General features: G+C 42.0%; 5 protein-coding genes and 1 pseudogene across 6 annotated transcripts; 2 read left to right on the top strand and 4 right to left on the bottom strand.

Moving 5' to 3' along the window:
* Positions 1–16,556: 16,556 nt before the first annotated feature.
* Positions 16,557–18,506, bottom strand: LOC148045853 (uncharacterized; annotated as a pseudogene).
* A 25,016-nt stretch (positions 18,507–43,522) lies between these two features.
* LZTFL1 (leucine zipper transcription factor like 1) lies at positions 43,523–57,894 on the top strand. The gene is made up of 10 exons (XM_087712965.1): positions 43,523–43,658; positions 44,499–44,623; positions 45,562–45,756; positions 46,183–46,243; positions 48,662–48,730; positions 51,223–51,288; positions 53,303–53,380; positions 56,098–56,271; positions 56,617–56,720; positions 57,048–57,894. Exons 1-10 carry the CDS (start codon positions 43,656–43,658, stop codon positions 57,064–57,066), a joined length of 894 nt encoding a protein of 297 aa, XP_087569091.1. The 5' UTR covers positions 43,523–43,655; the 3' UTR covers positions 57,067–57,894.
* A 13,737-nt stretch (positions 57,895–71,631) lies between these two features.
* Positions 71,632–205,129, bottom strand: FYCO1 (FYVE and coiled-coil domain autophagy adaptor 1). 2 transcript variants are annotated; one of them, XM_014058175.2, is made up of 18 exons: positions 205,081–205,129; positions 202,843–202,998; positions 201,340–201,446; positions 199,038–199,163; positions 179,837–179,943; positions 179,549–179,692; positions 177,949–178,042; positions 175,127–177,730; positions 173,897–173,989; positions 143,340–143,458; positions 130,203–130,370; positions 125,207–125,356; positions 113,484–113,689; positions 109,487–109,628; positions 77,365–77,460; positions 76,968–77,178; positions 72,462–72,571; positions 71,632–71,742 (listed from the first exon to the last, which is right to left on the bottom strand). In XM_014058175.2, the coding sequence occupies exons 2-18, from the start codon at positions 202,895–202,897 to the stop codon at positions 71,667–71,669; spliced, it is 4,608 nt and encodes a 1,535-aa protein (XP_013913650.2). In that variant the 5' UTR covers positions 202,898–202,998; positions 205,081–205,129; the 3' UTR covers positions 71,632–71,666. The 2 variants fall into 2 exon arrangements, with proteins under 2 accessions (XP_013913650.2, XP_087569090.1); XM_087712964.1 differs by lacking the exon at positions 72,462–72,571.
* On the top strand, positions 96,379–101,165 carry CXCR6 (C-X-C motif chemokine receptor 6). The gene is made up of 3 exons (XM_014058180.2): positions 96,379–97,638; positions 99,169–99,225; positions 99,544–101,165. Exon 3 carries the CDS (start codon positions 99,571–99,573, stop codon positions 100,597–100,599), a length of 1,029 nt encoding a protein of 342 aa, XP_013913655.1. The 5' UTR covers positions 96,379–97,638; positions 99,169–99,225; positions 99,544–99,570; the 3' UTR covers positions 100,600–101,165.
* A 15,986-nt stretch (positions 205,130–221,115) lies between the features above and the next one.
* LOC148045852 (zinc finger BED domain-containing protein 5-like) lies at positions 221,116–222,553 on the bottom strand. Its single transcript, XM_087714391.1, has 2 exons — positions 221,558–222,553; positions 221,116–221,457 (listed from the first exon to the last, which is right to left on the bottom strand). Exons 1-2 carry the CDS (start codon positions 222,551–222,553, stop codon positions 221,116–221,118), a joined length of 1,338 nt encoding a protein of 445 aa, XP_087570517.1.
* A 52,087-nt stretch (positions 222,554–274,640) lies between these two features.
* XCR1 (X-C motif chemokine receptor 1) lies at positions 274,641–276,375 on the bottom strand. Its single transcript, XM_014074799.2, has one exon. It carries the CDS (start codon positions 276,373–276,375, stop codon positions 275,335–275,337), a length of 1,041 nt encoding a protein of 346 aa, XP_013930274.2. The 3' UTR covers positions 274,641–275,334.
* Positions 276,376–288,358: the final 11,983 nt, after the last annotated feature.

Below are 288,358 nucleotides of genomic sequence, written 5' to 3'. Positions count from 1 at the left end.
GGTAAAATTGACGTTGTTTAAAGCTTATCAGAACAGAAAGCCGGTTGGGATTATCTTAAGATAAGTGTAAAAAGAATGCGGAATGATTTAGGGTGTTTAAACTTTGTTAGAAGGGACTACTTTAAAATAGAAGGATAACTGATTCTTGCTGAAAGTATTATTTTATAAATTGCTCTGAATTACATTTTAAACAAATGCTAGTATAAATTTGATAGTGGTAAATATCAGACAAGTAAGGGATGAGGGTAAAATGCATGTGGAATGAACTACGTTATTTGTGGTAAACATCAGACAAGCAAGGGATGAGGGTAAAACTTATGTTGTTTAAAGCTTATTAGAACAGAAAGTCGGTTGGGATTATTTTAAGGTAATGTGTAAAAAGAATGCTGAATGATTTATGTTGTTTAAACTTTGTTAGAAGGGACTATTTTAAAATAGAAGGTTAACTGACTTTTGCTGAAAGTATTATTCGAATATGTGGAATGACCCATGCTATTTAACTTTTACTTGAAGGGAAAAATATCAGACAAGTAAGGGAAAAGGGTAAAATGCATGTGGAATGAATTACGTTATTTAAATCCTATTAGAAGAGGAAGTTGGTTGGAATTATCTTAAGATAGAAATTGATTTCTGTGTAAAGTAATATTTGATTTACGCTGCTTTAAAGAAAGATGATTCATGCTGTGTAAATTTTACTAGAAGGGAAAGTTTGATTACTTGTCTGTAAAGTTATATTTGAATATATGGTATGAACCACGCTGCTTAAATTTTATCGGAAGGGATCATGAGGTTAAGGAAGAGGAACGGGAGAACCTACAGAAGGTTGGGGTAAATAGCAAAGAAGTAAGAGACGAGAATAAAATATAGATAGAATGATTTATACTATTTAAACATAGATAAAGATGGGGGCTGAGATCAACACAAAGAGTGGTTTCTTTTTTTTTCTTTTTTCTTTTCCTTTTCTTTTTTCTTTTCCCCCCTTTTTTTCTCTCTCTCTGTTTTTTCTCTGTTTTTTTTTTCTTTTGATATATTACTTTTATTTTTTAATCCATATGTACACAAGATATTTTAGACAGAAGGTAGCGCCAGGTGTGGGCCCTGGGAAGTCGGGAGGATTAGGGATGGGGATTTGTGGGGGGTGGGGTGGGGGGGTGTTAACATAGCCTTAAAAAGAACAAGAATGTATTTATATACGGTGGGTTTTTTTTTTTCTTTTTTTTTTTCCTTGGTTCATTTTACCTTTATCAGATCAAACAACACTCGAATAAAGGCATACACCAAGGAGGGAGGTAGAGGGAAGGAAGAGGGAGGAGTAAGGAAGGAGTAGGGGGAATGTAAGGAGTAAGGGGAATGTAAGGAGGGTGTCTGGGGAGTAAGGGGAGAAGGAAGGTTTGAGGGGAAAGGGAAGTAGGAGGGGAGTGTTAGAGGGAGAAAGGAAAGTTGGAGGGGGTAGATGGGGTGTATGGAGGATGGAAGGGTTAGGTGGGGTTGTGAATGATGAGTTGTGTTTCCTTTTTATCTGTTTGTTTTATTCCCTTTTTCTTTTTTTTTTCTTATAGTGAATACCCTGTATATAAATGATTGCAAATGGAATGTGAAAATTGAATAAAATATATTTAAAAAAAAAAAAATCGAAAAGTTGCAACAGGAAATTGAAAAGACAGAGAGACAACTTGTTATGACAAATTATAAAAAGACTGCGTTTGCAATAAGAGTTAGGGGATTGCGTGAAAACGAACAGGAGAATTTGAAGCAGACCTTTTTTGAGGCTTTCAGTCGTGTGGTGGGCGGTCCGGGATTCAACTTTGATTGGCAGATCCAAAAAATTTACCGCCATAATTCGTGGACAGCAAAACAGAGACAGCTTCCGAGAGATGTGGTTATATATTTTGCTACAAAAGAGTCCAGGAACGCGATGCTGCAAGAGTTCTACAACAACAGGCTGCGAATTGATGGACAGGATTTGATCGTTTTTAAAGAGGTGCCTCCCCAGATGTTAAAAGCCAGGACTATGCTTTCTTAACTAAAGAACTTAGAGATAATCAGATACGGTACAGATGGGAAGCGCCATTTGGTATTACAGTCACACTTAACGATCAGAAACATCGCCTCAACTCAGCTTGTGAAGCCCGAGATTTTTATCATAAGATTTTAAAGGCGGGACTTCCTGAATTACCCGGACTTGGGCAAATACAAGGAGAAGTACAACAGAAATAACCAATCACACAACTACAAGGCGGGAGCTATCGTTTTTCCCCTTCGGAAGGGCAGCAGAGCGGAGAACAAGGATTTAGTTATGCTTTCAACATATTTGCTTAATCTTAACTTGAATAACACTCTGTGACTATGTTTTGTAGAAAATGGTATAGCGCTATACCGATCAAGAGACATTAAGGCTGTAAGAAATGATGCTGATCACCTCGGAAATTATATTGTATGGGATTTTTTTAAAAAAGACTCGACGGACAACTTGGAACTTTTACATAAACTGCTTATGTTTTATTTTCTAGGGTGAGGAAGGCGGAGATTGTGACGCTTTTGGATTGTGGTTTAGGTTGAATCGAGTTGGGAAGGGTGGCGCAGATGGGAGGGTAGTGAAGGATTAATTAGAGATTATTTTGAGCCAGAAAGTAAGCTGACTTTTATAGTAATTTTTATTTGAACATAAGTTTGGAAGAATATATTCAGGGAGCTTGAAGGAAGGCGGAGCAAATAGGGGAGGTGTACCGATGATAATAAAATATATATATGGACACAGGTAGAGGCAGGATGAGTGGAGTTGGAACAGAAACCGAGAGAAATATTTGAGGTGTTTAAGTTGCTCTATAGAGAAAGAGGTAAAAGGGATATATTAAAGGTTTGGAAATGGATACATATTTAGATAAAGAGACAAGGTCCCTAGTTAGAGTAGAATTTTATTTGATTAACTCACTTGGTTTCAACATAGTTTGAAATCCTGCAAGTAACAAATTAATCGAGATCAGGAATGATGTACATTGTTTAAGTGTTAATATTGATGGGAAGCTGAGTTTAAGGTAGAGAGTTTATTGATTTTTTTTCTGGGGGGGGTTTCCCCCTTTTATTTTTTAATTATTCTTTTCTTTTTTTCCTTTATTTTTTATTTTTTATTATTTTTTAAATTTTAATCCATCTGGTTTCAATATACTCCAGACTTTGCTTGATAAGGAACGATGTCGGGAATGGGATCTGGGAAGTCGGAAGGGGGTCTGGGAGGGGGGTTCATGGGGGGGAGGGGGGAGGGTAGAAATATAGATTCAATTTTTAAAACAATGAATGCACTTGGATACTGTTGTTTTTTTCTTTTTCTTTCTTTTTTTTTCTTTTCCCTAAAATTTTTTTTTCCTTATAATTTTAGTGTAAATTACAAAACGAATAGATCAATGAATAGTAAAAATACACCGAAGTGAGGAGTAGAGGGAAAGAAGAGGGAGGAATGAAGAGGGAGTGAGAAGGGAATGTAAGGAGGGTGAGATGGTGGGATGGGGAGAAAGGAATGGTTGAGGGGGAGGGGAAGTAGAAGAGGGGATTGTTGGAGGGGAGAAATGAAAGTTGGAGAGGTAGAAGAAAGGGTGTATGAAGGATAGAAGTGTTATGAGTTGTATTTATTGCTTTTTTTTAACTGCACAGTATTTAAGTGATTGTATAAAGGAAAATGAAAATGAAATAAAAATGTTTGAAAACAAAACAAAAAAAAACAGTACGTAATATCCAAATCTCATTAACTTATGGTTATCTATCATGGTTCAGATGGGTGAATGATCCAACTCTCTTTTGCAGAGTTGTCTCTTAGATTACTAGCATTTTTATTTCTGATTACATAGTTGGGAAAGAAAGTGCTAAGTGATTTCATTCAAAATTGCAATTAGATTGCCAAACAAATCAGCCAGTGTGTCATGGTTAAGGCTTCCCCTTTATTTTTCCAAGTAATAACCACAGTCTTCTTGGTATGACTGATAATTCCACAGAAATTCATTGTTTTTATCTCTGAATCTATAAAAAGGAGAAGAAACACTGATAAAAATAGAAGAAGAATTTTCCCTTCTCTTCTTTCTCTGTCAGATCAAGGCTGATTTCTTGGGTTGAAGGTAAGCAAGATTTCTTTACATTGAGCATTGACTTCTAAACTGCTCCAGAAAACTAAACAAGAAATGATACTTGAGTTATCTCAATTAAGCTTCAGGTTTTTCCCCTTATCATCTTCCAATTTTAAACAGTTCCTCTTTGAATCTAGAATTTTAGAAAAAAATATTGGCAATGAAGAACAGGAGAACTCTTCACCTTATCAAATGAGGTTCTGCTCCAAGTTTTTCATCTATGCGTCTATTAAAATATCTATATAGGAAAGGATGGAGCACTGAATCTGATCAGTTCAGGTTTTAAAAAATGGAAAATTCTATTCCAAAGGATTTGAAGACAAGTTGATGACATAAGTAAACTTTGTTGAAGCATAAAGAAGAGCTCATTTCCTTCCACTTTTAACAATGCTGTCAGTCTAAGAAATATAGACTAGTCTAGAGTCTTTTGAATTTTAAAGTTGTGGGATGCTAGGAATCCTAAAAATGAAGAAGGGTAGGTATTTTTCCTGTAGTATGTAAACTTCTACATCTGCTTCTTTGTACTGCTTCCATTAGCACTAATGTGTCATTCAACAGATTTGTTTGCTTTGTAATGCACTTTTTTTCTAAGTTTTTAAATTTTTTGTGGGTGTGTGCTTGCATGGGTTCTTGTGCAACTGTTGGGGGTTGAGTTCAGTATATGTTTTTCTCTTAACATGTGTGATTTTCTTTCATGAAACCAATCAATATTACAGCTATGTGAAGCTTCTGTTTGAAGGTAATGCAACCAAATTGGTCCTTTAATTTAAATAGATGAACCAAATTGCTGGATCAATTCAATGCTTCAGATCAAATCAAATGCACTCAACTGAATTCAAAAATTTCATGGACTTTTGTGCATGCCTGACGTACATATTGAATTGATTTATCTCTTGAAACCGAAGCACAAATTTGAATTAGATACTAGCTGTTTTATAACCCCACAATGAATACTGTGTGGATCTGAAAATTCAATACTGTATGCAGTTTGGGAATTACTTTCCAACTTTGCTCACTGATTTGTTTTTATTTTAAAAAATGCATTTTGAACCCAATAACATCCATGTATAAGCATCCATGACGGCTATGATGTCATAACACATTTTGACCAAAACTCCAATTGCCAAGGATGCTCATGCACTCATCAAGGCAGTGATTTTGTGAGAGCACCTTCCACAATTTCCCTACATATGAAATATACCCCTGGGCTTTACTTATTTGGCCTTAAAGCACAGTCCTACACATATTTTGCTCATAGATTAAAGGGGGCATTTTATCAGCTTAATGCAGGCAGGAGTAGAGTCTAGAGAGCAATTTTCCCTTACTTCACCCAGCCTTACTCAGATTCAGATTCTCTCAAAAGCCTGATGAGGACTAGTTCCTTAACTAAAGCTGCAACACTGAGGCATTTGCATATATTTATTGGCTCTGACCAAAGTTGGGTCATGTATTTCATCTAGTGTTAGTTATACCAAATAATCACAAAGATGGGCGGGAACATTTCAAAAAAAATATTTCTGCTCAGAATTAATGCCTTAAAGCAAGTGCACCAAATCTCCTCACAACAGGTATTGGATGCAGTTCATATATTACATTGGCATTTCTGATTGGCTGGTTAAATTTACCTCACCAGCTACCTTATCTTTTGGCGGGCTTTTAAAGCTCTGGGTTGATTTGCCTAACACCCTCAAGGAGGTGCCTAATAACACACTATATGTAACCCCTTTCCCTTCTAGAAACTTCTAGCATCCCTTGTGTTGCCCTCCTATTGATACCAATGTCATCATATTGAACCAAATATTCAAAAAATAAAGAATATTTTGGGTGCCTTTAAATATCACTGACTGATTATTGATCTGCTATCAAATTGAAGCCATTTCTTAATGATCACTTTCATTTTCTCTGGTCTTTCACGGTATAACTGAACCTATGCACTTGGCTGTTGGTCATTCTCTTTCCTTCCATCTTCCCCGGCAACACAGGCTCCTCCAGAGAAGTGGCTCATTGCATAATGTGCCCACAACCATCATCATTAATAATAGTTATACTTGGGAGTGATATCTTCAATTTACCCGTGACTCCTGATGAGTGGATTGTCACCAACTGCTTCAGGACTAATATAGAATTATAACTCTCAGCCAGGGCCACTGAGGGGATTATTAAGGGCTGGAAAAAGACTAATAGCCCCCCCCCACACACACACATGGACACATAAATCAGTAATGTCATAATTGTATGTTTATTCAAACATACTTGCAAATATATTAAAAAGAGGAACAGGCACTTCTGAAAAAGATAATAAAAACAATAATACATATTAGTCTATAGACAATAATGAAACAAAATACATAAGCAATGCATTCAATAAAGGTTATGTCAAACAAGGCTGCAAGGCGGTTTTGCTATGCACCCAAAGTATAGAGTATGAAGTATCTTTCCAACATTGTTTTTCTTTTTAAAAATTTGGCTTTGTAAAAATGTAAAAACAAATTTCCCTTCATGGGCCCCCTTTGAGCTCCATGGGCCCAGAACAATGTACTGGTTGCACTCCCTTCTCCTCAGGCCTTTTCCCAGCCTCCTGTTTCCTGGCCTGGTGCCTTTTATTGCTCCACCAAACTGGCTGTCAATCATGGTTTGACAAACTAATCATCATCGTTTCACCTTTTAATTTCATGCCAGTTACAATGATGTCTGCATGGTGACAGCTGGGCTTTGTTTCCCCAATGGATCTGGGGGTGCAGGATGTGTCGGTGCAGGGAGAAAAAAAAATCCTTGATCTCTTCTTTTGTAGGTATGGCACTGAGAAGACTTCTGCTCCTTTTGGCAGGTTTGGCCCAAATCTGTGGTGAGTAATATTAAGTACGAGGTGTGAGGTAAAAGATAACTGGTTTATTAATGGTTAACAGTACAGCAAGAACTTCAGAACGCGGACAGCGCTCACCCGGCTGACAGCTCTTTATATATGAGAGCTGTCAGGCGGCTGGCCAATAGGAGGCCAGTGATTTTCCCGCCAGCCGGAAGGTGCGCCGGGGCCAATCAGGAGCCTGTGGCTCCGGCCCCGCCTGTTGGCTGCGTCGGAAGGACGCAACACCCCTTCCCCCCAGACAGCGCATGCGTAGTCTTTTAAGTACGCCGGCCTTCTGTGCACGTGCTGGGATCGCCATAGAGAGGGAGTGGCCGTCGCTGGAAGAGGAGGTGGTCTGCAGTCCTGACGCGGCCGATGGGAAGGCCCAACCCCGGAGCCCGCGGGAAAAGTTAAAGGTAGGCTGCCGTTATGAGATGGAATGCTGGGGCAGCAGAGGCGCGAAGCGGGGAAGACAGCTGGAGCTGGCAGAGCCACGCTTGGGCGCGGATGGGCAGGATGGGCAGTCGCTGGGCAAGCAGGCCCTGCCTGCGGCTGCGGCTGCAGCAGTCGTGGATCAGCGAACGGGGCTGGAGATGAAAGCGCCATGGCTGGCAGTGGCTGGGTAGGATGAGCGACCGCTGGGTAGGCAGACCCCAGTTGCAATGGTTGAGCGGGCCGGGCTGTTGGTGGCTGCGGTCTCTCCGGTGCCTGGCGCCGTAGTTGATTCAGATGGTGCCGCCAAAGTCTTCCGTCACCCAGCAGGACCCTATAAGAGCATGGGCCTGTTAACTCAGTAATAACCCCGGGCAGCCATTTCGGGTCCCCCGTGAAGTTTTGGGCGAAGACCCCCTCACCCACCAGGAATGACCTAGGGGGGGTCAGGCAGGGGACTCGAGGTGGGGGAGAAGGAGGGGTGCTGCCGGTCAAGGGTGGTCCTCAGGCGGCAACCCATGAGGACCTCAGCGGGACACTTGCTGGTAGACTGGCAGGGGGTGGAGTGCTGGGCAAGCAAGTAGGTGTGGAGCTGGAGGGGCCAGGGCAGGTGGGCAAAGCAGGCAAGGCCTTCCTTGGCTGACCGCACCGCACGTTCAGCCAAACCATTGGCAGCCAGGTGGTAGGGGGCAGTGGGGGCGTGCCTGATGCCCAGGGAAGCCAGGAAGGACAGGAAAGGAGCCAATTGGAATTTGCGCCCATTGTCAGAGATGATGACGTCCGGGATTCTGTGGGTGGTGAAGAGGGATTGGAGAATTTGAATGGTGGTGCCGGCCATGGTGGATGTCATAGGGAAAATGTCCACCCATTTGGACAGGGCATCCACTATGAGGAAAAAGGATTGGCCGTCCATGGGGGCCGAAGAAATCTACATGGAGGGCGCTCCAAGGGGAGGAAGGGGTCTCCCAGGAGCAGGCATGGGCGGGAGGCACCAGCCGAATGGCCTGGCATGGGGGACACCGCTGGACCCAGGCAGCGATGTCAGCGTCCATGGAGGGCCACCAGGCATAGCTGCGGCTGAGGGCTTTCATCCTCACTATGCACGGGTGCCCTTCATGGAGGCGGTCGAGGACTTGCTGGCGGAGGGCAGCAGATACGACGACCCTGGAGCACCAGAGTAGGCAGTCCTGAAGGACTGACAGTTCGTCGCGGTGGCGGTAGAACAGAAGAAACTTGGTAGAGCAAGTCTCTTCCATCCAGCCCCGCCGGACTGCATCCAGGACCCTCTGGAGGAGGGGGTCGGAACAAGAGGACTGCGAAACGTCAGAGGCCGAGAGGGGACAATTTAGGTCATCGGTCAAGTGGCGACCGAGACAGAGGGAGCTGGGTCAGAGACCGGGAGGGGGAGAGGGCAGCGGCTAAGGGCAGCAGCGTAGCCCATCTGTTTGCCCGGGCGGTAGATAAGGGAATAGGAGTAGGCAGAGAGGAACTCCGACCAGTGGCCCATGCGGGGTGAAAGGATGGCTGGTGTGGGTTGGTCGTCGGAGAGAATGCCCAAGAGGGGCTTGTGGTCAGTTAGGAGGGTAAAGGGGCAGCTGTAAAGGTAGGGGTGGAAGCATTTCACTCCCGCAATGGCCGCAAGGGCCTCCTTGTCCAACTGGCTATAATTTTGCTCAGGTTTGGACAAGGTGTGGGAGTAGAACGTGATGGGTGCCTCGGAGCCATCGGGGTAGGCATGGCTGAGAACAGCCCCCACCCCGAAGGGGGAGGCGTCGCACGCTAAAAGGAGTGGGAGGTGCTCGTCATACTGGACGAGCACAGGGGCAGAAGTCAGGAGCGTTTTGACAGCCGCGAGCGCCTGCGCTTCGTGGTCTGTCCAGGCCCAAGGGGTGGAGGCATCGAGGAGGTGATGCAAGGGTTCCGCAATGGAGGCTTTGTGAGGGATGAAGGAGGAATAGAAATTCAGGAGCCCCAGGAAAGCCTGGAGCTCCGCCTTGGAAGTGGGAGTGGGGGCGGAGGCAATGGCCTCTATCTTGGAAGGGGTGGGATGGATTCCGCGGGAATCCACAAGGAAACCGAGGAATTCCACAGAGGGCACGCCGAGCTTGCACTTGGAACGCTTCAAGTGCAAGCTGGCGGCACAGAAACGGAAGAGGACGTCCCTAAGCGTTTTGACGAGTCCTGATTGGTCCAGGGCGGCAATCAGGACATCATCAAAGTAGGGCAAGACCCCCGGAATGCCATGGAGCACCCGCTCCATGAGCCCTTGGAAGATCCCGGGGGCCACACTGACCCCGAACTGCAGCCGGCGGCACTTGAAGGCACCGCGGTGGGTCACTATAGTTTGCGCAGTGGCGGTGGCCTCGTCTACCGGCAACTGCTGGTACGCTTGGGCCAGGTCCAGCTTAGCAAAAATCTGGCCCTGGCCCAAGGAGTGCAGAACGTGCTGCATGACAGGGACAGGGTAAGGGTGAGCCTGAAGGGCCTTGTTCAGCGTCGCCTTGTAATCGGCACAGACCCTCAGGGAGCCATCAGCTTTTAAGGGAACGACTATTGGGGTCCCCCAGGGGGTGTGGTCGACGGGTTCCAGGACGCCCTGAGAGACAAGTTTGTCAATCTTGGCGTCCACACGAGCCTGGAGGGTGAAAGGAACCCATCGCGCCTTCAGGCGGATGCGCGCCACCATGGGGTCCAAATTTAGGGAAATAGGGGTGCCGGTGTAGCACCCAAGGGTGTCGGAGAAAACGTCATCGAACTCCAACAAGAGGGAATCGAGGGAGGACGCCAGGCGGAGGGAGTTGATTCCAGCTATGCTCAGCCCAAAAGCCCTAAACCAGTCTAGCTCGGAGAGAAGCCAGGGGCCGCTGGACAACGACTAGAGGTAGGGAGCCCTGGAAGTTACGAAAGGTGACAGAGAAGTGCCCACAACCCAGGATGGGGATGGGGTTTCCCTGATAGTCACGGAGGAGACAGTCAGTGGGGGCTAGCTGGCTAGGCTTGAGGGTTGGTATTAATGACCTCAGGGTGTCCCATGACATAATTGTGCAGGCGGAGCCCGTGTCCAATTCCATTTTGCAGGGGCTGTCTGTGAGTAAGATGCGAAGGCGCCATAGGAGGAAGAGGCAGCAGAGTCTGGCAGAGGAGTCTCAGGCCCGGACACAGCATAACAGCCCAGGTGGGCGGAGGAGGAGGACCCAGGAGGTTGCCGGCGGACAACAGCAGCAGGAGCTGGCGGAGGCAGAGGAGGAGGTCTCGGGTTCCGAGCGTCTCCAGGAGCAGATCGGCAGACGTTGGAGATGTGGCCCTTCTTCCCACATCGGCGGCAGAGAGCAGTTCGGAACCAGCAGGAGGCTTTGGGATGGCGGCCACCACAACTGAGGCATCCGCCGCCATCCTGAGGAGGCACGGAGCGAAGGCGGTCAACGGAAGAGTGTGCATGGCAGAGTTGGGCAGCACCGGCAATGCCGAAGACAGGAAACGGCAGACATCTGGGGTGGACTGCTCAGCCATTTCATAAGCCCAGGCGTCGTCCACCGCTATTTTCATTGAGAGCTCAATGCGAGCCAGAATTTTCCGGTGCAAGTTGATGTCGAGGAGCCCATAGATGAATTGTTCGAGGAGGGCATCCTCTAGGTCGGCAAATTCACAATTAATCACAGCAGCTCGCAATTCAGCCACGTACTGGATGATGGATTGGCCTTGCCGCTGAATGCAACGCCGGAAATATTGCCGGCGGGTATACTTGGAGGGCGAAGGCTCATAGTGAATCTTGAGCCGCTCCATGAGGACGTCTAATGGCAGAGAGTGTACCGGTGCCGGTGCAGCTAGAGCCCGGGCGGTGGTGAACATTTCTGGTCCGCAATAGTGGAGGAAAGTGCCCCGTCGCCTCCCCTCAGGGAGCTCAGAGTGGTCGTGAGCCATGAGGAAAACTTCAAACCTCTCTATAAAGGCGTCCCATGATTCGGCCTCTGGCCTGAAAGCAGCGAAAACAGATGAAGGAGCCAGGGCAGGGACGATGACGGGGTCCGTGTCGGTCATCCTCGTCGCCAGTATTAAGTACGAGGCATGAGGTAAAAGATAACTGGTTTATTAACGGTTAACAGTACAGCAAGAACTTCAGAACGCAGACAGCACTCGCCCGCCTGACAGCTCTTTATATATGAGAGCTGTCAGGCGGCTGGCCAATAGGAGGCCAGTGATTTGCCTGCCAGCCGGCAAGCGCGCCGGGGCCAATCAGGAGCCAGCGGCTCTGGCCCTGCCTGTTGGCTGCATCGGGAAGACGCAACAAGTAAACTGGACTGTTTTATGTATACTTCTGTTGTTTCAAATGCATGGAAGGAATTTGGGAGTGTCTCTGTATTTGCCCGCACATGGAGGGAATGCTGACTTGAAACTATTTCTCCTCAAGATCGTTTTAAAGTTACTCTCCCTCGAGCACAGTGATGGTGAACCTATGATACATGTGTGGGGGAAGCCCCCCCTCATAGAAGAATGAAATATTTTGGGAAGTATTAAAAAAGGCAGAATATTATACTTCCCTAAATGAGAAATAGAGAAATGTGCTCTTAAAACCCAGAAAGGAGACTCAGTCTTCCCACACCCCAGAGTAGGGGGCCCCCCCAGAAGATGCAGAATGGCAAAAGTCCCTCCCTTACCAGTAAAATATAATGGTGATGCCAAGAGGTTGGGTCTTTTCGTTATTCAGATTTGGAACTACATGGAAATTTATGGCCCAGATTTAGAATCAGGTGAGATGAAGGTGCGAATGATTTTACTTTCTTTGGAAGAAAAAGCGGCCAATTGGATGGTGAGCTTATACCAATGTAATTCCCCTCTCCTGGGGAATTTTGATGATTTTATGGCTGCACTAAAGAGGAGGTTTGATGATTCGCTGATTGAGAAACGAGGGAAGGTGAATTTTATGGCCCTAAAGCAGGGAAATAGACCAGTGGCTGAATATGTTCAGGAGTTTCAACAGCTTTCATCGTATATAAGGGGGTGGTCTGAAGAGGCTCTCCTGGATCAGTTTGCATTGGGATTAAATGAGGACATTTACCAACAATGTGTTAACAGACACTTTCCCAAGTGAGTTGTTGCTTGGTATGAAAATGCAGCAGACGTTGAGCTAGATTTGATTAGACTTCAACGTGCAAAAGAGGAAAAAGCAGAGAGATTGCCCCCCCAGCTCAAAGGGCCCCATTCCGCATCAGGGGTGAAGGGAAGGGAAGCTCCGCCGGCAAGGCCAAGCCTTTCACGTGCTTCCGTTGTAGTAAAGGAGGCCATCGTGCCATGGATTGCCACGTTAAACTTCCCCCGACTGCCCCACCCCCTGCCAAGAGGGAAGGGAAGGCAAGCAAGGCCCCGGGGAAGAAGAAGGAGGCTGCGTTCGCTGCTGAAAATACCCCCCAGCGTTTCCAGCCGGAGGTGGAGGAGGAAGCGGACGTGACCACCAGCTCCTCTGATGACTCCGATGATGATGCCTCGCCTTGTTGGGTGAGTTCAAATAAAGGCCCCATGTTGATCCCAATTGAGTTAAGGGTGCCACCTGCTGGTGAGACGGAGCGGCTTTCTGCTCTACTCGACTCCGGTTGCTCTAGATGTATGATTAATCCAGCAATGGTTGAAAAACTAGGCTTGAAATTGAGGACTTTGAAAACCCCTATTGTTTTTTGCCAAATCGATGGATCCATTGCGGGGGGGGGGGGCAGCCCATTTTTACACTGAACCTCTAGAAATGAAAATGGGCACCCATTTAGAATTAATCTCTTTTATTGTGGCACCTGGGATGGACAGACCCCTTATTTTGGGACCCCCCTGGCTTCGTAAATGGAACCCTCGCATTAACTGGAGGGAGGGGTGGCTGCGTATTCGGACCAGCACAGCCCCAGACGGGGAGGCCGACGCCTCTGAGCCTGCTGGCTCCAGCCCCACTTTGGCTGCCAGGGGCCAGGAGAGAATTGAGGGGGAAGAAAAGATTCTGAAAGAGTATTGGGACCTAAGGGGTGTTTTTAGTGAAAAATCTTCAGATAAGCTTCCGCCCCACAGACCAACTGATTGCTCCATCGAAATTTTGCCTGGGGTACCACTTCCAAAACCCCAAATATATTCTATGTCACTCAGGGAGATGGAGGAAATGAGGAAGTTTATTGACAAGAACTTGCAAAGGGGTTTCATTGAACCAGCCAGACCCAAGGTAGCAGCCCCGGTACTATTCAGAGAGAAGAAAGATGGCTCTCTTCGTTTGTGCGTGAACTTTAAGAACCTTAATTCAATCTCTTCTCACAATCTCTACCCTTTGCCTTTGATGAAGGACATGCTGGCCCAACTGGGGAAAGGCCGCATTTTTACTAAACTGGACTTACGGGAAGCATACTATAGGGTCCGAATAAAGGAGGGGGATGAGTGGAAGACTGCTTTCAACTGCCCCCTAGGTTGCTTCCAGTTCCGTGTAATGCCCTTTGGCCTGCAGGGGGCACCTGCAGTTTTCATGCAATTAATTAATGAGGTTTTGCATGACCACCTCTACAAAGGCGTTATCGTATATTTGGATGATATCCTTATTTACACACAAACACATGAAGAACACATCAAGTTGGTCCGCACTGTCCTAAAGAAACTCCGAGCCGCGGAGCTTTATGCCAAGTTATCCAAGTGTGAATTTCACCAGGAGAAGATAGACTACCTTGGGTATCGTATCTCCCACGCAGGTGTGAAGATGGACCCCGCTAAAGTCAAGGCGGTCACTGAGTGGGAGGCGCCCCGTACACGTAGACAATTACAGAAATTTTTGGGTTTTGCCAATTTCTATCGTCAGTTCATCCCTTCTTTTGCCAAAATTGCACTTCCCATCACTAATTTGTTGAAGTCCAAAGGTGGGCCGAAACCTAAGCCTAGCAAGCCGTTGAATTGGACCATGGAGTGTCAAGCTGCTTTTGAAAAGTTGAAACGACTTTTTGCCGAGGAGCCGGTTCTGAAGCATCCGGTGGGGGCCATCTTGCTTCAGACTAACGACCAAGGTAATTTACAACCTTGTGCCTGTCAGCCTCTGCTTTGCTGCTGCTTTGGCTGCCATTGAAACGGGAAGAGGGGGGCATGGTATTTGGGAGGGATTTACTACTTGTGCTGGAGGAAGATTCTGGAGTTATGCTGCCTGTCTTACTGCGCAGATGGAATGTCGGTGCCGTTGGCCTTGGTGGAGGAGGTTTCCCGCCAAGGCCAACTGCACTGACATTCCAACTTGCTGATGCCTTTGGAAGTTATCTCACACCTGACACTTGGGAGTATTATGATTGGACTGTAACTGGGATGCCAAGGGGTGGGGAATGGGTTATTCTATATAACATTCACTTTCGCACCTAAATAATCAGTCTTCGCTTTGCTACGCTTCTGATCATTTATAATTAGTAAAAGTACATTTGATTTCTATCAATGGAGTCTCGTGGTTTTCTTTCCTAATCATTCAATGGAGGAGTGCTGACAATAACTCTAAAATGCCTCAAGCAATTTCAACCAAACTTGCTACACAGCAAGTTACTCTCTGGGAAAAAAATACTGTGGGGGGAAGACATCTCTAACACCCCTCGTGTGTGTGTTCTGTTAAGATACAGCCTGTTGTGCCTTAAAATGGCTTCTACTATACTATCGTAAAATAGCTTCTACTGTACAGGAGAGTGGAGTTGCTATGGTAATGACTTCACAGTACTCCACAAGGGGGCTCCCTCTGGTAAGGACGAAAATCCAACATTAGAAATTACTTTTGGTCCGGCCATTTTCCACCTATAAATAAATACCCAGGTAATACCAGATTATCAGATAGTTACATATAAAATTTTTGTTTGAACTTTTGTCTCAAAAAGCTTTAATGCTGTAATAAAGTGGACATATTTGGAGTGGAGGAGGGAAAATCCAAAATTATTACATGTTGTATAGTTACAATGACCACAACTTCATTACACATAGTGTGTGACTTACAATCAGTACTTTAGACACCCTTGTAAAGTCACAAGAAATTCTGAATTGAGGAAAATAATCCCATCTTCCTTAATGGATCTGCAGAATTGGAAGGCAGGGTATTGGCTGTTGTTTTGCTATTCATGGATCATTTTGATTTTTTGGTAGTTATTTCCATATGGATTATATTTCCCAATCTACTTTCTGCATTATGACAGATATCAATATTTAAGGTCATAATTTGTTAATAGAACCTGTTCTCAGTGTCACATCATTTTCTGCAGTTTCAGGCAGAGATTGTAATGAGAATCAGATGGTCAAGATTTTGTGGGATTTTCGCATACAAATGGACAAAATACTGGCGCATAATACACCAGACATCACACTGGTTAAGAAAAACAAGGTTACAATCATAGACATTGCAATACCAGGTGATAGCAGGATCGATGAGAAGAAATGTGATAAAATTGCAAAATACCAGGACTTAAAAATCGAAATTCAACGACTATGGCACAAACCAGCAGTGGTAATTCCAGTGGTAATTGGCACACTGGGTGCTATTCCAAAAGCACTGGAATTACATTTAAAACAGTTAAAAATTGACAAAATCACCATCAGTCAAATGCAAAAAGCCACACTGCTTGGATCTGCATGCATATTACAAAAATACGTTACGACATCCTAGGCCCCTGGGTGGGGCCCGACTAGTAATCAATGCCAAATCCGGTGAAACAATTGCCGCTGTGATACAATTTTGTTGTTGCAAATAATAATAATAATAAAAACAATAACAACAATAAGACAATAATAAAAACAAACATTAACTTTTACTTTTACTGAACAACTAGATTTAATTTTAAATCAACAACTTTAGGACTGTTATATTATTTATTAAATCACTATCTTGATAATCCTCAATTTATGACCATTCATTTAACAGCAATTCAAAGTTATAATGGTACTGAAAAAAGTGATCTACAACTGGTTCTGACAGTTAACACCTATCGCAGCTTCTCTTCTGTTCCTGTTAATATCATTCCATCTTGAGCCTGTAAAAGAGTCAGGGTTTGTTGCAAATACATTAGAATCTTTGGCTGTGATTTGAAAAAATGCATTATACTGAGTATCCCAGTTATTCCAAAATAATAACCTCAGTTCTAAGGACCATCCAGATGATTCACTGTAAAAATCCTACATTTCCTCGCTTTTTGTTTTTAATGACAAAAAAAAGAGATATTTAAAGAGCATGCATTTGAATCACATTCAAAGTAGGTGCAGGAGACTTACGAAACATGGCAAAAAATGAAGGAACACACTGCATGCAGCAACAGCAAAGTATAAGTATTGCGATTATATTGACACCATAGAAAAACAATTGTTTTAACCAAGAAATATCAGGTAAGCAATTAGTTAACCAAGCATAAGGAGAAAATTCATCATGTACATTATTTTTTATAGAAGCTTGTAAATTAGCCAATTCATCTTCAATAGTTTTATTAAGTGAATGAAAATGCACAGCGCAAGCAGGTTGACCAACTAAGGTGCAAAATCCACCTTGACGAGCTAGTGAATAGTCTATAGCAAAGCATTGTTGAATTAAATCTTGATTAAGTTCTTCAATTTCATTTTGCAAATCTCTAATAATTGCAGCAGTAGCATTAATAGATTTCTCCAATCGACATGTGAGACCTAGAATAGAATGTCTATTTTCTTGAGCTATTATTCCTGGGTATTATCCCAAAGTAATAGTTCCAGTTATGGCTCCAACTAATGCACGTCCAAAAGTAGGCAATGAAGAAAATTGAGTATCAATAATAACTTCATCAGAACATTTTGATCTCAAGGGTGCACTTCTTTTTCGAGTTGATAAACTTCCAGAAACACCCACTTGGATAGGTAAAGATAAATATCCAATGGCAGCACATTGATAGTTCTGAGGGTGTACGTTAGTTGCATATTTGTCAAAGAAAAACCACATTGCAGGATCTTTCAATTGCCATCCAGCACAGATTGATCCACCTGTTCCAATATTAGAAGAGTCAGTTTGAAAAATAGGAAAATTTTCAAGATACATATCAGGTATGGTGTTATGACCTTGTGATGTTTTAATAATACCCCATAACCAATATTTTTGAGTACAATAACTATAATTCCCTATTTTATCTAAAATATGTTTAGCTTTTGGGTAATCAGACCATTGATTAAGCCAATTATGACGAGCATAGCAACAAAAATATAAGCCTCTAGTAAATTGATTAATCCAAATATAATTCCATCTAACTAAATTTAATTCATGTGGAGGAGTAGAAAATAACCAAGAAGAAGAAATATGTTGAAGTTGTGAAACAATGAAAGCAGAGGAATTAATTAGATTAGGAATAAAAGCAACTTGACCAAGAGCCATAGGAGGTTCATAATATAAAGTTATATTACGACCATGAATCAAAAACATATATTAAGCATGACGAATCCAAAGATTAGGACTAAGAGAAAAAGCAGGAGTTGTCTCAGAGTTAGTAGAAACTGGAGAGAAAAAGCAAAAGAAAAAAACAATACATGAGAAAAAAGGATTTTTTGACTTCCTGGGCGGGACTTACTGATGGAAGCAGCTAAACATAGCTGCTCCCGAGTTACCAGTCGCGTTATCTGTTTAGATGATCATCTATCAGACATCTGACAGACACCTTACTCTTTGGGCAAGAAGGGAAAGAGAGAAGTTTTGTCAAGCAAATGCCTTTCTGATCTTTGCAGCCTCTGTGTCTGCGAAGAGAAAGGGGGCCAGCTGAAGGCAGAACTGTTCCGTGCTGGAAATCTCAAGCTGCTTTGCAGCACAAAATAAGCGTCCCTCCCACTCAGAACAAAGATTGAATTACTTGATTTCAAAACGAGCAGAACTCATATGCGAGAGCATTAAATGTTTATTTAAATCCTAGCTTCTTTTTTACAAGATCCTCTTCCGTTATTTTATCTATTTAAAGAGGCACTTAAAATGGCGACGAGCCAGTTGAATTGCTGAGTAACAATATTTATCTAGTTTTACGGAGTTTCAAAACTTCAAAGGAAGGGAGTGATTTATTCTTTTGCCTCACAGCTGGCCAACAGATCTTTACTAATTAGTTTCACTTTTAAAAGACTCTTTGCTAATATAGAGACATTCAAAACGGTGATGAATATGCTGAACTGTTTCGTTACAATGCTTATTTTTTGAAACCTTCTGCAAAGTCCTTCGAAGTTTAAAAAAAAAAACACCTCAAAATAAGGGGTGATTTAGTACCGCTTTCCACAACTGTATAGCGGGCCAGTAGAGTCTTCCTAATTGCTTGAAGATAAAACTTGGAATGGCCTCAAAAGCAAATCCTAATTTGAAACCCCCTGCTTCAGCCCCCAGAAGCACATCGCCAATACTTGGTACAAAGTCACAGCCACCGCCCTCTATGTCCCCTACTGGAGAGTTACTAACGACAGAACTCTTCCTGAGAGGACTGAGTGAAGCTCATAACATGCTGGCAATTAAAGTGGAAAACAAACTGAAAGATTTTAAAGAGGAGATAAAAGGGGAGATAAAAGAGGAGATAAAAGAACTTAAGGAGGACTTGTATGATAAAATTGATGCCAGGGTTGCTAAAATTAAAGATGACATGCTGGGGCTTGTAACTGTACTGACAGAACATGTTTCAGGAGTTGAAGATAGTTTAGAGGATCTTAATCAAGCTAATACTAATTTGACATCGAAAACAGAGGTGGTGCAACAAAAAGTCAAAAATGCTGAAAGAGAAATTATTATGATATAGTACAGACAAATGGAACTCGCATTAAGAGTAAGGGGGTTTCGTGAAGAAAAACAGGAAAACCTGAAACAGATTCTTTCAGAAGCTTTTGATAATCTGGTGGGAAGACAGGGGCTTGACTGGCAAATCGATAAAGTTTATCGTGTTAACTCTTGGGTGGCAAAGCAGAAGCAGCTTCCTCGAGACATTGTTATATATTTCATTACAAGAGAGCTCAGAAACACGATATTACAAGAGTCTTATAAAACTAAGCTCCAGATTGGAGGTCAAGATCTGACTGTTTGGAAAGAGATACCACCTCAAATGCTAAGAGCTAGGAGAGATTATGCCTTTTTAGTTGAAGAACTTAGAAATCATCAGATACAGTACAGATGGGACGCGCCATTTGGCATCATACTTACACTGGACAGGCAAAGATATCGTCTCAACTCCGTATGTAAAGCTCGAGATTTCTACCATAATATTTTGAAGGTTGGACATCCTGTACCTTCTGGACCCAGAGAAAGATCACAAGAAAGACAAGACAGACAGCAAATCACACAACTACCAGATAAGATGGATCATCTCTCTCTTCTAGAAGCGCAAGGTGTTATGGAACAGAGACCTAACCGTATGATTACTAGACGAATGGAGCAACAAGTTAAAATGCAACAACCGCAACAACTACCGGCTATCGATCAAGGAGCCCCAGCAACAACCTCAGAAGCAGTGGGAGGAGCTAGGCCAAAGATGACAACTAAGATTTTAACATGGAATGTCAACGGATTGAATTCTCCACAGAAGAGAAAGAAAATATTTCACTATCTTAAACAGTTCAAGAATGATATAATTTGTTTACAAGAAACTCATATTAAATCAACTGATCAAAAATATCTGAGTAACCCAAGATTCGGTCAACATTTTGTAGCTTCTGCTATGGAAAAGAAAAATGGTATAGTTGTATACTTAAGAAAAGATATGAAAGCTGAATTAATTGAAGCAGATCCCTATGGAAGGTACATTGCATTAGATCTAATCCTAGAAAGGAAAAAGACATTGTTTTGGGGAATTTATGCTCCTAATCAACAGCAAGACGGTTTCTATAGAAATCTTCACGCTAAATTAGTACAGTGGGATTATAAGTCTTGTATATTAGTGGGTAACTGGAATGGTGGTATAGATACCAAGAGAGATAAGAAGATTTCTCGCCCAAACACTAAGATACGAGCAAAACTACCTAAATCCTTTTTTGACATGATGGATGACTTTGAACTGAGAGATATCTGGCGAGAAAGAAATGCAGAGGAATATGATTTTACCTTTTTTCTGATAGGCATCAATCCTTTTCTAGGATTGATTTCATATTAACCACTAATGATTTGCTTTCTAGGGTGAAGAAGACAAAGATTGCAGCTAGGGTTCTTTCGGATCATAACCCAGTTTGGATGGAATTGGGAGGGGTGGTACAGGCAAGAAGGTCTTGGAGATTGAATGAAAACTTATTTAGATATGAAAAGTATATCAATGATTGTAAAAAATTGCTAACTGAATACTTTGTTTTTAACATGAATAAGGATACACCTATGGAATTTGTATGGGATGCAAGCAAAGTGTATATGAGAGGAGTATTGATAAATATAAATAAATCACATAGACATAAACAAGGGGTAAAACGAACAGAGTTGGAGGAGGAAATTAAGAGGAAAGAGCTGGAATTAACAATGAATCCAGGCGATACAAAGGTCAAGGAAGCAATCATCATATTGAAATCCCAATTTGATATGTTGATCTCTGACCAGGTAGCCACCAGTTTGTTATACGCAAAACACAATACTTTCTGTAATGCAAATAAACCTGGCAGGTGGTTAGCTTATCAGATTAGGGGAAAAAAGAAAATTCGAACTATATCTAAATTGACCTACAAAGGGAAGGAGGTATTTCAACAGGATGAGATTCAAAAGGCATTTCGGGAATTTTTTACAGAATTGTATAAGGGGGATAAAATTAATGGTTTAGATATAGACACTTAGATAAAGAAAAAATACCCTTAGTTAAAGAAGAACACAGGCAAAAATTGAATCAACCAATAACCTCGGGGGAAATTTTACAGGTAATTAAACAGTTAAAGTCAGGGAAGGAACCAGGCACAGATGGTTTGACAGCGGCTTACTATAAAAACTTACAGTTGGAAATGGTAGAACCTCTTAGAGAATTATTTAATAAGATTCAAATGGAAGGTAAGCTACCTCTTTCATGGAAGACAGCCTTTATATTTATTTATTTATTTATTTATTTGTCTTTGATACCCAAAGAAGATCAAGATACTACTCAACCAAAAAACTACAGACCTATTTCATTACTTAATGTAGACTACAAAATTTTTACTAAAATACTAGCAAATAGGTTAATGCTGGTTATCCAACAATTGATACACACTGATCAAACAGGTTTTATACAAGGGAGACAGATGAAAAGTAATGTTAGATTAATTATTAATGCATTAGAATACTTGGGAAAGAACAATCAAATCCCTGCTGCGTTCATATTTCTGGATGCTGAGAAAGCCTTTGATCGAGTTAATTGGCAATTTTTGCTGAAGATATTGCAAAAAATGCAGATAGGAGATTTTTTACAAGCAATCAAAGCAATATATCAACAGCAAACAGCTCAAATTATAGTCAATGGAAGTTTAACAGAACCCTTTCAAATTGGAAAGGGTACAAGACAGGGCTGTCCTTTGTCCCCACTATTGTTTATTATAACTTTGGAAGTATTATTGAATAAAATACGGGGCTTGGAGGGCCTAAAAGGAATTAAGGTTAGGCAGCAAGAATACAGAGTGCGGGCTTTTGCGGATGATTTGGTCATAATATTGGAACAGCCACAGGAATCCAGTATGGTTTTAATGAATACGATTAATCAATATGGTCAAGTGTCTGGTTTTAAAATAAACTTGGGTAAAACCAAAATATTAGCCATAAATATGAATACTAAACAAAAGGAGGAATTAGGAGGAATGTTAGGATGTGAGGTAGTCAAAAAGGTTAAATATCTGGGAGTTAATATTTCAATCTCAAATGGGAAATTATACAAGTATAATTATGAACCACTCTGGCATAGTATACAGATAGAGATGAAAAAATGGGAGAAGTTACACTTATCTTTGCTGGGAAGAATCGCGGCAGTGAAAATGAATATCTTACCAAAAATTTTATTTCTTTTCCAAATGTTACCTATACTTAAAAAAGATGCGAATCTTTTAGAATGGCAGAAGGGTATCAATAAATTTGTATGGGCAGGAAAGAAGCCGAGAGTAAAGCTGAAAATAATGCAATAATGCAATAATTAATGTATATTATTACATTATATATCCTCTTTATATGCATAGGATAGAATTACTTATAGACAGCTTCTTATTTTGGAAGGAGGGGCACTACAATTAAAATCCTTAGAGGTATTAAAAGAGGAGAAGGCAGTTCAAACATGGTTCCAGTATGGGCAATTACAGGCCAGGTGGAAAATAGATCAAAAATTGGTTTTGTCCAAATTGAGGACAACTTATTTAAACAAATAAGAGATCAAAGTTTAATGCATATAAAGAGGATATATAATGTATTAATACAGATAGATTCAGAAACAGTTAGTTAAAGATTGTATGGTAAAGCGGGCTCAAAATATTGAAGAACCAATGATGTTGGATACATGGGAAAAAATTTGGGTAAGAAATGTGAAATTTACACAAGCTCAAAACCTGAGAGAAAATTTTTACAAGATGTTCTATAGATGGCATTTAGATCCTAAAAAGCTGGCTTCTATGTATCCAAATTTACAACACAAATGTTGGAGACGTGGTTCCCTCGATGCTACCTATTTCCATATATGGTGGACTTGCCAAAAGGTTAAGGCATTTTGGATAAAAATATGGTGGATTATGCAAAATATCTTTAAAAGAAGGATAAAGTTTACTCCTCAGTTATTTTTGCTAGGTATAAGTACTGACTTTACAGTGGTAGAGACTAACTTGATCCTGCACTTAATAACGGCAGCAAGACTGTTGGTGGCGCAATACTGGAAGAAGGAAGACCTGCCTACAACTCAAGAATGGACATTGAAAGTTACAAATTTAGCCGAGATGGCTAAAATATCTGCATATCTTAAAGATCACTCAAATGAGAGATATAAATGAGACTGGAAAAAATGGATTGACTATATACAAAATAAATACGGGACCAAGAAATTCCAGTTAGCCTATGCTTAAGATCAGGAATGATTTAAAGAAGCTAAGATCAATGTAGAGGTGTTATTAATTTTTTTATTTCTTTTTTCTCAATAGATTTTAGACTGTGTTTGTTAAAAATCTATACCGTGTATGGGTTCTGGGAAGTCGGGGGGGGGGGGAAGGAGGTGGGGGGGAGGGTGGGGAGAGGGAGGGATATATATTAGGCTAGACACGATGTGTTAGATCTCAATGCAATGTGACTTCACATGTATACTGTTTTTCTTTAATTTTTCTTTAAAAATAGGATAAGCCAAGTACATTAACATATAGTGGAAATACACCAAGGGGAGGAGGAGTAGGAAAGAAGAAAGATGGGTAGAGTGGGATGGGAGAGAGGGTGGGGGGGAAGGTGAAAAGGAAGGGGGGGAGCGGATCTGGAGAGAGGAGTGGTAGAGTGGGAGGGGAAGTAGGGTAGAGGGGGATGATGGAGGGAAGATAGAAAGTTGGAGGGTGGTGGAAGAAAGAGGTGTATGGAGAATGGAAGAGGTATATTGGGCTTTTATTTTCTGGGGCATTGTTGACAAGAGGAATTGATGCAATTATTGTTTAATACTGTATGGTGTATACATGTGAGTGTATGAAAATGAAAATGAAAATAAAATATACTAAAATAAAATAAAAAGAAAAAATGATTTTTTCAATTGAGGTTGATCTTCAATGTGATTCCAAGGCAAGATTGGAGGACATTGCATCCTTGGATCTTTCATTTGTTTTTCCATGATAAGGACGAACACACCGGCCTGGAACCCACACAGCTTGCTTGGTTTGCAGATCTTCAATTGCAGCATAATCACGTCCAACTTATAACCTGGGGTCGTGGAACAGGATCCTGAAAATGAAATTTGACTGGAATGTCTGAAAAGGAATCTAAAAAAGTTAAGTAATTCCATGCATAAAGAGCAATAGAGATCAAATTTTGAATCTTTCTCAAATTGAATGGACCAGATTCAGTTTTTACTAATTTAGTTAATGTAGCTTTGAATGTACGATGAGCTCGCTCAATTATAGCTTGCCTTTGAGAATTGTAAGGAATTCCATGTATTGAATATTCCATTGTTGACAAAAAGAATTAAAGTCCTTGCTAGTATACGCAGGACCATTGTCAGTTTTTAATTGAATTGGTCGGCCCATTACGGAAAAAGCAGAAAGACAATGAGACGTTGCATCAAAAGTGCGCTCATGTTTAGCAGCAGCAACCCATAGAAAGTGAGAATATGTATCAATGGATGCATGTAAATAAGTGTATGGTTTAAAGGTAGCAAATTGTGTGACATCCATTTGCCAAATTTGATTAGCTTTTGTTCCTCAAGGATTTATTCCCATAGGAAAAGGAACAGCAAATTGTTGACAAGAAGTACATCCTCGAACAATGTCACAAGGAACTGAGACATAGGAACAGAAAATTGTTTAGCCAAAGATTTAGCATTTTGATGAAAATATGAATGACTAGCAACAGGATCTGAAAAAAGAGTTGTGACTTCTTTGAGAGTTTCATCAGCTTGTCTATTTCCTTCCGTCAAAGGATTTTGAAAAGGAGAATGGCTCCTAATTTGCTCAACATATAAAGGAAAAACACGTTCTTCCAAAACATGTTTTAAAGATAAAAATAAAGACAAAAGATTAACATCAAGAGAAACAGCACATTAAGCATAAGGAAGAGATTGCATTGCAAGAAAAACATATTTGGTATCAACAATCAAATTAATAGGCTGATCAGAAAATAATCTCAAAGCTAAGATAACAGCTGCCAACTCAGAACGTTGGGCAGATGTCTGAACTGAATTGAATTTATAAAACCATTGTTGACCATCCGTCCAAACCACAACTCCACGAGGGAGGGGGAGGAGAATGAGTAATAATAGAAGAAAATGAAAGATTCAATGTATTTGTAATAACTATTCTAGGATCTTCAGGTAAAGAATATTGAATATCACCAAGGTAGTGTGAAAAGGCAATCTGATATGAATCAGAAACGGTCATCAAATGTTCATGTTCATGTTTAGTACGAGTGAAAGCTATTCCATCCAGGTCATGACCTATTAATTGCAAAGATCTTCGTCGTGCTTTCATACTCAATTCTTCTAAAGCCTGTTGATAAGGAAAAATATTTCTAGGAGGAGAAGCAGACAAATTGAACCATTCGTGAATATGAATCACTTTTTCATCCAAAATAGAATAAAGACAACCAGTAGGTAAAGTTGAAGTAGGAAGAATTGCTAACCATAATTTCTTAGCTATAGAAACAATTCTATCAACATTTCTCAGTTTAAGTTTATTTAGAATGTCCTTGAGACATTTCTTTTGCAAAACATTAAGTGAAACCAAATCTCCAGGATGCTTGGAACCTTTTAATAGAGAAAAAAGGACAGTAAGCGAAACCATGTTACCTCTTTTTTCTTTATCCTGTAACTGTAAAGGAAAATTAAAACAAACACATCCTGTTTAATAAGAAAGAACAGGTTAAAAGTTACTTTTGCACTTAGGGAATTCTGGCTTTACATAGCTCCCGAAAACACCCTACAATGGTAGTCAACCACCACTAGATGGTGTTGAATGACAATCTGAAAATGACCTGATTTTCCACATTTGAAACAATTCCAAGCAGCTGCATGAGAATAACACAAATATTCACCTTCCCAAACAACACACCTGCACAGAAGTCAAAATCACATGAAACAACCACCTCCAATCTTGAGGCATCACAGAACAACCATTCTTAATTCCTTGCAAAAGACCTCTAGCAAAATTTCCAGTAATTCCATAATCAGAAATAGCCTTTTTTAACTCCCTTAAAATCTGAAATGGCAAACGCTCCCATTCAGCAATCTGTTGTCCAGCCTGCGGTCCTGGTTGATATTGTACCGGACACACAGACAACAATTCAGCTAACTCTTCTCCAGAAATAGTAACATCCGTCTTACAACTTTCTACCATTTTCTGAAAAGCAGACTTTGGAAGAATATTAGCAGAAGGAGGGGGGGGGAGAAAGAGAAAGAGGAGGGGGGATAGGAGGGGGGAGGAAGAGGCTTTAACACAATGTCAGAAGAAGCAGAAGGTATTATTTCAGCCTTAGACTTAAGATCAAAAGACGAACTTTCTTTTTCAGACAATGGAGGAAAGAGCACAGTAGAAGAATGTTGAGAGGGGGGGGGGGTGATAAGAAAGAATCAGAATCCTCCTTCTGACCAAACATTTCTATAGTGTAATGACAAAGATGCCAGGCATGTAAAATCTCTATCTCTTTCCTCGGCTCAGAATGCAAAACCTTGCCTATTTTTTCCCAATCTGACAATTTCAAGGAACCCCTTTCAGGGTAGAAAGAACAAGTTAAAGCAATTTCCCATACTAGCCGAAAAAGAGTCTTTTGTGAAACAGATAACTCAGATTTCTTAAGAAGATAACCCAACTCATTAACATGCTTCCTTTGTTCCTGAGAAAGCGAAGATCCCATACTTACAGAAATCTTATGAAATAAGATTGTAGAGCCCTTGGGCTGACGACGCGTCTGTCCTTCCCTGGACGAAATATGGGTCCCTGTTTGGGAGACCAAAATGTAGTAATTAGGGTCCCAAGGCTGAAGATGAAAGAATGTAATCCACCCACGGATAGCTAAACCAACAAAAGTTTATTGAACAAAGAAAGCATTCCAGAATCAACAGCATGAAGCATTCCATGCATAGTAGAATCAACAGCAAAAATATTAATCATGAAACATCATTCTTATAGTGTTTGCAGCTTCTAGTTCTACCTACTTTACGTGTTATATCATTATTGGTTAACAAGTCTCCAAGGCACAATAATTGGTTAGTAATTACATCATTGGTGTTCGTGAGAATGTGCATGTTGTTGAATGAATCAAGTGTTATCATTCAAGTGAATAAAATGTTGCAGGTTTACTTTGTATCATCCCATGCCCTTGATGCCTGGGAAACACACTGCAAGCAAAAAATAGCTGACAGGCAAATATTTTCTGCAGATTGCTGCAGTTTATACTTACATGTGTAACCTCAGTTCTAAGGACCATCCAGATAATTCACTGTAAAAATCCTACACTAAAGAAGTCACAGATCAGCTGTTTTGCAGAGGCCATGTAGACTCCTAAGGCCACAGACCAGCTGTTTAACATTAGACAAGGAGGCGTGAGATGGGAGGGGAAATAAGACCTTCCCAAATAAGACCTGTTGTCTTTTTTGATGGTCCCAAAATATAAGACCTGGTCTTACTTTCAAGGAAACACACCACCACCAGCTCTCAACCTATCTGGAGTGCCTATTAACAATATTCACCAAAAAACCCTTACCAACATGACGTGTGGTTACACATCTCTGAATAAACCATAACTTTCCGTTGTTCTTTTGCATAATTGGCTATATTTTGAAATGTGTCAGCTAAGCTATTCAGAAAGCATTCACTTTTTTCTAGATTTTTCTGAACCACATTGTTAACTATAAGAACTATACTGTTTTAACTAATTTTTCAAAAAGTTCCTTAACTTCTAGTTCCTTCTTTTCTTTATTTACTATGCTGAAGGGACATAGTGACATGAATCAATCTAATTTTTTGCTATTTGCTTCTGTTAAGAATTGATAGTGCTATTTTGCTAAGGTTAGGAATTATTTGTTAGAAATTAATTCTGTAACCCTCACCTAAGAATTGTATCCTTTGCTATCTGGTTTCTAGCTTCTGTTATTTGCTTCAGTGCTAGATACATCCTTGGAGATAGAACAAAACAGTTACCCAGGAACGTCCTGTTCCATAGATAAACAGGGGCAGAGAAGGGGACTGCCTGGGAGCATGAAGACACAAGGCTACAAGGGATATTCTGTAAGATAACAGAAAGCATGGACAGAGCATGGACAAAGAATGCTCCATGGATAAGGGGAGGCATGGTCCACGTTGGGTAATGAACTTTTGCCTCTGATTGACTAAATGAGTGTACAAGGTCTTAGATACCCCAGGTACCTCAGGGCTCTGTTTTAAGCCCAGTACTCTTCAACATATTCATTAATGATTTGAACAAAGGGATAGATGGGGAACTCATCAAATTTGCAGACGACATCAAGCTAGCAAGAATAGCCAACACTCTGGAAGATAGACTTAAGATACAGAAGGATCTTGGCAGACTTGAACATTGGGCGCTATCTAACAAAATGAAATTGAATGGTGAAAAAAGCAAGGTTCTACATTTAGGCAAGAAAAACAAAATGCATAGGTACAGTATATGTGGTATCTTGCTCAATAGTAATGACTATTAGAGGGATCTTGGAGTCCTAGTGGACAATCACTTAAATATGAGCCAGCAGTATGCTGCAGCTGTCCAAAAAGCAAACACAGTTCTAGTCTGCATTAACAGAGGGATAGAATCAAGATCATGTGAAGTGTTAATACCATTTTATAATGACTTGGTAAGGCCATACTTGGAATACTGCATGTTCTGCCTCGAGCATTGTAGGCTAGCTCGGGCTTGCGGTTAACTTCACGCTTAGGAATCTCATTCAGATAAAGTTTATTATCAGGAATTCTTTTTTTTTTTTGAGAATTTTTTTATTGTTTTAGTTAAACAAAAAACACAAAAAAAGAATCATCTTTCGTTACATCTTTAGAAAGTGTATTGAGAGCTTCCTGGGAGGAGCCTGCTGGTGGTGGCAGCAAAAAAATCAGCTGCCTCCGAATTCCTGGCTACGTACCTGTTTAGAGGATCTTCCATCTGACGTCTTATCAGGTTTTCTTATCCTTCAGGCAAGAAGGAAAGAAGAAATTGTTTTGCTGGCAAATGCTCTTCGATTTTTGCAGCTTTTGTGCTTGCAGGGAAAGGGGGGCTAGCCCAAGGCAGAACGGCTGTCCGTGCTAGGAACTTCAAACTGCCTTGTGCGGGACAAAGTAGGTCTCCCCCACTCAGTTCAAAGTTTTGTTTGATTTAATCTTATCACGAGCTGAATCCGTTTGCGTGGACAATAATTGTTTATCAACATTTTAGCTTCTTTTCTTTTTCTCCTCCGAAAAATTATTTACTTAGAGGCTTTTAAAATGGCGCCGAGCAGGCTGGTTTCTCCGGTAATAACGAACACTTTTTGTTAATTCTCACAAGAATTCAAAACAAAAGAGATTGCTTATCATTTGTTTTGGTTTCACAATAGGCCAGCAGAAGCTTTTTAATTAGTTTCATTTTTACAAGAATTTCACTCCTTCATTAATCTTGCTTATCTGGAAGTTAAATGGTGATGAATCTGCTGAACGGTCTTGTTACAATGTTTACTCACTGAAAGTTTTGCCAAGCCTTAACTTCAAAATAAAAGGGGAACTCAGCCTCTTTACTTAAAGCTGCATATTCAGGCAATAGAGTTTTATTAACTGCAGGCAGATAAATTTTGAAATGCCTTCAAAACCAAATATTAACTCAAAGTTGTCACACTCTACTTCCAGGGGCACATCCTCAGTGCCTGGCACAAAGCTGCAGCCTCCGCTTCCTACGCCCCCTGCTGGGGATGTGTTAACGAAAGAATTTTTCCTGAGCAATCTAAGCGAGGCTCTTAATGCACAGACAATTAAAATGGAAGATAAGTTTAGAGATAATAGAGAGGTGGTAAAGCAGGAGAGAAAAGAGGAAATAAAAGAAATGAAAGAAGAAATCAAAAGTGAAATAAAAGGACTTAAACAGGAGCTGTATGAGAAAATTGACGCTAAGGTTGGTAAAATTAGAGACGAAATGCTGAGACTTGTAAATGTATTAACAGAACATATTTCTGGAATGGAAGATACTCTAGAGGTTCTTAATGATGCCAATGCTAACTTGACATTGAAAACAGATGTGGTGGAACAAAAAGTGGAAAATGCTGAAAAAGAAATTATTATGATACAGTACCGACAAATGGAGTTCGCATTAAGAGTAAGGGGGCTGCGTGAGGAGAAACAGGAGAACCTGAAACAGATTCTATCGGAAGCTTTTGACCGCTTGATGGGAAGACCAGGGACCAACCTTGACTGGCAAATCGACAAAGCTTACCGCGTTAACTCCTGGCTGGCAAAGCAGAAGCAGCTTCCTCGAGACATCGTTATATATTTTACTACAAGAGAGCTTAGAAATATGGTACTGCAAGCGTCTTATAACACTAAGCTTCAAATTGGCAGTCAAGACCTGATTGTTTTGAAAGAGATACCACCTGAAATGTTAAGAGCCAGGAGAGACTACGCTTTTTTGGTCGAAGAACTCAGAAATCGTCAGATACAGTATAGATGGGATGCACCATTTGGCATTATTTTTACATTTGATAAGCAAAGGTACCGCCTCAACTCTGTATGGAAAGCCCGAGATTTTTATTATAATATATTGAAGGTCGGATACCCTGCACCATCTGGACCTAGAGAAAGACCACAAGAAGGACAGGATAGACAGCAAACTACACAACCACCAGACAAGGAACAAAAACCTAGCCATACGACTACTAGACGTATGGAGAAACAAGCTAAAAAACAACAGCATCAACAATCATTGGCCATCGATCAAGGAACTACAATAACAAATCTGGAAACAGTGGGAAGAGCTAGATCTAAGGTTAAATAGGCCATGCAGGAAGCTCTAAAAATGCTTCAACCAACCAAAGATGACAACTAAGATTTTAACATGGAATGTCAACGGACTGAATTCTCCACAGAAGAGGAAGAAAATATTTCATTATCTCAAACAGTTTAAGAACAATGTAATTTGTTTGCAAGAAATTCATATCAAGTCAACTGATCAAAAATATTTGATCAACTCAAAACTTGGTCAACATTTTGTAGCTTCCGCTATGGAAAAGAAGAATGGTATAGTTGTATACTTAAGAAAAGATATGAAAGCTGTATACTATTGGGTGACTGGAATGGAATGATAAATACCAAGAGAGATAAGAAGATTTCCCACCTAAATACTAAGATGCGAGCAAAGTTACCCAAACCTTTCTTTGACATTATGGATGACTTTGAATTGAGAGATATTTGGCGAGAAAGAAATGCAGAGGAATATGACTTCCTATGAATCCCTTTCAAGGATTGATTTTATTCTAACCACTAATGATTTGCTTTCTAGGGTCAAGAAGACAAAGATTGCGGCTAGGGTCCTTTCGGACCATAACCCAGTTTGGATGGAGTTGGGAAGAGTAGTGCAGGCAAGAAGGTCTTGGAGATTGAATGAAAACTTATTTAGATATGAAAAGTATATTAATGATTGTAAAAAATTACTATCTGAATATTTTGTTTCGAATATGAATAAGGGTACATCTATGGAATTTGTATGGGATGCAAGCTAAGCGTATATAAGAGGAGTCTTGATGAATATAAATAAAACACATAGAAATAAGGAAGGGTTAAAACGAACAGAACTGGAAGAGGAAATTAAGAGAAAAGAGCTGGAGTTAACAATGAACAAAGACGATACAAAGGTTAAGGAAGGGAGGTGTGGTTTTCTCGATGCTACATATTATCATATATGATGGACCTGCCAAAAGGTTAAGCAGAAATGATTTAAACTGTTAAAAGTTAGTTCAGTAAGAAGAAGCTAAGGTCAATGTAGAATGTCATTAATTTCTTTATCACTTTTTTCTCAATAGATTTTAGACTGTGTTAGTTAAAAATCCATACCGTGTACGGGTTCTGGGAAGTCGGGGGGGGGGGAAGGAGGAGGGGGGTTGGGGGGTAGAGGGAGGGAGGGGCACACACAAAAAAATTGTACTTCAATGTCTTAATGATTGACAAATGACGAAATATTTGTGTGTTTTTTTTAAAGAAATAAAATAAATATTTGTCACAAAAGAAAGCGTATTGATTGGTTTCAAATATATTCCGTGCGTTTCTTCCATAATCCTTACATATACTTCATTAAAATCAAGTTGTACATTTTAAGTCAAGAAAGAAAAATTATGTGTTTTACTATCCCTGTACCACAATTCTCATTTGGTTACCATTATTCAAACATATTTTTATCTAGAATCATTTATATTTAAAGACAGAACCACCTACTGACATTCATTTGCAGTTTCAATAGACCTCCAATAACATTACACCTTTATGACATATTCTAAAACAAATTCAGTTAAGTAAGATATCTAAGCATTTCCCCCCGCATAACATACCTGTATGTATCATTAAATATTATCCATTAACATTTCCTTGTTATTATTGTAGTTGGCTAAAAGTTATTTACTGTTTATCTCACCTCTCCTCTCCACAGGCCCACACAATATTATACCTTTATAGCCGTCTTTAAACAATGATTTATTAATAAGATTTATAGGACTTTTCCCTCAATCCCTAATTGGTTAATTACATGCTAAGAAAATAAACATTCGACATCTAAGACAGTCTAAGAGATGTTAATATTTCTACTTAACAATCACCAAAGTTATACATTAGCATTTCTATGGCCCGGTTATTTATCCTAACTAAGGTTATCATTTCACTCTTAGTATCATAGTAAATTATATGTTAACGAATAAACATTCAATGGTAATCTAGAACAGTCTATAAAGTACTAAAATCTCTACTTATTAATCATCAATAATTAACTAGCTTTTTTTCATCAACTAGCATTATTAACCAGTGTCTTTCCAGTAACAAAATGGTCTTTCCTCTCTCACCAGCAGTTGTGTCGATTTTCTTACCAGGACCTTTCCAGGGTTTACGACTTCTCTCTGCACTTTGTAGCTTAAACGATCTTTCATGTAGTTTTTTTGCTCTTGAGTTGTTATTAATGTAAGCTTAACTTTGGTTGTCAGGTTTATTTCTGATTTGTCTTATTAACTCTATCTTTTTCGCTCTTTCTTTTTCTCCTGTATCTTGGAGTTTGGAGTGAAGCACCAAATTATCAAAGTCACTTTTCCAGCTTCCCTTCTTTCCACCTTCACTCACATTTACTCCATTAATAAGTTCATCTAACTTCTTATCTTTGTTTTCTGTATTTTCATTCGCTTCTTTAATTTCTGGGGCTGCAACCCCATCATCTTTTTTTGTGATATCCCATAGTCTGTCCCATTTCTTGTCAAATCTCTCAAGTCCTTCTGAGATGATTTGAAGTCCAGCCAAAATGTTTTGAATTATCAAGTTTTCTTCATCTGAGTATTGCTCCATTTTTAGAGTAAAAAGAAATATAAAGAAAAAGCAAAGAAAGGAATTTGGTACTTTCTGCCACTCTAGCCTGTCACAAATTTGGAAGAATATATCTATTTTTATTTTAAGTCTTAAGCAAATGTTCTTTTATGGTTTTCAAAGAAGAAGGGTTCTAATCATTTTCTTTCCTTTTCCAGTTCTTGCCAAATATTTTCCACACGTACCAGCAGTACACTATTTATAACCTTGGGTCTTTATCAGGTTTTAAAAGCATAGGAGTGAACAAAGGATACATTGTTACAACAGCAAAAGAAAAAGAAAACTTCAGACTTGGGCTTCCAAGTGGCAGATTCAACTATTTTAAAAACGTTTTCCTTAAGTATCTTTAATATGATATTGTAACAAGTAGAAGGAGAAATTAATTAAAGTAAACAAAGTTTCAATTTAAGCCAAAAAAAGTTAAAGTAGTAAAAAGAAATAGAGAAAAAAAGATCCCTTCACTTCAAGCGGAGAAACAGGAAAAGACCGTTGGCTTACCTGAACGGTCGTTCTTGGGGCACTGCGAGGAGAGTCCAATGCTGGGTTAACACAGCCTATCTGCCCTTGGACTGACTAATGTTTTTCTGTTGACCACGCCTCCCTTTGCCTCTGCATGCTCAGTTTGAAAACGAAGGAAACAGTTCTGTAATCAGTTACTGTCAATACAGTCACATTGTTTAAGAGAAATAAACACCCCGGGCGGGTTTGGACTCTCCTCACAGTGTCCCGAGAACGACCGTTCAGGTAAGCCAACGGTCTATCTCCAGTGCACTGCTCAGAGAGTCCAATGCTGGGACATGCCCAAGCTATTGAGTCCCAGGGTGGGGAAGCACCGGAGCCTCTGGCAGTTCAGCCACTCTTCTGCCAAAAGTGTCTTCGACTGAGGCAAAGGTGTCAATCTTATAGTTTTTAATGAAGGCTGTGGGGGAGGCCCATGCGGCTGCTCTACAAATGTCAAGAATAGAAGCCTGGGTTGCCCAGGCCGCAGAAGCTGCTGCGCTCCTAGTGGAGTGTGCGGTGACCCTTCTTGGAGCCGTCTTGCCCTGGGGTTCATATGCCAGCTTAATGCAAGCGCGTAGCCAACGACCCACTGTGTGAGATGAGACCTTGTGGCCAAGGGACGCAGGGAGGAAGGAGACAAAGAACGCCTCTGAACGGTGGAAGTCTTTTGTTCTCTTTACATACGTGCGCACGGCTCGTCTCACGTCCAACTTATGCCACTCACGCTCCTTAGGGTGAGAAGGATGGGGACAGAAGTTGGGCAATATAATCTCTTGAGACCTGTGAAACAGAGAGTTAATTTTTGGAGTAAAGGATGGATCAGGGTCTCAGAATTACTCTGTCCAGGTGAACTACGCACAGATCCTTCCTGACAGAAAGAGCTGCCAGCTCGGATACCCTGCGTGCAGATGTAATAGCCACCAGGAAGGCAGTTTTGATGGTAAGGTGGCGCAGACTGGTCTTTCTCAAAGGCTCAAATGGGGCTTTCGTCAGAGCCTTAAGCACGAAGGGAAGGTCCCATGACAGATACCGGTGAACAGCTGGCGGGCTGATGTTCGCAGCTCCCTTAAGAAAGCTCTTGATCTGAGGATGTTGACTCAGAGGGCGAGAGGAGCCCCTAGCCAGGATAGTGGACAGCGCTGCAACCTGACGTCTAAGGGTGCTGACCGCAAGTCCTTTATCTAGACCCTCCTGCAAGAAGTCTAGGGTCTGAGGAATCAAGGATGATGAGGCCTCTATGTCTCTAGCTTTGCACCACTGAGAGAATGCAGCCCAGGTGGCATCGTAAATTCTAGTTGTAGAAGGCCTCTTGGATGCTTGTATCGTTCAAATGACCTGGTCAGAGAACTTCTGCTTCCTCAGGAGCTCCCCCTCAAGTGCCAAACGGCTAGTGTAGCCACTGGGGCTCCGGATGGCTGATGGCTCCCAGACTGAGGGAGATTTGGTCTTGAGGGATTCGCCACGGTCTCTGAACTGAGAGACTGACCAGGTCTGCGTACCAGGGCCTTCTCGGCCAGAAGGGAGCCACCAGGATGAGGTCTGCCTTTTCGGCCAGGAGCTTGTTCACCACCTGAGGAATGAGCGGAAGTGGAGGGAAGGCATACAGTAGTCCCTGAGGCCACACTGACCTCAGTGTTTTGTTCCCTCCACCAGGGGCGAGTGGTAGCGACTGAAGAAGCGTGGGAGATGTGTGTTGTTGTGTGTGGCAAACAGGTCTACTTGTGGTTTGCCAAATCTCATGATCTGCTGGAACAGGTCCGGGTGCAGGCACCACTCCGAGTGGTCGATGCGTTGGCGGCTCAGCCAGTCTGCTTCCCGGTTGCTTACGCCAGAGATGTGATCTGCACTGAGAGAAGCCAGATGACGTTCCGCCCACCTGCCCAGAGCTTCCGCCTCGAGCATGAGGGCCTTTGATCGAGTGCCCCCTTGTCGGTTTATATGTCCTTTTGTCGCCACTGTCTGTCATTAACAGTACCTGAGCCCCTTTTACAAGAGCTGAGAACCTTCTCAGTGCGAGGCAGGCTGCCCTCAGTTCCAGCCAATTGATGCTGTGAGCAGCCTCCCTCTGAGCCCACTGGCCTTGGGCTAGGTGACCCTGACAATAGGCGCCCTACCCCAGGAGACTGGCGTCCGTGGTGACAACTAGTCTTTCCGGCTCCTTGAACAAGCAGCCCTTCTTGACTGCCTTGGACCTCCACCAAGCCAAAGATCGGATCACCTTTCACGGGAGCCGAATGCGCCTGTGTGAGTTGCTGACCTTGGCCCTCTGCATGGGCAGCAGGAACCACTGCAGCTCCCTGGCATGGAGACGAGCCCAGGGGACCACCTTCAGGCACGATATCATTATCCCCAGGAGCTGGGACAGCTGGATGATTGGTACCGACCTGGCAAGGCTGCAGTGCTTCACTCTGCGTCTCAGGTTGGACAGCCGGTCTGGAGAAAGAAATACCTGGCAGGAGGTGGAGTTGATGACTGCACCCAGGTGCTGTATACAGATGGACGGCCGGAACTGGCTCTTCTCCATGTTGACAGAGAAGACATGTTGCTGCAGAGTCTGCACAGTTAGAGACACATTGCGGTGTGCCTGCTTGGTGGTGAGAGAATGAATAATAATATCGTCCAAATAACATTCCAGACGAACTGGATGACTGCGGAGATGAGCCGCTAGCACTGCCAGTATTTTGGTAAATGTTCTGGGTACAGATGATAGCCCGAAGGGAAGCGCCCTGTATTGATAATGCTTCCCTTCCGAACAAAACCTCAGGAACCACCTGTGGGCCGCATGGATGGGGACATGCAGGTAGGCCTCTTTGAGATCTATTGAGATTAATAGGTCCCCCTCCCTGACACAGTCCAGGATGGAGTGGAGTGACTGCATCTTGAACCTCTTGTAAGCCAGATGTTGGTTCAGGCATTTGAGGTCCAAGATGGCCCTCCACCCCACCCCCCCGAGCTCTTGGGCACAAGAAATAGGATGGAGTAGAAACCCCTCCCCTGTTGATCCCTGGGGACTGGCTCTATCGCCTCTATCTCTAGGAGATGGTGGATCTCTGCTCTCATGCGCTCCCATCGCCCTCAGGTCCCCGAGACTTAGCTGTTCCTTCTCAGGAGGGAGAGACTAGCTGGCTCCCCACTAATCTCCAGCCTCCTTGCGGTGTTCTGCAGTTGCTGAGGGCTGGCTGTGGCTCCGCTTGGCTGCCTGGCTATCTGCTTCTCTTGCTTTCTCTGCGAGCAGCTTCGGAAGGTTATTTGCTCTCCACACGATCCACGCGTTCTCCCTCGCTCCGGGGCAATTCAAAATGGTGGCGGATGTGCGCGCAGCCTCCTCCCGCTCTTTCTAGCCTCACAGCCCTGAAAAGCGCGTGAAGGCTCCAACCGTCGCCGCTGTTGCCAGGCAGAGTGGAGCGGCTGAGGGACCAGCAGCTGAGAAGCCTGCAGGCTCCCGAACTCTTGGTTGGGTTTTTTTCTGCCTCAAAAGTCCCTGGGGTCAGGCTGGCAAGCTCTTACACCACCCCTGATGCTCCTGCCGCTCGCTAGCAGCTGCTGGGCGAGGGTTCTCAGTCCCCTGGAGCGCTTGCGACCAGCAGCTGCAGGGGAGGCCCGGGTACCCTCTTTAAAGCGACACAAACCTCTATGAAGTCAAATCTGACAGGTCTTGCAACAGATATACAATCTTCTAACATAAGAAGCCAAACGTGGTCCAAAGTGGGAAACTTTCCAGCCTATCTGACCTTAGACTGGAGCACTCCCAAAACAGTCCCAACGGGCGGACTGAGTTTTCAAACTGAGCATGCAGAGGCAAAGGGAGGCGTGGTCAACAGAAAAACATCACTCAGTCCAAGGGCAGATAGGCTGTGTTAACCCAGCATTGGACTCTCCGAGCAGTGCACTGGAGAACGTTGCAATCACTTCAATCCACAATACATCGTTATAGGCAAGAGCAAAAGACCTTCTAAGGCAGTCCAATAGGGATTAAATATGCCACTTTGTTCTTGCTTAATGGACTAATTTATATTAAGAAAAAAGTTTCTTAGGGCAATCTTCTAAAAGAAAAGAAAAAAAAACCCTCACCAGATGGAAACACTTTCAGTTGGAGCCGTCTCCAACTATGTCAGCCTGGGGGCTGCCTGTTTGCCGCCGATTGGAAGCACTTCCCTTGGGTCAATCAGGGACTTTGTGATGTCCCTGTGACCAGCAAGGTCTTGTCTTCCCAGTCACCGTCTCTTCGGGATGGTTTAGGTCCTGCCGGACCGTCCAGGGGCAAAACGGTGGATTCGGACTGTCGAGTCTGCACGATGTAACGTTGCGACGTTGGCTCCTCCTCCTCTATTATCAGGAATTCTTAATAGCAAAACTTACAGTTCAATGTTAATACTTCTGAATTTCCATAATCTGTCCCATCACATGATGTAAAAAGATGATGATTTCACTCCCATGTTGAGCGGAGATACAAACACTACTATTCCAGTTCACAAAGGCATTTAAACTGACAGACTATAAACTTTGCACGCATGCAGGATGCCCCAGTAGCCAATCAGAAATGGAGATGTGATCAGATGTCATGGAACTGCATTTCCCATAAGGCAGTCTCTGCCTACATTTCTCATGAGGTATTTTCTTAAAGGAGACAGTTCTTAATTCCTACACTAGATATATACTGCTGGGGCAGCACACTGAATTCAATTTTGGTTGCCATGATGTAAGAAAGATGTTGAGACTCTAGAAAGAGTTGAAGGAGTATATGAATCAATATGAATCTACATTGGCTTCTGCTTGTATTATTGTATAATGTCAGAAATTAGTTGTTTTCTAGCCTAGCAAATTGGAACCTTAATACTGGATGGCATTACTGCAAATGTTATCTCACTGCTGTGTCTCACTTCTATTCTTGGCTTCAAAGCTAGGGACATTCTTGAAAACATAGAATAAATTGTTAGGAACCAAACTAGGGAGTTTACCTGGCTCATAAATCCTTAAAGCATTCTGCCAAAAAACAACTTGGCAAAGAGGGGCAGCCACCCCTTACACAAGACTATAGGAATACTCCATAGATAAGGTAGGCAGAGACAGGAGCTTCAACAAAAGAACGCTTTAAATATCACACTTGTAATGAATCTTTGTCTCTGATTGTAGGAAGTTAGCACCCACACCTCTCCTAGAAAAATGAAATGTCCTAGGAAATATTGAAAAGGTAGAATATTGCATTTCCCTGGATAAGAAATGGAGAAACATTTTTAGGCAGGAAACAGACTCACTCTTAATAGGCCCCACTTTCCTTAATGGCCCATTAAAATGCCCAAACCAGTCTATTCTACATAATATAGAGTTCTCCTCTTCAGCTCCAGGACGATGGGATTAAGGCATGATAGTATTAGCCTTCCACAGAAACTCACCACATGGCACCTGGAAACTCAAACGTGGACTCAAAACAAAGCCTAGAGATTGCCCCTGCATGGCCCCATGGGAGTCTGAGAACCAATCAGAATACATTTCTTACAGGAAACAGAAAGGTGGGGCTGAACAGAACTTTCAGCCCTTCCTTCTCTTTCTTCTTCTTCACCCAACATTGAAGCATGTGATCACCTTTTCTGTTCAGGACTCACGCCATGTGGTTCTGTCCACCATTAAACCATCTTTCCAAGCAGCTTCCATATCTCCATTGTCTTTTCCCCCACTTGGAGCTGAACCCAGAAGGACATTTCTTCAACAATTGGCACCACAGATGGGACTCCAAGCTAACCTCCCCTTACCGCTAATCTTCCAACAAAGACTTTTCTGTGTGTGTGTGAAGGGGGAACCCTGTTCTCATGTCTTTCAGCCCTGCACAGATGAGCAGAGCACATGGATCCAGATGCCTCCAGAGGAGACCTTCCACTCACTAAACCAGGAATTGGGTTTGAATCCAGCCCTCCACTAGAAAGCCATCTCAGCAATCAGAGTGGAACAAACTGACTGACTAGCCTTACGACCAAGCATGCCACCCTGGCAGACATGAAAGAAAGGACCCTGACATGAAGAAGTAAAGACCAAAAGGCTCTTTTCAATCCCCAAAAGAGAGCTGTAAAGACTATGGGAAAGGGTGGAAATTGATTGTAAGGTTTCCTTTCTTTGCTTCATTGTGAGGTTTTCTTTGTCTCATTTATATTGCAATCAGTTTAATGTACTTATGTAAGAATTGTATTTGATTGTGGCTGGCCTTGCAAGTTCTGAACACCTTAGACTTGTCTAGAGGGAGGGAAATTTGTCCAAAAATGTCTATTTTCTGCATTGTACAAGCAGCTGCACACACACAAACACACACAGAGAGGGAGGGAGGGAGGGAGGGAGGGAGACCCCATTCAGAATCAGATTGAATTTTATTCCCGTCACCTACCTCCACACAGCTTCTCCTAGGTTGATTTCTGCTCTGTGGCACTAAAGTCCAAGCAGTCATAACTTCCTGTTAATCCCAGGGGGGAGGGTCAATTCCCCATAGACAATTCCCTCACTTGAAGAGCTAGCAGAAAAGATCTTCAAAACCCAAGCCCTGACTGACTCACAAATGATGCTGCCCAGTTGCCTAGTAAAGCAGATGGTCTCATGAGTAGGAGTCCCAGGGCTCATTGTATGTAATGTTAAAAATACTAAATAGCCTGGATTGCACACTGGCTAAACTCAATTTGGCCTTAATAAAATAAGAGCTAGGGCAGGTTCAAGAAACAACCCTTGAAATGCGCAGTCTGTAACTTAAAGGAAAAGCATGGCTGTGAAGAATTTTGGGACTTCTGTTTGCACGTAACCTGTCTGGAAGCTCACAGAAAGTGATATCAAACATCTGAAAATAATTGGCATAGAAAATTGAATGCTGTAAATTTCTTTCCAAAACTTTTGCCCTGGCTGCTAGACCTTCATGGTTGAAAGCTCTTCTTTTCGGAGCCACTTCTGCTGCCAGTTTTCTGCTGCCTCTCTCAATGCCTTTCCATGGGGAGGGGGGGAGGAATCTCCCTGATCTGGCCAATTTTAATCTTTTGCCAAGAACATGTGTGTCCCACTTCCATGTTTTTAAAAAAAGTAGGAGTTGTAGGAAGTTAGTACCTACTTCTCTCCTAGAAAAATGAAATGTCCTAGGGCAGTAATGGCGAACCTATTTGTTAGGGCATGCGAGGTGCTGCCCTCCCAGGCTCCAGAGGCTTTATAGGAGCCTTGGGAGGGAGAAAAGACCCTCCCCCACCCCCCGGAGTGCTTCATGAGCTTCCCTGACGCCTCCAGAGTGCAAAAAAAACAAAACAAAAAAAAAAAAAACGCCCCTACGGGCAAACCAGAAATTTGGAAATAGACTTCCGGTTTGCTCGGAGGGTTGTTTTGACTGCTCTGGAGGCTTCAGGGAAGCCTCCTGGACGTCCCTGAAGCCTCCAAAGGGCTTCCGGGTGATGGGGGAGGCTGTTTTCACCCTCCCCAGGCTCCTATAAAGCCTCTGGAGCCTGGGGAGGGCTAAAAAAGCATTGAAAAATGGGAGGAGTGCCTGTAGTGCACTCATGCCCACTGGGGGATTGTGCATTGCATTATGATTGTGGCACGCCCGCACACTATCTCCCCCTGCGCTCCCCCCACTTATGGCACGCAAGCCAAAAAAGCTTTGCCATCGCTGTACTAGGAAATATTTAAAAGGCAGAATATTGCATTTCCCTGGATAATGGAGAAACATGTTTTTAGGCAAGAAACAGACTCACTTTTAATAGGCCCCACTTTCCTTAATGGCCCATTAAAATGCCCAAGATAGTCTATTCTACATAATATAGAATTCTCCTCTTCAGCTCCAGGGCAATGGGATTAAGGCATGATAGTATTAGCCTTCCACAGAAACTCACCACATGGCACCTGGAAACTCAAACGTGGACTCAAAACAAAGCCTAGAAATTGCCCCTGCATGGCCCCATGGGAGTCTGACATCCAATCAGAATACATTTCTAACACGGGAACAGGAAACAGAGAGGTGGGGCCAAACAGAGAGCATAAAGCCAGGAACTTTCAGCCCTTCCTTCTCTTTCTTCTTCTTCACCCAACATTGAAGCATGTGATCAACTTTTCTGTTCAGGACTCACGCCATGTGGTTCTGTCCACCATTAAACCATATTTTCAAGCAGCTTCCATGTCTCCAGTGTCTTTTTCCCCACTTGGAGCTGAACACAGGAGGACATTTCTTCCAACATGATTATGAGTTATGAGTTATGAAAGTTTATTTATATGCCGCCCTTTCCCCTGGGGGGACTCAGGGCGGCTTACAACTCAAAGGGGGGGGGGGGAAACAAACATTTAACACGTAAAACAATACATAATTAAAAGCACAACATTCATACCATTCGGGTGGGTTACAATCTTTAGGCCCAGGCCTGATGGGATAGCCAGATTTTAAGGGCTGTGCGGAAAGTCTGGAGGGTGGTGAGGGTACGAATCTCCACGGGGAGATCGTTCCATAGGGTTGGATAAACTTTATTCTATCTGTCTAAAATGTATATAATACTCTGAGCCACTCTTCCAGGGTGTGACTATTCCTTACATGCATTTGTTTGTATGTTTTGGATATATTTTGTCACCCAGCTTTTGCTATTGCCATAAATAAAAGCTGATACTTTTTGCAAGCCTTGTCTCGAGTCTCACTAAACTGCTGGAATCTTACAGAGGGTAAAGAAGAGCAAAGATGATTAGAGGCTCCAGGGTAAAACATAACCAACGGTTGCTGGAACCGGGTATGTCTACTCTTATGAAAAGAAGGACTAGAGGTAACATGATAGCAGTGTTCCAATTTCTCCAACACTGGAAGTTTTTAAGAAGAGATTGGACAACCATTTGTCTGAAGTGGTGTAGGGTCTCCTGCGTAAGGAAGGGGGTTCGACTAGAAGACATACAAGGTCTCTTCCAACTCTGTTATTCTAGATACATTTTCCTAGGTGGGCTTCCTCCCCCCCCCCCGCCTTTTGCATGCTTTTTATATATGTACATATTGATTAAGTTCACCCAGCTCTTCTTTGTACAAATAAAAGCTGTTATTTTCCAAGCCTCTTTTGAGTCTCATTTTCGGCATTCCAGTGATTTAAATAGTTTTGTACCTTACAAAGAGAAAGCTATAATGAAAAATTATAATTCATTTTACACATCGTATATACCGGTATAAAGACAATTACGCAGAGAAGAAATATTTGGGAGATTGAATTCCGACCCAGCCACAGTAGGATGCAATGATTTCAATCGAACCTTCCAAAAAATGGCCAAATTCTTTTATTTCTATCTCTTTAACAAAGGGAGGGGGGAGGCTGCTAGGTGATGACAGTGAAAGCCCTTAAATGCATTGTATCCTACACCATATTATTTTATCCCCTGCGCACTGGGAAAGGGCGGGAAATAACGTAAACACTAACAAGAACACAACACCAGTGTTTCCGACTTTGAAACCCTTGAACTATCGCACGAACCCCCTCCTTCCAAAAAGCAGTTAACCCGCCTTTTCGCCCACGCGACAACTAAAGGACTTCGTTTCCGTCAGCACGAACACTCGATCAGCCAATGATATTTTAAAGAAGACGCTCGCGAGGTTTTCGTTTCTTCACCATGGCAACCTCAGTCCGGTAAATCGTGGCGTCGTCTTCTCTGTGGGCCACCGGTGGTTCGTCATGGTGAGCAACCGACACTTCTGCTGTTTTTCAACCGCCACTTCAATATTCGGTTATGCTCGAATAATTTGGGATTATTCGCACAAAATGTGGCGTTTCTCTCCCCCAACTCAAAATAGGCCTGATATTCCAAATTATCAGTTTAGATCTTTACATTAGAAATTAAAATAGTGTAAGACCCCTGTGACGCTAAAGAAAGGGCTACCAATTCTTGACTGCAAAAATCCGTACAACACTGATTTGGAAGCTTTTATTTACGCCGAATTCGCATTACACACATATCTCTCTGATACTGGATTTTGTCTTGCAGTATTTGATCATGAGCCCCCTTCCCCTCCCCTCTTGCTAATTTACTGTCAAATCACTTGCAGGATCATTCTTAGTATTGATTTATGCTGGACAGATCAGACAGAAATAGTTGTCCACCTTCAGTAGAGGTATCTTTGAATGAGTGAGCATGGGATTGTTGATATCAAATGAATCTGAGAATGTCGATGAATTTCTATTCTCTTATCCTCATTTTTCTTTTTGCATACTAAGAGTGTGTGAAGATTGTATAAATTCAGTTTTTATAGTATTGATTAACATGGCTACCAGGTTTGATTTTAAAATCTGGACAATGTAATTATATAATGGGCACAGTGACTTAAAATGGTGTATATACAATATTTTATTAAAGTGAAATCATCTGAATATATTTTCAGAAAATTTTCTATAAATCATTTAGGTATGGGAAAGCTTAAGTACCCTTTAAATTAAGCATATATGTTCTTTAAATGTGATAGAAAGTCCTTTAAATATTATAGAAAATCTTTATTTCAGTATTTTATATTCTATATGCAGGCAGAGTTGGGTCTAAATGATCACCATCAGAATGAAGTAATCAACTACATGCGATTTGCACGCTCTAAACGTAGTCTGCGCCTTAAGACGGTAGACTCTTGTTTTCAAGATCTTAAGGAAAGCAGGTAATATGAGAATGGGAAAATTAACATAGAGGTGAATTTTAGCCATAATTTTAAACATACTGTCAAAAATGCATACTCTAATTAGATCATGATCATATTTACCAATATGAGAAATGTAACTATACTCCAACTATGCCTAAGATTTGGAAGCATTCTCATGTTCAGTTTAAATCTTTTTAATTTTATTTTCAACATTTATGCCAGATAACATATGGTACATATAAATAATGATACAAAATAAACAGTAATAGAAAATAAATAGTGATAAGATTCAAACACATTTAGCTGATATGCATTAGAGCAGTCTCACCAACCAGTGGTCTGTGAGAATATTTTTTTGGTCTGCAGAAAAATGATTTGCATTTTTTATATTGCCCTAAATACTATTTATCTTTTTAAAAAAAACATATTAGTGGTCCACGGGATTTAAAATTATGAATTTAGTGGTCCCTGATGTCCGAAAGGTTGGTGACTCCTTCATTAGAGTCTACAAAACTGGGATTACATTCATTAAGGAAAACAGTCACATGGGCAGTAATGTGGACATCTACCTTAACGATGCTGCTCTCAGTGATTGGGATTCTAATCCCAATTGTGGTTAAAAATTGAAGACTACTTATATATAGATTGATGTAATAAATAAATATAAAATAAATAAGTAAATTACTTACAAATTTAGGAATGACATTCTTAATGTATAGGTTTCATCTTTGCTATTTATTGATAAAATGAGTAATTTCCTCTGAGACTATAAATTTATGCTGGTTTTTGCTAGTTTTGCTGAATAAATTTATGAATAAATCTGAATTACATTCATAACATATTACATCTTGGCTATATTTAGTGAAATGGAATGCCTACATAATCTTTTCAAAAATGATTTTGGAATAGTTAGCATAGTTTTAAAAAAAATTCTATTTCTGGATTCTTCTCTTTAGGCTTGTGGAAGATACATTCACTGTTGATGAAGTGACTGATATCCTGGATGGTTTACAGACTGTAGTGCATAGTGAGGTGGAATCAGAACTTATTAATGCAACTTACACCAATGTATTACTTTTACGACAATTTTTTTCCCAGGCAGAGAAATGGTGTCTTAAATTACAGACTGATATTTCAGAACTGGAAAATAGGTGAGGATTTTAAAGATAACTTAAAAGGATAGGTTTTATATATTTCTATTAATACATATAATTTCTTTATTTATAATGAATTGACTCACTACATTGGTATAATAAGAACACCTGAAGGGTCAATTTAACGGATTTATTGCTGAAAGCCTATGTACAGCAATCTTCTCATGTAATAATCAGTTTGTCTAGAGTCAGATAAGGCTCAGTTGTAGTCCTGAGGGGGAGGGGTTGGATATACTTTGTTTGAATCTACATAATGATTATAGTCTGATCCCCCTTTCACCCATCTCCCTGGTTCTGCCAGTCCTTCTCTTATGTCTAATTAGCATCTGAGATCAACCAAGGTTAGCTGAGACATTCTGCCATCTACTGAATGTAATTTAATGTTCAATAGACTTAACTAACATGTTTATTGCTTTTTTCAAGGGATTTATTAGAACAAGTTGCTGAGTTTGAAAAATCAGAATTTACATCTTCAAATAAGAAGGTATGACTTTATTTTTAAAAGAGTGATCAAATGGAAGAATAGCTGTGGCTTTATATTGCTGTCATGGGTAATGTAAAGGTCCTGAGGATTTTATAGAAATTTAGTATAAGACATTATTCTAATTTTTTGTCCTCAGGTTTTTTTTACTGCCTTGATTAGTTTGGTATCTGGTTCTCTGGTTAATACAACATTTTATTTTCTTCTCTTAACTTCTGCACAATGGTTCCACCACAAATGCGTGCACAACAAAAGCGCACCTGACTAAACCGCAGTGTCTAAAGCGCGGTGACAAAACCGTGCGACGAATGAATGATGAATTAACCCTAAAGTGCGCCGACAGAAGCGCGCCGACAGAAGCGCGCTGTAACGTAACCCTAAACCTAACCCTAAACCTAACCCTAAACCTAACCGTAAATCTTACCTTAAATTAAATCGCGTTTCTGTCGGCGCACTGTTGTCGGCGCGCTGTTGTCGGCGCGCTTTTGACATCGCGGTTTTAGCGCTGCGGTGTTGTCGGCGCGCTTATGACGTTCGCGCTTTTCTCGGGTCACGCTGCACAATAACCTACCCCTTCCCCCATGTCTTCAGCATTGGTTAGTTAGTGTCCCTTGACAGGCTTATTAATAGTAAATAGATGTCTACTTCAGTTCAGTTCAGTTCAGTTTATTAAATTTATATGCCGCCCTTTTCCCCAGAAGGGGACTCAGGGCGGCTCACAACTCGAACCAGGGAGGGGGATACAGACAAAAGATTTAAAACAACAGTATAACAATATATAATTTAAAACTCACAACAGTCATACCATTCGAGACGGGGGCAACAGCTCTTTAGCCCCAGGCCTGTCGGAACAACCAGGTTTTGAGGGCTTTGCAGAAGGCCTGGAGGGTGGTGAGGGTTCGAATCTCCACGGGGAGTTCGTTCCAAAGGGTCGGAGCAACCACAGAGAAGGCTCTCCTCCGGGTAGTCGCCAGTCGACACTGGCCGGCGGATGGGATTCGGAGGAGGCCTAATCTGTGGGATCTAATCGGTCCTAGTGGAGGTAATTGGCAGCAGGCAGTCTCTCAAATACCCAGGTCCAATACCATGAAGGGCTTTATAAGTGACGACTAGCGCTTTGAAGCATATCCGGAGACCAATAGGCAGCCAGTGCAGCTCGCGGAGGATAGGTGTTACGTGGGTGAACCGAGGTACACCCATGATCGCTCGCGCGGCTGCATTCTGGACAAGCTGAAGTCTCCGAATACTCTTCAAGGGCTGCCCCATGAAGAGCACGTTGCAGTAGTCCAGTCTAGAGGTCACAAGGGCACGAGTGACTGTTGTGAGGACCTCCCGGTTCAGGTAGGGACGCAACTGGTGCACCAGGCGAACCTGGGCAAATGCCCCCCTGGTCACAGCCGACAAGTGGTGTTCAAAAGTCAGCTGTGGGTCCAGGAGGACTCCCAAATTGCAAACCCTGTCTGAGGGGCGTACTGTTTGACCCCCCAGCCTGAGAGATGGAACACTTGGCCAATTAGTAGGAGGGAAACACACCAGCCACTCGGTCTTATCTGGATTGAGTACTTTCTTTAGCAGTAAATGTAGCGCAGATAGCACAAATCAATACAAAGTATTTTGGGCACTCACTATGTTCAAGTCTGAATATGTGACCAGTCAGAAGGAGGAAGTGGCTGAATTTGGTTTGTCAATTGCAATTTAAGGACAAATAGTACAGAAAGTTATTTTTGTAAGTCAGAGATTCTCTTTGAGGACACAGCTGGCATTAGGGTTGGAAAATGTTGGAGCCAATATTAAAGGGAAGATTTTACCAGTTTTACCAGCTGGATAGGTCCAATTTACCAAGATTTAAATAAGGCCAACCTGAGGCCAATCTTCTATAATTTAGAAATTCCTATATAGGTAGGTGTTTATGTTAAATAGCTGCAATACAGGAAAAGTGTATGGTAAATACACACTTATTTCTTCATAAATATACACAATGTATCTTCTATGGGCAAGTGATTGCCCATTTCAAGAATCCTTCCAATGTTATCAAAAGTTGTTATAAAGTAGTTTTTGCTTACTAGGTTCATATCCAAAGATACATACATAATTGTTTAAAAAATTTAAATAGTATATAGAATCAAAGAAAACACTTGGAAGATATAAAGCAGCTTTTCAAATCTCTTTAATTGCAAAACAACATTTGTTTTCTGTTTTTATCTTTGGTGTTATTTCATTTACAGAATATGTGTGTGATCTTGTCTGATTGAAAATGCTAACTAGAAATGATTTTTCCGATCAGAATAAGAAGGATGAACAATAATTTCTATATATTAATTTTAGAATATACCTTAAAATTAGTTTGATTTGGGAGATCCTACTTCTGAATAAAAATATATTATGTTAGAGATACTTGATTTGTATTTTTTTTCTTTTTAGCTGAATCCAGAGTTGGTTAAAACTAAACTTACTCCATTGCATGAGGGAGCATCAGAATTGCTAAACAAGGTGACCATTCATGTAATAATTGTTTCACTTCACTCCATCAGTGTAACTAGTTATTAATTAAACTAAATGTATTCCTTATTATTCAAGCTATATTTAGAAGTTTAAATAATCTATTGTAATAACTTTAAATTGCTAATGATTTACTAGTAAAAACAAATTCTCTGTATTTTAGCATACATAGCTGAAAAAGGAAAAATCCACAAATGATTTGGAAACACTTGAAAAAAGAAAAATAACAAATAATTTGGAAATATTGTATTTTTTTCTTTGTATTCAAGTAGACTAAATGTTCAAAAAATATTTAAAAGAGATCATAATTTTTTTGAATGCACAGTAGTACTCTGGAGCTTGAGTAAAATGGAACCAAATTTTGTTCTGGAGAGAAGCTTCAAAAGAAAGATTATATTTCAAAATATGAGCTTGATAAGGCTGGTGTCTGAGATGCTACCAATTGCTTCTGTCAACGTAGTGCATTCATTGGGAGAACTTTAGAAAATGTAACATTCCCTAAAAGTTCTCCAAGTGCATCACATTGGGATAAGTAGTTGGCAGCATCTCAGAATGTTGACTGTTTATTATTTATTACTTCCTGGTCAGTGATCCAGAGCATATATAGCCTGCCCCATGCTTTCCAGTATACATGTACAGGCAGTTAAAAAACACAGTTGGGACCGAAAACTCAGTTATTGAGGAAAGTAGTAGTTAAACACAACACCCATGTAACTGTATTGCTGTTTTTTCAGTTACTGAATGAAGAAACATACTGCTTCCCTGATTTTGGGTTTTATTGATTAGATAGATTTGTTATAGAAGAAATGGCTAGTTTATACTATTATGTAAAAGTAAAAAAATGAAGTTTGATGTTACTATCTTATTCTACTGCACCAAAGGGAATCAGAAATCAATGCCTTTTCTTTCTTTTCCTCTTCTTTTCTACACTTTTCCCTTCGCTTTTCTCTCCCCTATTTTTCCTATTACTTGCTTTTATATTTTTGTATTTGATATTATAAACTAATAAAAAGGACAACTCGAAAAGGATTTTGGCACCACTTCTGCACTCAGCAGAGGAATTTAATTCCCCTTTGTGCATAGAAGGAAATCCCTTTGGCAGGATGCAGGATCATCATCATCTTCAAGATTTCTGTTTTTGCATCCTGCCAAAGCAGTTCAGCTTCCTTTGGGAAGCAGCTCTTTCAACCAGTCCATAGAGACAAGAGGAGATTTCTCAACAGATGTCAGCAGCTTACAACCTTCCCTGCCAGCTTCTCTGTTGATTTGTTAATTCATTTGTTTCACAATCCTTGTTTATTCATAGGTGTTTCAAGATATTTAACTTCCTTTATATACATATACACAGATATTATATATATATATGTTATATTTATGCTGATAAATAAACTTTATTTATCAGCATAAATATAACAAATATAACAAAAGAGGCAACAGTAAAAAATATTGGGTTTCTGTCTGGATGGTCTCTTGTGATGATATATAAAAATAAATAAATAAATTTATATATATATATATATATATATATATATATATATATATATATATATATATATATATATATATATATATATATATATATATATATATATATATATATATATATATATATATATATATATATTTTCATTATTGATTAAGATTCACAAGAATAAATGTTATTATTTCCAGCTAATGATTTTTATGTTGCTTTTTGTAGTACGTTACTAATTGGATTATAGAATGTTAGGTCTAAATCTTGGATGTTTGATGAGAATATATATAACGAGTGTACCCTAAGAACGGTAATCCGAACAACCTGTCATTTTATGTTAATATAACAATATGAAGCCTAAGCATAACCAGCGGTTAGATTTTTTTAACTTAGTTTACTGTGTCAGGAATTTAGCAGAAGAAATAGTCAAATATTGTATGTAGGAAAAATTCAGATTGTCAATAGAAATAGAAAAATATAGGAATAGATGTACATAAAACAATTGAAATTAATCCATTCCTCCTCCCAAATTACAAAAGGACTATTTACCAATATCATTAGTTTATTATCCTTAGTTTATTCCCACTATTTCCTTCACTTTGTAGTCCATCAGCAGCAACATAATCAAACAGGAAACATTAACTGAAAAGAGGTGTTAGTTCTGGCCAGATGAAATGATTTGTATTGCTAAAATAAAATGTGTCAAAGCCTAATAATCTCATATTGGGGTTTATGTATTTTACGAAGGCAAATATATTTTAATTAATTTAATTTATAACTTCAGTTATTTCTACAGCAATTAATGTATATGAGTTTGAGCAATGTGCAAGGATAAAAAAATAAATTTAAATATTAATTAAAGCCTACTTTGTCAGGGGAAATTCACACTAAATAAACAGACAATCTCTATGTACTGGTGCTGTATATAAGCATTACCTTTTTCAAACTGATAAATGATTCTATAAAACATTTAAATATTTCTACAGTTTGTTTGATAATTTGCCCGCAGGAAATTACAAGGCTTCATGAAGAAAATGAAAAACTGAAAACTCGATTAAAGACAATAGAGCTACAGGTAAAATCCTTAGATAAATTGAGTATAATTTTGACTTACCAAACATTCATTTAGTGCAACTGAGATACAATGGACATTTCTCTCTAGATATTCCACAAAATAATGGAAAAATCAGTTTCACCTGAAGATACTTACATTTATGGTAAATTAGATTATATTAAGTAATTTGAATCAATTTACTTAACTTGTATAATGATTTCATTTCACAAATAATGCAGATTGCTACAAAAATGACACAATTTGTAAAATATGCAAAAGACATGAGATGCACCGTGTTTCCCCAAAAATCAGACCAGATTTTATTTTCTTTTGACCTCCAGAAAACCGGCTAGAGCTTCTTTTTTTTGGGGGGGGGGTGTCTTATTTCCCCCCAATGTATCAGTATGAGGCAGGCCCCTTGTGCCAGCCTCGTGAAGGGTTACAGACCATCTCGCCATTCACGAATCAGCTGATTTGCTTGTGCCACTCAGGCTGCTACCTCCAGCAAGCATGGTTACTTTTGCAGCCAATTGCAGCTGCAAAAGACACTAGAGGCCAAGCGACACATCCTACATGCCTCATGCCTACCTTATGTAATGGTGATAGTTACAGCAGGCAATTCCGTCCACAGAACAGTTGCCTTGTGGGTGCCGCTTCTGCTGTTGCCTCCTGCAAGCACAGCACTTTTTGCCATCGATTGTGACCACAAAAGCAGCAAGAGGCCAAGCAACATGCCCCACACACCTCGCACTGGCCTTCTGAAAGGTACTGTAGCAGCAGCTGTCCACAATATTTTAACTGTTATTTCGTCCTGAGCCAGGTGGCCCAGTACGATGTTAAAAGTCAACATTTCAGAAATGTAGCTGCGGAGGTCTCCTTGCCCTGCACAGACTCCCTCCATGGCTTCGGAGCCTCCAGTCTTGCAATCCTGTGCGGGAAGGCAGAGGTTTGACCAAAGCTGCGGTGGGAAAGCGATGCACAAGGAGATTCCGTAGCTACAGTAACATTTCTGAAATGTTGGGCCATACTGGGCCATGTGAGTCAGGACAAAATAACGGTAAAAAAAATAGTGCATAGCTGCTGTTATAAGTACTCTTTAGAAGGTTCAGTGTGAAGTGTGTGGGGTGCGTTGCTTTTGTGGCTGCAATCAATGGCAAAAGTAACCACGCTAACTGGAGGCAGTGGCCAGAGCAGCACCCATGAGGCAGCTGTTCCGTGGACAGAATTGCCCTGCTGTGACTGTCGCCGTTAGGTAAGAAGGGCATGAGGCATGTGGAGTGCATTGCGTGACCTCTAGCTTCTTTTGAGGCCGCAATTAGCTGCAAAAGCGGCCACATACTGGAGACAGCAGCTGCAGCGTCTCAGTTGATCCATGGGCCCCGATTAAGGGGCCGAGCAACTCAGGTGACCAGAGAAAGGAAGGGCTGCCTCCTGTGCTGCCCACACCCACCCACTTCAATAGGACTTAATTTTGGGGGTAGGGATTATATTAGGCCTACCCCCCAAAAAAATCAGACTAGGCCTTACTTTTTGAATAAGTCATATTTTGGGGAAAACAGTAGTTCTCAATGAATGACATATTTTCATATTTAAGTGTGTATCCAACATGATCTGTTAAATTGAGGCTTTACCGTAGATGGGTAGCAGTGGTAGGTTCTGGATCCCATCGCAACTTGTACGCTGCGATGGGGCCAGACATCCACCTCGGGCATATATATGCAACTACCCTGTGATGCCCCAGCTGCTTGCCGAGGTTGCGCAGCTGCCATACGTTGTGCTCAATTGCCCGTTTCCCTCAAAAAGAGGTAAGAAATGTGAGCGGGCGGATGGCCCCACCAAAACACTGTTCTGGTACAGTGGCTGCTGCTCCCAGCTGCCTCCGGTACACCCATACCGGGCTATATCGTGCATAACCCACCACTGATGGATAGATGGAAGAATATAATCAGAAGAAGAAAATAGTAAACCATTTCTGGAGTGGATGAATGTTTCTTTTTAAAATAAGTTTTGACCTGAATTTTAAAATCTTTTGCAGGCTACAAATGCACTAGATGAAAAATCAAAGTTAGAAAAGGCTTTACAGAACATTCAGATTGCTCAGGGGGATCGAAAGGTATAAATATTTTTAGACCATATCAAATAACTGTTTTGATAAAATTGTTTTGATAAAACTGTTTGGATAAAATTATTCCATGAAAATTAGCTGTGTTTCAAAATTTTATGGTGAATTTAAATCAGATATAATGCTTAAGTCACTATAATGCTTTGCCGTATAGTCCAATTTTAAACCATAATATTAAAAATCTCCCTGTTCATCCTATTTTTTCTCAAATTCTGTGATATTCCTAATATACATAGCTATTCCATTTTGCATTAGCAAATTAACACTATCTTTTTAATACATGCCTCTCAAAGATACAATGTTGCATAAAGGTTTGTGAACCCCTTTGAATTTTCAATATATCTGCATAAATATTCTCTAAAATGTGATCTATTCTTCAAACAAATCCTAAATCTAAATAAAGAGAACCTAATTAAACAGATGAGTTAAAACATTACTTCAACTCAACTTTTTAACATTAATTTAATTCTTCATTTGTGAATAGGCTTTTGATTTCTGATAAATAAATATCAATTTCTCCACGGTCCCACTAATTTCCTTCAGGCTTGTTGAATCTTTGTTTGTTTGTTCCTGCTGGCTCATTTCTCAAAAGTAAAAGTTACGTTTAGAAATAGTTTATAAAGATCAGGAAGGGCTATTCAGTTGTTCAAAGAATCAATAAATATAAATATAAAATATGTGCAACATAATAAAAAATCAAAGACATTGTAGGCTTTAAAGCATCTCATTAAAGGCCATTATATTCTGTCATTACCAAACTTTGTACAATATTCAGCTCCTTGTGTTGGACCCCTTTCGTGATTTCAGTTGAGGAAAAATCAAAACGATCCAAGTAAACTAAAAATAGTTTCAAATATACTAGGATCAGTAGAATTGAAATAAATTCAACAAATGAAATAAAGTAGGATGAATCCACCATGAAATTCAAATAATTTTTCTGTAGAGTAATATTTTAAAATTATTGTTTTTTTTCCTAGAAGAACCTTCAGATTTCTGTATAGACCTCATTTATTGCCATTTGATTACCCAGCCTGTTAGTTGGGTAATTCTTAAAGATGTACCTACAAGTTTTGTGTAGGAATAGAATCAAATGCAAATTTGAAATTAATAAAACTATATATTGTATATAAATCTATTACGGTATTTTAGAAATATTAATAACACTAATAAAATAGATTTTCATTTTGTGAATCATCCATACGTTCCATGTTACTTTATTTTAAAAAGTAAATTTGCCTAATACTGTTTGTAAATTCATTTTACGTGTTTCTCCATTTTCTCAATGCTGTCAATTTAAAATTTTCATTTAATATTATTTTATAAATGTTAACAAATGCTATCCAATTGAATCCATTGAATTTTACAACTTCAGGTTTTCTACAGTATCTGTGGATTGGGTTTATTTCTATGAAATTCTGTGTAAGAATATAAGTAATCCTCTGCTTATGACCATATGTGGCCAGGAATCTCAGTCATTGAGTGAAGCGACTTCAGTCGCAGCTCCCTCAATTGTGGTTGTTAAATGAACAGCTGTGTGGATTGTTAAGCGGACTGCCAGGGAGAGCTCCTGAGCCTCCTAGGAATGGGCAGGAAGAGGACCCAGGCTTCTCATCATACCTTGAGCCTAACCCTTCTTCACCCTACCAGAGAAATCAATTCCTTGAACACTGATATTCACTAATGCTTTTGCCAGATTTTGGGCCCATTTCTACAGTGTGCCAAGGATTCCTACTCTGCAAGTATTTGTTGGAATATTTTCCTTCTAAACCTTTCTGAACCTTTCAGAGGGGAAATGGTGAATTCTAAAAGGTTCAGAATGCTGGCAATTTGTTGCATTTTCGCCAGATCTGAGGTCTGCTCCTTCAGTGTGCGGGATAATTTCTGCATGGAGGGGATGGGAAATCCCTTGGCATGCCAGGGAAACAAACATCAAATGTTAATATCTTCTCTGTCAGCTTCCCCGTTGACTTTATAGGGAAGATGACAGAGAAGATTGCAGATAGTGATACATAATTGCAGGGCACTTGGCAACCTGAGAAATCCTTAATCATAAATGCAAAAGATTTCCAAGCATCCAAAAGGTGGTCAAATAACACAAGCGGGTGGGTTGGTGCAACCTTTGAGTTTGGCTGTAAATGCTTTATGGCCCATAAAGCATCCATTCTGAAGATTACCTTTATCTGTCAATATTCTAACAAAGGAATATATTGCATGTATTTTTACATCTAAGAACTTCAGTTTTTTTAAAAGGGACATGTGGATATATATGTATATGTGGATGCATATATACTGTGTGCGTGTGTGTTTGTGGTAAAGGTTCCCTTTGCACATATGCGTTAGTGGTTCCCGACACTAGGGGATGGTTCTCATCTCCGTTTCAAAGCCAAAGAGCCAGCGCTGTCTGAAGATGTCTCCGTGGTCATGTGGTCGGCATGACTAAATAGCAAGGCACACGGAATGCTGTTATCTTCCCACCAAATCAAAGGTAGTCTCTATTTTTCTACCTGCATTTTTTACGTGCTTTCAAACTGCTAGGTTGGCAGAAGCTGGAACAAGTAATGGGAGCTCACTCCGTTTTGCGACGCTAGGGATTCAAACTGCCAAACTTTCTGATTGCCAAGTTCGGCATCTTAGCCACTGCCACCGCGTTAAATAAATATTTGGCTAAATATTTATTTTCTCAATAATCATATATCCTTTTTTTCCAGTTTAACAGTACTCAGGATGTTAGCGAACTAGAAAATACTATGGCTAATTTGAAGTGTCAGTTTGAGAGAACACTTCAAGACAGTACTGCAAGCCAAAAATCCTTGGAAGAGAATCTGGTGTCAACAAAACATGACTTACTTAAGGTTCAAGACCAGTTAGTACTGGCTGAAAAGGTTAGTTTCCCCAGCTGCATTTGTGGCCACTTTTTCCTTTTTTCAACTTTAATTATTATCTGTAATAGTAGCTAGATACCGTACTCTTGAAAAAATTATTTTAATCCCATGTTGATTTTAATAATAAAAAATAAGCTTCAACATATTATAAATATAAATAATTAAACACTATAAGTTTGATTAGGCTTTTTACATGAAATACTTTGCTAAACTAAACTTTTGTTGTACAAATACTCGATCATACTATTTTTCATGTATTTTTAGATATGGCATTTGGAATGTTTTAATGCTAGTATAATACAAATATATCTTTAAAATGATATTTTAATGATTCAAAATGTATAGGAATTAGAAAAGAAGTTCCAACAAACTGCTGCTTATCGCAATATGAAGGAGATTCTCTCAAAAAAGAACGATCAAATAAAAGAGTTACGAAAGAAGCTTTCAAAGTAAGTGATTGTCCTTCACCTGTATTTTTATATGTTCTCTTTTTTTATTAATGCTATTTGGTTTTACAGAAACATGACAAATTTTTAAAAATTCAAATTGTTTTTATGGATTGTTGCCAGCAACTTAGAATCATTATATGAAATAAGAAGCCATCGCAATCCTGTCAATAAATTAAATAAATAAATATGCTCCCAGGCTGTGGACCTGTTCTTTCAGGGGGAATGTGATTCTTCCAACAAATGATGATTATTTATTCAAACAATGTGAAATGCAAAATGTGTAGTGTGAAAAATTGCATTAAGTATTTTTCTATTTTACTTTCATAGATATGAGCCAGATGATTAATTCTGAAGAGGTTGTTTTGTTTCAAGAAACTGCCACAAAATGAAATGGAATGAAAATACATATTTGGGAAAAAGGATTTGTTGTTCAATATGTTTCAGTATGTTTTCTAAGCAGTCTACTTTTTAAAACATTTTATTATTAGAAAGACCTAAGTGAAAATGCTGAATAAAGAAAAATACATATTTGTGGTTTAGGACCATTTTAAATGTTAAGATCATAATATTGCATAATAACTACAAATGCAGAACATTTACCAATTTCTTTTTTCAGTAAAAACGTTTATTATGAACATAGTTCAAAATAGTTAATTATAGTTCTTTGCATACTGTTAAAATACTTTTCTAAGGAAACCTCCCTGCAGTTTTTATTTTTCTGAAATATTGCTATTCTGTTTCAGAATATTAGCTAGAAATGAGTTAATTCTGTTGCCATTAAACATAGCACCCACATTTGGCTTGAACCTGGTAAGAACTTGATCCCTGAGAAAGACACTTTTAGCTATGCAAAAGAGTTTTATTGTCAGACAAAGCAAAAAGCATTTACTAAGGAAGGTCTGGTCTTTATACGGGGTACAGAAATAAAGAAACAAATGCTACATAATATTCTGTATATGCGATGTGCAAAAAGTAACTGATAAAACAATAAAACATTAAGTAAACAAGATAGACACAATTAAAATATGTTGCCTCTTCCGCTTTTCCATTAGGCTTGTTTTGTTTAATATTTGCAATACACAAGGACTTCAGACTATGCTCCTTATTTGTTTCCTTTCTGAAAAAGCTAATATTTGCATATAAAAGAAATAAATGGTTTTGGCTAAAATGAAAAGATGATTTTCTGAACATTCCTGCTAAATACTAATACCACCTTTATTAAAAATCTAAGAATGAATCCTACAACTCCAGGTAACAATTTGACCATTTGGTTCTTTTTGAGAAGGACAGTGGCTTTGCAGAATCATCAAAATCTAGAATGAACCCCTTCAGATTTGATCATCTTTATAGGGGAATTTATAAGAAGTATAAATTCTTCTATCTGAAATGGATGTTTCTGGTCACTTAAAGGGATCTCAGAGTGCTACCTTCCAGAATGATTGTGCTTGTTTCTGTAAAGATAGAAACTGGTAGTTATTTCATTTCCCCTTCCCATGGATTAACGAAGATGGCAGGGAGATACCACTATCCTTTTGGGAGTCCTTGGCCTTGGAGGTTTCCACAAAGGGCTTCAGGAGCAAGCCAGTCTTCAATAGCTTGGGTACCATAATGGCCTTTCATGTGCACAGTAATTGTTGAGTCAGAAAACTAAGAAAAGCATACGTAGCAACTGGTTGTGCATTCGGAACCATCCAGAATGAATTCTTCCAATAAGACATGGAAAGTAGCAGTCCCAGCAACTGAAAGAAACTTTTCATACGCAATACCAGAGGGAACTTGAAACATAGGTACAAAGACTTAATAATACAAAGTTCCTGAATAGCTTTACCAGCATAATCGGCAAAGTGGTTGTCTTTAGTAACAAAAGAAGTGCATCCAAAGAAGAAAACAATCAGGCTTGAGAGAGCAATCTGGCAGTGTAAGGTGGTAAAATTTCCTCTCAACTTCCATAAGCCATCTGTACCATGGCAAATACCAGAGCATATAGGTAGTCCTCAACTTACAACCATTTGTTTAGTGATCAAAGTAATAACAGCACTGAAAATGATTTATGACCAGTTTTCATGCTTATGACCATTGTAGCATCCCCATTATCATGTGATCAAAATTTGGATGCTTGGCAATTGATTTATATTTATTGAGATCATGTTTTGTGACCTGACGAGTAAAATAAATGGACAAGCCAGATTCATTTAACAACTGTTAGTAATTTAATAGCTACACTGAATCACCTAATTGTGGCAAATTCATAAAATTCATTTACTTACTGAGCAGCAAAAGTTTTGGCCTCAGTTGTGGTCAGAGTTAGTTTTGCTGCGTTATTGCGTTTCCACAGATGCAATCCAAATAGATCCCCAGAAGGTGCATGCAAGTGCTCTCCCAGCCATCTACCCATAGTGGACAAGTAGTTTAGCATTTCCTAAGCTTTGCAAACTTTCATAGGAAGTTTATTCCAACTTTGCACATAAGGTTAAGCCTCTGGCTGCTGAAAAAGAAAGTGAAATTTGGACAGAAAGAGAAGAGTTCAATGAGTTAAAATCACTTTTTGCCACGCAGCCCCGTCTCCCTGACACATCAGTGAAATTTATTGTCCAGAGAAATGCGTCAGACACAGCATTTCTATTGCAGGAGTAGCCAGTTTCTCACATGTGACTTTTACTACAGAGAGGTAACTCTTCCAGAAAGGAATTATGGCACTTTTAACACAGAAATTTAGCAGTGAAAACAGCTTCTAAAAGCACCTCAAAGTAACCAATGACTCTGGCATTCACTTAATGACCATGATGTTTGCCAAATGTTCATTATGAAAAATGGTCATAAAATCAGTAAATTCAGTTTGTATACTGTAAATACCAAGGGCTTATCTTTATGCCTGCTTAACTGATGCAAATACAATATTTCCAGATAGTTTTTTGTCAGATCTTTCTGTCACTGTCTTTACTGTATTTCATTTCTGACCCACAACTTATAGACGCTTTAGTTATCTTCAACTGGTCAAATTTTAAAATATTGTTTTGCTCTTTTTCCCTCATTTTCCCATGAAAGTGATCTAGTATGCTTTCTCAATAACATGATGAGTTCTTGGTTAATTATTGAGTTGGGATGTGCTTAGTTCTAACAAGTCACTTTAGGCTGCTGAAGATCCCCCCCCCCCATACTAGGCACTGACTTTCAGGCCCATTTAGAAAAGTTAGAGGCCCGATTTCCACAGAAGTATCTGTCCAAGTAATGTCTCACCAAAACTTTCCAAAACATTTGTCAGATCTCACCTGAACCCTTTAACTCTCTGTGGACTTACTCCTCTTTTGAAAGTGCTAGTCCAGTGCTTCACAAAAGGTCAATTTAAACAAAGAGGGAGCTTTATGTTGATGGCTAAGGTCACCAATGAGTGCATTATAGGTTAACCACTCCTGTTGACAAGGATTTTATATAGCTGTTCATTTTACTATATTGATTACTTCATCTATGGTAGGAGATAGCATTTTGCCTGCCTTTATGCCATTTTGCCTTTTGTATGGGCTACATAAAGGTCCCACAGGCAATAGCTGATCAATGTCCTCCCCTTGAAGTATTTATCATATATCTCCATAAAGGTGACTTAGTTCACTTTTAGTATTTTAATATTAACTGAGCATGAAATTCTTCCTTATCAGTTGTTCCCTCCAGCTGTATCTTATTCCTTTCTTCTTCACCAGTGACTTGTTAGCTATTTTTGATGTGGATTTGGTGTTTTATGTATAAAAAATAGCAAGTTGATAATTGTGTGTCATGCTGTCTCCTGCCGTGAGTGGTGGCAACAATGTGATGTGCCACATAGTGTCTGGCTGTGAGTGGTTGCAGAAGTCAGGCAGCAGTGTGACAGGTGTCAGGGCATGAGAAGCCTGGCTGTGACCGTCCTAAGGTAAGTGGGTGTGGGTGTTAGGGCAGCTCCATCCCCCCATCACAGCTTAATTTTTACGCAATTCACTCTACCTCATACCAGGCTGTGGGACTGAGGGACAGAGTCTTAATTAGGGCTTATTTTTGGTAGTGCTTATATTAGGTCCACACATAAAAATCAAGCTAGGGCTTAGTTTTGGGATAGGTAGTATTTTTAAGAAAACACAGTTATTACTATATGACGAAAACATTTACAAAGTGGTTGTCTGGACTTGTACACCCTAAAGTTGATGGCTCTAACTAAACCCAATCAAATGACTGTGAATTCAGATGCAGACCTGTTTACTTGGAAAGCATGGCTTCTACTGGCTTGGGATGTCATGTTTCTGTAATAAGTATCTCCAGCACTGTGTATGGAGATTCTTAGGTCACAGTTGTCCCAAGGTGCTTTTTCAAAAGGCAACTGGTTAAATTAAATAAATCTAAAGGAATGTTCTTCTAAAAACTAATTGGTATAATTCTTGGAAAACAAGACATATTTCTGAGATTTACCCTGTGCTTACTATGTTTTTTTCTTCTATAATTCCTTCTTGCATAAAGCTCTGAAAGAATGTTTTAGCTAGGTCAGGAAAAATTATTTCCCAATCCTTAATAATTTAACAGATAAAAATGTAAGGTGGGGCTACCAGATCTTAACTGCCAAAATCTAGAAAGCTACTAAATGGCAGCAATAGGATTACAGCTTTCTGTATTATTTTGTTTTCCTCTAATGGTTATTGGATACTTGCAGCTCAGATCTTTACCTCTATTGTGAAGTGACAAAAGCATTAACTGAAATTCCTATTAGGCTATATATTTTCCCCAATGAATAAAAGATTTTATCTTATTTAGCATATGGCATACAATGACAGGGAAAATGGTAGATACAGTTCAGTCCTGACAGTCTAGGTCAAGGGTCAGCAAACTTAAACACTTAGAGCCATTTGGACCTGTTTCCCACAGAAAAGAAAACACTAGGAGCCACAAAGTTCCTAATTGGAAACCCCCTGTTCAATTCTGCAGCTGACCGGAAGTTCAGTTCCCCCACCATAGAGTCTCCTCCTAGCGCAGCATACTTTTTCCTCTACCTGTCATAACCAAAAGCCCTATCAATTGTGGAGACAACTGGAAAACCCATCCCTTGCCATAGTCTTCTCCTGAAACATTCTGCTTCTCTCCCCCCTCCTACCGGAAGCTCCTCTCAAAATTGTGGCGCCGACCAATGATGGAGCTGCAGCAGAGGGAGGAAAGAGCCACATGTGGCTCCAGAGCCGCAGTTTGCTGATCCCTGGTCTAGGTTGTTAGTTCATTCTGTAAAGTGCTTGCATGCCAACTATGGTACCTTTACACATACACATACACACACACACACACAATTATATATAGAGAGTGCAATTCCACCATCTCTTTTATTAGGTCGATTTTGTTTGAACAATTTAAATTCCTCTAAGATGTATGTTCTAGTCAAGGATTTCATTCCACCAAGTTTAGTAATGATTTTTTTATGATTTTTTTTTTATGATTTTATTTAGCATTTATAGGCCGCCCTTTTCCCTGAGGGGACTCAGGGCGGCTTACAATAGTAAGGGAGGGGGAGTGAAAGACAAAATACAGAAAAAAAATGTGAGATAACTAAAAAGTACTAAAACACAACATTCACTCAGCATTCGGGAGGGGCAAGAAAATTTATCCCCAGGCCTGACGGGCTAGCCAGATCTTGAGGGCTGTGCGGAAGGCCTGGACTGTGGTCAGGGTACGAATCTCCACGGGGAGATTGTTCCATAGCGTCGGAGCAGCAACTGAGAAGGCTCTCCTCCGGGTGGTCGCCAGTCGGCACTGACTGGCGGATGGAATACGGAGGAGGCCCGCTCTATGCGATCTGATGGGACGCAGGGAGGTTATTGGCAGGAGGCGGTCTCTCAGATAGTCAGATCCACTACCATGGAGCGCTTTATGGGTGGTAAGTAAGACCTTGAATTGCACCCGGAGATCTACAGGCAGCCAGCGCAGCTACAATGTCATAACTGCTCTTGTGTACTAGGACTTCAAGTTTAGTTTGTTTCTCATACATCATGCTTTAGTGTATAGACATCCGAATCTCTTTTGACTGATATGGTTATTTGCTTCCTACATCTGTTTTCTATCTGAATTCCTACTTGGTTGATTTATGCTTGGAATTAGTTTCTGAAAGTTCATTTCCCTCTGAGTTTTAGCTTAAAGCCCTTTGGATAAGATGAGCCAGTTGGTTTTCAAGGTGTTCTTCCTGATTATTGTGAAGTGCAGCTCACTCCCTGTAAAGTATTCTGGGAATCCAAAATTTTGTTGATTACACAATCTACTGTGTTGAGAATACAGAAGAAAATACCACCACCTGAAAGCCATCTCTTTACTTTCATGCCTAGTTGTTCATAGTCTCTTGATATTGTTTTTAGGCTCTCTGTTGTGAAAGGATCCCTGAAGGATTAGAGTGTACAGAGTGTAACCTAATTCAGCTTTTGTTAAATTGCTGTTGAGAGAAGCTCCATTGTAACCTAATGTGCCAACTGCATAGATAAACTTTCTAGGCAAATTGCCAAGCTAGTAAAGTAACTTCTTGTGAAAAGTAAAAAGTGGATTGTGCCAAGTAACCTTGCTTGTAACTTGAAATGTGTGTTCAGCATTCCCTAACAAAGCTCTGACTTATATGCCAGAAAATGTATTTCTTTCCCCTTCTAAGGTCTATTGTTTTCAGAGCGCTGAGAAAAATAATGAGGTTCACGTAACATGGAATAATGTTTCTAACACTATGATGATCTATGCAAGCTGTATAAGACTATAAGAAGTTTGCCAAAAAGTTTTTTTCATGATGGTAAGGTGAATGCTTGTTTTCTCTCTCTCTGCCTGCTCTGCTAAGTTGGGAGACAAAAACATCCTCAAGTTTTTGCTTTCTGTAGAAAATAAAAACTGATTATCAGTAGCTTCGTGTTCAGAGTTTCATTGGAATTATCAGATTTTGAACTGAATTCAAAAACCTTACATATTTTCCTGGTGCCCAACTGTGTGGCATTTTATCTCGAGAGCAATGTTCCCTTGGGGAGACTCCCATTGAGCCCCATGAGCCGTCATCATCTTTGAACAAACGGAGAGCCTTCTTGTTATCTCCCGGAGGAAACCAGACCTGGAGGATCTTGACGTCAAGAGGCCTCCCAGGGCCCTTGCCCTTGGTGACTTCATGACCACCAAGAATGTATAACTCGGTTGTGAGAGGACCTGAGCACCCTGGCTAAATCAAGGCACTGAATGTTTAGAAGGTGGGAACAGGGAATAACAACTTGATGGTGGTGAGTATAATTTTATTAGGGGGAAGGTGGGGAGTGTTGCATAAATGGAAGAATGAGACTGAGAAATTCCTGTTAGAAGTGTGCCAAGTGTGTTACACCGTAATAGACCTAAAAGATGCCTTTTTCTGTATTGCCTTGGCCATAGAGTGCCAAGATTACTTTGCTTTCAAATGGTCCATTCCAGATAATAGATGTTGCTGCCAGCTGATATGGACTAGATTACCCCCGGGATATAAAAACAGCCCTACAGCCTTTGCTGCTGTCCTTTCTGCAGACTTGATGCTCTACCCACCACACTTTTACAATACGTAGATGATTTGTTATTGGCAGCTGAAAATGAACAACAGCTGGAAGAAAAATCAATTGAGTTATTGAATCATCTGGCTAAAAAGAGATACAGAGTTTCCCCAAAGAAAATCCAATGGATTAAACAAACTAAACTATTTAGGTTATAAGCTAGACAAAGGAACTTGATGCTTACATGAAAGTAGACTCCAAGCACTGATGAATGTGAAACAACTTAGGTCCTTCTTGGGTATTACAGGATATACCAGACTTTGGATCCCCCCCTATTCTGTAATAGCCAAACCACTGTACCAACTGACCCAAAAGGATATGGCTTGGGAGTGGACAGGGGAACATACCCGAGCCTGGAAGACCATAAGGGAAAATCTAGTGAGAGCAGATGAGTCCCAAGGATTTGACTTGTACCTAACAGAACAAAAAGGCTGTGCTGTGGGAATCTTGCTACAAAAAGTGGGTCCAGAAATAGTTCCAGTGGCCTACTTGTCAAAAGGCCTGGATGAAGTTGTTAAAGGATGGCCTACGTACTTAAAAGCAGTTGCAGCTTCAGCTGTCCTGATTGCAGAATCACAGAAAATTATGGTTGGAGCCCCTCTCCATGTTTCACACTTCATGCAGTTCAGACTGTTAGAACAAAAGCTTCCTGCTTGGGCAACATCCAATAGGATTTCCCAATATATGAGTACTATAGTGGAGCAAGAAAATGTTCAATTATCCAGATGCCAACTTTAAAACCTTCTACTACTCAGAGCACTGAGAAAAATCATGAGGTTTACGTAACATGAAATAATGTTTTTTTTAAAATAAAAATTTATTTTTAAACACACAAATACAAAGACATAGACTACTTTTACACAACACACTGGAACTTCATGTTCCTTCTTAAAGCAGTTTTAAATTGGTATGTTATTTCCCTCCTAATATATTTCACTTAAATTTCACAATTTTAAACCCTCGTTTCATTATTTTTTACTTATCTATATTTTGGCTGTCTATCTCTTGCAGACTTTGTTCCTCTTATGTATATGTAACATTTATCCTTGGTTTGTAATTATTATCTTTCTTAGGTTCTTGTCATTAATCTTTATTTCTTTCTTCCAACCACCTGTACCATTTTTCCCATACCAGATAATATTCTGCCTCTTCCTTTCCCTGAATTTCTTTTGTTAATTTGTCCATCTCAACACAGTCCAGAATCTTTCTTATTATTTCATCTTTATTTGTTGTCGACTTATTTTTTCATCTCTGAGCAAGTGCAATCCTAGCCACACTAATTATATGTAAAATTAGATATAGACTCTTTTTTATATTTAGTTGTCATTATACTAATAGGAATGCCTCTGGTTTCCAGTCAATTTTGTTTCCTTTTATCGATTCCAGCCAATTTTTAATTTTTTTCTAATGTTTTTTGGCTGCCTTGCATGTCCACTATGTGTGATAATATGTTCAGGGTGCTTTTTCATACTTCCCACATTTTGGGGATATCGTTGGTGATATTTTTGCTAATCTTACCGGGGGGGGGGGGTGCCATCTGTAAAACATTTTATTCTGGTTCTCCTTGCATGCCACCGACATAGTCATTTTTAAATTTTCCCCCCCAAATTTTTCCCATTTTTCTAATATATTATAGCCAAAGTTCTGCGCCCATCTTACCATCTATTCCTTTACTACTTCTTCCATTTTATATTTCAAAAGAAATTTATATACTCTCCCTATCATTTTCTTTTCTGTACTTTGGATTATCCTGTCTAATTCATGTTGTTCTACTTGGATTTCATGTGTTTGATATCATTATTGTATCTAGATGTAATTTGCAAGTAGGTTAACCAATCTACTTTCGTGCTTTGTTCTGCCAATTCTTGGATTGTTTTCGAATTTCCCTGTCCCTTGATTAAATCTTTGTATCTTATCAATTTATTTATATCTATAAAATTTGGGTGTGTCATTTCTGTCTAGGTTAGCCAATTTGGAATTACCATGTAATGGTTCTTTTAAAAAAATTGTCTCTATTTTGGAGTAACACATTTCATTTAAATATTTATGGGTTTTATTTTTACCATCTCATAGAAATGTATGCCATCCTACTTGCAAATCATGGCCTTCTAGAGTCAAGATTATTTTGTTTTTTAACTCCAATCCCTCAGCCATGCTAGTGTTGCCGTTTGTGAGTATAGCTCCCAATCTGGTAGTGCTAGACCTCCTCTCTCCTTGCTGTCTTGCATTAGTTTTAGTTTGATCCTCGCTTTTCTCCCTTGCCATATAAACCTGGATGTTAATTTGTTTAATTCTTGGAAGAATGTTTTACTAGGATTGATTGATGCGACTTGTAACAGAAATAAAATTCTTGGGAGAATGTTAATTTTCATCATGGCTACGCATCCCATTAGTGATAACTGTATATTCTTCCAACTTTCTAGAGCTTTCTTTACTTGCATCATTAATTTATTATAATTGTCCTCTGATTGTGGAGCACTTTGCCAACACCCAGGTCCCCAAATATTTCACTTTCTTAATTGTTTGCATTTTAGTCACTAATAATGTTTCTAACACTGTGACGATCTGTGCAAGCTGTGTAAGATATAATAAGTTTGCTAAAAAGTTTTTTTCACGACAGTGAGGCGCGTACCTGTTTTCTTTCTCTCTCTGGTTGCTTTGTTAAGGTGGGAGACAAAAATGCCATCAAGTTTTTGCTTTCTGCAGAAAATGAAAACTGATTATCAGTAGCCTCGTGTTCATAGTTTCATTGGAATTATCAAATTCTGAGCTGAATTCAAAAACCTTACAGTTGTATCAATCATCTACACATGAACGGGGAGAAAGGGATAACAAATTGTGGACTTAATTATAGACATTTTCAACTATTGCTGTTTCATCTTTAGCTGTACATTTTAATGTATTTTATTTTGGAAAATAATTACAACTCAAAATTTATTGCAAGCTTCAATAAAGGAAAATTAAAATGAAATTAAGTGGAACATATATATCAGCAAAATTGCATTTTTATGTTTTTTAATTTAAGATTGAGAATATTCTTATGTCAAATTAATTATCTTATTTCTGCCCCTCCCCCCAATTGTTCAGACTGAATTCTGAGAAAAATTTTCTCTAATAAATTTCCTTCAGTACTAGATGTTTGTTGTTTTTCTCTAGGGGAAGCACTATAGCTCAATGCTTAAGACTCTGAGCTTGCCACCTGGAAAGCTGGCAGCCAAGTTTCAAGAACTAAGCTCCATGCAACAGAGTTAGCTCCCATCCTCAACCCACTGTATTCTTTTGAACTCCCAACCTAGCAATTCGAAAGCATATACGTGCAATTACATAGATACCACTTCAGTGGGAAGATAACAGTGCTCTATCACATCATGCTTATCACATGACCATGGAAATAGCCTGGTCTTTCTTTAGCCTTGAAATGGAGACCAGCACTTAATGTAATGACTAACAAGGTTATTTCCACATGGATTCCTTTATGTTTTTTGGACATTTATTGGTGATGGACATAAGGTGTTGTTTTGTAAGAACGAAAAATTATAATAAATACACAAGAGATAAATCACTCAAACATAATTTCATCAATAATATGTATTTAGAATAATACATTATCTGTATATTTTGGCATCCGTTTTCATATTACTTTTATATATGAAAGAAACCTATTTTTGGAAAAAGTAAATATTCTATTAGATTTCTACAGTAAAATAGACTGAGAATATATATATATATGGGATTTTAATATATTATGGGATTTTAGTTCAAAATCCATTTGATATTGCACAATCCATGGTAACATCCCAGATTTTAGCATTAAATCCTCTTTGCTACTCAACTCAAAATATAATCTTAAAACATAATAACATTTAACAAAACAATGGTCAATCCCCAATATCTTTCATTTTGCTTCTAAGTTACCAGCATTTTTAAAAAACTCACATCAGGCAATTCTGTTTGGGATTATAGAAGCACTGAGAGAATTTTAAATCATAATCAAAGTATCTGCACTGCATTGGTCAATCCATTAACTAGACTTGCACAGTATTTGTAATAATATCAAGCAGTAAGTAAGCCATATCGCTCATTTCCTAGTCTTAAACTGGCTGAATTTAAAGTTCAAGCTAATTTGTACAGAGTGCAAAAGAACAGAATAATTTCTAGCATGATGGTGTTTCTGTCAAATAAAAGTTCTAGTGCTTGGCATGATAACAATATAGCTCTATGTTATAGTATAATTCATTCCTCACATAGTTTAGCACCTTTTGTACCAATTGAGGAACCAGAAATTTACCTTTGTTCTCCTTCACAAATACTACTAACTACTACTACTACTACTACTACTACTACTACTACTACTACTACTATACAATTGTATCACAGAGGCCAGTTGTTTCGCTGGATTTGGCATTGATTATTATTATTATTATTACTATTATTACATCTTTGGTGAGATTCACAGCCTTTTGGGCTGGTTGTAGTGGTGGGTTCCGGATCATGTTCCAACTGGTATGGTTGGAACGGGCCTGGCGTTGCCCACAAGGACTTGAGCAGCCTGCGCGTGGTGCACGCATGCATCGTACCTGCCAGCAACACCTCCGAAAGCCTCCGTAGTGCTCCAGCTGCTCGGCGGAGTGTTGCGCAGGTGCTGTACATACGATGCGCCTGCGTGGAAGCGCCGAAGGCTTTAAAGGACAGGTAAGGAGCTTGGGCGGATGGGTGGGCCTTCCGGAGCACTATACCGGAATGGTACCCAGTGCTCCATGCAGGCTCCAGTACGCCCGTACCGGGGCGTACTGCCTGCAACCCACCACTGGCTGGTTGGTAGCTCAACAGCTTGAGTACTAACCAAGGACCTAGAAACTGTTCAGGTAACATTGGAGGATATAAGCTGTTCCAAGTAGGGTGGATTATTATTATTTAAAGTCTATGCTTAGCAGATATTGGGAAATATAAGTTATGTCTGGGGATCAGGAATTCATAATACTCAACATTAATAAGAAGAGGTGGAGTAAAATATTGCTTAACTAAGTACATCTTCTGCTCCTTGTTTCAAATTTTCCTTTAAGCTTGTGTTCAGCATCTTCAAGAGAAAATATTCAAAGCTTGTAAAGACAATGTGTGATGCCAAATATAGTGATGGATAGAAAAAAGAATAGTTCCCTCCTTTTTGAAAATGGGTAAATAAATAACACCAAACTTTTAATAGGTTTTATACTTGGTTGTAAACTGTGTCATTGTGTAGGCATAATCAATCAACGTAGGCCTGCTTCTAGATTGCAAATTAATTAATCCTGCGTCTCAGACAACAGCAAATTAATTAATCTTGCGTCACAGGCAACATGTCAACTGTATTAAGAAGGCACCCATTTGTAAAATGGAGAGATATCTTTTTGATGCCAAACATCGCCTTTTTGCATGTTGAACTGCTTTCCCCAACTATACCTGCCATACGTGTTGGGCAAAAACTCCCAGAATTCTTAACTTATATAACCAGCAAGAACTGTAGCCCCGAAATATTTGGCGAATACCATGATCAGGGCTAGATTTAGATATTGTAAGTATTGGAAAGTTTGCTTTTTGGAAACTACCAACAAAGAATAAGGCTGCATGAGAATTGAATTTACAATAATTAGAAAATGGAAGACATACAACTGATAATCTCCCTCGATCTGGGGCTCCACGCAAGATCTCACCCCTTGGGGTCAAAATGATCAAAAGAACGGTGAGCAAAAATCTCAGAACCACACGGGGGGACCTAGTGAATGACCTGCAGGGACCAACGTAACAAAGACTACCATCAGTAACACACTACGCCGCCAGGGACTCAGATTCTGCAGTGCCAGACATGTCCCCCTGCTTAAGCCAGTACATGTCCGGGCCTGTCTGAAGTTTGCTAGAGAGCATTTGGATGATACAGAAGAGGATTAGGAGAATGTCATATGGTCAGATGAAACCAAAGTAGAACTGTTTGGTAGAAACACAACTAGTCGTGTTTGGAGAAGAGAGAATGCTGAGTTGCATCCAAAGAACACCATACCTACTGTGAAGCACGGGGATGGCAACATCATGCTTTGGGGCTGTTTCTCTGCAAAGGGACCAAGATGACTGATCTGTGTACAGGAAAGAATGAATGGGGCCATGTATCGTGAGATTTTGAGTGCAAACCTCCTTCCATCAGCAAGGGCATTGAAGATGAAACATGGCTGGGACTTTCAGCAGGACAATGATCCCAAACACACCACCTGGGCAACGAAGGAGTGGCTTCGTAAGAAGCATTTCAAGGTCCTGGAGTGACCTAGCTAGTCTCCAGATCTCAACCCCATAGAAAACCTTTGGAGGGAGTTGAAAGTCCCTGTTGCCCAGCGACAGCGCCAAAACATCACTGCTCTAGAGGAGATCTGCATGGAGGAATGGGCCAACATACCAGCAACAGTATGTACCAACCTTGTGAAGACTTACAGAAAATGTTTGACCAACAAAGGATATATAACAAAGTATTGAGATGAACTTTTGATATTGACTAAATACTTATTTTCCACCATAATTTGCAAAAAAATTCTTTCCAAATCAGACAATGTGATTGTCTGGATTTGTTTTCTCATTTTGTCTCTCATAGTTGAGGTCTACCTATGATGTCAATTACAGGCCTCTCTCATCTTTTTAAGTGGGAGAACTTGCACAATTGGTGACTGACTAAATACTTTTTTGCCCCACTATAGTAAGAGCATTGCCAAGAAGCATGAATACAAGCAAAAACAAAGCATATTTTCATTTGAAGCAGATAGGAGGACTGATAAACTGACAAAACTGATAAAAACTTTCATATACTATATGAAATAATAAAACTATAATTGTTTAAAATCTGAAAATTTAAGGCACCCCTTCAGATTCTGTGATCCTAAACTGTAGCTTACTTAGCTGGGAAGTTAATTTAATATATTAATGTTTATGCAAAACTGATTTTCTATCTGTCTGTTGCTGACTCAATATAACCAACAATAATTAGTGTTATACATATGTTAAATCTTCTAAATTGAAAAATAATATTTTTATTCTTAGCTCTTTAATAAAATGTATTTAGAATCATTTTGGTATGAAATGCAGCAGAATATAACTATATTGACTATTTAATAAACAAAATGGCTTTTGAATAACTGGCATACAGTTTAGAATCAATATTGCTTTCATAAAAGCTATGTTTTTTCTGTATGCATATATATTTAAGTGTGGTTTCTGAATTATTGCATAAATATTGGAGGATTTATATCCTTCCGTAATTTTATTGCTTCATATGTATGTGTGTGTCTGTGCATACACACAGAGACACAGATACACATATGCATGTGCACACACATGCAAACCCACTCATACAAAAATAATAGTGTTTCTTGCAAGATATTTTATACAGGAAGAACTATGGAAAATCACTTCCATCATAAATCACTGGCCGTTGAACAGATAGGTGGAAAAATACTTTTTTTGAGATAAACCTGGAAGAAAAACAACATAAGAAAATTAGTCAAAATGAAATTGTAAAATTAAGAACATCAAGGAGAAACAATGAAATTACAGGTAGTCTTTAACTTACAATCATTAAATGACTGTTCTAAATTACAATGATACTGAAAAAAGTGATTTATGACTGTTTTTCACACATGTTGCAATATCTCCATGATCAAAATTCAGATGCTTGTCAACTGGCATATATTTATGATGATTGAAGTGTCCTGGGTCATGTGACCAGTGTTTGAGACCTTCTGATAAGCAAAGTTAACAGGGAAGCCAGATGTACTGAACAACCATGTTACTAACTTAACAATTGCAATGATTTACTTAACAACTGTGGCAAAAGAGATTGTACAATGAAGTAAAATTACTTAACAACTATCTTGCTTAAAAGAAATTAAACAACTACAATTAAATAAAGTTCAAATCTCTTCCTCTGAATTGGATCAATGTGATCCTAGCCACAGAACAGATGGCTATTTTTTTCTTTATGGCAAAATTGCCTCATACAATAGAATATAATAATATATAAACCAGTAATGAAAAGCCAAATAAAATGACCTTTTACAACTTAAATAGAAACAATTAAAGCATCAACAGATTTCTATATTCACTCCACTCAGAATTAAATAAGTGATAATTCCTAAAATCTCCAAAACATCAAAACTGTAAAAAAATACTTTCTGCTCTGTAGCACACCAACCTAGAGAAAGTGTTGTCAAAAATAAGTATGTAAATTCCAGCATTTCGGATTTTTACATTCCCTCTGATAGTTTCCTTATGAGAATTGCAACGAGTCATAGGTATAAGAACCTGAAAAATATATATCAGTATATTAGCAAGAAGGAACTTTTCTATTATTAACTTGGGGAATGAATGAATGAATAAGTTTTTAACCAGCCTGCCAAACAAATGCTTTCTTTATATATTGACCAAAACTTCCATCATTATCAGCTCATAATCAGCCACCAATTGATTATTTATTAATTAAATTAATATATCCCTCATTTAACTATCAAGCGACTCTGGGCAACCTACAATATAAATCCTATAATATAGTAAAATCAATAATATAAAACATTAAAATGTTAAATATTAAAGTTAACAAAATCAAAAGCTTCTGGCGGTGACGTCATTGTGCCTAGAGCGGGGTAAGGGAACTCTCCTAACCCCTAACTCTAACCTCTTCGTTTGGGCTCTTTTTTGGAGCACTGCTGATCCCGAAGAGATCAGCAGATCAAAGGAGATACTCTGTAGACTCTGGGGTGATAAGGCAAATCCCATGCGGATAGGAGAAACCCCCTAAAAGGGCGAAGAAATATCCTACCTTCTGGTTAGGACCTTAGCAATGGCGGCTGCATAGAAGGAAGAATAGAAATAGAAGCAGTTGAAATCGGATGCTTGTTTTTATTGCTGACAATCCAGAGAGGAAAGCAACGCGAAACTGGCAGAGAGGATGTGCTGGAAGTAGAAGTAGCCGGGAGAGAGGCTATTTTTACAGTACAATTTTGCTGAGAAGGAGCGGAGCAGAGACGCTGCGTTAGAATGGACAGGAAGGGACAGCCGGAAGAGCCTAAAGATCAGCCACAGTAAGAACGAAATCCTGACATGGGCTTCAGAAGATAAGAATTGCTGAAAAGAGTTGGAAGGTTCAAATAAGTGACTGCTTAATAGGCAGGTTGGTAAATGGAGTTCCCTTTTCTTTCTGCTCACCAGTCCTTCTGCTGCTGTGTTGAACTTTTAAGCATTTGATATTTGTCTGACTAGGAGCTTGGAACAGAGATCTGTCTGGAAATAAACTTTTGCTTTGTGTATATTAACTGTGATAGTAAGGAGATGCCTAATGGACTGCAAATTTGAATGGTGAAGCTTGCTGTGTGAGAACATAGAGAGACTAATTACAGAAGTGAACACTTGTATAACCGATAAAATTGAGAAACATTTATTGATATAAGACAAGAGTGTGATATATAAATTTATAATATATATTAATCAAATTAATTAAATAGAATACTACATAGGAATGTTTAAGTATTGAAAGGTGATATCAAGGAAGGTTAATAGTTGAATTGTTGCTGAATAGTGGATTATACAATTATTTATATTATTGATATTACTGATAAAGTATAAACAAGGTTAAAGTTATAGCCATTTGTGGGCAAGGACAAATAGCGGGTTAAAAATGGCAACCTCAGTAAAATTAGGGAAAAAGACCATATCCATACTCAGCAACACCCCCCCTCCTCAAACCAAAGGTCAATCGAGAGTGCGTGGGGGTTGAAGAAAGCTGAAAAGATGGCAGAATCAGCGGGACCAGCACCAATGATGCAGAACATGCAATCGATGCTCCAATTGATACAGTAGACTTTGGCAAAAAGCCAAGAAGAGTCAAGGAGGAATCATAAAGAATTAAAAAATGAAATGGGAGAATTGAAAGGAACTATCAAGAGTGTAGATGATAAAGTCGAAAAGATTCAGAATGCCTCAGCAATCAATGAACAGAAAATTCAATGTATGGAAGAAAAAATACAACACTCAGATCAGAAGATGGGAAAGATGGAAATAGAATATAGACAACTTAATAAGAAATTAGAATTATAAATAATCCAACTCGAAAACGAAAAAGTGGCATTCTACCTAAGATTTCAAAGAAAAAATGATTAATACCCTCACTAAATTTCTGCAAAAAAAAAGAACAGGAAGTGAGAGGGATTATTGATGAGGCTTACAGGGTGAATACTAACTACGCAAGAAGAAATAGACTCCCAAGAGAAGTGCATGTAAGGTTCGCTAAGAAAACTGCCAGAGATGAAGTGTACAAAAAAACTAGAGAAGAGATGATTATACTACAGGGAAAAGAGCTGTCCATGCTTAAACAGATCCCACGGAGAATTCGAGAACAACGTAGGCAATACTAATTCTTAACAAACGATTTAAATAAAAATAGAATAATTTATAGATGGTTAGTACCAGAAGGGGTTCTGGTATCTTGGCAAGGAAAAAGATATGATAGAGAATTTAGAAGAAGCACACAAATTCTATGAAGAACACTGCAATAGGGGAAGAGAACAAGGAAGCAAAGAGGAACTAGAATGCAGAGGTCAAGAGGAAGAAACATTAGAAGACAGCGGAAGAAGCAGGAGAGAAGAACAGAGGCAAGAAAGAGAGAGAGCAGAGAAGGAAGGCGTGGGAGGGAAAAGTCAGATACAAACTAGAAGTAAAAGAAACAATCTCAACTAAAGATGGATCAAGAAATAACAACTATGTCGATAAACTTGAATGGACTGAACGCACTAAAAAAAAGAAAAAAAAGAGTCCAGATGTTTAATATTCCTAAGAAATTGAAAGTAAACCAGATATGGGTTAATTGGTATAGATGGATGGAGAAAAGAAATAAAAAGCAATGAAAGAATAGAACAACTCTCAAAAATAATAATTATGAGTAAAACAAGGGGGTCATGATTGGTGAAATCAAATCAGGATGATAGCTGGCATATAGACTGTAGAATGATAGAGAAAAAAGGAAATGATATGGAAAAAAAATGGACTTGTGGAAATAACACCCTCAGGAAAACATAAACTGGATTTGAAAGAGACACCTATAACAATAGAAAAAGAAAGGAAGGGAAGAAGGAAGGAAAGGAGGGGAGGAAGGAAGTAGGGAATGGAGGGATAAAGGAAAGAAAAGAAGTGGAGGGTGGAAGAGAGAGAGAGGTAGAGATAATAGGAGAGGAAGAAGAAATGTGGAGGAGAGGTAGGGGAAGAAGAAAGAAGTAAGGACAGGTGGGTGGAAGGGAGAGAAAGAGAAGGAGAGGAGGGAGGAAGAGAGAAAAAGAGAAGGAGAGAGGGTAGGAAGGAGAAGAAAGAGAGTAGAAGTAGGGGAGAAGTAAGGGAAGGAAGAAGGGGAAGGAGAGGAGGAAGGAAGGAAGTAGAGAAGGAAGGGAGGGAGAAAAGAAAAGAAAGAGAAAATTAGGTGAGAAGTGGAGGAGAGGTAGGGGAAGAAGAAAGAGGTAAGGAGAGGTGGGTGGGAGGGAGAGAAAGAAGGAGGGGAGGGAGGAAGAGAGAAAAAGAGAAGGAGAGGGGGTAGGAAGGAGAAGATAGAGGGTAGGAGTAGGGGAAAAGTAAGGGAAGGAAGAAGGGGAAGGAGAGGAGGAAGGAAGGAAGGAGAGAAGGAAGGGAGGGAGAAAAGAAAAGAAAGAGAAAATAAGGTGGTGTCATAGCAGGTGTGAAGGATGGTAAACAATACATTCCAAATTATACCTTATATCCTTTTAAATGGAATAATAATAATATAAGAATGGCAAAGAAAAAGAATAACTATGTGAATGTATACCTATAACTGTATGTAAGAGAATAAATGACAGTAAAAATATAAAGCACAATCTAGGTAAATAATACTTGATCATAAGTAGCTAAGTATAAATAAATAAAGAAATGTATATAAAAATGGATAATGAATAACGAGATTATGAACGCAAGATAGAAATGTATAGAAGGGAAAACACTAACTGCAAAGAAACCGATTCGGAACTGCTGTATGATATACGATGGAACTTATTGTTCCTATGTTGTTTTTAAGTTATGTGGTTATTTTTGTTAATGTGTTTATGTGTTCTGTTGATGTGCTTATGTGTATAAAATAAAAAAAAATTAATTATAAAAAAAAATAAAGTTAACGAAATCAGCTAAGATAGGAACCAATATACAGTGGGGTACATATGAAGTCTTCTTTTTAACCCACATTATGGAATACCCCAGGCCAATCGGTAGAGCCAGGTTTTGAGCCCTTTCAAAGGGCCAAAATATTAATTGAAAGATATAGTAATGTGAAGGAAATAAAGAACAGAATATTTTTCAGCATCAGCAACCTTGTGCTTGATACTAAGAGCGTAATTGATCAATCATAGCTTCTTTTGTTAAGGATGGACAAGAGCTCAAATGCCACCACATTTTTTTAACCCCAAATCCTCTTCATGCAGGGCCAATCCAAACAAAAATTAGCAGTATTGTTTCCTCCTATTTACTGTTTAGAACTCTACGCCCACTAAAACTATAGCATATTATCTAATTATATTTTTGGGGCAGAGATCTAGAATGGTATAGCTCTGGTAACAAATATTAGTTTTTTTTAGTTCAACTGATTTGTTCAATTATATTATGTGCAATGTTTCCATGGAGAAGAACAATTCTGTATGAAGGGCTAACTTACTTTGCATTGATCCAGAGAGGTTTCTTCTGATTGCTTGTACACTACGCTGAATGATACACTCTTTGGGTCTGATGAAAACACCCAGCTTATTGTAAGGCCAGTCTCGTCTACAGTGATTGGAATAATGCTGTAAGTACTTGACTTAATAAACAGTTCTCTGGTACCTTCTCCAAACTTTAAAATCTCCTCTACTGTGAGAGGTAGCTTTAGCCTGAAGACAACAAACAAGAAGAATATTTGACCAACAAATTACACAAAATATGGAAATTCACTTCTTACTTGCAAGAACACTTGTTATGAAGCAATACTGTTAAAAGAAACAATTGTTTAAAATGATTGTACTTCTGGCCAATGGAAGTTTCTTCCAAATAAACATAGAGAAATAAGCTGGGCTTACATCAATTCTCCTGACTTCAGCAAACAGATTTCTACATCTTGGGTCATTTCCAAATCATCAGATTCATCAACAGTTGAGGCGGTATAAGTGCTGTTTCTGAGGACATAGAAAATCAGAATCAGATATTATTCTCAAAATGTATATAACAATCTTCTGAAAATCCAGAATACATGATAGTTTATGATAAAATTAAATTAAAATTATCAAAATTAGCTAAGGTAGGAACCAGGAACCAATGGGAGGGAGATAGTGGTTATGGAGTGGAGGAAGTGGTTCTCCTGAAGCAGATTATCTGGATTCCTTTCAGTCAGGATTCAGGCCTCGATATAGGTTGGAAATAGCACTGATCATGCTTTATGATATCTTGGTAGGAGCAAGGCAGGGGTAGTTGAATCCTTTTTTGTATGACTTAACCTCTCAACAGCTTGTGATGCCATTGATCATGGTATCCTTCTGGAATGGTTCTAGTGGCAAGGATGGAGGGCACTGTGTTATCCTGATTCACTTCTTTTCTTCAAGACAGTCTTAGTTGGTGTTAATCAGTCCCTGTTTTGCATAATCTCAAAACTCAGATTTAGTAAACAGTTCTATAAACAGCTTGCAAGTTCCTTTATTATTAGTGAAAAGATTCAGAGTTTGCCAGTTACACAAAGTCAATAAATAAGAACAATTAAAAAGATTGTATCTAAATGTATCCTGAGGACATACTGTCTGTATGTTTGGAAATATTTCAGTTGCCAGATTCCTTATAATCTCACCCATTAGCTATACAGTACTGTGCAAAAATGTTAGACAGTTGTGCAAAAATGTTGTAAATTAAGAATGCTTTCAGAAATAGAAGTGGTAATAGTTTATTTTTATCTATTAGCAAAATGCAAAGGAAAGGAACAGAAGAGAAATCCAAATCAAATCAATATTTGGTGTGACCATCCTTTGCCTTCAAAACAACATCAATTCTTCTAGGTACACTTCCTTACAGATTTTGAAGGAACTTGGCAACTTCCTTCAAGGTTGTTTGGAAAACTAACCACAAATCTTTTGCAGATGTAGGCTGCCTCAAATCCTTTTGTCTCCTCACATAATCCCAAACAGACTCAATGTTGTTGAGACCAGGGCTCTGTGGGAACCAAACCATTACTTTCAGACCTTCTTGTTCTTTTTTTATTTTGAAGGTAGTTCTGAATGACATTGGCTGTAGATATGGCCCATTGTGCTGCTGCAGAATAAATTTGGGGTAAAATGCCTCCCTGATAGTATGGCATGATGGATAAGTATCTGTCTATACTTTTCAGCAATGAGGATATCTTTGATCCTGACCAAATCTCCAATTCCATTTGCTGAAATGCAGTCCCAAACCTGAAAGGAACTTCCATCATGCTTCACTGTTGCTTGCAGATATTCATTATTGTACTACTCTACAGTCTTTTGGCGAACAAACTGTCTCCTCCTACAGCCAAATATTTCAAAATTTGGCTCATCAGTCCAGAGCTCCTGCCGCCATTTTTCTGCATCCCAGTTCCTATGTTTTTGTGCATAGTTGAGTCACTTAGCCTTGTTTCCATATTGGAGCTATGGCCTTTTGGCCACAATTCTTCCATGAAGACCACTTCTGTCCAGATTACCCTGGACAGAATTGAACGTGGTCCCAGAGATTTCTGCCAATTCTGTGCTGATGGCCACTGATGGGCATCTTCTGATGTCGAAGGGAAGTAAGCACAACATGTCTTTCATCTGTTGCATTGTTTCCTTGGCCAATCACTGCATCTATGGTCATCAACATTGCCTGTTTCTTTGTGTTTCTTCAAAAGAGCTTGAACAGCGCATCTTGAAACCCCAACCTACTTTGAAATCTTTGTCTGGAGAAACCTTGCTGATGCAGTATAATTACCAGTTTTGCCTGTGTATGACCTGTGACATGAAATTGTCCTCCACAACTTCACCTTAGTAAGAGAGTTTGGCGGATCTCCTCCCAAAACGGCTGTTGCATGGTAAGAGTTTTTTTTATTCTCTTACCAACAATCTGCTAATTTTACTGCCAAAGTTAGTTCTGCTGCTCTCTGGTTTGGAATGGAATTCCTGATGACTTTTGGACAATCGTGGACCAGTAAGGGAGCTTGTTTTCTGCTTTAAAAGTTAATTAGCAATTGTATGCTGATTTATTTCAACCCCTTGCTGGACTCTAAATAGTTCTTTTCTTTTTTGATATATGATGTTCTGGAGAATCTCTATCCTCTCTGTATGTAAACGCTACAGCTATTCGTGCGTGCGTGCGTGTGCGCGTGCCTCTCTCTGTGTGTGTAGAGTTTTTAGACTCTCACCATAGGAACCAGGCAGCCCCCTATAGGAGGACTGGCTCTGTGGTCACTTCGAACGTCGAAAGGACGACCTCCTCGACCATGAAAGGACCGTTTAGGAGGGAACTGCTGTCTGTTCCTGCCCGATCTGTCCTGATGTTACTCCTGTCTGGGAAAGAATGGTCACTGGGGACATGGGAATCCTGACCCTGTGTCCACCACTCGAAAGGATGAGCAGCAAAAATAAGGTGAGGGGTAGAACTCTGTTTGCCTAGACAGGGATGATAAGATTTTTCATTTGTCTCGTGACTCTACCAGGATGGATCCAGGAAGTCTCTGAACAGCCTATTCCTTGTGAATGGAGTGAAGGCGAGCCTCCACTTTCTCTTGGCATCTGCCTGCCATTGGCGGAGCCACAATAGTCAGCGGGTCGCTACAGATGAGGTGATGGCCTTAGATGCAAACCTCACCGCATCTGATGCAGCCAGAGGAGTGAGGCCCTGTTAAAAAAGAAGGCAGCTGTGGATGTTTTTACAGACCATGCCGCCACCTGATGAGCCCTTGTTAATGACTGCTCTGCCCTCTTGTCCTCTGATCTTAGGGCCTCTTCCAGTGCATTGGCCAAAACAGAAGGTGCCATTAATGCTGCTTACCAGGGCATTCACCACTGGTACCTGAAGTGCCTTAGACATGTCTGGGCCCATGTTGTAAAATCTCTTATCCAGGCTGTTGGTATTGGGCCCTTCCCCTGGAGAGGCCCATTGCTTCTGTACCATATGTAGAAACAGTCTAGGCATGGGAATGACTTCTATCTCTGTGGCTGGTTCCGAGAAGAGTAAGTCCATAGGACTGTCTGATTCAGAGACTGGATCTTGGGCCATCAGATTCATTCCCAGGCGTGTAGTATTCCTTGCCTTAAAGAGCAGAGATTTTAATAATGATGAGTGAAATAGCCTAGCGAAGATTGGTTGCTCTGGCATTAATCCCTTGTCTTCAGATAATTCTAAGTCTTATGAACCTCTTCCTCTGAGGGTGAGGAATAATTCTGGTTGGAAGTTGGGGAATAGGGCCCCTGGTGGGGGGGGCTAAGAAATCCCCTGCAACATGAGTCACCTGTTGCTGACCAGTGTGCATGGGAAATTCTGCTTGCACCAAAGCAGCTCTCTGGCTTTGCATTAAGTCAGGTGCTATTCTCTGCTTAATTGCCGCAGAAATTAAAGCACCCATACTGGGTGGAATCTGAGGCTCTTGGCTGCCCCCTGGATGGAGCCGCACCAATGTAGGGGTGAAGGTTGCCTCTCTGGAAGGGATTCTCTGCTTCAGAGGCTGCTCCCAGGAAGCCACAGTAGAGAATGGATCTGACAGTGAGCTGAATAAAGCATCACTGTTGCCGGGCAGATCACTGTTACAGCCTGGAAGAGAAAGTTATTCCCCAGTACCATCTGGCGACCAGCTCTGGTCAAATGTTTCAGGCAATGCTTCTAATGGCTGCGAGGCAAAAGAGCATCTCCAGCCTTTGGAGCTGCCCTTTCCCCCGCCGCTCTGCTTCCCTCTGGTCTTTGACAATGTGGCAGTCTAGCACCTTCTGGCCTTGCATCTCATTCTTAAGCCTTGGAGGCTTTCTTCAAGGTGCCTAGTGCTCATTTAATACCTAAGGCCATTTTCCTGCTCGCTGACTTTGTTGGCACTGTCACAGCTCCACTAGAGCCTGAAGACTGAGAGGGAAGAGCTGCATTGGAGCTGCGGATTCTCTGCTAGAAGTGGCAACCATGTCTGCCATTATGTTCGCTCCAATAAGCAGGCTCGCCTGCAATGGGCACCATTGCTGAAAGCGCGCCAAAGTTCCTGTGCTAAGGAGTGTGCCCAGGAACTGAGCAGGGACGCCGAACACCTGCGTGACTGCTGTAGGCTAAGGGGCTGCGGATTGCTGGTCAAGGGATTCTGGAATGCAAGGAGCCAGTCCTAATGTCCCTGGACTTGTGTGGGCATTGTGCGCTTCCTAGGCTTATAGTGGGTCGAGGTAGGCTCTTCACACAAAGCTGGAGCAACTAGAAGCATTGATTGACCATCCCTTGCCAAGCCCCATGGTAGCGGCATTTGAGCAGAGCTCGTTCACGCTTACCCCTGTCAGAATTGCCCCCTGGCAAGCTGACTGCCTATCTGTGGCCTTCAGAGGGTTTGAGCTGAAGCTCGTCATACTGGTAAGAGGCCAGCGGTTCCACTGGCAGAAACCAGGAGCCAGCTAGAATTTCAAGGATTAACTTGAAACACGTCTGTCCTTAGCTGAGACTGAGTCGAAAAGCTGGAAGACACAGGCAGCGGAGGCATGTCATCACAACTCTGGCAGAATCAGTCCAATCAGCTAGCAGTCGGAGTTAACCCATTCCTGGATTCCTGGCTGAACAGTGTCTGAAACCTAAGAAAGAAGGGTGGGGAACTATGAAAAGTGCTTCTGGGACTAGGGTGGGGTCCAGAAAACGAGCAAAAAATGGCCTGTTTTTGCTCATTCCTGCCCTCCCCCAGCCCCCAGGAGCACTCTGCAAGGCTCCTAAAGGCTATGCACAGCCTTTTTGGTGAAATGGCGGGGTTTCAGGAGGCAAAAAAATGCTGTATTCAGCGTATAAGTTACACCCAGATTTTCAGCCTCTTTTTTGAGGGAAAAAAGTGCGTCTTATACTCTGAAAAATACGGTACTTCTGATGTAAAATACTGGATCCTCTTCTTGGATTGCTCCTGTGACTATGTAGGATGGACAGGAAGGAAGCTAACCATCAGATTGCAAGAATACAAATGTGCAGTCAAAGATCCAAACTTGTTCTAGCTTCACATTGCAATGAGCAAGGACATACATTCAATTTTGCAACTATTAAGATTATTATTGGAACAAATACAAAGACAGCCAGGGAAATGATTCAAGTCTGAAAAATGGGTTCCTTGTCAGCCAACAGGAGTGCTGATTTATCAACAGTGAATCAGGTATATAGGAACTAAGGACTTGGAAGCACAAGGAAACAACAGTTACTAGTTGGCTATCGACATACCAATCACTAACAGGAAGCCACACCAAATCAGGCACCACATAAATATAATACATTCAGCAGCCCAAATCATATATTCTGGTAAAGAGAAGTTTCCTGTATATTCCTATATTTGCTTTCATGTGTGGTTTTATTACAGTTAACTGGTAGCCATTTCTATTTGGATTTTGATCATAAGATAAACTTATTCTGGAAACTGAGTCAATTATATTTAATTAAACAACAAGGGATAAGAGACAGCCTTAAGAAACAAACATGAATATTTTCCAGGACAAACTATTTACAATTTTTAGGATAACTTGGGATAGATAAGATGCCATGATAAACATTCTACAAGCTTGTTAACAGAGTATTTTGAAACTTTGACTTTTATAATTATTCATCCTATTAATTACTTTGTCATTAATATGATATATAGTGATATATATCATGTTGCAAATAGGTTGCTGTGGGTTATATATACCACCCCATGAAAAATCAGTACACATTCTATTCCAATAGACATAAATCTTGGTCTAGAATAGACATGGTATGGATGCCATCCAGGGGTGAAATGCTACCGGTTTGGGCCGGTTTGCCTGAATTGGTAGTAAAAAATGCTACCGTTCGCCCAAACGGGTAGTAAAAAAATGCTTAACAAAGTAAAAAAAGGTTCTGATCAGCTGTGCCGTGTGATGGTAGGAACTTAAAAAAAAACTTTTAAAAAGCATTTGGGGTCCATTTTTGTTCCCAGGAGGCTTCCCCGAGGCTTGCTAGGCCAAAAACGGGGGTTGAAAGGATCCATTTTTGCTCCCGGGAGGCTTCTCTGAGGCCTGTTAGGCCAAAAATGGGGTTGGTGGTGGGTGGTGCTGCAAAAGAAAGAAAGAAAGAAAAAAAAAAGAGAAAAAAGGAGAGGGAGGGAGGACCACAAACCTGGCACTAGATGCAGCTTCAGAGGATACCTTGAAAGAGCACAGCAACCCAGGGCTGGAAGGGAGGTCATGTAGTCCAACCACCCTGCTCCAGCAGGACATTGTTAAAGTGAGTTTTGACACCCCCCAGTCACATGACTACATAGCAACACCCTCCCAGTCACATGACCTCCACCAAACCATGCCCTGGATTTTCAAATAATAGATAACATTATTTAAAAATACAAGTCTGGCTTTCCACAATGGAAGATTGATACATTCTATTGTTATTAATATGGAAAAAAATGTAAGATATAAAGATATTCTGAATGAAAAACGGGAATTAAAAACCAAGCAGGAACATAGTAGTCAAGGAATGGACATTGCATGGTAGCCACAAATGCAGATACAATTTTGGTATGAGAAAGATGCTGAAATATATGGTTTTAATAAAGAATTAACAGAACTGGACCAGCTATTAACTGGAACGAATGAAAAATTGATAAAGAAAATATATTGTTACTTATTAAGTATTAAACTTTAAAGTGAGCAGCTAAAGGAGACAATGATAGTTTGGGCTAAAATTTTTGGATATGTAATAGAACTGGATAAATTGCAGAAACTGTGTGATAGAAATGTTAAATTCACTATGTCAACTGCATATAAAGAGAATTTGTATAAAATGTTCTCTACATGGCATTTTGCACCAAAAAGATTGGCAAAACTGTATAAAGATAGATTCGCTAAATGTTGGAAATTTTTTTTAGTTCATTTTTTTTAGTTCATTTATTAAGATTTATAGGCCGCCCTTTTCCCTGAGGGGACTCAGGGCGGCTTACAATCACAAGGGAAGGGGGTGCAGTATCAAAGGACAAAACAAAATGTGAACAAAGAAAAAAATAAAAACACAACTTTCGTTCAGCAATCAACACTCGGGCGGGTAACTTGGAAACCTATCCCCAGGCCTGCTGGGAGAGCCAGATCTTGAGGGCTGCGCGGAAGGTCTGGATGGTGGTGAGGGTACGAATCTCAACGGGGAGATCGTTCCACAGGGTCGGAGCTGCAACAGAAAAGGCTCTCCTCCGTGTAGTCGCCAGTCGACATTGACTGGCAGATGGAATTCGGAGGAGGCCCAGTCTGTGCGATCTAGTTGGTCGAAGGGAGGTAATCGGCAGGAGGCGGTCTCTCAAGTACCCAGATCCACTACCATGGAGTGCTTTAAAGGTGGTCATCAGTACCCTGAAGCGCACCCGGAGACCGACAGGTAGCCAGTGCAGCTCGCGGAGGATGGGTGTAACGTGGGCGAACCGCGGTGCGCCCACTATCACTCGCGCGGCTGCATTCTGGATTAACTGTAGTCGCCGGATGCACTTCAAGGGCAACCCCATGTAGAGCCCATTGCAGTATTCCAGCCTAGAGATCACAAGGGCTCGAGTGACTGTTGCGAGAGCCTCCCGATCTAGGTAGGGCCGCAACTGGCGGACCAGGCGAACCTGGGCAAATGCCCCCCTGGTCACAGCTGACAGCTGGTAGTCAAAAGTCAGCTGTGGGTCCATGAGGACTCCTAAGTTGCGGACCCTATCTGAGGGGTATAAAATTTGACCCCCCAGCCTAAGTGTTGGTACATTAGCCAAATTGTTGGGAGGGAAACACAACAGCCACTCGGTCTTGTTCGGGTTGAGTACCAGTTTGTTAGCGCTCATCCAGTTCTTAACGGCCTCAAGACCCTGGTTCATCACGTCCACCGCTTCATTGAGTTGGCACGGGGCGGACAGATACAGTTGCGTATCGTCCGCATATTGGTGGTATTTTATCCCGTGCCTCCGAATGATCTCGCCCAGCGGTTTCATGTATATGTTAAATAGTAGGGGGGATAAGACCGAACCCTGGGGCACCCCACATGTTAGGGGCCTCAGGGACGATCTCTGCCCCCCGACCAACACCGACTGCGACCTGTCCGAGAGGTAGGAGCAGAACCACTGCAGAACAGTGCCTCCCACTCCCACCTCCCGCAGTCGTCGCAGAAGGATACCATGGTCGATGGTATCGAAAGCCGCTGAGAGGTCAAGGAGAACCAGGATGGACGCATAGCCTCCATCTCTGGCCCTCCAGAGATCATCAGTCAATGCGACCAAAGCGGTTTATGTGCTGTAACCAGGTCTGAAGCCAGACTGGAAGGGGTCAAGATAACTAGCTTCCTCCAAGGCCCGTTGAAGCTGGAAGGCCATCACCTTCTCAACAACCTTCCCGATAAAGGGGAGGTTGGAGACAGGACGAAAGTTGTTTAAAATGGCTGGATCCAAGGATGGTTTCTTCAGGAGGGGTCTCACCACCGCCGTTTTAAGTACGGCGGGGAAGTGCCCCTCCCGAAGAGAGGTGGTCACGACCGCCTGGATCCAGCCATGTGTCACCTCCCTGCTGTTGGCAACCAGCCAGGAGGGACACGGGTCCAGAATGCAGGTGGAGGCACTTACAGCTCGAATGGCCTTGTCCACATCCCCAGAGGCAACATCCTGGAACTCAACCCAGAGGTGATTTGCCAAGTAGTCCTCCTGTGTCTCGGCTGGATCTACTGCGGTGGAGTCCAAGTCCGATCGAAACCAAGCTATTCTGTCCGCCAAGAATTGAGCATAGTCCTCAGCCCTACCCTGCAGGGGGTCTCCCGCATCCCTCCTAGTAAGGAGGGAGCGGGTTATCCTAAACAGGGCGGCTGGGCGTGACTCGGCGGACGCGGCCAAGGCAGAGATGTATGATCTTTTGGCAGTTCTTAATGCCCTAACGTAGTCCTTGGTGCAGGTGGTCAGAAGTGCTCGGTTCGCCTCGGACTTATCGGACCTCCACAGGTGCTCTAGGCATCTCCTCCGGCGTTTCTTCTCCCGGAGCTCCTCGGTGAACCAAGGAGGCCTCCGGGATCCACTGACCCGGAGGGGCCGTAGTGGCGCAATCCGATCAAGAGACTCCGACGCCGCCGAATGCCAGGCGGCAACCAGAGTCTCCGCCGAACTGTGGGCGAGAGTATCAGGAATAACCCCAAGCTCCGTCTGGAACCTCAACGGGTCCATAAGTCGCCTGGGGCGGAACCACCTGGTCGGTTCCTCCTCCCTACGGTGGGGGTTTGGCCTCCGGAAGTCAAGCCTCAGTAGGCAGTGGTCTGACCACGACAGGGGTATGATCTCATTACCCCTCAGACCAAGATCACACATCCACTGCTCCGAGAGGAATACGAGGTCGAGCATGTGACCCGCTGCATGGGTTGGGCCCCGAATTACCTGGGTCAAGCCCATGGCTGTCATGGAAGCCATGAACTCCTGCGCCCCATCAAAGCGTTCACCGAGCGATGGCAAATTGAAGTCCCCCAGAACTATAAGCCTGGGGAACTCAACTGCCAGCTCGGCTACTGACTCGAGGAGCGAGGGGAGGGATGCTGCAACGCAGTTGGGAGGCAGGTACGTTAGCAGCAAACCCACTTGACCCTTGAGGTCCAACTTTATCAGCAGGGACTCACACCCGACAAGCTCCGGAGCAGGGACCCTACGAGGTAACAAAGACTCCCGGATAACAATAGCCACACCGCCACCCCTTCCCTGGGCTCTCGGCTGATGAAGCACCTGAAATCCCTCTGGGCACATCTCTACAAGGGGGACTCCTCCTTCTGTGCCCAGCCAGGTTTCAGTAATACATGCCAGGTCTGCCCTCTCGTCAATAATTAAGTCCCGGACGAGGGGAGCTTTGTGAACAACAGACCTGGCATTTAGCGACAACAGCCTGAGACCAGGGTCCTGACTACTCACGCCATCTGGTCTTGGAGTGGGACTCATAGGGCCGGAAGGAGGGATCTCTGTAATGTAGCGAACCCTCCTTCCCCGGTAATGGCTTGCCCTAAAGTCCCCGCCATATCTGCCCCTCCCTGTTATGACCGCAATGCTCCGACCCTCTCCCGTGGCCATAGTCCCCCCGACCACCCCGGTGACCCCCGCAAATCCCGGCAGGTCCTCCGAGTCAATCATACCCAAGCTCTCACACAAGCAGTCCTCACGAATAATTAAAAAACACAGATTACAACAATAATAATAATAAAAGTGAGGTCATTCACACCATCCCAGACAATCTCATGCACTCAACATACCAATTTAAAAATTAAAATTTAAAAATTAAAAGTTGCGCAAGTTGGCAAGTCCGTACTAAGCTTGTGATAGTCCAAGGCATCCTCCACCCTCCCCTAGGGGGGGAGGGGGGGGAGAGGTACTCCACTCCTCTCCCTTCCTCTGGCAATTAATTGGCATGATGGTTAAAGGCCCAGTTCCAGTCCGCTGAAAATGCATAGAGGGGGGAGGATGGTGCTTCTCTCCCTCTAGTAGGATTGAAAAGTCCCAGGAGTCTAGATGGTTTAGGGGCCTGCCAAAGATGTTAAGTCCGGACTGCCAAACGTTTAGTAAAAAGCAGAGTCTGAGTGGCTGCAGTAGTGACACTGGAGCAGAGAGAGGTGACACTGATTGAACAGGTGTAGTTCGTTCATGCATATAAAAATCCGTATAAAAATCCGAGGGCTGCAGTTGCAGTAGTGGCCACTGGGGGGAGTCCAAGCTGCCAGCTCGTTGTCTCTCCGGAGTAATGGCGTCTAATACAAAATGATGGCAATAGTGGTGACTAATGCGATATTCCTGGAGTAGTAGCAGCAGTGGATGGCACTGGTCACCACAGGAGGCCTGTCGTTGGGATCCTTGAGTCCCAGTCTGAGCAGAAAGATGGTCAGGCAACGTGGAGCCTCGTAGGGACAGCGGCAAAAGCGGAAGAAAGCGCCGCGCCAGGAGGGAAGGGGGGGAGTCCACAGGGCTATGGTGGGGGCAAGAAGCCAGTCCCCCAGACCCGATAGACATCTCTCCTGGGCTCCCCACCCCCTCTTCGGGACACACACCAACGCCTCGGCACTGCTCATTTAAAGGGAAAGTCTTCAAAGGGAAAGTCCAACGATTCCCAGGGCAACGAGGCTGAAACCGCCGCCTCTCGTACAAAGCCGTCTCCGCCGCCGCCAGCCAGCTGTTTAAGTAGGTCAGCGAAAGAAACGGGGGAGGTAACGCCGTCCAGGGGCCGCTCAAATGCAGCCCCCTCCTCAAATAGTTACCTCCCTGGAGAGCCCAAACGTCCGTGCTCTGCAGGAACCCCTCTGCTTCCATGTCCGGGGTCCTGGTCATCCGAATTATTTCTTTGCTGTCTTTCGGTAGCCGGAGCGGTAAGACTCGGCAGCCATTCTCATTCTCACGCATGCGCAAATGTAATCAAATACCTGGTTCATATTACCATTTGTGGTGAAGATGCACAAAAACTAAAAAATATTGGAAGAAAATACCGTATTTTTCAGAGTATAAGATGCACCAAGATTTTGAAGAAACACAAAAAAACAAAAACAAAAAAAAAGGAAAAAAAAACCATCATCCCATACAATATGTCATTTGATTCCAGGTGCATCCCTACTACGTTTCCCCCCATACACACATCCCGTATCTCTCTGTTGTATATTTAATAGACACCACAATAACCTAGGGTTTTAAAAAAAAAGGGGAAAAAGACAAAAAAGGGGAAAAAAAACCATCATCACATGCAGCATGTCGTTTGGTTACAAGTGTTTTAACATCTGCATCTTCAAATAATATTTACCGTCTCAAATATTTCATCTAATATAACTAAGGGCCTCATTTTCATTCTACAATATATATTCAGTTAACATTAGCATTATTTTTCCCCAGAAGGTATACTTATATTTATTGTTAACCTTGCATTTCATACCTTCAAACAGAGATCTTATTCCTTCATTTTTCAACAAAGCATCGCTGCCTATATATACCAGTTTTCATTTGTTCCCCTATTAGAATTGCTTATTAGCAGCGAAATATCATTATAATAACCTTATACATTATATCACCAGACCTTATATTAATTCTTCATTGTGTCACTGTTAGATTATTTCACAGCATAATTATATCATCATTTACTTTCTTCAATTAAAGCATAAGTATATCATTTTTCATTTCCAAAGTTTTTTTTTCCCCCTAGCCACCGATAAAATAAATCCCATATCTTATAAAATTGTTCATCCTCTTGCCCTCTAATTTCAAATGTCAATTTACTCATTTCAGCACAGTCCATTATTTTTTGGATAACTTCTTCCTGTTTTGGTATTGTTTCGTTTTTCCAATTTTTTGCAAATACAATTCTGGCTGCTGTTAACACATTTACAATCAGATATTTTAAGTCTTTGTTGTAGGTTTCTGGTATGATCCCCAATAAAAAGACCTCTGGTTTAAAGTCTATTTGTTTGTGTGTCATTTTCTCCAACCACATGTGGATTTTAGTCCAGTATCTTTTAGCTTCAGTGCAAGTCCACCACATATGGTAGTATGAGCCAGGTATCTGGTGACATTTCCAACATTTTTCTGATTTATTCTTGAACATTCTTGCGATTCTGGTCGGGGGTAGGTGCCACCTGTAAAACATCTTATACAAGTTTTCTCTATATGCAGTAGACATTGTCATTTTGTAATTTTGAGACCACAATTTGTGCCAATTCTCTAAACCAATCCCATACCTAAAGTTTTTTCCCCAAGCTATCAGTTTCTTTAACTTGTTCTTCATGCAATTTAAACTCCAATAAATATCCATATAGTTTTTTAATTACTTTTTCATCAGTGCCTGTTAAAATTTTGTCTAACTCAGTCATTTTATTATAAAGACCTTTAGTTTTTCTATCTTCATTATATCTAGATTGTATCTGTACATATGAATACCAGTTCATTTCCATCCCTTCTTGTTTCAACTCTTGAATAGATTTGAGCTCACCCTCTGTATTCAATAATTCTGTATATCTAACTGTTTGTTCCTTTTTATATATTATTGGATATGAAAATGCTTCAATTGTTGATATCCAGACTGGAATTTTTAAATAATGTAGTCTTTTAACCTTTTCCCAGTTTAGCAACAACGCCTCCCTTACATAATGTCTTCTAAAGTAACCATGTGATTTAGTACCCTTATACCATAGGAAAGCATGCCATCCCAACAGTAAGTCATGACCTTCTACATTCAATAATCTAGAGTTTTTTAATAATATCCATTCCTTAATCCACATCAAGTTTGTTGCCTGATAGTATAGCTCCCAATCAGGTAGCCCAAATCCTCCTCTAGATCTAGCATCTTGTAGTAATTTAAGTTTTATTCTAGCTTTTTTCCCTTGCCAAATAAATTTCAAAACTATTTTATTTAAATCTTGAAAAAAATCCTTACCCAATCTGATTGGGATTGTCTGAAACAGGTATAGAATTCTAGGTAGAATGTTCATTTTAATTGTAGAGATTCTTCCCATCATTGATAAGTGCAAATTTTCCCATTTCTCCAAGTCAATTGCTATTTGTCATTTTAGTCTGGTATAGTTATCCTCTTTAAGAGTGCTACATCTAGGTGATAAGTATATCCCCAAATATTTAACCTTACTTGTATTTTGAATCTGCAACGTTTCTGACAGCTCTTCCTTTTGGGTTGCTGGGATATTCTTCGTCATGATCTTTGTTTTATCTTTGTTTATTTTCAAGCCTGCTACTTCTCCATATTCCTCTATTCTTTCCAGCAATTTGGATGCTGTTTCTAATGGATCTTCAAGAATAAAAACTAAGTCATCTGCAAACGCTTGTAATTTATACTCTTCTCTCTTAATTTTCATTCCTCTTATTTCTTCTTCTTCTCTGATCTTTCTGTTTAAGACCTCTAATGTTAGGACAAAGAGTAGTGGTGATAGTGGGCAGCCTTGTCTCGTACCTCTCTTTATTTCAATCGGCTCTGTTAGTTCTCCATTTACCATTATCTTTGCTGCTTGTTTCTGGTATATCATTCGTATAGTTTGAGTGAATTTCTTGCCAAAATTCATCTGCTCCAGTTGCAAAAACATAAATTGCCAATTCACATTGTCAAAGGCCTTCTGCGCATCGAGGAACATCAATGCCATTTGTTTTTCAGGATGGGCCTCATAGTATTCCAAGGTATTCAAAATCATTCTCATATTGTCTTTAATTTGTCTTTTAGGTAAAAAGTCATTTTGATCTGAGTGGATAAAGCCATTTAAATATTTTTTAAGTCTCTCAGCTAGTATAGATGCAAATAGCTTGTAGTCTGAATTTAATAAAGAGATTGGTCTATAATTCTTGATTTGTGTTAGATCAGTCTCTTCCTTGGGTAGTTGTGTGATATATGCTTCTGACCATGACTTCGGTATTTTGCTCTCAGACATCACTTCATTCATGACTTGTAGGAGTGGGAGGGTCAATGTTTCTTCAAATGTTCTGTAGAATTCCACCGGTAGTCCATCTGGTCCTGGAGCTTTCCCATTGTTTTGTTTTTTAAGTGCCTCAGCTCCATCATTGTTATTTTACTTTCTAACATTGTTCTAGTTTCGTCTGGTACCTGGGGGAGATTGGCATCTTGTAAGTACTTTTTAACTCGTCCCTCCGCCACCTTCTCTTGTTCATAGAGTTTAGCATAATAGTCTTGTATAATATTTTTTTCTCAGTATTTCCATACTGAATTTCTCCTTGTTTATCTCTTAGTTGAAGTATTTTCTTTGTTTCTCTCTCTTTTTTCATCTTATATGCCAACCACCTGCCTGGCTTATTCGCATTTTCAAAATAATTCTGTTTGGCACCTCTAATTTTTTGTGCCAGTTCTTCCTTTTCTAATAGGTCCATTTTGTGTTTAATTATGTCCATTTTTATTTTGACATCTTTTTTTTTGTGGTGCTCTCTGTAGTTCTCTTTCAAGTATTTTATAGTCGTTATCTAAAGCTTTATGCATTTGTCTTTTCTTTAAGTTTCTCTTCCTTGTGTAGTCTATTGTCAAACTTCTGATAATAGCCTTCATTGTATCCCAGAGATTCTGCAATGACGTATCTTCTTTCCTATTTTCTTTAAGGAAAAGGACTAGCTCTTTTTCCATTTTTTATACAAACTCTTTTTCTTTCAATATAGTGTTATTTAGTGTCCATCTAGGTCTTGCCCTTTGGCCTTTCCATTTAATTAAAATTGGATTGTGGTCCGCCCAGGTACTTGCTCCAATCTCAATTTCTTTTATGTTGGAGCTCAACTCCGCTGAGACCCATATCATATCTATTCTAGAAAATGAAGAATGTCTGTTTGAGTAGAAAGTGTATTGTTCTTTTTTAGCATTTCTTTCTCTCCATATATCTTTTAGATTTACTTCATCTGTCATCCTAAAAAAAGATTTCGGCAGAGGCTTCCTATTTAATTTTTTTGTTTTATGTGTTTTATAGTCCATATTTTGATTCACAATGCCATTAAAGTCTCCCATCATACAAATATCAGCATAGTCTAGTTCCAAAACTTTTTTGTGTAGTTTTTTTGTAAAATTCATCTTGTTTTTCATTGGGGGCGTAGATTCCAATTAGGAGTGTCTTTTTGGTATCCATAATTTCCACCATCAAAATTCTTCCCTCTTCCTCTGCATAGACTACTTTTGCTGGGATGTTGCCTTTAATATAAAAGACCACTCCTTTTTTCTTGCAGTTCGCCAATGATGAAAACATTTTCCCAAGCTTTGGTTGAGTTAATAAGTGTTCATATTTCTTTTGAATATGTACTTCTTGCAGGCAAATTATGTCAAGTTGTAATTTCTCTAGTTTATAAAATATTTTCTTTCTTTTAATTACCGAATTAAGTCCATTAATCTTAATTGTAATCATTTTTCTTTCTTCCATGTTTATACTTTATATACAGGATTTATCGTTCTAGTAGATCTGGGTTCTCATTTTTCTTTACGGCTTCCATTCCCCGTCGCCCCTTCTTTCTCACTTCCACCTACTGCTCTTTCTATTTTTTCGGTCGCGGTTGCAGGTGGTTCCAGTATTTGTACCGCTGAGTCGTCTTTCCCAGCTTTCTCAGCCATTTCTCTAAAGTATTCTTCGTAGAAAGCTTCTGCCTTCTCAATTGTATCTATCCTGTGTCTTTGTCCTTGCCATGTACATAGTAAACCTTCCGGTATGAGCCATCTGTAATTAACACCTTTTTTTTTAATCAATACTTTAGTCAGAAATTGATATTCTCTTCTCCTCTCTCTCACCTCTCTCGGAATTTGTTTGAGAACTACAATCTCCTTACCTTTATATTCTAATTTTCTATCTCTCAATTTCTGTAAGATTTGTGATTTAATTGTTTTCTTAGTAAATCTTACATGCACTTCCCTTAGTAGAGCATTTCTCATTGCATATCTTGTGTATACTCTAAAACTCTCGTCTATATTTTCTATTATTTTGTCTTGGGACATCTCCAGAAGATCTATCAAAATATTTGAAATTATCTGAACTAAGTCCTCTCCTTTTTCTTCTATGTTTTGAAATCTTAAGAAGAATTCAGACCTATCCATCTCCCATCTTAATATTCCACTGCTCTCTCTTTCTACATCACTTAGTCTGGTCTCTAGCTTCTCGGTTTTCTTCTCTCCTTCTTGGATTTTGTTTTCAATTTTTTGAATCCTGTCTTTGTATTTCAGCATCCAGTTGTGCATGCTTTCAACTTTCCCTTCCATTTTATCAACTTTTTGCACTATACTTTGATTTTGTTGTTCCATTACCTCCAGATGGTGTGAGAATGGTATTGAGAGATGAAAGGATGCCAACAAGCTAAAACAAATGGTTTTTCCGGACTCCCCCCCCCCCCTAAGATAAAAGTATTTCCAAGGTCACTCTCAGCTCTGCTGTTTTGTCTAGCAAGATTCCAGCTGCGTAAATACGTAAATCAAATGCATTACAGGAGGGATTTTGATAACAAAGTTCAAGTCCACTAGATGGCAGTGTTAGCTTGTGATTTGTAGTTTATAGCTTGCTTTAGCTTTGTTGTTCCGTAGTGTTTGTTAATTACTAATTGTTAAAATACAACCAAAAGGCTAAAAGAAAACAAAAAGCAGATCTTCAAGGCACTTTAGGTTTAAATTCAATGTCCCCATTAGGTTCAAAGTTAAAAATATCGACAACAAAAAGGAGGAACACAAGAGGCTGATTTAAATTACAAAAAAGTCCAGCCCGGCTTCCAAAGATAAAAGAAAGGAACAGAAAAATAAACTTGAAATCGGCAACATTTATCCCCGCCGCTTTTCTCACTAGTCAGCCTTATTTTAAACTAAGTTTCCAAATTTAGAGTGTTCTCTTTCCAACAAGAAAAAAGATTTAAAACTCACACCAACGACATGCTTATATCCACTCTCTCTCTGGGCTTTTGCAGTTATAGTCAGCATCGGCTGATCCAGAAATCACTGGATTAGGAGGGCTTTCCTTAGGTTCCCAGAGATTTTGCGAACATCTCTGGGACCACTGGAGTTCCCTCCACCTTTCACTGTCTCTCCGGGATAGCTTAGATCCAAAACGAATCGTCCAAATGACCCGGTTTAGATGGTCTCTCAGGAACTGCCCGAAAGTCCGTCTTCTCACTGCTAAGCCCCGCCTTCTTCCTCCTTCAGCCTCTTTTTTGAGGGAAAAAGGTGTGTCTTATACTCCAAAACATACAATACATACTTGGTTGGAAAAAATGATAAAGCAGCATATAGATTTTGAAACCAGAAATATTTTTATTGGACATTCTGCTGGAAAAATATGATAAAAGGACTATATATTTGATTTTACATGTACAGATTGTAGCCAGAATTGTATTTGAACAACAATGGAAGAACAATGAAATGAGAGTGTAATTAAGAAATATTAGAATGTGCAGAAATGGATAGACTAATACTTACTCTTAAGGAGAAAGAAGAAACTGAATATTTTTTGATATCAGACCTATTTTACCAATGGTTAGACAATAGAAACAGAAGTTAGAAATGTGGGGACATAAAAAGGACAAATGTTAAAATGGAGATTTATTAAAGTAGATAAGTTAAATATTATTGTTATTATAGTATTAATCAATGGTGGGATTCAATTTTTTTTACTACTAGTTCTGAGGACTTGGCTTGTGGACGTGGCTTGACTTGGCGGGCATGGCAGGGGAAGGATACTGTAAAATCTCCATTCCAGCCCTACTCCAGGGGAAGGTTACTGCAAAATCTCCATTCCCTTCTGATCAGCTGAGACTTGGGAAGCAGAGAATAGATGGGGGCAGGGCCAGTCAGAGGTGGTATTTACCGGTTCTCTGAACTACTTAAAATTTCCATTACCGGTTCTCCAGAACTAGTCAAAACCTGCTGAATACCACCTCTGGTATTAATGTCATTGTGATGAATACTATTGAAAAGATTTTGATTATGATTGCCTAAAACAATTATACCCAGACAACATACTATTTGATGGAAACTGAATTTGTATATGTTACATAAATAAAATAAAACAAAAAATAATAATTTGCAAACAGATTTAGCAGTTTAAAATTTTTGGGAGGACCTGTTTCTCAAGAGGTGGGAACTAATATCATAGTAATGTATCAATCAGTATTCAACTGGGGGAGGGATAATATGTGTATATGTATTGGTCTTTTTTATACATTTTCTTTTTTAATGTTTTAATTGTTTGGGGTTTTTTCCTCTCTTTTTTAGATTTTTTATTTTATGTGGTGGGGGGGTTGTATTTTGTATTTGTCTTGAATAAAATAAAAATATATGCAAAAAGTAGCAGAGTTAGCTGTTCCTTACTCATTTTTAAACCTCCTACATTAGGGATCCCCAACCCCCGGGCTGTGGACCAATATCAGGTCCCGTTCCATTCGGAACCAAGCCGGATGCACGTGCAACTCCAATTGCATGAGTAGAAGGTAAGTGGGCACTCGTGAAGCTCCTTTTGAACATGTGACTTTGGGGATATTCAACATTTCCCCTGGTGTTGTTCAAATTCCAAGATCTATCAGATATTTTAGGTTTTGTTTCTGAACATGTCTACCATAGCAGTTCTTGCTGCCTACAGCATGATTGCTTTTAAAATATCTACCACCAAAATTATTTCTTATGCTTGCCCTATATAATCTACAGAGAATTTTTATGAAGCTGCACATAAAACAAACACTTCAACATAGTGTCAAATTTCAATAAAAATTAATAAAATTGTTGCAAATTGAAAATGGAGTATTTGGTGCTCTCTGAGCTTAATTCTTTGCTTGCAGTTGTTTTATTACCTGACTGGTTAATATTATCAATCCTAGTGAACGTGGGGTTGCTTGAACAGAAACACTGAAAATAACAACCTAACAGAAAACAATACTTTAATCAAGAAGCTATACCCAGGAGAAATCCATATCCCCACCAATACCAGCAAGGCAACACACTGTATAGTACCAGCAAGCAACGTCCATAAACACATTAGCAATGATGAGCAATGATACCTAGTCAGGCAAGAAAAGTTTGCAAATAAATAATCAAGCTCAAAGAATATCAAGGATTCCATAGTTCAACCTTAAGCTACTATATATTTATAAATATTTATTTCTAAGTTAAATTTATTTGCCACCTATCTCTTGGGGTTATTCTAGGTGTCTTATAACAATGAAATACATTCTATTAAAAAGTACTGAATATAAAAGATGCATATTTGCATCTTTTCCTCCAAATAGTCATAAGCTACACATGCTTCTTGGGGAAAGCAATTCACTATATTGGGAATGTTTTGATAAGCTAAGACACATATAAAAAAAGCATTACGATTTCCAACATCTTCAAAACTATATTGGCATTACCTAGATAAAGCCAATATTTTAAATTGACCCAAATAAGAATTTATTTGACCCTCAGTAACATTATTTGTTTATACTTACAATAAGATCATATAAGAAAATATATATGACCATTTAATTATATCACATGATACAGGTACCCAAACACATACATGTTTTCCTACAATTAGTAGGTTATTCAAGTCAGAGATATTTAACGGTAAACCAGATGCATAAGCAACGTAATTTCTTTTCCTGTAAAATTGAACAGGAAGCACATGGTAACAAATAAATAAATATTGTTACGACAAATGTCACTCTCATGCACTTTCTGATATTGAAGTACAAGATAAGATTGTACCACTGCAAGGTAAGCTGTTATCTGCTTCAAATTTATATTTAAAATCTTTATGTATAAGAAAACAAGTTAGAAAAGTCATCACCTTTTAAAAGAATGATGTTGAAAGTTTATTTACTTCTTCAGATATGTTGCATTTTTAAAAAGTAGATTGCTTTTATTTTTTATAAATCCTACATTCTTAAAGCTCACTTTTCATATCCACTTCTACAGCTTTAAATAATTGATTCATTTTCTTTTCCAAGAATATTGGCTGTAAAATGCATCAGTACTGCAATGCATTTATTTGCAAAAGGGGAACAAACAAATCCAAGCATTATTATCAAAAACTGCCATAAATCATCAGTTAGCTCCAGTAAAATGTTCTCCCCTTCATTTTCGGCCAACAATTATTACTTAGATATTTATACTTCACTTTAAACATTTAGAGTTATTGTTTATATCTGTGTAAATAATTTTTCAACCCTGAATTATAAATGCTCTCCTCTTTGGTAAATCATTTTTTTCACCTTTTTAACCGCTTGAAAATCCTTACTGGATGACTCCTTATGTTCTTTTGTGGCTTACTTATGTATACTGATGCGTGTGTGTGTGTGTATGTGTGTGTGTGTACACGTACATGCACACACACACACAAAATACAATTATTATATACTTATACATACTTGATCAGTTCCATGATTTCATACCTTGATTCAGGATTAATACAGTAGAAAGATATTTCACTATTAAGGTTCTGATTATGTCTTGGGCTGAAGATTGTTGGTTCCTTTATGAAATTAAAATTTACTTTTGAATACAGCCAAGAGAAATAGATTTTAAAAAGTGAATATATCTATCTCCTGGGCAAACTGAGCATATAGGATATTAGCATTTTGGATCAATTCAGTTCTGGGGAAGCTTTTAAACTTCTATAGAATTAAATAAAAAGTTTGATTTATATTATTTTTTAACTTAAATCCTTGATAATTGGACTGTGGTTGTGATGCCATTACTGCATCTGAGCTTGTAGATTTTAGGGAATTCAACTGAAATTTAAACTATGTTTTAGAAAGTTCAAAGAAAGGAAAAAAACGACTTTATGTTTTCTTTGGAAATAGTTTATTAAGATTTAATTAGTGAAAGGCTGTTTTCAAAGTATGCAGTTAACTTGATCTTAATGGTAAAAATGCTTTTATATTTTGGAAATTTCAGAGACTATTTAATAAGTGTTGGCTTCTATTGCCTTATATTGAAGGCCAATTTAAAAATTGAAACCTTAACTCAAATGATTTTGATTTATCTTACTGCTGTCACATTTGGGGCTAAAATCAATTGGGTTATTAATATGATTTGGATCAATTAATACAATTAATCATCTGTATTAAAACTGCATATAATCTTTTTGCCTACGTTTCCTATATGCGAAATTTGACAAGCCATTAATAATTATGAACTTTTTAGATTCAGGACTGAATGTTACATAATATTGTAAAGATTCAATTTGATCTGCAGCAATATGTTGCTTGTAAACAACCAGATTCTTTGTTTTTTTTGAAATAGAGGACAAAAAGAGAAGACTTCTGAATAGTTTCCTCTTAGAAAAGAGCGGTAAAAGAGGTAATTTTATGATGTAATCTTTTCTTCAAATATCATTATTCTAGTTTTACTTTACATTGTTAATGCTATTATATGTATGTTTTTGTTGTAAATTAGTTTGATACTACTATTTACTCTCAAAATAATGGAATTAAAATGAAGAACTGTAGCATCCTTCCCCAATCTGATCATCCCTACCTGTATCTACTGTAGACTATAATTGCCATCTCCCCATCTCCAAGCTGGTGAAACATGATAGAAACTTTTCCTAATAATAAATAGTGGAAATTGCATTGTAGATTTATCATATGAAGCATTTTCCAATATATATTCTTACAGGTATTAAAGAACAGAAGGAACACAAACATGGAGGAAGATGATTACTATGCATTTCTTAGCAACAATACTTTTGATGAAAGCTATTCATATGAAACCTTTTTGAGATTCAAGCGAATTTTTCTTGTCTGCATGTATTTATTTGCTTGCATCTTTGGAGTGACAGGAAATTCTTTGGTTATCATTATTCTGGTTTTTTACAAAAAAGTGAAAATGCTTACAGACATATTTTTAGTGAGCCTGGCTATTGCTGATTTTAGCTTCCTTTGCACACTGCCTTTTTGGGCTTATTCTGCTGCAGAAGAGTGGATCTTTTACACTCTCCCATGTAAAATCATCCTTGGTTTTTACACCCTGAATCTGTATGGTTCCATGTTAACACTCACTTCTATTACTATTGACAGATATTTTGTAATTGTGCAAGCGACCAAAACTCGTATCAGTCAACACAAAAGAAAATTCTGGGGTATTGTGGTCTGTATTTTGATTTGGATAATCTCTCTGCTGCTTGCTTTGCCACAGTTCATCTTCAGTACAGAGGAAAAATTAGACAAAAAGATATGTTTTGCAAATTATTCTTCAAAGTTTATGGAGTTGTTCACAGAAACAATTCAGATGACACTTGGATTCTTCTGTCCTATGCTCATCATGATTACATGCTACTCAATCATTGTAAAAACTTTACTCAGTGCTAAGGGCTTCCACAAGCACAAATCCTTACAAATAATATTCGCTATTATTGTTACTTTCATTTTGACACAAATGCCCTACAATCTTTTGAAACTCATACGGGCCTCAGACCGTAATATCATGCTCAGCTACAGGTTTCAATATGCTTTGATCATCACAGAAGCAATTGCTTATTTCCATGGTTGCCTCAACCCACTTCTCTATGTCTTTATCGGTGTGAAGTTTAGAAAGAACTTAGCAAAAGTTCTAAAAAATAATTGTTGTGTTAAACATCAAGTTACAAGACAATGGCAAACAAATGATGAAAATGTCTCCAAAAGTGATACTGCCACAAATAATGCAGAAGAAACCAGCATGGTCCCCTTATAAGAGACCTGGGACATACACTCATGAATATCTTCAGGCTGATTTCAGTCCTAGTTGCCCTGAGCACTCATGAAAACAAATAGTATATATGGCACATTTCTCAATATACCTATTGTCAGATCCCTATCGTGATACTGCCATTCAAGTGGGGAAGGGACCCTGAATTCTTTTACTCACTTATTGCTCTCATACTGTTTTCCTGTATGTCCTGTAATTCCCTAGTTTATAACTTTTACCATGTGACCTATTCTGCCCTGGGTTTTGATTTACCTTGGAGGATGTATAAGGGGGAGGACCATCTGTTTTCTCTGTTTGGAAGCCTCAGAGAAGCACATGGAAACGACTCATCTCTTTCTCAGGATGACCCGTTTCTACAACATCTTCACACCTGTGGATTGGCTCATTCAACATCAAATTGAGAGGAGGGGTTTCTAACCATTTTATCCTAACGGAATTGCCTGGGGGAAACTCAGACCCTGCTTTGCATTGTCTTGCATTCACTTCCTTTCAATAAAAGTTTTCTTTTGAAATGCTAAAGTTTCGCGAGTCCATGTTTTCTTGAACAGGAGGGAGAGGCAGGACCTTACATCTATCATGACTGTAAAGTGGGGGTTTTCTGGCAAGGAAAATGAACAGAATCTCACTACCATCTTAATTCTTATGCTATATGTTGCATCTGATGAAATAAAGACATAATTAAAATGTGCTAAATTATATAGCAGTTTTGGAATAAATCCTAAATTTGTTCAATATAAGAATCTTTGCACATTAATATATTAATTACAAGTGCAGCCTAATGTGTGTATTTGTTTTTATTCTGCTTTTCATGGTGAAATTTACCCTGACTTTACCTTGACTACAATATTGATCTATATAGCCCTTCTATTCCTGCTGATAATAGATTCATGAGATATAGAGTAAAAGAGCTTTCATAAATTTTGTTTCCCCAATTTAAAATCAGTTGTGTGGTCCCTACTCCATTGCAGAATGTTGCCTGGTTGTTGTTATTATTAAATAAAATAAACAAGTCAGTCACTAAACAGTTGGTATCTGCTGAAGTAACTCTAAATTCAGTTTTCCCAACTGCAGCTAGAAAGGGAAGGCAAAGAAACATTCAAGACCAGGCATTGTCTCAGATATTTTATGTGTTTTTCACACACAATTCTAAAATGTAATTTGATTTATATGAAATCTTCCCCTTGCTGATTGGTAGAAATGCACCAAACTGGCCAAAGAAATAAATATCTTTGATTATGTCTGACTTTATCATACATTACTCACATCTATGGAGCTCACTATTGCCTTCTCTGTCCACAGAAGCTTGGCTATGCACCAAATTAGTACATTCATCCTCCTACTATTTATTGAGGATGTAAAAATTGAGTGCCTGCCGCCATTACAAAATTATTTTATCCTATGTGGAAAATGTCACCCATATGGCATGAAATTAATGAAGGGAGTGAGACCTATTATGTGGATGTCACCAGACTGAGAAAGGCTAATAGCGCATATTACCCCCGACAATCTGGGTCCTCATTTTACCAACCTAGGAAGAATGAAAGGCTGAGTCAACTTTCAGCCTGGTAAAATTCAATCTGCCAAATTACAGAGAGCTGGCAGAAGTAGCCTGCAGTACTGCATTCTAACCATTGTGCCAGTGCAGCTGTAATAGAGCCAATGACCAGATAATTTGACCAATTAATTCTTATTACTTCTTTAGTTCAAATGATTATTTCATCAAACAGAAGTGAAGTTACAACAGCACTGAAAAAGTGACATGATAATCTCAAAGATGCTTTTTCAACGATGACCTGGTTGACTAAGAATCTCCATAGACATGACTTATGATAGTTTTTCACACTTATAAGCATTGCAGCATTCCCATGGTCATGTTATGAAAATCCAGATACTTGGCAATTGGCTCATATTTATGACGGTTGCAGTGTCCCTGGGTCATGTGATCAACTTTTGTGACCTTCTGACAAGCAAAGTCGATGGGGAAGCCAGATTCATTTAACAACCAAGTTATTAACAACTGCAGTGATTTATTTAATAATTATGGTAAGAAAAGTCACAAAATGGGATAAAATGCATTTAGCAACTATCTTGCTTAGCAATGGAAATGTTTGGCTCAATTAAGGTTGTAAGCTAAAGATTATCTGTATATACGCTCAGATCTTAAGATCAAGTACCAAGAATAAAAAAAGTGATTCTTCAACTTAAAAATCTGTTAAGAAGAATATCTGCTATTTATACAAGTATTATTGTATAGATCAGCAGTTAATTGAGCAATAAATGAGGGCATGAAAGCCCAGTAAACAAAAGTTGTTGGGAAAAAAAGGAAGAATGTAAGTCTGGTAAAATAGAAATTAAAATCTCAGGTGAGCCTACAGCTATCCATTAGAAGCATGATGACATCACAGTGAAATTGCAAGTGCCATTATGTCATCAAACAAATCACACGAATTATATATTTGCTTGATGATTTCATGATGCATGCAACTTCATTTCTCTCCCTTGCTATTCCTGCAGACATCCATGTCATGAGCACTCTACAAAAAGAAAAAAGAACTTTCACAAGGTTCTCTGTCAAAGTTTGAATCTACAAATAGAACAAGACATGCATATAGACAGCTTCCTAGTCACAACATGAAGGTCTTTAAAGATCAAGCACAATAGTCTGGACCCAAAAGAATAGCTCCTCTCATCACTACTCATATTTCAAAGGAAGGGAAGAGAGACAAAAAGTTACACATCTCTTATTTTTTGCATTGTTCTGACAGAAATAGTAAGGACTCATCTATATGGCCATGGGCAATGTGCTTTCTTCTTTTCCCTGAGATGAAGAGAAGTCTGATGGTACAAAATGTGCTATCTCAATAAATTCTCCTTAATGCATCTTGGCAATAAGGCTGAAGTGCTGCTGCCACACACTAGCTTCGGGGCAGTGATTGGTAGGTTGCCTGCCATTTTCTTACCTCCCTACATCATTACCACTGCACTGAACACCTGTAAGGTGCTTGGGAGGCAGTGCCAGGGGTGCTTCTGCCTCTGAAAAAAGAAAAACAAGGTGTTTTAAGAGCCTTCAAGATAATTAAAAGTGCTGGCAATGTTTTCAAATTGTGACTTTTTTCCTTTTTTTATTATTTATCTGTCAATCTAAAGAACAGTTCCAAGTGATGGCTGCTCCCAATTAGCAAAATATTTCATGGGTGTGTGGGGAGGGGTCAGGGGAGTACGTTCAAAACAGTAATGAATCACAGGCTGAAAGTTGAGCTACTGGAGGGAAGGGGGGCAGTCCCACAGGAGACCTGCAAACCCAAAGTGAGTTTTTTCTCTAGGCCACGCCTCCCTTATTCAGTTTAAAAAACGAAATAGCACAGAGCAGGAAGCCCATTCAACAGTCACATCCAGACATCATCCTCGAGGTACAAGGAACCCAGGCGGGATTGGACTCTCCTCGCAGCGCCCAGAGAACGACCGTTTAGGTAAGCCAATGGTCTTTCTCCAGTGCACTGCTTGGAGAGTCCAAACATGGGACATGCCCAAGCTATTGTGTCCCCGGGTGGGAAGAGACCTGAGTCTCCGGAGCCTCTACGATTTTCTGTAGAATTCTCCGTCCAAAAGAGGCTTCAGCTGAGGCCTCTTATAGTTCCTGATCTTATAGTTCCTGATAAATGCAGTGGGAGAAGCCCACGTGGCCACTCTACAAATGTCAAGAATTGATGTCGTCCAGGTAGCATTCTAAATTAATCGGGTGACCCCTGAGAGGGGCCGCCACCACCGCCAGGATTTTCATGAAGGTCCTGGGTGCAGACGAGAGGCCGAAGGGAAGAGCCTGGTACTGGTAGTGTCTCCTGTTGTAGAAGAACCTCAGGAACCATCTGTGTGCCGCGTGGATCGGCACATGCAGGTATGCCTCCTTCAGATCTAATGAAGTGAGAAGATCTCCCCGCCTGACACAGTCCAGGATGGAGTTGAGGGACTGCATCTTGAACCTTTTGTAGGCCAGATGTTGATTTAGGCATTTTAGATCTAAGATGGCCCTCCACCTCCCCGAGCTCTTGGGGACCAGGAAGAGTATGGAATAGAAGCCCTGTCCCTCCTGTTCCCGGGGCACAAGCTCTATGGCTCTGATCTGGAGAAGGTGGGCAATTTCCGCCTGGCTAAGAGACCTCTTCAGGGGGTTCTTGGGAGTCGGGCACCAAATGAATGTTCTCTGGGGAAAGGACAGAAACTCTAACACTAGGCCCGTCCTGATCGTGTTGAGGACCCAAGAGTACGTGGTGATCCCCTCCCACACATCGGCGTATAGTTGCAGCTGATCTCTGATGGGAGGATCTCTGTGATGGTCACTTGCCCCTATGGAACTGGTGGGAATTGTTCTCACCATGGTAGGGCTTCTGAAAGGAATGCTGCTGCTGCTGCCTGCCACGGGACCCAAAGGAACCCCTGTCCTGACCCCTATCCCCACCCTGGGAGTAGGGGCTCTGATAAGAGGAAGAAGTGGATGGCTGGTTGGCCTCCTGAGCCCAAAAGGACTGCTTCCAAAAGGAACCAGAGCCCTTGCGCTCGTTCTTCTTCAAGGTGGCTGGGAGAACCTTGCACTTGTCCTTCATTTCGATGACAAACTTGTCCAGAGCATCCCCAAAAAGCTGCCCCCCCTTAAACGGGCGGAAGCCAGCTTCCATTTTGCCTTCATGTTGGCCTGCCAGTGGCGGAACCACAGCGGCCGGCAAAAGGTAAAGTTGGACGCTAATGCCCTAGAAGCAAATTTGGCAGCATTCAGCAAGACATCCACTGCGTATTCTACTGCAGTGATAATTTTGCTGAGATCATGTTTCCACTGGGATCCCCTGGCGGTTTAGGGAGGTTTAGGCCTCAGCTGCCTGAGCCAAAGAAGGGACACCCGGGTGAAGAAAGAGGCCAAGGTGGACGCTCTGATAGGCCAGGCAGCCGCCTGGTGCGTCTTGTGGCAAGCTTTCTCAGAACATTTATCCTCCGCCTTGAAGCCCTCTAGGAGGTCAGCTGGCAGGTTCGAATTTGATGTCAAGGAAACCATCGGAGCATCCATCTCGGGCAGTTTCAGCACATCTTCCATCTTACCCTCAACGGAATAAAGGGCTTTATCCCCTCTGCTAAAATTGGTCAATTGGCTGGGCCCACTGTCTTTGGACTACGTCCATAAACAGATCTGGGACTGGAATTAACTCCTGAGTGGGAGCAGTCTCTTTGAACAGACCTTCCTTGTGATCCTTCGAGGAGAAGGCTGCAGCGGCCATACCCTTGGGCATGGAACCCAGTTCAGTAGCCACTATGGCCTTATGTAAAATAGATTTAAATAATGTGGGCTTGAACAGGCCTGTAAAGGCTGGCTTGTCAGGAGGTAGGTCTTCTTCCTCCGACAGCTCAAAGCTCCCTGCCTCCCCTCTTCCTCCCAAACCGACTTCTCCGTGGCGACCGAGGTGCCAGGAGAGGCTGGAACCTGAACCTGAGCAGTGCCAGAAGCCCGCTTAGGTTTGGAAATCCCAGATTTCCCTGCATCTCTATGTTTTATGCCTTTAGCAATCCCTTGGGAGATGGCAATGGAGATGACCTCCCTCATCTCCGCTGACAAGGCCAAACCTTTGTCCTTTCTAGACCGTGGTCCAGGTAGACCGGACCCGCTCCTGCATCTCCCTGGGCTGGGTGCCTACTCTGCCAGGAGTAGACCCTGGAAGGGTCCCAGCTCCTCCCTGAGAGACGAGCTAGGGGAGTTGGGGTAGCCCCAGGAGGCATCTGGGGAGTCACCCCCAGACCTTCCTTCTATCAGGGATGGGGATCTGCTGCCCTGGAAGGAGTGGGAGTCCCGCCCTTCCCCATGGCATGTGGGCAAGTCCAACTCATGCCCCACAGGTACAGAAAACCCCTGTGATTGCAGGGCATTGACCTCAACGGGCCCAATGTGCCGGGAGCCCTCCCTGGGCCTATCACTAGTACCAGGAGACCCCAGGGAGGCCTTTTTGCTGGTACCCTTCCCTCCTTTACTTCCCTTAGACGGAGGGCCTAGCTTGCTGCGTTTTGCGGAGGGCCTTGCCTACTCCTCCTGTGCCTCCCTGCTTTCGTCTGCCATGGTGTCCTTCCTTATTGGACCTGGGTACTTGAGAGACCGCCTGCTGCCAATTACCTCCCATAGACCCGTTAGATCTCACAGGGTCAGCTTCCTCCGGGTTCCGTCTACCAGCCAATGCCATCTGGCTACCACCCGGGGGAGGGCCTTCTCTGTAGCAGCTCCGGCCCTTTGGAATGAACTCCCCATGGAGATTCGGACCCTCACCTCTCTCCAGGCCTTCCGGAAAGCCGTCAAAACCTGGCTGTGCCGGCAGGCCTGGGGTTGATGAGTTCCCCTCCCCTCTCAACTTGTATGGCTGTATGACTCTTGTGTATTTTAATTACGTGTATTGTGCTTGTATCCCCTTTTCCCCTTTTGAGTTGTTCACCGCCCTGAGTCCCTCCCGGAGAAGGGCGGCATACAAATAAACTAAATCTTAAATCTTAAATCTTATCTCCAGCAGACCTGAAGCTCAATGCAGCAGCCGGGCACCGGGCACTTAGCCAGCTGGCTGAAGCGCATCCGCAGACCATGGGGGAGGAGAGGGCCACCCGAGGGTCGGATTCCCTCCTCCAGCCGCCCTCGGAGGCTCCAAGATTTGGGCAACAGGGAGGCAGGACTGGCCGGCATCCCGGACAAGGCTCGCACCCCTAGGTGGCGGTCTGAGGGGCTTACTAGTAACCTTCAACTCGCTCAGACGGCGTCAAAATGCTTTCTCCCATCCATAAGGCTCTCAAAATGGCGGCCGCTGCGCAAGCAGCCAAAGCAAAGTGCACGAAACCTTCAAAAATGGCTGCCGCCTCTGCTGGGCAAGGAGAACACCGCCGCTCTTGCCGGAGAACTCAGGCGCACCTTGTGACCTCTACGACGGCCCGGTGGGGAACGGCGTCGAACAGGAAGCTTCCCACCGTCCCCTCGCCTGCCTGCCACAGCCGGACTGGCGATTCACGTTCTCCTGCTCCGCGTGCGACCAACAGGTGAAGAAACGGCCCAGAGCTCTCTCGGCAGCAGAATTATCTTAGAATGACCTTTGATCCTCATGTGACTAAGTAACAAAAAAACTAAGGCAAAAATAAACTATTAAAACTAATAAAACTAACAAAAATACATGGGGAGTCCAGTTATCTGCTCTAGGACTGGAGCGCTCTCCAGAACAGTCCAAACAGGCGGACTGAGTTTTTAAAACTGAATAATGGAGGCAAAGGGAGGCGTGGCCTAGAGAAAAAACTCACTCAGTCCTAGGGCAGATAGACTGTGTTAACCCACGCTTGGACTCTCCAAGCAGCGCACTGGAGAATGGGGTCCTTCAGGCCCTTAACTGTTTCTGCAACCTTAAACTCTCAAAGAGCCATTTGGACCTGTTTCCCATAGAAACCTAAACACCAGGAGCCACAAAACCTGGGTGGGTGTAGCCAATTCAATGTCACTCACTCCCACCCATCATGTGATACCCCCCAGCCACGCCTACCCAGGGTTTATGGCTCCTGGTGTTTTGGTCTGTTTGTTTGCCTGTCTATCTGTCTCTTTCTCTCTCTTTTTCTCTCTCATTCTGATTCTCCGGCGCTGTCTGGGTGTCATGGATGCTTCTTTTGGCCTCTGTTGGTGCTGGACAGAACTTGGTCGCTCGGGGAGATGCATGACGTGCTCTCTGCCCTGAGGCACTTGCCTACTTGCATTGTAATGGGCTCCAGGAGGAGGAGGGGATGCCGTCTCCCCCATTGTGAAGCCTGCTAAATTTAACTGCTGCACAAAGCACTGCGAGAGCACTGGGCAGGCTATGGAGGTTCCAACAGCAGCAACAGAGAGAAACGGTTGGGTCGAGGCAGTATCTCGGGGCAGAGAGGAAGTTGTGCATCTCCCTGAGCAACTGAGGTATGCGCAGCATCAATAAGGGCCAGAAGAAGCACCTGTGAGACCTAGCAAGAGATGAAGCAAGTATAGGAGCGCTTTGTGCCTGCTCTGAAATATGGAGCAAGTCTCCATCTCCCACCCTTACCTTTTAGGCCAGATGAGGAGTGACTGGAAAGGGAATGCAAAGGGTGGGGCCAGCCACTGGTGGATTCAGCCAACAAGGAGCCAAAGCAGGGGGATGAAAGAGCTGCGGGTTGTCGACACCCATTGCTTTGGCCCGCCTGAGCCACCATCTCCTTTGCCACAAGAGCACAATTACCTCATTCCGGCCAGCGAAGGCTGTGTTACTCATTGCACATTGCAACACCTGCAAAGTTTCACATTGCACATACCACCCTCTAAAGCGGAGATTTCCAGCCCCATCACAAGCTGCCTGGCCAGTCCCATATTCCAGACCTCTAGTCACAGGACTTTTATTTGCTTCAATCCTTGCTGCAGACCTAGATCTTGTTCTATAATTTGGACCGATGTTCATTACTTTTTAGATGAGAGTTAGCAAATTTTCATGACGAAGTATCATACATAACTTTTCTTTTTTGATTTTTGGCAGCCAAGAGCTTCAATAGGCAAGATGATGAAATTACCTTACCAGAAAAGACTGAACTTTGCTATTTTGGAGGTTGCATGAAAGAAATGGTATTTGTTGGTTTGTTATTAGGACTATGCATTCAAGAAGTAATCACTGGATATACTGCCTATTTTGGCAGAACGTATGCATTTACATTCCTGAAAGAAGGCCAAAGCAATTTCTCTCTATGATTCTCTATGAATCTACAATGTTTTTGATTTTTGAATATGAAAGAAAGAATTTTTCATTACATATCATACACATCCTTTTTCTGCTAATCAGTGGCATGAACATCCATTTTTAAAGTTAGATTTACTCACAGATCAAGCACCCCATGGTCCAGAGATTCTTCAATTAGATTTTTGCTGCGAACAGAATCATCTTCCTGTATTTGACCCACTTCTTCCTCTGTTATTATATCAAACATTGCATCATCTATAGACTTAGAGGCCTCATTTGTAACTGTGCCAGAAGGAGAAGAAAGGAAAATATTATTTGCATAGCAGGAAAACTTCATTTTGGGATAATAATTGCAGGCTTGGGCTGCCAGAAAGGACATTAAACAAATGCAATTGATATTTTACCAACAATTTCTTATGTACTGTATTCCATAAAGTAACCACTATATGCAGAATGATAGTCTCCAAGATGTTTTAAAAAGTGGCTGCTTCTACCGTGTTTTCCCCAAAATATGATAAGGCCATGCCACATTTTTGGGTGGGCAAAAATATAAGCTGTCCCCTGAAAATAAGCCCCCTGGACAATCTCCCCTTCGGTCAGGCAGAGCACCACTCACCAACCTAGCGGTATCGCGAAGGTGACAAGCTGAAGGAACCGGGGGAGGGGGTCAAAGGTGATCACGTTGGAAAGCAGAGGTTGGAGAGCAGAGGTTGGAGAGCAGAGGTGTGCCCAGATGGAGAGAGGGGTTGCTGGGTGGCTGCTCTCTTGCAAGTGGGCTCCCAAAGAGGCTTCCAAACCAAGAGTCTTCCAGCAGTGGCCGTTCTGGGCATACGCTCTATGGTTGTATGCTCTGGGAGTACGCTCTGCTGGCAGCTCGCCCATAATCACAGAGCATACGTCTAGAGTGGCCACTGCTGGAAGCCACTGAGATTTTGTGGTTCCCAGCAGCGGAGGTGCCATGGCTCTGCAGGGAGAGCTGGGCCAGGGCATTGTGAGGCTAGGAGGCGCGCCAGCGGGAGTGGAACAGCCACTCATGCAACACCCCTCTCCAGCCGTGCAGAGTACCATTCACTGGCATTTTGAAGGCGCCAAGCCGCGGGAGCCAGGAGGCGGTGAACAGGTGCTCACGCGGCTTGGCGATGGTCGCTTCATGGCTGCTGTGTTGCGCTGCTGCGACAGTTTGCCCCTGAGGTTGGGCTCAGCTCTTTGAGAGCCCACTCACAAGAGAGCAGCCACTCGGCAACCCCAAAACAATAAACCCGCCCTGATAATAAGGCCCAAGCCATATATTAGGGGTCAAAAGAAAATAAGACCTTGTCTTTTTTTTTTGAAAATTTTTATTTTTATTTTTACATAAACACAAACACAACACAAAGAATCCTCTTTCTTTACATACTATAGAAAGTGTGTTAATTGGTTATAAAAAGCTTTTGTGCATCTCTTCCACAGAAATCAGCTATAATTCATATCAAATCATATATTTTAAATCAAATATATTTATAGATATTACTATTATCATACCTCAATTTTCATTTGACTATAATTGCTTTAACGTCCTTTTGCATAGAATATTCCAAAGTTTAAGACATAACCACATAATGGCATTTCGTTAGCTATTTCCAATATCATCCAATAACATTAAATCCTTATGGCCTATTCTAAATAAAAATCAATATTTAGTAACCAAATTTCTAGTCCTCCTTTCCAAATCCGTTTACAATTTATATCCGATTTCCTTTTATTAAGCCAATACATACATACATACATACATACATACATACATACATACATACATACATACACGTTATTATCATTATCAAAACATTTTTTGACCTAATACTCAAAGTTTAACTAGATTTAATTAAATTTTTTATTATTAGGTTTTATGTCATAACAAAATTTCTAATCTTCCTTTCATAGTCACCATTTACCATTCATATCCAATTAATTCTTATCAAACCACTACATATGTATACATTATCATTGACAATTATTTATTTAACCATATCCATTATCACTTCATATTTTACATAATGCTCTAAATTTAACTAATGTTTTATTATAAGCTTTCATATATCAGCCTGTATCTTTCCAATAATAATGCAATCTTATGTCTTTTGCCATTTGTGGAATTAATCTTCTGATTATTTCCTTGATAATATTTGTGTGGATTTCTCTTCACAGCTCATTGCTTATTGCATCTCTTATACTGTATAGTCTCGATACCCTCCATCTGTTTCTTTAATCAGCATATCTTTGGTCATCAACAATACTTCTGATAAGATTTCTCTCCTTAAATCCATCAATTATTCTCTTTTTTCTTCTTCTATGCCTTGCCATCTGGGGTAGAGTTCCTGGCCATCTAGCTTCCCTTTCCATATTCCACTCTCTCCATTTCCAGCCACACTCCATTCACCGTAGATGTCAACAAATTTCTTGTCTTTGTGCTCGTTTTTCTCTTCCATTTTTAGGACTCTAGCCTCCACTTTTTCCAATTGAGATTCTCCATCATATTTTGCTGTTATGTGCTCTATGTTTTCCAGTTTCTCCTCAATTCTCTCTGATACTTCTAGTAGTTTTTGAATTCCAAACATTATCTCTTGCAACATTAAAGTTTCTTTTTGATGTTGATATTGTGCCATTCTTTCAACTGGTAAACACTGCCACTCCGGCTTTCAAAGCTTTCTCTAAGATTAACCACAAATTCATTTATAATCTCTCAAAATAAGACCTTGTTTTCACTTTTCCGCAGCTGGCAATAAGGTTCAAAAGAACACCTGCATACACACTCCGTGCTCTTCTTATCACTCTCTTAAACAAGCTACAAGGTCTTAAAGCGCAAAATTGAAATGATCAAAGAGAGAAGTCAAAATAAAATGTTTCCAAGTCTTAAACCTCCAACCTCCGTGGCAGTGTTGCTTCCTTTCCCTCTAATGTTACAAGCTTCTTTGTACTCCTTTTGTATCTTTTTTGTAGTCCAGGTTTAAAAGAAGTAAAATTCTTAAATGAGGCAAAATAGAAAAAGGGAAAAAACTCATATAGAAATTTTAAAAAAGGGTTTCAATCCATAAGTTACAAAAATAAAAAAGTAGAAGAAAAACTAATCGATTCACTTTAAAAAGCTTTGCACAAATTTCATCCATAAAATAGCATTTTAGCTTTAAGGTTTTTTTTGGGCAGTCTCTTTTAAAACAGTAACATTTCCTCACCAGCTGTACACACTTTCTCTTTCCGTTTCCTTCCTTTCCGGAACTATCCCAACTTCATCATCTTATGGCTGCGCTTTTGTCGCTGGCTAGAAGAACTTCTCTTGGATCAATCAGAGACTTTGCGATGTCTCTGTGATCAGCAAGATGTATTCTTCCTGTTCACCATCTCTACGGGATGGTTTAGGTCTGTTTAGACCACCCAGAGACAAAAGTGTCGACTGCGATCTCGAGATTTCGAGATCGCAGGTTGTGTCGTTGTGACGTCAGGTTCTCCTCCAATAAGACCCTGTCTTATTTTCGGGGAAACACTGTATTAGCATACAGCGCATATCCATCTCTGCCTAGGATAGGATAGGATAGGATAGGATTGGACAGGATAGGATAGAATAAAATTGGAAGGGACCTTGGAGGTCTTCTAGCCCAACCCCCTGCTTAGGCAAGAAACCCCACACCACTTCAGACAAATGGTTATCCAATCTCTTCTTAATTCTAATAATCCACATAATCTACCTAATCCACATAAAGTTCCATAAAGATAGATTCTGATTTTTGAGCTGAAGGAGAACCTACTGCTTTGATAGATTTTGAGTTCTGCATATGTACTAGTAAAGTTCTAGTACCTACAAAACTACCTGAATATGAATGAAGCATGCATTTGAAAGGAAATCCAAAAGCTTTAGGTGCTCTTTTGCATACATTTTCACCACAGTGAAAATACAACATTGCACTATTGTGGGGAAAGAAAATAGATAATTCTAGCATGTGACCATCCCAGTTTCACAGGATAATTCTAATTTCCTCATTAGGTTCTCTTAAATTAGGAAATACATCCTGAAATTATTTAACAAACTGACCAAAAAATAGGGTAATATCTAATCTGAAGTTTTGTAAAGCCACAGTAAATTCTGAAAAATATATAGAAGCTCACCCAAAATTTTGTGGACCAGGGTCAATGGTGAGGCCAGCAGACTTGATGATGAAGATGATTCTTCGAGTATCAAGTTTAACTCAGAATCAACGGGATTGGCAGTTACTTTTTTAAAACAAGCTCGACAACAGCGTTCTTTCTTTCCAGTTTGCTTTGAAAAGGCATAATTGTTGCAGCAGTAATAGCAGAATATGCGTCCACACATTCTTTAAAAAAAGTAAAAACATATGTTTAAAATTAAGGTGTTAATGAGAAACAATAAAATTATATATGAAAAAATATTTTATTTTATTATCAAATAATCACAGCAACCAGAAATTATTTTTTCCCCAGAATTTTTTTTTGTCCTCTTGCATAGCATTTTAAGTACTGTATTTTTCGGAGTATAAGATGTACCAGAGTATAAAACTCACCAAGGTTTAGAAGAGGCAATTTTTTTTTAAAAAAGTAGGTAGTTATATAGAGGGATAGTGAGAAAGAAAGAGAGAGAAATACAGTAAGTAGTTAGGGAGTAGTTAGGTAGATAAAGGGATACAGAGAGAGAAATACATTAGGTAGGTAGGGAGAGAAAGAGAGACAGAGTAGGTAGGTAGAGGGATAGAGAGACATAGAGAGAGAAATACAGGAGAGAGAGAGAGTACAGTAGATAGGTAGGGAGAGAGAGAGTAGGTAGGTAGGTAGATAGAGGGAGAGGGAGAGGGAGGGAGGGAGGGAGGGAGGGAGAGAGAGAGAAAGAGAGAGAGAGAGAGAGAGAGAGAGAGAGAGAGAGAGAGAGAGAGAGAGAGAGAAATACAGTAGATAGAGGGATATAAGAGGGATTTTGGGGAGGCAAAAAAAATGCTGTATTCAGTGTATAAAACGCACCCAGATTTTCAGCCTCTTTTTTGATGCAAAAAGGTGCATCTTATACTCCGAAAAATACAGTATATATTCACATAATTGTTATTGTTTACATTTATCATTCTTATACATTTATTATTTCATTTAATAGGTTATTTAATATACAGTTTGGGTTGCTTTATTTACCATCCCTTCCTCCTGTTATAACACCACCTTATTTTCCCTTTCTTTTCTCCTTTTCTCCCTCTCTCCCTTCTCTATTTCCTTCCTTCCTCCTCTCCTTCCCCTTCTTCCCTTACCTTTCTGCTACTTCTACTCTTCTCCTTCCTACCCTCTCTCCTTCTCTTCCTCTCCCTTCCATCCTCCTCTCATCTCTTTCTTCTTTCCCTATCTTCCTTTCATTCTCTCCTTCTCTCTCTCTCTCCCTCTTTCCTATTATTGTAAGTGTCTCTTTCAGATCTCAGTTTATGTTTCCTTGGGATGGTATTTCCGCAAACCCAAATATATTGATATCATTTCTTATTCCCTTACCTTTGCTAATCTTCCTAACTATATCCCCCCCCCCTTTATATCTCACTTTTGGATATATACTTAGATATTTAATATGTTCTTTTCTGTTTTCCCCTTCTTCACCCCCTTTTCCGTTTAACAGTGCCTTGTCTGAGTTCTATATCTTCTCCCTATTTTCTTTTCCAGTTTCCTTTCTCTAGCCAATCATAAAATCTTTCCCAGGTCTTGATTCCTCTTTATCCTTTATTTTCATTGTCAACCTATTCATCTCTGCACAATCTAATATCTTTTTTTATTATCTCTTCATCTGTTGGTAGCGTATTTAATTTCCAATTTTGGGCAAATACAATTCCTGCTGCTGTAGTTACATGTATAATCAAATAAATATCCTCTTTCTTGAATCAGAAATTATTTTTAACAGCTTCATCTTCTTTTCTTTCTTTCATTCTACACTTTTCCATACAGTTCATTTCTCAATAAAAATGTAGAATGAATGAAAGAAAGATGACCCTGTTAAAATAATTTCTGGTTGCTGTGATTATCTGACAATGAAATAAAATATTTCTTTTGGATATAATTTTAATATTTCTAATGATTTCAAGGAGATCTGGTTTTGAACTTTCTCTTCAGTCCATCAATTAAAAGACAACATCCTGCTATATAAGTGCTTTCCTAATAAAACACCTACACATATGTTCATCAAAATCTGAACCAATTCATTTTTTGCCATAAAGGGCAAAAATTATGCCTATAGCCCTTCTCTCTTTACTCCTGCTTTCCTTCTCATATCTATAGACTATTGCTTTATATAAAATTTTGTAAACCATAACAATACAAATAAAAGACCAATAATGTTCTAGGAATGTAGATTGCCTTCCAACCTTCCTCATCTGCATTATGACTTCACTAGAATATTGGCAGAAATGAACTTGAAGGTGAGAAGAATCAGTTAAAATTTTATCACACTAAATCAGGCCATTAGTTCATTTCACCTAACATGGTCAGACTTTATAATAGCAATAGCAGTAGACTTATATACCGCTTCATAGGACTTTCAGCCCTCTCTAAGCGGTTTACAGAGAGTCAGCATATTGCCCCCAACAATCTGGGTCCTCATTTTACCCACCTCGGAAGGATGGAAGGCTGAGTCAACCCTGAGCCAGTGAGATTTGAACCGCTGAACTGCTGATCTAGCAGTAGCCTGCAGTGCTGCATTTAACCATTGCGCCACCTTGGCTCTTTATAATGATTAAAGTTCTGGACAATGCTAGATACATACTGAGATTTTCTGCTGTTCCTTGAATCACACCTTTTCCTTGAATATTCACTGCGAAGACCTAATTGCTTTAGCCTATCACATACTGTAGGGAGGTTTTGACAGTATATGAGTTACTTTTAGCTATACTATATATATTGTGAATAAAGAAGGTTATTTTATACATGAATCCTGCTGAATTATTTACTTGTGTGCTGGTTGAATTGCTGGAAAAATGGAATGCTTCCTGAAGGCTAAGGAGCTCTGAGATATTGTTATTAATCCACCCCAAGCACCATTAGTAGCACAGATCAAAGGCAGCATAAGGCATCGGCCTACATTATCTTAAGTTTAGAAGATGAACAATTCTTGAATATAGCTGATTTAAAAACTGCAAAAGAGATTTGGCTGAAATTGAGAAGTGTGCATGTGAATGTGTCAGCATGCAATATTGTGCAATTATTGAGCAATTATACAGAGCCCAGTTACAAGACTGTGTAGAGAGGCATTTGCTGCATATGCAAACTTTATTTATTGAATTGGAACAGTGTGGAATGCAGATTCCTGAATTTCAGAAGGTACTGTTGGTGCTAAATAGTCTTGCTGAAACGTGGGACACTGTTTCAGCTGTTTTTTGAGTGCAAACCAGAACAGGAATTATGAATGGAAGCCCATAAAGTCTGTTTGATTTCTGAAGAAAACAAACACCATTTTAGAAAAAGCCACAAAGAGAAATTCCTGAGGTGAGGGGCCAAAGGAGCAAAGAGAGAGAAAAACAACAGACAGAGACCAGATTACAGTCCAGCAAAGATTTTCTATGAAGAAAGAGAAAGAAAAGAAAGGTGGTGTTTCATATGTTTCAAAAGAGATTTGGCTGAAATTGAGGTGTGATTTAGGACTGATTTAAAGAAATACTGTTTGCAAGGAAGACAAATAACAGATCGACAAGCTCCTGTTGCAAAAGTTAGCTATTACAATAGCAGAGACAAAAAGTTAATAGACAGTGGGGCTAGTCAAACAATTGTTAATAAGTCTAAATTGTTTTTCAGAATGGATCCAGCTGGAGGAGATGCCTTAGCAAATGACCAAAATAAAGCTGCAGGAAAAGGCAGTGTGCTGATTCCATGTCTGGAGGAAAAGTTTAGTAATATATTATGTGTGCCTGAAATGGAGCATAATTTACTGAGTGTCTCCAGTTTAGACCAGCAAGGATTTGAGACCACATTTGTAAATGGGACACGTCTCATAAAAAGAAATGGGAATGTATGTGCACAGGGCATAAAATAGGATGATCTTTATGTATTGCAGGTGTAGGAAGCTAAAACCCATCCCACTCCTAGAAAAATGAAATATCCTAAGAAATACTTAAAAGGCAGAATATTATATTTCCCTGGATGTGAAAAGGGAGAAACATGTTTTAAAGACAAAGTAGCACACTACAGCTTCCTGCCCATCTCCCTTTGTCAATGGGCCATTAAGATGCCCAAGCCAGTTCCTTTACATAATAAGGAGTTCTCCTTTTAAGCTCCAGGGTGATGGAATCAAGGCATGCTAGTATTAGCCCTTTACCCAACTCACCACATGGCATCTGAGAACTCAACCAAACCTGGACTCAGCCTAGAGAGTTGCATGGCCTCATGGGAGTCTGACAACCAATCAGAATACATTTCTTACACAGGAACAGAAAACAGAGAGGTGGAGCCAAACAGAGTATTAAAAACCCAGCAAGCCCCTCCTCTCGCTCTCTTCTTCTTCACCCAACACCTGGAAGCATGTGATCACCTTTTTGCCCAGGACCTCAAGCCATGTGGTCCTGTCCACCATTAAACCATCTTTCTAAGCAGCTTCCATGTTTCCAGTGTCTTCCCCCCCCCCTTAGAACTGAACCCAGAAGGACATTTCTTCCAATACAGGGACAAAAAATTCAATGTGTCCAAACATTTGGAAATGTGGCACAACATGATTCATGTGTTCATCTCTTGCACAGAAAGCTTGGCCATGCCAGCTTCAGAGTTTTGCAAAAGATGCAACAATTTGAAGAAGGGATAAACCTAATGTCAGCCTCTGCTTCACTACTTGCTTTCGGCTGTCATTGAAATGGGGAGGGGGAAGCATGGTATTTGGGAGGGGAAGTTTTAAGTACAGGAGTGATTGTAAGAAAAGGGAGTTTTGTTCTCACCATCTACTGTACATGCTGCAGATAGTGGATTTGCCCACCAAGGACAACTGTCCAGCATACCAACCTGATGATGCTTTTCAAAGATGGAACCCACATGACACCTGAGGGGTGTGCGGATTGGACTATGGGATGGGGTTACCGGGGGAGGGAGTTTGGGTCACATATTGATATCTATGATTACGCACACTTTTGCCTCAGATCTTGCTTTGCTTAACTGCTATCTACTCAACCAGTAAAAGTACTCTTAATTCTGTAAAATGGAGTTGAGCGGTTTCTTTCTTGGTTATTGAGGGAGGCTGCCCTGACATTAAGTAACATCCTGGAGCTAACACCTTCCGATGGGAGTGTAACAAAATCCCAAACTTCAAAAGAACTTCCCTCCCAGGCAGCGACCAGGAGGATGACGTGGGAGCGACTGCATTCTCGTTTCCCTTGGAAATGGAGCAAATGGCTGGACTACACTTGGAAGAACGATCTGTCCACCCCAGGTGGCCTTTGGGAGTGGGACAGAAGTATGATCCTGAGGAAACTCCGGCTGGAGTTACCACAAGGCGGTATCGGTGACCAGCAAATGCTTGGCAGGAGGCCGATGAGGAGAACCTTATGATGTCCCAGGCTACGAAACTCTTTGAAGAGGCTTGGGAGAGGCGATGCTTACGTGAGAGCGGTCCTGAAAGAGAAGCTGATCTCCCAGAAACAGAGAACTGCAAGGACCCTGTTCTGCCCAAGGGGGGCCGGGGGGCAGACAGTGGAGCTGATCAGGATGAAGAAGCCCTGACCCCAGCAGCAGCAGCCACGAGAGCCATTTCAAGAGGGGGAGCCCCCCCCCCGCAGGTGCCGGATGGCTAAAGTTCCTTCATTTGGTGTGAAATTTGGTGGGGAGTCTTTTTTCCTGGTTTAGGTATGGAATTTCATGCTACAGTTCGAAGAAGACCTCCCCACGGAAGAAGCCAAGGTAAGAGTGGTTACCATGGCGCTAGAAAACAAGGCAGCGGCTTGGATGGTTGCCCTGCATAACAATGACTCCCCCCTACTGAGAGACTATAATAGATTTATGGCCACCATGAGGAATGCTTTGATGATCCGCTCATGGAGCGGAAGTCTAGAACCAGAATGAAAACCCTTACCCAGGGGAAAAGGCCAGTTGCTGAATATATACAAGAGTTTCATGAATTGTCTGTTTATATGCGGGGGTGATGCAAAGAGGCTCTGATGGACAGCTTCATGGACGGTTTAAACAAAGATATATACCGAACTATATAAACGGGGGGAGGGGGCACGTACATTGCAACCCTGGTATGAATTGGCAGTGGATGTGGAAATAGATTTAGCCCGAGACAAGTACCGTGAGGACAGTGAGAAAGAGAAGGCTACCCCTCCCAACACCCCCCCCCCACAAGGAGCTCCAAAAGGAGGGAAAAGTTGGTCTGCAAGCAAGCCCCGGTCGATCACCTGTTTCCATTGCAGGAAGGAGAGGCACCGAGTAGCAAACTGCCGCACCAAGATGGGCCCAAAGCCCTCTGCTGGGGGGGAGAGAAAGCCAGACAAACAGCCTGGGAAGAGAAGGGATACCGCCATGAAAGGGCTGGAGCCTGCTGCACAGTTCCTTCCTACTCCAGGGGAAGAGGAACCATCCTCCTCATCGGAGGAAAGTGAAACAAAATCTGACAAAGGACGTCTGCTAAGTTCCCGATCGGGACCCATGACTATCCCAGTAGAACTTAAAGTGCCCTCTACTGGAGCCCAAGCAAAAATGCTGGCCCTTTTAGATTCAGGTTGCACACGTTGCATCGTTAGCCCTGAAGTAGTGGAAAAACTGGGCCTGAAATTGAGAACTTTAAAAGTCCCCATTGCTTTTTGCCAGTTGGACGGGTCGATAGCTGGGGGAAGCCCTGCCCAGTTTGTGACTGAACCAATAGACATGTGGATGGGAACTCACCAGGAGACAATAAGTTTTATTGTCGCACCGGGAATGGACTGGCCTCTCATACTGGGCTTACCCTGGTTACGTAAATAGAACCCACACATCAATTGGAAGAAAGGGTGGTTGCGCATCCACTCTGCTACACCCCCTGAGGGAGAAGGGGGGGGGGGTCCCAATATTGCTAACACTGAATCTAACCAAGCAGCCGCAATGCTAGAAAAAATTGATTGGGAGGAGAAAATCCCACAAGAATATTGGGACAAGGGATGTTTTCAGTGAAAAATCCTCTGATAAATTGCCCCCTCATTGCGCAACAGGTTGCAGCATTGATATCCTCCCAGGGGTAAAACTTCCAAAACCCCAAATCTTCTCAATGAGTCCCCGCAAGATGGAAGAATTATGGAAGTTTATTGGTAAAAATTTACAAAGGAGGTTTATTGAACCTGCTAGGCCACGAGTGGCCGCTCCAGTATTGTTCAGAGAAAAGAAAGATGGTTCCTTTTGTCTCTGTGTTAATTACAAAAATCTTAATGCTGTATGCACACAAAATGTTTACCCCCTCCCTCTGATGAAGGACATGTTGGCCCAATTAGGTAAAGGAAAGATCTTCACAAAATTGGACCTAAGAGAGGCCTATTACAGAGTCAGAATTAAAGAGGGAGATGAATGGAAAACTGCTTTCAACTGCCAACTTGGTTGTTTCCAATTCCGAGTACTCCCATTTGGCCTACAGGGGGCACCAGTGGTTTTCATGCAATTAATAAATGAAGTTTTGCATGATTGCCTGTACAAGGGCGCGATGGTCTACCTAGATGACATCCTTATTTACACGGAAACACGTGAAGAACACGTGACATTGGTACGATCAGTATTCAAAAAACTCTGGGCCGCAGAACTATATACCAAATTGTCCAAATGTGAATTTCATCAGGAAAAAATTGACTACCTTGGCTATCGCATCTCCCACAATGGCATCAAGATGGACCCAGCAAAAGTCCAGGCTGTTACTGAGTGGGCTCCCACTCGCACCCGCAAACAATTACAAAGTTTTCTAGGATTTGCGATTTTTTTATCGTCAATTTATTCCCTCATTCGCCAGCATTGCTCTGCCAATTACAAATCTCCCAAAGTCAAAAGGGGAGACCAAACCCAGACTGGGGAAGCCATTGAATTGGACTATGGAATGTCAAGCCGCATTCGAAAAACTGAAGCGACTCTGCAGCTGAACCCATTTTGAAACACCCAGATATGCATGCACCATTTATCGTTCAAGCTGATGCCAGTGATGTGGCGATGGGAGCAGTGTTACTTCAAACGAACCTGCAGCCTTGCGCTTACACCTCTCGCAAACTAACAGAGACGGAGAGACGGTGGGCTATATGGGAAATAGAAGCCTTTGCTGTCAGGTGGGCTTTGATGGCGACATTTCCTTGAAGGGGCTAAACACCCTTTTGAGATATGGACTGATCATAAAAATTTGGAGGCGTTGAAGACCCCTAGAAAGCTATCTCCTAAACAAATGCAGTGGGTGCAACACTTTGACTGGTTCAATTTCACCCTCAAGTACATTCCTGGAGGGAAGAACTTTATGGCTGATGCTTTATCCAGACTTCCACAATACAACAGCTCGAAGCTGAGCGTGGTTCACCCAGTCATCCCAGCTAAAAGTCTTGCTGCCCCGGTGGTTACCAGAAGCCAAAGCAACTCAAATTTGGAGGTCACAACAGACCTCATCTGCAAACTCAAGGAAAGCCTTGAGTCCAATGACTGGTTCAAGGAACATTTAAATGAATGTACTATGAAAGATGGACTGGCTTGGGTAGGGACTAAATTGTATGTTCCTGTTAACCTGAAAACTCTTGTTCTTCAGCGGGCCCATGATTCCCGAATGGCAGGCCATTTTGGTTTTGTAAAGACTCTACATCTAGTTTTAGGGGGCAATTTTGGTGGCCATTGAAAAAAGACATTGAGTCCTATGTGGCCAGTTGCCCCATATGTGCTGCCATGAAGTGCCCACCAGGAAAACCCCAAGGCCTTCTCCAGGGTGTGGCCTGCCCTGAGGCCCCATGGAAGGAGATATCGATGGATTTCATTGTCGAATTACCAGAGAGTCTAGGAAATACCATGATTTGGGTCATCACCCACCTGTTTTCTAAACAAGTTCATTTTGTGCCCTGTTCCAAAATCCCATCAGCTAAATTGTTGGCTAAGTTGTTTATTTCTCATGTATACCGTTTGCATAGAGTACCGGAATGCATAATTTCGGATAGAGGGGTCCAATTCACCTCCCTCTTCTGGAAGGAATTTCTGAAATTAATTGGCTCCACCCAGGGGATAAGCTCCGCCCACCATCCTCAAAGTAACGGTGCTTGTGAACAGACTAATTCTGTTTTGGAACGGTACCTCCGGTGTTTCATCAATTATCAGCAGCACAAGTTGTTACCACATGCTGAGGTGGCATACAACAACTCTGAGCACAGCAGTATTGGTTTCACCCCTTTTAGGATTGTGTTTGGACAGGACTTTGTACCTATTCCAGAATTACCCCGTGAAAAGCCGCAAATTTTGTCCCTCTCCGAGTGGAGTGACCAGTTCCAACAAATTTGGCCCGTGACCCGCAAAGCATTAGAAGCTGCTTATCGGGCACACAAGAAACAGGCCGACAAAAAGAGGGTGAAGCAAAGGGAGTACAAAGTAGGGGATCGAGTGTTTTTGTCTACCAAGTTTCTCCAAACCACCCAGAAATCAAAGAAATTGGGGCCGAAATACGTTGGTCCATTTCCTATAATAAAGATCATTAATCCTGTTTCTGGAATTCCCGAAGCATCTTAACCAGATTTATCCTGTGTTTCATGTGAACCCCTTGAAACCGGAGCACACTTCCTTTTTTCGTGTGCCCCTACTTGCACCCACTGCCCCTCTTCTCATTGAAGGAGAGCAACATTTTGAGATTAAGGAAATATTGGACTCCAGGAAACATAGGAATCGAATTCAATATCTAGTCTCCTGGAAACATTTTTCCCCCTCCCAAGCTGAATGGGTTGATAAATCCCATGTTAGGGCTCCTAGACTCTTGTGGACGTTCTACTCTAAGTGCCCTGACAAATCCTGACCTAAATTTACTTATACATTTCTTTTATTGTCTTGTCCCTGTTTTCTTTGTTTGTTTGTCTTGCAGGGATGACTTCTTTTCCTGGAGGAGGGCCGGATGTCAGCCTCTGCTTCACTACTTGCTTTCGGCTGTCACTGAAACGGGGAGGGGGAGGCATGGTATTTGGGAGGGAAAGTTTTAAGTACAGGAGTGATTGTAAGAAAAGGGAGTTTTGTTCTCACTATCTATTGCACATACTGCAGATAGTGGATTTGCCCGCCAAGGGCAACTATCCGGCATACTAACCTGATGATGCTTTTCAAAGATGGAACCCACATGGACACCTGAGGGGTGTGCAGATTGGACTATGGGATGGGGTTACCAGGGGGAGCGAGTTTGGGTCACTGTCAGCCTCTGCTTTGCTGTTGCTTCGGCTGCCATGAAACGGGGAGGGAGGGCATGGTATTTGGGAGGGGTTACTCATTGTGCTAGAGGAAGGTTCTGGAGTTCAGCTGCTGGTTGGACTACGCATGCGTGGGAGATTCCCGCCAGGACTAACGGCACCGACATTCCATCTTCATGATGCCTTTTGAAGTTATCTTGCACCTGACACTTGGGAGAATTATGATTGGACTGTAACTGTGATGCCAAGGGGAGGGGAATGGGCTATTCTATATATCAATCGCTTTCGCTCCTAAATATTCAGATTTCGCTGCGCTATGCCTTTAATCATTTATAATTAGTAAAAGTACACTTGATTTCCACACATGGAATCTCGTGGTCTTTCTTTCCTAATTATCTAATGGAGATCTATGATAATATTGATATCTATGATTACACACGCTTTTGCCTCAGATCTTGCTTTGCTTAGCTGCTATCTACTCATAACCAGTAAAAATACTCTTAATTCTGCAAAATGGAGTTGAGTGGTTTCTTTCCTGGTTACTGAGGGAGGCTGCCCTAACACTTAAAAGGGTTTAAAGCATACTTGATCTGTGCAGTATGTACATCATCAAAGTCCAAGACATTCCCAGTAAGCAAAAGTAGCACAAGGCAGATAACAAGAGCTCTGGAGCTGGTACATTCAGATTTAGTGGGACCAATGCAAGCCCGTTTGGGAGGAGCAAAGTATGCACTGATCATTGTAGATGACTACAGCAGATTTAGTTTCTGCTATTTACTAAAGAGTAAAATAGAGGTGCTACAGAAATGTAAGCAATGGGTAAGCTTCGTGGAAAGGATATAAACAGGTATGTCAGCTGCAAGCTAACGGCTGTTCCTCACCCAGTTTTAAGCCTCCTACACAGCTGTTTCTGTTTCAGTTCATGACTGGGTTTCAACCTACGTGTGACATTGATGATCATTAGCACCCATTTGCTATAATTGGTTGATCATACACCTGAGAATAATCCTGCAAAAGCCCTGACTTTGTGCAAGTGTACCTATGAGAATTGCTGCTGTTTTGAAGGCCAAGAGTGGTCACACCAAATATTGATTTGATTTAGATTTTTCTTGTTTGCTCACTTTGCATTTTGAAAATTGACAAAAATAATCATTATTTATATGTCTGAAAGCATTCTTTGTTTACAGCATTTTTTCACACCTGCCTAAAACTTTTGCACAGTACTATATAGTCTGAGCTGGTTCTGGCTTCTACTGTATGGGTATTGTATACATGCATCATACTTTACATTACTGTATATAAAGATGTTTATTTTATACATGAATCCTGTTGAATTATTTACTTGTGTGCTGGTTGGATTGCTGCAAACTCTAACAGTATTTGAATAGAATTTTGGATGGAACTGGGGATAAACCCAAATTTGTGTATACTTAACATAAAAGTAATAGAAAATTGTGGTGATTGTTAAACATCAGGCTAATCATCACTGCTCATATTTGTTCAATCCTCTCAAATACTGACCTGCAATGATGTCGGCGATTCATCCAGCCAAATTCTTTTTGACATTCTAAGCAACTGGTGACTTCAGCATCACCAAGCCACCTTTGTTCTGCTGTGAGCTTCTGCTGGAATTCCAGAGCATCTGATTTCTGCCAAAGAGCATCCTTGTCCCTTTCAAAGGCACGTATGAAGAATAATTTGTCATTTTATAATTTGTGTTTTAAAATCTTAATTCTAAAATATAGGAGAAATTCACTTTCTTTATTAAGATTTGTCTGATAAATTTGGAGTCCTAAGAGACTATCTTGATTTTGTTATTCCCTATAGTATATAAAAAGCTTTTTTAAATAATTGCCTAGTCTGGAAAATAAAATAAAAAAATGGGAAAATTATTTCCACATTGTCACCAAAGCAAACTTAATGAACTCACCAAAAGTCCAGCTTGACTTGAGAGAGACTACTTTTTAGCACATGAAAAATGTAAGAATAAAATGGATACACACATGTGCACACACACTTGCACTCATATCAATAAACAAAAACAATTCTAGCTTATTAGGGAACAAAGAAGCTCAATGGTACCTGTTTTTCATTCATTCTTGTTTATTCCCTTAGCAGAAACAAATAATAAACTATGATTCTGTGATAAGCATTATGTGTGAACTAGGACCCACATTTTGATCCTCTTTCAACATTAGCCAAAAACAAACTCCAGTTTATATATTAAGTGATTAGGAGTATAATGACCCAAGGTTCCCATATGAACATCTTGTTAAACCAATAATAGAATCTTTCAGGTTTGTTTAGCGAAATTTCCTATACAATGCCATAAATTGATCATCTGTTACAATCCAGAAAGTTTTGGCTGCAGTTACTGCAATTAAAAATGATACAATCAGCTTTGAAATGTAAGAGGACTTTTTCATAATGGTGCATTGCACATTGGATGACTCTGCTTTCAAACTGAATGAAACAGCACTAATTTGTGGTGATTTGTTCATTCAGATTTCTTTTACATATCAATAGGATATACATTAGGCTCTGATAATAATAAATGGCAAACATTCAGAAAATTTAAAAAGGGTGAATATTTTTCACAGAATTTCACATAGAAGAACATAATCTAAGGAAGAATAAATTTATGAAAAAGAACCAAATAACAAGGCTACCAAACATCCAAGGAAGGTAATTTGTTACAAGCATATGGACAGTAAGCATTTGGATCTAATGTTAAATAAATATTATTAGAGAAGCAGCACTTTTTTCTGAGCAACTTTAAATGTCAAACTATCACCCGCAAACCACAGGATTTAACAAATAGTCAAACATGCAATGAAAAAAATTAGTCAACACTGCAGAGTGTGATACCACAGCCGGATAGAGGTTATATTGCTTCAAATCAATTACACATGCATAAGAAAAAGATACTAAATATTCCTCAGTCTTCAAATAAATTCTTCCATTTTAGATTTAAAACAAAATATATTTGCAGATTAAACAATATTAATTTCTTCTCATCAGTAAAGAAAAAGTGACCAAGAGTCTATCTGGGCTGATATGTATATCTGACCACAATGCAATCTTTTCCTTTATTGATCTTGTGATGCAATCAGATAGGTCAGTGCAAAGTTTTAAATATGTATTGCCTTATCAATATATCAATAAAATGGAAAATATGCAATTTGTCCATTAATATTTTCTGCTATTGATATTATGCATATTAACTGAATTAATACTGCATATTTTAAGCTTGAGATAAGGTTTAGTATGCTTTGGAGGTTTATATTATTTTGTACTGTATGTTTGTTATGTGGAAAATGATGGACTGGATAACAGAAATGGATTGTTAAGAAGCTAAATTTTCAACACTAGAAAGATAAATTAATAAGCCAATAACCACCCTGGAATTGAATATTTGATAGAATAACAGAGTTGGAAGGGACCTTGAAGGTCTTCTAACACATCCTCCTGCTCTGGCAGAAAATCCTATACCATTTCAGACAAATGGTCATCCAATCTCTTCTTAAAAACTTCCAATGCTGGAACACCCACAACTTCTAGAGATGTTGCTCCACTGATTGTTGTAACTATCACAAAATTCTTCCTTAGTTCTAGGTTGGTTCTCTCCTTGATTGCTTGTTGATGTTCCTTATGACTTAAGAATGGATTGTTGTTCCTTATGATTTAAGAATGAGTTTTTATAGATGTGGATTACAGGCAATCTTCATTTATGGACTATAACTCCATCACTAAGCAATATAGTTACGAAGTATAACATCATGTCACTGTCCTGAATTGTATCAGTTTTGGTTGCAGTTGTGAAAAAAATCACCCACAGTCATTGTGTGAAGTCACATGACCATGATCTGTGACTTCCTCCAGCTTCCCCAATGAATTTTTAAATCAGAAGCCAGTTGTAAAGAATGCAAATGGCAATTATATGCATGCAGGATGATGTGACTGTCATAAATGCAGAACAATTGCCAAGCACCCAAATCAAAATTACATGACTGCAGAGGGTGCTGGAACATCTGCAACTTCAAAGACCTGTCATAAGTCTCCTTTTTCAGTGTTGTTGTAGTTTCCAAGGTTGCTGACCAAGCAGTTGATGAGGAAAGACTACCTATATATATATCCATACTTACAATGGAATATGTCCATCTTTTATTCAAACAACTGTATAAAACTTCAATGTATATCTATATGAACCTATGTTCTATTATAGGATTGTCTCCATAATCACTTCATCTCCAGATCTCCTCAATTCATCTAGATATTCCTAATACAAAAAACATTGGGAAAATGTAGTAAGAAAATATGGTATTGCCATTTTCCAGAATATGAAATTGGATAGTGAATTGTGGAATAAGTTGGAGATTGGACTTCTGAAAGCTGCACATTTGATGAGCACCCCTTCTATTCCCTCATCTAAGTCATTTATGAAGATACTGGGGAATATTGGGCCTAGGACAGAGCCTTGTGGTACCCCACTACTTACTTTTCTCCATGTGGATGTAGTATCATTAAGGACTACTCACTGAATACGGTTTGTCAGCCAGCTACAAATCCATCCAGTGGTGATGTTGTCTATTCCACATTTTTCTAGCATACCAAGAAGTAGGTTGTGGTCTACTTTGTCAAATGCCTTACTGAAATCTAAGAATATTATGTCCACAGCATTTTGCTGGTCTACTAATTTAGTTACTTTATCAAAGAATGAAATAAGTTTGGTTTGGCATGATCTATTTTTAGCAAACCGATGCTGGCTACTAGATATAACTTTATTTGCTTCTAGTTGTTTACAGATCTATTTTTTGATTATCTTTTCTAGAATATTCCCAGGTATTGATGTTAGACTGACTGGTCTTTAGTTTCCTGGGTCTGTTCCCCACCACCTTTCTTGAAGTTGGGAACCACACCAGCCCTTTTCCAATCCTCAGGTACTTTCCTGGTTCTCCAAGATTTTTGAAAGATATAGTACAATAGTTTTGAGATAACATCTGCCAGCTCCTTCAGCTCCTTCTGGATATAATCCATCAGGTCCTGGTGATTTATATTCATTAAGATCAGATAGGTGTTCCCTTACCATTTTCTTGCTTATTTTTATTTCTAGTTTGTCTTTTACAATAGTTTTTTTGGTACGTTGCCTTAATTTCTTTTTGTGTGAAGACTGATGCAAAGAACGAGTTAAGCAGCTCTACTTTCTCCCTACTGCCTGTTACTTCCTTCCCATCTCTTTTTAGTGGACCTACTGTTTCCTTGACTTTTTTCTTATTATTAATATGTTGAAAGAAACCTTTTTTAAAAATTATCTTTGACTTTTGTTACAAGTCTTTATTCATTCTGATCCTTTGCTTTCCTGACTTCATCTTTGCATATTCTGGTTATCTACTGAATCAGTCTTAGTTAAGTGTCTCTCTTTTCAGTTTTTGTACTTGCCCTTTTTGTCTTTCAGTTTGTCAAAGAGATCTTTGTGCAGCCATGGTGGTTTCTCAAAGTTTTTCTTTCTCTTTTTCAGTGGTATTCAGTTACATTTAGGCAGGAAAAATTAAAGGAGTATAAGTACAGATTAGGCTCAAAAACAGTAATTGTGAGAGGAACCTTGGAGTCCTAGTGGGTAATCACTTGAATATGAACCAGCAATGTGCAGCAGCATCTAAAAAAGCTAATATAATCCTGGGTTGTAAAAACAGAGGCATAGAATCAAGATAATTTGAAGTATTAGTATCACTTTATAGTACCCTAGTAAGACCACACCTGGAATGCTGCAACCAATTTTGGTCATCATATTATAAAAATATGTTGAGATTTTGGAAAAAAGTTCAGAGAAGAACCACTACGAGATCAAAGGCCTGGAGACTAAAATATATGAAGAACTGCTGCAGGATTTGGATTTGGCTAGTCGAAAGAAAAGGAATAGGGGTGACATGATATCAGCATTGCAATATTTGAGAGGCTGCCACAAAGAAGAAGGGGTCAAATTATTCCTCAAAGCAGCAGAGGGCAGAACATGAAACAATGGTTGGAAACTAATCAAAGTGAGAAGCAATGGGGTATTAAGGAGAAACTTCCTAACAGTGAGGACAATTAACCAATGGAACAGTTTGCCTCCAGAAATCGTGGGCGCTCCAACACTGGATGTTTTTAAGAAGGTCTAGAGTTTAGACAGTCACTTATCTAAAATAGTATAGTTTCTTCTAGAAGACCTCCAATCTCATTCCATCTCATTCTATTCTAAGGCCTGGAAGCAAACTCCATTCCTGAATGATAACACACTTCCTGGGTAAAGGAGGGAGAAAATCCTTGTAGAATTCCAAATGGACAAAAAGCAAATTAGTGCTGCAGAGAAGAATACAATATATTTAGAATATTTTAAATTGAAGGTTTTAAGATAACTTTGTGGGGTGCATTGCGAACCATAAATATGGTTTTAAATTTTGTAGCAGTAAAATTTAGAAGTGGGAAAAAAATTTTTTTCCATTTGATTGTGAAGGAATCTAAAAATAAATCTACCAACCTGAGAAGTTCAATTAACCTTTCTTCCAGGAACTGCTTTGTTCTAGTTAGGTCATCCAGTTCAGCAAGTAACTTGGCCTCATTGTTGCCTTGCTCTGATTTCATCTTGTTGAATTTACCATAGTAGTCTTGAATTTGTTCATTTGTTTTGCTGACTTCAGTCTGGGCTCTGTTCAAAAACATTCCATTTTCCTCAACTGATTTTATTATTATCCAGATTACAATTAACATTAGCAATAATACTATTAATCTTCACAAAGTACTAAGAATGAAAATGATTCTAGCTCTCCTTTATGTTCGAGTACATTTTTTTAAAAAAGTTATCAAACTATCAACCTAGTAGAAAATCAGACATTGTGAAATAGCAGTCATTCTTATACTTTACATAAACTTAGAATGCTCCTGAAGATCAGAATGCAGATCAAAATTAAATATTTGTAATTGATAATAAATTCCAGCCTGAAGAACAGTTAATCTCACCCACTTAAGAGCAATTTAGCCTATCCTAGCTCTCTGCAGCTATACACGTAATCCTCAAGTTACAAATTTAGTGGAACCTGCTAATTACATTCATAACCCAAGGATTCGTAGGAGTGATCGCTCCCTGCTTTTGTCCACTCATTCACTAATTGAATATGTGTGTCATTAAACGCACATGAAGTATCTCAGGGTAGGGAAGGCTGGGGGGTGGAGCGGGGCTAGTGATGGAACAGGCCAAATGACCACCCAAAGCCTCCCTGACCCACTGAAATATCTCATGATCCCCACAATTGTTCCCCTACATCCTGCCCCACCAGGTCACTTATCTTACATAAGTCTAGTGAGCTGACTTCTCTCCAGCCTTTCTGCCGCATGAGATCATGATGCTCAGATGCTTTCAATCTCAACTCACTGCCTAAAAGTGAAATCCACTGCCTAAAAGTGTGCCATTGGCTTCCAAATATTTTGGCAAGCCTTTGTAAAATGCCTTTGCCGGCACGAACGGAGCTTGGGAGGAACACACCAGACCCACCGAAGCTCCGCTCTTGCAGGCAAAGGCTTTTGCAAAGAGCTGCTGAAGTCTGTAAGAGAGATTGTATCTCTGTAGGCTTCAGCAGCCCTTTGTAAAAAGCTGTTGCCGTACGAATGGAGTCTTGGAGGGATGCACCCACCCCTCCCAAACTTGGCTTGTAATGACAAAGGCTTTTTGCAATGGGCTGCAGAAGCCTACAGTGTCACGATCCCCCTGCAGGCTTCAACAAGGAAACAGCAAAGGAGGGAATGCTGAAGAATTGAAGCCTTCCATCCGTTTGCAAAGCCTTCTGCCACAGATCTCATCCAGGCCTCAATTTGCAGAGAGCTAAACTACTGCGATATCATGCGAGATCAGTAGCACTTTAGGCGAAGTAGGCAAAACACCCACAACAGAGAGATAAGTGAGTCTCCACAAGTGGAGTTCCTGTGAAGACCTGATCAGGAGAGGGGACATAGGCAGGGTGAATGTGGCAGCACTTCTACCATTATTTATAAGTGTGAATGACAGCTGTGGTGCTACAGCATTTGTAACTTCGGGACTGGGTCATAAGTACTTGGGGGAGGGGCTAGGTCGTAACTTCAAACGATCGCTAAGTGAACTGTTGTAACCTGGGGATTACCTGTATTGAATGACCACTTACAGAGTTTTAGAAAATATTGGAAGGGAATTCTCAGAGTTGATTTCCAGCATATTTGAAACAAATTTGCAGTGGGTAAACAATATTTGAAAATCTCTAAAGAAGGACACGAGATTTTCGGGCACCACTCTAAGACCTGAGAAAATTCTCTTTTCTGCACAAAAGATGTAACAGGACTGTAACAAGGCAACTCTTCTGTACAAGGTAATGCAAAGGTTGATTTTAAGTTGGGGAGCACACTAAGTATCACTTGACAGCATATTACCCTATCTAAATTTTGTTAGTCCTGATTTTTTCTCCATCCTTATTTTGTTAAACAGAACTATTTATTTCTTCCACTGGATCCTGGCTTGCTTGCTTATTTATTTTATTCACAACTATGTTTATATAGCTGCCCATCTCAACAAAACTGAGTCTTAATATAATTCTTGTGATAGCCTACAAGTTTTGATAAAACTGTTTATCTAATCTAGATATGTATTGTATGAATACATTGTATTCACATATAAATGGTGTTATTGGTTCATTTTTTTATTTTTTTATTATGAGTTTATTTTTGTGCCTTTTAAAATAATTTCATATACATTTTATTTATGTGCATTCTAATAACTATCCACATTAGAAGCTTTTGAAGAAAGAGCAGACTAAGTATTTGCAAACATAAAAACAATTAATACATGTATTCTTCAACGTATAACTATTCATTTAGTGACTGTCCAAAGCAACAATAGCACTGAAAAGCATGATTTATGAACATTTTTCACACTTATTACCATTGCATAATCAAAATTCAGATGCTTGGAGAAGTCAGATTCACTTTAGAACTGTATTATTAACTCAACAACTGCAGTGATTCACTTAGCAACTGTGGCAAGAAAGGTCATAAAATGGAGCAAAACTCACTTAACAATTATTAAGTGTACTGTCCCTTTGCTCAGCTATGTTTGTATGTTGAGAACTACCTGTACAATTGTACAATACCATCAAGTGAAACACATATTGCTGTATATATACATGTACTGTATCATTGTAGTCTTACAAAAAAGCTCTTTTGAGCAAGCCTGGCACTTTCATAATGCCATTTCTACTCCTCAAAATTATATTGAAATAGACCCTCAGTGGTTTTTATTACATCTGACTCTTGAAATATTGAGAATATTATGAACTAAAAGGTTGCCTCCTGCAGCTAATGGGAGAATGCAAGATTAGCATTCAATCAGTGTTTTGCCTTCCTTTGTGTTATGTGCACTAGTTGATGATTCCTCCATTACTGACTGGAGAAGGATTGCTTTTGAACTCCAGAGGCAAAATTATCTGGTTATCTTTTCAAAAAACTATGAAGCAACAGCTTCTCTGCAAAATGTGACAGTAACCGATCCTCTTGTGAGAGGAAAAGTTGTGTTGATTCAAGGAATTAAGTCACAAGAATTTCCAACAAGCAAAAACAGTTGCCCATACTCTCTTCACAATAAATTAGCATAAGCAATTAACAGAATATGATTTGCTGACAAACAGAGTATCTTCAATATTATTGTCATCCTTGATGCAAATCATGGGAAGAGTGAAGAAGAGCAAAATATTTTATATTTTCTTCCAGTCACTTGGAAATCCTTAGTATCATTGCTCATGATAAAGGAGCAATGTAAACAATAGAAGGAATTCTTTTAATCCCTGGACTACAGTTAGTCCTCTATTTATGACCACAACTGAGCTCAACATTTTTGTTGTTGAGGCATTTGTTAAGTGAGTTTTGCCCCATTTTATGACCTTTTTTGCTACATTTGTTAAGCGAATCATGGCAGTTGACAATGATTATTGGTCCTACCTGAATGCTGTTTCTCCTCAAATGGGGAGAGAGAAATCAGGAGTGGGTGGACACTTCTATCTTCCAATCGAAGACTGAGCATGTCATCCTTTTTGCCATATCTTCTCTGCCTGGAGACTTCCTTTCCCAGTTCTGCGAAGGCGTATCAATGACATGGCTAGTAACCTGTGGAAATGTCAGTTGGTCTTACCTGAAGTGCATGTCTCGAAGCTGGTGTGGGAGGAGTCACATGTGGGTATTAACATGGCCCATTTGCCCAGAGACTGAGGTAGAATTTGAGGCCACTCCTCTACTCTTCCTCCTACTCCCCAGATTAACTGATGATCCAGTCACAGAAGAGCCTGGGAAGAAAGGGAACAGAGAGACACACCAACTCCCTCCCCGGCCCTGACTGACCAGCAACTAACTCACTCAGGCCTCCCCATGCGCAGGAGCACACAGAACGGACGGGAAGTGACTCCTCCTACGCCAGCTTCAAGACATGCAGTTCAGATAAGACCAACTGACAATCTCCGAAGTGAGGCGTGGGAGGAGTCACATGTGGGCTAGATGTCCATGGGAGGGAATCATTGGGCCTGAGCCCCTCGAGTATCCAGCACTCCCTGGAGAACCCTCCTGTCAAAGGATGCCTCCGCAGAAGCATCCATCCGGTAATGCCTGATTAAGGGGGAGGGCGAGGCCCAAGCGGCCGCCCTGCAGACATCCTCAATGGGTACCTGGATGGCCCAGGCCACAGAGGTTGCCATACTCCTGATAGAGTGCGCTGCGACATCTTCTGGAACCTGGATCCCACATGCCTCATAGGCCTTGGTGATAGCTAGTCTAATCCACCTACTGATGGTGGCAGGAGATACCTTTGCCCCTCTGTTAGAAGGCTGGAAGGACATGAAGAGTGCCTCTGACCTCCTGAAGGCAGCCATGTGCTTAAGATAAATACGCAAGGCTCTACACACATCTAGGCGATGCCAGGACCGTTCGTTTTCCCTGGAAGGTGCTGGACAGAAGTCCGGAAGCACCACCTCCAGGCCCTGTGGAAGGTGGTGTTGACCTTGGGCAGGAAAGCCGGTCAAGTCGGAGCACTACCCTGTTGTTGTGAAAGGTACACAGATCCGCCCTGGTGGATAAGGCCTTGATCTCAGATACACGCCTAGCTGAGGTGATGTCTACCAGGAAAACCACCTTGAGGGTTAGGAGCTGGACTATTACCTCCCTCAGGGGCTCGAAGGGCACCTTCGTGAGGGGCTGGAGAACTGTGGGGAGGTCCCAGGTGGGGAAGCAATGAACTACTGGGGGCCTGAGATTAGCCGCCCCTCTGAGGAACCTCTTTATGACCGGGTGCTTGGACAAGGGTCGAGAGCCCATACCTCCAAGCACCATGGCCAAGGCTGAGACCTGCCTCCTGAGGGTACTGTGGGCCAGACCTTTCTCTAACCCATCTTGGAGAACTCCAGTACCTGCAGTGCTGAAGCCGAAGTCGGCTCCACTTGGGCAGACCTGCACCAAGACACAAAGGAACCCCAAGTCACATCATAGATGCGTGTGGTGGACTTCCTTCTGGAGGCCTCGATGGTCCTGATCACCCTGACAGAGAACTGTGCCTCCCTTAATTGCTTCCGCTCAAGGGCCAAGCAGTTAGATGGAGCCATTCTGGAACCGGGTGATCCAGACTTCCTTGGCACAGGGCTACCTCCACCCTGGGAATTCTCCAGTGGGGCAGCGCCAACAGTCCCACTAGGGTCTGCGAAGCAGGGACGTCGAGGCCAGAAGGGTGTACCAGAATCACTTCGGCTCTCTCTAACACTAGCTTCCTCAGGACCCCGGGAAGGTGGGGAAGGGGGGAAAGGCATAGAGGAGACCTGATGGCCATTTGCAGCATAGGGCATCGACATCTATCGCTCTTCGATCCAGGAACCGCGAGATGAACATTGGAACCTGGGTGTTTGACAGGGTGGCGAAGAGATCCACTGTCAGCTGACCAAATCTCTGGCAAATCCGATCAAAGATGCTGGGAAGCAGTTGCCATTCTCCATAGTCTCCCTGCTGAGCCAGTCTGGTTGTTGATTGTTCACCCCAGAGATGTGTTCCGCCCAAATCGACGAGAGATTCCGTTCCGCCAAATTGCCTAGCCGAACAGCTTTGTCACGCAGCACCATGGAATGTGTGTCCCACTGCTTGTTCATATGGGCTTTGGCCACCATGCTGTCCGTCAGGACCAGGAGGTGTTGACCAACCATTGCCTCCTTGAAGTGTCGAAGAGCCAGGTGTATCTCTCTGAGCTCCAACCAGCTCTTCCGTATGTCCGTGGGTGTCCACCTGCACTGAGCTATCTGAAAGCCCAGGTGTGTCTCCCAGCCGAATAGACTCACGTCCGTAGGCAGGACCAATCTTTCTGGTTCCCTGAAAAGGGAAGCCTTGGACAGCGTCGGGGACATCCACCAATGGAAGGAGAGGAATACCTGGGGAGGTACCAGTACCTTGAATAGGGCGTTGCTCGTCCGGTCTCTCTGATGCAGTAGCAGGAACCACTGCAGTTCTCTGGCGTGGAGGCGTGCCCAGGGCACTATCCTGATGCACGAGATGAACTTGCCCAGGAGCCTGGAGAGGAGACCTACAAGAACAGAACGTGTCTTGGGGATCTCCCGGATCAACTCTACCCTACTGCATTTTGACTGCATTTTGAATTGCTTGTAAGCGATGCACTTGTTGAGACATTTTAGATCTAAAATTGCCCTCCACCCACCCCGAGCTCTTTGGGATCACAAATAGGAAGGAGTGGAATCCTAGACCCCATTGATCCGAGAGACCGGTTGGATGGCCTGAATCTCCAGCAAATGCTGGATGGCTGTGTCCATCAGGCACCTCTTTACTGCATCCCTGGAGACAGGGCAGCTGAGAAAGAACTCCAGGGGCTTGGAAAGAAATACCAGTGCTAGGCCACATTGAACTGAACCGAGGACACATCTGTCTGATGTTATAGCCTCCCATTGGTGGAGAAAGAGGCTGAGCCGACCTCTGATGAGAGTGGTGGCTCTGCAGTCACTTGGAGCGATGAAAGGGTCAACTTCCTGTCCCTCAAAAGGGCCTCTTGCCCTGAAAATGCTGCCGACTCCTTAAGTCCGACCTGTCAGGCTGTCTGTCCTGACTGCCCTAGAACTGGCGCTGTGGCTGTTGGTAGTCGATGCCTGATTCCGGCATCCAAAATGGCTGACTGCGAAAATAAGATATGAACATCTATCTCGTTGTCTAAACAAAGGCAGCATGCTTTTGCCTTTGGTGTCTACCAGGATAAGATCCAAGGCTTCTCCAAACAGCTTCTTGCCTATGAATGGGGGTGAAGCCAACTTGAAATTTGAAATTTAATAAAATTTGTATGCCGCCCAATCCCGTAGGACTCTGGGCAGCTTACAGAAACAAGATAAAAAAAATTAAAATATTAAGAATAAAAATACAATTATTAAAATTACACACCATCCATTCTGTCTAGGTGGGGCTGGACATTTGATCAACAGCCCCAGGCCTGCCGGAACAGCCAGGTTTTGGTGGCTTTTCGGAAGGCCAAGAGAGTGGAAAGGGTCCGGATCTCTACGGGTAGATCGATTCACAGGGCCGGCGCAGCTACAGAGAAGGCCCTCCCCCGAGGGGCCGCCAGCCGGCATTGTCCGGCCGACGGCACCCGGAGGAGGCCCAGCCTGTGAGATCTTGTAGGTCGTTGGGAGGTATGTGGCAGGAGGCGGACTCTCAGGTAGCCAGGTCCTAAACCATGTAGGGCTTTAAAAGTAATGACTAGCACCTTGAAGCGCGTTCGGAGACCAATAGGGAGTCAGTGCAGCTCGTGGAGGATGGGTGTAACATGGGTGTTTCTAGGTACACTCAGTATCGCTTGCGTGGCTGCATTCTGGACCAATTGTAGTCTTCGAACACTCTTCAGGGGCAGCCCCATATACAGCGCATTACAGTAATCCAGCCTTGAGGTGACGAGGGCATGAGTGACCATTCGAAGTGCCTCCCGGTCCAGGTAGGGCCGCAGCTGGGGCACCAGGCGAACCTGGGCGAAAGCTACCCTGGTCACAGCTGACAAATGGTGTTCTAACATCAGCTGCGAGTCCAGGAGGACACCCAGGTTGCCGATCCTCTCTGAGGGGGTGTATAATTTCACCCCCTAGGCTAAGAGATGGAATGTCTGGACTATCCTTGGGAGGCAACATCAATAGCCACTCGGTCTTGTTCGCTCCCATCCAGACCCTGACAGCCTCCAGGCACTGGCACATCACTTCCACTGCTTCGCTGAGTTGGCACGGGGCAGACAGATACAATTGAGTATTGTCCGCATATTGATGATATTTGATCCTGTGCCGGAGTATGATCTCACCCAGCAGCTTCATGTAGATATTAAATAGGAGGGGGGACAGGAACGAACCCTGCAGCACCCCATATTTGAGGGACCTAGGGGTCGCTCTCTATCCTCCAACCAACACTGACTGCGACCTGTCCGAGAGGTAGGAGAACCACTGTAAGACGGTGCCTCCCATTCCCACCTCCAGTAACCGTCGCAGAAGGATACCATGGTTGATGGTATCAAAGGCCGCTGAGAGGTCAAGAAGCACCAGGATAGAAGAATGCCCTCTATCCCTGGCCCGCCAGAGATCATCGGTCAGCGCGACCAAAGCAGTTTCAGTGCAGTAACCAGGCCTGAAACCCGACTGAAAGGGATCCAGATAATCTGCTTCATCCAAGGTCCATCGGAGTTGAAAGGCCACCACCTTCTCAACAATCTTCCCTACGAAAGGGAGGTTGGAGACTGGACAATAGTTATTAAGAATGGCTGGATCCAGGGAAGGTTTCTTAAGGAGGGGTCTCACCACCACATCCTTTAGAGGGTGCGGGAAAGATCCCTCTCGAAGAGAGGTGTTAACAATCCTCTGGAGCCAGCCTCGTGTCACCTCCCTGGTGGTCGAGACCAGCCAGGAGAGACACGGGTCCAGTAAACAGGTGGAGGCACTCACCACTCCCATGGCCTTGACCACCTCCTCAGGAGCGACAAGTTGGAACTTGCTCCAAGAAATCCGCTCAAGACCCTCCCCCGGCATCTCAGCTGGTACTGTCCAAGTGGAGTCCAGGTCCGTCCGAATCCGAGTGACTTTATCCGACAGAAACTGAACAAATTCCTCAGCTCTACCCTGTAAGGGCTCGCCCACATCCTTCCCTTTCAGGAGGGAGCGGATTATCCTAAACAGGGCGGCTGGGCGAGATTCTGCGGATGCAATAAGAGCGGAAAAATGAGCACATTTTGCTGCCCTTATTGCCACTAGATAAGTCCTGATGAAGGCTCTTAATTGTGTTCAGTCAGATTCGGAGTTACTAGCCCTCCAACGTCGCTCTAGGTGTCTCTTTTGGCGCTTCATCTCCCGGAGTTCCTCGGTAAACTAAGGAGCCCTCCTGGATCCACTGCTACGGAGAGGCCGTAAAGGCATGATCCGGTTCAGAGCCTCAGCCGCTGCTGTATTCCAGGCAGCAACCAAGGACTCCGCCGGACTGTGAGCAAGGGAGTCAGGTATCATACCAAGCGCCTTCTGAAATCCCAGAGGGTCCATTAGGTGCCTGGGGTGGAACCACCTAATCGGTTCCCCCTCCATACAGTGGGGGAGTGGTTTCTGAAAGTCGAGCCTCAGTAGGAAGTGATCTGACCATGACAAGGGCGAGATCTCTATGCCCTTCAATTCTAGATCACGCCTCCACTGCTCCGAGAGAAACACAAGGTCAAGTGTGTGACCCGCTGTATGAGTCGGACCCTGAATTACCTGGGTCAAGTCCATGGCTGTCATGGAAGCCATGAACTCCTGTGCTCCATCCGAGCGTTCGCCGAGTGACGGCAGGTTGAAATCCCCCAGCACTATCACCCTGGGGAACTCAACCGCCAGTCCGGCTACTGACTCGAGGAGCATAGGCAGAGCTGTTTTGTAATGCAGTTGGGAGGTAGGTACGTTAGAAACAAGCCCACTTGACCCCCAAGGTCCAACTTCACCAGAAGGGACTCACACCCGATAGTCTCCGGAGCAGGGCTCCCACAAGGAACTAATGACTCTCGGATGATGACTGCCACTCCCCCACCCCTTCGCTGGTGGCTGGTGGAGTACCTGACATCCTTCTGGGCACATTTCTGTGAGGGGGACTCCTCCCTCATGGCCCAGCCAGGTTTCAGTAATACATGCCAAGTCTGCCTCCTCATCTAATATTAAGTCCCAGACGAGAGGAGCTTTATGAACCACAGACCTGGCATTTAGCCACAGCAGCCTGAGACCAGGGCCCTGACATCTCTCGCCACCTGGTCCTGGAGTTGAGCTATCGGGGCCGGAAGGAGGGATCGCTGTGACGTAGCGAACCCTTCTTCCCTGGTAATGGCTAGGCCTGTAACTCCCGTCATACCTGCCTCTCCCAAACATGACCGGGATGCACCAACCCGTCCCCGCACCCATAGACCCCTCTTCCCATCCCGCAGCCCCTGTTCTCCCCGGCAGGCCATTTGTACCATACATTTTGGGACGAGAGGCGGGTCTGGGCCCCCATCCACTTCTGCTTCTGCACTCAGTGGAGGGGGCTCCGGGCCGCGCTCTCAATCCCCCCATCCATACCAGCCAAGCATTCTGCACATACATACCCCACTAATATTAAAATACAATAATATAATAAAATAGCTAATAAAAGATTCATTAAGTTAAAAGATGTGGGATCATTCAATCAATCAAACATCAAAATACCACATGCATTCCCCATACAAGAGAAAGAAATTGCGCAGCTGTTAAAGAATGTGCAAGTTCGCATAAAGTTTGTAGGTGGGTTCGCACAAAGTCCAATCTGGTGGGGTTCGCGGAGATATAGAGCGGGAAGAAGGTTTCGACTTCCCTCTTCCTTGCACGATAGATGGTATAGATGGTATTGAGATGGTATTGAGATAGAGCGGTCCAAAAAGTTCCTAGGGGGCTGAGATTTAATCCTTTGACATCGATGGGCGGTAATGGTCGTACCAACCGGGACCAGATCGCAAGTCCAATGTCCAGCAGCCGTGAGCAGGGAACCAGATGGCAAGAACCCCGTATGAGTAAGAGCAAACTGAGGGCCAGGGAAGAAAGGAGAGGCCGCACCCTAGTAAGGGCCTAGGGGGTAGTCTAAAGGGCCGTGGCAACGGCCGCAAGGCCAACTGCAGATCTTATATCGCTCCATATCAAGCTGACTAACCCTCTATAAAGCCAGGCAGCAGAGTCCAAAAAGATTCCAAAAGAAACAGGGGCAAAGATGTCGAAAAAAATGCCAGGAGCATCCAGTAACATGATCCACCGGAGTAGAGGGGGGGGGGGGCTAAACTTCCACTTGTTCTTGTTTTCTGCTTGCAAATGGTGAAGCCACAGTAGACGGAGGGCAGTCACCAAAGAGATCATAGACGGGGAGGAAAACTGGGCTGCATTCAGAGAGGAATTTGCAGAATATTCAGCCACCGCCACCAATTTGTTAAGATCCTGGTGAAACTGGACCTCCTCAGCTGGAATTTTGGCCTTCATTTGACAAAGCCAAAGCAGGGACACCCTGGTGAAAAAGAAAGGTGAAGTGGCTACCTTCACCGCCCAGGCCGCTGCCTGGTATGCCTTGCGGAAGGCCATCTATGCCCTTTTGTCATCAGCCTTGAGGCCATCAATGGCATCCGCAGGTAAGATGGATGTTGAAGTCAAAGCTGCCACTGGAACATCCCGATGGAATTTGAAGAATCTCTGAAAAATCTGAATCCACATTATACAGCCTTTTCTTAACACTAGAAGGCGAAGGGCCCACCCCAGGCTTGGACAATTGTCTGTGCACCACATCCAGGAAAAGCTTAGATGTTGGAACCACCTCATTCTTAATGGCCAGCTCTGAGAAGAATCCATGGCTTGAACCACCTGCACCCTGGGCTGTGTCAAGAACTGGGGGAATGCCCAGCACAGTTACCTCCTTGGTCTTACATAATAGAGATCTAAAATAGTCAGGCCTAAAGAGTCCAGTAAAGGGTGAAGGGTCAGAAGAAATCTCCTCCTCTGAGAGTGCTGTAAATTCACCCTCCTCCACTAAGCTTCACTCCTCACAGATGGGGCCTGTGCAGGTTGCCTGGGCAGATCTAGCCAGGTATCCTAACCCCTGGAAAGATCCTGATGCCTGCATAGAAGGTGAAGATCCTTGGCAGAAAACCCCATTTGTTGAAGACCAGAAGCTGCTCTTTGTGAAATGGCCCTAGTGACCAGTGACTGAAGATGGCTAGGCAGCTGTGAATTATCTTCCTCATCCCCAGGGTACAAGCCAGCTGCAGGGGCAAAGGTGGCTTCTGGAACTGGCCTGGGGGTGGGGTGGGGGCAGATTTTCAGGAACTATAGCAAGCAAGTCATCAGAAAAAAACATCCCTTGCCTCCACTTGTAATGTGGAACGCCTCTCTCTAGTGCCATCTGGTAACAAAGAGCTACAGCCAGGTTGGGAAATGCATGGATCCATCCGAGAGCCAGCTGCAGGAGCTACTGGTGGGTGGGAGGCTTCCGCCCCTCCCTCAAGAATCTCCCCCAAGGTATTGCGACTTCCAGCCCTTGTGGCTTTCCTCAATTCCTTTTCCAAGGCTCGCTGGAGCCTTTTAGCGTCCTTCTGAGCTGCCCTGGTCTCCTTGCTGCTGGAAGCCATATTTTTACGGTATTTCCTAGCAGCTCCTTTTGCCGCTGCCCTCTGGCTTGGAGCCCTTGGAGCCTGGTGTCCACTCCCCTCTCCTGCATGACTCTGTCAACTGGTGGAAGGCACAAAGTCCACCATACCCCACCTCTAAGCCACAGAGCCCACCACAGGCTCTAAATCCACTACAGCTTGAGAAACAGTGCTTTAAATGTGCCCGTGCCTTGTTCAAGCTCCCCAGGCAGCGAGCCCACCTCCAGCCCCTCCTGACCCCTGGCTTTGCCTACCTTGGCTGGATGGAAAGGGTTCCCTTTCCGTCACTAGAAGCTGGGCAGCGAGTGGTTCTAGAGAAAAATGATTGCAGCACAGGCTGCTAACCTATCAGCTGCTAAGCGTGAAAACACAAAAACTCCTACTATCCCCAATCTCAGAAGCTTCGGAGTGAAGATCACTCCAAAAAGGTTACCTTCCCGATCGAAGACTGAGCAGAACTGGAAAAGGAAGTCTCCAGGCAGAGGAGGCGTGGCAAAAAGGATGACATGCTCGTCTTTGATTGGAAGATAGAAGCAACCACCCACTCCTGGCTTCTCTCTCTCCAGTTTGAGGGAGAAGTTAGTAACCTAGTTGTTAAGTGAATCTGGCTTCCCCATTCACTTTGCTTGCCAAAAGATTGCAAAAGGTGGTCACATGACCTTCATGCGACTGCAAAGGTCATAAGTATGAACCCTTTGCCAAGCATCTGAATTTTGATCACATGATCATGGGGATGTTACAAAGTTTGTAACTGAAAAATGGTCATGTCACTTTTTTCAGTGCTGTTCTAACATTGAACAGTCAATAATTGAACCATCATAAATCAAGGATTCCCTATATAATCAAATATTTATAAAATCCTATTTATTTATATTATTTGCTCATGGTATATATTTAAACACACACAGACACACACATACACGACTGAAATAATTTCAATTAAACTCCAACCTTTTAAGATCTTCTTTAAGTTCTGCAATTTCTTCATCTTTTTTTTGCTGGATTGCTTTGTACTCAGTCACTTGATCCATAGAAAGGTTCAGTTTTGCATACAGGTCTCTTTTCAGAGTCTAGAAAAATGATATTTTCAACTGCATAGAAATAGAACAGTGTTTAATCTCCTACTTAGAATAAACAATAATAAAACAAACAATTTAGGGTTTCCATGTGATCATGGTGTTAAATCAGTAGAAGAAATACTGCTTAAGTAGATTTTCAGAGAGGAACAATTTGATGACATATTAAGTTGATAATCTATGCAACATTTCCCAACAAAATGGATAGCCATGCAACTTTATCCAAAAGTGGCTTACCACTCAACCCAATATAGCTCAAAGAACAAAAGCTATGAAATGGATAACACTGCCATACATTAAAAACTTTTCAGAGACTTCCGGTTTGGGCGTTGTCTGTGGGGAGTTGTTTTTTTAATAGCTCCGGACCCTTGGCTGCATTAAGCTGTCTAAACAGCATCCATCAACTGTTTAACAGTTTGATTACCTCTCCTCCAGGCATAGGAAGAGAGATGAGAAAGCTGTGTTTGGGAAATGCTCCATTCAACCTCTGCCCCCAGAACATAAATCTGGGGGTGGGAGGTGTGAGCCGCCCGGCAACTCAGTTAATTCTCAATGCCAAGGACTTTTTCTGCCTTTTTGCAGAACGAAGGATACGTCCACCCTCAGCTCAATGATTGATTTATTACTGATTCCAACACGGGTCAGAGTGATACTGGAGAACTTCTAATTGTATGTATTACAGACTTTAACTCCATTTCTTTAAAAAATCATTCTGATAAACTGCCAGAAAGACAAAGAAGATGACGCCTAACAGCTTTGTAGGCGGGGTTATGCTCTGATGTTACAGATTTTTACGGAGCTTAGACCATTTAAAAATCATTAATTCAGTAGTGATTTATTACTAAACTAAATAGTAATTGCTGGATAAGCGGCTTGCCTGGATTTAGTAATTGGGTGTAGGAGAAAATCAACTCAGAAATGGCCTTTAAACAAAAAAACTCAAAGAGTGCTGGCAGTTCACCTGCTCCAGCATCTAAATTACAATCACTACTCCCCCACAACCCCCTCCTACTCCTGCAGGGAAACCTTTGACTCAAAAAATACTGCAAAAAGAACTAAGTGTGGCCTTAGCTGAGGCCTTAAAAAATCATGCAGCTGCGATGGAAATTAAAATATACGAAAAGATATCTGCTGCCCATAAGGAATTGTCAGAAAAAGTTATGAATTCAGTTCAGATTCGTAATTAACAAGTTAGAGATGATATTTTTGAGGCTTTTAAGTGTCTATATGGTTATGTATCTGGAATCAAAGATAAATTGGAAGATCTTAATGAATCCAATATTAATCTAGTAATGAAAATGGATGTGGTTCAACAAAAGGCTGATGATGCAGAAAATGAAATTATAATGTTGCAGTACAGACAGATGGAATTTGCTTTAAGGATAAGAGGCCTCAAAGAGAAAAACCAAGAAAATCTGAAGCAGATCTTAGAAGCTTTTGATCAATTGATGGGACGGTCAGGAGGGGATTTCGACTGGCAGATTGACAAGATATACTGTGTTCATTCCTGGCTTGCCAGACAAAAACAACTCCCAAGAGACATTGTGGTGTATTTTGCCACGAGAGATATGAGGAATTTGATATTGCAAGAGTCTTATAAAACCAAGTTGAAAATTGGGGGGGCAGGAGGTAACTGTTTTGAAGGAAATACCACTCAAAATGTTGAGATCGAGGAAAGACTATGCCTTCTTAGTCGATGAGCTCAAAAACCATCAGTTACAGTTCAGACGGGAATCTCCAGCTGGGTTAGCAGTTACTTACCAGGGGCAAAGATATCGTCTTAATTCAGTATGGAAGGTTCAAGATTTTTATAATATACTGAAGGCTGGACATCCCCCCCCTCCAGGACCCAGAGAAAGGGAACAAGAAGGACAGGACAGACAGCAAGATACCCAAGGATCATTAAGGCTGGATCAACTTCCTCTCTCAGAACTAGAAGGAACAAAGGAGCAAAGACCCACGTGATTACTAGGTGAATGGAACAAGAATTTAAAAAGCAACAAGCTTTGCAACAAACACATGCAACCATCCAAGAACTCACAGGTTTTAGCTCAGAAGCAGTGGGAGGAACCAGGCCTAAAGTCAAACTACAGGATTTTCAGGTGGCTCTTAAAAAGCTTCAGGGAGCTAAAGATGATAACTAAGTTCTTAACCTGGAACATTAAACTCTCCACAGAAAAGGAAGAAAATAAGTTATTATTTGAAACAATTTAAGAATGACGTAATTTGCCTGCAAGGGAAACATATCAGATCAGCTGACCAGAAATATCTGATCAATACAAGACTTGGACAACACTTTGTAGCCTCTGCCCCAGAGAAGAAAAATGGTATAGTTATTTACTTAAGAAAGGACATGAAAGCCGAATTAATTGGAGCAGATTCTCAAGGAATCTACTTCAGTAGGCGTCTACTCTCCTTTCGCGGTGTGTGCGTCTGTGTGTGTGTGAGGACTAGCACCGGGAAAGGAAATAAGGCAGCGGCTGGAGGAGGTGAGGGCATCCACCTGCTCGCCTGACAGGTCCCTTTCTCGGCAGAGCGGGGGATCGGGACAGGGAAGGCATCCCCCCAGTGGTGCCGGCGGACATCCCGTACTTCTGGCTGCCCAAAGGCGGCGGCGCAGGGCACAGGCACCCCAGGGACTCCGGCGAATGGCTTCTGCAGCATGAGCAGCAGTGGAATCGTCCGGAGAACTGCAGCGGAGAAGGATCGGGTGGCACAACTCTTGCTGGCAGCGGTGACTCTTGGCTGCCTTTGGTGTGTCATAGAGGCCCAGTTTTAGATTTTATAAATAACCGCCTGCGCAGGAGAAGATGGCTGCCGAGCTTGCTGCTCAGGCTTGAGGAGAAAATTTTTTTCCGCTTAGCTAAGTCTCTGTCGACTGCCATCTCTGGGGATAATCAGAGCCAGGGTGAGGAAGATCTAAGATGCTCTCGGAGGTCTGTTTTTCATCTGGAGAGATGCTCCCTAGGCAGCTTGGGTTTTGAGCAATCTTCGTTGTCGTTGTCGTCGGACAGCCCTTTAGGCAGCGCCCCCCTCCTCCTCACGAACAGCGGTCTTTTTCAAGGAGAAAAAGACCCTTTCGGAGGGTGTTTGCCATCTGAAGAGACGCTCCCCAGGCAGCTTAGGGCTTGGGCGATTTGAGAAGTAAGCTGGGGAAGAAAGGGAGACTCTCCCTAGGCGGCTTTGGAATTTGGGCAATCTTCGGTGGTGCCCCCCTCCTCATGAACAGCAGTTTTTTTCACCGAGGAGTGGCGTCCTGTCTCAGGGTTTGGTGTTTGCCTAGAGGGGCACTGTGCTTAGACGGGTGGCTTAGACTGTTCTGGCGATGTTGGGCGGTGGCTTGCGGCTTTGTGCGGCGCCCCCCTCTCTTTCCCGCAGACAGCAAATTTCCAACTGACGGCATTCTCAGCTTGAACTTTGTTTGAACTTGGATTGTTACGGCCTGTTTTTTTCTTGGCGAGACACCATTGAGCCCTGCTGCCGCCTCGGGGTGGTGGTGGTGGTGAGTCAAGCGCTAACCCAAGCACAGCCTCCCCCACCCTTTTCATCACAGTTTTTCTGACTCGGACTTTAACCACCATTGCTGCAGATTGACTACTGAGACTCCGGCTCTGAGGCTGGCACTCCCGACTCTAGCTGCTATTGCTGCTGCCATCCGTGATTCACCTCAGGCATGCCTTCTAGATCAGTGATCCCCAACCCCCGGTCCGTGGACCGGTGCCGGGCCGTGGAGTACCTGGCACCGGGCTGCGCAGCGGCCGGGGGCCATGATCGCTGCAGCGGCCAGGGGCCATAGTTTCTTTCTGTATGCAAATTAGGGCTAACTGGCACAAGGGGTGTTACTGGACCGCTGGTGGCACTCTGACGTCACCAGCAGCCCACCGCCCCCCTGTGTCCAGCGCCGCCCTTCTCATTCCTTTTCAGCGCTTCAGCGCTGGCCGATTCCTGAAAAAAACCTAAGAGCGCCTGCGCAGCTACGTAGGGCTAGCGTAGACAGCGCTAGTAGCGTAGCCTTGCACTTTATATTTATGTAATTGTATTTTATTTTGTAAGGCATATTTAAATACAATAAAATAAAAGTTGTTTAATCAAAACAATCTGATTATAAACAATCAATGTGTCGTCGCGAACAACGCCCCCCCCACCCCTGCGCGCGCTCAGCGGGCCACGGTAAAATTATCAAAGACTGACTGGTCCACGGCGATAAAAAGGTTGGGGACCACTGTTCTAGATGACACTGCCCCCTGACTGTCTCCCATCTTGACCATCCCCACTTCGCCTCGCCTCTAAGACCATCATTTTGGAAAGATCTGGACGGTTGAGATTAATCCGCTTGTTGCCTTTCCATCGCTAGAAACCCTTAATTTAGCAATGCGGACACAGGGGTTCCCCCTCACCATTTCGGCTGCTGCGGTTTGACCATGGAGTCCTTAGGCCTCCGTTTCCGCCGAGAGTTCTGCATACCTCCCTGTGTTTACAATCTTCACAGAAAGGGAAAGCGGAGGATGAAGAGGATCTGGGTAGGGAGTTTGTCCCCCTCCCCTCCGCCCGGCGTCAATCCCCCATCCACTTTAAACTTTAGAGCTTTGTATTTCTTACTGGATCCCACAGAAAAAAACTTTCCAAGCGTAAAGACATTTTTCTCTTATATTACTATGAACTTTTATCTATTTAAAAACTGCACTCAACCGCTCGGCAGTTCCCAGAATGGTGCCCATTTGCTACTGAGTGAAGGAGTGTTTCCCATTCCATATTTGCACAAACCCATTGAGTGGATTTAAAATCTGTGCATTTTTTATGGATGAGGTGTGTATGGTATGATTGTTGATATTTGTGCCCACTTTTATTTAATTTATATTAGCTATTGTTTTATACTTTTTAAACTGACTATTGTGGGGATTGCAGGAGTGAGTGACTGTGGTATGTATGAGAGGACTAGGAGTATAGCCTGGTGCCTCCTCCATTGAGTGCTGAAGCAGAAGTGGTAGGGGGCCCAGGCCTACCTCTCGTCCTAGAATGAATGATATGAATGGCCTGCCGAGGAGAACGGAGGCTATGGGAGGGGAAGTGGGGTCTACGGGTGCGGGGATGGGCCGGAGCATTCTGGTCATTGTTGGGAGAGGCAGGCTTGGCGGGAGCTACAGGGCTAGCCATTACCGGGGAAGTAGGGTTCGCTACGTCAGTGATCCCCCCTTCCAGCCCTATGAGCTCCACTCCAGGACCAGATGGCGAGAGTTGTCAGGACCCTGGTCTCAGGCTGTTGTTGCTAAATGCCAGGTCTGTGGTTCACAAAGCTCCCCTCGTCCAGGACCTCATATTAGACGAGGGGGCAGACCTGGCATGTATTACTGAAACCTGGCTGGGCCCGGAGGGAGGAGTCCCTCTCACTGAAATGTGCCCAGAAGGGTTTCAGGTGCTCCATCAGCCGCGACCCCAGAAAGGGGTGGGGGAGTGGCAGTCATCATCCGAGGGTCATTAGTTCCTCGTAGGATCCCTGCTCCGGAGCTTGTCGGGTGTGAGTCGCTGTTGGTGAAGTTGGACCTTGAGGGTCAAGCGGGCTTGTTGTTAACGTACCTACCTCCCAACAACGTTGCAACAGCCTTCCCCTCGCTCCTCGAGTCAGTAGCCGAGCTGGTGGTAGAGTTCCCCAGGCTTATGGCGCTAGGGGATTTCAACTTGCCTTCGCTCGGTGAACACTCTGATGGGGCGCAGGAGTTCATGGCTTCCATAACAACCATGGACTTGACGCAAGTAATCCGTGGTCCGACTCACTCAGCAGGTCACACGCTTGACCTCATATTTCTCTTGGAGCAGTGGAGATGTGATCTAGATTTGAAGGGCATTAAGATCTTGCCCTTGTCATGGTCTGATCACTTCCTACTGAGGCTTGACTTTCGGAAACCAATCCCCCACTGTAGGGAGGGGGAACCGATTAGGTGGTTCCGCCCCAGGCGCCTAATGGACCCTATGGGATTTCAGACGGCGCTTGGAGAAATACCTGACGCTCTCGTCCACAGTCCGGTAGAGTCCTTAGTCGCTGCTTGGAATACAGCGGCAGCGGGGGCTGTAAACCGGATTGCGCCTTTACGGCCTCTCTGAGGTAGTGGATCCAGGAGGGCTCCTTGGTTCACCGAGGAACTCCGGGAGATGAAGCACCAAAAGAGACGCCGAGAGTGCCGCTGGAGGGCTAGTAACTCTGGATCTGACTGAGCACTGATGAGAGCCTATATCAGAACCTATCTCGTGGCAATACGGGCGGCAAAATGTGCGCATTTTCCACTCTTATTGCATCTGCAGAATCGCGCCCAACCGCCTTGTTTAGAATAGCCCGCTCCCTCTTGAAAGGGAGGGATGCGGGCGACCCTTTACAAAGTAGAGCTGAGGAATTTGTCCAGTTTCTGACGGATAAAGTCGCTCGGATTCGGACGGACCTGGACTCCAATTGCATGGTACCAGCCGAGGTACCGGGGGAAGGTCTTGAGCGGATTTTATGGAGCGAGTTCCAACTTGTCACTCCTGAGGAAGTGGACAAGGCCATGGGAGCGGTGAGTGCCTCCACCTGTATACTGGACCCGTGCCCTTCCTGGCTGGTCTCGACCAGCAGGGAGGTGACACGTGGCTGGCTCCAGACGATAGTTAATACCTCTCTCCGGGAGGGATCCTTCCCACACCTCCTAAAGGATGCGGTGGTGAGACCCCTCCTGAAGAAATCTTCTCTGGACCCAGCCATTTTGAACAACTATCGTCCAGTCTCCAACCTCCCCTTTGTAGGGAAGGTTGTTGAGAAGGTGGTGGCCTTTCAACTCCGACGGACCCTGGATGAAACTGATTATCTGGATTCCTTTCAGTCGGGTTTCAGGCCTAGTTACAGCATGGAAACTGCTTTGGTCGCGCTGATCGATGATCTCTGGTGAGCCAGGGATAGGGGTCACTCTATCCTCGTGCTTCTTGACCTCTCAGCGGCCTTCGATACCATCGACCATGGTATCCTTCTGTGATGGTTGTGAGAGGTGGGAGTGGGAGGCACCGTTCTTCTCTTCCTACCTCTCGGACAGGTCGCAGTCAATGTTGGTTGGAGGGCAGAGATCGACCCCTAGACCCCTCAATTATGGGTTGCCGCAGGGTTCGGTCCTGTCCCCCCTCCTATTTAAGATCTAAATGAAGCCACTGGGTGAGATCATACGCCGGCACGGGATTAAATACCACCAATACGCGGACGATACTCAACTGTATCTTACCGCCCCGTGCCAACTCAGTGAAGCGGTAGAAGTGATGTGCCAGTGCCTGGAGGCTGTCAGGGTCTGGATGGGAACGAACAAGCTTGCACTCAATCCCGACAAGACTGAGTGGCTATTGATGCTCCCTCCCAAGGATGGTCCAGCTATTCCATCTCTTAGCCTGGGGGGTGAAACTATATGCCCCTCAGAGAGGGCTCGCAATTTGGGAGTCCTCCTGGATCCGCAACTGACACTAGAACATCACTTGTCAGCTGTGACCAGGGGGGCCTTTGCCCAAGTTCGCCCGGTGCACCAGTTGCGACCCTATCTGGACCGGAAGGCCCTTCGGATGGTCACTCACACCCTCGTCACCTCAAGACTGGATTACTGTAACGCGCTCTACATGGGGCTGCCCTTGAAGAGTGTTCGAAGACTTCAGTTAGTCCAGAATGCAGCCGCGCGAGCGATAGTGGGCGTACCTAGGTACACCCACGTTACACCTATCCTCCGCGAGTTGCACTGGCTTCCTATTGGTCTCCGGGCACGCTTCAAGGTGCTAGTCATTACTTTTAAAGCTCTACATGGTATAGGACCTGGCTACCTGAGAGACCACCTCCTGCCATTTACCTCCCAGAGACCCATAAGATCGCACAGACTAGGCCTCCTCCAGATTCCATCTGCCGGTCAATGTCGGCTGGCGACTCCCCGGGGGAGGGCCTTCTCTGTAGCTGTTCCGGCCCTATGGAACGATCTTCCCATGGAGATCCGGACCCTTACTACCCTTCCGGCCTTCCAGAAAGCGACCAAGACCTGGCTGTTCCAGCAGGCCTGGGGCTGTTGATTTATCCAGCCCCCATCCTAAGCTATGAATGTTGTGGAATTTTAACATTGTTTTTTAATTTGTTGTATGTTCCCCCCTTCCTTTTTATCTGTAAGCCGCCCTGAGTCTCTCAAGAGTGGGCGGCATACAAACCCTATAAATAAATAAATAAATAAATAAATAAATAAATAAATAAATAGGGAAGATATATTGTAATAGAACTGGTATTAGAAGGGAAAAAGATCCTTGTAAGGGGAATGTATGCTCCTAATTAACAACAAGGCAAATTTTATAATCTTGCATATTAATGGGTGATTGGAATGGAGTTCTGGATATCAAGAAAGACAAGAAGGGTATCCTGCAAAATACCCAAACGCGAGTGAAATTACCTGTCTTTTTTCGATATGATGGATGATTTCGAACTGAGGGACATCTGGCAAGAAAGGAATGCAAAAGAACAAGACTTTATATTTTTCTTTGATAGACATCAATCCTTTTCTAGGATTGACTTTATATTAACAACAAATGATTTGCTTTCTAGGGTAAAGAAGACGAAGATATGTTCCAGAGCTTTAACAGATCATAATCCGGTTTGGATGGAGCTGGAATTTGGGAAGGAAGCTAGAAGGACATGGAGATTAAATGAAAATTTCTTTAGATATGAGAAAAATATTAATGAATGTAAAAAATTGTTAAGGGAATATTTTGTTTTTAATATGAATAAGGGGACATCTATGGAAATAGTCTGGGAGGCAAGTAAAGCATACATGCGAGGAGTCCTAATAAATTTAAATAGGTTACATAGACGTAAACAGGGGGAAAAAGAACTGAAGTAGAGGAAAAGATCAGGAAGAGAGAACAGGAGTTAATATTAAACCCAGGAGATAAGATTAAAGAAGCAATTACTTTATTAAGAGCGCAATTTAATATGCTGATGTCAGACCAGGTGGCTACTAATTTGTTATATACAAAACATAATACTTTTTGTAATGCAAATAAATCTGGTAGATGGTTAGCATATTTGACTAGGAAGAAACAGAAATCTCGCAATATATCGAAAATACATTATAAAGGGAAGGAAGGTATCAACAGGATGAGATTGAAAAGGCCTTTCGTGAATTTTTTACAGGATTGTACATGAATGACAAAATACAAGGTTTAGATATAGATACCTGGACAAAGAAAAAATACCCATAGTTAAAGACGAGAAGAGGGAAAGATTGAATCAACCAATAACTTTGGGGGAAATTCTCCAGGTAATTAAACAGCTAAAGGCAGAGAAAGCACCGGGTACAGATGGTTTGACAGCGGCTTATTACAAAAATTTACAATTAGAAATGTTAGAACCCCTTAAAGAATTATTTAATAAGATCCAAATGGAAGGGAAGGTACCCGCATCTTGGAAGACAACCTTCATATCCCTGATACCTAAAGAAGATCAAGATCTTAGTCAACCAAAAAATTACAGACCTATATCATTACTTAATATAGATTATAAAATTTTCACTAAAATATTAGCGAATAGGTTAATGTTGGTTATTCAGCAATTGATTCATAATGATCAAACCGGTTTTATACAAGGGAGACAAATGAGAAGTAAGGTAAGACAAATTGTTAATATACTGGAATATTTGGGAAAGAATAATAAAATCCCTGCAGCGCTTATATTTCTAGATGCCGAGCGCTTATATTTCTAGATGCCGAGCGCTTATATTTCTAGATGCGCTTATATTTCTAGATGTCGAGTGAACTGGCAATTTTTAATGAAAACAATGCAAAAGGTGCAAATAGGAGAGTATTTTCTACAATCAATCAAAGCAATGTATCAGGAACAAACAGCACAAATTATAGTCAATGGAAGTTTAACTGACCCATTTAAAATCGAGAAAGGTACAAGACAGGGTTGCCCCCTATCACCATTATTGTTTGTTATAACCCTGGAATTATTGTTGAATAAAATACGGGCATCAGATGATTTACAGGGAATCAAGATTAGGCATCAAGAATATAGATTACGCGCCTTTGCGGACGATTTGGTTCTAACATTAACCCAGCCACAGGAATCTAGCAACGTTTTAATGAATATGATTAATCAATATGGCCAAGTATCTGGATTTAAAATAAATTTAGGGAAAACAAAGATGCTAGTTAAAAACATGAACACTAATCAAAGGGAAGATTTAGAAGAAACGACAGGATGTGAAATAGTCAAAAAGGTTAAATATCTAGGAGTCCATATCTCAACCTCAAACGGGAAACTATATAGGTATAATTATGAGCCACTATGACGTAGCATACAGATAGAGATGAAAAATTGGGAAAAATTACAATTTTCCTTGTTGGGAAGAATAGCAGCAGTAAAAATGAATGTCTGCCTAAATTTCTATTTCTTTTTCAAATGATACTAATACTTAAGAGCCAAGGTGGCGCAGTGGTTAAAAGCAGCACTGCAGGCTACTGCTAGATCAGCAGGTCAGCGGTTCAAATCTCACCGGCTCAGGGTTGACTCAGCCTTCCATCCTTCCGAGGTGGGTAAAATGAGGACCCAGATTGTTGGGGGCAATATGCTGACTCTCTGTAAACCGCTTAGAGAGGCCTGAAAGGCCTATGAAGCGGTATATAAATCTACTGCTATTGCTATTAAAAAAGATGCAAATTTGCTAGAATCGCAGAAGGGCATTAATAAATTTGTTTGGGCAGGAAAGAAGCCAAGAATAAAACTTAAAATAATGCAAGATGGACGTGAGAGAGGAGATTTGAAATTGCCAAATCTAAAACTATATTATGAAGCAGTAGTTTTATCAGTTAATATTTGGGCTAACCTGGCTTCTTGGACTGCTGGCCTTGATTGCTGTTTGGCTAACCTGGCTTACTGGACTACTTGCAGCCAGAGGCTTCTGAAGGTACATGTGAGAGCTTTGCTCCAGGTCTTGTAGTGAATGTGGGGAAGTTTGTGGGCACAGTTGCAGCAATAAAGGAGAGTAAGACCTGTTCTCTGGTTGTGTTGCTTTTGTGCCAGACCCTGGGTCATCACATTTTGTTCCCAACCCAACTCCAACTTGCTCCTTTGTACCACATTGGGTAGCCATGGATTAGCTCCAAGCAGACAACGATCAGTTAGTCTAGCAGGTGGCCCTCCTGACTGCGCAACTTGCGCAGATGCAAGCAGCCAGGCGATGCTGCAAATGCCCAGTAGCTGTGCCAGTTAAGTTTAATGGCTTGCTGGTCCAATTTCCAGTGTTTTTTGGGCAGTGCCTTCAGCCCGAAGACTTCCCCACTGATCGGGATAAGGTGGGTTTTTTGATAAGTCTTTTGTCAGGATCAGCAGCACATTGGGTGATGCCCGTGCTGACTCAGCCCAACCTGCTGTTGGATAATTATGCCGAGTTTTGCCATCAGCTAAGGGCCATGTTTGAGGACTCTATTAGGTCCCAAACGGCTAAAAGGTGGTTGAGAAAGTTGTGGCAGGGGCATGGCTCATTCGCTGACTATGTTGCTGACTTCCAGGTGGTCTGCCAGGACCTGCAATGGAACAAAGTGGACCAGTTCAGGAAAGTCTTTCGTTGGAGCTCCTAGATGAACTTGCATGCACCGAATGCCCTTGCACAATGAAGGAGCACATGCACCTATGCCTCCCCATTGATGCAAGGCTCCAGCAATGATGGGCATAACAATGGATGGAAGCTGTGCCTGCGCCCGTTAAGACAGTGCTGCCATTAGTATCGCCACCTGACGAGCCAATGCAATTGGGGCTGCACAATCTCGCCTGACCTAAGATGAAAAGGATTGGCACCACCGTGAAGGCCTTTGCCTGTATTGTGGCGGCCAAAGCCATACCGCAGTCAAGTGCTAAGGCACCCAAAGCAGCAGTGAGAGCAGAGGCAGGAAATGGGCCTGACCCAGCCTAGAGGGCTCCGTAGGTCAGGCTCAAAAAGCAATGGACCCATCTTCACCACAGACAGCTTTTGTGAAGCACCTTGTGCTAGCAGCGAGTGTATTCATACCAGGTCAGGGAGTGGTGGAGATTTAGGTCCTGGTGGACTTGGGGGCCATGGCCAACTTCATGGACTTAGCATTTACCGTACAGTGATCCATCCCCCAGCAGCAGGTGTGACTGATGGTCTTAGTGGAAACGACTGTTAGTTGGTCCCTTCATTCGAGCTCTGTGGTTTCCATGACCAGGCCCTTTCACATGCACATTGGACCACATGTGGAAGAAGCCATGTTCTATGTTGCCATAATGCCTCACTTCCCGGTGGTGCTGGGGCTGGAGTGGTTACGGGCTCACGATCCGCAGATCATCTGGTTGTCTGGGGCAGTGCAGTTCCCCAGCAAGAAGTGTGCCATCTATCGCCTGCAGGCCTGCTCAGGGGGTATGGCTATGCATGTGGACCTGGACTACCCGCAGAGTTAGTAGATTATGCTGATGTGTTCAGAGAAAAGGAGGCGGATCAGTTGTCCCCACATCGATCTTATAACTGTTCAATTGATTTGGTGCCCAATGCCAAATTACCAGTGTGTCAGATTTACTCCGTCAGAATTGGAGTTGGTGGTGTTATGAGATTTTAACAAGAAGAATCTTCAGAATGGGTTTATCCGGCCTCCTACCTCTCTGTTGGCTGCACTGATGCTCTTCATCAAGAAGTCGGGGGAGCTGCGTCTGTGCTGTGATTTTCGCAAGTTGAATGCGATCACAGTATGGAACCAGTATCTGCTTCCCCTCATCCCTGAACTGATCAAGCGGCTTTGTCAGGCCAAGATTTTCACAAAGCTGGACCTGCAGGGGGCCTACAACCTGGTACAAGTTCATGCTGGCGACGAATGAAAGATGGCCTTCCAGACGTGTTATAGTTACTTTGAATATACTATGATGCTTTTCGGATTGACCAATGCACCCGGCATGTTCATGCATTTTATGCATGTTGTCTTCAGGGACTTGCTGGATCAGTTCGTGATCGTTTACCTTGATGACATCCTGGTCTATTCGTTCCCGCAGAAACACTGGAAACAAGTGTGGCTAGTGTTACAACGCTTGCGGGACAACCAACTATTTGCAAAGCAAAAGAAGTGCCAGTTCACATAAACCATGATCAACTTTCTGGGCCATCATATCTTGTCTGCTGGGGAGAAGATGGACCTGGAGAAAGTCGAGTCATTGCAGGCGTGGCAAACTCTCTGAGTCATTGCAGGCATGGCAAACTCTCTGGTGAGTCAAAGACATGCAACTGTTGGGATTCATGAACTATTACCGCACATTTGTTCCCCATTTTGCTGCCTTGACTGCTCCCCTTTCTAATCTGCTCAAGAAAGGGGGAAAATTCAATTGCGGTGCTTAGGAGCATGGCACCTTCAATGCACTGAAGGCCACCTTTGCCTCCAAGCCTATCCTCAAGCATCATGATCTGTTCCAGCAGTATGTGGTGGAGACAAATGAGGTTTGAGGTTTTATTCAACTTGTATGCCGCCCTATTCCCGGGGGACTCAGGGCGGCTAACAAAACCGAAGGGAAGGGGGGACAATACAAAAGGGAAGGCAACAAAAACAAAGAACAATACAAAACCAATTTAAAAGGTCTCAACAAGCACACCAGTTCGAGTGGGGATGGAACTCAACATCCCCAGGCCTGCTGGAACAGCCAGGTCTTAATGGCTTTACGGAAAGCCTGAAGGGTGGTGAGGGTCCGAATCTCCACGGGGAGATCGTTCCAGATGCCCCCCTGGACACAGCCGACAAATGGTGATCTAAAGTCAGCTGTGGATCTAGGAGGACTCCCAAATTGCGAACCCTATCTGAGGGGCGTTTAATTTCACCCCCCAGCCTGAGAGTTGGAATACATGGCCAATTATTGGGAGGGAAAAACACAAGCCACTCGGTCTTGTCAGGATTGAGAGCAAGTTTGTTTACCCCCATCCAGACCCTGACAGCCTCCAGGCACTGACACATCACGTCAACCGCTTCACTGAGTTGGCACGGGGCGGACAGATACAACTGTGTATCGTCCACGTACTGGTGATATTTTATCCCGTGCCGCCGAATCATCTCACCCAGGGGCTTCATGTAGATGTTGAACGGGAGGGGGGACAGGACCGAACCCTGTGGCACCCCATACTTAAGGGGCCTAGGGGTCGACCTCTGCCCTCCAACCAACACCGACTGCGACCTGTCCGAGAGGTAGGAGGAGAACCACCAAAGAACGGTGCCTCCCACCCCCACCTCTCGCAACCGTCGCAGAAGGATACCATGGTCGATGGTATCGAAGGCCGCTGAGAGGTCAAGGAGCACTAGGACGGAGGCGTGGCCCCCATCTCTGGCTCTCCAGAGATCATCGGTCAGTGCGACAAAAGCAGTTTCTGTGCTGTAGCCAGGCCTGAATCCAGACTGAAATGAGTCTAGATAATCGGTTTCATCCAAGGACCGCTGGAGCTGAGAGGCCACCACTTTCTCAACAACCTTCCCAACAAAGGGGAGGTTGGAGACTGGATGATAGTTATTTAAAATGGCTGGATCCAAAGTCAGCCTTTTCAAGAGGGGTCTCACCACCACCGCCTTTAGGGGGGCGGAAAGAACCCCTCCCGGAGGGAGGCGATAACCATCGCCTGGATCCACCTCCGTGTCACCTCCCTGCTGTTCACAACCAACTTTATCTGAGAGAAATTGGACAAACTCCTCAGCTCTGCCCTGTAAGGGATTGCCCGCATCCCTCTCTTTCAGGAGGGACCGGGCTATCCTGAACAAGGCAGCCGGGCGTGACTCAGCGGATGCAATCAGAGCGGCAATGTATGTATTTTTTGAAGTCCGAATTGCCAGAAGGTAGGCTCTGATGCAGGTTTTTAACAGTGCTCAGTCTGACTCGGACTTACTGGACCTCCAGCGGTGCTCCAGGCGTCTCTTTTGGTGCTTCATCTCCCGGAGTTCCTTGGTGAACCAAGGAGCCTTCCTGGATCCGCTGCCTCGGATAGGCCGTAAAGACGCAATCCGGTTGAGAGCCTTTGCCGCCTCTGAGTTCCAAGCAGCGACCAAGGCCTCAGCCTGACTGTGGATGAGAGTATTAGGTATAACACCAAGCGCTGTCTGAAAGCCGAAAGGGTCCATAAGGCACCTGGGGTGGAACCACCTAATCGGTTCCTCCTCCCTACAGTGGGGGATTGGCCTCCGAAAGTCAAGCCTCAGTAGGCAGTGGTCCGACCATGACAGGGGCAAATACATCAGATGTGGCCATTGGGGCAATGCTCCTACAGGCCAAAGCCTGGAGAGTGTTGTACTCTGTCTTGCGGGGTTTGCCTGCTTCACTGACATTCTTGCTCTGGTTACTGTTTAGCTAACATGGCTTATTGCACTGCTGGCCTTGGTTTCTATTTGATTAACCTGGCTTTTTGGACTGCTCCTAGTTGCTGTTTGGTTAACCTGTCTTACTGGATTACTTGCAGCCAGAGGCTTCTTTTTTTTTAATCATTTTTTTTTATTTTTTATATTCTTTATACATATCAATCCGTGAATGGTGTGGTAACTGGGTAACATACATTTCAGTATACATAAACATAGTCTTATTATTCCTAAATATTATATTTAATTTCCATTGTTTCATATTATTTATACATGCCTTTTATTATCACCCTTAATTTCTGAACCATCTTTCCGTCCTTTTGTATATTTTAACATATTAATATATAATTATTATTTCCCCCCACTATTTTCTATCCATATTTTAACTTTCTTCTCCCTTTCATATCACTATAATATCCAAAGACATGTTTTCCACCTATTTTGTTGTTCACATTTCCTTAGTTAAATAAAAGTTCCATCCTTCATTCCATTTTTCAATATCTCCTTATACAGTTTTAGTATCAATCATGATCATTTATACATTTAGGGTATTTCTATTCATATTCTTTTCAGTTCTTCAGTACATATAATTCTACTATTAATACATATGTTTAGATTATATATATTATCATATATATATATATATATATATATATATATATATATATATATATATATATATATATATATATATATATATATATATATATATATATATATATATATATATATGTTATATTTATGCTGATAAATAAATATAACAAATGTAACAAAAAAGGCAACAGTAAAAAATATTGGGTTTCTGTCTGGATGGACTCTTGTGATGAGCCTAATGACAGAGAGTGGAAGTGTGACCTTCCTCCCACACTTGGGCATACCAGGGGTTGTGACTTTAAGTGTATATATATATACAACAGTGGAAGGTTAGAACTTAACAATGGGCAATTAGAGAATATATATATATATATATATATATATATATATATATATATATATATATATATATATATATATATATATATATATATATATATATATATATATATATATATATATATATATATATATATATATATATATATATATATATATATATATATATATATATATATATATATATATATATATATATATATATATATATATATATACACACCGTATTTTCACCCATATAACCCGCGGGTTGTATGCGGTTTTTACATGCACAGCGCCCCCCTGCGGGTTATATGCGTGGGCGGGGTATACGGAAGATATTTTACACGATCGGAGGCTTGCACAGGCTTGTTTCTCCGTTTCTTCCCCCACCCCGATCTCAGCTGTTTCCTTCTCCTCCGTTCCTTTCCTCTTCCCCAGCTTGCGCAGGCTTGTTTCTCCGTTTCTTCCCCCACCCCGATCTCAGCTGTTTCCTTCTCCTCCGTTCCTTTCCTCTTCCCCAGCTTGCGCAGGCTTGTTTCTCCGTTTCTTCCCCCACCCCGATCTCAGCTGTTTCCTTCTCCTCCGTTCCTTTCCTCTTCCCCAGCTTGCGCAGGCTTGTTTCTCCGTTTCTTCCCCCCCCCCATCTCAGCTGTTTCCCTTCTCTCTTACTCGTCGCGGGTTATATGCGTGGGCGGGGTATACGGAAGATATTTTACACGATCCGGAAAACCCGCGGGTTATATGCGTGGGCGGGTTATTTGCGTGGGCGGGTTATATGGGTGAAAATACGGTATATATATATATATATATATATATATATATATATATATATATATATATATATATATATATATATATATATATATATATATATATATATATATATATATATATATATATATATATATATATATATTTAGTGTCATCATCTGCTTCATCATCATTTACTGCTTCCATAATCTGTCAATCGGCTCGTCACAAGAGTCCATCACGACAGAAACCCAATATTTTTACTGTTGTCTTTGTTATATTTGTGTTTTATTTGTGCTGATAAATAAATGAAGGGAGACTAGTATAGATCTATTTCAAGCTATTTAGCTCTCATCAGCTAGCCATACCCTTACTGGGATTCGAACCTGTGCTGTATTGCATCTTAGGCAAACGTCTTAGCCATTATGCCATTAGCTTGAAATAGATCTATACTAGTCTCCCTTCATTTATTTATCAGCACAAATAAAACACAAATATAACAAAGACAACAGTAAAAATATTGGGTTTCTGTCGTGATGGACTCTTGTGACGAGCCGATTGACAGATGATGGAAGCAGTTAGCTTCCTCCCATAATTGGGGCTTACCAGGGGTTGTGACACTAAATATATACCTTCTTCCCTGGCTTCAGCTGATAAGGAGGAGACCTGTGGCATAATGGCTAAGACGTTTGCCTAAGATGCAATACAGCACAGGTTCGAATCCCAGTAAGGGTATGGCTAGCTGATGAGAGCTAAATAGCTTGAAATAGATCTATACTAGTCTCCCTTCATTTATTTATCAGCACAAATAAAACACATATATATATATATATATACTCTAATTGCCCATTGTTAAGTTCTAACCTTCCACTGTTGTTCATAGTTTTATTCATATTTAGTAGTCATTCAAAATCTATTATTCCCATTCTTCATATCCATTTATATTAAAATATTATCCTGATATCTATCACACTGCTAAAATAACCCAACCTATACATTTCTGATATTAATACACAGTATTGAAATATATTCATAAAAGTATTCTTTTACTCTATTTTCCCTTATCCATCATCTCTTACCCACATCCGAATCTTTAATCTTATTTTCTTTTTAGTTTTTCTCCCATATTTGTCCCTTAGGTCTTTTATTCCCTCTATTTGACCATGCAATCTAACTTTTCCTCTCAACTCTGCCCTTTCCCACCGTCTAATTCCAGAACTATCTATTTCACCTCCTATATCTTTTCCCCAGTTCTCTTCCTGTTTCTCCCATTCCCTTTTTAGGTCTTTTACATTATTTTCCTTCTTTTTTAGTTCCTTAATCACTATTTGTTTTGGCAACATCTCCTCCTTGTTATCTTCTTCTTGTTGATTTCTCTCTGCTTTTCCCTCTGTTTATTCTGGTAGCTACATTCTTTCTTCTTGTCCAGATCATTGTCCATTATTCTTTGTATTAAATTTCCCAATTTTTGGTCTATATAATCAAATATTTTCTCGATGCTTTGAAAAAGCTACATTCTGTTTAAGTTCTCCTCACTTCCATCTTATGTTGTGTCTGTTTAGTCAATCTCTTTTTTAGCCCACTGTCCAGAGTTAATTAACTCCAAAAGCCAAACTTCCAAGTCACAATTTTAAAGGTCTCATCAATAGTTAATCCAAACAATTTAAATTCAGCAGGAGGTTATCAAGTTACTTTATATGTTAAATAGTATTCAGTGATGTTCGGGGGTTCTTAACTGAAGTCTTTAGTTAACAATCAAATCTCTAGTGGTCTTAGAGTAGGTCTGTGTCTAACAGATATTTCCAGTCTTTTGAAGTTATTTCCAAGCTTGCATATTTCCCTTTTCATCAGCAGATGGTGGTCTCACTTCTATCTGCTTCAACCTCTCTGTGAAATTGTTAACGGTTCCGATTTCAATTATTTTAAAATTATAAATCCAATAATTGAGCAACATTTATGAAGAGAATTTTGGGATGTTAATTCCAGCATTTTAAAATGCTCTCAGAGGACTTCCAGATGGGCATGGTCTGAAAGGAGTTGTTGTTTTTAACAGCTCCGGATCCTTGGCTGCGTTAAGCTGTCTAAACAGTATCCATCAACTGTTTGACAGCTTGATTACCTCTTCTACGGGCATAGGAGGAGGTGAGAAAGCTGTGTTTGGGTAGCACTCCATTTAACCCCCCCAGAACATAAATCTGGGGGTGGGAGCCGCCCGGCAACATAGTGAATTCTCCGCGTCAAGGACTTCTGCCTTTTTGATACCCTTCTGCCATTCTAAAAGATTTGCATCTTTTTAAAGTATAGGTAACATTTGGAAGAGAAATAAAAATTTTGGTAAAATGTTCATTTTCACTACTACTATCCTACCCAGCAAAGATAAGTGCAATTTCTCCCATTTTTTTCATCTCTATCTGTATACGATGCCAAAGTGGTTCATAATTATGCTTATATAAATTCCCGTTTGAGGTTAAAATATTGACTCCAAGATATTTGACTTTTTTGACCACCTCACATCCTAGCGTCCCTCCTAGTTCTTCCTTTTGTTTAGTATTCATATTTATAGCTAATATTTTGTTTTTTCCTAAATTTATTTTAAAACCAGATACTTGACCATATTGATTAATCATATTCATTAAAACCCTACTGGATTCCTGCAGTTGTTCCAATATTATGACCAAATCATCCGCAAAAGCGCGCACTCTGTATTCTTGCTGCCTAATCTTGATCCCTTTTAGACCATCCAAGCCCCGTATTTTATTCAACAATACTTCCAAATAAATTTGTATGGGCAGGAAAGAAGCCGAGGGTAAAGATGAAAATAATGCAAGATGTACGGGAGAGAGGAGGCTTGAAATTACCTAACCTAAAATTATATTACGATGCAGTGGCGCTATCTGTAATTAGTGATTGGACTCATTTAACTAATGATAGAATACTGAATATCGAGGGATACGATCTGGTATATGGTTGGCATGCTTACTAGTTATTCAACAAAAAACTGGATAAGAAGTTTAAAAGTCATATTTTAAGAAATGCTTTACTGCGGGTCTGGAAAAAATACCAATATAAATTAAATGACAAAATACCCATGTGGGCAATTCCTAGACATACAATTGAAAATATGAACATAGCACAAAAACAGGATAGAACTACCTATAGACAGCTTCTCATTTTGGAAAGGGGGGTACTACAACTAAAATCTTTGGAGGTATTAAAAGAGGAGAAGGTAGTTCAAACATGGTTCCAGTATGGGCAATTACAGGCTAGGTGGAAAATAGATCAAAAAATTGGTTTTATCCAAGCTGAAGATCATTTGTTTAAACAAATAAGAGATCAAGGCTTGATGCATATAAAGAGGATATATAATGTATTAATACAGATGGATTCGGAAACAGAATTAGTTAAAGATTGTATGATAAAGTGGGCTCAAAATATTGAAGAACGAATAATGTTGGATACATGGGAAAGTATGGGTAACAAATGTGAAATTCACACAAGCTCAAAATCTGAGAGAAAATTTTTATAAGATGTTCTATAGATGGCATTTAGATCCTAAAAAGCTGGCTTCTATGTATCCGAATGTACAGCCTAAATGTTGGAGGTGTGGTTCTCTCGATGCTACATATTATCATATATGGTGGACCTGCCAAAAGGTTAAGGCATTCTGGATAAAAATATGGTGGATTATGCAAAATATCTTTAAAAGAAGGATAAAGTTTACTCCTCAGTTATTCTTACTAGGTATATGTACTGATTTTACAGTGGTAGAGAGTAACTTGATTCTGCACCTAATAACGGCAGCAAGACTGTTGGTGGCGCAATACTGGAAGAAGGAAGACTTGCCTACAACTCAAGAATGGACATTGAAAGTCACAAACTTAGCCGAGATGGCTAAAATATCGGCATATCTTAAAGATCACTCAAATGAGAGATATAAATGAGACTGGAAAAAATGGATTGACTATATACAAAATAAATACGGGACCAAGAAATTCCAGTTAGCCTATGCTTAAGATCAGAAATGATTTAAATTGTTTAAAGTCAAGAAGAAGCTAAGGTCAATGTAGAATGTCATTAATTTCTTTATTTCTTTTTTTTCAAAAGATTTTAGACTGTGTTTGTTAAAAATCCATACCGTGTACGGGTTCTGGGAAGTCGGGGTGGGGGAAGGAGAAGGGGGGTTGGGGGGGAGGGTGGAGGGAGGGAGGGGTATGCATTAGGCTAGACAAGAATTTGGTGGTAAACTAAATTATTTTGACATACAAAAAATTGTACTTCGATATCTTACTGATTGAGGAATGATGAAATGTTTGTTTTAAAAGAAATAAAACTTTTGAACGATTAAAAAAAAAAAGACTTCTGCCTTTTTGCAGAACAAAGGCATACGTCCACCCTCAGCTCAAGGATTTATTTATTACTGATCCCAACAGGGACAGGCTAGTACTGGAGAACTTCTAATTGTATATATTAAGACTTTAACTCCATTTTTTAAAGAATTCCTTCTGATAAACTACTTGCTAGAAACACACAGAAAATGGCGCCGAACAGCTTTGTAGGTGGGGTCAGGCTCTGATGCTACAGATTTTTATGGAGCTCAGAACATTCAAAGATCATTAAATCAGTAGTGATTTATTACTAAACTAAATAGTAATTGCTGGACAAGCGGCTTGCCTGGATTTAGTAATTGGGTGGAGAAGATTAAACATGAAATGGCCTCTAAGCAGAAAAAGATAAATGCCTCGAAGAGCGCTGGTAATTCATGCTCCTGGAATTAAATTACAGTCACTACTCCCCCCCCCAACCCCTCCTACCCCCGCAGGGGAGCCATTGACCCAAGAAATACTGCAAAAAGAACTAAGTGTGGCCTTAGCTGAGGCCTTAAAAAATCATGCAGCTGCGATGGAAATTAAAATATACGAAAAGATATCTGCTGCCCATAAGGAATTGTCAGAAAAAGTTATGAATTCAGTTCAGATTCGTAATCAACAAGTTAGAGATGATATTTTTGAGGCTTTTAAGTGCCTATCTAGTTATGTATCTGGAATCAAAGATAGATTGGAAGATCTTAATGAATCCAATATTAATCTGGTAATGAAAATGGATGTGGTTCAACAAAAGGCTGATGATGCAGAAAATGAAATTATAATGTTGCAGTATAGACAGATGGAATTTGCCTTAAGGATAAGAGGCGTCAAAGAGAAAAATCAAGAAAATTTGAAGCAGATTTTCTCAGAAGCTTTTGATTAATTGTTGGGACGATCAGGGGGGATTTTTGATTGGCAGATTGACAAGATATATCATGTTAATTCCTGGCTCGCCAGACAAAAGCAACTCCCAAGAGACATTGTGGTTTATTTTGCTACGAGAGATATGAGGAATTTGATATTGCAAGAGTCTTACAAAACTAAGCTTCAAATTGGGGGTCAGGAGGTGACTGTTTTGAAGGAAATACCACCCAAAATGTTGAGATCGAGGAAAGACTATGCCTTCTTAGTCGATGAGCTCAAAAACCGTCAGTTACAGTTCAGATGAGAGGCCCCAGCCAGGCTAGCAGTTACTTACCAGGGGCAAAGATATCGTCTTAACTCAGTATGGAAGGCTCAAGATTTTTATAATAATATACTGAAGGCTGGACATCCCCTCCTTCCAGGAGAGAGGGGAAGAGAACAAGAAGGACAGGACAGACAGCAAAATACCCGAGGTTCATTAAGGCTGGATCAACTTCCTCTCTCAGAACTAGAAGGAGCAAAGGAGCAAAGACAAACCCGCGTGATTACTAGGCGAATGGAACAAGAGTTAAAAAAGCAACAAGCTTTGCAACAAACACACGCAACCATCCAAGAACTCACAGGTTTTAGCTCAGAAGCATTGGGAGGAGCCAGGCTGAAAGTCAAACTACAGGATTTTCAGATGGCTCTTAAAAAGCTTCAGGGAGCTAAAGATAATAACTAAGTTCTTAAACTGGAACATTAACGGTTTAAACTCCCCACAGAAAAGGAAGAAAATAAATAATTATTTGAAACAATTTAAGAATGACATAATTTGCCTGCAAAAGACTCATATTAGATCAACTGACCAGAAATATTTGATCAATACAAGACTTGGACAACACTTTGTAACTTCTGCTCCTGAGAAGAAAAATGGTATAGTTATTTACTTAAGAAACGACATGAAAGCCAAATTAATTGAAGCAGATTCTCAAGGAAGATATATTGCAATAGAACTGGTATTAGAAGGGAAAAAGATATTTCTAATGGGAATATATGCTCCCAATCAACAACAAGACAAATTTTGTAAAACGCTCCATACTAAATTAGTACATTGGGACTATAGATCTTGTATATTATTGGGTGACTGGAATGGTGTTATGGATACCAAGAAAGATAAGGGTCTCCGGCAAAATATCCAAATGCGAGCGAAACTACCCAAGTCCTTTTTCGATATGATGATTTCGAACTGAGAGACATCTGGCGAGAAAGGAATGCAGAAGAATCTGACTTTACATTTTTTTCCAATAGACATAAATCCTTTTCTAGGATTGACTTTATATTAACAACAAATGATTTACTTTCTAGGGTAAAAAAGACGAAGATATGTTCCAGAGCTTTATCAGATCATAATCCGGTTTGGATGCAGCTGGAATATGGTATGCAAGCAAGAAGGACTTGGAGATTGAAGGAAAACTTATTTAGATATGAGAAAAATATTAATGAATGTAAAAAATTGTTAAGGGAATATTTTGTTTTTAATATGAATAAGGGGACATCTATGGAAATAGTCTGGGACGCAAATAAAGCGTACATGCGAGGAGTCCTAATAAATTTAAATAGGTTACATAGACATAAACAGGGGGGGAAAAGAACTGAACTAGGGGACGAGATCAGGAAGAGAGAACAGGTGTTAATATTAAACCCAGGAGAGAAGAAGATTAAAGAAGCAATTACTTTATTAAGAGCGCAATTTAATATGCTGATGTCAGACCAGGTGGCTACTAACTTGCTATATGTAAAACATAATACTTTTTGTAACGCAAACAAATCTGGTAGATAGTTAGCATATCTGATTAGGAAGAAACAGAAATCTTGCAATATATCGAAATTACATTATAAAGGGAAGGAAGTGTATCAACAGGATGAGATTCAAAAGGTCTTTCGTGAATTTTTCACAGGATTGTACATGAATGACAAAATACAAGGTTTAGATATAGATAGATACCTGGATAAAGAAAAAATACCTATAGTTAAAGACGAGCAGAGGGAAAGATTGAATTAACCAATAACTTCGGGGGAAATTCTCCAGGTAATTAAACAGCTAAAGGTAGGGAAAGTACCAGGTACAGACGGTTTGACAGGGGCTTCTTACAAAAATCTACAATTAGAAATGGTAGAGCCCCTTAAGGAACTATTTAATAAGATCCAAATGGAAGGGAAGGTACCCACCATCTTGGAAGACAGCCTTCATATCCCTGATACCTAAAGAAGATCAAGATCTTAGTCAAAATTACAGATCCATATCATTACTTAACATAGATTATAAAATGTTCACTAAAATACTAGCGAATAGGTTAATGTTGGTTATTTAGCAATTGATTCATAATGATCAAACCGGTTTTATACAAGGGAGACAAATGAGAAGTAATGTAAGACAAATTGTTAATATACTGGAATATTTGGGAAAGAATAATCACATCCCTGCAGCGCTTATATTTCTATATGCCAAGAAAGCCTTTGATCGAGTGAATTGACAATTTTTAATGTAATGCGCAGCATACAGAGAGAGATGAAAAATTGGGGAAAATTACAATTGTCTTTGTTGGGAAAAATAGCATGTTATACCTAAATTTTTATTTCTTTTTCAAATGATACCAATACTTTAAAAAGATGCAAATTTGCTAGAATGGCAGAAGGGCATTAACAAATTTGTCTGGGCAGGGAAGAAGCCGAGAATAAAACTAAAAATAATGCAAGATGTGCGTGAGAAAGGAGGTTTGAAATTACCAAATTTAAAACTATATTATGAAGCAGTAGTTTTATCGGTAATTACTGATTGGATTAACTCAACAGATGATAGAATACTTAATATCGAAGGGCATGATTTGGTATATGGTTGGCATTCTTACCTGCTATATGACAAAAAGGTAGATAAGAATTTTAAAAGTCGGACTTCCTGTGGGAGGAGCCTGTCGCCGAAGGAGCTCAACGGAGCTCCTCAGAGTTCTGGTTTGTATATCTAATTAAGATCAATAGATATCACCCCTTTCTGGCAGAAAGGGGCAGGCAGAAGCTCAGGTGCTAGGATTTATTCGTAGTTCACAGCCCCCTTTCTTTTTTTTTTGGGCTGCGAACGGAGAAGAGATCCAGCGTAACTGAGCTCTTATCTCCAGCCAGTTCCTCGCAGCTGCCTTTTTGCAGCCCTAGACAGACGACCCCCCCACTCAGGACAATGATAAATTGTTTAAAGCAACTTAAGGCAAACGAGCGGGTCTCACCCCTGTGATGTTTTTTTTTTATAACTATCTAAATACCAGCCTAGTTTTTCCTTTGAAACTTCTTTGTGCAATTGGGATACAAAATGGCGTTTTTACTGTGTTGGTGATTGATGACGCAATTAACCGGCTTTATCTCCCCGGAGACGGCTACTCATTAACAAGCAAAATCTACAAATAATTTATTGAGAACTGACTAGGTGAAGACATTGTTTATCTGTTTATTCTCAGCTTTTATCTATAATGCCTCCCAGATCTAAGCAGGCAAAAAAATCCCCCCCGCATGTGCTTAAAGAACTTGTTAGTAAATCGCTGCCTTTGTCTCCTACACCACCTACTGGAGATTCATTGACACAGGAGCTTTTCTTTCAAATAATTAATGACTTTAAATACGAAATTAAAGAATTTGTGCTGGATTTATGCGATAAAATACAGACTAAAATTGCTCAAATAAAGGCGGATATGTTTGAAGTTACATCTACTTTGACAGATTATATCGAAGAAATGGAGTCTAAACTGGAAACTTTGGAGGAGGCTAATTTTAATTTGACTTCTAATATCCAAACATTACAACAAGAGATTAGAAATACTCAAGCACAACTTACAATGATAAATTATAACAGAAAGGCGTCTGCAATAAGAGTCAGAGGACTGCCTGAAAAGAAAGGAGAGAACTTGAAACAGACGTTTGTAGAAGCTTTCAGCCAAGCGGTGGGAGGTCCGGGACTCAATTTTGATTGGAATATTCGAAAAATCTATCGCCAGAATTCGCGTGTAGCAGAGCAACGACAGCTTCCAAGAGACATAATTATATACTTTTTCACAAGAGAATCCAGAAATGTGATCACTCAAAAGTTCTACAATAACAGGTTACGAATCGATGGCCATGATTTGTTTGTCTTTAAAGAGATCCCGCTTCAGATGCTGCAAGCAAGGAGAGGCTATACTTTCTTAACCCAAGAACTTAGAAATCATCAAATACAGTATAAATGGGAAGCTCCAGTTGGAATCACAGTTACATTTGAAAATCAAAGATTTCGTATTAATTCTGTTTCGGAAGCTCGGGACTTTTATTATAAAACTCTGAAGGCGGGGCTTCTTGACTCACTCGGAAATGCGGAAGGACAAGGTGAAGGAAAGACAAGCAGCAAGTCACTTGGTTACAAGAAGGAGGGAGTTGTTCCCCCCCTACTGGAGAGGCAGAAGAGCGGAAACTGAGGATTTAGTCATATTCTCAAAGCAGCGGGACACGTGGTGATAAGGGAGAGGGTAGCCCTCTTTTTCCGAAAGGGCAGAAAAGTAAAGAATATAGATCCAGTGATGTCTTTAAAATACTTTTTAAGCCTTTGGACTGATTAAAACTTTAGGATTTCTGTTTGGTATGAAATGGTAAAGCTGTGTACTGATGAGGAATGGAAAGAAGCATTGCTTATTCTAGACAGATATTATACGGGACTTTTACAAGACTTATTTGAATCTCAATCCAAACTGCGCATGAAGTGTTTTCTGTGAGGAAAGCGGGGACTAAGATTTATTTGAATTGCGGTTTGGGATGAATGGAGCTGGGAGGAGTGGGGCAGAAAGGAAGGTGGAGCGGGATATTGATGAAGGGATCTTGGGATTGAACGAACTGGTATATGCAATTTGGGCTTGGGAGGAATAGAGACGTGAAACGAAGGGTAGGAAGATGAGTAGCGAAAGCATGATTAGATTGCTCTGTATTTGAAGATAAATTGATTTTTGTATAAACTAATATTTGAATATAAGGTTAAGAAAGGCTATCTGGAGAGTCTATAGGAAGATGGGGGTAAATATCAAAGAAGTAAGGGACGAGGACAAAATATAAATGGAATGATTCACACTGGTTAAATTCTAAGAATGATGGGAGGCTGAGCATAATGTAAAAGAATTTTTTAAAAAATTTTTATTTACTTTTTCATTTTTTTTTCTTTTTTGGAGTGTTCTTTTTATGTTATTTTCATTATTATTGTTAATAAGATATTTTGAAGGTGAATGGTACTGAACTGTGCCGGGTGTGGGACCTGGGAAGTCGGAGGGGGTTAGGGAGGGGGGTTCATTGGGGGTGGGTGGGTGGGTGGAGATATAGCTTCAATATATAGAATAAGAAGAATACACTTGTATACTGTTGATCCTTATCTTTTCTTTTTATTTTTCTCTTTTTTTTTTCTTTTCTTTTTTCTTTTTAGTGTAAAAGGAATAGAGAAATGCACCATAGTGAGAAATGGAGGAAAGGAAGAGGGAGAAGTAAGGAGGGAGGAAGAGGGGAATGTAAGGATGAGAGGGGAAGGAAGGTGAGGAAGGCGAGAAAGGAAGGCAGGAGGGGAAAGGGAAGTAGGAGGGGTGATCGTTGGAGGGAGAAAGGAAAGTTGGAGGGGGAGAAGAAGGGGTGTATGAAAGTGATAGGTTGGGTTTATGAGTTGTGTTTAGGTTGGGGTTTTTCTTTTTTTATTATTATTATTGTAAATATCCAGTATATAAGTGAATGTACAAAATTGAAAATGAAAATGAATAAAACATTTAAATAAAAAAAAAAAAGAATTTTAAAAGTCATATTTTAAGGAATGCTCTACTGCGGGTCTTGAAAAAATATCAATACAAACTAAATGATAAGATACCCATGTGGGCAATTCCTAGACACACAATAGAAAACATAAATATAGTACAAAAACAGGATGTAACTACATCCAGACAGCTTCTCACCTTAGAAAGAGATGTATTACAATTAAAACCCTTGAATGTACTAAAAGAGGAAAAGGCAATTCAAACATGGTTTCAGTATGGTCAGTTACAGGCCAGATGGAAAAAAGTTCAAAAAATCGGTTTTACGCAAAATGAGAATAATTTACTAAAACAAATTAGGGATCAAAGTCCAATGCATATAAAGAGACTATATAATGCATTAATAGAAATGGATTCGGAAACAGAATTAGTTAAAGACTGTATGATAAAGTGGGCACAAAATTTTAAAGAACCAATAATGTTGGATATATGGGGAAAGATTTGGGTAAGAAATGTAAAATTTATACAAGCCCAAAATTTGAGAGAAAACTTTTATGATGTTTTATAGATGGCATTTAGATCCTAAAAAACTGGCCTCTATGTATCCGAATTTACAACCTAAATGCTGGAGATGTGATTGTCTCAATGCTACATACTATCATATATGGTGGACTTGTAAAAAGGTAAAAGCATTTTGGATAAAAATATGGTGGATTATGCACAATGTTCTTAAAAAAAGGATAAAGTTTACCCCTCAGTTATTCTTGTTAGGTATAATTACTGATTGTACAGTTATAGAAACTAACTTGATTTTGCATTTAATAACCGCAGCAAGACTGTTGGTGGCGCAATACTGGAAGAAGGAAGACTTGCCTACTATTCAAGAATGGACATTAAAAATAACAAACCTAGCAGAGATGGCTAAAATATCAGCATATCTCAAGGACCACTCAAATGAGAGATATAAACTGGAGTGGAGAAGATGGATTGACTATACTCAAAATAAATATGGGACTAAAAAATTCCAGATAGTTTATGACTGAAGAAACAAGGAATGATACAATCTGTTTAGAGCTAGCCTAGCAAAGAGGAGTTAAAGCTCAAATGAAAGATGATACTAACTTTTTTTAAGTTTAGCTTAGAATATCTTTGTTAAAGATTTATACCCTGTATTGGTTCTGGGAAGTCGAGTGGGGGGGAGGTTGGGTGGGTTGGGTGGGGAGGGTAGGGGGAGGGAGGTAAATATTTGTAAAAGTTTTTTTTTCAAAATTTTCAATAAAATGCTCTCAATATCACTCAATATCTTTTAGCTTTGAGGAACCAAGTTTCCATTTATTATTTAAAAAGCAAAAAATTTCCTTCTTCAATTCTCTGGTATTTTTCCTGTGTGCCCATTCACAACTTCAACAAATAGCTTTAAATATGCTTCCCCCCTGGATTTCTGGGGTCAACTTCCAATAAAAAATATTTTCTCACCCATATCACACTCCATTCACTTTCTCCACCTCATCAGGGTCTTGGGTATTCAGGCTATCCCCAGCTTCATGACGGCCATTTTGGCCGCCGCTACTCCTCATCTTCAGATGAGGGGGCTTTCCAAGTCAAGGAGGAGAGATGCGATTCTTCTCTACCTGCCAGGCGATCCCCCTTTACTTCACCACCTCACCAAGATGGCTATGGTATGAATTTGGACCCTCCAATGAGGAGAGGTCGGAGCTGACCACAGAGCTTGCAGATCAGGCTTCCAAAGGCACCAGAAGTACAAATGGAAGAACTCAGCCAGAGGCTTCTGAAGGTGCGTGTAAGAGCTTTGCTCCAGAACTTGTAGTGAATGTGGTTGTGTTGCTTTCATGCCATGCCCCAGGTCATCACACACATAGTTTTATAAACACAAAAATAGAGAAGCATAGATTTCTGTGATTTTGGTTTTTTAATACTTACTTGATTTACTTGATCACCTTTTGAGAGAGAGACCAGATCAAGAAAGTGACTTCACAGGAAGACTAGAACTATAAATTATTGACATAGGTTATAGTAGAAAAATCCTGCAAGCCTGAAAAGTAAAATGTTTTACCTTTACCTTTCTTCCCTTTTATAACCTTTTGAGTGATAGAGATGATGCAAAATTAATGTAAACTGAACTGCCTCATCCAAACTATGTTGGATACACTATCCCTAATTTGGGGGTAGAAGTCCAGACAAAAATCGGACCCATTTGTATACTTAGTTTGCTTAATGAGAAAGGTGTTTGATCAAGATTTCATAGTACTAGTAGAGAGTCTTCCTACTGGATGACCAACATGCTTAAAACATCAATAATTAGCTTAGTTGAAATGGTTCCGTGAGTTTAATTAAATATCAACTGAATATTAATATTGATATTAAATAAATAAAGTTTCAACCTGCATTTCATTGAGTGCCTCTTCTGCTGCATTTGCTTGTTGGTTCTGTTCTGCAAGTTCTTCCTTTAATTTTTCACATTCTTCACTGACAGCCTGCAAAGGTAAATTTAAAACAGAATAAATGAAAATGATTTTTTTCAAAGATTATGCAATTTTCTATTGATTTCAGGAACCAATTAAGTATGGGTTGTAAACTGCCATCATTACAAGTGCAACAAACAAAAGCTTCTATAATGAGATTTAGAGTATGGGCAGTCCTTGCTTAGTGACCACAATTGGGATTGATTAGTGACCACAATTGACCTTACCTAAGTACCACAAACACTAACTTGAAAATCATGTGACTGTGGTGGGTTTATGTTGTCATTTATGAGTTAATGGTTAAACAAAACAGCATGTGACCATGTTTGTGATTTTGCTTCCATGTTCTCTTATTAACTTTGCTTTGTCTCTAACAAGGCAGTTGGAAAGCAAAGACTACCTACAGTGCCATATTTTGACAGGAAAATCACAATCATATTAGGAAATGAAATCTGAGGACCAAAAAAAATCAGTGTTATCATTTGGAACATCTATCAGCTCACACAGTCAGAATTCACACGTCAGCACCAATTCCTCTATCTCCTATAGTTATTTATTTTTCACTTCTGGGCTTGCTCAAGTTTCACCATTAAGGGCATAGGTAAAAGGCTGTGCACATGGATCAAAAGCTTGTGTATATCCTGTACTATCAGGTCAAGAGTTAATAAACTAAATCAGTTTTTCTCTCTAGTTCCAAGTCTTTCTATATACATAATACTTCTGACTGAAGTATACCAAGGAGTGATATGCAAACTTACTTCCTGAAGTATTCCTGGGAAAGGTATTGAAGGATCTATTTTCTCCTAGAACACTTCCATACTTACAGTTGAATATTATTATGCTGTCAAGTTGGGATAGAACTGAGGATGGGAACTAAATTTTATTCAAAGGCTAAATTAATTCTCCTGACAACATTCAGTGGACTAGATGATATATGAAGGAAGACTTTCCTCCTGGAATAATTATCTTTTCTTTTGGTCAAGTGACTTCAAATCTTCATTTAACTGGAAGAAACTGGCACTTTTCCTTTGGGTACTAAGGCTGCAGAAGAATCAGCAGTTGCAATTGGTACACTTGTAAGAACACCTCTGTGTTCAAATGAACATAAAATTGCAGCTTTATCTGATCAAAAAAGAAACCAAAATTTACCTTAAATTTTGTCTGATAGTTTAGAACTGTACTCGGTTGAAATGTGATAGTAGCTACCTCTTCTTTTCTAGTTTCTTGCAAACATTTGGTTTGTTTCCCTGTCAATTCCATCTGAGTTTGCAGGTCAGGTACAATGGCAGCACAAACATTTGAATCTTCCAGTTTCTCTTGTAATTCCTGTTTCTCCTTACTGAATCTTGTCAGCTCAAGTTGCAAGTTCTCGTGTTCTTTGATTGATATTTCTTTGGTAGCTCTGAGCTCCTCTGTGACTTGGGTGAGCTTCTTTTCTATTTCTATCTTTTCAGATGTCAGAGAGCAAATCTGAATACCCAGCTCAGCCATGTCCATGTTGGTTCTTTGGAAAAGGTCCTTGATTTCCATGTTTTCCATATTAACAACTTCCAAATCATTCCTGACTGTGGACAATTCATTTGTTAGGCACATCACATCTTTTTCCAGTTCAGCTTTCTGTTGGGCTATTATTTTCCATTCATTTTTCTGCATTTCCTCTTCTTCTTTACATTGAAGTAGTTGCTGCATATGGTTTCTAGTCAATATTTCATTTTGCTCTTTCAGCTGCTGAGTCAATATTTTTTGCTCACTTAAAACAGATTCTGTGATATCCAATTTGCCCTGAAGCTTTTGTTTCTCTGCAGCTGTCTGATGAAGCTTGGCTTGAAATTCTATAATTTCTTCCTGGAGTCTAGATATATCTGCCCAACTGATATTCAGCTGTTCCTCAGAAACAGCCAGTCTTAATGTCAAATCTTTAGCTTCGTTCTTTTGATAAGATACCAATTCCAATTGGGCTTTCCCTGCAGAAATATTTTCAGAAGTAAGAGATTCGATTATTTTTGCTTGATGAAGGCAATTTTTCTCAAGGGTTTCAATTTTAATTCTATACCCCTCAGCCTGTTCTTGAAATTGATTGCATTGTCTCTCCAGGCCTTCTAATAACTCAATTTTCTCTGTGACCTGTAACTTCAGTGATTCTTCATTCTGCCTTGAAGAAGTCAGATTTTTTTCCATTTGCAGATTATGTTCTTTGGCATTCTGGAGTTCTGCTTGGACCCCACTTAAAAATTCTGCAATGCTATTTTCATTTTGTTTCAATTCTTGGTAATCAGCTTCCAGAGCCTTCAGTTTTTCATCAAAAAACTGGCTCTGTCTTGTAGCATTTTGCAAGTTTTCATTCAACAGGTTGTTCTTTTTTCGAAGTGTTTTCTCCTTTTCATCCACAGATACCATGACATCATCTATTTGATTCTGGAGCTGTTTTTCAAAGGCTCTTAACTCAGCAACTTCTCCTTGTAAAAATGATTTAGATATATCTAACTCTCTACATTTTTCTTCCAACTTCTGATAGGTTTGCTGCTGTTTTGAATTCTGGGATTTGAGGTTTTCATTTTCTTCAAAGGAATTTCTCAATGAGGAGCATTGTTTTGTGATCTGATGTTCCATTTCTAATACTCTTGTCTTGAGATGGTCTCTTTCCATAGCAACTTCCTGTTTTTGCTCTTCTAAACTTTTTACCGTCTCATTGAGTTTTGCCAACTGCACTTCCAGCAATTCAAGATGCTCCGTTAAGTTTTTTATTTCTTGTCCCATGGTTGTTTTTGTATGACTTAGTAGCATCTCAGATTCTGCCTTTTCTTTCTTTTCTTCCTGAAGCTTTTGCTCTAATGATTTTACATAATCCAATATATCTGCGAGCTGAATTTGAAAATCAGATACCATTTTGTCTTTCACTTCTAGCTCTTTCTTCAGTTCAGCCCTCTCAGTAGTCATGACTTCCAGATTAACAAGCAATTTTTCAGATTCTTCCTTAGTGCTAATGGTAAGGCATTTCAGTTTCAATTCAAATTCTTTCTGTTTCTCTTCTTTCACATGGAGTTGCTCTTCCATAATTTTAAGATGAGAAAGAAGTTCACTATGCAGTTTCTGAGCATCAGCCTTTTCCTCTTCTGCCCAACAAAGCTTTTTTAATAACTCCTCAATCTTTAGTACGGACTCATATTGGCTGGTGGCCTGGTGACTTTTTTCATCCATAAGACTATTTGCTTTTATTGTTTCAAACTCCTCGGTTCTCTTCTCTGCTGATTTTAATTTAGCAGTAAGCTCATCAATCAAGAGATCTTTCTTGGCCAACCAGATTTCCATGGCCTTTAGCTCTTGATTCAAAAGAAGGATTTTGGAATCGGGGGCATTTTTCATGGAATCCAGGTTCTCAAGCTTTGCAGAGTATTCTCTCTGCTTATCAGCTGCATTCAGTTCTAGTGTCTCTAAACATTTCTGGAACTCCTGAATGGTGCCCTGAGTATAATGGGAAATCTGTTTTTCTAACTCCCCTAGGATTTTTCTTAGCCTATCATTCTCTTCTGCCATATTGCTGTTCTTCTCTCTTTGCATTTGCAGTTGCTGCTTCTGAAGGCCAATAGTGGCCTGAAGTGCTTGTTTTTCTTCTTCCAGATTGTGGATTTGATTCTGTAGTTCCTTCTGCTGCAGCTCTGCCTGGTCAAGTTCCATATGCACATCATCTAGGCCTTCAAGAGATTCAGTATTAAAAAAGCTATTCTCATTTGGGCTGGAAAGGTTGTCTGGAGCCTAAATGGAGAGAAAACATCTGAGTTAGCAAGAAAGCTGTTTATAAAAGCTTTTTCAGTGCCTGGAGAATCCTTATAATAGTTTGGTAAAGCAGACCAGCAGGTGTTTTTAGTATTATTACACAAAGTTAAAGTACAAATGAGGAACACACATGAATTCTGATAATAGTGCAACCATCTAAAGTAAAATAAAATAAAATAATTAGGCAATATAATTACCTGCACAGAACTGCTCACTAAACTGCTCATGCTTGAACTGCGACTTGGAGGCTTCCATAGGTAAGCTGAGGAGCCAAGTGAGCACAATGTTCTCCTGAACATGGAAAAATGATTGTTTTAAGAAAAAAATGTTTTCAAGAATTTTATCTCAGCTAAATACTAAAAAGGGTAAGAGATAACGATTAGATATAGAATACGTTTTAATATGGTAAGACTAGAAAATAGAGGTAGAAGGTAGAAATTGGAAAAATGTATGAGACATAATACAATTATACATACATATATGTATATATATATACATATATATGTATGTGTGTGTATGTATGTATATATGTATGTATGTATGTATGTAAATGTTAGTTGAAAGATTATTATGTATACCCAAATAGTATTGTTGTTGTTGTTGTTGTTGTTATTGTTGTTGTTGTTATTAGTATTATTATTAGTATTGTGTATAATATACATCAACCCAGACAATTAACTGTTCACTAAGTACTTATGGATGTTAAAGAAAAAACTATAAATAAAATTATATAAAAATAGAATTTTATCTTAGCAACTATCCACCTGCATCTAAACTGATCTATTTATGTTTTATCTTCAGTTTTGGAACAAATAAACAAGGCCTAGAGAGGTGAACCTGTGAGCATCTGAAGCAAAACTTTTCAAGATGAAACTGATATTTGTTTATATTTTTAAGAGGGCTTCCTACTTCAATTTCTTCATAATTTTGAAGAAATTGTTAAATAAGGCTCACCTTCTATGTTTCTTATCCGACAAACTATAAGTTTATACAGTGATGTTTCATCACTTGCTTCCCATCTTCTCCTCTGATGTGGATCCTCTGCATCAATTGTTTTGTTTTGTTTTTATTACAACTTGGAATAAAAATTTCGGAATTCAGCTCTTCTTTGAGCTCTGAATGAAAGTTATTAGTTGGCTCCTTAATTGTTTACTAGGTTTACTAGGATCCATTTGGTTTAGAATTGAATATGCAAATAGTTGACTTACAACTGGTTGCCTAGTGACCATTCAACCTTCTAACAGATCTATCTGGGAGTACTTATGACTTGGATGCCAATGATGGGCCCTTCTGCAGTAATGTGATTACACCTTGAGTGCTCAGCATTTACAACTATTTGTAGTGTCCAATGATAATGTAACCATGTTATGATTTTGCCAAAAATCATCATTTACAGCTGACTTTTGGCAAATCCACACTTGAAGCAAATCTTTTGTTTGCTTAATGACCCTGCAAAAAAGGTCATATAATTTTATGACTGTCACCACTGTGATTGGCAGTTATGTCCATTATGTCCATAATTTATCCATATCCATTATGTCCATAATTTAAGGAGAATCTGTATGCCCTTAGAGTTGCAATACGTGTTTTAAAATTGTTGCGTGGTAGGTATATTGCTGATGGTCCTTCTCAATGTCTGATCTAACCTGGAAATATTGCAAAACTGTGAAAAGTCAGTATTATTTGACCACTGATTTATATAAAGAAATTTTACTAAAGCCTGAGGCAAAATTGAGTTAGGAAAATTATAGACTTTGTAGACATTTTTCTAATATAGTGGCAGCAGTTTTGTATTACCTGGCAAATGTGGGCCAACCTGCATCTAAATCATAGCCTCTTGATGCCAAATCAAATTGAATTTCAGTTAATTCATAGAGGTGACCAACAATATCAGAACTCAGTTTTGGATTGAGGAAGGGACTTCTTGCGTAGTACCAGTCACTTTAAAAAAAGAAAAAGAAAAGAAAAATGAAAAAAAGGAATCTATTTCCACATTTTTCAACAAGATATACAATAATTACACTGTGATATAAATTCAATTAAATAATCACCACTACCAAAAAGAACAAAACCAGCCACGTTTACCTCGTTACTTTGGTATTCATAAAACACTGTTGTAAAGTGTCTGCAAGTCTTTGGTGCACTAAGGAGTAGCGGAGAAATGCCCTGCCTTTACCAAGAGAAGTGCGGAGCTAAAAAATAAAACACATTTATTAAAAATGCTTGATTTCTATTAATATATATATTGACTTTAAGAATTTGTACAACCAATGTTAATCAAATCATCAAATAACAAGATAAATTATCGTCTTGTTACATAAATATTTGAGCAGAACTGCTTCTCTATGAGATATTCACAATAAGCTTTTTCAGATATGAGCAAAATGGGCCTGGTGAAGAATTCCATAGACCAAGACAGCTGCTTTGCCAAGCAATCTTTAAGGAAACTCGCTAATCTGTACATATACTTGAATAAATCAGGTTCCCTCAATTTCCCATGTGCAGAAGGCTGACTAAAGGGGCCACATTACAAGTCACCCCCAATTCGCTCTTCTTCTTGTTCTCCTGTATGTATGATTAATGATACAATGTGTCAACTCGTGAAGCTTTCCTGACCCAAGCTGCGATAGACAAGGGGATGGGAAATTGCACCATGCAGCTGCACTGAGGAATTCACAACTCAGTCAAAACAAAACACATCCCAGCCTGCCGAAGTCAAATGTCAGGTCTGGAAGCCATCTTGGGTATTAGATCTTCAGGTCTGCCACATTTAGAAACTGGAAGGGGGGGGATTGTATTGACCAGGGGAGATATATAGCCATAATAACATTCCTTTCTCTGAGAGTCAAGAACATTCTACCCTGCACCTGGAGGGGTGTGACTGGGAGGCATCTCAAGTTGGGACAGTGCTTTGATTGGATCATGTGATGGATATGTGGGTACTGGATAGGTGCTTGGACTTTCTTTTAGGTGGAGAAACCCTGGAAGTTTTCAGATTCGGGTTTTCCCAGATGTGCCAATATGACATTCATTCATTCATTCATTTATTGAATTTCTAGGCTGCCCAATCCCGAAGGACTCCGGGCGGCTTACAGAAATGAAAAATTATTAAAAAAGAATTAAAACAATGAGACACAACAAAGTTAAGAAAAAGCACAACATACACCCAATCAGAGAGGGGCCGGACCTCAATCAAGAGGTCAACAGTCCCAGGCCTGCCGGAAAAGCCAGGTTTTAATAGCTTTGCGGAAAGCCATGAGAGGCGCAAACTGGGTGAAGTCAGAGCTGCTTCACTTAGGTCGTGCTGACATGGCGCTCCTAATAAACAACTGGATTTTTCTCTCAAAGTGGCTTGAAGCTCCTGATTTTATTAGGGCATTGGTCGGAACCCTGACAACCAACCAGGTCTCCAAAACTAACCCAAAACGACCAGGATTCCTGAGCTCGGACTCTCCACTTGCTCTCCGATACCTGAGCTGTGGAAAGAAACTCAGGTCGCCATGGCAGAGGGTGGAATCTCTGAAAAAAGCCTGCTCCTGGCAACCCAGGAGGCAGTGCAGCCATCTCTGACCATGGAAACCGAGACGATTCAGTGACCGAAGCAGAAAGGGGTGAATATTGGTGGAAAAAAGTCCCTAAAGCAATCAAGGCCAAATTCCCATACCCTAGCTCCCATCGTTTTGGGGCAACCCATAAGCGAGCTAGAAAGAGTGGAGTGGATGAAGGAGTAGGAAGAGACCAGAATCTCCAAATCCCTACTTGGAATCTCAATCCTTGGAGCAATTGAAGGAGGAATTCAACCAAGTCACCCTTCGCAATGAGGGGAAAAGAGATGGGGAATGCAATCAAAAATCAAGAATTGAGAGGCAGACGAGAACGCAGCCCCCCTTCTCCACCCCTAGAACAGTGGTTTTCAACCTGTGGATCACAACCCCTTTGGGAGTCGAACGATCCTTTCACAGAGGTCGCCTAAGACCATCCACCTCTACCGGCATCGCCCATGCTCAGGAGTGCGTCCTGAAGCGGCAGGTACATGAAGAGCACCGGGTGGCGAAGCAGCCTCCTCCCAGCTCCGGGCGCAACCCAGACGCCGCCCCATCCAGTCTCCATGTCAGGGAAAGACCAAGGCGCAGAAGGGGGAGAGAGACGGGTTCTTTTGGGTGGCAGATCAGGCTCGGCTCCGACGGATGTCCGAAGCGAGCACAGTCGGCGGTGCTGCTTCAGCCTAGCCACCTACACAGGGGCTTGAAGATGCCCGGAGAGCAGGAGACCGGTGGGGTAGTCGGGCCACCTGCTTAAGCTGGTGGGATGGGCTCTTGCCCAGGCAGGCGCATGCCAGGATTCAAACTGACTTGGGCCTGGACACTGCCTTTGCCGCCCCCGCCGCCGGTCCTGTCCTGTGAGCTAAACTGAGCTCGGAGGCTTTTTGGCCCCAGGAAGGGCTGGCAGGAGACGCTGGAGGGGAGGATAGGCCCCGCCCACCCATTCTTTCCACCCCAAGGAATTCCACTTGGGATGGAAGCACAGTTCAATGTATCTTAAGTTTCCGTTTAAAATCCCATTTAAAGGGCAACTTCTTAATCTGTTTTTAAGAAAGAAAGAAAGAAAGAAAGAAAGAAAGAAAGAAAGAAAGAAAGAAAGAAAGAAAGAAAGAAAGAAAGAAAAAGAAGAAAAGTTAGGGGGAATGGAAAGAAAGAAAGAAGAAAAGGGAGGAAGGAATGAAAAGAAAGAAAGAAAAAAAAGAAAAGGGAGGGAGGAATGGAAAGAAAGAAAGAAAGAAAAGGGAGGGAGGAATGGAAAGAAAGAAAGAAAGAAAAGGGAGGGAGGAATGGAAAGAAAGAAAGAAGAAAAGGGAAGGATGAATGGAAAGAAAGAAGAAAGGGGAGGGAGGAATGGAAAGAAAAAGAAGGTAGGGGGAATGGAAAGAAAGAAAGAAAAGGGTGGAGGAATGGAAAGAAAAAGAAGGAAGGGGGAATAGAAAGAAAGAAAGAAAACTGGGTGGGAGGGGGGGGGGAAGGGAATGTAAAAAAAGTAAAATTAATAAAGTCATGTAAACATTGGGCACTATCTAATAAAATGAAATTCAATGGTGAAAAGAGTAAGGTTCTACATTTAGGCAAAAGAAACCTGAAATGCACAGGTACAGTATAGGTGGTACCTTGCTCAATAGTAGTAACTGTGAGAAGGATCTTGGAATCCTAGTGGACAACCATTTAAATATGAGCCAGCAGTGTGTAGCAGCTGCCAAAAAAGCCAACAGGCGAGGCTGCATAAATAGAGGGATAAAATTAAGATCACGTGAAGTATTAATACCACTTTATAATGCCTTGGTAATTCCACACTTGGAATACTGCATTCAGTTTTGGTTGCCACGGTGTAAAAAAAATGTGGAGACTCTATAAAGAGTGCAGAGAAGAGCAACAAAGATGATTAGGGGACTGGAGGCTAAAACATATGAGGAACAGTTGCAGGAAGTGGGTATGTCTAGTTTAATGAAAAGAAGGACTAGGGGAGACATGATAGCAGTGTTCCAATATCTCAGGGGTTGCCACAAAGAAGAGGGAGTCAAAATATTCTCCAAAGCACCTGAGGGCAGAACAAGAAGCAATGGGTGGAAACTAATTAAGGAGAGAAGCAACTTAGAACTGAGGAGAAATTTCCTGACAGTTAGAACAATTAATCAGTGAAACGGCTTGCCTCCAGAAGTTGTGAATGCCCCAACACTGGAAGTCTTTAAGAAGATGTGGATAGCCATCTGCCTGAAATGGTATAGGGTTTCCTGCCTAGGCAGGGGGTTGGACTAGAAAATCTCCAAGATCCCTTCCAACTATTCTATTCTATTCTATTCTATTCTATAAGATGTGGTATCGAGAAGACATTTTAAAATGCTGGAATTTTGGACCTTAAATCTTTTTTATTGATACTGCTTACTTGTTGGATTTATAATTTACAATAATTAAAATCGGACTTGCCAATAACATTGCAGAGAGGTTGAAGCAGAGAGCACCATCTGTTTATGAGAGGGGAAGTATGCAAGCCTAGGATTAACCCACTGAAAGACTGAAAATACTTACAGGACTATATGTATTTACTCTAAGACCACTGGAGATTTGAATATTAAATAAGAACTTTAGTTAAAGTACCCCTGAATATTATTGAACATATAAAAGTGACTTGAAGAGATGTGGACAATTCCCTAGTGTATTTAAATTGATTTGATTACTGATGAGATAACAAAATACATTCTAGCCGGCCAAAGTCAAGGCCATCTCCAGGGAGACCTGCAACAGCTGGAGAGAGTAACTTCTACAACGTGCGAAATTGCCTCATTGGGGAATGTGACTGGTGACACACCTTGGGGGGGGGGCAACAGGGTCAGAGCAAGGCATGAACTGGGTGAAGTCAGAGCTGGTGTCAGCCTCTGCTTTGCTGTTGCTTTGGCTGCCATTGAAACGGGGAGGGGGGCATGGTATTTGGGAGGGGACTAACTGTTGTGCTGGAGGAAGATTCTGGAGTTTGAACTGTCCACCTTACCGTGCATGCAGAGGAGGTTTCCCGTCAAGGCCAACGGCACCAGCATTCCATCCTGGTGATGCCTTTCGAAGTTATCTCACACCTGACACTTGGGAGAATTATGACTGGACTGTAATTGGGATGCCAAGGGGAGGGGAATGAATTATACAATATATTATTCGCTTTCGTGCCTAAATAATCAGACTTCGCTTTGCTACGCTTCTGTTCATTTATAATTAGTAAAAGTACACTTGATTTCTATCAATGGAGTCTTGTGATTTTCTTTCCTGATTATCCAATGAAGAAGTGCTGACAGCTGGTTTCGTTTAAGTCGTGCCGACATGGCGCTCCTAATAAACAACTGGATTTTTCTTGCAAAGTGATTTGAGGTTCCTGATTTTATTAGGGCATTGGTCGGAACCCTGACACAATGATTCCTGTTAGCAAGGAATATAGCAGGATGTAAATATAAACTATGTGATCTACCTGAATTTCTATCCAATTTTGATCTGATTGCAGTACAAGAGACCTAGTTAACAGCTAGAGATGGACAGATTTTGATACCTGGCTTTAAGTATTGAGTCACCCTGGCATGGAAAAATAAAAGAAAAAGTCTGGTTAATAGGGAGTTTGGCCATATTGATCAAGGAAGAACTTGGATGGCACAGAAATTACCATTAGTTCTTCTTCTTTTTGCTTAGCTGTTAAATTCCAATATAAGGGCTTTGTGATTGTGATGTTAAATGTGTATATACCTCCACAAACGTCTAAGTATTATTTCTCTGGCATGTGGGTGAATTGAGAGCAAATTATGATAGAGCTAATTGTAAAAACTTCCAATATATTTTTCATGAACTTGGGATTTTCATATATTAGTAATCTGAATATCCCCAAAAAATTTCACTCCCTATTATCTTTATGATCCTTTAGGGACCAGAAAAGGAATACTGCTTGTATTAGTTGTACAACCTGGTAAGTGTAACTTGCAAATTCTAGCAGACAAAGACCAAAGTTTTGTGTACCCTTTTACTTACCATTGAAAGAATGTAAAATAGTATTTTAACGTACATATGTGTCTTTAATAGTAATGAGTCCCTTCTCTGAAACTTCTAGGTTATATAAGAGATAGTGATTACCGGGGGGACTTCCCGTGGTGACGTCACCGTGCTTAGAGTGGAGGGAAGGAAGCTCTCCTAGCCTCTAACTCTAACTCCTTTGTTTGGGCTCTTTTTTGAGCACTGTTAATCCTGAAGGGGTCAACAGATTAAAGGGGATACTCTGTAGATGCTGGGGTGATAAGGCAAATCCCCCCGTGGATAGGAGAAACCCCCTAAACGGACAAGGAGATATCCTGCCTTTTGGTTAGGACTGAAGCGAATGGCGGCCGCATAAGAAGGGAGTGAAGACAGAGTGGCAGTGAAATCGGATACTTGTTACTATTGCTGACAACCCAAAGAGAAAGGTAACGCGAAACTGGCAGAGAGGGTGAGCTGAAAGAAGAAAGAGCCGGAAGAGAAGCTATTTTTGCAGCTCAATTTTGCCAAAAGGAACTGGAGCAGAGACGCAGAGACGCTGGGACAAAAGGGACAGCCAGAAAGAGTTTAAAGGATTTAGCCACAGTGAGAAGGAAATTGCGACATGGATAAACAGGAGTGAAGTGGAAGATAATATTTGCCAAAAAGATTTGGAAAGCTCAAAGAAGAGATTGTTTAATAGTCGGGTTGGTACACCAAGCTCCCTATCTTTCTTTTTCTGCTCACTATCCCTTCTGCTGCTGGTTGAATTTATAAGTATTTGACACTTATTTGCCTCGGAGCTCGGAACAGTGTCAGAGACGACGGATAGTGAACTGTAGGGGAAAGAGAATTTTGCTGCATAAATAATAACAGTGAGACTGAGGAAAGGGTGACACCTAGTGGATTGTAAATCCAAACTTTAAAATCTGATGTAAGGAAATCTTCGATGTGATACACAGAGACACTAATTATTAGGATTGAATGCTTGCATAATTGATAAAATTGAGAGACATTTATTGGTATAAGATAATAGTGTAATTTATAAATCTATGATAAATATTAAGTGAAGACCAAAAACCAAATAATCAAATAGGATAGAATACTACATAGGAATGTTTAGGGATTGAAATGTAATATTAAGGACAGTTAATTATTGTTGAATATTGAAATATACATTTATTTATATCATAGATATTACTGACAAGGTAGAAGTAAAAGTAAACCTTATATGCAATTGTGGACAAGGATAAACAGGGGGATAAAAAATGGCAACTTTAGTAAAATTAGTGAAAAAAACTACACCCAATGTGATCTCTGCAACACCCCCCTCCTTAAATCAAATCAAAGATCAATTGAGAGCGCGTTGGGGTTGGAAAAAGGTGAAAAGATGGCAGAAACAACGAGGCCAGTTCCAATGCTGCAGAGTATGCAATCAATCCTCCAGATGATACAAGAGACACTGGCGAAAAGCCAAGAAGTGACAACTACTATCCATGAAGAAACAAGGAGGAATCATGAAGAAATGAAAAATGAAATGGGAGAATTGAAAGGAACTATTAAGATGGTAGATGACAAAATTGAAAAGATACAGAAGGCCTTAACAATTAATGAACAGAAAATCCAGTGTATGGAAGAAAAAATAGAACAATCAGACCAGAGGATGGAAAAAATGGAATTGGAATATGAAAAACTTAATAAAGATTTAGAACTATCATTAATTCGACTGGAAAATGAAAGAGCTGCACTCTACCTAAGATTCCAAAACATACCGGAAGAGAAGGAGGAGGACGTGAAAGGAAAAGTAATTAAAATTCTCACTGAATCTCTTAAAGTGAGAGGAGACATTGATGAGGCGTATATGTTGCATACTAATTATGCCAGAAGACATGGACTCCCGAGGGAAGTGCATGTAAGATTTGCTAAAAAAATAACGAGAGATGAAGTGTACAAAAAAACCAGAGAAGAGACAATTACTCTACAGGGAAAAGAGTTGATCACGCTCAAACAGATACCACGAAGAATTCAGGAACAACGCAGGCAGTACCAATTCTTAACAAACCAGTTAAATAAAAATAGAATAATGTACAGATGGTTGGTACCAGAAGGGGTTCTAGTATTTTGGCAAGGAAAAAGATATAAGATAGAAAATGTAGAAGAGGCAAACAAATTCTATGAAGAATTCCGCAAGGAGGAATTAGAAAGTGGAGGTCAAGAGAAAGAAACATCAGAACATAATGAAAGAAACAGGAGAGAAGAACAGAGGCATGAAAGAGAGAGAGCAGAGAAGGAACGTGCGAGAGGGAAAAGTCAGATACAAACCAGAAGTAAAAAAAACAAAACAACCCCAGTTAAAGATGGATTAAGAAACAATTATCTCGATAAATTTGAATGGACTGAATACACACACACAAAAAAAGAGCCCAGATGTTTAATAAAATAAGAAGGTTAAGAATGGTGAAATCAATGATATATAGACTACAGAACGAAAGAGAAAAAAGGAAATGATATGAAATCATTTGGGTTTGTGGAAATACCATCCCCAAGAAAATATAAATTGAGATTTGAAAGAGACACTTATAACAATAGAAAAAGAAAGGGAGGGAAGAAGGAAGGAGAGGAGAGGAGGAAGGAAGTAGTGAAAGGAGGGAAGAAGGAAGGGAAAGGAGAGGAGGATGGAAGGGAGAGAGAGAAAGAAAGGAAGAGGAAGAGTGGAGGAGAGGTAAGGGAAGAAGAAAGAGATAAGGAAAGGTAGGTGGAAGGGAGAGAAAGAGAAGCAGAGGAGGGAGGAAGGGAGAAAAAGAGAAGGAGAGAGGATAGGAAGGGGAAGAGAGAGAGTAAAAGTAGGAGAGAGGAAGGGGAAGAAGGAAGGGGAAAGAGAGGAGGTAGGAAGGAAATAGAGAAGGAGGGAGAGAGAAAAGAAAAGAAAGAGAAAAGAAGATGGTGTCATAATAGACGTTTGGGATGGTAAACAATACAATCCAAACTGTACTTTATAATCTCTTAAATGGAATAACAATAGTATAAGATTGGCAAAGAAAAAGAATAACCATGTGAATGTTTACCTAGAATTGTATGTAAGAGAATAAATGATAGTAAGAATATATAGCACATTATAGATAAACAATATTTGGTTATAAATAGCTAACTATAAATAAATATAGAATTATACATAAAAATGGATAACAAATAAAGAGACCATGAATGTAAGATAGAAAGGTATAGAAAGGGAAAACACTAACTCCAAAGAAACCGATACGGAACTGTTATATGATATATGATAGAACTTCTTGTTCCTATATTGTCTTAAGTTATATGTTTGTTCTTGTTGATGTGTTTATGTGTGTAAAATAAAAACTTAATTAAAAAAAAAAAAAGAAATAGTGATTACCAACTGTGGCTGTTAATTTCTACTTTGACCACATAATTGATAAATGGATTTCATTTCATCTACTAGTCCACCAGGACAGAAGAATAGCTTGAAAGCGGCTTTTGGCGCCCTGCTGCTATGTCCGACATAAAGGCGTCCCACGTGGCTCGCTTTTTATGGGCTGCCAACGCTTCCTGCTCGGTCGCCTTCCGATCACTGACCTGGTTTTCCCCCCAAGTCCCACCGGGCGAGAAGGTTACACAGTATACATCTAGGACAGAAGAAGGAGGCAGTCTGAGTTCGGGGCTGCAAATTGAGCTCCAGCTCATCTCGCATCCTGCCCCCGTTGAATGCGGTACCTTCCAGCCGTCCCCGGGGCTGCTATTGCAGGTGGCGCAGTCGGCCAGCAGACCGAAGCCAGGGCGCTGCCCGTTGCGGTAGTCCCGCGGAGTCGGGGGCTGGCTGCCGTTCCCCACCACCTGAGCTCGGTGGTCCTTCTCGCCTCACGGGAAGAGCCCGCAGCAGCACTGGAACCGAGCCACGGGTTGAGAGCCCAAGAGGGTGCCTATCAGGCAGGCCATCCTCCCTCCGGGTGCGAAACAAAAGCCAAGCGCGGCGGGATGCTCCGCCGGCAGAGCCGCCAACCGGCCACTGCTCTGCAGAGGAGCTGGAGAGAAGGGCCGGACTTTGGATAGGTGCAGACACGGGACACCTCTATGTCGGACATAGCAGCGGGACGGCCAAAAGTCGCTTTCTTTCTTTTGCGGCAAAAGAAAGGGCCAGCCCGCCAGCAGAGGCAGATAAAAGACCCGCCTCTGCTGTTGGGCTGCTCCGACAGAGAAAGAAAGCTGGCGGGCTGCCCTCCCTGCCTTTCCTACCCCCTTCCCTCTGAGTGAAGAAACAAACACTGCCCCAACACAGAGAAAGAAAGCTGGCAGGCTGCCCTCCCTGCCTCTCCTATCTCCTTCCCTCTGAGTGAAGAAACAAATGCGTGCGCGCGCGCACACACACACACACACACACAAATTACTTACAATTTGGAGGCTGTCAGGGTCTGGATGGGAACGAACAAGCTTGCGCTCAATCCCGACAAGACCGGGTGGCTATTGATGCTCCCTCCCAAGGATGGTCCAGCTATTCCATCTCTCAGCCCGGGGGGTGAAATTATACGCCCCTCAGAGAGGGCTCACAATTTCGGAGTCCTCCTGGATCCGCAGCTAACTCTAGAACATCATCTGTCGGCTGTGATCAGGGGGGCCTTTGCCCAGGTTTGCCTGGTGCACCAATTGCAACCCTATCTGGACCGGGAGGCCCTTTGGATAGTCACTCACGCCCTCGTCAAGACTGGATTACTGTAACACGCTCTACATGGGGCTGCCCTTGAAGAGTGTTCGAAGACTTCAGCTAGTCCAGAATGCAGCCGCGCGAGCGATTGTGGGTGCACCTAGGTACACCCACATTACACCTATCCTCCAATGGGAGCTGCACTGGCTTCCCATTGTAACACGCTCTACATGGGGCTGCCCTTGAAGAGTGTTCGAAGACTTCAGCTAGTCCAGAATGCAGCCGCACGAGCGATTGTGGGTGCACCTAGGTACACCCACATTACACCTATCCTCCAATGGGAGCTGCACTGGCTTCCCATTGGTCTCCGGACACCCTTCAAGGTGCTAGTCGTTACTTTTAAAGCCCTACATGGTATTGGACCTGGTTACCTGAGAGACTGCCTCCTGCCAGTCACCTCCCAATGACCTATTAGATCCCACAGACTAGGCCTCCTCCGGATTCCATCTGCTGGCCAATGTCGGCTGGCGACCCCCCGGGGGAGGACCTTCTCTGTAGCTGCTCCGGCCCTATGGAACGATCTCCCCGTTGAGATCCAGACCCTTACTACCCTTCTGGCCTTCCGCAAAGCAACTAAGACCTGGCTGTTCCGGCAGGCCTGGGGCTGTTGAATTATCCAGCCCCATCCTATGTTATGACTGTTGCTGAATTTTAATTGTTGTTTTTATTTTTGTACACCCCCCCCCTTCCCTTCTTATTGTTAGCCGCCCTGAGTCTTCCGGGAATAGGGCGGCATACAAGCTAAATAAAACTCAAACTCAAATTACATTAATTTTGAATTCCTCCCCCTTCCTCCGACCTTTTCCAGCTGTTTCACAATCACAGAGGATTTCAACTCTGCTCTTGGCTGCCATCATGAAAATGTAAAAATATAAAAGGAAAAAGGAAAGAGCTGGGTTAGCTGCTGCCAGAGTCCCCAATGGATGACTCTGCATAACTGTTTAGAAAAGCATCTAAAAAACACGCCCTCTACAGGAGGAGGCAAGAGAATCACATGCCTCATCTACATAAGGAATTTTTCGGCTTTTAACCCTTGCTTAACTCTGCTTGAGTGATCATAAAGTCAGACTAAATGAGGCACGTGGTTCTCCCGCCTCCTCCTGTAGAGGGCACTTTTTTAGAGGCTTTTTTAAACAGTTAAGCACTAAGCAGAGTCATCCACTGTGACTCTGGCAGCAACTATCTCAGCTTTTTTCCTTTTAATTTTTCTTTTCTTTTCATGATGACAGTGGTGAGGCTCTGCCTCTCCTGCCTCCACATCACTGAAGGCCCCCTTATTGGACATATACCGTGTTTTCCCAAAAATAAGACAGGGTCTTATTTTCTTTTTACCCTCGAAATAAGCGCTTGGCATTATTTTTGGGGAGGTCATTATTTTTGAGGTGTAGGAGGCAGCGAGCATGGTCATCTCATGGCTGCTGCTGTGTTGCAATATTTTGGGGAAGGGCTTATTTTCAAGGGAGGGTTTATTTTAACACAGGTGCTCAAAAGCCCAATTAGACTTATTATCCGGGGAGGCCTTATTTTGGGGGAAACAGGGTACATTTCCACTTTAAAAAAAATGTATCCTGGGGTGGACAAAACTACATTAGCTCCAGCTGTAAGGACAGACTATACTTGCTACCCAAAGCCTTGTAGCAGTTAAATAACTACTGGTTGAAGAGGCTATCTATGGACCCAAACAGATTACCCAAGTTATGTTTTGAAGAGTAGCTGCACAAGAAGCAACCTCAAATTTGGGGCTCCCAATATTCAAATATCATTTCACAATATCCTCTATCCAATTCCCAGTCCAATCGGATCTAAAGGTCAAGAAGCTTTGAAACAAAGGGTTGTTAATGTGACTGCCAAGGATGATATTGTAGCACTTAAATATGTTCAGTCTTTGAAGTAACTGACACAACACAAACCAACTTCTCAGTTACAGAAATATCGAACATGCCTCAACATTTCACAAGAGCTTTTTCTAAAACTTGTTTCAAACAAGTAGACTCCATAGTCTACTGGGAGGCTTTGTGGAGTTCCACTTGAAGAAAAACTGTGCATTTATGAGCAGCAGCCATTAAAGACATTTTTGTTGACTCCAAACTATACCCTGCAGAAGGTTATGCTTAATTAGATCCTTATTTTTTAAAAAATATTGGGGCACCCGGGAGAAACTGTTTTATGTTTGAAGGAAACAAATCTGTACACCACTAATAAAACTACAGTCTATATTTCAAAAGCCATTTCAAAGAGGGTACAATATTTAGCTCAGTTTGGGGTTAACTGTAATGATGATGACTTACTAAGAACGTCCTATTGTTTTCTTTGTATCTGTTTCTATAGGTGTTTTATATTTGATACGGAAAACTTTAACCACAGGTTTTCTGCTAAGGAAGCTGTGGTTATAAGATGATTACACTAACAAAGGACACCATTCCTTTCCCATTCTAGATTCCTTTGACTTTATAACTATTAAATCATATTATTCCTGCAATTAGAGGACACTAACAGTCAAAAATAGTATTCAGATTTGATGCCACACACAGGTCTAGATCAAGTGATATATTTATATCAGACTAAATCTGTCCTTAAAGCAGCCATCCTATGGCTAAATTGAATAAATTCCAGGAAAGAGAGAAATTGGACAGATGAATTGTTGATCAGAAGTGGAATAAAGGCAAATGAAAGAAAACATGTCTGTATATTATTAATTAATAGAATTCATTGACAACTTATGGCTGATAGCTAAAATGGCTTTAAAAGGTGAGCAGATAAATTCATGGAAGATTGGTTTATTGACAGAAATCAGTTATCACAATTGAATCAGTCTTCCAGCTTCAGAAGTTAAGATTTTGTGGAAACCTAGTTACAGGAAGCAGGGAAAGGAGGGCAAAAAATATCCATTAGTTATTGATGAGTTCCTAGAGTTTTTTCTGATATAGTGAGGTAATTCATTCAAATTAGAAAGATGTTAACTCCAACATGAGGATCCTACTGCAGCATAGTTATAACGGTTCTACATATTTTTCATTTTTTAAAAATTTTCTTTAAAAAGAATGTATAGACCAGGGGTGGGTTCCTGCCAGTTCTAACTGGTTCGCTAGAATAGGTTCCACAAATCTAGCATGCCGCTTAGAACCGGTTCCAGTGGTGGAACGCCCCCTTGCTCGCTCACCCCAGGGACCCACCCATCTGGTTGCTGCTCGTCTGCTAGCTCCCCCCTATCTGCACCACACCTCTAAGATCCCTATAGAAAGGCCTTGGCTCTATATTGCTGCCTGCCGAGGAGGTAAGTAAGCTCTTTGCTGGCGCAGCGGCTTTTGGGGCTAATGGGGCTTGGGTTTCCAGCCTGACAGCCCCCGTTGCTTCTGGACCTTTTCTGGATTGCTGGTGGTGGAGGTGCAGGCTCATTGCCTCGTGCTCAGCAAAGCAAGTCAGGGGAAGTCCTTTGAGCCAGCCAGAAAAGATCTTCACTCACTCCCCCTTGCAGTATGCCCAAATGCAAAAAACACAGAGATCGGGGTGCTTGGGGCTGCTGCTGCAACATCCAGGGAGGCTAAACCAAGCCACGTGCCTCTTCTAGCTGCTTTTGCAGCTTCTTGAAGTGCCAAGAACCTTTGCGCTCTTCTCCGCACTCTCCTCGACACCTCACAACTGCAACAGACGTTCCAGAAGAGGGTTTTGGGGCTAATGGAGCTTGGGTTTCCAGCCTGAAAGCCCCCGTTGCTTTTTCTCCATTGGTCCGGAGCCGACAGAACGCCAGGGGGATCCCTCCCCCTGCGGATGGGCTCTGGACCAACCGAGCCTCCTCCTTCTTTTTAACCAGGCGGCTATCAGAGAGAAGAGGACAACGCATGCCCGTGGGCTTGTGCAGCTGCCGAAGATCGCCTGGTTAAAGATCACATAGTTAAAAAGAAGATAACCGCCTGGTTAAAAAGAAGGAGGAGCCTCCGCTGGTCCGGAGCCCATCCGTGGGGGGAGGGATCCCCCTCGCGTTTCTCCTCTTCCCGGATGGGCTCCGGACCAGAGGAGGCTCCTCCTTCTTTTTAACCAGGCGGCTATCACAGAGAAAAGGACCCTTGGGCTTGTGCAGCAGCCGAAGATCGCCTGGTTAAAAATCGCCCTCCCTCCCTCCCTCTCTCTCTCACTTTAAGTATGTCAACTATGTGCAGCCCCTGGACTATCCGATAAGTAGGAGCAGCCTAAATCCTTCTCGTTGACTGGAATTCTAGCTGCCTCATTGCTGGAGTGGGGGGGGGGGCAGGGGAAAGGGGTAGGAGGAAAGGGGGAAGGGGGCAGTGGGAAGAGAAGGGCGAGCAGGACTGGCAAGACAGCTCCATCCCTGCTCTTCCTCCTGTCCCCATAAAGTGGGTGGGGGTGGGGGAGAGAAGGAGAGGGAGGCAGGGATTAAGTTAGTGATAGTTTTACCGTGCTGGGATTTTATAGGGAAGCAATGTAGGGCAGGTAAAGCTGTGTCAACAGCCTGCAGCTCTGCATTGGAGGGTTACAAAGGGGATACGGCCAGGGCAAGAGATCTACAGATTTGAATGTTGAATGTTGAATGTTTATTTTATTTATATGCCGCCCTTTTCCCCTGAAGGGGACTCAGGGCGGCTCACAACTCAAACCAGGGAAGGGGGGATACAGACAAAATTAAAAACGACACAAAACAATGCATGATTTAAAACACACAACAGTCATACCATTCGAGACGGGGGCAACAGTTCTTTAGCCCCAGGCCTGTTGGAACAGCCAGGTTTTAAGGGCTTTGCGGAAGGCCTGGAGGGTGGTGAGGGTTCAAATCTCCATGGGGAGTTCGTTCCAGAGGGTCAGAGCAGCCACAGAGAAGGTTCTCCTCCGGGTAGTCGCCAGTCGACACTGGCCGGCGGATGGAATTCGGAGGAGGCCTAATCTGTGGGATCTAATTGGTCTAGTGGAGGTAATTGGCAGCAGGCGGTCTCTCAAGTACCCAGGTCCAATACCATGAAGGGCTTTATAAGTGACGACTAGCGCCTTGAAGCATATCCGGAGACCAATAGGCAGCCAGTGCAGCTCGCGGAGGATAGGTGTTACGTGGGTGAACCGAGGTGCACCCACAATCGCTCACGCGGCTGCATTCTGGACAAGCTGGAGTCGCCGAATGCTCTTCAAGGGCTGCCCCATGTAGAGCAGATTTCTCTTTGTAGGCTCGCTCACGCGCACACACAGAGAGATAGGGGCAGAAACAAGCGTTGTTGAGGGTGGGGGGAAGCTTTTCTGGGCAAAGTGGGAAAGAAGCACTGCCAACCCCCTTACAGACCCCGGCTGGCTGGCTGGCCTCAGCTTGTCCGCCCCCCAGCCCACGGGGCTGCCCAAGCAAACTCCCAGCCAGCCTCTAAGCAGCTGCAAGGACTCACCTGCCCCCCCCTTGGCAGCTTCAGGGTCTCTGCTCTGAAGGGGAAGGGCTTCGCCCCTTTCAAGCAATCCCCAAAGCCTGGGAAGCCGGAGCCTTTCAAGTGGGCAGCTGGAGACAAAACGCTCCGTGGGGCAGTGTTCTTGGCCTGCTCTTTCACCCACAGAAAGCACCCACGAAAGTGCCTCTCTCTCAAAAGCCGAGACTTTTTGCTTCTCTTTACAAATTTTCCTCGGACGCAACTTCTCTGACACCCCCCCCCCATCCCACCTCATCCCACCCCAGGAGGAGATCCGTGGGGAACCAGCTGAGTCCGCTTATTTTCATGCATCATGGGAACTCCGTCACATGTTTCAAATTTGGGGAAGGGGCCCTTGCTGGATCGAAGCTGGAGGGTGCTAAACTTTGCTTGATTTTCCCTTCCTGCCTGGGGGTTGCTCTTTTCTACCTTTTCTTGAAAATACATCCTTCTCCAAAGATTGGGGGAGGGAGGGGGAGAGGAGAAGGAGAAGCAGGGAAGGGAGTCAGGAGAGTCGTGGAAAGCCCCATCCGCAGGGAGAGGGATCCCCCTCGCATTCCTTGCCTTCCTGAATGGGTTCCGGACCAGCGGAGCCGCCTCCTTCTTTTTAACCAGTTGGCTATCAGAGAGAAAAGGGCAGTGCGTGCCCATGGGCTTGTGCAGCAGCTGAAGATCGCCTAGTTAAAGATCGCCTGGTTAAAAAGATCGCCTGGCTAAAAAGAGGATAACTGCCTGGTTAAAAAGAAGGACGAAGCTCTGCTGGACCAAAGCCCATCCGCGGGGGGAGAGATCCCTCTTGCATTACTCCTCTTCCCGGATGGGCTGGTAAGGGGACAGAAAAGGTTTTTCTCCAGTCCCAGGTTTCAGCTTCCTGGCTTCAGTATCTCTTTCTAGCTTCTTTTGTTGAGCCTGCAATTAAGGTTCTTTTTTATGTCTTAGAAAAGATCGCCTGGTTAAAAAGAAGGACGAGGCTCCGCTGGTCTGGAGCCCATCCGCAGGTTGGGAGGGAGAGACAGACAGATAAACAGACAGAGACAGAGAGAGACAAACACACAGAGTGAGTGAGTGAGACAGACAGGCAGACACACACACACACACACACACACACACACACACAAACACCTACACAAAGTGACAGAGAGAGAGAGGGAGGGAGAGAGACAGACAGACAGACACACACACACACAGAGTGAGTGAGAGACAGACAGACACACACAGAGTGACAGATGGGGGAGGGAGGAGAGCGAGACAGAGAGATACAGAGAGACAGACAGACACAGAGAATGACATAGAGAGACAGAGAGAGAGGGAGGAAGAGACAAAGAGCTACACAGAGGGAGACAGACAGACACACACACATAGAGATAGAGACAGACAGAAAGAGAAAGAGAAAGAGAAAGGAAGGAAGAAAAAAAGAAAAAAGAAAAAAGAAAAGAAAGTGGGAGAGAGAGATGAAAGAAAGAAAGAGCTTATGACCATAATTGAGGCCAAAACTTTGGCTGCTAAGCAAGAGCATCGTTATGTGAGTTTTACCACATTTTCAAAGTTGGCCATGCCCACCTGGTCACATGACCGCCTAGCCACTCCCACAAAACAGGCCACACCTACAGAATAGGTTCTAAAAAAATTTGAAACCCATCACTGGTATAGACTCAAATGTAACTAAAATAGTTCCCTTGATTTGGTAATGTATACAGAATATAATCAGCCCTTCCTAGACCCATTCCTAAGATCTTCACAACTCCTCCACAAGTTCAGTTACCTAAATTAGGCAACAAAAAGGCTATTTCCAGTAGCATGAGTTTTTTTTTTGGAATGAATGGATTAACTTCTAAAATGGACATGTTCAATTCTTGTATATGACTAACTTTCTGTGGACAGGTCGCAGTCGGTGTTGGTTGGGGGGGAGAGGTTGACCCCTAGGCCCCTGAAATATGGGGTTCCTCAGGGTTCGGGCCTATCCCCCCTCCCGTTTAATATCTACATGAAGCCACTGGGTGAGATCATTCGACGGCACGGGATAAAATATCACCAGTACGCGGACGATACACAGTTGTATCTGTCCGCCCCGTGCCAACTCAGTGAAGAGGTTGACATGATGTGCCAGTGCCTGGAGGCTGTCAGGGTCTGGATGGGGGTTAACAAGCTTGTGCTCAATCCAGACAAGACTGAGTGGCTGTTGTGTTTCCCTACCAAGAATTTGGTCAATATTCCATCACTCAGGCTGGGGGGTGAAAATTTACGCCCCTTAGACAGGGCTTGCAACTTGGGAGTCCTCCTGGACCCACAGCTGACTTTTGAACACCATTTGTTGGCTGTGACCAGGGGGGCATTTGCCCAGGTTCGCCTGGTACACCAGTTGCGTCCCTACCTGAACCAGGAGGTGCTTGCAACAGTCACTCATGCCCTCGTGACCTCAAGACTGGACTACTGCAATGCGCTCTACATGGGGCAGCCCTTGAAGAGTATTCGGAGACTTCAACTTGTCCAGAACGCAGCCGCGCGAGCGATTGTGGGTGCACCTCGGTGCACCCACGTTACACCTATCCTCCGCGAGCTGCACTGGTTACCAATTAGTCTCCGGATACGCTTCAAAGTGCTACTCGTAACTTATAAAGCGCTTCATGGTATTGGATCTGGGTACTTGAGAGACCGCCTGCTGCCAATTACCTCCCAAAGACCCATTAGATCACACAGGGTTGGCCTCCTCCGGGTTCCGTCTACCAGCCAATGCCACCTGGCTACTACCCGGGGGAGGGCCTTCTCTGTGGCAGCTCCGGCCCTCTGGAACGAACTCCCCGCAGGGATTCGGACCCTCACCTCTCTCCAGGCCTTCCGAAAAGCCATCAAAACCTGGCTTTGCCGGCAGGCCTGGGGTTGATGAGTTCCCCTCCCCTCTCGACTTGTATGGTTGTGTGATTCTTGGCTATTTTAATTACTTGTATTCTGTTCTATGTTCCCTTTTTTCCCCTTTTGAGTTGTTCGCCGCCCTGAGTCCCTCCCGGAGAAGGGCAGCATACAAATAATGAAATTCAATTCAATTCCTTCTCTATTCACTGAACACATGCTAGGCCAAATCCAAGAAAAAAGTCCCTTTTTGTTGATTGGTTTTTGAAAAAGGAAGTAAACCTGATCCAGATCCTTGAGTTGAGAAGCTCATTATGGATCAGACAAAACCAATGTATATATGGCACATGTATTCAGAATGTATAATAACAGGATTAGTGGCGATTCAATAAAAAACCTTCAAGGAGGAAAAGGTAACAGTGTACTGGGTGTTTTTTAAAATGTATGAAGTTTTTGTGTTGTTTTCATCCATATTTGGGCCCATATTCACAAGGACATACGTTCATACTGAATATGGATCATAAGGATATGCTGGTGTTAACTAAAGTTAGTAATAGTGTTGATCGCTCCCATTTTTTCACCAGACAAGACTGATTAGTGCAGTGTATTCATTGTTTCAATACCAAAACTTGTTGAGCAGCTGTCAAGTTGGCTTATATGGCAGAAGAAAAAGGAGCATTGAAAGAACTAGTGTTGGTCTACTTGTTGACAAACAGAAAGTGATCCTCACATGCATTATTGGATTGGCCTCCAAGACAAGTAAATTATATAGTTGTAATGACAGAGCAATGTACTTTACTTACTTCTGAAATATATTTGACGAAGCGAATCCCATCATTTGCACCTTTAACCTTACCCAGACAGTCACAAAAATAATCCCAGTAGTTCTTCGGATTGCCTAGTAAAGTGGATTTTTCCTTCTGATCAAACTTTGAAACAGAAAAATAGAAAAAGGTACCTTTAAAGCAGTGGTGTACAAAACATCGATTCTAATTTGTCAGAATTAAATGAATTAATACAAGCTATTTTTTGATAGAAGAACTTGTGCTTATTAATCATTTGAAATGAGATGTGTGATCTAATAATGCAATTTGTGATCTGTAAATAAACCACTCAGATAGCCATCAGCCTCATTCTGTTGAACTTTAGAATGAACAATTACCATATTTTTCAGAGTATAAAATGTACCTTTTTCCCCCAAAAAAGAGGAAGAAAATCTGGATGCGTCTTGGACTCCAAATGTAGCTCTGCCCTCCTGGTGCGCGCGTCGGTCTGACAAGGGCCCAGGAACTGGGCATGGGCACAGGGCAGGAAGATCAGAGGCAGATGGCTGATTGCTGGCTTGTCGGCTCTGCTACTGGTTGCCTGGAGCATGCAGGCAGCGAAGGAAACCTGCGTCGTGGCCTCCTCCTCCTCCTGCCTCTGCTCATTGAAGAGGCCAAGCAGCAGCAGTGAGGAGAACACAGACCTCTTCAGCCATGGGAAGCAGCTGTCAGTGATGCCCTCAGGGTGAAGACATTTTGAGCGGGGAAGACTCGGCCCCCTCAGGAGCTGCCGCCTGAAGTGATCATGGAGGAAAGAGCCACGCACCCTCCTCCTTCTCCGATTCACCTTCTTTTTTTCTGGCCAGATCTGCCACCTGAAATGGATCTGGCCAGGAGAGAAGGCGAGTCTGCGAAGGAGGAGGGCACTGCACGAGAATGTGCAGGAGCTGAATCCCCTTTCTATCCGCTCACCACAGGCAGAGACAAAACACACACACAGCCCGAATCAGTCCCAATTTTTGGGGGGGGACAGCGGGTGGAAAGAGGGTTCAGCTCCTGCACGTTTCTTTCTTTGCAACCAGGGAGCCTGGGTGTGAAAGAGGGGAGGCAGGCAGGGAAGGCTGGAGCGTCTCCGGGAGACTTATCCCTTCACCCCAAAGGCTGACGCTAGCTTGGCCAGTACAATCCCCAGCATGAACCAGTCTCTTCCGCTCCCCCCCCCCCGCAACTCTACCTCCAAATTTGCAGCAGCTGCTGCTCCTCATCTCTCCTGCCCACTTTGTGGAGCCAGACACCCTTTCCTCCTTTCCCGTGTTCATACCCTATCCCATGCTGGTGATGGCGGGGAAGGAGTCTCTGGTGGCTGCAGCGGCAGCAAAAGTGGTGGCAGCTGGAGCACAACCCCGAGCAGCCAGCTCCAGCTCTCCCTTCTCCGAGCATGTCCTGTGCTGGTTGCAGCTGGGAGGCGGGGCTCTTGCCATCGCTGCTGCTCCTGTTGCTGGCAAAACTGGAGAGTAGCAGCGATGGCAAGATCCCCACTGATGCCAGCAGCAACAGGACATGCTCAGGGAAGGGAGAGCTGGAGCTGGCAGCCCAGGGTTGTGCTCCAGCTGCCACTGCTTCTGCTGCTGCGGCCACCAAAGACTCCTTCCCCTGCAGCTCCCCTCTCCCCTCTCACTTTCCTCAGCCTCCACACTATTTTTTTTTTGGGGGGGGGGGGGGAAGCAAGCGGCTGCTAGGCAGGAGGATTACCATGCTTTCCCCATGGGTGGGAGGTTGAAAGAGTGATTGCCAGCGCAACAGAAAGACTTCAAACATCAGTGGAGGTGGTGGGTGGGTGGCATCCCTTGTTGCAACTTTCCCCAGGTGCAAAATGCTATTAAAAATAAAGGGGTTTTTTTTGGTTTTTTTTAAAGGATTAGGGTTATAGTTTTAAGACTTGTGCACTTCAAGTGCCAGAGATGAAGAGTTGTAAAAAGTATATATGGTTGTAAAAATTATTCTGCTATACTCGTATTTTATTAATATATTACTACTCCATTTGGTTCAGAATACTTTTTTCCTTGTTTTCCTCCTCAAATCTAGTTGCTTCTTATACTCCGAAAAATATGGTAATTGTGTTACAAAAGTCAATGATAGCCATGAGAATAGACCCTGCAGTTATTTTTATTCTTAACTTCCATTTCCTGTTTACAGTTCAATTTCTGAGATTTTTTTTGTTTTAATACAAAACAAATTGTATTTATTTTTATTCAGTTTTTTATTCTGCTTTTCTATAAATGGTATTTAAAATTCACCATACTTGATATTTATAATATATTAGTTTCCTCTGAATCCTTACCTGCAAGAGGTACTCAAGCTTATATGAAAACTTATGCAAGATGACACAGTCATCTGTGATTGGTTCTCCTGCTTCTAAAAATTCTTTGTTCAGTTCTGTCACAGCATCTTTTAGAAAGAAACAATGCAATCATGTGTAGTTAATTAAAACAAGGAATGATTGTACAATTGTCTTTTTTCCTCAGAGAAAACTTGATCAATTGGCAGTCATAAGCTAGTATAAAATAAAATACTACACTGAAAAAAGCACAAATGTTATGCTATTATAAATTAATCAAAATACAAATTAATATATTATCATGCCTACTTTATTTATTTATTAAAATAAATATTTTATGCCTATCTCACCATACAGTTACTTCAGGAAGCTTACATTAATAAAAAGAAAGAAAATGAAAGAAATTCTAAACAGTAGTAAAATAAGAGAACCATAAAAGGGCAATTAAAAATAATTTATACAGTATCATTTATTGTTCTTTTTCTCTTTCTCACTTATAGACTCAGGCTGGTACAACTAATGCATAGCACTAAGAATCTTAAAGGCTAAGATTATATGTTTGTGACAATTTCATAGCAAAACAGTACTGGCACAGAAGCTACAAATTAATCCATAACAATAAATGGGTATTATTTCTTTTGCCATGTTACAAAGAACGTATGTATATGTGTGTGAATGTTGGTTGGTTGGTTGATTCGTATGTAGGTTGGTAGAGACAAAGACACACACACACACACATAGAATTATCAGTCGTTGTGGGTATGATGCCTTTACCATATATAACATACTTTAGAGAAGTAGCATAAATTATGAAAATTGTATAACTGGATATTTTACCTCCTTTTATTTGGGAATATAATTTTTACAGAAAATACACTGTTTGCTACAAGTTGAGGAATAACAGAAGAAAACAACAAGGCTTTAGACTACCATACAATCTATGCACAAAATGTGGGGAACTTGTATGTGTGATTGTGTAACACAGAGAGAGAAAAATCTGCTAAAATGACTGCAATCCAAATCTCCAGCCAATGCTAATAAAATAGATCTGTCTGTCACTCTTGGAATCATAGTGGTACATTTTCAAGGATCTTTGATCAGGCAAAATGTAAAACTATAATTTAAACATTAATTAAGGTCTAAAATAAGACTGGAATATTCCAATAATCAAATAGTTTCCACTGTAATTCTCAAAACAACTAAATAAAACCAACTACATATTATGACCAACTTGCAAAGACTACTTAGAACTGAACACAAGTTGTGCAAATGTTCTTCCTACTTGACTATAAAATTAATTTCTGAGGTGCCTAGTGAGCATTTAAGTACTTCACAAGTGTAGAATTTAAAGAAGATTCCATTGGGTACTTGTAACAGACATTCAGGAGCCTATGTTGTCTTATTTTTTTAAATCGTGGGACTATTCCTGTTTTCCTATAAAAGGATGTGACATTCGCACTGGAATAAATAAATAGATACATAAAGAAAGAAATAAGTGACATTTACCCTGCAAATCTCGGATAATCCTCTGTAGCTGAGTTTCATCATTACTTCTTGCCATTGCTGAAACTAAAATGTGGAGACTGTTTCAATTTCTCACATAGCTAACTATTCATTCAGTTAGGTTAGTGGTAAGTAGTCATCTCTTCAGCATCTTTAAGTCTAGAAAAAAACAATATTTAGAGTTACAATTGCTAACATTTTAATTTTTTAAAGTCATGTTTAATGTTTTTTTCCTCCCTCAAATTATAAATTTCTCAAGATTAACAAAAATCATCAAGGTTTTCATCTTAGGAGTCTGCATTTTTAAAATGTTTAACTCTTTAGGCTTCTGAAGAGTTATAAAAACGTATTTCAAAATATGGTGACATAAGAGGTCTTTTTAATTTTCTTTTAAAGTTTGAAATGGGTCTAAAACTACAAGTAGACATGTATCCATTTAGCATCTTTTGGGGGGAAGAAGCAAAAAAAAAACCATCACCAAAATTAATGTCATACATTGCTTTTGGGGGACATGTTAGGCATAAAGACACACCATAAATAAGGCATCTAAGTATCACTTTCAATGCTTTCATTGCCACCCTTGAAATGTCAGTATATGGCATATTTCTTGACTGCTAGCTTCTTTAGGGTTGACAGTGGATCATAAAGGCAGAAAATACTCAGTGTTTGAGTATCTTCGTTGTCAATTCTAATTCATTGTCATTGTTAATTCTAATTGTGGAATGAACTGGGTTTGTTGTTCAGATTTCGGTGACTTGAAACTGGCAGATTTAGGTGACTTGGACCTGGCAAATAAATGGTTTATAATATATTCTATATTCAAAATAGAAAGGAATAATAAAATTGTCTGCACACTATGGAGATGTATACTGAAATAACAAATGCAGCCCAACAAAGTCAATTCTTAAGTAACTCAAACTGTTGTAAAAGATGACATCTGAGCTAAGAAGTGTTATGGACCTTCAGTTGTGGTCAGTTTTGCTCCAGGGACAAAAGCCAATCCTGTGATGAGGATCATTACAGAAAGAATAAAAAATAAATTAAGCATAACTGGTTGTATTCAAATTTGTTGGTTCACTTTCAAAAATATATTGTAGAGTTGAATAAAATTTGAAAAAAAATACAAAAATTTGTGAAAAGACTAGGGCAAATTCATTGTGTGGGAAGCCTGCAGGTTTTTCATTCTTTTAAAGGGGCACTAGATCTGTGTTCAGAAATAGCCCAACTGGCAAGTCACAGGAATGGAACATGTCCAGGTCAGCAACCTGTTAAGCAACTTCACAGGTGGCTAAATATACCTGTCTCTCTTTGCCCAACTTCACCCACACCATGTAAGGGAGATATGCACATTTGTTGTTGTGCTCTTGTCAGCACAAGTTATTTAGGTGAGAAAACAAAGCAGCCAAGGGAATCCTGACTTTTCTTTAAGCAGCAAATTTTCTTTCCACATACATTTCTGCTGTCTTAGGGCCATTTGATCACATTTTACTCACAATTAACCCAGCCCAGTATTTATTCAACAGCCCAGATGTGCCCCAATGTGTTTTATCACACAGCTAAACACCAGATACATTCCAGCAAATATTGTCTCAACCAAAAGAGCTGCAACCAATCATTTGGCTTAACCGGAGGGAAATGAGAGAAGAATCTTGCTCGCATTAATTAGTTGCTTTCCTAGAAATGCAAAGGCCCTGCCTGCTCCTTCATTCCTCTTGGATCTTTGTTTTGTGCAAAGTTGATGTTGCGCTCAAACTCAAAGTATTTATTTGATGTTTGTGGTGGGTGGTCGGCCTTGTTATCCAGAGCCTAACCTCCGATGCTTCTTTCCGAAATCAGAAACACTTTAGACAGAACGATAACTGCAAAGCGACGGACTAAAATGACCAGGACGTCTTGCTTGGAACAAGGCGAAAAAGAAACGAAGGTCTGTGTGAACTAAGTTTTGCTAAAAAGTAAAATGGGACTCTTTTCCTGCCATTTTAGTCCTGCTAAGTTTCGCCACTTTCAACAATCATCACAGCCAGGACACCGTAGCGCATCCAGGGGGGGGGGGGGGGGAAGCAACAAGTGGAAATATTAAAGTTGCCACAACAAGGAATTGACACCTAAAAACAAAGTAAATAGATCAGCTTCCACCAGCACTTTCTGGAGAAGAAATCACCTTTATCGGGGCGCTTGCGCGAGGTGGTGGATGGAGGAAAGGGGGTGGAATTATTCCAACGAAAGACAAACGCACATTACCTCAAATTCAAGGCAGCCATGATATAGCCAGCATCTCCATATTTTCCTACGATTCCCATGATTCACAGAGGCAAAATAACTCCCGTGACTCTTCCGGCAACTTTTTTTTTAACCCTTTAACTGCAAACCATAAGCACTTTACTGAAAATCTAGTAGATTGTGTGTGTGGGTGCGCGCAAAAACCAAAGTTCTTGTACACTAATATACTAATATATCTTTCTATGATTGAGAATTGGCTTAATAAATTCATTGGTCCACCAAAGTTTGGGAATTTCCCTGGAGTTTTGTGGGGGTAATGTTAATGATTTTTAATTTCGGTATTTATCCCATTCCAACCTTTTCCCAAGTGTTGCCTATAGACTCAGGCATCCTGAACTTGATGTTTGGTTCGAGCTGCCAAAAATTTGATCCCCAAATTTGAGAGAAAGAGACACTTTTGTTTTGCAAAGAGGCATCTCTGTTCACCGGAAAATAGAAACTACCAAATAATTCAGGCAAAGCAAAAAGCATTTATTATGGGAACACCCAAATCTTTTTTTCAGAAACAAACAAATGATATATACATTTGTATACAAAATATGTCAGAAAACAAGTGCGGCCCTGGCTTCGTCTATAGCGTATACTAGGGTTACTTTAGGCTTCCCTAGGAGTCGGCGCCTCAGGAAGATATCCTTGAGGCCACACACAAATTGTTCTGATAAGTTGTCTTCCAAATCAGGGAAGTCACATTGCGCCGCGGCGACTCGCAGAGCCTGCAAGAATTGATTGACCGATTCGGATGGCTTCTGCACTCGCCTACGGTAGGCGAATCGGCGGGCGATCTGAGATGGGGTAGGGGCATAGTAGGCTTGAAGCCCCTCAGTTAACTCTTCCCAAGTTAAATCATATACGGCCCTAGGGGCAGCGAATGATTGGGCCGTTGTGAACATCTCAGGACCGCAGGCAGTTAAGAAAAATCCGCATTTTCTGGCCTGAGAATATCCTTGCCGGTTGTTGGCAATGAGAAAGCATTCAAATCTTTCTAAGAATGCTGCCCAGGACTCTCCGCCAGCTCCGAACGGAGTGAAGGCTGGCATGCCGGCCATAACGGTTCGCGGCTGAGGCGATTGGCAAGGCGGCTGAGGCAATTTTTGAGGCACGGTTTATTTGTCCGGTCTACACGCCTAACACGATCGTTGCTTGCCCTCTAGGTCGTGCTCAGAGCTAGAGATCCCACTGCTCGTCGCCAGTGTTAGATCAGCGGCAGGAAAGATGAAGAGGCATCTGAGGTAACCTTCAACAGTTTATTACAGGCAAGAACAGAGAGAACAGAAACTGTGAGTAGACCGGCACCTCTCCTCCGTCTGACAGCCTTTTATACTGAGCTGTCAGACGGACGAGCCAATAGCCTTGCGTATGACAGCCCGGCAACCGGCAGGCGTGTCCGATTGGCTAAGACACGCCTGGCTGCTGCCAAGCTGTCATTCGTAAGTCCAAGGACTTACGAGGCTACAACATGTCAGAAAACAAGTGATCAAACTATTGGAAGAAACGTCCTTCTGGGTTCAGCTCCAAGTGGGGGGAAAGACACTGGAGTCAGGGTGGCTGCTTGGAAAGATGGTTTAATGGTGGACAGGATCACATTGCTTGAGTCCTGAACAGAAAAGGTGATCACATGCTTCAATGTTGGGTGAAGGAGAAGAACTAAAAAGTCCTGGCTTTACACCCTCTGTTTGGCCCCACCTCTCTATTTCCTGTTTCTGTGTAAGAAAATGTATTCTAATTGGTTGTGTCAGATCCCTAAAAGTGATACTGCCATTCAATTGGGAGGAGGGGAGTCTCAGAGTTAAATCATTATCTACATCTGAAACAACTGAGTTTTACAACTTTACAATTGGTTTCCTGTCACCGGGAGACTGAAGGTCCCAACATCTCTGGGGGGATGTTTATGGTAGCCATGTGAGATATATAACTTTGATGTCTAACTAGAGATAGCCATGGGAACGTGTGCTTTATTGACTCCCAGGGCAGAAGAGTTCAGAAAGCATCTTCACACTTGTGTATTGGTCAGAATCTGCATTCAGACAAAGGGGAGGGGTCATTAACAGCTTAATCCCATTTGCATGGCCTAAAGGGTTTCAGATGCTGCTTTGCTTCTAATGGTTTCCATCCTGCTTGATTAAAGGTTCCTTTTGAAATAATCCATTTCAAGAGTATTTACTTTCTCAAGTTAGAAGAGAAGCCATTACATAAAGCAGCATCTCTCTGCAAAGTGGTCAACCAGGACAGAAACATTTTTACTCTACTGAGGGGACCCAACAAACCATGTCTGCCCTGTTGGTCAATCGGAATTGGGACGAAAGACAGCTGGGAAGGGAAGACCAGGGGAGTCACTCTTACCCAAGGTAGCCGAAAACCAGGGTGGAAATTGGAGTTAGAAGCCCCCTCTGACCAGGAGGAGCAAAATGAAGCCGCGCTGAGAGAGGATCCTCTGAAGAGGCATGTAACCCAATTGGTGATGGAAATTTTGGAAAATCTCAAGATCCGGGGGGAGCCAGACCGGCAACCGAGAAGCATTGGAAGGGCGGCAAATGGGGGTGACGCCAGGGAAACTAATCCCCCTCTGGTCCCTGCTGATCAAGCTGATGACACAGCAGCAACAGCTAGGAACCAACCCCCAAACCTGCAGTTAGAAAGGAAAACTCCTTCCCTGCGGGTAAAATTTGATGGGAACCCCCAAAAAATGGGATTCTTTGTGGCACACGTGGTCACCTACGTGCAAGAATATGGGTGTGATTTTCGAACCCAAGGAGCCCAAGTGCGAGTGGTCATCCTAGTCACTGCCAGAAGGAGCCACTGCCAGATGGATGGTGACTTTACATGATTCCGATGCACCAGAACTGTGGGACTTTGATCGGTTCATGATGGCCCTGCGATGGCGGTTCGAGGACCCCCTCGCAGACTGCAAACCATGCGACCGCATTAAAGTTGTGAAGCAGGGACGCCAGCCAGTGGAAGAGTATACCGAAGAATTCCGAGATCTGGCATACCATGTGAACTGGCTAGATGATATCCTGGTAAACTGGTTCAAGGATGGGCTGAGTGATGAACTCTACAATGCTTGTGTGGCCCGAGGTTCCCCAACCCATCTACATGAGTGGTATCTTATTGCTAAAGAGGCAGAGATCGACATGGCCAGAAATCAGTATCGGGCAGGATGAATGTGGAAGAAATCCCCACCCCAATGAAAACCACAAACGACACCTTCTCCAAAATCCTTAGTCTGTTTCAAGTGTGGAAAAGGGGGGCACCAAGCTGCAGAATGCTGTTCTCAGACACTAGCTAAGAAACCAGATCTCCCATTGGGGGGAAAACCTACGAAACCTGGCCAGCACAGAAAGGAGATGGCCCTGAGGAGCAGGGAGACCATAGAATTTCCACCCCAGCAGGAGGAACCATACTCATCTGGAAGCGACCCAGAGGTTGAACCACTGGTAAGCAAATCAATTAAACCATTTACCTTGCCCTGAGACTATTTATCTCCAACTGGGAGAGGGGGATGAAAATCTCAGCTTTCGTGGACTCGAGTTGCACCTGCTGTTTGATCAGCCCAACCCTGGTAAGGAAGTTGAGGATTAATGTAAGGAAACTGAAAAGCCCCATAGCTTTTTGCCAAATAGATGGGTCAATAGCAGTGGGGGAGCCAGCTTCACTTGCCACTGAGCTTCTACCGATAGGCATCGGAAGCCACAAGGAAATGCTTACATTTATAGTGGTGCCTGGCATGGAATGGCCACTAATTCTGGGTCTTGCATGGCTGAAAAAATGAAACCCCAAAATTAATTGGAAGCAAGGCAGCGTAAGAGTGCAGATGCATGTGACTTTTGCTGAGAATCCAGACCAAGAAACTGAGGGGACAGAGCACCTAGAAACAGCAATGCCTGCTTACACTATGCCAACCCAGGGCATACCCCAAAAATATAAGGACTTGGCTGAGGTTTTTAGCGAAAAAGCATCTGATGAGCTTCCACCTCATCACTCCACTGACTGCAATAGAAATCCTACCCGGAGCCAAACTCCCTAAACCCAAGATGTATAGCATATCTCCAAGGGAACTCGAAGAACTGAGGGCATTCCTTGAAAAAAAACTAGCAAGGGGTTTCATTGAACCAGCCCGACCAAAAGTTGCAGCCCCAGATGTCAACATTCCAAGTATCGTGCAGAATTAAATCAGAGTCCAAGGCAAAACGATCCTTAAAATTCCAATTTAATAAATCAGACATCTTAGCACATCTGTGAAATCCCAATTCTGGATGTTACATCCGATTCCCATCCAGTTGAAAGTTCATGATCTTGTCCCCACACCCACAAATCCATCACATGGTCCAATCTTCTTCTTCCACGCTGGCACCTCCACCCAGCTGCTTCCAGTCAAGTGCAGAGGTGCGGAGACAAAAGATGACCTTGACTTCTAGAAAAAAATGACAACAACACATTCCACAATTGTACTGCTTCCCACTCCCCCCTCCCAACTACTACACTAATGAAACAGCATAATGAAATAAGAGAGAGTGTGGCAGTCCAAAGATCCTAAAAGGGATATAACTGCAGGCATGACACCAATGTTGTTTAGAGAGAAAAAAATGGTTCCAAATGCTTATGTGTTGATTTTAGAAATTTAAATTCTATCAGTGTGGCAAATGTATATCCTCTCCCACTCATGAAGGATATGCTAGCACACCTAGCCAAAAGGAGAATTTTTTTCAAAGCTGGATTTAAGGGAGGCTTACTACCGTATTAGGATTAATGAGGGAGATGAATGAAAAATGGCATTTAACACCCCTCTTGGATGCTATCAATTCAAAGTGCTACCATTTGGACTACAAGGGGCCCCTGCAGTATTTATGCAATTAATAAACGAAGTGTTGCGGGAGCATCTATATAAGGGCTGCATAGTATATATTGATGACATTTTATTATATTCTGAGACCAAGACAGAACATGTAAAACTAGTCTGGGTGATTCTGAACAAACTTCCCTCTGCAAAACTTTATGCTAAACTCTCCAAATGAGAATTCCACCAAGAAAAATTTGATTACTTAGGATACCGCATTTCACACCAGGGCATAGAAATGGATCCTTCGAAAGTGCAATTGGTATTTGACTGGGAACCACCCAGAACACGCAAACAGTTGCAAAGCTTCCTGGGATTTGTACATTTTTACCGGCAGTTTATCCCTGCTTTCGCCCAAATTGCTCTCCCCATCACCAAGCTCTTAAAAATGAAGGGGGAGGGAAACCTGAAACCGAAGCAGCCTTTGAACTGGAAAATGGAATGCCAAACTCCATTTGAAAAACTTAAACGGCTGTTTTCGGCAGAACCAATCCTAAAGCACCCGGACACAGAGAAACCGTTTGTCATACAAGCAAATGTTAGCAATGTGGCAATAGGAGCCATCTTACTTCAGAAAAATGAGGAAGACCAATTACAACCATGCGTGTACACATCCAAAATATTGAATGAATCTGAGCAAAGATGGGCCATTTGGGAGAAAGAGGCTTATGCAGTTCGATGGGCTCTTTTAACCTGGAGACATTTCCTAGAGGAGAGTAAGAAGTCTGGACGGATCATAAAAATTTAGAAACCCTAAAGACCCCAAGGAAACTCTCTCCAAAACAAGTACAATGGGCTCAGTACTTTAAAAGGTTTGAATTTATGCTCAAATATCTCCCGGGGAGGGGGATTTCCTGGCAGATGCACTATCCAGGAAACCGCAATACAATAGTATGAAGCCAAACGTAATCAAACCCATGATGCAAGACAATCAACTAGCTGCTAGAGTAACCACCAGATCCCAGGGAAAACGAGACACTCTGGAGGACAATGACACCACCCAAACTTTTAAACAAGCTTTAACCACCGACAAATGGTTTTTGAGCCACAAAGACAGCTGCCTGATGAAAGATAACCTAGCTTGGGTGGAAGGGAAGTTGTATGTTCCAGCCAGCCAAAGACTGTACTTAATGGAAAAGTGCCACAACTCCAAACTAGCAGGACACTTTGGTTTTGTAAAAACTTTACATCTAATTAAAAGGCAATTTTGGTGGCTACTAAAAAAGGACATAGAGAGCTATGTAGCCAGCTGTTCAATTTGTGCGGCAGCCAAAAGACACCAAGGCAAAATGCCAGGACTGTTACAGAAGGTAGCCAAGCCCTCAGCACCCTGGAAGAAGATAGTTATGGATTTTATTGTTGAACTACCAGAAAGTGCATGGAATACTGTCATTTGTGTTGTAACAGACTTGTTTTCAAAACAGACACATTTTATACCATGCCAAAAGATCCCAACTGCCAAAGGTCTAGCCAAGTTATTCCTGATACATATTTATCACCTTCATGGAGCTCTGCAGAGAATCATCTCCGACAGAGGGGTCCAATTCACCTCAAAATTTTGGGGGGCATTCTTAAATTTACTGGGTACCACCCAAGGACTGAGTTCCAGTCACCATCCGTGCACCAATGGCCAAACTGAAAATCAGAACATGGTTCTAGAACAGTGTTTTTCAACCTTTTTTGTGCAAAGGCACACTTTTTTCATGAAAAAAATCACAAGGCACACCACCATTAGAAAATGTTAAAAAAAAATTAACTCTGTGCCTATATTGACTATATATAAAGTAATTCTCTTGAATAGGAATCAAATTGTTGCAGCAGATTGTGGTTTGTAATCTACTTACGAAAGAGCAGGATTTGAGACCACGAAAGTGAGAGAAACAGGTTTATTGGATGCATCGAGTTCAGCGTGTTCACACACCAAAATCTGAACTGAACTGAGCTCTGCCCAGGATCCTACTTTTATGCCGTGTTCCACACGGTGCATTCTCAAGGCGTTTCCATACACGAGACAAGCATGACATTTCAAAAGGGGAAGTTCACTTGGACTGTTACAGCAAAGTACATAGGAGAAATATAAAAAAGAAAAGTTCCTATTTCATCTTAAGCTGTCAGCAGCTTTTACCTCTGTCCTATCTCTCACCCACGTCTGGCTTCCTGTGCCTCCACTTTACAGGGTCTTGCCACACAGTTCAGCCCTATTTGTAATACTTATTTGTAATACTTATGAGGAAGTTGGGGAGAAGGTTCACTGCAGCTAAAAGTCAACTTTGGGACTCCAGGGCACTGGAATAAAAGCCAAACTAAAATGAATTTATAAAGTCCATTCTATTAAGACCACCTAACCTGGCCAGCCACTGGTGGGTTTACCTGTGCAACCCATGCTGTATCATTCCCCCCTATTGAAACTTCACCCAATCCTAAGATTACTGTGTAGTTTCATAAATGGCAGGTTCCTCTCCATGAAGCATGAGCCCAACATATTTGCTCGAGTGTCCTTCTTCTGAGCGTCCCACCAGGGCCAGGACCTTTGCAGTGGCCCATTTCTCCATCAAGAGGGGTGAAACCCTGGCAATTTCGGGAACCAGGAGTTAGAAGTGGAGGTTAAATCAAATCCTTTCCATTCCTGCCCTGGGACATGAGTGAGTTGCCTCATTTCTGTAGTGAGCTGCTTAATGACACGTCCAGTCTCATCAATGTGAAGGCAGCAATTAAACAAGTTGAACTTCCCACAGACCCTCCTTCCCTTGCGTGGAGGTAATCAAGAGCCAATCGATTTTGGTACACTGCAGTACAGAGTTTGTCAGTGGCAGTGGAGAGGATATTCAAAGATTTATCAATCCTCTTCCCAGCCAAGTCCAATACTGCCTGCAAGCGCATGATCCAGTTGATCATGTAGATTGGGGTGCGGTAACCCCAAGACCCATCCTCAGCCCAAGTGGCCCTCCCATATGTGCATACGATTCTCTCTGAGCTCCACATGTCGAATTTCTCGTATTCAGCCAGTTCCTTACAAGGAAAGTTAGAGAAGGCTGTGTCTACCTTCCTCTTCTGATGGAGGGGGCTCACTGAGTCATACACCGGGACTCCTAGCACCTGTCGTGATTGGATGGGCAACAGAAAGAACATACGTTTTATCCATCCAAGAACACAGGGAGGACTTCGTAGGCCAATGTGCCACGAATCCAATACATGTTCTCCGGGGCTTCCCAAGTGCCAGATGGGGTCTGTGGCTTTTTTCCCATTTTGTCCTTCTGTGGACCCTGCAGGCATTGAGTGCATTCCAATGGAGAGGGGGTAATGGCCTCCCTTGTGGCCCTGGGTTCCCTTGGGACTCCCTTTTCCTTCCCTTGTGAGCTGCCCCTCCCATCCTCCTGAGGGGTGCGTGTGGGACGGGGGTTCCTACCCTGTTGTAGGAGTGGCTCCAGAACCACCATTCCCTTTCCTGTGTGTTTAGGGTGGCTATAGCTGTTCTGCTGAGGTTCTTGTCAAGTGTCCCCGCATGGCATTGATATGTTTCCAAGTAGTTGGATTGGGTTATCCAGACCTCCAGGCAACTGGCTTTAGCACTATGGTTACGTGTTACACCTATCTGCCAGTACTTACTCAGACCTTGTGCATTCATGCTTGACAGGTTCTCATCCTCTGACCACCATTGTAGAAACCACCGATTCCCTACATCCCCAATAAGCTGACAAGTTATCTCCACTATTATGGGAATCTGGTCATAAGTTATGTCATATTCCATTTTCAGACTGAAATCAAGGGGTGCCCGCTTCACCTGAGCCCTTGTCCTTTCTGGAAAGGGGTCTGGGAAGGGTCTCTGAATGGGCTTTTTGCGATGGCACCTAATCGTTGAATTGTATCATTTGTTTGGTGCCCAAGTTGTGACATTGGGGTTCATTCGACACTGCCAATAGTTCCCTGTCTCCTCTGAACAGGGGGATGGCCCCTCCTCCGGATGGCAATTTAATAACCAGCGTTCATTATACACAAAATGCAGTCCCTGTTCACCCTGATAAAAGCAGTCTTTGCAAAGGGGGAAAGGCCCTGAACCCATTTCCTCTAGCAGTGGCTCAGAAGTTACCTGCGGAGGGGAGTCATTTGTAGAGGTGAGGGGCCTAGCTTCCAGTTGTTGGGGAGTACCCTCATTATCCTCATTCCCCCCTCATTCCCCCCTATAGGAAAGGATGGAGCAGGAGAGGGGGTTGGGTCCTCATAATCATTCGGAACCTCCCACACCACCAATGGGGCCTCACCCTTTGCTCTGGCCAAGATTGCCTGATAGAGATAAAGAGAGTCAATGAGAATAGAAATGAATAGGAGAAAAACCACGATCAGAACTGCTGGCATCAGGCCTCTCCTAATGCACGCAGCTTGGCGTAGATGCTAGTCAGTCTCCATGGTTGTGCCTGGGCATTGGACGGGGCGGGGTTTCCATGGTAGATGCGGTACGTTGCCTGTGTGATGGGTGTCGACGGCACCTGGAGCGATACCTGCAGAGTGTGTTGGTTCTTCACCACCTGTTCGTAAAGCGACAGCTTCCCGTGTGTCCGCAGAAGAGGTGGCGTTCCTCCTGGTGCTTCTGGAACGTGAGGTATAGAGGCTTGGCAGGGTCACTGGAGGCCTTCCAGTAAGCTTTCGCAGCTAATGTAAAACGGGTCCAGTGAATCCAAGGCCTAATTTCAGCTACCTTAACAACAAGGGGAGAAAAAACAACAACAGTATACGGCCCACACCATTTGGGGCCCAATAGTTCCTTCTACCAGTCCTTCACCCAGACTTCTTGTCCTGGGTGGAACTCGTGGACTGGAGTTACAATTCCATGAAAACGACAAGACAGAACATATTTTCGTAATTGGTGGACTATGGCATTCAGGGCTTGCAATTGTTTGAGCTTCACCATGTCTGCAACTTGGGGGTGGGCAACACCTGTGGGCCAAGCAAATTAGGAACCCTCCCATACAACAACTCAAATGGCGAGACACCCAACTCCTTGGTGGGAGCGCACCTCTTTGCCAGCAACGCCATGCTGTGGGCATCCGGCCATTTGATATGGGTTTCCTGACAAATTTTTGGCCAACTCATCCTTTATGGTGTGATCTGCCCTCTTGACCCTCCCACCTGAACTGGACCTTGACGTAAAACTGTTTTTCCTAAGTGCAAATGCCTATGCAGGAAGGAGACAGCATCCCATGACAACTGCTGGGAAACAAACACCTTTTTTGTCCGGCAGAACCCACCACCCATCTAGTAGTTCCACCCCTATCGCTTCAGCTTGTTGGGTTCCTGAGTGACTATATGATGGGGGTTGTTCTTCCTGGGCTGGGGTCCACAGAGTAAGGCAGGTGGCCTGTAAAGAAGGGGGATCCAAGGCTGCTGCTCTGGCAACTTGATCAGCTTTGTTGTTTCCTCTTTCAGCTGTTGAAACCCCTTTCTGATGACACCATATATGCATAATGGCAACTTGTTTGGGGGCCCACACACTGTCCAACAAACGCATAATTTGGGCCATATTTGATGTCCTTTCCTCCAGCTGTGATGAGGCCTTTTTCCTGTGATGAGATTTTTCCTAAAACTCCATGGGCTTGGACGGTTAGGAAGGCCTATTTGGAGTCTGTGTAAATGTTGACTCGTAGATCTCCTGCCAATTCCAAAGCCTGGTGAGGGCATGTAGTTCTGCCAAGTGGGCACTGGTTTCTGGTGGTAGGGGCATGGCTTCCCACACATCATCAAGGGTGACTACAGCATAAGCTGCTTTTCGCACGCCCTCATGTAGAAAGCTGGTTCCATCTGTAAAAAGGGTTGCATCTGGGTTGGGCGGCTGGCATAGGTCTCTTCAATGGTTTGCAGACTCTGAAATCATGAGTGATTTCAGAGTCTGGTTCAGGCAACAGGGTTGCTGGATTCAAAGCATAGACTGGACAAACTTGATGAGGGAGTTATGTGTAATAAGCCCCTGGTATTTCAACATTCGTGGATTGGTAAGCCACTAATGACCTTTCTGGTCTAGGACAGCCCGAAGAGCATGGGGGGTGTAGATATTTAATTGCTGTCCAAAGGTGAGCTTATTGGCTTCCTGGGTAAGTAGGGCAGTTCTTGTCACAGCCTTGAGACAGGCTGGCTACCCTTTGGCCACCTGATCCAGCTGTTTGGACAAATATGCAACCGGACGATACCATGTTCCCAACTTTTGGGTCAGTACCCCAATGGCCATATTCTGCTTAGTGTCCACAAACAACTGAAAAGGCCTGTCAAGTCAGGAAACTAGGAGCCTGAGTCACAGCATGCTTCAATTCCAAAAAGCTGTTCTGTTCCTCTTCCTCCCAACTCAAGGGTTCCTTTTCCATTCCCCTTGGTAGCTTCATAGAGTGGCTTTGCTAACAATGCAAAGTTGAGAATCCAAATGCGGCAAAACCCAGCTGCTCCCCAAAAGCCCCTTAATTCCTTCCTATTTCGTGGGGCTGGCAATTGGCAAATGGCCTCCTTCCTTTCATAGCCCAGAGTCCTTTGTCCCGATTGGATGTCGTAATCCAAATATCTAACCTCCAATTGGACTAATTGGGCTTTGGTCCGAGAGGCCTTGTAGCCTTTCTCCTGTAGGCAGAGCAGTAGGGCTGCTGCATTGGCATGACAGGCTTCCTCCATCTGGCCTGTGACCAACAAGTCAGCTACATCTTGCAAAACCACATCAGGTGGGGCAATGTCTAAAAGTTCCAAATCCATGGCTAATGCAGCTCCAAATAGGGTGGGGGAGTTTTTTCAAAGCCTTGATGCAAGCGTGTCCAAGCATATTGCTGCTTTCTGCCTGTGACTGGGCATTTGAAGGCAAACAAATGCTGACTTTTCTGATTGATGGGGATTGCAAAGAAAGCATCCTTTGAATCAATGACTGAAAACCATTTCACCTCTGCATGCCATTGAAGGCCCTCCTGTAAGATTCAGGTCTCCTGGGGCAGCTTGGTGGTGGGGGGGATCCCTTGGCATCCTAGGGCGGTCATCTTCCCTTTCCTCAGGGGGTGGAGCCCAGTCCCGGTTGGGGCACTCCCCTCCCCAGTGGCCATGTTTGTAACAGATGGCACATCGGTTCCGTCCCAAGGGCGGGGCCCTGTTCCCCTCCCTAATTGCTGCCGCGAGCACTTCTGCTTTTTTTCTGCATCTTTTGATTGATTTTTTTTTCTTTTCCTCCAACAAGTCCCTATTGACGAGAGTTTTTCTAGCTACTTCCATAAGCTCATTGAGGGGCTTCCCCAGTGCCCCTTCCAGCTTCTACAGCTTGTGTCGGATGACTGAGAAATAAAGGCCATAGCTAGCATCCGAGCATTTTCACGAAGGTTAGTGGTTACCATAAATAAAAACCTCGGGGCTTTCAGCAGAGTTTAGACATATTAGTGGCTGGCTTTCCTCCCAGCTTGACAGCCCTTACAATTAACTGTTGATGATTACGTAGCAGAGTCAACTGGTGGGGATCATAGGGGCTCCATCTCGGGTCCCTTGAAGGGAAGCGTTGCTCAGTAAAGTCAGCCAGATTGGTGTGAGCAGGAACATCAGGTTTTAGAATGTTAGACACTGCAATTCTAATCTTCTCCCTCTCTTCAGACTGCTCTATCTCCTCTTCCTTCTTCTCCCAAAATTCTGGTGAGCTCAGAGGGTCCCCATCCCCTGTCCCTCTGACAGGACTTTCTTCTGACATCATAGAGGTCACACCGTCCAGCCCTCGCTCTATCCACCCCACAGATGTACGGCTTGTTGATGCCCTCGAGTCTCCTGAGCTACTAGGTGTAGCCCCCCTTTGGCATGGTCGTGGTGAGGGTCGTGATGATCCTCTTCCTGTTCTGGCAAGTCTTCTAGGGCACTAGCTAGGATTGGTGGTCTCTGCTTGGGACATTTGGGGTGTGCAACCCGAACAGCCATAAGAATACACTGTTGGTCTTTTGCATTTGTTTTTTAGCCAAGCTGTCTCCTCAACAAATTGTACTACACATCAATATACGGATCCTGTTTGATCAGGATCATACACTAACCTATGGACATTCAAAGCTATGTTGAGATCAAAAGTGCCTTTGTTGGGCCACCCAAAACAAAAAATGGGCCATTCAGATTCACAAAACTTTTTAAGCTCATGCTTGCTCCACTCAATGCCATAATCCTGAGTTATATATCCTTCTTTAAAATGATTTAACATACATTGAACACTGCTGCCCCCTCCCAACTCCTCCCAGGGTACCAGACAACAAAGATTTAGCAATCACCCCACACAGGCTTCTGACCCAAGATACCGGATGGACACGGCTATCGTAGGGAAATGCAGTAGCCCCCCCCTCAATCACACACACACACACATACACTAGACAATCCTCCCCAAAACCTTCCACCTAGCGAGGGAGATCAGGCCTCACCTCTGGCTCAACAAGGAGTCCGGGCCTAAATAGGGTTCCCACAGTACTTGCCTCATGTACTTGGCTTCCCTCCTGCGACGCTGGCCAGCCTTTAGATGCCTTTTAGATGCCTGGTCTCTGGTCCTTCTCTGGTGGTTCTTGGAATCGCCAAACGCTGCTGCCAGAGCCCTCTGTCGCTGGGAAGTCCCTCGGATCAAACGGGTCCGTTGGCGCCAGGGAGGTTCCCCCTGAAAAGATGAGCTCTGACACCGGGGTGGACGTTCCAGAGGGTCCCAAAGACCCCTCAACTCCTGGCTGGCTCGCCAAAATGTTGCAGCAGATTGTGGTTTGTAATCTACTTACGAAAGAGCAGGACTTGAGACCACGAAAGTGAGAGAAACAGGTTTATTGGATGCATCGAGTTCAGCATGTTCACACACCAAAATCTGAACTGAACTGAGCTCTGCCCAGGATCCTACTTTTATGCCGTGTTCCACACGGTGCATTCTCAAGGCGTTTCCATACACGAGACAAGCATGACATTTCAAAAGGGGAAGTTCACTTGGACTGTTACAGCAAAGTACATAGGAGAAATATAAAAAAGAAAAGTTCCTATTTCATCTTAAGCTGTCAGCAGCTTTTACCTCTGTCCTATCTCTCACCCACGTCTGGCTTCCTGTGCCTCCACTTTACAGGGTCTTGCCACACAGTTCAGCCCTATTTGTAATACTTATGAGGAAGTTGGGGAGAAGGTTCACTGCAGCTAAAAGTCAACTTTGGGACTCCAGGGCATTGGAATAAAAGCCAAACTAAAATGAATTTATAAGGTCCATTCTATTAAGACCACCTAACCTGGCCAGCCACTGGTGGGTTTACCTGTGCAACCCATGCTGTATCAAAATAAACAAAAAGATATTGAATATTGAAGGACACGATCTGGTATTTGGTTGGCATGCTTACCTGTTATTCAACAAAAAATTGGATAAGAATTTTAAAAGTCATATTTTAAGAAATGCTTTATTGCGGGTTTGGAAGAAATACCAATATAAATTAAATGACAAGATACCCATGCGGGCAATTCCTAGACACGCAATTGAAAATATGAATACAGCACAAAAACCGGACAGAATTACTTACAGACAGCTTCTTACCTCGGAAAGGGGGGTATTATAATTAAAATCTTTAGAGGTATTAAAAGAGGAGAAGGTAGTTCAAACATGGTTCCAGTATGGGCAATTACAGGCTAGGTGGAAAATAGATCAAAAAATTGGTTTTATCCAAGTTGAGGATAATCTGTTTAAACAAATAAGAGATCAAAGCTTAATGCATATAAAGAGGATATATAATGTATTAATACAGATGGATTTGGAAACAGAATTAGTTAAAGATTGAATGATAAAATGGGCTCAAAATATTGAGGAACCAATAATGTTGGATACATGGGAAAGAATCTGGGTAAGAAATGTGAAATTTACACAAGCTCAAAATCTGAGAGAAAATTTTTACAAGATGTTCTATAGATGGCATTTAGATCCTAAAAAGTTGGCTTCTATGTATCCGAATGTACAGCCTAAATGTTGGAGGTGTGGTTCTCTCGATGCTACATATTATCATATATGGTGGACCTGCCAAAAGGTTAAGGCATTTTGGATAAAAATATGGTGGGTCATGCAAAATGTTTTTAAAAGAAGGATAAAGTTTATTCCTCAGTTATTTTTACTAGGTATATGTACTGACTTTACAGTGGTAGAGACTAATTTGATTCTGCACCTGATAACTGCAGCAAGACTGTTGGTGGCGCAATATTGGAAGAAGGAAGACTTGCCTACAATCCAAGAATGGACATTGAAAGTAACAAACTTAGCCGAGATGGCTAAAATATCGGCATATCTCAAAGATCATTCAAATGAGATATATAAACGAGACTGGAAAAAATGGATTGACTATATACAAAATAAATACGGGACTAAGAAATTCCAGTTAGCCTATGCTTAAGATCAGAAATGATTTAAACTGTTAAAAGTTAGTTCAGTAAGAAGAAGCTAAGGTCAATCTAGAATGTCATTAATTTCTTTATTTCTTTTTTCTCAATAATTTTAGACTGTGTTAGTTAAAAATCCATACCGTGTACGGGTTCTGGGAAGTTGGGGGGGGGAGGAGGAGGGGGAGTGGGGGGGTGGGGGAGGGAGGGGCACACATAAAAAAAATTGTACTTCAATGTCTTAATGATTGACAAATGATGACATATTTGTGTTTTTTTTTAAAGAAAAATAAAAAAAGTTCTGTTCTGAAAAAATAAACAAAAAGAAATTATTTTATAATTGTTCATATTTCTGTTTACTTAGTTCGAAACCTGGGCCTGTTTTTCTGAACACAAAGCTGATATTCTGGCAGGAATCGAAGAAAGACACACACGTAGTTCTTCATCAACAGCTCTCAGTCTCTCTCTGTCTTTAGTTTTTATAGCAGTCAGGCTTGAAAAGCTCATTTCACACAGATATGTAATGGAAAATGGGAGCAATGTCAAAATAGCTTTGTTTGCCAGAACGGGGAACTCCTTGGCAGTATCCAACCAAAAACTGTCCAAAGGTAGATCAGCAAATCTTAGCTTGAAACCACGATTTTGTCTCAGTTCAGTTAGTTCCTCCTGCTCCTGTAAAGTCATGTCCTTTCCACCAATTGATGCTGAGCTAAAAGGGTCCCTAACCCAGTCAAGGCATTCAGTGGAGACTGAAGAGAAATAAAATGTCAGCTTCTCCTCGAGAGTTTTTAAATGTTTAACTATTATCTCACACAGTGCAGCAGTGTGAACACCTTGCCATTGCTTGGTGAGTGTGAACATTTCAAGATTGCCACTTTCCACGTGTTGATGCCAGAGTTGCACCTTTGAACGGAATCCATTTTTTTATCTGTACTTATAAGCAGGTTTTCATTTCGGCCTTTCATTCGTGTGTTCAGTTCATTCAGATGATGAAAAATATCTGCCAGGTATGCCAGCCTTGCACACCACTCATCACTTGCAAGCAGCTTTGCGTAATCTGACCTGTCATTTGTCAGAAACACTTTAAGTTCCTCCCGCAGCTCATACACACAAACCAAGACCTTGCCACGCGACAACCACCGGACCTCCATATGAAACAGAAAAGGTTTTATGCTTCGCTCCCATCTCCTCACACAAAGCTGCAAATATGTGACTTTGCACGGGTTGTGACTTTACAAAGTTTACCATGCGCACAACATCATCCAACACAGGAACTAGGTCTGCTGGTAAAGTCTTGGCTACGAGGGCCTCACGGTGTAAAAAACAATGTGTAACAATCACATCTGGATTTCTTTCTTTCACTCTGCTTACAAAGCCTTTGGTGTGCCCGACCATGGCTGCAGCTCCATCAGTGCAGACACTTGTGCAGTTTTCCCACTTAAGTCCTCCTTGTTCAAGGTATTCTGATGTGACCCGAAAAATTTCTTCTCCTGTTGTTTTTTCTGGCAATGCCTTGCAAAAAAAGAAGTTTTCTCTAATTGCATCACCATCCACAAAACGCACATTGGCCAAAAGTTGAGCATGTCCACTGATATCAATAGACTCATCAAGTTGCAATGCAAATTTCTCACTGATACGGATCTTTTCCAAAACCACACTTTCAATGTCTGCAGACATGTCATTAATACGTCTGGAAATTGTGTTGTCTGAGAGTGGGACTTTGGCTATTTCCTTAGCTGCTTCAGGTCCTAGCATCTCCTCTACAATAGCTTTGCAGGCGGGAAGTATTAATGTCTCTGCCACAGTGTGCGACTTTTTTGACTTGGCTATAAGTTCAGCAACTTGATAGCTAGCTTTAAGAGCTCTTTCATTTACCTTTGTGGTTTTTCTCATGAAAGTTGCCTGTTTCTCCGTGTTTTCACGCAGGCAAACAAAATAGTCCGCATTCTTATTTTGAAGCGAAGGGTGTTTCGTTTGGAGATGGCGTTTAAGTTTACTTGGGACCATAGCACTGTTAGATAGCTTTTCACCACACACCACGCACAGTGGAGTTGGTTTCTTTGCATCTCCAGTGAAAGTAAATCCAAATGAAATATAGCTTTCGCTATATTGCCTTGTGCCAAAGAATTTGCTTGAGCTAACCATCTTTGCTTTCTTTTGATCCCCACTCATACTTGGGCTCTCATCGGGCTGCGAATTTTGTTCAGAGTCCAGTTCTTTCCTTTTCAAAAACTTGTCCATCACTGCAGTATCTGCTCCTGTCTCACTGTCACTCAGTACTTACTGCACTTGTCTCCTCTTTAAACAGGGGGCCAGTTCACGGTCCCTCAGACCATTGGAGGGCCGGACTATAGTTTAAAAAAACCTATGAACAAATTCCTATGCACACTACATATATCTTATCTTGCATATATCTTATTTTCCCCCACATTAGGTTGGCAGTATAGTTACCCCCACATTAGGTTGTAGTTCCCCAACATTAGGTTGTAATTCCCCCACATTAGGTCCAGTATAGTCCCCCATATTAGGTCCAGTATAGTTCCCCCACATTAGGCCCAGTATAGTCCCCCCACATTAGGTCCAGTATAGTCCCCCCACATTAGGTGCAGTATAGTTCCCCCACAGACATACAGCCTTCAGCCATACAGTGTATTACTGAAAGCTGTATGTCTGTGTACTGCCCCACTTCGGTGCTCGGAACACTGAAGGAGACGCGCCGCTGGTAACACTTACCAAGTTGACAGCGCGCGTTCTCCTCGCTGCTCCGGTCCTCCGCGATTGTTGCTATGGGCGCACGCATGGGACGTCAGTGACGTCCCTGCGTGCACTACTTCCCGGCGGTCCCCGCGTTTTTAAAGTAAACGCGGGGCCGCAGGGACTTAATAGAGGCATCCCTGTGTCCCAAAAGCAACTTTCGGGACACAGAGATGTCCCGAGGCAAAAACACCCAGCGGGTGTTTTTCCCACGGCACACCTTACACTATGTCACAGCACACTAGTGTGACGCGGCACAGTGGTTGAAAAACACTGTTCTAGAACAATATCTAAGATGTTTTATTAATTTTCAACAGGACAACTGGGTTGATCTTTTACCTTTTGCAGAAGTGGCCTTCAATAACACTGTGCACTCAAGCACTGGGTTCACCCCTTTTAGAGTAGCAACAGGCCAGGATTTCAACCCCATGCTTGAACTACCCACAGAGGAACCCACCATCCCCTCACTAAAAGAATGGATAGACAATCTATGAAATACATGGCCAGTGGTTAGATTAGCGTTACAGGAAGCTAGAGATGCTTTCAAAACTCAAGCTGATAGGCTTCCTGGGTGGAGCCTGCTGGTGGTGGCAGCAAAAAACCAGCTGCCTCCGAATTCCTGGCTACGTACCTGTTTAGAGGATCTTCCATCTGACGTCTTATCAGGCTTTCTTATCCTTCAGGCAAGAAGGAAAGAAGAAATTGTTTTGCTGGCAAATGCTCTTCGATTTTTGCAGCTTTTGTGCTTGCAGGGAGAGGGGGGCTAGCCCAAAGCAGAACGGCTGTCCGTGCTGGGAATTTCAAACTGCCTTGTGCAGGACATAGTAGGTCTCCCCCACTCAGTTCAAAGTTTTGATTGATTTAATCTTATCACGAGCTGGACCCGTATTACGTGGGCAATAATTGTTTATCAAGATTTTAGCTTCTTTTCTTTTTCTCCTCCGAAAAACTATTTACTTAGAGGCTTTTAAAATGGTGCCGAGCAGGCTGGTTTCTTCGGTAATATCGAACACTTTTTGTTAACTGTTACAACAATTCAAAACAAAGGAGATTGCTTATCATTTGTTTCACAATCGGCCAGCAGAAGCTTTTTAATTAGTTTCATTTCTACAAGAATTTCACTCCCTCATTAATCTTGCTTATCTGGAAGTTAAATGGTGATGAATCTGCTGAACTGTCTTGTTACAATGTTTACTCACTGAAAGTTTTGCCAAGCCTTAAACTTCAAAGTAAAAGGGGAACTCAGCTTCTTTATTTAAAGCTGCATATTCAGGCAACAGAGTTTTATTAATTGCAGGCAGATAAATTTTGAAATGGCTTCAAAACTAAATATTAATTTGAAGTCGTAACCCTCTACTTCCAGGGGCACAATCCCAGTGCCTGGCACAAAGCTGCAGCCTCCGCTTCCTACGCCCCCTGCTGGGGATGTGTTAACGAAAGAATTTTTCCTGAGCAAACTAAGCGAGGCTCTTAATGCACTGACAATTAAAATGGAAGATAAGTTTAGAGATAATAGAGAGATGATAAAGCAGGAGAGAAAAGAGGAAATAAAAGAAATGAAAGAAGAAATCAAAAGTGAAATAAAAGGACTTAAACAGGAGCTGTATGAGAAAATCGACGCTAAGGTTGTTAAAATTAGAGATGAAATGCTGAGACTTGTAACTGTATTGACAGAACATACTTCTGGAATGGAAGATACTCTAGAGGTTCTTAATGATGCCAATACTAACTTGACATTGAAAACAGAGGTTGTGGAACAAAAAGTGGAAAATGCTGAAAAAGAAATTATTATGATACAGTACCGACAAATGGAGTTTGCATTAAGAGTAAGGGGGCTGCGTGAGGAGAAACAGGAGAACTTGAAACAGATCCTATCGGAAGCTTTTGACCGCCTGATGGGAAGACCAGGGACCAACCTTGACTGGCAAATCGACAAAGCTTACCACGTTAATTCTTGGCTGGCAAAGCAGAAGCAGCTTCCTCGAGACATCGTTATATATTTTACTACAAGAGAGCTTAGAAATATGGTACTGCAAGCGTCTTATAACACTAAGCTTCAAATTGGCGGTCAAGACCTGATTGTTTTGAAAGAGATACCACCTCAAATGTTAAGAGCCAGGAGAGACTACGCTTTTTTGGTCGAAGAACTCAGAAATCGTCAGGTACAGTATAGATGGGATGCACCATTTGGCATTATTTTTACATTTGATAAGCAAAGATATCACCTCAACTCTGTATGGAAAGCCCGAGATTTTTATTATAATATATTGAAGGCCGGATACCCTGCACCATCTGGACCTGGAGAAAGACCACAAGAAGGACAGGATAGACAGCAAACTACACAACCACCAGACAAGATGGAGCATCTCTCTCTTCTAGAAGTGCAAGGTGTTATGGAACAAAGACCTAGCCGCATGACTACTAGACGAATGGAGAAACAAGCTAAAAAGCAACAGCATCAACAATCACCGGCCATCGATCAAGGAACTACAATAACAAGTCTGGAAGCAGTGGGAGGAGCTAGACCTAAGGTTAAACAGGCCATGCAGGAAGCTCTAAAAATGCTTCAGCCAACCAAAGATGACAACTAAGATTTTAACATGGAATGTCAACGGACTGAATTCTCCACAGAAGAGGAAGAAAATATTTCATTATCTCAAACAGTTTAAGAATGATGTAATTTGTTTGCAAGAAACTCATATCAAGTCAACTGATCAAAAATATTTGATTAACTCAAAACTTGGTCAACATTTTTCAGCTTCCGCTATGGAAAAGAAGAATGGTATAGTTGTATACTTAAGAAAAGATATGAAAGCTGAATTAATAGAAGCAGATCCCTTCAGAAGATATATTGCTTTAGACTTAATCCTAGAAGGGAAAAAGACATTACTTTTGGGAATTTATGCTCCCAATCAACAGCAAGATAGATTCTATAGAAATCTTCATGCTAAATTAGTACAGTGGGACTATACTTCCTGTATACTATTGGGTGACTGGAATGGAGTGATAGACACTAAGAGAGATAAGAAGACTTTCCACCTAAATACTAAGATGCGAGCAAAGTTACCCAAACCTTTCTTTGACATCATGGATGACTTTGAATTGAGAGATATTTGGCGAGAAAGAAATGCAGAGGAATATGACTTCACTTTCTTCTCGGACAGGCATCAATCCCTTTCAAGGATTGATTTTATACTAACCACTAATGATTTGCGTTCCAGGGTCAAGAAGACAAAGATTGCAGCTAGGGTCCTTTCGGACCATAACCCAGTTTGGATGGAGTTGGGAAGGGTAGTGCAGGAAAGAAGGTCTTGGAGATTGAATGAAAACTTATTTAGATATGAAAAGTATATTAATGATTGTAAAAAATTACTATCTGAATATTTTGTTTTGAATATGAATAAGGGTAGATCTATGGAATTCGTATGGGATGCAAGCAAAGCGTATATGAGAGGAGTGCTGATGAATATAAATAAAACACATAGAAATAAACAAGGGTTAAAACGAACAGAACTGGAAGAGGAAATTAAGAGAAAAGAGTTGGAGTTAACAATAAACCCAGACGATACAAAGGTTAAAGAAGCTATGAACAAAGTAAAATCTCAATTTGACATGTTGATCTCTGACCAGGTAGCCACTAATTTATTATATGCAAAACACAATACTTTTTGTAATGCAAACAAACCTGGCAGATGGTTAGCTTATCAGATTAGGAAAAAAAGGAAAACTCGAAATATATCTAAACTGATTTACAGAGGGAAGGAGGTGTTTCAACAGGAAGAGATTCAAAAGGCCTTTCGGGAATTTTTTACAGAACTGTATAAAGGGGATAAAATTAATGGTTTAGATATAGACAAATATTTAGATAAAGAGAAAATACCTTCAGTTAGAGAAGAGCACAGGCAAAAATTGAACCAACCAATAACCTCGGGGGAAATCTTGCAGGTAATTAAGCAATTAAAGTCAGGGAAAGAACCAGGTACAGATGGCTTGACAGTGGTTTACTATAAAAACTTACAGTTAGAAATGGTAGAACCTCTTAGAGAATTATTTAATATGATTCAAATGGAAGGTAAAGTGCCTCCATCTTGGAAGACAGTGTTTATATCTTTGATACCCAAAGAAGATCAAGATACTACTCAACCTAAAAATTATAGACCTATTTCATTACTGAATGTAGATTATAAAATTTTTACTAAAATATTAGCAAATAGGTTAATGTTGGTTATTCAACAATTGATACACACGGACCAAACAGGTTTTATACAGGGGAGACAGATGAAAAGTAATGTCAGATTAATTATTAATGCATTAGAATATTTGGGAAAGAACAACCAGATCCCTGCTGCGTTTATATTTTTGGATGCTGAGAAGGCCTTTGATCGAGTTAACTGGCAATTTCTGCTGAAGATATTGCAAAAAATGCAGATAGGAGATAATTTTTTACAGTCAATTAAAGCAATATACCAACAGCAAACAGCACAAATCATAGTCAATGGAAGTTTAACAGACTCTTTTCAAATTGGAAAAGGTACAAGACAGGGCTGTCCTTTGTCCCCATTATTGTTTATTATAACTTTGGAAGTACTGTTGAATAAAATACAGGGCTTGGATGGTCTAAAAGGGATCAAGATTAGGCAGCAAGAATATAGAGTCCGCGCTTTTGCGGATAATTTGATCATAATATTGGAACAACCGCAGGAATCCAGTATGGTCTTAATGAATATGATTAATCAATATGGTCAAGTCTCTGGCTTTAAAATAAATTTAGGAAAAACAAAAATATTAACTATAAATATGAATACTAAACAAAAGGAAGAATTAGGAGTGATGCTAGGATGTGAGGTAGTTAAAAAAGTCAAATATCTTGGAGTTAACATTTTAACTTCAAATGGGAAATTATATAAGCATAATTATGAACCACTTTGGCATAATATACAGACGGAGATGAAAAAATGGGAGAAATTGCACCTATCTTTGCTGGGTAGGATAGCGGCATTTTTACCAAAATTTTTATTTCTTTTCCAAATGTTACCTATACTTTAAAAAGATGCAAATCTTTTAGAATGGCAGAAGGGTATCAACAAATTTGTATGGGCAGGAAAGAAGCCGAGGGTAAAGATGAAAATAATGCAAGATGTACTTGAGAGAGGAGGATTGAAACTACCTAATTTAAAACTATATTATGATGCAGTGGCATTATCTGTAATTAGTGATTGGACTCATTTAACCAATGATAGAATATTGAATATTGAGGGACACGATCTGGTATATGGTTGGCATACTTACCTGTTATTCAACAAAAAATTGGATAAGAATTTTAAAAGTCATATCTTAAGAAATGCTTTACTGCGGGTCTGGAAAAAAATACCAATATAAATTAAATGACAAGATACCCATGTGGGCAATTCCTAGACACGCAATTGAAAATATGAATATAGCACAAAAACAGGATAGAATTACTTACAGACAGCTTCTTACCTCGGAAAGGGGGGGTATTACAATTAAAATCCTTAGAGGTATTAAAAGAGGAGAAGGTAGTTCAAACATGGTTCCAGTAGGGGCAATTACAGGCTAGGTGGAAAATAGATCAAAAAATTGGTTTTATCCAAGTTGAGGATAATTTGTTTAAACAAATAAGAGATCAAAGCTTAATGCATATAAAGAGGATATATAATGTATTAATACAGATGGATTCGGAAACAGAATTAGTTAAAGATTGTATGATAAAGTGGGCTCAAAATATTCAAGAACCAATAATGTTGGATACATGGGAAAGAATATGGGTAACAAATGTGAAATTCACACAAGCTCAAAATCTGAGAGAAATTTTTTATAAGATGTTCTATAGATGGCATTTAGATCCTAAAAAGCTGGCTTCTATGTATCCGAATGTACAGCCTAAATGTTGGAGGTGTGATTCTCTCGATGCTACATATTATCATATATGGTGGACCTGCCAAAAGGTTAAGGCATTCTCGATAAAAATATGGTGGGTTATGCAAAATATTTTTAAAAGAAGGATAAAGTTTACTCCTCAGTTATTTTTACTAGGTATATGTACTGATTTTACAGTGGTAGAGACTAACTTGATTCTGCACCTAATAACGGCAGCAAGACTGTTGGTGGCGCAATACTGGAAGAAGGAAGACTTGCCTACAATCCAAGAATGGACATTGAAAGTCACAAACTTAGCCGAGATGGCTAAAATATCGGCATATCTTAAAGATCACTCAAATGAGAGATATAAATGAGACTGGAAAAAATGGATTGACTATATACAAAATAAATACGGGACCAAGAAATTCCAGTTAGCCTATGCTTAAGATCAGAAATGATTTAAATTGTTTAAAGTTAGTTCAGCAAGAAGAAGCTAAGGTCAATGTAGAATGTCATTAATTTATTTATTTCTTTTTTCTCAATAGATTTTAGACTGTGTTAGTTAAAAATCCATACCGTGTACGGGTTCTGGGAAGTCGGGGGGGGGAAGGAGGAGGGGGGTTGGGGGTGGAGGGAGGGAGGGGCATACAAAAAATTGTACTTCAATGTTTTAATGATTGACGAATGATGAAATATTTGTGTTTTTTAAAAGAAATAAAACCTTTGGAACATTAAGGGGAAAAAAAACTCAAGCTGATAAAAAATGAGTAGATCCCAAATCTTTCCATGTTGGAGATAGAGTATACCTGTCGACAAAATTCCTGAAGTCGTTGCAACCATCAAAGAAATTAGGGCTACATTTCAGCAGACCTTTCCCGATCACCAAAGTTATCAACCCAATAACAGTAGAATTACTCCTGCCAAAGACACTCAGGAAAGTCCATCCAGTGTTTCACATTAGTTTACTCAAACAAGAAGTAATCTCACAACTCAGACCACATGCACCTACACCTCCTGTTCCTATCATGATAAAAGGTAAACAACATTTTGAAATTAAGGAAATCTTGGACTCTAGGACCCACACGGAGAAAACCCAATACTTAGTTGCTTGGAAGCATTTAAGAGCCAAGGTGGCGCAGTGGTTAAATGCAGCACTGCAGGCTACTGCTAGATCAGCAGGTCAGCGGTTCAAATCTCACCGGCTCAGGGTTGACTCAGCCTTCCATCCTTCCGAGGTGGGTAAAATGAGGACCCAGATTGTTGGGGGCAATATGCTGACTCTCTGTAAACCGCTTAGAGAGGCCTGAAAGGCCTATGAAGTGGTATATAAGTCTACTGCTATTTACCTTCAGCCCAAAATGAATGGGTAGAGAAACACCATGTTAGGGCCCCTGCCCTATTGAAAACATTCACTCCCAATACCCTGACAAACCGTGTTAAAATACTATGATGCAATTTCTTTTCCTATTTTTTCACAGGTGAATCTCTCCTTTTTCTAAAGAACGGCACCTTGTCAGATCTCTAAAAGTGATACTGCCATTCAATTGGGAGGAGGGGAGCCTCGGAGTTAAATCATTAGCTACATCTGAAACAACTGAGTTTTACAACTTTACAACTGGTTTCCTGTCACCGGGAGACTGAAGGTCCCAACATCTCTGGTGGGATGTTTATAGTAGCTATGTGGGATATATAACTTTGATGTCTAACTAGAGATAGCCATGGGAACGTGTGCTTTATTGACTCCCAGGGCAGAAGAGTTCAGGAAGCATCTTCACACTTGTGTATTGGTCAGAATCTGGATTCAGACAAAGGGGAGAGGTCATTATCAGCTTAATCCCATTTGCATGGCCTAAAGGCTTTCAGATCTGCTTTGCTTCTAATGGTTTCCATCCTGCTTGATTTAAGGTTCCTTTTGAAATAATCCGTTTCAAGAGTCTTTGCTTTCTCAAGTTAGGAGAGGAGCCATTACAGGTTGTTAGACTCCCATGGGGCCATTCATGGCAATTCTCTAGGCTGTCTTTTGAGTCCAGGTTTGGTTGAGTTCCCAGATGCCATGTGGTGAGTTGGGTGAAGGGCAGTGGTGGGTTTCAAATTTTATTAGAACCTATTCTGTAGGTATGGCCTGTTTTGTAGGAGTGGTTCGGTGCTCATGTGACCAGGTGGGAGTGTCTTGGAGGTCGTGTGACTGAGTGGGCATGGCCAACATGATAAATGTGGTAAAATTCATTTAACAACGCTCTTGCTTAGCAACCAAAATTTTGGGCTCAATTGTGGTCATACGTCAAGGACTATCTCTGCCTTCCTCTGCAAGGCAGCCTTGTCCTAGTAAACTTCTTATTTCTGGCAATTTTCCTTTCTATTAGAGGCACCAAAATAATCCAGATGATATAAGGTTTCCTGCTGGGGCAGGGGTTTGGACTAGATGACCTCCGAGTTCCCTTCCAGCACTAGATTGCTGTGCTGTTTCAAAGCATTTTCTAAAGCCATGTCTAGTGCCAGGGTTAACAGTCCATCCTTCTTCTCCTTTCTCTTTCTCTCTCTCTCCCTTCCTCCCTTCTTCTTTTCTCTTTCTTTTTTCTTCTTTTCTCTTTCTTTTTTCTTCCCTTCTCTTTCTTTCTTTCTCTCTCTCTCTTTCTTTCCTCTCTCTCTCACATTTTAGAAATCACATCTAAAGGACCTCTAGAAGTCTTGTTCAAAACTGATTGTACTCTGTGACAAAAGCTGTCGCTCAGATTCGTTAAGTTGACTATAAATGATCCCATTTAGATAATTTAGGGTTTTTTAAAGAAAAAAAACAATATAGTAGAGAAATAAAGGAAGGAAGAAATAAGGAAGGAAGGAAGGAAGGAAGGAAGGTTGGAAGGAAGGAAAGAAAAGAAAGGTGTTCAGTTCTTAATATTTGAATGTATCTTCTTAATAAACATACTAGTAATAATGTATTAGAATATTTCCTTTCTCCCTTTCCTCCTCCCTCCTTCCTAAAAATTATTTGAGGCCACATGCAATTTTTCCTTTTTCCACCTCCCTCTACTCTCCTTCCTTCCATCTCATTTCCAGCACCTTCAATTCCTTCCCTCCTTCCTCTTTAATGGGGGGGGAGCAGTTCCCCTAAAAATCCGCCGCTGGCACAAACCTACTTCTTCCTTCCCGATCTGCTGGGTGTCAAAACCCCAGCGATTCTCCTCTTGATTTGATCAAAGCAGCGGGGAAAGGGGGAGGGGGGAGGAGGTGAGTGGAAGCAGTGGATGGACACAGGCGCTTGCGCACACACCTTTGGAGACAAATAATTGGGAAGGGATTCACTCCGGAAGCTTATAAAATCTCCCCACCATCTCCCGAATAGGTGTGTGTGCATGCACACATTCTCTTCCTCTCTCCCCTCTCTCCCTTTCTCTTATACTGGATTGACTGTTCCAATCAGCACTTGAATCAGCTATAGCCACTTTACAGGGTAATTACCAGCCGTCAGTGACGTGCGGTGAGCTTCATGGCCAGTGAGGCAAACGTGAAAGCCCCACCGAAGCCCCGGCGCTGCGTCCGCCATAGAGCGGGACCCTCACCAGCCATGAAGCTCACCGCATGTCACTCGGCAGTTCAAACTCCGCTCTGCAGCCCAAACTTTCTCATCCCAGCAACTTGGCCTGTAGGACACAGTGGTGGCGGGGGAGGAATGGGCTGGGTGAGCTGGCTGGCTGGGGAGGGGGGAGCCCTTTAAAGCTCTGCTGCCGCGCCTTCCCAGCAAGACTTCCTTTCGGCTCGCAGTTTCCCTTGCCTGCCTTAACCAAAGCTTGGCACCCTGCCTCTGCTTTCGCGCTCTCCCTCTCTCAGCTGTGCAGCAGCTTCGGCGGCAGCTCTCGGCCTACGGCAGCAACATCGCACAGGCTGTGGAAGGAGAAGGAGGAGGGAACCAAGAGAGGCGTTTAACAGGTGTGCGCCCCACAGCCAGGACCGTCATTGCGCCACAAGCCGCGTTTCTTCCTGCAAAGGCCTTCGGGCATCAGGCGGAGATCTCAGGTTGTGTGTTTTACCAAGAGAGCCTCGAAAGTATTGGGGTCAGGCCAGAGCACAGGACCTTCTCCTTAGGGAAAGGAAAGAGTGACAGGAACATCCCTTGGAGCTTTCCTTAAAGCTTGGGACACCAGGCACATGCCTGTCTTAGTCGGCATGAATAAAAAGAAAGCAAGGAAACTGTGTAGAAAATGGGCTTTGCTGAGGGATGACACAGGAAAACCAATTTGGCTAAATAAAGGTACTTAAAAGAAAAGGGAAAATGTTGGGTTTTGTTTTGCTTGTTTGTTGTCTCTTTCTCTGTCTTCTATCTGATTTGTTTGTTAAGATTTGTGCCTTCCCTAATTTAATTGAGATTTTTGGTGGGAATGACTATGTATGTATAAATCTTAGAGTTCTGTTTTCCCCTCTTTGTCCTTGTTTGTGTGTGTGTGTGTGTGTATGTCTAAATATGTGCCCTAGAAGTAATTGAAACTATAAAGTGTCTTCAATCCAAAAAAAGAGAAGAATTTTAAATTGTTCAAAGAAAGAAAAGTAAACTGACAGAAACTGACTTCGCTCCGTTTTGTTGGGCCCACAAAACTGAGTGAAGAAGAGAAAAGGAAAAAAAAAAGGGAGCCTTTGCCCTGTGTTTGTTTGGCCAACAAAAATAGAACAAAGCGAAGCACTCTTTTTTCCTTTCCTCTCTGTATCTTAAAGCAGTGTTTTTCAACCACTGTGCCATGGCACACTAGTGTGCTGTGACATAGTGTAAGGTGTGCCGTGGGAAAAACACTTTATATATAGTCAATATAGGCACAGAGTTAATTTTTTTTAACATTTTCTAATGGTGGTGTGCCTCGTGATTTTTTTCATGAAAAAAGTGTACCTTTGCACAAAAAATGTTGAAAAACACTGTCTTAAAGTAACAATCCAGGGTTATGAGGGAATGTTTTAAGTTTACTTACAGGGGGGCGGGGTTATTCAATCTTGCACGTACTTAAATGATTTTATCTGTTCATTTCTTTCCTGAAGCATGTGAATCCAGCTCACTTTTCTCATCTGTGATATCCCCATATTGTTACCAATTTATCTGTTTGTAACAGCAATACTGATGTGTTGTTGTTTCTTTTCTGCCTGCAAGCCATCTACCCACCCCCACTCTCTCTCTCCATCTCTTATTACCCTTTCCTCACCCAGAAAGGGGGGAGGGGACCCTGTTCTCATGTCTTTCAGCCATGCACAGATGAGCAGAGTACATGGACCCAGATACCTCCAGAGGAGATTCCATCCATTTGATCCAGGAATTGGGTTTGAATCCAGCCTCCACTAGAAAGTCATCACAGCGACCAGAGTGGAACAAACCTTCCAAAGCTTGACTGACTGGCCTTACATAGCATACCACCCAGCAGACATGAAAGAAAAGACCCTGAGATGGACAAGTAAAGACTAAAAGACTCTTTTCAATCCCCAGAAGACAGCTTAAAGACTATGGAGAAGGGTGGAAATTGATTGTAAGGTTTTCTTTCTTGTGTCATTTATATTGTAATCAGTTTAATGTACTCATGTAAGAATTGTATTTGAGAGTTGGTGGCACAGCAAGTTCTGAACACCTTAGACTCTTGTCTGGTGGGATGGAAATTTCCAAAAATGTCTGTATTTTCTGTATTGTAGAAACAGTTACTAAGAGAGGTGGGGAGGGACGGAAGGAGAGAAACTCCATTCAGAATCAGATTGAATTTTGTTTCCTTCACCTACCTCCACACAAAGTTTCTCCAGGTTGATTTTTGCTCTCTGGCATTAAGGCCCAAACAGTCATATCTCCCTGCTAATCCCATGGGGGAGGGGCATCCCTCTCAGACAATTCCCTCACTTGAAGAGATAGCAGAAATCTACAAAACCCAAGCCCAAACTATGACTCACAAATAATGCTGTGCAGTTGTGCAGTAAAGCAGGGTATGTTGCACTGGTGGTCTCATGAGTTGGAGTTCCAGGGCTCATTGTGTATAATTTTAAAAATACTAAGTAGTCTGGATTGCACAATGGCTAACCTCAATTTGGCCTCACAAAGTAAGAGCTAGGGTAGATTCAAGAACCATCCCTTGGAAATGAACAGCCTGTAGTTATTTAAAGGCAAAACCATGGTTGTGAAGAATTTTGAAACTTTTGCTTGCTTAAAACATGTCTAGAAGCTCACAGAAAGTGATATCATACATCTGAAAATAATTGGCATGGAAAATTGGATACTTTAATTTATTTCCAGAACTTTTGTCATGGCTGCTAGACCTTCATGGTTGAAAGCTCTCCCTTTGGGAGCCACTGAACGAATCCTTCTGCTGCTGCCTCTATCAATGCCTTCCCCTTTAGATCAGAAAAATTAAAAGCATCCATCAAGTCTCCCTGATCTCATCAATTTTAATCTTTTCAAAGAACATATGTGTTCCCTTCACATGTTTTGGAAAAAAAGGAAGGATTGTAGGAAGTTAGCACCCACCCCTCCTAGAAGAATGAAAATACTAGGAAATATTAAAAAGGAATATTATATTTCCCTGGATGTGAAAAAGGAAAAACATGTTTTTAAAGACAAAGTAGCTCCATTAAGCTTTCTGCCCCTCCCCATTTTTGTCACTGAACCATTAAAGCCTGAGCTAGTCTGCTGTACATAACAAAGGGATTAACCCTCTACAGAAACTCACCACAAGTCACCTGGAAAAATTACATCAGCAGCAAGGCAACCAAACTTGGAAATAAACCCAGGAGGACATTTCTTCCAACAGTATGAAGACCCCTCTATTGAGAGTATAAAGTGTACAATGAAGGATTTACCTGAATTGCCCACAGTTTCAGAGTCCAAAATGAAATCACTCATTGGCCAACTCAGAATTGGGAAGGCCCTAGGAGCTGACTTCATTTCTGCCAAATTATTAAATAACAATTTGGAGTGGTGGATACCAGTTTTGGTGGCATTACTGACATATATCGTCTCCACTGGCTATGTCCCAGAAGATTAGGGCTTGGCAATTGTCCCAATTTTAAAAAGGGAACGAGAAATGACCCTGCCAATTACAGACCAATAAGTTTGTTAAATACAATCAGCAAATTCTACACCAAAAACCTCCAAGATAAATTAAAGGAGTGGCTGGATCTTGAGAACTTGATTGTTGAGCAAGCCGGGTTTAGAGAGGGGAAATGCACCATAGATCAGTGCTCAGTTCTTCATCAAGAACTACCGTATTTTTTGGGAGAGGAGGAGCCAATGTTGCGACAACACATCATGCGGTCTCGACAGTCCGAGACCGCTGATGACACTTTTGTCACTGGACGGTCCGGCAGGACCTAAACCATCCCGTAGAGATGATGATCAGGAAGACAAAGCCTTGCTGGTCTCAGGGACACCGCAAAGTCCCTGATTGACCCAAGGGAAGTGCTTCAAGCCGGTGGCAAACAGGCAGCCCCCAGGCTGAGGAAGTCAGAGACGGCTCCGGAAGGAAGGAAATGAAAGTGAATCCATCGGGTGAGGTTTTTTTTACTCTGAGAAAGAATGCCCAAACAAACTTTTTTAAAAAGATAAATTAGTCCTTTAAGTAAAAGAATAAAGCACATTTGTTATATTTGTGCTGATAAATAAATAAAGGGAGACTAGTATAGATCTATTTCAAGCTATTTAGCTCTCATCAGCTAGCCATACCTTTGCTGGGAATCGAACCTGTGCTCTATTGCCTCTTAGGCAGATGGGTGAAAGTCAGTGGTGGGTTTCAAAATTTTTTGGAATCTAGTCTGTGGGTGTGGCCTCCTTTGTGGGAGTGGCTTGCTGGCCATGTGACCGGGTGGGAGTGGCTTGCCAGCCATATGACCGGGTGGGAGTGGCTTGCTGGTCATGTGACGGGGTGGGAGTGGCTTGGCAGCACTTCCACCACTTGGAAACTCTCTTCATTTGCTTTTGCAAGTCCTCCTTGCGTACCAAGGCTTCATCGTCTAGTCTGGGACGCTGGATAAGAGCTGGTATTAAACTGTTTTATGAACCTCAATCCATACAGGTCCCTGCAAACATTACAGCTCACTCTACACACATCTGCAGCTTGGTCCACTCAAGCCACCTTGGAAGAAGTCTGCCGGGTGGCCACCTGAGCGTCTCCCACAGTCTTCATACGTCATTGCAAGTTGGACAAGTATGCGTCAGCTGACACAGCTTTTGGGTGCAAGGTGCTGCAACAAGTGCTTGTGCCCTTGTTGCAGCAGATTGAGGTTTGTAATCTACTTACGAAAGACCAGGACTTGATACCACGAAGGTGAGAGAAACAGGTTTATTGGATGCATCGAGTTCAGCATGTTCACACACCAAAATCTGAACTGCCTGGGCTCTGCCCAGGATGATACTTTTACGCCGTGTTCCACACTCTGCATTCTCAAGGCGTTTCCATACACGAGACAAGCATGACATTTCAAAAAGGAGAAGTTCATTTGGAATGTTACAGAGAAGTACATAAGAAAAATACAAAAAAGAGACGTTCCTATAATGTCTTAAGCTGTCAGCAGTTTTTACCTCTGTTCTATCTCTCACCCACGTCTGGCTTCCTGTGTCCCCACTTTACAGGGTCTTGCCACACAGTTCAGCCCTATTTTTAATACTTATGAGGAAGTTGGAGAGAAAAGTTCACTCCAGCTAAAAGTCAACTTTGGGACTCCAGGGCACTAGAATGAAAAGCCAAACTAATATGAATTTATAAGGTCCATTCTATTAAGACCAGCCACTGGTGGGTTTACCTGTGCAACCCCTCCTGCATCACCCTCGGACCTTTTTTTAAAATTTCCCACCCTAATGGACAGCCCAGTCTTTGGTATGTCCCAGTCTGGCTGCTGTCTCTACGATAACAGGAAAATAGGCATTGGTTCTTACCTGATATGCACATTTTCTGGTAAGAGTAGAGACAGCAGCCAGCCCTGCCCTGGTATGGGTCACGCAAGGTAATTCCTTGTGCGGAGGAGAGAGATACAGTGACTATGGACTTTCACTTTTTGCTCACAATTCTCACTTGAGTCTACAGTTTTCCTTCATCTGAAACTGGGGAGGAGCCACAAGAGCCTGATGACATCATAAGTGTAGACTCAGTCCAATTGGTTAATGGATGGAGCATACCCAGTCTGGCTGCTGTCTCTACTCTACCAGAAAATGAGCATATCAGGTAAGAACCAATGCCCATTCTCTTTATTTATTTTAAGCCCTGCCACTTTACAGGATTGGTTTATATCTTGTAATAGTTTTAGCTCAGTTTCTAGGGGTTCCTCTATGATAAATGCTAGATCGTCTGCAAAGGCCTGCACTTTGTATTCCTGTGTTCTAATTTTCAATCCCTTTATGTCCTTGTTTTGCCTAATTTGTAACATCAATATGTCTATTGAGAGGATAAATAACAGGGGATATAGGGGGATCCCTGTCTTACCCCTTTGGTTATGCAGAAATCTTCTAATTTTTTTTATTTTTAAACAAACATAAAACAAACATAGACACACACAATACATAAAAGTCATCCTCCAGTTATATCCAGTATGTTGATTGGTTACAAAGCTTTGTGCTTCCTCACAATAGTCCCCACTTGCAATTTACATAAATTCTCATATCATTAATCCAATATATATATAAACAATTATGATCATTAAACATTCATTTGACTATAACTATTACATCCTTTTATATAAAATATTCTAAATTTAAAGTAAATCTATATTATGGCATTTCATTACATCCTCCAATATTACATCTATATACCATATTCTATATAAAAATTGTTTATTTTTAATAACAAGACTTTTAAACATCCTCTCCATAGTCCTCACTTACAATTTGTATAAAATTTCATATTATCAATCTGGTGTATATGTATGCATTATTATCATTGTTACACATTTATTTGACTATAACTATTATCACTCCATTTTATACATAATACTCAAAATGTAACTAAATTTAACTAAATTTTTATTATGACCTTCCATTACATCACCCTGTGTGCTTCCAGTAATAGTGCAATCTTATATCTCTTGCCATTTGTAGTATTAGTGTTCTGATTACTTTCTTAGTAAGTTTCCCTTGACAACTTGTTGCTCATTGCATATCTTGTAAAAACTCAAAACCATCTGTTCCTTCCATCAGCTTGCTTTTGGTTATCACTGATACTTCTGCCAAAATTTCTCCTATTATTTCTGTCATTCTTCTTCTATATTTTGAGGTCTGAGATAGAGTTCCAATCCGTCAATCTCCCCTTTCCATATTCCATTCTTACCATTTCCGACCACCCTCAGTTTACTGTCAATATCAACAATTTTCTTATCTCTTTGTTCATCTTTTTCTTCAATTTTAGAACTCTATCCTCAACTTTCATCATCGTTTGATAAGTATCCTCAATTTTTCCTGTTCTGTGTTCTATATTCTCCATTCTCTTCTCAATATTCTCTGTTATTACTAGTATTTTTTTGAATTTCTAGCATAATCATTTGCAATAGTAATGTTTCTTTTTCATGTTGCGCCATTCTTCCAACTTATAAACACTGCCACTATAACATCCAAGGCTTTTTTGTTAAATTTCAAGCAAGTTCATTATAATCTTTCAAGTCAAGACTTTCTCTTCACTCCAGTCCAGCTACTGATAGTACTTCAGAAGAGCACCTGTATAAATAATCCATGCTCTTCTCACTATCACTTTCAATAAACAAACTCAGAGGCCTTGTTATGTAAGTCAAATGTCCAAAGAGTAAAGAGAAAAACAATGTTTCCAAACCTCCAGCCTCTAAGTGGCAGTATTACTTCTTTTTCCTCTGCTTTTACATTCCTCTTTGTATTCCAAACTTAAGGAGAAAAGTTCTTAAAAGAAAAACAATCTGATCAAGCATTGTAAAAAAAAAAGGAATTCTTAATCCATAAGTATGAAAAGAAGAATGAAAAATAGGAGAAGAAAAATTAACCAATCCAATTTAAAAAGTGGGAAATATTTGTAAAAATTCCATCCATAAAAAGAAAAAATTAAAAAAAGATAACACGCTAAGTTTAATTCTGGCTTAATCTCGCCACTTATTCTCTTCTGTCTTCAATTTTAATTTAACTTTTGGTTTTTTGGGGTGATCTATTTTCTAATAATAAAATTTATCTCACCAACACAATACAATTTCTCTCCCGCTTTCCTTCCATTCTGGAGCTGTCCCAACTTCAGCAGCTTCAATGGCTGCTTCTCTGTTGCCAGAAAAAAGAGCTTCTCCTGGATCAATCAGGGACTTCGCGATGTCCCTGAGATCAGCAGGATGTGCCCATCTCTATCACTGTCTCTACAGGACAGTTTAGGTCCAAAAGGACCATCCAGCAGCAGAGATATCGATGGCGATCTTGGAGCTCTGAGATCGCATGTCGTATCGTCGTGACATCAGCTCCGCCCCTGGTTATGCTAAAATGTTCTGTTGCTTCCCTGTTTAGTATTATTTTTGCCCTCTGACTTGAATATATTGCTCTGATCATCCTGATAAATTTCTCTCCGAAGTTCATTACTGCTAATTGATTTATAAGAAAATCCCAATTCAGGTTATCGAATGCTTTTTGTGCATCAATAAATATAGCAATAGCAGTTAGACTTATATACCGCTTCATAGGGCTTTCAGCCCTCGCTAAGCGGTTTACAGAGTCAGCATATTGCCCCCAACAACAATCCGGGTCCTCATTTTACCCACCTCGGAAGGAGGGAAGGCTGAGTCAACCTTGAGCCGATGAGATTTGAACAGCCGAACTGCAGAACTGCAGTACCCTGCAGTGCTGCATTTAACCACTGCACCACCTCGGCTCTTCAAATATCAATGCTGCTTGTTTTCCTGAGGGTATCTCGTAGTTCTCTAATACATCCGTTATTGTTTGTATCTTGTTTTTTATGTGTCTGTTGGGAAAAAAAACCATTTTGGTCTGAGTGTATGATTCCGTTCAATATATTTTTAATTCTTTCTGCCATTATTGTCATAAATATTATATAATCAGCATTTAGCAGCGAGATTCGCCTTTCCTTCGTCAGCTGCTCCTCTTGACTTTGGGTTTCCAACTCATCTCTGCTGTCTGATTCTCCCTCTGTGTAGTTTCATAGAATTCCCGGGCTTTCTCTATGGTGTCAATCCTTATTTTCTTATTTTGCCAGGTTATTAACATGCCTTCTGGTATCAACCAGTGGAACATTATTTTATATCTTATCAGTTGTGTAGAGAGGAATTGGTAGTTCCTTCTTTGCTCTATGATTCTCTTTGGTATCTGTTTAAGGGTTATGACTTCTTTTCTTTTATGGACCAGCTGTTTGTCCCTTGTTCTTTTATAAATTTCATCTCTAACAGCTTTTTTTGTGAATCATATGTATTTCATGTGGCAACCTATATCTTCTATAAACCTATAATTAGTATGCACTCTATAGATTTCATCAATATTGTTCCTCGGTTCACTTTTGTCCATTTGCAGTTGGTCAGCTAGAAGATCCCTCATGAGTTTTGGTAGATCGTCATCTTTTGTCTCTACTATGTTCTGAAATCTTAAATAGAAAGAGGATCGTTGTAATTCTAAATGGACTATTGCCTCCCCCAGTTCTTTATTGGCCATTGTCAGTCTTTCTTCTATTGCTTCCAATTTGTTTTCAATTTGTTATGTCCTTGCTTCTACCAGTTTTATCTTCTGCTCATTTTTAGCTATTGTTTCCTGTATCGTCCTCATTCTATCATCCAACTTCTTTATATCATCTTCCACTTTACCTAGATCGCCTTTCACTTCCCCTAGATCACCTTTCGTGTACTTATGATTTTTGGTTATTGATTCTTGTGTTTTTATCATAAATTCCTGAATCATGTTTAATGAGGCTTGTAGGCTTTGTAGGGTTGGTGCAGCTCCTGGTTTTTCACTCAGGCATGCTCGGCATGTCTGTTGTTAACTTCTGTCCTGCTGGAGAAGCTATCATTGGCAGCTTTTTCTTTACAGTTTTGGTAGCTGTTGATGTGTTTGCCATCTTTAACTTTTGAAAAAAATTATACCACAATACCATAAGTTTCCAATTTTTTATGCTAGCTCTTCCCCTAGGCCCTGTCCCTTCTCCTATCCCTCTTTTTTTTAACTGATAGTTAACAATAGTAAAGTTATATAAGTCACTGATTAAATCCAACCCTTAACATCAATTTTCTATAGACAATTATATAGTTATAAATTATATCACAATTATAGATTATTATATTTGTAGCTAATTATTATGGATTGTTCTGACTTAACTGTATTAAAGAGGGAGAGGGAGCAAAGGAGAGAAATAAACATTTATAATATCTATGGTTTTTAGATAATCTATTACACTTTTCCACTATATAATAAATTTATTAAAAGTTCATCAATACATAAATCAGTATATGCAATCAATTAAATTAATTGAAGGTTACTGTTAACTAACAATTCCTATTTTAAAGCTAGATAAATTTTCTAATATGCAGTAATAAAGGAAGTGGCTATAAATTCTATCCTGTTTAAATATGCTTGAATCTACATTAAATATATGTGGAGTATAGATATATAGGATACATAAAATGTATAGCTTATAAAATATTAAATTCTTTGATCTAAAGATTACTGTGGTAAATATAACAATATTTAAATACCATAAATAATGTAGAGATATCAGAAGTACACAAAGCTGGTTACAAATGAGTCCAATCCAAAGTCCTAAACTGGGAATATTCCTCGATCTCTCTACTCCCTTGCCACTTCTCTCTTCTCTGTGCTTCAAAATGACCACTGTTCTCAAAATTGCAGTCACTGTTTCTTCTCTTTCTTTCTTCTGCCTTTGTCTCATCTATTGCAAAAGGAAAATGTTATTTCCTTCTTTCTCAATCCCACACAAAACTCTCAATTTATATCACCATAGATCCAGTCTCAGAAATCAGTAGGAATTCTCCATTCAGCAACTGCAATCACCTTCACTCTCTACAGATTCTGTAATTCATCCTGCTCCTCACAGGTCAGGTGCCATTTGTCCCCTATTTGGAGAGACACTTAATTGCTCTATCGTAAATTCCACCAACTTGGAGAAGTGTCTCGGAGTATCAAATTATTTAACACTGTCCGCCAATATTTCTGCTGCTTCTCACTTTTTATTCCCTCCACCATTAATCAGGCTGTCACATCTCCGGACCAGGCCATGACCAAGCCATGACAGCTGGTCTTTTCTGTGTCAGATTTCAGGGATTTCACCCTTCGGAATGGAAGATCGCCTTTCTCTCCATCACAGCTGGATTTCCCCCCTCTTTAAAGCTGTCCCCACCAAGGCTCAACTCTGTTGCTGTAAGCCTTCAGATACTAAAAATCAGACCTGGAGAATGGATACTCATTCCCCTGTAGCTGCTCCAATGTGACATCATCCCAGGAAGTTTGAAAAAAAAAATCCTTCAGCTTGATGGGTTTTGATGGTTTCTGATTGCCCTCTTTTGTTTTCCTGTTTTACTGAGTTAATCTTGGTCCCAGGTCTTTTGTCTTTCCTATCCTGGGGGTTAGTTCTGCCAGGAAACAGGAAAAGGGGAGCAAGGCGAGCTATTTGTCTTAATGGGTATATTTAAATTTTACCTTTCAGCTGGTGTTTTGTCTAATGGTTTCTGGTTCTGTGAGCTTCCTGGCACTGTCCTTTATAACTTCCCACAATGCCTTGATGGTTTTTATTCCAGTGGCTTTGTTTTTCCTGTTCTTAGAATTAGGGGAAACAGTGGTTTCATCTGCAGTCATTTGTGGGAAAACTGTTATCCTTTTGGTGTTTTCCTGTCACTGTCATAGTTTGGGTGTGTGTGTGTGTGTGTATGTAATGTCCCACAGTTATCTACACATTAATAATGACCGAAAGACTATGCTTTTTTAGTTGAAGAGCTTAGAAATTGCCAGATACAGTTTAGATGGGATGCACCATTTGGCCTAGCACTCACATTTGAGAGGCAAAGATACCGTCTTAATTCAGTATGGAAAGCTTGAGATTTTTACCATAATATTTTGAAGGCTGGGCATCCCGCACCATCTGGACCTAGAGAAAGAGCACAAGAAGGACAAGACAGACAGCAAACTACACAATTACCAGATAAGATGAATCATCTCTCTCTCTTAGAAGCACAAGGAGCCATGGAACAAAGACCAAACCGTATGACTACCAGAAGAATGGAGCAACAATCCAAAATGCAACAATCCCAACAATCACCTGCCATCGGTCAAGAAGCTACAGTAACCAGCATAGAAGCAGTGGGAGGAGCCAGGCCAAAGGTTAAACTTCAGGTTATCCAGGAGGCTCTAAAAAAAGCTTCAGGAAACCAAAGATGACAACTAAGCTTCTAACATGGAATGTCAATGGATTGAACTCTCCACAGAAGAGAAAGAAAATATTCCACTATCTTAAACAGTTCAAGAATGATATAATTTGCTTGCAAGAAACTCATATTAGATCAACTGATCAAAAATATTTTATTAATACAAGACTTGGTCAACATTTTATAGCTTCTGCTACAGAAAAGGAAAATGGTATAGTTATATACTTAAGAAAAGACATGAAAGCTGAACTAATCGAAGCAGATCCCCTCGGAAGATACATCGCATTAGATCTGGTATTGGAAGGGAAAAGGACATTGATACTGGGAATATATGCTCCTAATCAACAACAAGATGGATTTTATAGAAAACTTCATGCTAAATTAGTACAGTGGGATTATAGGTCTTGCATACTATTGGGCGACTGGAACAGTGTTATGGATACTAAGAAAAATAAGAAGGTTTCCTGCCCAAATACTCAAATGCGAGCAAAACTACCTAAGTCTTTTTTCGATATGATGGATAACTTCGAATTGAGAGATATTTGGCGAGAAAGAAATGCAGAAGAATATGACTTTACCTTCTTCTCTGATAGACATCAATCCTTTTCTAGGATTTATATTAATTACTAATCATTTGCTTTCCAGGGTGAAGAAGACAAAGATCTCAGCTAGAGTTTTATCAGATCATAACCCAGTTTGGATGGAGTTGGGAGGGGTGGCACAAGCAAGAAGGTCTTGGAGATTGAATGAAAATTTATTCAGATATAAAAAGTATATTAATGATTGTAAAAAATTGCTAACAGAATACTTTGTTTTTAATATGAATAAGGGTACACCTATGGAAATTGTATGGGATGCAAGTAAAGCGTATATGAGAGGAGTTTTGATAAATATAAATAGATTACATAGACATAAACAAGGGGTAAAATGAACAGAACTGGAAGATGAAATCAGGAAGAAAGAGCTAGAGTTAACTTTAAATCCAGGAGATACAAAGATTAAAGAAGCAATTACTATATTAAAGGCCCAATTTAATATGTTGATCTCAGATCAGGTAGCTACTAGTTTGTTATACGCAAAACATAATACCTTTTGTAATGCAAATAAATCTGGCAGATGGTTAGCATATCAGATTAGGAAAAAAACAAAACTCTCGAAACATAACTAAATTGCTCTATAGAGGAAAGGAAGTGTTCCAACAGTTGGAATGTCCTCGGACTTACAACCTGTGCCTGTCAAGAACTGTGGAAGTCTTGAAAAGAAGGTGGGGCTTAGCAGTGAGAAGACGGAGTTTCAGGCTATTCCTAAAATTCCCCTATTCCGAAGGAATTTGGACGGGTCATTGGACCCTAGCTGTCCCGTAGAAGACAGTGAAAGGTGAGGGGAGATCCAGTGACCTCAGAGACGATCGCCAAGTCTCTGGGGGGCGTGGAATTAACCCCTCCTGCCAACTCCTTTTGGATTAGCTATATGCTAACCGAAACTGCAGGTTGCCATACCCCTAAGAATGGTATGAATGGATTCAACTGGTAAGCTGATTTTATTACTTTTATTTTATTAAGAGAGACAGTCCGCACTAAAATTTAAGCTAATTGGAACCAAAGAACAGAAGAATCTAGCGGCGAATTGGTCTTTTTTTTTTTTTAATGGATTTATGGCTGGTGGTTACTCTATTTCTTAAACGCTTTAAGGAATTCTTCAACATCTCCCCCTGACTCTTTCTAAGTGGGCTGTAAAACTAATGATCTGACACTTTTATTGCTTGGCTGTGTTGGTCTAAGATCAGATAAGATCGCACAGTTCCCAGCGTATTTTTACTTGCAAATATCTTAGAGTCTTTAACTACGACACAACATGGCGTCGAATTATATTTCCAGGGGCTCGCTTCATACACTTTTTTCTGCATTTCGAAAACTGTTTGATTCTTATCAAAGTTTTGGAAAAAAAATTGGATTATTTGACATTAAAACTTGAAGGAAAAGGTGAGAACGCCGAATGTTTGGATGTTCCTGAAACAAATGAAAAATGTGAGAAATGACGTCTGTTCTATCTCGGAGGAAGGAAGAAACACTATGCTGGAAAGGGGGAGAGCTAAAGAAACTACACTTTATGAAACATCATTGGCAGATTCCATAATTCCACCTTCGAGAATTAAAGTTAATTTGAAAAGTTTAACTAGCTTGGGACAACATTACTATTTCATCAGAGACAATCTGAGCAAAAAGGTGCGAAGATATCCCTGTTTGGACTTGCTTATAAAAGCATTTGGTAAATCTATTCATCGAATGGCAATAGGACTGAGAAGGTTTTGCTATTGGAGAGACATAGGCTGACAGATGGAAGAATACAACTTAAAATTAGCTAAATCTAATTACTTTTATTTGTAATAGATATAGCTGAATAATAACTGATATTGATAGTAATGTATATAATGTGGAGTTGATATGATACATAATAATTGGATAGGAGAAAGGAAGGTTAGAAATACTTTTGGACTATATATAAAGGTTATTAACTACAGTAATTACTACTATTAAAAAATAAAATAAAATATATACAGTTAAATATTAATTAATATGGGGAAAATGTTATGATATATGATATAACTACATAAAGAAGGGAGAATGATAATAAACTACACTGCATGGAAGATGGACTTTTTGGTATTAAATATTATGGATGCTCAGCTAAAATAGGATATGAGGATTTGATGTTAATAGAGGATTTTGCAAACAAGTAAATGAAATGTCAGCATGTGGTTATGGACTAAATCTTTGGCATAGTTAAGGTTGAAGGATGTTTGAATAACTGTAGTTAACTAAAAGTGGAGGTATAATGATGGCAATATGGTAAACATTTGAGTCAAGATTTTTGAATTAATATGAATTAATGGAAGAGATGCACCAAAACATGTTGTAACCAGCTGATATACATTTTTTTATATATATAATATATACCTGTGTTGTTTTTTCTTTTTTTTTCTTTTTTTGCTTTTTTCTTTTTCTTTTTTCTTCCCTGCCTTGTCCTTTGTTCTTTTTGTCTTTTTTGTCTTTTTTGTTGGTCTCTTTTTTTTTCCCCACTGGTCTGGGCATTTATTGTTTAAGAGTATTATTATTAATAATATTTTAAAATAATAATTACAGTCAAATGAAAATGGATATATGATGATGGTGATATGTATGAATATCTGAGTTAAAACACTTGAGTTAACATGAGTTATGTTTGTTGACTGTGGAGGAGATGTACGAAAGTTTATTTGTGATTGACTGATACACTTTCTATAGCATGTAAAGAAGGATGTTGTACTTGTTTTAAATTAAAAATTAAAAAATTTAATAATAATAATAAAAAAAAGAACTGTGGAAGTCTTTCCTATTGGTTATGGTGTGCCTGCTGGCCGGTGGGAAAAACACAACCTACTGATTGGTTACCCATCTGGCAGCTATGGTATAAATAATTACCACTATCAATTATGCCTCTGTAAAAAAGTGGCCAGGACAGAAGGAGAAAGATGTGCTCTCCTCATCCAACGCAGGAAATGCAGATGCTAGTTTTCATGCTTCACTAAGGATGATGTGTGGAGAGACCAAATCAGATTGTTAGTTATCTGCAAATACTTAATACTGTTGACCACCTCTACAACTACATCCTTGATACTGAGTGGAGTAGGACTATATGGGCCATTTCTAAAATATATAATGATCTCCTTTGTTTTATCAATATTTAGAATCAGGTTACCTAGTATCAGCAGTCCATTAGAGCCTGATTTACCAATTCCCTATAAGCATATTCATTGTCATCCCGGATAAGACCCACCACTGCTGTGTCATCCACATACTTCACAATATGATTCATAGCAGATTTGGCACAGCAGTCATGGATCATCAAGTGAATAGTAGCAGGCTCAAGATACAGCCCTGTGGTAGCCTGTACTCAAGGGGATGGAATTGGAGACTTTTCTTCCAATTTGCACAAACTGGAGCCTATCAATAAGAAAATCAAGAATCCAATTACATAAAGGGGTATTAAAACCTAATAGGCCCAGTTTGTTCACCAAATCCTGAGGAATTATTGTGTTGAATGCTGAACTAAAATCAAAAAACAGCATTTGTGTATGAGTATTCATCTCCTTCAGATGCACCAAGCTAAGATGAAGCACACAGGAAAGTGCTTCATCTATAGAGTGGTTCTTCCGATAGGCAAACTAAAATGAGTTGAATGTAGGGGGAAGGCATGAAACGATATAGTAGTCCTTTGCCAATCTCTCTTTACACTTCATCATAATAGAAGTGAGTGCAACTAGACAGTAATCATTGAGGCATATGAACACTCCTTAAGTACTCACCCAGAGATATTATCAGGCCCCTCAGCTTTTCAAGTATCAACTTTCTGCAGGACGTTCTGAACAGCAGTTGTATCAAACCTGAGTACTTGCCCATCAAGGAGGGGGAACAGTCTTCCTTGCTGGAATGTTGTTTGTGGCATCAAACCATTCAAAAAACATATTTAGCATGTTTAGAGAGTCTGTGTCATCCTTACATGTCAGGGAAGCTGACTTATAGTCAGTAATAACCCAAATACATTGCCACTCGGATCCATAGGATCTTGAAATACATTCTGTACTTTCTGAATATAGGCCCACTTTGGTGTTTTTATAGCACATCTCAAATCAGCTCTTGCTATTTTAAGTGCTGCCATATTGCCTCATTTGAAAGTGGTGTTTCTCACCTTCAACATTGCACAGACCTCCTAAAACATTCAAGGTTTCTCATTTGCTCATATAACAATAGTCTTAAGAACACTGACATCCTCCATACACTTTTGAATATAAGCAGACACAGTAGAAGCAGTATGCATTCACATCAGTATATTGTCCATTTGTTGCAGCCTCTTTAAATATTTTCCAATTTGTGCACCCAAAGCAGTCTTGTAGAACTTCCATAGTTATTGACAGCCACACTTTCACTTTTTTTCTAATTAATGTATGTGATTGAGTGAATGATCCCACTTTTACCATTTTATTACCGTTGTATTTTATATGTTTTAACTTCTATGTGGGGACTGCTTGGGTGAGTGAATGAGTATGTCTGATTCGGAGGACCTGCCAGGGAAAGTGGGGGTCATTGGGGTGGTCGGGGGGACCACAAACACGGGAGTGGGCCGGAGCATTACGGTCGTAACGGGGAGGGGTAGATATGGCGGGGACTTTAGGGCTGGCCATTACCGGGGAAGGAGGGCAGACCTGGCATGTATTACTGAAACCTGGCTGGGCCCGGAGGGAGGAGTCCCCCTCGTAGAGATGTGCCCAGAAGGATTTCAGGTGCTTCATCAGCCGAGAGCCCAGGGAAGGGGTGGCGGTGTGGCTATCGTTATCCGGGAGTCTTTAGCACCTCGTAGGATCCCTGCTCTGGAGCTTGTCGGGTGTGAGTCCCTGCTGGTGAAGTTGGACCTCAAGGGTCAAGTGGGTCTGCTGTTAACGTACCTGCCTCCCAACTGCGTTGCAGCAGCCCTCCCCTCGCTCCCCGAGTCAGTAGCCGAGCTAGCAATTGAGTTCCCCAGGCTTATGGTTCTGGGAGACTTCAATTTGCCTTTGCTCGGTGAACACTCTGATGGAGCGCAGGAGTTCATGGCTTCCATGACAGCCATGGGCTTGACCCAGGTAATTCGGGGCCCAACCCATTCAGCGGGTCACATGCTCAACCTCGTATTCCTCTCGGAGCAGTGGATTTGTGATCTTGGTCTGAGGGGTAATGAGATCATACCCCTGTCGTGGTCAGACCACTGCCTACTGAGGCTTGACTTCCGGAGGCCAAACCCCCACTGTAGGGAGGAGGAACCGACCAGGTGGTTCCGCCCCAGGCGACTTATGGACCCTCTGAGGTTCCAGACAGAGCTTGGGGTTATTCCTGATACTCTCGCCCACAGTTCGGCGGAGACTCTGGTTGCCGCCTGGCACTCAGCGGCATCGGAGTCCCTTGACCGGATTGCGCCACTACGGCCCCTCCGGGTCGGCAGATCCCGGAGGCCTCCTTGGTTCACCGAGGAGCTCCGGGAGAAGAAGCGCCGGAGGAGACGCCTACAGCACCTGTGTAGGTCCGATAAGTCCGAATCGAACCGAGCACTTCTGACAACATGCACCAAGGAATATATCAGGGCATTGAGGACAGCAAAAAGAACATATATTGCCACCTTGGTTGCGTCCGCTGAGTCCCGCCCAGCCGCCCTGTTTAGGATAACCCACTCCCTCCTAAATAGGAGGGATACGGGGGACCCCCTGCATGGTAAGGCTGAGGATTATGTCCAGTTCTTAGCGGACAACGTTGCTCTGTTTCGGTCGGACTTGGACTCCACCTTTGCAGATCCAGCCGAGACACAGGGGGATAACTTGGCAGACCATCTCTGGGTTGAGTTTCAGGATGTTGCCTCTGGGGATGTGGACAAGGCCATACGAGCTGTGAGTGCCTCCACCTGTATTCTGGACCCGTGTCCCTCCTGGCTGGTTGCCAACAGCAGTGAGGTGACACGAGGCTGGATCCAGGCGGTCGTTACCACCTCCCTTCGGGAGGGGCACTTCCCCGCCGCACTTAAAGCGGCGGTGGTGAGACCCCTCCTGAAGAAACCATCCTTGGATCCAGCCGTTTTCAACAATTACCGTCCAGTCTCCAACCTCCCCTTTGTTGGGAAGGTTGTTGAGAAGGTGGTGGCCTTCCAGCTCCAACGGTCCTTGGAGGAAGCTAGTTACCTTGACCCCTTCCAGTCCGGCTTCAGACCTGGTTACAGCACAGAAACCGCTTTGGTCGCATTGACCGATGATCTCTGGAGAGCCAGGGATGAAGGCTATGTGTCCATCCTGGTTCTCCTCGACCTCTCTGTGGCTTTCGATACCATCGACCATGGTATCCTTCTGCGACGACTGCGGGAGGTGGGGGTGGGAGGCACTGTTTTGCAGTGGTTCTCCTCCTACCTCTCGGACAGGTCGCAGTCGGTGTTGGTGGGGGGGCAGAGATCGTCCCCGAGGCCCCTAACATATGGGGTGCCGCAGGGTTTGGTCTTATCCCCCTTACTATTTAACATCTACATGAAACCGCTGGGCGAGATCATTCGGAGGCACGGGATAAAATACCACCAATACGCGGACGACACTCAGTTGTATCTGTCCGCCCCGTGCCAACTCAATGAAGTGGTGGACATGATGAACCGGGGTCTTGAGGCCGTTAAGAACTGGATGAGAGCTAACAAACTGGTACTCAACCCGGACAAGACCGAGTGGCTGTTGTGTTTCCCTCCCAATAATTTGGCCAGTGTTCCATCGCTCAGGCTGGGGGGTCAAATTTTACACCCCTCAGATAGGGCTCGCAACTTGGGAGTCCTCCTGGACCCACAGCTGACTCTTGACCATCATTTGTCGGCTGTGACCAGGGGGGCGTTTGCCCAGGTTCACCTGGTGCACCAGTTGCGACCCTACCTGAACCGGGAGGCCCTCACAACAGTCACTCGAGCCCTTGTGATCTCTAGGCTGGAATACTGCAATGTGCTCTACATGGGGCTGCCCTTGAAGAGCATCCGGCGACTTCAGCTAGTCCAGAATGCGACCGCGCGAGTGATTGTGGGCGCACCGCGGTTCGCCCACATAACACCTATCCTCCGCGAGCTGCGCTGGCTACCTGTTGATCTCCGGGTGCACTTCAAGGTGCTACTTACCATCCATAAATCTCTCCATGGTAGTGGATCTGAGTACTTGAGAGACCGCCTCCTGCCGATTACCTCCCTTCGACCGATTAGATCGCACAGATTAGGCCTCCTCCGAGTTCCATCCGCCAGTCAGTGCCGACTGGCGACTACGCGGAGGAGAGCCTTCTCAGTAGCAGCTCCGACCCTTTGGAACGATCTCCCCGTGGAGATTCGCACCCTCACCACCGTCCAGACCTTCCGCACAGGCCTTAAGAACTGGCTATCCTGTCAGGCCTGGGGATAAGATTCTAATCCGCCCCACCCGAATGCTGAATGAAAGTTGTGTTTTATCGTTTTATTTTTTACTTACGCACTGTCTTATGTTTTATCTTGCACCCCCCTTCCCATGAACTGTAAGCCGCCCTGAGTCCCCTCAGGGAAAAGGGCGGCCTATAAATAACAAATAAATTCTATAAATTCTAAAAAATTCTATAATCTTTCTCTAATTAACAAAGTCAAATATGCTGGCATAAGTATCAGGGAGAGATGATCTGAGGAGCCACAAGGAGGGTAAGGGTTAGCCTTAAATAGTTGTTAAATTTATGTTAGAGTAAGCTAAATCCAGTGTATTCCTACCTCTTGCAGCAAAGTCTACATATTGATGGAAAATAGGGAGGGCTGTTTTCAAGAAAATACTGTTTCTGGATAACGCTCCACAAGGGAAAATCTATGGGTTTCCCAGCTGGGTTTGTATCTTTGTTAAAACACCTAGACCACAGTAGGAGATGCTTAATAAATGGATTTTTGGGAGAAGAGCTAGCAAACTGAAGATATCTTTGCAAAAGTAGATCTCATAAGTATGGCAAAAACCAAAGAAGCAGTGAGTAGCTCTCCAAGGTGAGTAGACCCGGAATCTCTCCAAATAGATGGGAGGATGGGAAATTGCCCATATGTGTTCCCAACAGCTGTTCCTTATGACAGCAGTCATGTATATACAGGGTTAGAATGCCAGAAAATGAAGGGATTAACCAATAATTGCACTGATTTTTAAAAGACACTGTGGTGGCATCCCTGGATGCCAGCTTAGACAACGAGGAAGAGATAAGTCTGGAGACTTTGGGATGGGGTGTGCAGGAGTGCTGGGAAGTCGATGAGGGCTCTAAGCCAGGATTAGACAGGCCAGGCACAGTGGAAAGGTCGCTGGAGGGGCAACTGGATGAATGGCCAGCTGAAGAAGGAAAAAGAGAGATGCTGCTGTAGCTGAAAAGCTCAGAAGCCCACTGGAAGTGCAGGATGAAAAAAATATGCAGCTGCCACTGGCCAATAGGGATGAGGATTAATTGTCTCCTCCACCTAATTCACGGGTGCATAGAGTTAAGTGGAGTCAGGCATAATTGGTGAGGCAACACATGAGGCAGCAATCTTACCCTTCCCATGAGCTACACCTGTGAGTATCTATTTAATCAGATGGAGTTGGAGGTTATTGGCAACAACCTCCCGTTCTCCTGCCATATACATATTTTGCTTTCGTGATATTGGTTTTTTTTTTGTCCAGATTGTGTTATGATGGACTGTGGATTTGGACCTTGGACTTACTCGTGGATTTTGGACTTCTTTGCCTTGGACCCCTGATTGGGCTTGGGCTGTGGACTCTGTGACTTTGCCTTTACCTTTGTCCTTGGACTTGATAACTTTATTCCCTGGCAGTCTTGGACTTCATAGGACTGCCAGTGGGTGTCTTGTGAATTCATATTAGGGGCTTGGACTTTCAATAAAGCTTTTAAAGCCTTTGTTCATGTCATGCATGTGACCCGAATAATGATGTACACTAAAATCACCAGCCTTTCCAATCACTTTTGAAATTGCCTATTAGAGATTTTCAGAATGAAAACTTTGAAAAATTGCTGAGTAAATTTAGCTTCAGCTCTGAGCAAAATAAAAACTAATTACAGGCTTAAGACTTAAAAAAATGAAACAGCAAAAATCTAAGATTTTGATCTTAAAAGTTATAAACAGTTTAAGAATCCAGTTACATTTGGAATAGTTTAAGATTTTGGAATTAACTATTAATGATAAATAATTTCTTGTGGAAACCATAATTATTTTGGCTATTTTAGTTCATAAAAAGACAAATGACTTTATGATTTAAAAATTGGACACTAAGAAGACTAAAGATTCTAAGTAGGAGGGGAAAATACAAGCCAATTTGGCATCAATGTTAAAAGGAGAAACAACACAAGAAGCTTGGGAAACTCTGAAAAATAAGATTTAAAACTCAGTCCAATACAATACCACTGATAAAGAAAAATAAGAGATTCAAGAAGAAACCAGCATAGGTATATAAAGAACTCTCTGATATACTGAAAGACAAAAAGGAGAAGTATAAAAAATAGAAACAGGGAAACATAACTAAGGCAGAATACCAGCATAAAGCCCGAAATGACAAAGATGAAGTCAGAAAAGCAAAGGCTCAGAATAAACTAGGTCTTTCAACAAATGTCAAAAATAATTAAAAAGTTTTTTTCAACATTTAAAACAACAACAAATTCAAGGAAACGATCAATCCATTAATGGGAAAAGATGGCAAGGAAGTATGGGCAGCAGGGAGAAAGCAAATCTGCTTAATTCATTCTTTGCAACTGTCTTCACATTAAAAGAATAAGCAGTTCAACCTACCAAAAATAGAACCATAGAAAACAGACTACGGATACATATCAAAATAGGCAAGAAAGTGGTAACACTTGTCTTCCCTGGATGAATTCAAATGATTGGGATGGATTATACCCCAAAATTCTGAATGAGATGGCAGATGTGATCTCAGAACCACTGAAAAATATGTTAGGCAAGAAAAATCAAATGCAAATATAGAATAGGTGGTACCTGGTTCAAAAGCAGTTACTGTCAGAGGGATCTTAAGTATGAGCCAGTAGTGTATTGCAGCTGCCAAAAAAACCCAGTGCAATCCTAGGCTGCATCAACAGAGGAACAGTGTCAAGATAACGTGAAATATTAGTACCACTATATATTGGCTTGATAAGACCACACTTGAAATAATACATCCAGTTCTGGTCACCATGACACAATAGAGAATCTCTACAATGTAGAGTCTTGAAAGAGTGCAGAAAACAGCAAGTTTGAAACCCTAGAACAGGGGTCTCCAAACTTGGCAACTTTAAGCCTTATGGACTTCAATTCAATGCAGGCTAGGGAATTCTGGGAGTTGAAGTCCAGAAGTCTTAAAATTGCCAAGTTTGGGACTGGAGTCTAAAACATAGGATGAACAGTGCAGGAGCTGAGTATGTCTAGTTTAACAAATAAATGGGTGACATGATAGTAGTCTTTCAATATTTGAGAGGCTGTCACAAAGAAGAGTGGGACAACCTATTCTCCAAAGCACCTGAGGGCAATACAAGAAGTAATAGATGGAAACTGATCAAAGAGAGATCCAACCTAGAACTAAGGACATTTTTTAATCAGTGGAACTGCTTGCCTTCAGAAGTTGTGGCTGTTTCAGCCTGGGAGAATTTTAAGAAGAAATTGGACTACTGCTTTTCTCATTACAGTCTTATTGTAGAAAACCCATTAAGAATTTCAAAAAATGGAAAGTAGTTGAGACACAGTGAGAGGACATATTCCTAAAGTATATATGTGTCCGTCTGTCCCCCATGCTTCTTTTCTATTTAAAAATACCTAGAGTCCTATTCCATTCCATAAATGAAAGTTAGAAGTTTGGGGATGGGAAGTGGGAGAGAGATGTTTCATTGAGTACATTGAAACAAGGTGTTTGTGATAACAGAATCAGAGAAATGCAACCAAGCTCACTTCAGACCAAACTAATACAAAATGAGTTTAAAATTCAATTATCTCATCCCAAGAATGCTAGTTTTCTAATTTATTTCAAAAACCAATTTTCTCAAATAACCACATCTAATCAATTTTATAATCTTTTAAAGATAATTTTTGCAATGCTTGAATTTCTGTATTTTTATAAAAACAGTATTTGAAGAGGATGTTTTAGATGATATTGGTCTAGATAGGTCTTGGAATGCCATGAAGCTACATTGAGTTCAAAATGAGTTTGGAAAGCTAACTTTTTGAAAACTAGCAAAGCGTTTCAACTGTAATAAAAAACAGAACCTCCTGGAGTTCTCCAGAACTTCCCGATCTTGAAACATTGATTTTTACACATCCTCATTTAGAAGTAATACTGAAGCTATTCTTCCAATTATTAAACTATTTCCTTGTTTTTTTTAACAAGTATGATTAATATAAAAATAAAATCCCCACAAACTCTTCCTGTCTTTTCTTTCATTTTTTGCTGGTCAGAGTCATTTACCATTACTCTATTCTCTTTTTTTAAATAGACTTCTCCCTTTTTTTCTATTCTAGTCAAATTAGGTGAATGTTTATGCTTTTGTTGTTTTCCCTTTTTAATCCTATGCTTTTATATTTTTGTCTCTTAGTACTTGTGTTAATGTTGCTTTACACTATGGCAATGCTTATTTCTCCTAGAGTGATACTCTATGAAAGCAAAATATGACTTTAAAAGCACTGACTTGATGGCATATAATCAATCAATAATCAATACTTTTAAGCAATCTATATGTTGGTTATATTCTTCCTAATTAAAAAAAAGAATGGCACGTGACTACTCTCCATGGATCAGGTTCTAGCAGATGAGTAGACCTACCACTTTAGTTGCTATTTTCCTAGAATCATGCCTCATTAGGGAGAGCAACTGATGGATGTTTTCCCAGGCAAGAAAATCCTCTTTTTTACTTCATTTACTTCTTAATAAAGAATGTATTTATTAAATTTATTTGGCTATAGGGAGATAACAAATTACTGGGATCTTGACCAGTGGTGGGGTTCAATTTTTTTTACTACCGGCTTGGTGGGCATGGCTGGTTATCATGTGACTGAGTGGTTGTGGCCAATTCGATGTCACTCATGTCGAGGGGTGCTTTGCCTAGCCTGGCCTCTCCTGACTATGGGGATGCTGCAGTGGTCGTAAGTGTGAAAAACAGTCATAAGTCACTTTTTTCAGTGCCATTGTAACTTTGAATGGTCACTAAATGAACTGTTATAAGTCAAGGATTACCTGTACAAATATACAAAAAGCTTCTTTGCTTGCAAAAAGCTGCCCTAAACACCAATCATTAGATTAAAAATACCTGCAATCAGAGTTACAAATCAGGCCGGGTGCCAGAGAACCTTAAGAAATTAAAATAGTTAAAATGCAATGATAACTATCAACAGCCAACTTTTGCTCATAAAGTAGAACCCTTTAGCAGAGAGGTCATTTAAACTCTCCAGAAAGAGTACACCAGGAGAAGCAATCCTTAAATCCATTTGCACCACTTAAAAATACCAGCTGGTCTTAATCACCTCATTAGATATCCTAAGGAAATCATCCAGATTTAGGAAATATCACATGCCTCCCAGAAAGGCAGTAAAAAAAATCAGTGCCAAACTAGCATCCTGCCTTTTGGAAGTACACCAGGGGTGAAATCCTGCCAGTTTGGACCGGTTTGTGAGAATCAGTAGTGGACATTGAGTCTGGATTGCTGAACTGGTAGGGACTGAAAACTGGCCACACCCCTGAACTGATATCCCAGTCACTGCTCACTCACCCCGCCACACTCAATTTCTGCTTTTCACCCTCCCAGCCTGCTTCCCCTACTCCCTTCCTTGCGGCCTGCAACCCTGCCAGACTTGCTTGCCTTCCACAGTGCCTTCCCAGTGATCCCCCACACCTTCTTGCCTTCCAAGGTTGGCATCCAGCCCAGCCTAGCCCAGCTCAGCCAGTGGATGGGCAGGTGGCCCTTGATGGAGACACAGCCGCTACTCTGGGGTTCAGAGGGGCAGTGGTGGTGGCGGTGATGCTCTGGGAGGGCAGGTGCCAAGGGGATGTTCCAGGGCTGGGAGGGCAGGTGCCAAGGGGATGTTCCAGGGCTGCTGCACATGTGCACCACCTGACCTCCAGGAGCACCCCTGCTGCCACTGCCCCTTTCAGCCCAGAGCCGCATCTGAGTCTCTACCAAGGGCTGCCCGCCATCTGCCTTACCAACATACTGGGTCTGGTGGCTCTTTGACTCCTCTCCTGTGGCTCTCTGCTGACCCATTCGCACAATCTGCTCTCTTTCCTGAGAAGGCATGAGCTTTACTGCAGAATCGCGCAGCTGAAGTGCCCCTATCATTTTCTCTGCACTGCCCAGGAACGGCTGCTTTTTGCGATTCTGCATCCTTCCCAGGAGACTCAATGCCGCAATCCCCTTCATGTTGGCTCAGGAAGGAGGGGAATGGGGAGTAGCAGGAGCCACCATTGCTGGATGCAGGGAAGAGAGCTCCAGCTCCTCTGCATTGCGCAGGGCTCTCCTTGCACACAGCCCTTCTGCACTGCACAGGAGGATTTTTCCTCCCTGCATCTGGTGATGGTGGCTGCTGCTGCTCCCCATTTCCCTCCTTCCTGAGCCAACACAAAGGGAACTGGGCATGGCAGGGATTCCTGTCTCTTAGCCACCTTCCCCTTTTACGGATGTAATTTGGGGGTGGCAGATGGTGCAGAGTGGTGCATGTTGGGCTGTGAGACACGTGTCTTAGCTGAGACCTGCAGCACTGTCACATTCCTTGCCATTGTGTGCAGGGAAATAAACTTCTTGTGACTTTGAGAAGTTTGACTGAACTTGTAAGAATTTTTTTTACAACGTGTTTTCCTGGACACAATGGCAAGGAATGCAATAGAGTTACAAGTCTCAGGTAAGATGCACACATCACAGCCCAACACACCCCACCCCACCCCAATGGCAACAGCAGCCTGGTTTCTTCCTTTTTCCACCATCTCTTTATCAAGGGGGGTGGCAGGTGGAGTGGGAGAGAAGCAAGATGCATGGAGTGAGACGTGGCTCTTTCTGCTGTTTCTTCTCCCACCCTTGCTGGGCATGGCAGGCATCCTCTGCAGGTTCCAAAAACTGGCTGGAAGCCACTGAAAGTGGAGAAGAGACGGTTAGGCCAGCCACCTGCTGCCAAGACTTCTGGGAGCCAGCCACTCTGGGAGTGCGTTTCCTGCTCTATGGTTACAGTTCCATGTGGCACTGCTTTGCCCTTGGCCCCTCTCTGTCCCATCTGCCAGCAGATTCTCTGCCCTGGCTGCCAGAACAGTTGTGGAGGCTTCGGGCAAACAGGCAGGAAAATCTCCCTCACAATTTTCTTGCTGATCACCAGAAAGTCTCCCCCACAAGCCTTCAGCCTTTTCTTAAGGTCAGCATAGACTGAGAAAAGGACGGGTGGAAAAAAAATCATCCCCATTTTCCTGCTGAGCCTTCAGCGTTGCAATCCTGGGATATGCTGAAGGCCTAGGGAGCCTTTTCAGCAGTCCAGAGTCTCATCCCAAAGTCTTCCCACCACTTGGTTTGGAGGGTGGCTGTGTGACTCAGTTCTGTGGGCATGGCTTGGTGGGTGTGGCTTGGTGGATTGCTGTCAGTGATGTAAAGTTGGGCATGCCCACTCAGTCACATGACTCCCCACCAAGTCACACCCACCAAGCCACACCACAGGACCGTTAGGAAAAAAATTTGGATTTCACCACTGAAGTACACCCCAAAAGGACTGTGCCAACAACCACTAAATCAGTGAAGGAAGACTCCCTCCCCAGATAGAAAAAGAAACAATGATGCAGGAAAAAATTCAAACACAATACAAATAATTAAATTACAAGTTTAAATCCTTTTAAAACAAAAACACAAGGTCATTGCCAGAGCTCACACCCTAGGCAAACTCAAGTGTAAACACTTGAGATAAGTCTAACTACAAAGTAAGCAATTTACACTAGAATTAAGCAAAGGAGCAAAGAGGGTAGTTGTTGCTTGTTAAACCAATTATCAGAACAAATAGACACAGGAACAAGCCAGATTTCAGAAGCTGCTTCTTTTCAGGAACAGAGATTAGCATTTTTCCTTCCAAACAAAGCTGAATAGGGAAAATTATCCCATCAATAATCACAGGATTAAACATCACCAAGCACAGAATTAAACTTCAGCAAAAACTAGTTTTAGACCAAACACATTTGAATTTCAATCTTTCTAGCTAGCCAAAAACCTTGCTGAATGCCACTCATTGTCAGATCCCTAAAAGTGATACTGCCATTCAATTGGGAGGAGGGGAGCCTCTGAGTTAAATCATTAGCTACATCTGAAACAACTGAGTTTTACAACTTTACAACTGGTTTCCTGTCACCGGGAGACTGAAGGTCCCAACATCTCTGCAGGGATGTTTATAGTAGCTATGTGGGATATATAACTTTGATGTCTAACTAGAGATAGCCATGGGAACGTGTGCTTTATTGACTCCCAGGGCAGAAGAGTTAAGGAAACATCTTCATACTTGTGTATTGGTCAGAATCTGCATTCGGACAAAGGGGAGGGGTCATTATCAGCTTAATTCCATTTGCATGGCCTAAAGGTTTTCAGATGCTGCTTTGCTTCTAATGGTTTCCATCCTGCCTGATTAAAGGTTCCTTTTGAAATAATCCATTTCAAGAGTCTTTACTTTCTCAAGGTAGGAGAGGAGCCATTACATAAAGCAGCACCTCTCTGCAAAGTGGTCAACCAGGACAGAAGCATTTTTACTCTACCAAGGAGACCCAGCGAACCATGTCTGAGCATAACAGTGAACAAGGGGAAACTGACTGTTGGAGGGAGATGGAACCCCCCCCCAACCAGAAACCTGCTCCTTGTATCCTGGCGGAGAGAATGGAGTGAGCTTGGAGGACCCCAAAAAGCCCTGTTGGCCAATCGGAATCGGGACAAAAGATGGCTGGGAAGGGAAGACTAGGGGAGTCACTCTTACTCAAGGTAGCTGAAAACCAGGGTGGAAATTGGAGTTAGAAGCCCCCTCTGACCAGGAGGAGCTAAATGAAGCCGTGCTGAGAGAGGATCCTCTGAAGAGGCATGTACCCTGGTTGGTGATGGAAATTTTGGGAAATCTCAACATCTGGGGGGAGCCAGACCGGCAACTGAGAAGCGTTGGAAGGGCGGCAAATGGGGGTGACGCCAGGGAAACTAACCCCCCTCTGGTCCCTGCAGATCAAGCTGATGACACAGCAGCAACATGGGCGGGGACCACTCCAAACCAACCCCGAAACCTGCAGTTTGAAAGGAAAACTCCTTCCCTGGGGGTAAAATTTGATGGGAACCTGAAAAAATTGGGGTTCTTTGTGGCACATGTGATCACCTACATGCAAGAATATGGGTGTGATTTTCAAAACCGAGCCCGAGTGCGAGTGGTCACCCTAGCCATGGAAGGAGCTGCCAGATGGATCGTAACTTTACAAGATGCCGATGCACCAGAACTGCAGGACTTTGATTGGTTCATGGTAGCCCTGCGACAATGGTTCAAGGATCCCCTCGCAGACCGCAAAGCACACGACCGCATTAAAATTGTGAAGCAGGGACACCAGCCAGTGCCAGAGTATACTGAAGAATTCTGAGACCTGGCATATCATGTGAACTGGCCAGATAAGCTGGTAAGCTGGTTCAAGTATGGGATGAGTGATGAACTCTACAATGCTTGTGTGGCCCGAGGTACCCCAACCCATCTACATGAGTGGTATCTTATTGCTGAAGCGTCAGAGATCGACATGGCCACAAATCAGTATCGGGCAGGATGAATGTGGAAGAAATCCCCACCCCAATGGAAACAAGAACCTTTTCAACCGCAAACAACACCTTCTCCAAAATCATTAGTCTGTTTCAAGTGTGGAAAAGAGGGGCACTGAGCTGCAGAATGCTGTTCTCCAGAACTGGCTAAGAAACCAGATCGCCCATTGGGGAAAACCTACGAAACCTGGCCAGCGCGGAAAGGAGATGGCCCTGAGGAGCAGGGAGACCGTAGAATTTCCACCCCCTACCTTCTTTGAGGAGGAAATCCCGGCTTCACAGCAGGAGGAACCATACTCATCTGGAAGGGATCCAGAGGTTGAACCACTGGTAAGCAAACCAATTAAACTGCTTACCTTGCCCTGAGACTATTTATCTCCAACTGGGAGAGGGGGATGAAAATCTCAGCTTTAGTGGACTTGGGGTGCACCTGCTGTTTGTTCAGCCCAACCCTGGTAAGGAAGTTGAGGATTAATGTAAGGAAACTGAAAAGCCCCATAGCTTTTTGCCAAATAGATGGGTCAATAGCGGGGGGGGGGGAGGGAGCCAGCTTCATTTGCTACTGAGCCTCTACAGATAAGCATTGGAAACCACAAGGAAATGCTTACATTTATAGTGGCACCTGGCATGGAATGGCCACTAGTTCTGGGTCTTGCATGGCTGAAAAAATGGAACCCCAAAATTAATTGGAAGCAAGGCATCATAAGAGTGCAGATGCACATGACTTTTGCTGAGAATCCAGACCAAGAAACTGAGGGGGCAGAGCACCTAGAAACAGCAATGCCTGCTTACACTCTGCCAACCCAGGGCATACCCAAAAAATATAAGGACTTGGCTGAGGTTTTTAGCAAAAAAGCATCTGATGAGCTTCTACCTCACTGCTCCACTAACTTTCTCAAGTTAGGAGAGGTGCCATTACACTCATCTTGTTTCCTTGTCATTAAAAGCTTCTTTTCCACAGCTCTGCTTTGTTATTTAATTATTTTTTCAAAGTGCTGATCATTGCATCCCAGCTGGAAGAACTCCAGTAGGGGAGTATTTCCTCCCAACAGCAGTGTACAAAGCTTAAAACAATCATTCCCCTTTAAGAAAGTCAAGCCTCTGCAAAGTCCCAGCAAAGGAAAAAAACAACAACATCAGGAGTCAGTAAGCCTAGGCAGATTGCCAAGAATATAATAAGAGTTAATAGAGAGGCAGTTTCTGTAAGCAGGGCAATAAAGATTAGACTAGAAACAACACCAGAATGTTTCTTTCCTGCCTTCCTTACAGGATTAACCCTGTAAAGTGGAAAACAACAAAAGGAGATTTCTCTGAACTGCTTAGGAAATAAACTACCGGTTCTAGCAAATAGGTTAGCACTGGTTGAATCTCACCTCTGAACATACAACCATTTGTTTAATGACTATTCAAGTTACAATGGCGCTGAAAAAAATGACTCATGACATGACTCCTCACACTTACAATTGTTGCATTTCATAGTTATCTGTTTAACATTCAGATGTTTGGAAACTGACATGTATTTATTATGGCTGCAGCATCCCAGGGGCACATGATTGCCATTTGTGATCTTCCCAGCAACTTTCTGATATGCAAAGTCAATGAGGGAAATTGGATTTACTTAGCAACTGCAGGTTTGACTTAATAATTTCAGTAATTTGCTTAACAGTCATGGCAAAAAGATTGTAAAATCAGGCGGATTCACTTAACAACTGCCTTGTTTAGCAATGGAAATTCTGGTCCCTGTTGTGGTCTTAATTTGAGAAGTGTCCTTATAATGACATGTCTTTACAGATCGTGCTTGGTGCTTCACATATAGGAGGATCACTGAACCAACTGATTGGACATGCCTTAATTTGGTAATCTTCTTTATGTTATTAAAAAGTATTATGTGATATATTATGTTTATCTAGGTAAATACCAGGTAAGAAATATACTCTTCTTTTATTCTCAAATAGCAGAAAATAACCATGAACCTTTTAAAGCCCTATGTTAGCCTTCCTTGACTAGCTATTCTCCAACTATGTTGAGATCAAGCATCCCATATCTGCTATTGTGATGCATCTTAATGCAGCAGAATGGACAAGAGTACTCTCTATAAGTAAAATACAAGTAACCCAAAAGGTCAGTTCACTTCCCCCTCCCCATAAAAAAGTAATCAGGAAAAGTAAATGACAGTTTGGCTATGGAATTTTGGGGGAATCAGAATGAATCCATAATAGAGATATAAAAAGTGAGTGCATGGTTGCAACCATGCTATTTTTTTTAATCTTCTCTATGAATATTCTTGGTTCTTAAGATATTTTCCTCCTTTACAGCAAATGAAGATTTAAAATGATTACTGAATACAAGTCAAAGGATTAGAACAATGAGTAGCTGCACTTCAGCTAATAATGGAAAATAAAGATGTATCAGTTAAAAAAAGAGAGATGCCTCATTATGAGATGACAGAAGAAATAATCATCCATAAGGAAGAGAAGCTAGTAACAAGATTGCTAAGTGAATCTGTCTTCCCCATTGAATTTGCTTATCAAAAGGTCACTAATGGTGATCACATCACTCTGGGATACTGCAATCTTCAGAAATATAAATAAGTGGCCAAGCATTTGAATGTTGATCCCATGATCATGGGGAGGCTGCAATGATTGTAAATGTGAAAAATGAGCATAAGTCACTTTTTTCAGTGCTGTTGTAACTTTGACCAGTCAGTAAATGAACTGTTGTAAGTTGAGGACTACCTATAGATGAAAGCAAGAGAGACAGGAAATAGAACTCAGAAATAATGTTCAGGTCTTTGAAGAGAAAGCAAATTCTGGGACTTCAGGAGAAAGAAAAAACATAGCAAGAAAACATGGACGGATGGTGATTGTATCTATAAGCATTTATGGGCGGAGGCAAGTGACAAGCGCATCATAATGCACTGTGATATCATGATCTGTGCCTTGTCATTTTGGAACTGATACTTTTGCTTCACCCTTCAAGAAAAAAAGAGAAAAGCTAGGATAATTTGTGATTTACCATTATGAGGAATTTAAAATTATGTATTCCTACCAGACTTATTGGCACACAAAGTGTGTTGTTTGTATGATGAGGAATGTACTAGAACCGTGATGGTGAACCTATGTGTCAGGTTTCCAAAAGATGCCCTAATTGATTCATGAGTCTTGAGCCAAAAGAAAGTTAGTCATTTATTAGGAGCATTTATTTTGGCAAGACCTTTTTGCAGTCAGATCTGAGACTTATTTGAATTACAGCTGAACTTTGCCTCTGTTCCTTCCCTCCCTTCAATCTGTGTCATAAATTATATTCCCCAATGAGGTGCACCCCTCCCAAGTCTGCTGTGGTAATCTGAGATCTGACTCTAGCTGAAAGTATGCGTGGAATATGCTCCCCCTTTTTTTTCACCATGGCAACTTTATGAGTTGACATTTGGCTCCCCTCACTTTCCAAAAACAACCTGTGTGAAGCAAAAACAATTTGAGTACAGGTGTAGGATTTACAGCTACATCCTCCCCACAGGCTTGTTTGGATTTTCTGCATGGAATTTTGCTATAAGGCGATCAGCCTGGATATTTCTACTCTTTACCCAAGATGGGTGCGAGGGAGTTGCCAGCCTCGGATGGCTTGTACTTAGGCTGGGTCAATCTCTATTCCCTCAATTGATACTCGGTAACCCAGGTAGTCTAGCCGTACATGGTGGAATTCACATTTCAAGAGCTTGACGTACATGTTGGCTGCCAGAAGTTTATCCAGTACCTGTCAGACCAGGGGTATGTGGTCGTTCACGGTCTCTGTGTAGATAAGAATGTCACCAGGTAGACGAAGACCCCCTTGTAGAGGTGCTTGTGCAGCACCTTGTTTATTAACTGCATGAACACCACTGGGCTCCCTGAAATCTGAAAGGCATCACTTTGAATTGGAAGTTCCCTAGGGGGCAGTTGAATGCTGTTTTCCACTCACCTCCTTCCCTGATCTTTACTCAGTAGTATGTTTCTCTGAGCTCTAATTTGGTGAAGACTTTTCCCTTGGCCAGGTGAGATAGCATTTCCTTCATGAGGGGTAGAGGGTATAGATTGTGTACACACACAGCATTGATTCCTCTAAAATCCAGCTTAAGTGGTGTTTTCGCTGGTTTCTTTGACCGAGCAGCGAAGATGGCAGTTTCATGCTGGCGACGCCGCTCCCGGCAGTGTTAACAAGGCCGGTGCTTGCAACTCTATTTCCTGATCGGGAGACCCAGCAGAGCCACTCTGGACTGGACTGAACAGGAGACTATCGTGCCAGGGAGGAGGCAGTTGGCCTGGATAGCGCCAAAGGGGATCGTTCAGCAGGCTTTGTTGTCGCCATTAAGCCCCCCCCAGGCGCCCCCCACTCCCGCATCACCTCAACGGTTTGCGGCGACCCTGCCAGTCTTGTTCCGGCTTCCTATTTATTTTTATGAGACTGGAAGGAGCCTGTGGATTTGCACCAGTTTATTATCAGCATTGGGGAGTGGGGTGGCCGATTCACGCAACTCTGGATGGCGGCCCTGGATGGAAGGGGGTGGCAGATTCTACTTGGTGTCTTTGCGACCATCCCCCCACCCCCTGGCTCTACTTGATCAGGGCCTCTTTGCAGTGCAACCCTCCCCCACCTTCTTTTGCGATTGCGGAGCCTCCTTCCCTCTTCTACCACCTTTACCATCTGGCTCTCTCTGTTTACTTTGTTTACGAACTTGGACTCTCAGACTTCCAGATCTACACCCCTGCTCCTTTTGTTGCAACTACGGCGGCCCACCGCTACCCCAAGAATATTATTCCAACTATCAGGGACATCATTCCATCTGCCCCCTATTTTACAATCGCCCACCCAACACGGTTTTCTTTTTGGACCTTTGACTTGGGGTGTTTTTCAGGACTTGAGGAAGGGAGAGGGTGGAGCAGCTCTCCCTCCTCCTTCCGCACCATTGACTATCTTAACCATACTTGCGCAGTGCTCCGCACATTTTAGGAATGTAGTGTGAATGGTGTGCCTGGCTGATGTTTGTACCCACCTTTTTAACCTTATATTGTTGTATTTTTTGTGTTTAATTAACATACGTGGGGAATGCATGGATGAGTGGCTGTGTATGTATGAGAGGATTGAGAGTACAGCCTGGTGCCTCCACCACTGAGTGCTATTGCAGAAGTGGTAGGGGGCCCAGGCCTACCTCCCGTCCCAGAATGAGTGATATAAATCGCCTGCCGGATGGAGCGGAGGCTGTGGGAGGGGATATGGGGTCTACGGGTGCGGGGGTGGGCCGGCGCATTACGGTCACTATGGGGAGAGGCAGGTACGATGGGAACTTCAGGGTTAGCCATTTCTGGGGAAGGAGGGGTCGCTATGTCACAGAGATCCCTCCTTCCGGCCCTGCTAGTTTCACTCCAGGGCCAGATGGTGAGAACTGTCAGGGCCCTGGTCTCAGGCTGTTGTTGCTAAATGCCAGGTCTGTGGTTCACAAAGCTTCCCTCGTCCGGGACCTAATTTTAGACAAGGGGGCAGACTTGGCATGTATTACTGAAACCTGGCTGGGCCCGGAGGGAGGAGTCCCCCTCACTGAAATGTGCCCAGAAGGATTTCAGGTGCTTCATCAGCCGCGACCCCAGTAAAGGGGTGGGGGAGTGGCTATCATCGTCCGAAGGTCTTTAGTTCCTCGTAGGATCCCTGCTCCGGAGCTTGTCAGGTGTGAGTCCCTGTTGATGAAGTTGGACCTTGGAGGTCAAGTGGGTTTGTTGCTAACATACCTACCTCCCAACAGCATTGCAACAGCCCTCCCCTCGCTCCTCGAGTCAGTAGCCGAGTTGGCGGTAGAGTTCCCTAGGCTTATGGTTCTGGGGGATTTCAACCTGCCTACACTTGGTGAACACTCTGACGGGGGGCAGGAGTTCATGGCTTCCATGACAGCCATGGACTTGACCCAAGTAATTCGGGGTTCGACTCATTCAGCGGGTCACACGCTTGACCTCGTATTCCTCTCGGAGCAGTGGAGACGTGATCTATATTTGAAGGGCATTAAGATCTTGCCCTTGTCATGGTCAGATCACTTCCTACTGAGGCTTGACTTTTGGAAACCAATCCCCCACTGTAGGGAGGTGGAACCAATTAGGTGGTTCTGCCCCAGGTGCCTGATGGACCCAATGGGATTTTAGACAGCGCTTGAAGAAATACCTGACACTCTCGTCCACAATCCGGTGGAGTCCTTAGTCGCTGCCTGGAATACGGGCTCTAAACCAGATTGTGCCTTTGCAACCTCTCTGAGGCAGCGGATCCAGGAGGGTTCCTTGGTTCACCGAGGAACTCCGGGAGATGAAGCGCCAAAAGAGATGCCTAGAGCGCCGCTGGAGGGCCAGTAAAGCTGAGTCAGACCGAGCACTGATGAGAGCCTTTATCAGAGCCTATCTCGTGGCAATACGGGTGGCGAAATGTTCGCATTTTGCCGCCCTTATTACATCCGCTGAATCGCGCCCAGCCGCCTTGTTTAGAATAATCCGCTCCCTCTTGAAAGGGAGGGACGCGGATGACCCTTTACAAGGTAGAGCTGAGGAATTTGTTCAGTATTTAACGGATAAAGTCACTCTGATTCGGACAGATCTGGACTCCAATTGCACGGTACCAGCCGAGGTATTGGGGGAAGGTCTTGAGCATATTTCATGGATCGAGTTTCAACTTGTCTCTCCTGAGGAAGTGGACAAGGCCATGGGAGCGGTGAGTGCCTCCACTTGTATACTGGATCCGTGCCCCTCCTGGCTGGTTTTGACCAGCAGGGAGGTGACACGCGGCTGGATCCGGACGATAGTTAACACCTCTCTCCGGGAGGGAATTTTCCCGCTCCTCTTAAAGGATGTAGTGGTGAGACCCCTCCTGAAGAAACCATCTCTGGCCATTTTGAGCAACTATCGTCCAGTCTCCAACCTGCCCTTTGTAGGGAAGGTTGTTGAGAAAGTGGTGGCCTCTCAACTCCGACGGTCCTTGGATGAAACCGATTATCTGGATCCCTTTCAGTCGGGTTTCAGGCCTGGTTACAGCACAGAAACTGCTTTGGTCGCGCTGATCAATGATTTCTGGCAAGCCAGGGATAGGGGCCACCCCTCTATCCTTGTGCTCCTTGACCTCTCAGCGGCCTTCGATACCATCGACCATGGTATCCTTCTGCAACGGTTGTGAGAGGTGGGAGTGGGAGGCACCGTCCTTCGGTGGTTCTCCTCCTACCTCTCGGACAGGTCGCAGTCGGTGTTGGTCAGAGGGCAGAGGTCGACCCCAAGGCCCCTCAATTATGGGGTGCCGCAGGGTTCGGTCCTGTCTCCCCTCCTATTTAACATCTACATGAAGCAGCTGGGTGAGATCATACACCGGCACGGGATTAAGTACCACCAATATACAGACGATACGCAACTGTATCTGTCCACCCCGTGCCAACTCAGCGAAGCAGTGGAAGTGATGTGCCAGTGCCTGGAGGCTGTTAGGGTCTAGATGGGAGTAAACAAGTTGGCACTCAATCCAGACAAGACCGAGTGGCTACTGATGTTCCCTCCAAAGATTGCCCAAGTATTCCATCTCTCAGGCTGGGGGGTGAAATTATACACCTTCAGAGAGGGTTCGCAATTTGGGAGTCCTCCTGGATCCGCAACTGACTTTAGAACACCATTTATCGGCTGTGACCAGGGGGACCTTTGCCCAGGTTCGCCTGGTGCACCAATTGCAACCCTACCTGGATCAGGAGGCCCTTCAGATAGTCACTCTCACCCTTGTGACCTCAAGATTGGATTACTGTAATGTACTCTACATGGGGCTGCCCTTGAAGAGTGTTCAAAGACTTCAGCTAGTCCAGAACGCAGCTGCGCGAGCGATGGTGGGTGCACCCAGGTACACCCACATTACACCTATCCTCCGTGAGCTGCACTGGCTACCCATTAGTCTCCGAACTCGCTTCAAGGTGCTAGTTGTCCTTATAAAGCCCTATATGGCATCAGACCTAGCTCATGGCACTTTCTAACAGCCAGCTTCCAAGACACTCAGATCAGATCAGCCCAGCATCTAACAAACAGAGAACTAACAGTCATTCTGGCTTCCTCTTATGGCCGATTGAGGAAAACAGCAACCAATCAAATTTTACAGTATGATTTAAAGAAACAGGTACAACATTGTTACATGATTTATATATTGTCAACCCAACTCTTAGAATTATATTCCTAACAGTGGCCCAACATGGATCTGGATGTCATACACTGGGTATCTGGATGCATGGCCTCTTCCACCAAGGGCCCCAGTTCAAAATTGGGAAACACCAAGGGTGCCATGGTCAGGAATTCACATCAGTTTTGCTGATACATTCAAGGGACAGACCTTCTTAGTAGCTGTGGATGCCTTTTCCTAGTGGGTCGAGGACATACTGATGCCCTTGACAACTTACAAGGTAGTAATTAGGGCTCTAAGGAAGCTATTTGCAACCCATGGGTTGCCCGACCTTCTGGTTTCGGAAATGGGCCCAGTTGACAGCAGCTCCATTTTCTGCATTCTTAGCAGGCCTTGGAATCTGCCACACCCTGGAGGTTCTTTTTCATCTGGTGGGGAATGGTCTGGTGAAAAGGGTGGTCTGTTCCACAAAAAAGCATTGGGGAAAAAGGCCTAGGAGCTTTGCAGTCAAAAATCAATAAGTATCTCCTGGCATAGCATGCCACACCATGCCCAATGAGTAACATGAGCCTAGTCGAGCTATTGATGGGCTGGAGAATAAGAACCGCCCTAGACCAATTGCACCCTGAACATGCACCAGAAAAGCCCATAGGGTCCACCAAGGAGCTCAGGGGTTTCACAACAGGAGCCTTGGTCTTCACAAGAATTATGCGGGCAGCCCCTTGTGGTTACCTGGGATACTATTAAGAATAACGTGGCCTTACTCATACAAAGTTGAATTGGAGGATGGCAAAGTATGGAAAAGGCATATAAACCAATTACAGGGATGAAAAAAATCTTAAATTTGCAACCACCAGAGTGGGCCCAAGACAGGAACCCTATAAACTTGACACCAACAGTCCAATCAACACAGGACCACCAACCGACAGTGACAAGGACACCAACGAGCAAGCAGAGGACTTACCTGTGGATTTTGTCCAGTTTCCAGCAATGGCCCATTCAACGGCGATAGTGACGCAGTCCCCATTGAGTCCAAGAGCCACAGAGACCCATCCCTTCTCTTCACCTGCTGAAGGCACACTGAGAAGATCTGGGTGGCTCAGTGCTGCCCAGCCTACTTAGCAGACTACACATGTGCTCCCTTGGTGACAAGGAGTGTTGTGTATGAAGTTGTCCCTCTGGTCTATTTTAACTAGGGGACGCTATACTCTTCTCTGATTGGCCACCTGTTTGACAGCTGTTATATAAAGAGCTGTCAAATTGGGTCTCAGCTGTTGTCATTAGCTGTGAGACTCGCATTATGAGCTGCTGCATTTGGCAACTTTGTTAGAAATAAATCTGTTAGTGATGGGAAGCCTAGCTCGCCTCAATTATTGACCCCCACGGTTCTCCCAGCTAGAACAGATGGTATTAAAATGTATTTTTATTTGTTGCATTTCAGATTATAAGTAGTTATCTTTAGGAGTATCTCTTGATCCTTGATTAGCTCATCACTTCTGTACACTAGCTGAGTTCATACATTAACCTCAGAATCAAGTTACTGTACTTTTCGGAGTATAAGATGCACCAAAGTATAAGACGCACAAGATTTTGAAGTGGCAAATTTGAAAAAAAAAGTTTTTGCACTCTGCAGACCTCCAAAAATGGCCCGTTTTTTGTGAAAATTGACCCCCCCCTTTTTTTAAAAAGGGGCATGAATAGCCTTTAGGAGGTTTGTAGAGTGCTCCTGGGGGGGGTGCCCCCCCAAACAAGCAAAATATTGCCCGTTTTTCATAAAAATGGGCCGGTTTTCTGTCACAAAAAGAGCATGCATACCCTTTAGGAGGCTTATAGAGTGCTCCTGGGAGCTGGGGGGGGGGCAGGCAAAATTGAGCAAAAAATGGCCTATTATTTGCTCATTTCTGCCCTCCCCAGCCCTCCAGGAGCACTCTGCAAGGCTCCTAAAGGCTATGCACAGCCATTTTGATGAAGGGGCAGTGTTTCAGGAGGCAAAAAATGCTGTATAAGACGCATCAGTGTATAAGACGCACCCAGATTTTCAGCCTTCTCGGAACAGTTTACAGGATGGAAAAAACCCTTTCAAAAGCCACCCCCATCGCCAGTCTCTCCCAACTGGATCCCCGTCTGCCTCCCCTCGGCTCACCTGGACCAGGTTGCTGACAGCGGCTTGCACGTCTGGTCACCTTAAGTAAGGGACCACTGTGGACTGGCAACCATACCAAGAGGGCTAGGCGAACCTGGACTCCAGCAGCTCTTTCAGGGGGTAGTGCTACATGTACATTTAATCAAAGATTGGGAAACCTGTGGCCTTTCAGATATTGCTGAACTATAATTCTAAGTCCTATAATTTGCAGTATAGCAGAAATTGGAGAGTTACACAGATTTAACCAATGAAGAGTAGCAAATATGAAAATAGGATGCAAAATTCTTTGCTTGGATAATGTGTATATTATTTTATACAGAAATATTTTAACTGTAGCAAGATAGAATAAAATAATCACATCACGCTTTCTAGTGTGCTTTGTTTTTCAATAAACCTCATTGAAATACACCTTTACGTTTTGTGAATTTTGCTTCTTCCCAACATAAACTGTTTTGCAGCTTAGGTTTTGAAGCATGAAATACAATCCTATGTTCTTACTTAGGTTGGAGTGCTATTATCAGTAATTGTGACAAGAGGAAATACTTTTGCCAAAGTAGCTATCTGGATAGGGTGACCAGACGTACCAATTTCAGCGTGACAAGCACGCTTTATAACAATTTTTCCCGTGTCCTGCCACCTTTTTAAAAAGTCCCGATTTTCTGGCTTCATGTTGAAAGCCCAGTGGATTTGCTTAAGAAATCCTAACCGGGGCAAGACAAAAGACACCCTGTCTAATCCCTCTCTCTCTCTGTCTCACTACTTTCATTGAAGATATTAAAATGTTAAAGCAACCAAATGGACCTCCCCCCCACCGCGCCGGTCGCATTTACCTCATTTTATAAGAAAAAAAATGATCTAGTACCATAGAGCTGCAGGAAATGGCTAGAGAGGTTGCCAGTGTTACTTCCTGGATTTTCCAGAGGGGAGGGGCACGGAGGTTGGAGGACTTCAAAATGGTGGGAAAGTTTCTTTGAAAAATATTGACTGGACTTTCTGCCTGCTGGTAAGTGTGCTGGGTTTTTTCTTTTATTTTTTAATGCATTTTAAAATAATGTAGGTTTTTAAAAATGTGCAGCTGCTGTTTTTTTATATGTGATGTGCCATGGAAAAATCATTAAAAAAAAACCTGAAAGAACAAAAGGGTTTTTTTAGGGTATTTTCCTGATCAAAACTATAATTGTTTCTGCATGATACCCTTAATCACAAATAGCCAACTACACTTCATTCTAAATAGTTTTATTTCCTTTATTGTATGTGATTACTCAAGTCCAAAAACTGAGTTAATTGGATAAACTCAGCTCCATAATTTACTAAATATACAGTTACAGGAATTTCATCTATAGTATGCTGTCTCTTAGGGTTTATTGAACATAGGAGAATAATATGAGAGGGATTTGATGTAAAATAAGCTCTTTTAATGAATTCAAAATCAACGCAGCAGACAAGACATGGGAGTGAACATAATACACACTTTAACAATATTTTTTTTCCTTTTAGCCATCAAATACTGCAGCAAGTGTGTCAGTAATAATAGCAAGACAGACATAGGATTTTCCAGCCAGGTTAATTTTACTTTTTTATGGTTTTGATGTTGTATTTAATTTTATCTGTATTAGAAACTTATGAAGGCTGTGCAACATTTTGAGGTGATATAGAGTATGTAAAGGCATGAATACAGTAGAACCTCTGGTCACAACCATAATTCATTCCATAACATTGGTCGCAAACTGATTTGGTCATGAATCAAACCTAATTTTTGGAAATTTGGCGCTTACAAAAAAAATGGTGCAGAAGGGGAAATCAGCAGCCGGGGGGGGGGGGGGGGGAGAATGTGAATATTTTGGTCAGAAGCGTTCGTGACTAGAGGTTCTACTGTATAACATCTTCACTTAAGGCTTAAGATTCACTTAAGATATAACATCTTCACTTAAGATTCACTTAAGAACTGTGGCAAGAAAGGTGGTATAGTGACCAAAGTTACAATGGCATTGAAAAAAGTGACTGATGACCATTTTTCACACTTAGTGACCATTTTCACACTTAGCGACCATTGCAGCATCCTCATGGTCACGCGATCAAAATTTTGATGTTTGGCAACAGATTCGTATTTATGATGGTTTCAGTGTCCTGGGGTCATATGGACAGGACCCAGGACCTTTTGACAAAGTCAAATGGGGAAACCAGATTCACTTATGTTACTAACTTATCAGCTGCATTTATTCACTTAAGAACTGTGGCAAGAAAGGTGATATAGTGATCAAAGTTACAATGGCATTGAAAAAAGTGACTGATGACCATTTTTCACACTTAGCGACCATTTTCACACTTAGTGACCGTTGCAGCATCCTCATGGTCACGTGATCAAAATTCAGATGTTTGGCAACAGTTACAATTTATATTTGTAAATTGTAGTTATGTTGAAATTAAAAAAAACATTACAATACTATTTTTGCGTTTACCAATCTGAAAATCTGGTCACCTTATATTTGGAAGTCTTTAAAATCACACCAATTAGTTCCATGCTTATGAATAACTTTATTAGGTACATGGGCAAATCAGCATTTCATTTATTGATAAAACAACAAAGAAATTATTTCAGAAATCATAAAAAACAGAAATGATTAATAACAAATAAATATTAAATGATTATAGATTTTGAGATTCATAATAAAAGCATAATTTAAAATATATAATTGTTATGGATTCAAGAATGGTCAATGACCATTGGTAATGTATATAGGATTACTGAGGACTTTTAGAACTATATTGATTTTAAAATACTATAATGCTTTCAGGTTGACATGCCTATTCAAAATCAGTAAATTGCACATTTCAATCTTGTCGGTGTTATATATTTGTGACTAATTCTTTATCAGATTTTATATTAAGTAGCTTTAAGAAAAAAATTCTCATTTGGAAATAAATCTATTTCATTCAGTGAATTTTAATGGAATTGGAGGAAGGGAATTCTATTTATTATTTTCTATTTATAACTATCCTATATTCATTCAGTGTTCCCATTTCTTATATCATGCTTCCCCTAACTCCATTAAGATGAAAAGGCAGTTCATGCCTTTGGACAGTTGTAATTTTTCTCATTCAAATAATTCAAATAATGTTGGTAGGTCAAGTTCTACATAACAGTATATTGATTTGTAAATCATTACAATATTGGAAAGATTAAAACACCATTATATTATATTTAAAACACAAATATTTCTTGGCATTACATAAAACAGAATGACCTTTCATTTCTAATCTGAAAAAAGGCTGAATCAACATTGTCTATTTGAAAAAAAATATTTTTTTGCTAGAAAGGCAGAAAACTCCAGTGAAAACAAACAAGAAGACTAGATATACTTTGCATATCTGAAGAACTTGTCAGTTATTCTGATTAGCTTCTCATATTGGTTATCCTGCTTTGCATCTCATCCAGTTCAGGAATCTTTGCTTCAGTATATAGATGCATCATCATATGGACCAAAATGAGATGAATGCATTCTTGGGCTGGAGGGAGAGATTCTGCCATGACAAGGGGACAATTGCTTGTAGAGGAGTTTTAGGTGCCTTCTGAATTTCACTCCAACAAAGACGTACAGGATTGGGTTGATGCAGCAGTGACAGTAGGCTACTTTGCGACTGATATCAAAAGCAAAAAAGATATGATTGCGAGTTTGACAGTCTGTCTTGATGACATGCTGAATAGACAAAACGTACACAAAGTTAAACACGTTGTAAGGAGCCCAACTCAGGAAAAAGACCACCACAATAGCAAATATGAGTCTCACAGTTCTGTACTTTCTTTGAGACCGTGATCTAAGCAAAATTTTAAGCATTCCAATGTAACAAGCTATGATAACAAGAAAAGATAGGAGGAAAAATGTTACTTGCAGGCTCATCTCTATCATTTTCCAGAAGAATGACTCTTCATACTCACAGCGTTGTTTGTCATGATGATCAATTATGACTTCAATAAAAATGATCTCAGGTACCGCAACCATTATGCTGCTGCTCCAAATGGCCATGCTTACCAGAATGCTACATTTTTTGGTCTGTATTTGCATGGTTGATAAGGGATCAACCACAGCCAGGTACCGCAGAATAGTCATGATAGTGAGAAAGATGATACCACCATAGTAGCTGATAGAAAAAATAGCACTTACTGTCTTGCAGAGAAAATCACCAAAAATCCATCCATAATAATGATATACAATCCAGAAAGGCAGAGTGCATGAGAAAGTCAAGTCAGTGATGCAAAGGTTCAGGATGAAGAGGTTTGTTAAAGATTTGATGTTTTCATATTTCATCACAATCCACAAGACAAGGCTATTTCCTACCAAGCTGAAGAAGAAGATCAGAGAATAAAGGATGCAAGTAAATACAGCACTGAATCTGGAGGTCTCATCCATATTACAATAATTTGTTTCTATTGGGATATATTCATAAATTGTTGAATTTGAGGTCCATTCATTATCATCTGTTAGGTTAGTCATTTGGATTTGTTGCAAGCTTTCTCACTTCTGCAACTGAGAGAAGTGTTTCTGAAACAAACAAGCTAAAAAGTATTGGTAATAGCAAAACAAAGAAAAGAAGAAGGAAATTATTCAACCATCTGCTATCCACTCATTTTTGAATTGCTAATACTGGATTTCCCTGAAAATAAGACCTATCTCAAAAATAAACCCTAACCCCTACTTAACCAACTGCACAGCCTGCCCATTCCATTGCTGACGCAAGGTGAGGAGAGAGGGAGTGGAGCTTCCCCACAAGCATACCAGCTTACCTCAGGGAAACACCCCCACCAGCCAGGACATGCACACCCTGACAACTGCCTTATGGTGGCAGCACCATCACCCATGTGCAGGAGCTCATGTGGCCACTAGCCCATGTCTGATTGTTTGCAACCATAACAAAGCACTTGGCCCTGAGATAAGCTGCTTTGGGGCATGTGAGGCAGCTGTCCCAGCCTGCCTCATGGTTGTGGCACTGGCATGTTGCTCAGCTTGCTCCCTTGCATCCATGAGCAAGCAGAAGAGGGCCAGAGGCAGTGGTGGGATTCAAACATTTTTACTACCAGTTCTGTGGGCATGGCTTGCTTAGTGGGCATAACTTGGTGGTCATGTGACTGGGTGGATGTGGCTTGGTGTTCATGTGACTGGGTGAATGTGACTGGATGGGTGAGAGTTGGTGATCAGGTGACTGGGTGTGCATATCTGTTTGGTCATGTGACTGGGTGGGTGTGGCCAACTTAACCACTCACGTCAAGAAGCCCCTTGGCTGGCCTCTCCTCTCCTCAAAGGGCTCAACAAGATACAATTTCCCTGTCTATTTATTTATTACTACTGAACATACAACATATACTATCTAATCCTATGTATATATCATATGTGTACATACATATTACATAGTATAGAGTGTGTATAGGCACACAAAAAGATACATTATCTACTATATATACTGTATGTGTATGCACACACACACACACACACACACACACACACACACACATACACACACACAGCTTTTCAAAATCTATACACATTCAACTTTGCTTACTGCATTTGGAAAAATACACCCAGAGTCCACTCCATGGGGTGGGGGGGAGAGGCAAGCTTCAGGCAATAGTAGCCCCGGAGCCACTCCACGCATTCTCCAGCGACTTGTTTTCTCGCCAGTGATCTCTTGCTGGAGAGAGAGAGTGTCTTTCACAGCACTGCACTTTGGGGACACATCCAGAAAGCCAGGCACAGAGAAACAGCCAGGATGAAGGCAGGTACTTTAAGTGCTCATGTGGAACTGAGGCTTGGAGCAGTTTTGGAGCTTGTTATGGAGAACCGCTCCTCTGCCCCAGCCATGCGTTTTCAAGCCCAGGATGCTTGAAGTGAAAAGCTATTGCAACAGCCCAGGCTTGAAAATTGCTCCAAGCCTCAGTTCCAGTGGGTGATGCTGGCTTGCCTTTCCCTCTGCCACCAGCCGCAGGAGGAAAGTAAGGTTGTGAGCCCAGTGGGAACAGAGGGGGACCCGCAGCAAGCTAGGTTACAGGCAGCACAACCTGGAATAGAACTGTGCCAGGCTGTGGTGGCTTAGCCAGACATGCGAGCACAGTGGGGACAGTGGGCCCTGCGGCTAGTATGCCACAGGCAACATAGCCTGGAATGGAGCTGCAGTGGACTATGGTGGCTTAGTGAGATGGGGTGGATAGAGCAACTCACAAAATTACCTGTAGGCAGCACAGTTGGGGTGTGGGAAGGCAGTTTAGGCAGGCAAGCCACAGAGCAGACTGCTGGGCAGGGCTAGTGGGTGGGGCAAGCAAACAGCAGGCAGGCAGACAGGGCGGGATAAGCCAGGGGTTACTACCAGTTCAGCGAACCAGGCCAAATTTCCCCTAATGGTTCACCCAAACCAGTTGAATATAACTTCTGGCCAGAGGCCACATTGGGTCTTGCAGGTTGGGGTTTCCAGAGCCACCATCATGAGGTGAGGTAGATGTCGAGGTGTGGGTGACCTAGCTGCAAGAACCCTGAGGTAAGTCAGTGTGGGGCACATGGGGTAACTCCAGCCCCCCATGTCACCTACTGGCCACAGCACCAGAGCGTTGCTCAGTCCCCTGCTCTGTTGTGGCCGTGAACAAGCAAAAGTAGGCTGGCGGCCATGTAGGGTCCGGCTGGATGTTGCTGCTGGAGTGGATCAATTTAATATGGCCACTTATTGTGCTAGGTGGCCAAAGATGTCTGCTAGTCTGAGATTCAGTCAGTACTCACCGCATTAAAGACATAAAGTTCATTGAAGAGAGAAGAATATATCAAATAACGATTCCTGCAGGAATGATTGCCCATCTCCTGACTCTTGATATTGCAATAAACATTTAAGGACCATTAGCACATGGAAATGAATGACTACATTGAAAATAGCTTGGAGAGAAATAAGTGTGGAAACTTTATGAAGCCTAGCCTGCCAGAGGTTGTGACTTGGGTGAAGAATTCATGGGATAAAATCACTTACACCTGTGTTGCCAATGCACTATGAGCAGGTTACATGGACATGAGAGATTGGGGCTAATGGTTTTAAGGAAATAGTCACAAGATATTTAGGCTGGAATTTGGGGTTTGGAGAGTTATGACAAAGTTCCAGAAGAAGATGACATGGCTGTATTTGAATAAATGTAGATTTTTATATATCAGCATTGTAGTTGCCCTATGTTGAGGGTTAGGTTTGGCATTCTGGTTGCCCTGGGTGTGTTTGTTGGGGTTTGGGCTAAGGTTAGGCATGGGTATCCTGACTGTGGGGGCCCTGAGGTAAGTCAGTGTGGGGCATGTGAGGCAGCTTCCCTCACCTCAACTCATGGCTGTGGCACTGGCACATTGCTCAGCCTTCTGCTCCCTTACAGGCATGAGCAAGCAAAAGACGTGGGCCAGAGGCCACACGGGGTCTTGCTGGACAGGGCTGCCGGAGCCACCATCGTGAGGTGAGGCACATGCCAGGGTGTGGATGGCCTGGCTATGGGAGCCCTGAGGTAAGTTCCACCCCCGCCTCACCTCCTGGCCACAGCACCAGACAGTCACTCAGCCTCCTGCTCTGTTGGGCAGATGTGGGGTCCTGCTGGATGGAGCTGCTGCTGCTGCTGCTGTAAGGCAAGGCAGGTGGCAGGGTGTGGATGCAGTGGTGGGATTCAAATAATTTAACAATCAGTTCTCTGCTGGGTAGGCATGGCTGGGTGGTCATGTGACTGGGTTTGGTGTGGCCAACTTGATTTCATTCACCACATCTAGCCCCACCTCCTTGCTACTTGTCTCAAAGGTCTCAACAAGATACAATCTCTATTTATTTAGTACTACTGCACATCAATGGTGGCAAGGAAAATCACAAAAGGGAGCAAAACTCACTTAAATCTTGCTTAGCAATGGAAATTTTGGCTCAGTTGTGATCATAAATCAAGCAGAACCCCTAAAGAGAATGTAGGCTAAGGAGCCTACTTTGCTCACTCCTTTAGGGTGAATTTCAAGAAACATGTCAAGATGAAAAATTTTGGGTGAAGGTGTTGGTGGTGTCGCCGAACTGGTGTTGGTTGGTCAGGGAGCCATGATCAACTTGACAGCCATCAGAGGGAGGCAGGGAATCTGAACTAGGGCAGCGCTCCCAGTGAGAAAGCCCTTTGGTTGCTTCTCATGCAAGAAGATGGGTGCTACGCTGCTGCCTTGGGAGTTAGGGGTCACCCTAAGAGCCACGCAGCAGGCCCAATGTTCACTCACTTGCTTACTTTGCTCTCCTGCCTCCACTCTTGCAAGTTGCCTTTTCTTTTCCTGGCTCCTCTCGTTCCAGAATGCTCCACTCTATGCTAGCAGCCACCCCCTTCTCCCTCTTCACTGTGATCCTGTGTGAAGAAGGGCTCCACTGCTGCACTATTAAAAAATTGGAAACCTCCAATACGGTGGCCAAGATCGAATCCTGAGTCAAAACCCCCCAGCTCTCTCCTCCCTACTTGGCGCCTCTGCTTCATCTTGCTCAATTGGGCCTAGAGCCTGAGGAAGGATGAAAAATTTAATGGGTTGGAGGAGGGGAAAGAGTAAAATACAGCAGAGTGAGGTGCATGAAGTTTCAGCTTTCTTAGCTTGGACCAGCAAAAGGTGGTGGACGGTGGTGGAAGGGAATGCAAAGACAACAGGAGAGATGGAGCAGTGCTTGGCCATCCAGGCTTCAAAGAAAATTTTGTTTTAGGGCAAAGGGTGCAACCAACACCTCTTTCTAACTGTTTCTGCTAAGCTCCAGATCCTACAAAACAAGCCATGGTGTTCAGTCCGTGAGCCCGCCTCCTGCCTTTCTAAAGGGACACTTCCCTGCTTGCTTTCCACTGCTGTCCCACCCTTCACCGGGTCACCTTTCTTTGTCCAAACGTACGCACAGAGCAAACATGTGCACACTTCATGGTGCTGGAGGGAGTCACCCATGTGCCATCTCCTCGCAGAAGATCCCAGTGCCATGAGGTATGTGAGGTTTGCCCTGTATGTATGTTTGATGCCGAGAAGGAGGAGACAATTTGGCTGAACTTTTCCTGCCTGTTTTCACAACGAAGCTGCTTGGAAGGCAGCCACCGCAGCCTGTCCCTTTAAGGTACCATATTTTTCATAGTATAAGACACACCTTTCCCCCCCCCCAAAAGGAGGGTGAAAATCTGGGTGCATCTTATACACTGAATACAGCATTTTTGGTCTACTGAAGCCCCACCCCCTTTGCAAAAAACAAGGCATGCAGAGGGTTTGGGAGGCCTGCAGAATGCAAAAACTTTTTTTTTTAAAAATTATCTCTTCAAAATCATGGTGCACCTCATACTCCGATGCATCTTATAGTCCGAAAAATATAGTACTTTGATACTGCCCACTGTCCAGCCCTGTGGAAAGGCAGCCAAGTGGATCCTGGTCACTCTCCTGGTCCTGGTCACCATGTAAGCTGAAGCCCGGTGGGGGGGGAGGGGATGATCTTAAAGGGACAGGCGATGGCAGCTGCCTTCCAAGCAGCTTCTGAGGCAGGAAAACTTCAGCCAAGTTGTCTCCTCCTTCTCAGTCTTAACAAACACATAGAGAAAACATGCATACACTCGCATATGTGCTTCTCTTGATTCTTGGGCAGGTTTTGGATATGTACAAACAGTACATATATATCTGAATTCAAAAAGAAAAAGAAAAAAAACACATATTACAGTGCACCCCCCTGGAGACCCTTCACCCAAACCAGCTGAATACAATCTCTTTATATAATATAATATTATATATATAATAATCTATGTTTAATATCCTTCTTACTATATCTGACATTTGTCAGTCTCTTAAAAATCCACACTGGTTATTTTTAATATAATTCTTTTTAAATGTATTCAATTTATTTGCCAATATTTTTTAATATTTTTTTTAATTTAAAACAAATACATCTTTCTTTACATGCTATAGAAAGTGTATCAGTTGGTTACAAAAAGACTTTCGTGCATCACTTCCACAGTCAACAAACATAATTCATATTAACTTAAGCATTTTAACTCAAATATTCATACATGTCACCATCATCATATCTCCATTTTCATTTGACTATAATTGTTTAAGCATCCCTCATCATACCAAAATTTAATACATAACCACATACTGGCCTTTCAATTACTATTTCTAAAATCCTCCACTAACACTAAATCCTTATGTCCTATTCTAGCTAAACATCCATAATATTTAACAACAAAGTTTTCTAATCCTCCTTTCCAAATCACTATTTAAAGTTTACATCCAGTTTCCTTATGTTATACCCATATCTATAAATATGTTGTTGCAATGTCCCTGAGGTCAGTAAGACGTAGTCTTCCTGTTCACCATCTCTTCAGGACGGTTTAGGTCCGATTGGACTACCCAGTGGCAAAAGTATCGGCTGCAATATCAGAGCATTGAGACCGCAGATCCATATCGTTGTGAAGTTGGCTCCTCCTCTCCCCTATTTGCCAATATCACTGTAAAAATCTTAGCGTCCTGAGTAATAAGTGATATTGGTTTATATGATTTTGGGTTTGTATGATCTTTACCTGGTTTTGCTATTAGTATTATCAAGGATTCAGGGGTGGGTTCCTGCCGGTTCTAACGGTTCAGTAGAAGACCCTCCAGAAATCTGCCGTACCGGTTAGAAGAGGTTCCTCATGGAGCACCTGCCCTGCTCCCATCGCTTGCTTATCCTGCCTGTTCCATCACCGCTTGCGGGTGGTAGCTTATGCGGCAATAGCTGGCCTCCTAAGACCTCCCCCAACTTGCCTAGGAGGCATGGCCACCAGCAAAGCATGGGGGCATTCCAGGGTGTCCCCACCCCCCACTGGTTCCCGCCTCCCTTCCTGGTGAAGTTTTCCAAGATGTAGGTTTTCCTCCCATCCCTGGTGTCTGGCTCCCGCTGAGCTCCAGTAAGGAGGAGAAGAGCCTTTGGGGACTGAAGAGAAGGAGGAGAGAGGAGGAGGTGCACAAGCAGGGTCGTGACATATGGGCAACCGGCAACCAACGGAGGCAGGAAGGTTCTTGGGAGCACCAAGAACCTTCCTGCACTCCTCGTGACTGCAGTAGATGTCCAGAAGCAGCTTTTGGGGCTAATGGGGTTTGGGCTTCCAGCCTGACAGCCCCTGCCACTTCTGGACATCTATTGTAGTGGAGAGGCGCATGCACGAAGTCCAGCAGAGGCAGGAAGGCTCTCGGTGCTCCCCAGTAGCTTTCATGGCTTCCCAGAGCGCCATGCTCTTCCCCGTTCAGTCCCCCGCTTCTGGAAGTCTATTGCATCCGCGAGGAGCGCACACAGAAAAGCATGAAGTCCAGCGGAGGCAGGAAGGTTCTCGGCACTCCCCAGTTGCTTTTGTGGCTTCCCAGAGCACTGAGAACCTTCCTGCCTCCGCTGGACTTTGCACTCTTCTCTGTGCTTCCCAGCAAGCGAGCGAGCGAGGGATGGAGGATCAGGCTACCTGATCTTCCCTCCCTCCCTCGCTCGCCTGCCAGATTGCTTCAGCATGGCTCTGGCTACCTCTGTCCTTCCGTGCCCAGCGGAGACAGAAAGATTCTCGGTGCTCCCCGAGAAGAGTGTGAAGCTTCTATGCTTAATTTTATGTTAGGGTTATTAGCATTATATAAACTTGTTTGAGATGGGTAGCCATAGAAATTGAAAAATAAATAAATGCACATTAGGTTTATATTCCTTTCTCTGATTGGACTCTTTTGGAGTTTCATGTTTAAAATGTCTGCCTTGTTCACAAAAGTAACTCTAGGCTCCAGCCAGGTCTGATTTAAAACAGGGGTGTCTAACTTTGGAAACTTTAAGATGTGTGGACTTCAACTCCTGGGAATGCTGGCTGGGAAATTCTAGGCGTTGAAATCCACCAGTTTTAAAATGCCAAGGTTGGACAACCAGGGTAAAGTGAAAAAAGGGGGGGGGTCAGAGCACAGCAGTGCTTTCAAAGACACTTCCCTGTATTATCTGTGCACAATTTCAAGAAAATCTCTTTCCCAAAGGAGATTTATAGCCTCCAGAGTAGCTGCTTGAAGTTCACACAGGAGAGATAAGCATTTCTCTTGAGAAAGAGCTTTTCCTCACAGTGTGGTGGGACAATAATAAATGCAACAGGATTTCCAGCAGCTGCCTTTTGTTTTTTCCCCACCGCATTTTGATGGGTAGCTGTTTTTTCAACCACCTCCTCTTGTTGTGAAAGGAAAGAAGTCACCTTGTTTTTAATTTTGGACTGAGACTAAAACTGTGTGGATCGTGATTGGAATATAGGTAGAGTCCTTGACTTACGACCATTTGTTTAATGACTGTTTGCTTGCACTGAAAATGTATTGGTTTTTATTTAATGGTTTTATTTGCATGTATTGTGGATAGAATATTTTTAATGGTTTTATTTGCATGTACTTTGGGAGACTATTCCAGACTGTTCCAGAGAGGGGGTGGTCAGCCTGATATGGTGCTCGATAAGACCAGACAGCTAGTTACGTTATCGTTGCTGTGGCCTTTTGGGTGCCCCCCCCTTCCGTTCCACTGCGGTGCGGCCTCTCCTCTGCTGCCTGTCCTCAAGACTATGGGGCTTTTCCTTTTTATCATCTGGCTTCCCCTGCTCATGGCTGCTGGACTTTGGTTTCACTCGGATTCACGACCTGGACTTACGACCTGCCAAATTGGTGCGACCACTGCCGCCCATCGATGCTTAGGAGGCCACTTTGGATCTTTGGACCCCTGCTATACCATTTTATTCCATCTTACTCTACTGGACGGAGAGAAGTAGAACTATCCCTCTTTTAGCACCGTTAAAACTCCATCACCTGAACTGTGATTCTGCCATAAACTTTATACGCACTCTGCATCTTTAACATCTGTGCAATTTTTCCTTTTTCTTTTGTATGGGATGTGTATGTGGTATGTATGTGATGTATGTTTGATGTTTGTTTGTACCCACTTATTATTTTATTGTCACTGTATTTTTGTAATTTTATTCTGACTTGTGGGGACCGTATGAGTGAGTGACTGTGTATGCATGAGGGGACTGGGAGAACAACCGGGTGCCTCCTCCACTGAGTGCCATTGCAGAAGTGGTAGGGGGTCCAGGCCTATCTCCCATCCTAGAATGATTGAGATTGATAGCCTGCCGGAGAGAGCGCAGGCTTCGGGGGGGGGGACTGGGGTCTATGGTTGCAGGAGTGGGCCGGAACATTACAGTCACAATGGAGAGGGGTAGGTACGGCGGGAACTTCAGGGCTAGCCATTACCAGGGAAGGAGGGTTCGCTACATCGCAGCGATCCCTCCTTCCGGCCCTGTTAGTTCCACTCCAGATGGCGAGAGTAGTCAGGGCCCTGGTCTCAGGCTGTTGTTGCTAAATGCCAGGTCTGTGGTTCACAAGGCTCCCCTCGTCCGGGACCTAATATTAGATGAGGGGGCAGACCTGGCATGTATTACTGAAACCTGGCTGGGCCTGGAGGGAGGAGTCCCCCTCACTGAAATGTGCCCAGAAGGATTTCAGGTGCTTCATCAGCCGCGACCCCAGAAAGGGGTGGGGGAGTGGCTATCATCATCCGAGGGTCATTAGTCCCTTGTAGGATCCCTGCTCCGGAGCTTGTCAGGTGTGAGTCCTTATTGGTGAAGTTGGACCTTGAGGGTCAAGTGGGCTTGATGCTAATGTACCTTCCTCCCAACAGCGTTACAACAGCCCTCCCCTTGCTCCTTTAGTCAGTAGCCGAGCTGGCGGTAGAGTTCCCTAGGCTTATGGTCCTGGGGGACTTCAACCTGCCTTCGCTTGGTGGACACTCTGATGGGGTGCAGAAGTTCATGGCTTCCATGACGGCCATGGACTTGACCCAAGTAATCCAGGGTCCAACTCACTCAGCGAGGCACACACTTGACCTCGTATTCCTCTCGGAGCAGTGGAGACGAGATCTAGATTTGAGGGGCATTAAGATCTTGCCCTTGTCATGGTCTGATCACTTCCTACTGAGGCTTGACTTTCGGAGACCAATCCCCCACTGTAGGGAGGAGGAACCGATTAGGTGGTTCCACCCCAGGCCCCTGATGGACCCTATGGGATTTCAGACGATGCTTGGAGAAATATCTGACACTCTCGTCCACAATCCGGTAGAGTCCTTAGTCGCTGCTTGGAATACAGCGGTGGCAGGGGCTCTAAACTGGATTGCGCCTTTACAGCCTCTCCAAGGTAGTGGATCCAGGAGAGCTCCTTGGTTTACTGAGGAACTCCGGGAGATGAAGCGCCAAAAGAGACGCCTAGAGCACCGCTGGAGGGCCAGTAACTCCGAATCAGACCGAGCACTGATGAGCGCCTTTATCAGGACCTATCTCATGGCAATACGGGCAGCGAAATCTGCGCATTTTGCCGCTCTTATTGCATCCGCTGAATCGCACCCAGCTGCCTTGTTTAGAATAGCCTGCTCCCTCTTGAAAAGGAGGGATGCGGACGACCCTTTACAAGGTAGAGCTGAGGAATTTGTTCAGTTTCTAATGGATAAAGTCTCTCGGCTTTGGACAGATCTGGACTCCAATTGCACGGTAGCAGCCGAGGTACCGGGGAAAGGTCTTGAGCGAATTTTATGGAGCGAGTTTCAACTTGTCGCTCCTGAGGAAGTGGACAAGGCCATGGGAGCAGTGAGTGCCTCCACCTGTATACTGGACCCGTGCCCCTCCTGACTGGTCTCGACCAGCAGGGAGGTGACATGTGGCTGGATCCAGACGATAGTTAACACCTCTCTCCGGGAGGGGCCCTTCCCGCACCTCCTAAAGGATGCGGTGGTGAGACCCCTCCTGAAGAAATCTTCTCTGGATCCAGCCATTTTGAATAACTACCATCCAGTCTCCAACCTTCCCTTTGTTGGGAAGATTGTTGAGAAAGTGGTGGCCTTTCAATTCCGACGGTCCTTGGATGAAACCGATTATCTGGATCCCTTTCAGTCCGGTTTCAGGCCTGGTTAAAGCATGGAAACTGCTTTGGTCGCACTGATCGATGATCTCTAGTGAGCCAGGGATAGGGGTCACACCTCTATCCTTGTGCTTCTTGACCTCTCAGCGAGGTCAAGACCATCGACCATGTTATCCTTCTGCGACAATTGCGGGAGGTGGGAGTGGGAGGCACCGTTCTTTGGTGGTTCTCCTCCTACCTCTCGGACAGGTCACAGTTGGTGTTGGTTAGAGGGCAGAGATCGACCCCTAGGCCCCTCAATTATGGGGTGCCTCAGGGTTCGGTCCTGTCCCCCCTCCTATTCAACATCTACATGAAGCCACTGGGTGAGATCATACGCCGGCACGGGATTAAATATCATCAATATGCAGACGATACACAGTTGTATCTGTCCGCCGCGTGCCAACTCAGTGAAGTGGTAGAAGTGATGTGCCAATGCATGGAGGCTGTCAGGGTCTGGATGGGAATGAACAAGCTGGCGCTCAATCCTGACAAGACTGAGTGGCTATTGATGCTCCCTCCCAAAGATGGTCCAGTTATTCCATCTCTCAGCCTGGGAGGTGAAATTATACACCCCTCAGACAGAGTTCGCAATTTGGGAGTCCTCCTGGATCCGCAGCTGACTTTAGAACATCATCTGTTGGCTGTGACCAGGGGAACCTTTGCCCAGGTTCGCCTGGTGCACCAATTGCGACCCTACCTGGACTGGGAGGCCCTTCGGGTAGTCACTCATGCCCTCGTCACTTCAAGACTGGACTACTGTAATGCGCTCTACATGGGTCTACACTTGAAGAGTGTTCGAAGACTTCAGCTTGTCCAGAACACAGCCGCGCGAGCGATTGTGGGTGCACCTCGGTACACCCACGTTACACCTATCCTCCGCGAGCTGCACTGGCTGCCCATTGGTCTCTGGACATGCTTCAAGGTGCTAGTCGTTACTTTTAAAGCCCTACATGGTATCGGACCTGGATACTTGAGAGACCGCCTCCTGCCAGTCACCTCCCAAAGACCTATTAGATCCCACAGACTAGGCCTCCTCCGAATTCAATCTGCCGGCCAATGTTGGCTGGCGACTCCTCGGGGAAGGGCCTTCTCTGTGGCTGCTCCGGCCCTCTGGAACGATCTCCCCGTGGAGGTCCGGACCCTTACTACCCTTCCGGCCTTCCACAAATCAGTTAAGACCTGGCTGTTCCGGCACGCCTGGGGCTGTTGAACTATCCAGCCCCATTCGAGGTTACGGCTGTTGTAGAACTTTAAATTGTTGTTTTTTATTTTATTTTTTGTATCCCCTCCATTTTTATTGTTAGCCGCCCTGAGTCTCTCGGGAATAGGGCGGCATACAAACTTAATAAAATGAAATGAAAAAAATGAGTGTGAATTCAGTACAGAAATAAACACAAAATCTCGCAAAGCTGCCTTGCATCAACCTGGCCTGCCCGTAGAAAAGCAGCCACTTTGAGAAACATAAAATTTATACACTTTTTTGCTTTTCTATGGGCAGGCCAGGTTGGTGCAAGGCAGC

The sequence above is a fragment of the Thamnophis sirtalis genome, unplaced genomic scaffold, assembly GCF_051295495.1.
Source record: "Thamnophis sirtalis isolate CommonGarterSnake01/CBP01778 unplaced genomic scaffold, rThaSir2_p1.2 scaffold_4, whole genome shotgun sequence".
Lineage (NCBI taxonomy): Eukaryota > Metazoa > Chordata > Lepidosauria > Squamata > Natricidae > Thamnophis > Thamnophis sirtalis.
The sequence above is the reverse complement of the archived record's forward strand: the minus strand, read 5'-3'. Positions and strand labels throughout refer to the sequence as shown.

Excerpts from the sequence above, each read along its gene's own strand:
- FYCO1 (XM_014058175.2), bottom strand. The coding sequence starts at position 202,897 with ATGGCAAGAAGTAATGATGAAACTCAGCTACAGAGGATTATCCGAGAT. Across the intron at positions 179,693-179,836 it reads ATGAATACCAAAGTAACGAG|TGACTGGTACTACGCAAGAA; the intron begins GTAAACGTGGCT and ends CTTTTTTTAAAG. Across the intron at positions 178,043-179,548 it reads GGTTGGCCCACATTTGCCAG|GAGAACATTGTGCTCACTTG; the intron begins GTAATACAAAAC and ends TTCCATGTTCAG.
- XCR1 (XM_014074799.2), bottom strand. The coding sequence starts at position 276,375 with ATGACTAACCTAACAGATGATAATGAATGGACCTCAAATTCAACAATT.
- LOC148045852 (XM_087714391.1), bottom strand. The coding sequence starts at position 222,553 with ATGGACAAGTTTTTGAAAAGGAAAGAACTGGACTCTGAACAAAATTCG. Across the intron at positions 221,458-221,557 it reads TGGATGATGTTGTGCGCATG|GTCCGGTGGTTGTCGCGTGG; the intron begins GTAAACTTTGTA and ends TTTCATATGGAG.
- CXCR6 (XM_014058180.2), top strand. The coding sequence starts at position 99,571 with ATGGAGGAAGATGATTACTATGCATTTCTTAGCAACAATACTTTTGAT.
- LZTFL1 (XM_087712965.1), top strand. Across the intron at positions 44,624-45,561 it reads CAAGATCTTAAGGAAAGCAG|GCTTGTGGAAGATACATTCA; the intron begins GTAATATGAGAA and ends TCTTCTCTTTAG. Across the intron at positions 56,272-56,616 it reads AGTTAGTACTGGCTGAAAAG|GAATTAGAAAAGAAGTTCCA; the intron begins GTTAGTTTCCCC and ends CAAAATGTATAG.